Genomic DNA, 288,358 nt, shown 5'->3' on the forward strand with positions numbered 1-288,358 from the left:
AAAACAGAGAAGACAAAAGCAGGGCTTCCTACAAACTGATCTTGACTCAACAGTGTTTACCCAAAATGTTTACTTGAATCACAGTGATAGTAGTAACTTTCCCCCCAAATCTCCATGTTACTTCTTAATTATAAGTGAAGATAAATAAAGTTCCTGAAGCAGTTTCAGTTCCCAAATTGTCTGGAACGTACCGTGGCGTCACAAAAAAGGTTCTACGAGATGACCTCCAGTTAGGGTGGAGTCTGCTCAGAGTCTGTGGGGAGAAGCAGGAGAAGGATGGAACTCCTCCCAGAAAGTGACAGATAATACCATTGTCTATTTTATAGTTTCCTTTATTATTTTGTCAATATTTACTTTATATTTTTCTCAAAGGATTTATTGTACAGAACTTTAAAAGTCAAATGATAGTACAAGATTCGCTTTGTCTTCTTATCAGCTCATTTTCCACTTCCCAGGTATGATCATTTTCAACGCTTTCAGCTATTGCTTCTAGTAATTACCTAAATATTTCTAATTGTGTGTTTATTAATACTTCATCCTATTTTATGTGTTAGGTGTTGCCTACTGACTATAGACAGTGAGGATTTTGCTTTCTTATACCCCTCTTCATTCTCAGACCTTTGTTCTTCCTGAAAAACAGGAAGCTGTAAAATAGCTTTATGGTTCAGTCCATCATCAGAGTCCTCATTATTTTGTCCTTGTGAATATTCACTGCTAGTGTACTTCTGGTACAAACTTTTATTTTTGCTGTAAGTATATTCCCCCCCCCCCCTTCTCTCTCTCTCTCTCTTTCTCTCTCTCTCTCTGTTTGCTTTTGCTCATCTTTCTTCAAGTTTCTGGTTAAGATTTCCTACATTCTCTAAAGGTTCCGTAAAATAATCTCCAATCCATTTCTACACACTTTCCTTCCTGCTTAGTTACGGTCCTGCTGTCATTCAAAGAGATCTTGAGCATTACAGCTCCTGCTTCTTGGGTTTCGTGACTTGATCTTTTGGATTTCTTTGTCTTGATGGAGCACAACCTATAGCAATCTCCTAAAAAAAAAACAGGGTGCATAGAAGCAACATGTTTGGAGAATTTGGATGTCTGAAAATGTGCCTCTTCTAGTCTAATGTTTGATTGATATTGATTTCGATTTGAAAAAGTTGTGCTCTCTACAGGAGAGAACTCAAATGGTAAGAATCCATGGTCCCTGACAAAACTGTCCAATCTAGTTTGCATTTAGGAAGATAGTGGCCTGAGGGTAAATTCACAAGCTACTGGCAGCAGCTTCTCTGTATATCACCAGGACAAAGTGAATTCATTTTTATTACTTAGAGATAATTGGCATTACTTGAAAAGATGGTGGTATGTTTTTATCTCACTGGGTAGTAGTGTTGCATATCCACTGGCAGGTAATTTTCCATCTATTATTAGAAGGAAATGGGTCACACCAGGCCATGGTATTGTGGGTGGCCCAAATAGAGTATGTACTCATACTTTTAGAAAAGAAATGCACGGATAGAAATATGTGCTCTAATACCAAGACCCTTAACCTGGTTTCTTCTGTAGATCATCTATGTTGTCCTTGAATTCCCTGAACTTGGGTGCAAATTTTATTCTGTGTTACTTACATAGTCTAGGCTTTGGTGACCTAATAATAAGGTGGCAATAATATTAATAACCCTTCATATAGTAGTTGTGATTTTTAATATTTAAAGAGATCCATGATCCACCAAAAAGTTGAGCATAGTTGAACTCTGAACTCTAATCCCCTCTTTTCTCCATTTAATAGATGGAGAAACAGATTCCATAAAGGTTAGATGTCATGTTGGTATAATAAGTGCTTCCCCCACAGCTGGGTCCAGAACATTGGTTTTCTGACTCCTCAATGAGGAGTCTTCCCACATCAGCTTTAGCCAAGGTTGTATTTGAGCCTTATCTATCAATTTTTCTCACCTATTTTCCAAGGGAGTGTTGAGGTGAAGGTTCTTTTTCTGAGATCCATGGCTCACAGTTAAATGTGTCTGAAAGAGGCCTCTGAAACCAGAAATTGTCAAGGGAGCAGCATTTATTTTCGTCATTACTCATTCTTCTAGCTGGGCCATGAGAAACATGGGAATATGGATAAATCAATGTAGATACAAAATCTTGACAGTATTACTTGGCTCAAGTGTATGCTGGAGTCTCAAGACAATTACAACCATGTTGGAAGAGTAAACATTCTGCTAAGGCACTTTTGACCAAGAAGACAGGGTCTTTGTTTAATTGACCTCTTTTGGAAAATAAATTCATGCAACTATATGAGAGTAAGCTAATTAGTTGATATCCTGTAATTACAAAATATTAAATTTCGATTACCAATTACATGTAATTTCTTACATGTATATATTGTTTCATTGTTTATAAAACGCTTTCACATGTTATTTTATTTAAAAACAACCTGGCAAAAAAATAAAAATAAAAAAATAAAAAAAATAAAAAACAACCTGGCATGGTACATAATCCTTCCCCACATTTATAAGTGAGAAACTAAGGACAGGGATTTGAAGAGATTTGCCTGCAGTTATGTAGCCAATAAGGATTAGACCTGGAAAAAGAACCCTTGCCTTCTGATTCCAAATCCAGTTTTTTCCATCATACCATGTGGTCTCCTAAATACCATTAGTCACGCTACCTTTCATGCTCTGATGATGATACATTTCAGAGGTAAGGGTGAGATGGGCATGCTGTCCTTGAGGGTTTGCAGCAGTCCCCTGCGTGAAGGAAACATGCTTTGTTAGCCTGCCAGATATGAACAGGCTGAGGGCATGTGGCTTCAAGGACTTGCCAGATACAGGATCCTAGGGAATTTGGACCAGTGCAATCATGAACCAAGGGATCAACTTTACTCCTTCTATTTCAGGTAGGTGTTAATAGTAGATAAGGGTACAAAATTCTATACAAAGAACATGAGGCAAGGGCTCCAACATAGATTTATTAAGTTACTATACTCCTCGAAGGACCCAGTATAATGTAATTCATGTCCAATTTTTATGTCAACTATACTGATCAATAACAATTTTCTTTAAAATGATGGTGAGTCAAGATTTTCATCCCTTGGTTTTACCTGTGAGGTAAATCACATAAAAAGGTAGCTTATATAAATAATAGCTTCTCATTAACCTTATCTTTTTTAAATTTAAATTTTATGAAAAGAAAAGGAAAAAACCTTTAATTTTTTACTTTGTGAATAAGTCTGCAATATGCCAGGACATGAGCTGATATTACTAATGAAGTGAACATTTCTGACTAGCTTGAGATGGGGAGGAAAGTATTAAAGCTTTCTCCTGCTCTTGATTTAATGCAGGTAGGATCTCAGATGGCCATGTTCATGATTGGTGGTATTTTTAAAGAAAGAGTATGAATTGATGCCGTTGTGGTGGGAAGACTAAAGCAAATTCTGACTGTCAAGGACTGAAGAACTCAGGACTGCTTTGAATGCATGACAGACCTTGGCTTCATGAGACCCCAAACAGGACCTCATTTTCTCATCAATAGAGAAATGTCTCTTTAGCAAGCAGCTTATACTCTTCCATGGAAAATAAAAATGATCCTTCTTGGATCATATTCTGCTGGAGTCCTGAAAAGCCTATTACATTTCCTTTTCACAACTGTAATTGTTTTGAACATCATATATACCTAAGTTGTTTGAAGATATTGTTTCAAAGAGATGCCTCAGGAACCTCTTAAGAAGGACACTGTCAGCCCAGCACTCTTGTCTTTAAATCCTTGGCAATCTCATTTCTCCCTGCCCAAATTTTTCTCACTACATTCTCATAATTTTCTAAAACATTGACCTCTCAAACTTTCCCCTTTCGTGTCCACCCTTCAACACAGTTTTACTCACCATTGCTTGCATTTTCCTACGTGTCTTTAGTAATTTGAAGGAGGCCTCTTGGGGAGTACCTCCAGTTCCATCTGGTTCTTAGCTTTATCCTACCTCTGCTCATCATCCAACCTGTCTGGCCTCTTGGGCAGAGCCCAGACATAATGGGAGGTCACTGAGGCCATATTTGTATGAGCCATAAAAAAATCATGAAACCCTAATTATGAAACCTTTTAATTGTTTAAACTAGACAATTTCATTTGACCACTACTTCATCTGTATTGGTGTCTTCTAGCTGTGTCTATCTATAAAGTCCAGGTACGTTTCTTCAGCATTCCACTTGCTGGCAAGGTGGAAGGAGAACAGACAGTGTGTGTAAACAGCGAGCAACTGGTGGAAAATGTTGTTGGATATGCTCTCCATCTCCTTTGCTATCTTCCCCTAGCTCTGACTATGGTTCTGAATTCTTTGAAGACTAAAGAGAAATTCCTGCATTTGACAACGGAGCTAATAACTCTATTAGGGGAAAAATACTGCTGAAATCTGTCAATGAGTATTGCTAACATATGTTGCATTTATAGACAGGGAGAAAACTGACCCTCGCAAGTCCTTGGAAAGGTGTGTGAGCTGGCTGACAGGTGTGACATCTCAGTATATCAAGTTAAAGTGACACTGAACAGTTGGTTGTGTCCAGTGAGACTTGATTGGCCACATATGACAATTCCGCTCTCTAAGCTGTTCCTCTAGTGTCCATGATTAATATCAAATGCCAGGTGAGGATCACTTCCAACAAGAAGGTTGAAGCTATACTCAGTTAACACACCACAGGATTTTAGTTTTGAGTCAAGCCATCCAGGTACTTCCTGGGGGATGATCCCCAGGATGAGTTAGATATAAGGAGATCTGCAAGGGCTGCAAGTAGTTCATGTTAGAAGCAGATACTCATCACTTGTATGAGGAAAGAGAGAACAGGCATTTTTTTTTTTTAGCAAAATGTGTTGGATAGACAAAGTTTGAATTCAGATTGTAAGATAAACTTAGGTACAAGCTGAGTAACACACAATCATGGAACAAATGGTTTCAATCACAACAAAGTTGGATTACATATTTTCAGAGTGGGTAAAGAAGAGGTTCTTTGAGGTTTAGTTGTTGATGTATACATTCTGAAGTATAATTGACTATCAACATGTGTGTGTTTATACATTTTCTTGTTTTCAATGCTTATAGTTGACAGTGTCCTATTTGTATAAGAAAAAGGGTATATATTTATTTTGCTACAAATATTTTTATAGGAGATGCCTAAAATCAGAAATGTTAATTTAACATTGTGTGTATAGAAAACATAGGTGGTTTTTTATCTTCTGTCTCCAGAAATGGCTTGTTTTTGAGCCTTAAAGTATGAGTGTGTTCCTGCTTCAGACGATCACACTTTTGGGGGTATTGGTAAGCACTAGTAACAAAATTATGTTTATCATTCAATTTTAAATTCCTTAGGTAAGGGTTTTAAAAGAAACCCAGAAAGTTCAAATTAAACATTAATAGTCTTTGTTATCCCCTACATCCAATTTATCACTGCTGTCTCTATGCCTCTGTCTTCAGAAATTTATTCATCAATAATTCGACAAGGATTTGAAATTGATTAGAGCAAGGGTGTGAATAAAAAATAATAAAATATAAATTCAAAGTCAATATTAAATAAATCCCTATTATAAATAAGAGGACAGTGGGTTCTAGGGAATGGTTTAACATGCATAACAGAACTCAGAATTAGGGTCCGAGTGTGCTTGGATCTGCACTCCTAGTGCTTTGGTCCGACAAGAGCTCTGTGTACTATCAAATACCAATTACATGGGATCTTTTCTGGTTGTAGGACAAGTCGATACATTTTGTATGCCCAGAGGTGACAGCGAGAGTTAGATTAGTTTTGAAACTAAGTTAGCATGACACCAAAATTAGCAATTAAAAAGTAAAAAAAAGGGCAGCTGGGTGGCTCAGCGGTTTAGCGCTGCCTTCAGCCCAGGGCGTGACCCTGGAGACTGGGGATTGAGTCCTACGTCAGGCTCCCTGTGTGGAGCCTGCTTCTCTCTCTCTCTCTCTATCTCTATCTATCTATCTCTCATGAATAAATAAATAAAATCTTTTTTAAAAAGTAAAAAAAAAATCAGTCTATTTTCTTTTATTTTTTTCAATAATTTTCAACAAGTTAGTTGCCTGATGAATTCCCTTAATGGAGTGTTTTTGTTTTTATGTAGATCCATCCTGTAATGTTTGCACACACCAAGGAAAAGTACAGTCCACGGGCTATGCATTTCTTTTTGGAGGGCCATTCACCTTTTAGTACATTGGCACAATTGTTTGCAATCTCTTGTCATTTGGGGAAGTCATCTATTAGAACCATCTGCTGAAGAAAATCCCAGTCCCTAATGTTACATCCCTGCTGGATGTGTCCATGTTCCTCCCCACATTCTCACTACTAACTTCCTAACATTGCTTCTCTGTGCCTGTGCATGACGACTAGACTGGTATGTGGGATTTGTCTTATTCAAGACCTATCGCAGCATGGTAGAGCTAAAAGTGTAATTCACTGTCTCTCAAACTTTGATGTAGAGATGAATCATCTGAGGGTCTTATTAAAATGTGGATTCCAGGGATTCCTGGATGGCTCAGTTAAGTGTTTGCCTTCAGCTCAGGTCATGATCCCAGGGTCCTGGGATTGAGCCTTGCATTGGGCTCCCTCCTCAGTGGGGTGTCTGCTTCTCCCTCTGCCCCTCCCCCTGCTTGTGCTCCCTCACTGTCTCTCTGTCAAATAAATAAATAGAATCTTTTTTAAAAATGTAGATTCTAATTTAATACATATGGGATGGGCTGTTCTAACGAGGTCCTTGGTGATGCTACCAGTCAGCTGACCACATTTTTCATAGCCAGGGTACAACTGATTCTAGAGGCAGTATAATATAGAGCAAAGTTTTTCAACTTCCACTCTGTTGACAGTTTGGGCTGAATAATTCTTTGTTGTGAAGGAATGTTTTATGCATGATAGGATGTTTAGCAATATCCCTGGCTTATACTGACTTCTGCTGTAGTGTTCCCTCCCTCTAGTTGTGACAGTAAAAATTATCTTCAGACATTGCCAAACATCCCCTGGGGATAAAATCACCCCAAGTTGAGAACAACTGGTATAGGGGTTATTACGAAAGTTCTGAATTAGAATGCTTGGATTCAAATTCTGGCTCACAGACTCACTGTACTAGTAGCCATAGGCAGTTTCCTTAATTTTTTCTGAGCCTTAGTTTTCTCTTCCATAAAATGGGGATAATAATAGTATCTACATTAGATATTCATAGCATCAAGAAGACAACATAGGAGGCTTCTGAATTCTCTTCCTGCCACTGATGCATTAAATATACAGCTACACATGAAGCAATTTCCTCTGAGAGAAATCCAGAAGCTAGCTGAGTCACTCCTACACATCAGGCGACTGGGGAAATATCCAGTTGAAGCAAGTAGGAAAGGCTTAGAAATATAACTAATAAAGAAATATAGAAACATTGCAGGACACAAAATCAATATACAAAAGTCAGTTGCATTTCTATACACTAATAAAGAACTATTAGAGAAATTAAGAAAATAGTCCCATTTTCCATGGCATCAAAAGGGATAAAATACTTAGGAATAAATTTAACCAAGAAGGTGAAAAATATACACATGGAAGACTATAAAACTCTGTTGAAATAAATTGAAGAAGCCAAAAATAAATGGAAAGATACTCTGTGTTCATGAAGTGGAAGAATTAATATTGTTAAAATGTTCATACTACCCACAACCACCTATAGATTCAGTGCAGTACTCATCAAAACTCAAAATGACATTTTCACAGAAATGGGAAAAACAATCTAAAATTCATAGAGAACCACCAAAAATGCCAAATTGCCAAAATAATTAGAAAGAAGAACAAAGTTGAAGGCATCATGCTTCCTGATTTCAAACCACATTTCAAAGCTATAGTAATCAAAACAGTATGGTATTGTCATAAAACCAGACACATAGATCAATGGAACAGAATAGAGAGCACAGAAATAAACCCCTGCATATATGGTTAATTGATTTATGACAAGAGTCAAGACTATATAACGAGGAAAGGATAATCTTCATTAATGGTGTTCAAAAATTGGTTATTCACATGCAAAAGAATGAAACTGTATCCCTGTCTTTCTTAAAGTTATCTTTACACCCAATGTGGGACTTGAACTCACAACCTGGAGATCAAGAGTTGAATGCTCTATTGACCCAACCAACTAGGCACCCAAAACTGTACTCCTACCTTACACCATACACAAAAATCAAATTAAAATATATGAAAGACTTAAACAGAAGTTCTGAAAAGGTAAATTTTCTAGAAGAAAACATAGAAGGTAAGCTGCTTGATTTTGGTCTTTACAATAATTTATTGGGTTTGACACCATAAGAAAGGTAATAAAAGAAAAAATAAGGATCCCTGAGTGGCTCAGCGGGTTGGCACCTGCCTTTGGCCCAGGGCGTGATCCTGGAGTTCCGGGATCGAGTCCCGCGTCAGGCTCCCTGCATGGAGCCTGCTTCTCCCTCTGCCTGTGTCTCTGCCCCCCCCTCTCTCTGTTTATCATGAATAAATAAATAAAATCTTAAAAAAAATAAATAAGTGAAACTACATCAAATTAAAAAGCTTCTGCACAGGGGTGCCTGGGTGGCTCAGTCAGTTAAGTGCCTGACTCTTGATCTCAGCTCAAGTCTTGATCTCATGGTCATGTGTTTGAGCCCCACTCTGGGTTCTACACTGGATGTGGAGCATAGTTAAGAAAAAATAAAAATAAAAACTTCTGCACAGCAAAGAAAATCATTAACAAAATGAAAAGGATTGGGAGAAAATATTTGCAAACGACATACATGATAATGGGTTAAAATTCAAAATATATAAAATTATATACAATTTGATAGCAGAATCTCTCATAAATAACCCAATTAAAAATGGGCAAAGGACATGAATAAACATTTTTCTATGGAAGACATACCAATAGCCAAGAGGTAGACAGAAAGATGCTTAACATTACTAATCATCAGGTAAATGCAAGTCAAAACCACAAGATGCCACCTCAGATCTGTTAGGATGTCTATTACCAAAAATCTAAGGCATAACAAATGCTGGTGAGGATATGGAGAAAAGGGAACCCTTATACCTTATATGCTGTTGGTGGGAACATAAACTGGTACACTATTATGGAAAACAATATAGAGTAGCCTCAAGAAGTTAAAAATAGAACTACGTATGATCTAGTAATCCTACTTCAGAGTAGGAATCCAAAGGAAATAAAATCAATGTTTTGACAGATATATGCACTCCCATGTTCACTGCACTTTTATTTATAATAATTGAGTTATGGAAACGACCTCAGTGTCAATTGATGGATGAATAGATAAACAAAACGGGGTATATGTATACAATGGAATATTATTCAGCCTTAGGAAATCTTATTATTTGCAAAAACGTGGATGAAACCAGAGGATAATATGCTAAGTGAAAAAGCCAGACAGAGAAAGACAAATACTGCATGGTATCACTGGATTTTTTTGGAATCCAAAAAATTTAAAATTTGAAAACTTTTACTAATAGAAAGAACGGAAGGATGATTACCAGAGATTGGAGAGGTTGGGGAAAAGGAGAGAGGCTGCTGAAGAGGTTGGTGAAGAGGTATAAACTTTCAATTGTAAGATGAGTAAGATCTGAGGATCTAGTGTATTACTTGATGACGATAGTTGATGATACTGTATTGTATAGTTGAAATTTGCTAAGAAATAGAAACTAAGTGTTCTCACATAAAAAAAGGAAAGAAGAAAAAAAGTAAATATGGAAAGTGATGGATGTGGTGATGAACTCAGTGGAGGGAATCCTTCCACTATGCACACATGTAATAGATTATCATGTTGTACACTACTTTAAATATATTACATTTCTGTCAATTACTCATCAATAAAGTTGAAAAAAAGAAGAAAAGGTATTTCACAGAATTTCTGGGAGGATTAAAATTAAATATCCATGAAATGCTTAGAACTATGTGCATGAAAATATCACCATCAAAGAAATAACTAAATGTTAGCAAATATTACTGAGGGAAAGAAAGAAGGAAGGAAGGGAGGAAGGGAGGAGGGAAGGAAGGAAAAATGAACTCTGCCTTATAGCTAGTTTTTCCAACGATGGAAGTGAGAAAAGGCTCAGAATGGATTCTGATGTTAAGCTAGTCATTGCTGGTCACCTAGCTCTCCTCTCCTATTTATGCCTATGTGGGGCTAGTTGGTACTTCTTCAGGAATAGGCTGGCAGAGGGAAGCAACCAGCCACTGTCCATCTCTACTTGCCAGACTTTGCCTTATGATGAGCAGAGGCTTTTACTCTTTTCATTGAAGGTGTGAACTTAGATTATAGTTTCTTGGTCAGTCCAATGAGGAGTTAAAGCCCGATGATATTTAAGCTATAAACATCTCTAATTGATTTATTTATTACCACTATATCTTTAAAATGTTACTCATATGCTTATCATACCCAGAAGCCTTTGAACCTTCAAAGGCTTAAATTGTTGCTTATTTTGCATCACTCACATTGACAATAGCCTAGTATACAGCAGGTGCTCCATATGTCTGAATTATTTTTTAAGATTTTATTTATTTATTCATGAGAGACACACAGAGAGAGGCAGAGACACAGGCAGAGGGAGAAGCAGGCTCCCCGTGGGGAGCCCAATGTGGGACCCAGTTCCAGGACCCCGGCACGACCCGAGCCAAAGGCAGATCCTCAACCACTGAGCCACCCAGGTGCCTCTCTATATGTCTGAATTACCATGAATCATTTGTGGCTCTTTCTAACTCTACAGACACTGCCATACTTCCTAATTTCTGAAGGCTTTGCCCTCTCTCTCTCTGTACTGAAATACTTATGGAGCTATTTGGCGCTCAGAGGAAATCTGGCTTTAGCACAGCTGAAGCCACCTTCTCTCTTCAGTCAATGGTTTGTTGAAAGCTCATTTTAAAAAATGCACCAGAGAGGCATTTTGGAATAGGAAAGAGTCATCCGGCTTTGTGAAATGTCCAGGTGGAATAAGTATTAGATGCTTTTGTTATTTCTGCCACTTTGGTTAATGAAGCCGTTGCCTTTACAATATAATTAGAGCAAGAACAATTCTCTCACCAAATATAAAGCAATACACATAGAATCTCGTTACTAGAGTGTTCCTCTGAAGAGTCACAGGAAACCATTCAAACACAGGGCTTGACATACGAGGGTAAATACAGCCAATTGAGAAAATGGTAAGTAATTTCAAGAGAGAAATTCCAGTTCTTACTGAAGATGTTCAGCATCCCTTTTGTATCAAACCACCTTTTATTTTTTTAAGAGCCAGGGGAAGTTACTGCATAAACATGTTTTTGTTTTCTCTGGGTGAGACATTATCATACAGCCGTGGTAACATTTATGCTTCTAAACGCAGAGTCAGAATTTGAGGAGGGAAAAAGTGCAACTCTAGTGATCTCCTTGAGACAGAAGACAAAATTAGTCTTTTAAATTCAGTGTTCTGACTCCTCAGAGGGCCAGATAAGTCAATGAAAGGTGTAGAGCTCCCAAGAGAAATAATTCAGCTCTTCTTCATGGTCTATTAGGCTAGAAACTTTTCTATTAGACAAGACTCTTCTGTCTACCTCATAGAAATTGGTATTATCCATAAAGTGTCAACTCCATGACACTGGTTTGCTTCACATTTTCATCGCCTGACTTTTCCCTCCATCTATACAGCACATCCTCCCAAATGCTTGTTTTCTAGAACAAGTATTTTTTTCCCTCCAGGACTTGATGCATCTTTCTTAGCCAACGACATCTACATACGGTCAAGAAAATGGGCTCTATAGAATTGAAACATCTTGTGCTTTATCTGAGACACATTGATTTCCTCCACTCAGACTGAATGGCTTGAGATTTGTATTGATCATTTATAATCATTGTAGTTGAAGTATAATGACTTTTAAAAAGCCATACAATGACTTATTTTGGTATTTGGCAGAGATGTACACTAAATCTTTAGGCATTTTTTAATTACTAAAGCAGAATCGAACACATAGGGTAGATCATGTTTGACTTTGTAAAATGTGTGAGATTTTAGGTCTGCAGAGTTTTGACATAGGATTTTATGTTGTTTATTTATTTATTCATGAGACAGAGAGAGAGTGTCAGAGACATAGGCAGAGGGAGAAGCAGGCTCCTTGCAGAGAGCTCAATATGGGACTCCATTCCCAGACCCGGGATCACACCCTGACCTGATGGTAGATGCTCAACTGCTGAGCCACCCAGGCATCCCAGGATTTCATATTGTTTATAAGGAAGAAGTAGATATCCTAATGTCCTTTCTCTGCCAAAACTTTCTTCTCTTCATTCAAAGATGCCAGATATTTTCGGGAAGTAGTGAGCTTAGTTAAAAGAGTTTGAGATTAGGGACACCAGAGTGGCTAGGCGGTTGGGCGCCTGTCTTCGGCCCAGCGTATGATCCTGGAGACCTGGGATCGAGTCCCATATCCGGCTCCCTACATGGAGCCTGCTTCTCTCTCTGCCTATGTTTCTGCCTCTCTCTCTCTCTGTGTCTCTCATGAATAAATAAATAAAATATTTTTTAAAAAAGAGTTTGAGATTAACTTCTGAGGAAATGAGATTTACATCTCCATCCTGTCATTTACTAGCTGTGTGGCCTTTGGCCACCTCTTAATGCTCCTAAATCTTATAAAATGCAGTCAGTAACACCTGTTTTATAAAATGAATGTCAGGGAAAAAACAGTATTTGTATTACTTGGTTTTTATGTATAATAGGGGCTAAATAAATGTAACTTTATTTACCACATTGCTTTGTAAAATTTTAATATTTGGTTTGGGGAACCAAATATATAGATGCTATTTTCATTGACTAAATGAAAAGCATATAGTAATTTCTAACAGTCTCTATAGGTAAAAAATTACTAGAGCCATTTAAATTATTCTGAAAGCAGTGTTACTAGTAATATTTACCCTAGTCACTAAAGAAAGGGTATTTAACTCACACGTTATGATTTTCCATTCTAGATCTGTAGATCAACATGGCTATCTCTTCCAAGGCCAGAGTGGCCCGTTATGTATGGTAAAATAATTTGTGTATATTTTGTAAAAGAAATACCTTAAGTTGTTAGTTTGGGGAAGGGGAGATAAGACAGCAAAGATGTGCTTGGGGGTCTCTTAGAAATGAACAGAGTGAAGAGTTCCTAGGTGGCTCAGTCGGTTGAGTGTCCAACTCTTAATTTTGGCTCAGATCATGATCTCAGGGTATTGAGATTGAGCTCATGTGGGGCTCTGTGCTCTTAAACCTGGGTTAGTTGTGTGAGTGTTATTTTTCCCCTGAGGAATTGCTTAAGATTCTCTCTCTCCCTCCACCCCTCCCCCATCCCATACACTCTCTCTAAAATAAATAAATAAATCTTAAAAAAAAAAAAAAAGAAAAAGAAAGCAGGCATCTGGGTGGCTCAGTGGTTGAGCATCTGCCTTTGGCTCAGGTCCTGATCCTGGGGTCTTGGGATCGAGTCCCACACTGGGCTCCCTGTGGAGGGTCTGCTTCTCTCTCTGCCTATGTCTCTGTTTCTCTCTCTGTGGTGTCTCTCCTAAATAAATAAATAAATAAATAAATAAATAAATAAACAAATAAATAAATAAAATCTTCAAAACATTAAAAAGGGAAAAAAAGAAATGAACAGAGTGTGGATAATTTGGGACCTTAAAGTACAGAATGACTAAATCCTTTAAAGGTTGATGTGTAGGATGTGGAGGGACATTTATCAAGGCAAGAACCGGTGTGAGGTTCATTGCACAAAGCAATAAAATGGTAGGGGTGGAAGTGGTAAAAACATGCTGTGTGGGGTTTTTTTTAGCCTTCAGTTGGTCAGACTGTGGGAGGGTAAACAGATTGAAGACCCAGTTTGCTTATCAACAGAATAGCTGGGAGAAGATTACACGAAAAGGAGAAAACACACTTTGGGTCATTCTGCTATATTTGAAGTAAAAACTTTACAGGCACAATGCTGACAAAGAACAAACTTTAATTAAGCCAGGGCTGTTTGTGTGAATTGTGTGTGTGTGTGTGTGTGTGTGTGTGTGTGTGTGTGTGTGTTATTTTTCCCCTGAGGAATTCTTTAGAGACACGACAGTCCATCTAAGTTATTTTTTATTGGATTTTGTGTAATTTCCCCCACTTGCTTTAGCAATGCGTTACTGATGCAGTCCTGTTGGTTTCTAAAAGCCCTCTCTGGCTTATATCATGACCTCATTGGCATTTACTTCAGACAGGAAGAAAATTCTTCTTTTATAGACAAAGTATCTGCAAGTCTAGGGTGCTCAGTATTGAACACAATGGCTATTTTGAATTTTCTGGTACGAAAGTATCGAGTGTGCCCAATAATTTTGTTGAAACTGTGTGGTACAACTAAGGCCTCCTATTTGGCTATATTCAGTTACAAATACTGTAACAAAAAGCAAACAGAAAGCAAGACAAGATGGGGGTCACAGTGAAAGGTTCCTGTGTTGGAGAAGCCCCCCCCTTCTGAACCAGAGCTGTACTGAGGTATTGGGAGTTGCTTCAGAAACAGGGGACGTGAAGGAAGGACAAACACCGTGTTAAAGAGACTGACGGCAAGCTGACCTGGGCTGGAAGGATTCCAGAGATAGAGCGTTAATTCCTTCAAAGGCTCTTGTGCTTCCAGCACATGCGCAAGGACAAATTGTGCTTTTTGAAAGACCTGGGAGGAATGGTCAGAATCACTTAGTGAATCCCAGGTCTGGTTATGAATATGCCACCAACAAACTCACCATATGACCTGAGGCTAGTAATTCATCTCTAAAAGGAGGGAGTTCAGTTAAAATGATCACTGAAGACCTTCTCAGGCATTCTGGTTGTTGTTAACATTAATCCTGTTCTGTGAATGACACAGAACTGCTGTGATTTGAGAGAAAGATTAGGGACTTTGGTAGAAAATAGTCAAAAGCAGACTTTGCATATATGATCCTCAGATATTCAGATTTTAGAACGGGAAGGAAAACACCAGACAGAGGCCTTCTGCTTTGCTCTGAAGTCCTGCTGCATTAGAAACTTTTTGACAGCATGTCTGTAGCCTGGGTTTCCATCTTCCCCACTCCACTATTTTGCTTTTGAAAATTCATTTTAAGAAAGGCCAGAATTTGCACTTATAATGCATGGGAAATATGTAATAGGTGACTATTTCTTCTCAGAAGTCGGGATCATGGAGACTATAGAAATTACTTTTGGAGGCTGCAGGCCTATTATCTTGACTCAAGAGCTTCATAATTCTGATGCTGGACACATATAAAGACCTCTATAGAGAAAGTTGCACTGAGCTACTGAACTGTGGATTCTTTGTAATGAGTTTGCTGTTTGTAGAAAAACAAATGCTAGTTTAAAAGAACTTACTCAACTTTGGACAGTTGGTATTTACTGAGAGGACCTTACTGTTGGGGGAAATATAATCTTTGGAGCAATTAGCTCACATTTTTGCTGAAGGTAATATAATGTACTTTTCTATCTTGATTTACAGAGCAATGTGGAGTAATTTTCCACCAAGCAAAGAATTTTCCTTTTGCCTATTTAATTTCTCACCTTTGTTTTCCAAAATAATTTTAATATTTAGAACATTTTTTTCACATGACTTTTCTTATCTGCATGGAGTTATTAAATTTCAATTAAAAATTAATTAAGAAGTTGAATCCAAGTCCTCAGCCTGATTTATTACTGTTTCCATCTCTGGATAGCCATCTTGCCTTAGGTAATTACCTCATTGGATGAGCCTCAAGATGTTTTCTACAACTCAAGATTCACTGTCTGTTAATGAAAAGCGCAAACAGCTGGTTGTTTGCTATGCAAATTCCTAACTAGCAGAATAGTTACCTTCGATTAACTGAATATAGATAGAATTATGAGGTTGTTTCTTCAGTGTGTCCAGTTGTCATTAAGGCTCAGACTTTTAAGAGGTGAATGGCACCTCTTGGCTACACTGTGCATATGCATAAAGGGAAGATAGGAATGGACTCAGATAATCTGAATCTTTCAGAGCAGTCTCTGCACAAAGTATTTTTTCCCTCTGCTTTTAAGACCTGCCATTAGAATTTTAGTGAGGAAAAAAAAAAAAGAGAATTTTAGTGAGAACTTAAGGGTCTACTTTCATTCTTGGTATTAGTCATTGAAGAACTCAAATGATCCTTTGCAGAAATGACAAGGGTCATTTTTCAAGGTAAATTTTAATAAAAACTCAATCTGGATTTAAAATACTTAATCCAGTGAAGTAAATAATTTGTTAAAATTTAGTTTTTCAATGGACCATTCATTCATTCAACAAATTATGAAGTATCTACTCTGAGTACAATTAGCCCTTAGAGCAACAGGAATTCCCATATAATTCTTACAGCTGGGTTCATTGGTCATTATTCTGGATGGCTTATCATGGGTGCTTTACCAGATTGCACAACAACTTCAGTTTTTCATTCATTGTTTCCAGTTGGAAGTTTAAAAAATATGATGCCATATTAGCCTTCAAGTGGTCATAGGCCTTGCTTAATTTGGAAATGCATAAGCCAGGATTCTATTTGAAGATACTTAAGCCCAGAAAATTTTTAGAAGGATTGAAAATGATTCCTAAGTTAAGACATGGAGACACTGACATCTAATCATGTTTTGATCTTAAGCAGATCAGAAGAATCAGGTGATAGGAGATCATTCAAAAGTATCCAAAAGAAGCCTGGTCTCACTCCAAAGGTGGCAGGCACTCCACTTATGTTGGGCATGAAAGCCTGGGCTTACTAGAACACTCTACAGCCAAAGCCAAAATAGGCAAGGGGAAATGCAGATCACACTTAACAGGGGTTATACAGTTGTACAGATGGGGTGCTACAAATAAGAACTAGAATAATAACCTCAGAAGTAGGAATATCTGCACAATGTAGAGTAAGTAAGGGCAAGTGATTCAGGATTAAAATTAAGCAAAAACATTTTTGCTTAATATTCATTTTCCCTGAGTATTGACAGCCTCCAAAAGTGAAAGCCTGAAAGTTTAAAAACATGTTATAGGACAGGGCAAGGTTCACTTGCAACCCAATGTATCCGTTTCTTGTGGCTGCTAGAACAAATCACTATAAATCTGGCGGCTTAAAACAGCAGATTGAGTCTCTCACATCTCTAAATGCCAGACTTTGAAATCAGCTTCACTAGGCTGAGATCAAGGTGTCATTTGGGCCATGCTCCCTTTAGAGGCTCAGGGTCGCTTCTGGTGGTTGCTGTCTTTCTTTGGCTTGAGGCTCTATCACTAATCTCTGCTCTGTGGTCACACTGCTGTCTCCTGTGTGTGTGTGCAGTCTCCCTCTACCTCTCTGTTACAAGGATACATATGGTTACACTTAGAGTTGATCCCAATAATCCAGGATAATCTCCCTTTCTCAAAACCCTAATTTAATCACCTCTTCAAGGACATCACCTCCTTAAAACTACATAAGACAATATGCTCAGGTACTAGGTATTTGAGGATTAGCCATGGATATCTTTCAAGGGGCTTCTTTTTAGCCTAGCACACCCTATAGTTCTCAAATGATGAGAAAAGCAAGATTTGATTGTCTCAGTGGTAGGAAAGAGTTTCATACAACTTGGCGCATTGAAGATATTTCCCTTTACAGGCTTTCATCTCCTCTGTCTTTCCCGGAAGAAACCCAGAAGCTGGGATCCCTGGGTGGCGCAGCGGTTTGGCGCCTGCCTTTGGCCCAGGGTGCGATCCTGGAGACCCGGGATCGAATCCCACATCGGGCTCCCGGTGCATGGAGCCTGCTTCTCCCTCTGCCTGTGTCTCTGCCTCTCTCTCTCTGTGTGTGTGTGACTATCATAAATAAATAAAAATTAAAAAAAAAAACCCAGAAGCTGCACAAACAATCATAGCTATCTGTCACAATACCTTATCATACTTTCCTTACCGAAAACATGTTGAATGCAATCCTAGAGCCGTGCTGAAGGATCTAGGCCCATCAGTGTCCTGTGAAGGAGGAAAAGGGTAGGAAGGGTAAAAGGGAGAGAAGGACAGAGGGAGAAGAAAGAAAGAGAGGACAGGGAGGAGTAAGACCCACTAGAGGGAAGAGAAAATGTATGAGGCACATTACACTTCTGTCTTTAAACCAGAAGTTTTAGCCATTTAAAGAAAAGGATTATATTTATTTTTAAGAGAGAGGGAGTGCAAGCAGGGGGAGGGGTAGAGGAAGAGGGAGAAAGAGAACCTGAAGCAGAATCTCCACTGAGCATGGACCCTGACATAGGGCTGGATCTTACACCTTGAGACATGTCCTGAGCTGAAATCAAAAGTAGGACACTTAACCAACTGAGCCACTGAGGCACCACAGCTTTAGCCATTTTGATGGGATTGGTCATATGTTTACAATCAAGCAGTAACTGAATATTATAACACATTACATGAACACTAAATAAGCATTATTCATATGGAATTATGCATCTGAGTAATTCCATATGAATAACGGGCACAGCCTGAGTAGAAGAATCAAATGTTACCTCTTCTCTGGAACTATTTTTGAGTTCTCTGTATAGTATTTGTCATTCCATTTTGTTTGCTTCCAGAGTATAGCACACATTCACTTCTAGCACTGCTCCGGACTGTGCACTGCATACTTTTCTCTCCAGTAGACTGAGCTTTGTGAGAAGAGGAACCCTGTCCAGATAACTTATATTTAATGAGAACTTGGTTTGTGCAAACCACTTTATGTATCTAATCCTCTAAAGAATCCAGGATAAAGATTTTGTTCTCATTTTAAAGATGATAAAGCCAAAGCAAAAAGTTATGTATCGTCAAGATCACATAGTGAGAGAGAGGTAGCACTCGGATTTGGAAGTAATGGCCTGATTCCCAAAACTTCACTGTTTCATAATCTAATACATTATGCTACCCTATAGCTCATGTAGAAAGAAAGTTCCATTCTTTGAATTGTTTAGTGGTCAAATTCTTTCAAAGTCCAACAAATAAACTATATGTGTGAAATGCAACCTGATTTTACTACAATTTTTGTTTGTTTTGTATTTAGGATTTATTTTAAAGGAAGGTGATTGCCTTACTCTTTAGATTACACTTTTTCTCAACTCAGGAAAAGTGTGAAATGCCTCTAATTAGGGAATCAAACAATGTAAGCTGTAAGCTGTTGTGATAAGCTCAGACTTCAAACCAGTTCCATTGAAGATAGAGTGAAGGGAGGGAAGGTAAAATAAAGGTCTTATTTTGAGTTTGTTTTCCTAATGGATGTAATTTATTTTACAGAACTCACAAGTGCTCTCATAGGGCCAGGATATGAATGCCATCATGTCATGGAGAGAAAAAAGGGGACAAAGTGGATTTAGTGGAAGGACTGAGCATTGCTATATTCAAGAAACATTTATTGGATGCCAATCTGTTTAGAGTTCTTCACGGAGAAACTCAAAATGTTTTTTTTTTTAATAAATTTTATTTATTTATTCATTCATGAGAGACAGAGAGAGGGTGGGGGCAGAGGGAGAAACAGGCTCCATGCAGGGAGCCTGACATGGGACTTGATCCCAGGTCTCCAGGATCATGCTCTAGGCTGAAGGCAGCGCTAAACCGCTCAGCCACCGGGGCTGCCCAGAAACTCAAAATGTTAAGTTGCTGAATAGTATCTCTGCTTACCTTGAACCATCAGGAAATCTGGGAATGTCACTCCATAGTTTTAACTTTGGTGATATTTTGGATAACTTCTCTCTTTTTCTTAAAGAAGTTAATAGTGACTCAAGGGGAAGGATATACCTAGGAATGTAAATAATACGAGAACCTGGGGATGCATATATCTTTTCAACTTAGTGTTTTTATTTTCTTAACATAAATACCCAGAAGTTGAATGGCTGGATCATATGGTGGTTTTATTTTCAACCTTTTGAGGAATTTCCACAGTGTTTTCCATAGTGATTGCACTGATTTACATTCCTGCCAGCACTGAACAAAGTTTTTCTTTTCTACACATCCTTATTAACACTTGTTATTTCTTGTGATTCTGTTAACAGCCATTCTCACAGATGTCAGGTAATATCTCATTGTGAAAATGCCTGCATTCTTTTTTTAAAAAAGGATGTATTTATTTATTTATTTATTTTAGAGAGACAGAGCGTGCTCTTATGTGTACAAGTGGGGAGAGAGGCAGAGGGAGACAATCTTCAAGCGGACTTCACACTGATTGCTGAGTCTGATGTGGGACTCGATCTCCTTACCCATGAGAACACAACCTGAGCTCAAACCAAGAGTCAATGCTCAACTGACTGAGCCACCCAGATGTCCCTAAGACTTCTACATTCTTGATGTCACATCATTCTCTTGTTTTCACCCTTTCTCATGACATTCTTTCCAGCCAAGCTTCTTTGGAGAACAGCCTGCAATCACTTTACCTGTATCCTCCTTTTCCCTTGCACTCTGGTGTTCACCCCACTGACTTATAAGGCTTTGGCCATAGTGTCCCATGGCTAAACCCAATGGATACTTCTATCCTTTTCTCATATGCTCCTATTGCTAAGGTAATTTTTAAAAATGCTCTAATTATATAGTTTCCTTGATGCAATTTTTCTTTGGTCTTCCCTTACTTCAAGTTTCTCCTGTAGATGGTGATGCCAAGGGTTCTCTTTTAGTTCATGGTGAGTACTCTCCCAAAGTGACCCATTCATGTTTCCCATTTTAACTCTTAGCTATATGAATCCTTCCCAGATCTATATATTTATCTGTGAAATTTCTTCCAAAGCACAGATTTATGCCAATTCCTCTCTGGATATGTACATTTGGACTTTTCTTGAGCATTTCTAAACCAGCAATTCTAGCAGGATCACTCACATGGTTTTATAACCTGGTCTTCAACCTGTGTTCCTTATCATGCCAAACAGCAACACAGTCTACTGACTCATCCAGACTAGAAACCTGGAGTCACTCTAGATCCTTCCCTTCACCATCCTTTATGTTTCACTACCTAAATGTATCTTACATCCATTCCATTCTCCATATTTCTGTATGTATTGTTCAAATTCATTTCTCTTGTGTCTGACTTTGCCCTTATCAAGCCTATCATTCATGCTGTTGCCAGGGTAATTTATCTGACAAAATTTTTCACTCCTTCATTTGCTTCATTTATTTGTATAATGTTTTTAGTAATCCCAATTTAACACACTGATGCTGGAGTGTTCTCTTAGAACCAAGCCATATAGATACCCTGCGTCACAAGCGCGGTTATGCCACGTACTTGCTAGCGCCCTCTAATGTATTTCGATGGCAGTTAAGATGAAAATTTAAATCATTTATGCCCTACATGCACCTGGAGGTACCCTTAGCTTGTTTCTCAACCTCATTTGAACCACCTGCCATCTTGTTCTCTGCATAGACCTTCTAGTTTGTGGAACCTTCTATGCTGCCTCCTGCCTCAGGGCCCTTGTATGTGATACTCCCTCATTGCTACTACTTGTCCTCCTCCTTACTCTGGTACACATATACATTTAAATGAAAATAAAATGATATTTTATTATTGATGTTATTTTAGGATCTCAAATAACTGTGTCCCTTTCCTTCAGAGTACTTAATTCAGTTTGTAATTAGATAATCATAAATATGATAATCTGATTAATGGCTATCTTCCTCATTTCCCTGTTAGGCAAAAAAAATGACAATTTTGCTTGTCATAGCAACCCTGCATCACTTCTGTGCATATAGTAGGCACTTAATAAATGTTAGTTAAATTAATGTTCTTTTTAGTATTTCTGATGTTTTAGGTGGCCTTCTTTTTTTTTTTTCTCTCACAGAATCATCTTCAACAGACCATCATTTATCTTGAAGAAATGGCAAATGGGGTTTTCTGATTGTAAAGAAATCTTGATCTCTTTTAAAACATGCAACATGCACACTCTGCAAGGAGGAAAGTACATGTGGGGAAGGCAGATGTTTTCACTGAAGTTTTAATTTCATTTGGGATTTTTCTCACAGGAGGAATGTGTTTCCTCTACCATACTTGGTTCTGAGGCATTAACTACCAACATCCCCCTTTATATTCTGTGCCAAGAGGAAAACATTCCCTTCCTTTATTTACTCTTAGCTCTGTTGACATTTTTCCCTTAAAAAGCATTTTCTCAGTAATATGGAAGGACTGAGGTGAATATTAAAGCTCCCAAAGAACAGCCGGGTTGCTGAGCATAGGCTCACTCCATGTGGGGATGGCAGATTTGTTTCCCCTCTCACCACATCTCTGATCCATTGGTAGTGGCTGCCTGGAGACACATGTGAGAGGGAATCTGAGGGCATGGCCAGTCTTGGTAAGAAAATGCACTATGGCTAATTCATCCAATATATGCTTATGAAGCATGTGTTATATAATTAGCAGGCTGGCAAGGGATGTGGAAGGAAAGAGAGGCAGCAGCCTGGCTAGTCCTTCTCTATACACGAAGGGCTGATACATTTTTGTAGGCATCTTACTTATTTTATTTCTCCCCTTGCTCAAAGCGCATCCTTCACTAACATGACCTTTGGGTACCGTTTTGACTTCCTAATTTTAGAAGCAGGTCTAATAGAGAGTTTCATTTGGTCACTGGTCAGGAATCGAAAGTTCTTTCCTCACGAAAATCCCCAAATTTTTATGATTTAAGCCTCCCACACACTTTCTTCCTTTTTTTCTTCTTCTCGCCCTTCCCCCCTCTTGCTTTCTCTCTCTCTCTTTTAAAGATTTTATTTATTTATTCAAGAGTGAGAATGCACAAGTAGGAAGGAGGGGTAGAGGGAGAGGGAGAGGCAGACTGAACAAGAAGCCAGATGTGAGGCTTGATCCTAGACCTGGGACCATGACCTGAACTGAAGGCAGATGTTTAACCAAGTGAACCAGTTAAGTGCCCATCTTTCTCTCTCTCTCTTTCTTCCTTTGTTCCTCTCTTCCTTCTTTTTTCTTTTCTTTTCTTTCTTTCTTTCTTTCTTTCTTTCTTTCTTTCTTTCTTTCTTTCTTTCTTCTCCTTCCTTCTTTTTTGAAAGATATATTTTGCTCCCATATACTTTGTACTGAGAGGTCCATGACATCTCTTGAGCTCCAGTGAATAGTATGGCTCTTAGTTCTTGAGCTATGATGCAAAACTGCTAGCTCTTTGTCCAACATCCCTTTTTCTTTCTTTCTTAATGGCCACTTACTAGTCACTGGGTAGGGATCTTTGCACATTGGACATTTTCCCCCTTCTTGCAGGAAACTGGATGTGAAGGCTAGAATTTCAGGGATCATTTTGTGACTTGGAGGCTAGAATCATGAAGAAAACAATAAGTAATGAATGTGGCAGATGTACCGCCTGGAGAGCGGGCAAAATGGAGAGACATGTGACTTTCAACTGTGATCAACTGTGGCCGGGTCATTGAGGGCTTCCTTCATCCAAGTGAGTTCAGATACTATTCTATATGTACCAAGGAGACCAAAGAATAGTGCCATAGTTACCTTTATAATTCAATAGAATAACTGACTGCAGTATGAGGAATAGCACAGAATAACACATGAAGACTTGGGTAAGGGTGAATGAATTAGGATGCCACCATATTGTTTGAATTCAAATTTAATTGAAATGAAATCTCTTGCAAATTTTGAATGCCTATCCTCATTTAATTCTGAAAAGCTATACGCCCATGAAGTATCTGCATTATGGTTGAAGATTTCAAATAGGGTCAAATTTCTATTTTCCACCCTAGTGAGAAGAAATAGAGAAGTGTATAATACAAAATGGTGGATAACTTCAACTAGTTAATTCTACTTTTGAATTTAGGAACTTCTAATATCGTGAAAATATATTTGCAAACAACAAATGGTGCTATGGAGAAATGCTGGGAGAGCTTCAGGAAGCATCCCACTGTTCCATGCTGATCTTGCCTTTCTGTCCATGGCATTCCTCCATCATATCCCATTCCAGGCATTGTCTGCTAACTTTTCAAAAAGATATACAAAAACAGCTTTTTTCTCAAACTTTCTGGATGAAAGTAGTCCATTAAAAAATTGCAATCCTGGGTGCCTGGGTGGCTTGTTCGGTTAAGTGTCTGCCTTTGACTCATGATCTCAGGATCCTGGGATCAAGCCCCACATCAGGCTCCCTGCTCTGTGGGATTCTGTTTTTCCCTCTTCCTCTGACCCTCCCCATTGCTCATACTCTCTCTTAAATAAATAAATAAAGCCTTTTAAAAAATGTAATCCCCCAATTTTTCTCTGCAGAATATGAAATGAAGAAGAGAAACAGGAGCTGTCAAACAAGTCAGTGTATCCATCCATGTCTTCCTCTATGTGGATTTATAATTCTTTATCTGTAGCTCCAAATCCAAAAAACTCTGAAAAACTAAAGTGTTTTCGTGGTTGATTTGGCAGCAATACCTGACTAAATCTGAACCTATGTAGCCAAAACCTGACCCAAGCTGATGAAAGGTCATTTTAAAATCTGCATTTTTTTAAAAAAAGATTTTATTTATTTATTCATGAGAGACAGAGAGAGAGAGAGAGAGAGAGAGAGAGAGAGAGGCAGGCAGAGACAGAGGGAGAAGCAGGCTCCATGCAGGGAACCCGGTGTGGGACTGAACCCAGGTCTCCAGGATCACACCCTGAGCCAAAGGCAGGCACTTAACCGCTAAGCCACCCAGGCACCCCCAAAATCTGCATTTCATTTAGTGTGAAGAATCGCTCTCTTTGCTGAAGAAGTATTAATATCCTTGACACTGCTTTAGGTTTACATAAGATGCCAAATATGCACTTGATTGCTTTTTAAAATGTTTCCCTTAAAAAATTTATTTTGAGACTTGTAGATTCATATGCAGTTGTAAGAAATAATAGATGTAGTATACCTTTCCCCTAATTTCACCCCATGGTAACATCTGGCAATATATCTTTAGTACAGTAATACAACCAAGAAATTGACGTTGATACAATCCATTGACCTTATTTGGGTTTGGCCAGTTTTACATACGCTTACGCTTTGGCATGTGTATCTGTGTGTATTTAGTTTCTTGCAATCGTGTTACATGAAGGTTTTTGTGACCATCACCACAGTTGGATGCAAAAGAGTTCATCTCAGGGATCTTCCAGTGCTACCCTGTTAAAGCCAACAACAGTCCCCCTCTGCCCAACCGCTGGCAACCACTAATCTGTTCTCCATAACTTTGTTATTTCAACAGCGCTAGATAAATGGAATTATTAAGGAACCTGCGATTAGCTTTATTCACTCAGGATGATGCCTTTGGAAATTAACGCAAGTTGTTGCATGCCTTTTAATATCTGAAAATTCTGAACTCTAAAACACATCTAGCCCAGATATTTTGGGTAAGAGGTTGTGGAGCTGCCCTGAAGGTCTGCCGCCACAGACAGATCCTGGCCTGCTCTTGGAACCAGTGCTGGCAGGACGTTGGTGGCTGTGTTCTCATCTGTGGTGGGATCTGGAAACAGTTTGAAACATACGTTTCTAGTATTTGGTTTGAATGCCACTCCTGCTGCCCATATGACATTTGCACCATGTTGCAGCTCTCTTTAGACCATGTTCACAGCCAGCTGCCTTGCTTGTCTTTGCCTGGGTTTCTCATTCTCACTGCATTTCCCTCCTGGCTCTAAATTCTAGCCTTAATTAGCAATCTGCTTTCCTTTTGTTTCTATCAGCCCCTTTCCCTGGGACACAGGGCACCTGGCTTCCTATATCACTTACACTGACTCCAATCAGCTACAAGATCTATGACTCAGGGCTCGGATTTCAGCATTTGCCTGCCCCAGGCTGGGGTTGTGTTCTCTCTGCCCCTCAGACCCCTGACAGTTGGACACAGGGTCTTTCAGGGAGAGCTTCCAAGTTTGGATTCTTATCATTAGAGGGGGTTCCGATGTTGATAAAATTAAACCATAAGTATAGTGACCGCTTATATTCTAAAGCAAAATTTGCCACATTGAGGCTAACATACACTTGAAAAGATACTCTGGTAAATTTCATATTGGATATTCTCTCTAAATGTAATAAGATAATATTCTATTCTTGACGTGTGACTTAAGCTTATCTCTGAAAAGTGTGTGTGTGTGTGTGTTCTGCTAAAGTTGCTAATTGTGTGTGTGTTCCTCTAAAGTTGCTATTTAAGGGAAAGGATACAAGGCAGGATGACCCAAAGAGGGTCATTTATCAGTCCATCCTTGAGTCTCCATTCTCTTTCCAGCCTGCTGCAATGAAAGACATCAACATGGTTGATGTTATAATGTTATTGTTCCAGTCAACCTTGATTAAACAATGCCTTCCTTTTGCAGAAAGCTAAACTGAAGTAGGAGTTGTTGAATCACCAGGATTTTGTGTCTAGCCCTACAGCTATTAAAAAACACATATCCAGGTGAGAAGCAAAAACTGGATGTCTAATATAATTCATAGAATTTGTTCAGGTGAAATGATTATCTGGAAAATTTCCAGATGTTTCAGTTTTACTTTTCCATCTGGTATTTGCCATTGGGCAGAACAGTGCAACACTGTCCTGTGATACTTTTGACTACCAGTGACTTGCCAAAATTTTGCTTTGAGAATGTCAATAGGATCCATTGATTGCCTGAAAAAATCTATTAGAAATGAAGAAGGAAGAGAAGAAGAAAAGATAATGTCTAATCCTGACTCACTTTCTCATCTAAAATGTTGTTAGTCTTCTTTCCAAAGAGAACAAATGACACAAATTTGGCAACTAAGAAAGAAATAAGGGCGAATTAAAAACATCTAGGGTAATTTGAGCAATATTTTAAATATCTATACAGAAGAAATGGGGAAACTGAAAGTGCATGAATATGCATTTTTTAGGGTGCATGGAAGAAAGGAGAAAAACAATAATCAGTTTTCCCTTCTTTAAAATGTTGTCTTTCTTTCTTTCTTTCTTTCTTTCTTTCTTTCTTTCACTTGCAACACATGAACACATGCAAACACATGCAACACATGAACACTTGCAACACATGCAACACTTGCAAAATCACAGGTAGGAATTCATTTCATTGCTATGCTGGAAGATTTTTAGAGAAAATGGGAGGATTTTTCCAAAAAGAAAGACTTTTTGGTAAGTCTTTTTTCTTTTTGGTAAGTCTTTCTTTTTGGAAAAATCCTCCCATTTTCTCTAAAAATCTTCCAGCATAGCAATGAAATGAATTCCTACCTGTGATTTTTTTTTTCACCTGTAGTTACATAGTTACAACAGTTTTTCTTTATTTGGGTGCATCAGCGCTGAAGAAATAGCCATATGGATAGGCCTTTGCTTTTGCTTTGCATGTTGAAGCTACTTCCTGAAAAATAATTGTTATTCTACTTTGCAAATCTATTCACAGTTGAATGAGTCATACAGCACATAAAATAAAAAGTACACAAGGAAGTGGATGTGTCTGGCTGGTTACCCATGATGGAATCGGTGAGGTTAGTGTAAATGAACATGAAAATAAAAGCAAATGGGTTTCTAGTTTTTATAGACATATATATTTGTTGTCCTTATCGTTTGTTTGTCTCAAATATTTAAATCAGGACTTCAAGCAGAACTTAGAACCTTTTTTACTATTGGGTGTCCAAAACAGTGGCTGGCACAAAGTGGGTGCTGAATAAATATTTACTGACCAAATGCATGCTTGAATGAGGATCGCTGTACTTCTAATCTCTCTCAGTCTTGAAAAAATATCATAGGACAGCCCCGGAACCTTGACCAGAGCAGTACGACTTGCTGAGTCCGTAACAAAACGATTTATTTTGAAAACTGGCAATGCTTTGCTTGTGCAATTTTAGTTGCACATAGTATAATAGCTACAGAAATAAAGTTTTTTTTTTTTTCTATCCGGCTTAATTATCTAATTAGGATTCAGTAAGCTATGCAGAGGCAGCCCTATGGGGCTCATTAAGCCAGCAGGATTAGGAGTGTTGCAAGTGAAGAAAACACATTTTTGAGTCAAGCCTCTTGTTGCTGAAAAGTCATCTGGTTACTACAACACACGGCTTGCGGAGCGGGAGCAGGCTCGGGGAACAGGCTCGGGGCCAGATGGCAGGCAGGTGCCCCGCGAGCAGGAGGCGGCGCGCAGGGGCGGCGGGGCGGGGACAGCGGGGACAGCGCCCGGGCCTTGACGCGCAGGGTCACACAAGCTCAATCTTGGGAGCGGGCTGACCCCAGCTTCACCGAAGGAACAGTCTGAATCTCAGCGCTCTTCGGATTGAAATCTTAGCTCGGGTGGAACACGAACCGTGCACTGCGGCCGCTGCCGCACTGTTGGCTGCTGATGCTGGGGAGTGCAGCCTGTCCGTCTCCAGGGCCCTGGGATCCAGATCTTTCTACCAGCCTGAGACTCTCACGGAGCTGTTAAAAGAAAAAAAAAAGAAAAAAAAAAGAAAAAAAATCAAACACACAAAGCCACAGGCCTTTCACTTCTAGTGTTGCTGCACAGGGAATCATGCTTAACTGGAAAACAGATCGCGCACAGCCTGTCTTACAAACTGAGACGTTTGTTCCTTGGTCCTGGATTCTAAACTCAGGATCGCCAAGCCCTGAATTTCCTAACCGGGGAAATGGAAGAGGTGTTTCTGCACCTGGTCATAACATGTTGCAATTGCTGTCTCACAAAAGGCCAGTTCTGTGATGTTGACTAACACTTCCAATCTGCAAAACCACTGCATTGCCAACAAATCTAGTACCAAATGGCTGGATTAAAAAAAGGAATCTAGGCGAGGCTGGTCATTTTGATGTTTCTGCCGGTGGGTAGCAAGCTACTCGAGGGCTCTTTTCAGCAGCTGAGAGGCTTTTGTGTAGTCAGGCTGCTCCTCAAATGAAATGCATTTCCATGTGCATTTACTGAGGTTTGCAGCCCTCCACCCTCCTGCCTGCTCCTTGATTTTGGCTCTACTACCCGTTCCTTTTATTGGTTTTTGGCAAGTTGCTGAGGGCATATGTTTTGGACTTTTCTTGCCTAATTTGTGAGATTCTGCTGACATCCAGGAAAGTGCCGCAAAAACCTGTTGCTCATATCCAAGCTGTGTGTTTCATGGCAAATCCACCGGCGCTGAGCTCAAGTTTCTTGACGACAAGGCTTATTTATGGAGAAACAGACGTAGGCAGTATTTTGTGGGACCTTGCTGTTCTTTTTCTGGGAGTAACGTTTGGCATATCTACACAAAAGGGCAAATCGTTTTTAAGCATCTATTTAATGGGTGTCATGGAGGAAGTAATGCTGCTTCTGCCACCATGGCTGGTGACAGTATCATTTTTCAGCAGGTTACGTCCACCCAGCAGTTTGCACTGATGCATCACCACAAAGCTGCAAACAAAATGTTATTGTACCCATTTTGAAGATGGAGAAACTGAGGTCAAGCAAATTTGCTAGAGCCTTAGTAAGCAGTGAATCCAGGATTTTAGCCCTTTGGACTTTCTGTGTCTAAAGTTTAGATTTTTTCCCCCAGAAGAAATCTGGGGCACAAATGCTGCTCCTTGACTTTTTAATACAGAACACGTTGTTCTGTCATTTCTGTTCTATTTTATAACAGTTAGTAAGTGTATATCACTTGTAGTCATTGGTGCAGTGAGTAATGACCAAGACATGGTTCCTATTCCTGTAGGACATAGACTGGAGCAGTGCTTGTTGCCTTGGGGTGATTTTGCCCCTCCAGGGAACATTTCCCAAGATCTGGAGCCATTTTGAATTGGCAGAGTGGGTGAGTATGTGTGGTGTCTAGAGGACTGAGGCCAGGGATGTTGTTAAACATCCTGCAATACACAGACAAAACCCTGCAACAAAGAATTGCCTGGCCTAATGTGTCCATAGTGGTGAAGTTGAGGTACTGTGGCCTAGAAGAAGTGAGACATGGAAACTTGGTGGGATTTAAGCCATAGTTTTAAAGATGGTGGGAAAGATTGTTTAAAATAGTTGATGATGCTCTCTATTGGGACCCTCCATGTGAGAGAATTATACATCCTACCTCATTAATACCAGGCATGGCCATTCTATAGATTTCTTTCCTCTCTGTCACAATACTCAAGTTCCAGGCAGGGACTCCTTCACCTGGAACCTCAAATGAAGACAACATGGAGCAGATATGAAGCCCACTCCAAAGAATCAGTGTCATAAGCCACAAGGAAACTTCTGTTGAAAGCAAACAAAGGGGCACCTGGGTAGCTCAGTGGCTGAGCATCTGCCTTCAGCTCAGGGCCTGATCCCAGGGTCCTGGAATCGAGTCCCACATCAGGTTCCCTGCAGAGAGCCTACTTCTCCCTCTGCTATGTCTCTGCCTCTCTCATGAATAAATAAATAAATCTTAAAAAAAAAAACGTGAGATTTTGAGTTGTTTTTTTTCCTGCAGCATAACTTAGCCCATGCTCGCTAATATAGTTGTGGTTATAACGTCAACAAGTGAGGTTGAGATGGGAATGGAAGGAAAGACTGGAGCCAGTATATGCCAGATGGCAAAGGGTGGATTTTAACTTTATTTATGTGTGGGAATTTTAGTGGGGGTGAGAAAGAAAATCAATTCTGAGAGAGCAGAGGGAAAGATGATTCAGAAAGGAATAGACACAGGAGGCCAGAAATTAGGTAGGCCATGATGACAGTAGTCCCAAGCAGAGAAGCAAGAGCCTGAACATAGGGAGGGTCCATACAGGTGAAAAGTTGGGTGCTTATGCAAGAGTGATTCATAAAGATAAAACAGTTATCGGCCATGGATATTTATTTGGTATGAGCAAGAAGAAGCTGATGCAAAAGTGACATCAAGATTTTGAGAGTGATTATCTTGGAAAATGGTGTCACACAAGAATGTATTTTGGAATAGATGTGATGATTTTCTTTGGGAGTTTATTGAGCTTGGGGTAAAGATGGGCTGTCCAGTAGGAGGTGTTCAGAGGCAATTGGCTATGAGGGTCTGCATAGTAGGAATCCTGGTGTGATTTGCGTATTTGGGCATCATCTGTGGAAGGGACAATTTGGGCAATATTAGCTAGGGGTAGTCACTGGAACTGAAGGAGACAGGGAAAAGAAAGTTGGAGTTTGGGTAAAGAATGAACCTGATGGGAAGAATTTCCGGCATTTAAGCAGACAATGCTGCCATGTGGCTGGTGAAGAGCTATGTTTGGATCTTGCAGAGGTATTAAAAGTGTAAGAAGGCAAATTAGTGCCTACTTCCTGGTGCCTAAATGTATTTGCTATTATTCTAAAGCAGTTAAGCTTTGGTTAAAAAAAAGAAAAAAAAAGTAGTACATGATTACAAAGTCAGGAATTTGTAAACACTCAAAATGAAAGTTGAAGTTTGAAGTTTTCCTTAGTGTAAAAATGAAAACCAGAATGACAGTAGCACTTACTAGAAACAATTCTGAATTTATACTTGAAAGTTTATAGTTCCAAACTTTATTTATTCTGTCCTGTGCTATGCCTGTCAGAAATGAATTTACTACGTTTTTTAATTTATTGGTTATATTTTTAAGTAAAAATGTTCTTGATGAGGTCATAATCAGATGATCTTGCTTCTTTGTTTCTGCACCTCAGAGAAACCTAAGTAGCAGACATTCACTTAGCTAAAGGTTTGAACCTCTTGTCTCTTCCCTTCTCCACCTCCTCCCAGGTTTGCAGATAAGACATCCGTTGGTTGTGAAGTTTTGCCAAGGCAGCTCGATGGATAAAACAGGCGGGTGATATGTCATGTTCCCTGAGCATATAGGTCAAAACACCACCTATCTCTCTTTCTCTGGCTTCACGCTTCAGTATGTTAGGATCCTGGGACACCACGGCAGAGAAATGCTCACCTAATCATCCGCAATCAGCCTGCTGTAGCTTCAGGAATTACAGACAGGGCGCCTGAGAGAAGTCACAGAGATGCATGTGGTCGTCATAGGGAGAGACAACATTAAACAGCCTGGTGTTAAATACCACTCCTCTCCGTGAAAATAGAACCTGCCCCTCTTCTGAGAGCAACACTAACCGGAGTGATCTCATCCGGAATAATAATTTCCTTTCACTTCTCAGCTGACCCAGTCTGACAGTTTGTATTTACTGTGACTAAAGGGCTGGGGGCCTTTCTCAGATTTGGAGAGTTTGCGGCATAGTCCTCTTTCAGGATATTTAGTGAATTATTAAATAAGGCCAGTCCTTTGGAGATCTTGCATTTGACACCAGGGAAGGCCATTCACTCTTTTATTTTCTGTGCCTAAGCAATCTTATCATCATCATCAACAAAACATCTCCTCCGATTTTACAGTAAATTGGAATCATGGAGCTGAGTTATGGGGCCTCACGTCTCCAGGCTCTGAATTCACAAGATTTTACCTCCCTTCCTTTATCGGGGGCCCGGCATCCTCACGTGCCCTCCGCAGCAACCTGCATTTCTCTTCATGCTTCCAATCGGTCCTTTCCATCTCTTTGAAAGTGTTGTACACTTTGTCATTATGCGTGGCAGCCCACTGGCATTAGTGGCTGACTAACCACCAATTTGATCAGCTGATCACTGGAATGTATTACAGGGTAGTGGCCATCTCAATGGGCTTTTTTCCCCAGGTTGTACATTTACCTCTTACTGCCGGCCTTCCAGGGACAGAAAGCATTAACTCAGATAACTGTCATTAACAGAATAATGTTCAAAAAGGGGGAGGAGGTGTTTCTGAGAAGCCTTTGGACCTCCTTTTAATTATACCACTTTACTGATCAGCAACTTTTCCTCTCCACTCTGTGTGTGCAGAATAATAACTGAATGCCATGTTGATGTGGGTTGAGCAGAGATAAAGCCATGGCCCATTTTTAGTATTATTGCATTTTAATGAATGATTAGAGGTAGTCAGATGATTTAGCTTTAAGCAGTTTTCTGGGTTCAAATTCTTTTTATTATAATTCATAGCACAGAAACCTTCTGAAGAAGCTGTAATTTGCAACATGCAATTAAGAAAGACAAGAAGCATCCAGGTAGGCCCCATTAAGGAGGGTGGAATCTCCAACCTTGTGGCTTTCTCAGTGATTGTCACTGCTTCTCTACACTGGCAGTATAGTAGGGACGATATGGCGAGAAGCTCTGTGAGTGGTGCTGGGTGATGTATTATTATGCTCAAGATGAAAGTAGGGAGAATAAAGGTGAGGAGGTGAGGAAGAGAAAAATGAGCGGGCTATGGCTCAGACAACAGAGGGATGGGCTCCTCCTGAAACCATTCAAGAACTGATCTTGGGTTGGGGAATAGCTGAAGCCAGAGACTGGGAAACGGTGTATGGTGAGGGCATCCAACAAGTGCCAAGAGGAGGGGCTGGTTGCAGGAGCCCTGGGTAACTCTCTGTATATCTGACTGCTTCACTATGAGAGGAGATCTGCTCTTTGCCTGCGCTTTGAGATTGGGTGAGGTTCCCCATGAGCATGCATCTCTGCCATATTTGGAACCTAAGGTATCTTTGGTTCTTATGCACTACAAAAGAGGCTCAAATCTCCACACTTTTGGAGGCCGGAAGGGATGGGGGAAGTGTATACTTCTATTACCTACAGGTGAAGAAATAGGATTAAATAGATTAACCCACTCACCCAAAATCTCCCAGAAAGAGAGAAGAATGAGTATGTGGGCCATGTACTTTTTAACTTCACAGCTTTCTACATTCACTCTGTTGTGTTAAAAAATGGCACAAAATACCAATGCTGCAAGTACTAAAATACAGCTAGTGGTTCTTCTTATGTATTTTCTCTTTTCTCAGCTGTACCTATGTTCTGGGTCCCTCTTGTGGTGGCTGGGATGGACCAGGCAAGGATGTTGCACCAAAGGACCTGCATGGAGGTATCAGGCGCTCAGCCTAGCTGGATAAGTGAGGCTTTTTCCAATAATGGTGACCACATTCAAGTTGGGAGAATTCATATCATGGTCTAGGAGTAAAACAGAGCAGTCTGAAGAAAGTAGAAATAATCAAAAGAGAACTTTCCCAAATGAGCACTACCCCATCTAACTGCAAACAGCATCTGCACTCTCATAATCTACTTTTCCTGGCTGCTTCCATAGATAAATTCTTGTGCCCTTAATCACAACCAAGCTCTCCACTTTTCCACTAGATCTCATCAACTATCTATCAAAGGACATTACGCCAGCATTTCTTTCTTCTACCTCTGATCAAGTTTTTACTTTCACTCGTTTCTAGCAGCAATCACACATTCCGTTATTGCCCTCGTTTTAGAAAAATCTTCCCTTGACTCTACTTTCTCTGATCGTCCCCTTGCAGCAAATACTGAAAATGCCCTTTCTTCCAATTCTATTTTTAACCCACTCCAATTTGATCTTGTCCCTGACCACACTACTGAAACTGCTCTTGCCAAGGTGACTCTTGACCTCCATGGTGCTGAAAGCAATGGTCAATTTTTAGTTTCCATCTTAACCCACCAGCAGCAGGTGATAGAGCTGGTCACATTTTTCCCTCTGAAAATGACTTTTTAAAAAAGATTTTACTTGCTTATTCATGAAGACACACAGAGAAAGGCAGAGACATAGGCAGCGGGAGAAGCAAGCTCTCTGCTGGGAGCCCAATGTAGGACTTGATCCCAGTACCCTGAGATCACGCCCTGAGCTGAAGGCAGATGTTCAACCGCTGAGCCACCCAGATGCCCCCTTCACTTGACTTCTAAGGTACCATACTCTCCTAGGGGTTTTTCTTACAGGCTGGACTCCTTTTTTGTTTTGCTTCTTCTTTCTTTTGTCCTTGAACTCCTACAGAGAGCACCAGCATTCAACCTTGATTCTCTTCTCTTCTCTGTCTCCACTGACTCCCTTGCTGTTGTAATTACAGTCTCATAGCTTACAGGGCCACCTACATTTTAAAGATTTCCACATTCATATCGGTAATACAGGTCATGTTGTTCCTCTGCTCAAACCCTCCAGTGAACTCCCACCTTACGTAAAGTAAAACCTGAAATCCTTATCTGGCACTGTTACCTCTCAGAGCTCATGTCCTGCTGTCCTCTCTTCTCTGATATTCCTTAGGTCTTTGGCACCGGAACACTTTTGTGCTATACAGCCATATGGCTAACTCCTTCATGATTTATTCAGATATTACCTTCTCAATGAGGCCTGCCATGACAGTGCCTCTTAAAATCACAGCAAACCCCTTTTCCTCAGCACCTTGGAATCCCTTTACACTCTTCTATTTATTCCTGTCTGCCCCCCATAATGTTTATCAACTTCCAACATACCATATAATTTACTCATTTTATGGGATCTACTGTTTATTATCTGTCACTTTCTGGAATGTTAGCCCCACCAAGGCATAGATTCTTGTTTGTTTTGTTCACTGATGCTTCCAATGTTTAGAAAAAAATGCCCAGTATGTAGTAGATGATCGATGTATGAAAAGAATGAATGTATAAATATTTCCTTTACCAGGTGGAAGGTTATCACGAGGTCAGAAGCTGGAACAATCAGAAAATGGAGGATCACAAGGGGAACAAATGGTCCAGGATGAGGACCACAGACAAGCCTAGGATGGCGGAGCTTTATTTTATGTTGTTGAGGTGGGTTTGATAAATGTCACTTACCATGAAGCACTGAAAACCTAGTTTGTTCCTAACTCTGCAGATGGTGTGGCTTCCAGAATCTCTACTACCTTGATTTTCTCCTTTGCATACATTTTAGTTTGTCAGAACCGTTTTAAAAAACATGGTGCTCACAATGAAACACATTATTCTAGAGGCAGTCAGACCAGCATCCCATTAATGTCATGGGTCATCATCTCTCTCTGCCTGAACCTATATGTTCAGCAATGTAGCCGAAGAGATTGTTAAATTCCCAGGGTTAAATGACACATGACTCAGATTGAGCCTGCTGTCAGCCAAGCCACAAGTGAGTTTTATTTATTTTTTTCACAGGAACCACACACACAAAATCTGCTCAGTTTTATTCTTTTAACTTATGTATATGAGTCTTATTTTTTTTTCTATGAAATTTATCTTTTCAGTTTAGATCCATTATTCTCTGATCTGTCATGATCTCAATCCAGAATTGTAGTGTATCCTCACAAAAAAAGATGGTATTGTCAAGGTATTGATAAAATGTTCTGGACAGGGTCCCTGGCAAATCTATGCCAAACTATTAAAAACCTTTATTTTCATAATAACAGTTATCTGTTTAATACTCAAGATATATAGGTTTAAGCTGGCTATTTTTTAATCTGGCCAACAAAATTGTTACTGAATACTTTTTCAGATGCTTTATTGAAATCCAAATGTGGATTCTGCTTATTTTCCTGTCTAGCATTTTGACCAAAAGAGAAAACAAGGACAGTTTGGCAAGGTTTTATTAGATAAGCTTGTATTGGCTCTTTAGGAGCCCATTATATCACCTCACAAACCATCTTTATTAATTCTATCTTGAGGTTAGGCTTACTCTTTGCAATTTGAAGATTTGATCTTCTCCATCATAGTGACATCTTATCTCTGCTTATTTTGTGACTTATGTTGGTTAGGAACCATTCCTTACAAACGATTCCTTCTGGATGGGTGGTCCTTGTCATTTAAAAAATATGAAAAATTGTAATATATTGTTTAATATATAAACACATATATGAAATCTTATCATACAGATTTGAGTACTGTCTTTCTTTTCCTGTTTTGCTTGGCTCTCTTCTCTCCTTATTCCTCCTCCTCTACTCACATGGTTGATTTTCTCTTAACACCTACTGAACATATCACATTTTCCTATATATTTAGCACATTCAGATAATCATAGGTGACCTTTAGGAACTCTCAGCCTATTTCAAAGGGAATCAGTTTGGATATCCTTCCCTGAGAGATGATACTACCCACAAAATTGTCCTTACACTTGGAGACCCCACCCAACCTAAAAGTAACAGAATAATTCATTTGTCCTTTGATTCAGTAAGATTTGCTGAGCTTTTCTCATGTACCAGGCAGTGTGCTAGGTTGGGCAGGAGATCCCAGCTTTTCCAAGGTGTTGTGTTTAACCCATCTCTCAATCTTTTCTTTTGCCTCGGAGGGACAAAAAAAAAAGCTCTCCCGATTAGAAGGCTTCTTTAATGGAATGAATATTTACACCCTCCCAAAATTCATATGTTGAAACCCTACCCACCAATGTGGCTGAATTTGGAGGAAGGCCCTATAAGAATGTAAAATTAAATGAGGTCATGAAGGCAGAGCACTGATCTGATAGGATTAGTATCCTTTTAAGAATACTAATACTAATACTAAGGATGTTTCCTCAGAAGAAGATAGAGCCTGTTGGCTGAAAGCCTCAGAGTGCCACATAATTTACCATAATTTTTTTTTTTATCTGTGGAGATGGGAGGGGGCCAGTGAATGAGAGGATATTCTGCAGTATAGAGGAAAAATATCTTGATTTAATCACTTTAAAAATGATAGGCACTCATTATCTGAATATTGTGACTTGTGTGGCCCACTTTCTCTCAAGATTCAACCATGCAGAGTCCAGCTATAATATTCAACAATATTAAATATTACATTGAGTATTATGAGCTGAATTGTGTCCCCTCTCCCAAACCTTCTAGTACCTCAGAATGTGACTGTATTTGGAGACAGGACTTTTAAAGAGATGGTTAAGTTAAAACTGGGTCATTAGTGTGGGTCCTAATCCAACCTGATTGATGTCCTAAGAAGAAGAGGATTTTAGGATGCAAGAAGAGACATCAGACATGTGCCCACAGAGGGGAGGCCAAGTGAGGACATGGTGAGAAGGAGACCTCCTGCAAGTCAAAGAGAGAAGATTCAAGAGAAGGTCTGCTGTCAGTACCTTGACTGTGGGTGTCCTGTCTCCGTAACTGTGAGAAATACACATCTGTTGTTTAAGCCACTCAGTCTGCGCTATTGTATTAGGGCAACCCTAGCAAACTCATACAGACTGCATATATACTTTGTGTTTGTTTTGCTTTTCAATTTTCCCTTCTCATGTTCTGTAGTCTCTTTGCTTTGTAGAAAAATTCCTCTGGTCTGCTCTCAGGTACCCTAGCAGAGTATCATTTTTATGAATATTTAGTACTGCCAGATTCATGCGAAGAACATGATTCTCTGCTACCCTGAAAGCTGGTCATCATGGAGTTAACCAGCCATTTTTAAAAACAGGTAGAGTACAACATTCTGTCAATTAAAAAACTATTCTTCCAAAACAATGAATAACCTTGCCTAGGACAAACTCTGAAAGCACTTTTCAGTTATTATGAAGTTTAATGTTTTATTTGCTTGAATTGTCCTTCCAAGTTCTGCCCGTGACATTCTCCATCTCCTTTTTATAAGGACAAAATAGAAGTGTACTCATCCAAATGGCTGGAGGTGGGTAGAAACAGACCTTAGAACGAGCCTTAACTCTTAAACCCGTGCTCAGTCTTCAAGGCCAAGGTGACTCAGTGTAGCCTGCAGAGAGATGAAGCTAGGGTCTGGGCTCTGGCCATGCAGTCTTTAAAATAAATAAATATATAAAAGGATAGAGACGGGAAATAGCTGGAGTGACTCAGAACTTTTTCCCTGGAGCCCAAATCTCCTTGAGGTTCCTTAGCTAAGTTTCCACACTTAGTGTATTTTATAGAGCCAGCTTCTAATCTGTTCCTTGCTTTACCATGGAAGCCTTTGCCCCACAGCTGGGGCTCATTTGGTTTGGATTTTTATCTATAAATTGCTGTCTGTAAGAATCTTTAGGAGCTAATTGGTGAAGGTGGTGTAAAAAAGGGAACCTCAGAAAGAAACCAGAAAGACTGAATTTTCATCCTTTCTTCCCCCAAGAATTTATATTACCCTTTGCCAAGGAACAACTAGCTTTGAAGCTGGAGTGATCTCTTTTATTTAAAAGCTAAAAACCACCTGAGATGAAACACCATCAAACAAAAGTATGTTTCTAAGTCCTGTAGCTGAGGAGTATGAAGTGGTTAGTGTTTGTGATTCAAAGTCCCATTTGGACACACTTCAAAGAGGGACTGCCGGCAGAACTGCTAAAAGCTCCGCCAGCACCAGGACGTACAGATTTCCAGTCACTGGGGCCTGAACTCAGTTCCTGCATCTGAGAAGGATCATAATTGCTGTCCTTTTAATCTTCTGTGCAGCCCGTCAAATGGAGGCCACTTCACAGCAGGACACATAGGTTCACAATAAGAGCAAAGTTTATAATGATTTGATTTCCCTTAAAAAAAAAAAAAACACTGCAATGAAACTGGGGCTTTAAATGCAGGTATTTAATTGGAATAAAGGACATCAAGAGTAGCTCAGATGATGGAAAAGCAATTCTGGTATCTAAGAACTGGTAATGGATCAGGTACAGGAGTTGTGAATGTCAGTTTACAAACTAAGATGTACATACACATAATTTTCCATATTTCTATCACAACCAATTTTGATCTTTAGATCCCATTCCATCGAGGTGGAGTAACTTGATCTCAGTCTCTTCAGTGTCCTCAAGTCCTGATGATGGCTCAAGGTCATCTGTACAAATCTCTCAAATAGGAAGTTTTGGGGTAACCATTAACCTGTTGGGACTTGGCCATCTGCCTAAATGACTCGTCATCTTGATGCTTCGGTACCTACCTCACCCCACTGGGTCCAGCAGCTCTGTTTATGACTTCCACTGTAGAGTCTGGGACCTAAGAATCATTAGGCCATTTGACACAGGACATTTGAGGCTCACCATGAGTCTGGACCAGCTAGCTGTTCAGCCAGAGTCTTGCCACTTCCTTGAGGCTCTATAAGGTGAGCGGAGCATCGATTCTTCTGCTTCTGGAGTTTTCATACATCTTTTAGTTTGGCCACATTTCAGGGACAGAGTAAGTATCCTCTCCAGATTTACCAATATTTATAACTTCATTGTTTTGCCACCAACTGTCTTTCTCTACCCCAGCCAGGGGGACATTTTCTACATTTGAAGTAGAGGTAAGGCATTGTGAGGGACTCTACTGTCCTCAATATCCCTGGATTGGGCAATCCAACATTCCTCACTTCTCTTGCTCCTAAACATTTCTCTCTGTCAACAGTCTTTTCTGTATCTAAAGTCTTGGTTTTTGGAAACAATATCTAGGAAGATGTTTCTTGTTCTTTGCTCTTTTGTTATGATATATCCTTCTTCTAGGGCAAAAAGTGCAGGGTTTGTAGGAAATGGAGTGAGGGTGAGGGAAGGAAAACGTAGAGAAGGGACAATGAGGAGATTTTTAGGGAAAATAATATTGCCTTACATTTAAAAAATGTTATTGTACCTTACTAACTTCCTGTTGATATATCAGAGCTCATAGGTGACTACCCTTGGATAACGCATGGCAACCATATCTCGTCTGCCACTTGTAATTTGGAGACTTTCCTGGTCTATTCCGTTGTTCATGCCTCTGAACATACTCACATACTTAAACTCTATTGATTTTAAGAAATTCTTGGGCTGGACAACCAAAACCCCTCATGCTCTACAATGTCTTTCCTCACACATGCATTCCCATTCTCGAAGTCCTTCCTAACCAGTCCCCGAGGGCTAGAGTGGGCTCCCCCTGATATTCGCTATTCTTGTGCCCTATCATTCCCCTTTCATGCACACACATGTCATAACAGTGATTATTTAATCATGCTTTTATTTGCTAAATATTCATCTTGCCCACACAAAGATAGGAACCATTCTTTCTTGTTCACTGCAGTTCCCATAGCACTTACAAGTATGTAAGAAATATTTATTAGCTAATGAACTAATGAATAGTAAATCAGCTAGATGTTGAGGAGAGGGGACTCAAAGTTGAGTTCCTCCTATTCCAGGCACGTTCACATAAACCTTATCAGTATCTCTACCTCAGTCCTCTGAAAAAAAAAAAAATCCCTCCAAACAACAACAACAACAACAACAACAACAACAACAACAAAAAACCCCAAACTTCATTATTCCTATTTTGTAGTAAGATTTCTAAGGGTCTAAGAATTGAGGAAGGTATTTTCTAAGATTATTCAGTTAATAACTAAAGAAGGGCAAATGTTTTGTTGATTCCCTACTTAGCATGTGTTATACTTAGCATCTGACTTGTCTTTGAAAATACCTTCATAACTTCTATGAATAAATGATAACTTACCAAGTGATAGTTGCTTTTTTGTTCTTTGGATAGAATGAGTCTTTAGTCAGGTAAGTGCTCTGTAGAAAGGATTTTAGGCAGATCATGATGACAGAGTTGGTTGGAAATCCTTCCTGAAGTTATTTACATAGAGATGTACCTGTGTCTTATCCACTGCCTTCCTTTCTTTTAAATATTAGACCTGTTTCACTTCCAATACCACATTTATTCCATTTTTTAGGATCTTGTTTTCATAATTTGGAATTAGAGATAGAGCCTTTACACTGTGCAAAACATTAAAATGAGGGAGAATAAAAACAAAACAGAAGGAACACATTTCTATTATAGCGGCTTATACTGTCAAATGTAAGAAACATGTGGCAATATAAATAACTAGTACAAGAAAGATATGACGGATTTGGGGCTTAAAAATGCATCAGGGCAAGGAATGATTGGCTGAGGGAAATGAACAGAGGTTGGGCACTAGAAGGATTCTTGGGGATGAGGGGATTTGGGCAGGGCCTTGAATGAAGCATAGAATTTCTGCAGACAGATAGAAGGTGATTGCAGGGATAGTGGACCTTCCAAGAAAACTGAGTGGTTTATTCTGGCTCTAGACCTCCAATTTAGAGAACTTCCGAGAAGTACAGGCAGCCCTAGTGTCAGCTTACAAATTGGAATATAACACATGGGGTTTGAGTTTCTCTGAGGTTTGAGTGTGTCAAGGCCAGCTTAGGTGTTCCTTGAACAGAGCCAAACTCTAGATTAGTCTCAGAGCTCTCCTGATCTCCTGGAAATGCTCCTGACCACAAGACTGGTCTCTGTGTCCTAACAGATGAGATCAGGAAGCCCTCCCCAGTGTGCCTCCCACCCACTCCAGATGGAGTTAATTTCCCTGCCCCAGCAACCTCTGCAACCCTTGCTCTCCTCCCTCCCTGTGCCACATTGCTTGCTTTGTTTTCAGAGTTGTCTTGCCTCCATGCTTGAATTCCTTGAGAGCAAGGCTCTGTCTTATGCTCAGTGGCCCCAGATGTCTTCAGCATATAATTCTTTTCTAGCACGTAGCTGAGGAGGAACTCAATTAATTGAGTGGAAATGAAGAGACATGGCTCCCAACCTTAACTCTGTGCCAGTCTTTACAGAAGCAGTGTGTTTTTATATAGGTTGTTATGAATCTCATCTATCTTTGTGAATTAGATATTATTTTTTTTAAAATATTTTATTTATTTATTCAAAAGGGAGAGAGAGCACAGAAGGAGAGGAAGAAGCAGACTCCTCACTGAGCAGAGAGCCCGATACAGGGCTCCATCCCAGGACCCAGGACCTGAGTCAAAGGCAAACACTTAACCAATGGAACCACCCAGGCACTCTTGAATTAGATATTCTTTAAAGAAATTATTTGAGTCTAGCTGACACACAATGTAACATTAGTTTCAGTGATTCATAGTGGTTCAACTCCTCTATACATTATGTTATGCTCACCACAGGTGTAGCTACCATCTGTCAACATATAGCACTATTATAATATCATTGACTGTATTCCTTTGCTGTGCCTTTTTAGACTTTTATATTACTATTTGACAGTTGAAAGAATGGAGACTGATTAAATGACCAAATTACATTGTTAAAAAGTGCATCTTCTGGACTTGAATTATGTTTTTTTCTTTTCTTCTTTTTTTTGATAGCAAATACCATGCTTTGCCTTGAAGAGTTAGTTTCACATCTATGTTTAAGAAGAGGAGAAAATTCTGAAGAAAAGTTTGATGAGATTCATGAATCTAATTACATCTATGTCACCCACCATTTGCTGTGAATTCAGAAATGCCCCCTTTAAGAATTTTATTAGCATAATCCTCATAAGATTCTTTTTAAATTTCACACATTTTCTGATAGCGATTACTGATAATAAAGCTTACATGGTGTGGGTCAGTTATTTTTCCAATAAAAATGATAAACACTTGATTAATGCTTTCCTAAGTGCTTTATATATTTTATTTTATTTATTTTATTTTTAAATTTTTTTTAAAAAGATTTTATTTATTTATTCATGAGAAACACAGAGAGAGAGAGAGAGAGGCAGAAACACAGGCAGAGGGAGAAGCAGACTCCATGCAGGGAGCCCGGCGGGACTCGGTCCCGGGACTCCAGGATCACGTCTTGGGTAGAAGACTGGCGCTAAACCACTGAGTCACCCAGGCATCCCCTATATTTTATTTTAAATAGTTCTCATAGCAACCTAATAAGATAGGTACTACTCTTCGTCTTCATTTTGTAGACAAGAAGCTGAGGCAAATATAGATTAAGCAACTTTACAAAGACAACACAGTAAGTGGTAGAGCTAGTATCCCAGTCCAGTAGCCACCAACATCATCAAATATTTGTTGAGGATCTGCTCTATACCTTGTACTACCATGCGCTGGGAGTTAGAGTGATGCACGAAGTAGATGAGTTTCTATCTTCATGGAGCTTTCATTCTAGTAAGTGTATGACAGGCAGTAGACCAATAAATAAATGTGATCAATCAGACAATGAAGCAAATAGCTAGGGTAATGTGATAAAGTCTGATAAAGGAGGAGTGTGTCTACTGTAGATAACATGGCAGGGAAGGAGGTGATGATTGAAGCAGGACTTGAAGAATGAGAAGGTGTTGTCTCTCCAAAGTTCTATGGGAAGGGAATGCTCTTGCATGTTCCTTCTGACTGGAGTTGGGGAAAGAGTTGTGCAAAGGAAAGAGAGAGGGACAAGGCCAAGCTGTATACGTCATGGTTAGAGTGAATTTATTCAAAGCACAGTGGGAAGAGTTTTCTGCAGGAGAGTGGAATGATATAATCTATGTTTTATATACATCACTCCGGGTTTTTTAAATTGTCTTATTTGTTTTATTTCTAAATACCTCTCCACGGAAGAAAACCTTCGGGATCAGAAAATGTGTGGTATCTTTTATTTGTATCCCACACAATACAGAACACAAACCAATCATATAATAGATGCTCAGTATATAATTAGAGCATAATAAAATACCTACTTCGTAGGCTTATTATAAAGATGAAATGAGTTAATGCATGCATAATGCTTGGAATAGTGCCTGACATGTGGTAAGAGAGGAGTATGTGTTTACTACTACTACTACTACTACTACTACTACTACTACTACTATTGTAACTTTCTTTGATTAAACCTCTTGCACATATTCCTATGAGTTGAAAAGACATTGGAATTTGACTGGCTAACCTAATTCGAAGTTACTTTACAGTAGATATAAGTTCCAGCCTTGGCCATATCACTCTGTTTTGATCAGGGTAATTTGCAGTTGGTGTAGATATGGGAATAAGAAGAGCAGTGGGGAGGCCATAGCACGGTATTGGCCAGAGGTGATGGCTCCTGGGACAAGCATGGTGGCTGTACAGATGGAGATGAGGGAGTAGGGTGGGAAATATTTTGGAGGTTGAGCCTATAACTCTTATTGGTGGTTTGGGATGTGAAAAACAGGAAAAGAAGAAAAGTAGGATGACTCATATTGTTTACTTCTGTTACTGTTTGAATCTTTGTGTCATTTTACAGAGTTGGAGAAGGACTAAGGGAGGAACTATTCTTGAGAAGTGAAATGGAATTCAAGAATTTTTGTTCAAAATGTGATTTTGAGTTTCTTATAGATATCCATCTGGATTATTCAGGAAGCAATTATATATGGACTCTGGAGCTCAGGTGTTGTCCAGGTTAAACAGAAGCTTCTTTTCTGCCAGATTTGATAACACCACAATTGAACTTTTGTGGTTTCAACATTTCTGCTCTAGAGGACAATTCACTTTTTTAAACTTATGCCTTGACACTGAAAGTTTCAATTCTTATCAAAACAAGTAGGCTATAATTCACACCACCCTCAGAGTAATGTTAATTAGAAAAAATACAGAGAAACAGGCCATGCTCAGTTGAGAGATAAAAATTGCAGATTGTGTGCATGTGCTTAAGCAAACTTACACCATTCCTAGGAAAGCAGGTCACAACAAGGATTGTCTAGCAGAAGTCAACAAAGCTTCTTAACAATGAGCCTGCTGAAGATATTGCTGTTAAAACCTGAACTTTGAACAAATACAGAGATGATGCCTAGTAATACAAATATAAAAATGCACCTCATTCCGTAGCAGAGTGGTACAGAACAGGATTACAGGATGTTGTACAGGTTAGCAGGATATGACAATACAAAGTGAAGCCGAATTCACACAAATTAGAACAGAAACCATTCTATCAGCCCTATCCAACAAAAGATTTGGGGGATCCCTGGATGGCTTAGCAGTTTGGCACCTGCCTTCGGCCCAGGGCATGGTCCTGGAGTCCCGGGATCGAGTCCCACATCGGGCTCCATGCATGGAGCCTGCTTCTCCCTCTGCCTGTGTCTCTGCCAATCTCTCTCTCTCTCTCTCTCTCTCTGCGTGTGTGTGTGTGTGTTTGTCATGAATAAATAAATAAATAAAATCTTTAAAAAAAAGATTTTCACCAACTTGTGGTGATGAAGAACTAGAAATTTCTATCAGAATTCCTGCTGTACATCCCTTGTAAGTTTTTGAGTGCCTAAGTTAACTGTATAACAAAATAAGAATATATCTAATTCTAGCTTTGGTTCAATCTTTTAAACTAATCCACTTTTATTTTCTTCCTAGGTTCCAGATAAAAAAGACCCCCAGATTTTATTAGTGCCTTGCTAGCTATCACAGTTAAGATTATGGTATCTGCAGGGTGAGCAGAACCAGTTAGCAGAACTTCCCACATGATGTTGTCTTAGCCAGGTTAACTCCTTTATGTATCTCTACAAGTTTCAAGTAATACCTTAAAATATGAACATAGATGAGATGGCCATATTTTCTATCTGAAAGCTAGAAGAGAACAGCCTAAGCAAATGGGACCTAGCCCAGGTGGATTTTGCACTGGTGAGAGGGGATGTGCAAAGGTATGGAGCAATGAGTACTTCTGAAGATAAATGGCCGGCTGGTCCGTCTTAGCTTCTGAGGGAGGAGATCTTCATCTCTATTACTGGACTCAAATCAATCTATTCTCTGTAATTACAGAACCCAGCTATTCTCCCTTTAGACCTTGCCCAAGCCACTAAATTGCTCAGGAAGTCAAGCAGAATTATTCATCCTTGTCAGTTAATGTTTATAGCTCATTCCCTGTATGGTTGCCATTTTACTGACTAGGCAACTTGCTGTTCACCGGGATGTTGAGGATTAATGGAGCAAGACAGAGGATTTGGCAAATTTGGCTCCCCATGGATATTCTGTATTTTCTAGGAAATTGAAAACTGCTGGGACAATGACAAGCCAGAAGCTCATCTTCTATCGAGTTCTATTTGGTTTCTATTATTTTATACCACTAATCATACCCTGTATTTGTGGAGTGTTTATTTGCCTACCTATATGTCCATGAACCAAATATGATAAAATGTATCACAAAACCCTTTTGACTAAGAAAAAAACTGGAACTCATGTTAGGCCTTATCACACATGCATTCATGAAAGCCTATGGGCATATTATAAGGGGCATGTTTGGATATTAACAAGAAATGCACCCTTAAATCATATAAAGAGATGTCAAGGAATGATATCTTCTTCTGCTATTTCTCCAGATGAGCACTTGTCTGAGACTGCATACTATTCATGTTATACACTGTGTGTATATCTTCTTCCTTTTTAGCTTTGAATTGCTAAGAGAGATATGGAAACATATTCATATTTATAGCTTCGATTAAATCCCTGTCCATACCCAAAGCCCCAAAATGGTTAGTCCAGTAGAACTGCAGAAAATATATTTAAATTGTCTTACTTACTTTCTTTTTTTTTTAAATTGTCTTACTTTAAAGTTTTGATTACATGTGACTATGAAAGTCCAAGATGGTCAGTAGACATAACCCCTATTATGAGAATGCTATTAAAGATAGGGCTTTGGAATTTTAAAGATTTATCTATTTATTTCAGAGAGAGAGAGAGAGAGGGAGAGAGAGAGAATGAAAGCAGGTGAAGGGCACAGGGAGAAGAAATGAAGCAGGCTTCCTGCTGAGCATGGAGCCCAGTGTAGACCCTGAGATCATGATTTGAGCCAGAATCAAGAGCCGGACACTTAAATGACTGTACCACTCGGGTGCCCCTAGAATTCTATATATTTACAGATAAATTTAGGGATAGTCAATATTTAAGGAATTCAACACTCTGGAAACTGTTACATCAATTTTGAGTCTGTAGGACTTGAGTTGTTCCTCCTGCTTCTGTGGATATTTATTATATTCTTCTCATTTTTTAAAATCTCTTTGGACTTGTGCATCTATATATAATTGCATGGCATATATAATTGCATGACAAGAAAAAAAATTTTTTTAAAATTCTCAAACTGTTTTTCTGACTTAGTTTTTCTAGGAATTAGAAGCCATTAATAGTTAATTTATTTTATATATAGAAATACATACACCATATATTCTATCTACCTGTCTGTCTGTCTCTATAAGATAGTCAGGAGGAGGTTTGAAAAGACTGCCATTTTGGTCCCTGCTCCATTATAGACTTTAGTAGAAGAAGAGTAACCCGTATTGTTGGCCCTGCTGGAATAATCTTTCAAAATGTTTTTACCTGGGGTACCTGGGTGGCTCAGTTTGTTAAGCATCTGACTCTAGATTTTGGCTCAAGTCATGAGCTCAGGGTCCTGGGATCCAGCCCCTTCTTGGGCTCCCCACTCAGCAGAGAGTCTGCTTGAGATTCTTTTTCTCCCTCTTTCTCTCCCTGTCTTCCCTCTGCTCCTACCCCAGTGTGTGTTTGCTCTTCTCTCTCTCTCTCAAAATAAATAAATAAATAAATCTTTAAAAAAATTTTCCTTGTAAAAGAAGGCCATGTGACATTATAATTAAGTGCATGAATTTTGGAGTTAGGCTACCTGGGTTTGAGTCACAATTCTACTTCTCAGTTGTGTGAGTAAGGGTAAGTTGTTTTAACTCCCTGTTTCCTTGACTGTAAAATGAAGTTAATAATAGTACTAACTTGCTAGAGGTGCTATATAAAGAATGAAGTATATATAAACTGAAGTTTATATATAAACTTCATATATAAAATGAAGTAACATGTAAAGTGCTTAGAATGGTATCTGGTACTAGTTCTAAGTACCAGTTTATAAGTACTAATTGTTATTTTATTCTAGAACTCTTTTCACTTTCCTCCTCCTACCCCTCTCTCCACCCTCCATGTACTCTTTGATATGTTCTGGAGCATGTTACATGGCTGAGGTGAGCATGAGTAAACACAGGCATATATACCTCAAAGAAAACTCTATACACACTTCTGTAGAGTAGGTGTTAATGGCATGAGAAAGTTCTTACACTAAGGGTTTTGTGAAAGTGTTAATGGCCTTGTTCATAACCGAGAGTAGAATATATGGAGGAAAGAATAGAAATGCAGTTACAAAAAAAAAAATGCAGTTACTGCATTAAATAAATTTTCAGATAATAAAGGATGGTTTTACCATAGGCAACTTTGGTGTATTATTAAAGTATGAACAGAGCTGTATAGCCATTCGAGACTGAGAAGTATGCTGATGTTAAAGAAGTGCAAATATATGCAATTAATGGGTGAACCATGGAGGAGAAGTGTTTGCTGACTCAGCCCAATATCCCGGTTCATCTGATTGATATTATTTACAGCTCTTTTGGAAAAAAAAAAAAAAAGGCCTCCTGCATGCATTGAGATGGTTTTAATGATCCCATTGCTTGCCATCAGTCTGCATAATAAGACCGACTTTCATAGGCATTTTCCCTGAGTTCTGAGACTCTGCAGGTTTTTTTTCCTTAACCTCTTTACATTTCTAAAACCTATGTGTTTAATAGAGAAAGGCTCCAAATTGTGCCCACAGTGCTTGATTGGACACATAGTTTTTCCACTTTGGGTTTTAAATAGATTTGCAGATTTAGGAATCTGCAGAGGTAAAGCTGCTCTATGCCTTCTTGCATGGACTACCTACCGCCCCCTTTCCTTCTCCTTTAGCCAGATAACTCAGCACCTACAAAACTCTCCAGGTATGTTTCCATGCTTATTCATAGATGCAAATTCCAAATCGTATGTTTACCATTATTTTTAATATTGTTAATTACAAAAACGATAGTGTGAATCCTTCATTCATAGAAATTGTAGTAGGCAAGACAAGGCTAAGAAGAAAAGAGATTTATAGATCTGTCTATGTATGTATGTATGTATGTATATGTATATATTATATACATACATTATATATTATATACATATATACATTACATAATAGCTATATTATAAATATATATATATCATAAATATATATATATATATAGAGAGAGAGAGAGAGAGAGAACCATGAAAATTATGGCATGACTAACGATCCTGACATGGAGTTGTCTGGGAAAGTATAGGTTAATGCCAAATACCTAAATAAATACCAAATACTTCATATAAATAATCATACATCCTTTCTGCATAATATCATATATCTAGATGCATGAAAATATCTGCATAATGGACTGAGGTTTCTAGATTTTATCTGACACTGATGTCATTTAGAGGTAGACCTGACTTTAAAGAGTGATATTCATTCTTGAAGGTTTCTAGTACTCTCTTCTGTGTGTGGGACCTGAGGAGCTACTGGAGAATTAGAGACTTAACTGCATTATGCACTAGGTGGTCTCTGCTTATCTACTTACCTTGGAAAGATATCACCTTGAAGAATGGATCTTAGTGATCTACTAAGTTAATTTATCACAAATTATAAACACCACTTTCAGAAAATAATTTGATAACAATTTGAATAACTTGGAAATGTATAAAAACATCTGGAGAAAATTTGCTCTGTTTCTAAAAGAAACCAAGAAAAATTCTGTGTTGTGTTACCTGGAGTCACCACTAATCATGACCACATGAATGTTTCTTAACGGATCTGATCCTTGGTACCTTCTCAAGTAATGGGGCTATAACTATATCAATTTTGGAGTTGTTATGAGGATAAGTAAGAAAATCTGTGCTAAAATGCTAAGCGTAATAAGTGTTCAATAATTGGTAGCTGTGGGTTGGTATCAAATACTTGGACTTACTGATAGAGCTGTGAGATGCTATAGTACGACTGCACTCAATCACATAGTAACTGTGGCATGAGAGTTTGATGCTTTTCTCTTTTATTACTTCTGAGTAAAGTAAGTTTTATTTTTAATAACTGGGACTTGAGGGTGCTCCATTCTGCAGAGTCTTCAGTTGAGAATGCTTGACTAAAGGGCTTCCCTCCTTGAGAGAGCTCAAGTTAATAGTTGATAGCTTTTCTGTTAGTCTCTGCTGCCCAAAGGAATTTTCCTCTGCTCCTAAAAGAGGTAAAAGAGACAGATGCAATGTTTTATCAGTTTGGGGAATGATTATTGAGGGTAATGCTTACTACTGCATGATTTGATTGCCAGAGACTTTGAGGAATCTAAACTTCTAAGTAGTTTCCACCTATTAGATTTTTTTCTATTTAAGTAATTATGGGGGGGGGGTAAATATCATATATAGTTCGATTACTTGTGTCTGTATTAACTCAGGACCATGTACTGCTATATTTCAGGGACCACAAACATTCAGAACATCGGGGGCTATATTGCTAGGAAACAGACATGAATGAAATGTGTCAGGATGATTTGAACTATGGACTCCTGGACATTGATCCCAAGAACCCCAAGATGAGGGCTGGAACTTGAATTTTGAGTTTTCTTTCCTGTTAGGAGATGGTGCAGAAAAAGAAGCCTACTGCCACTCTGGAGACACCCTGTCATCAGGGAGTACCAGAAAAATAGGGTCTTAGTAAGGATCCAGTCTCAGGACAGAAACTACACTAATTTTTTTAACGGAGAGAATTTAATGTGAGCAATTGTTAACTTGGTATTAATGAACTGAAAGTGCCAAAAACGAGCATTGTTTTGTCCCAGAGGTAGTCCCTTATCGGCGGGGCTACCTTCATGTGTGTGTGACCCCTGTCTTTGTACAAGGTCTCAAATTTAGAAGGCCCCATGAGTGATTTAAGGCTCTGCTTGAAATCCATCTTGAAATTCTTAGAAATTTCTGAGCGAGTGATCCACATCTTCATTTTTCACGGGATCCTGCAAATTATGCAGTTGGACCACCTGGAGGAAGCAGTTACCGTTTTTAGGAGTAGGGAAATGAAGGGAAGAGTTCGACATTATTAAACAGAAAATCCTAGAGAAGGGGGCCTCTGAGGTGCAGGTGGTACCTGGTACTGGTATCTCTGGGTTCAGAGAAGGGAGTCTCTGAGACGGGGACTCTGAGAATGGGTGTTGGTCAGCTGGTATTGGGAGTCTTGGAAGTGGCATGACAGGACTGGTTCTAGAATCCCTGAGGTGGCCCCACGAGGCTATTCCCTGAGTTTTTGAACCTCAGACTTCTGCTACTGGAAGGGATTGCCATTGCTGGGCTGAAAAGGTATTGCTCAAGAATACTAATAAAGCTACAGCCCAAGAAGGGCAGGAGACAAAGGAGATTCCAGAAGCAGACCAGAGGAGCCAATGCCCTCTCCCTCTTCCAGCCTTCCCATCTTCCCTTCATCCCCTCCTGGCAGAGTGTAACAGGCACCTAGCTGGCAAAACATCCTCTTGGACTGCAGAGTCTTAGACTCAGAGTCACAAACAAAGACAGAAAGGTGAGTGTGAGGGGAGAGCTTAGTAACTTTCACCAGCAGGAAAACACTAGGAGGCATGTACAAAGTGTCTCCAATCGCTGTCCTCCCAGCTGCTTTTGCAGAGCCCTGCTCTGTTAGGGCAGAGCTTCTGATGGCTCAATGAACCTTTGGAAGACCCAGCCAACAAGACCTTTTCAATAGACCTTACTGTGTTTGTAGCTCCACTTTGCCCTGAAAACTTTATGATAAATCCTCCAGTTTATAGTTCCAGTTCAGGCTAGGTAAGTCCTCAGATAGATGCACATGTGTCAGAAAAAGGTGAGTAATACTTCATCGTGCAGGATAGTGACTTTCCCTTTGAGTGCTTCCTGGAAGAAACACCTGAAGGAGGAGTCAGACGTTAGGTTCCTCCCTTCATCTTTTTGCAGGTTCACAGTTGTGTTTGCTCCCATGCCTGGATGAAATCTGATAAACATGAGGTTTGCATCTAGTACCGTCTTGCTGTGGTGGTGGTGGTGATGGTTCTTTTCACTGTACTCAGTTAAAGGAAGGATTATTATTTCACTTGAAGTGGAATCTTTTGCATTCAAGGATTCAAAGTTCCTCCAAGCGAGTGTGTGTGTGTGTTTGTCTCTTTCCTCCATCTCACTGTGCTCCTCTGTGGCTCGCACGCAGCCTGCTCTGGCAGATGGAGTCCTAAGGAGCAGTTCAGCTCTAATCTGTTGAGAGAGTTCATGAAAATCAGGTTCTCTGATGCTACTTTATAAGAGTAGCCTCCTCACCACATGTTCCTTTTCCTACACTTTCTTTCCCCCCAGTACACAAGTCATGGCTTGATAGTATATTCAGCGAGGTGTAGAACCATCATTATAATTTTAGAATGTTGTCATCACCTCAAAAAGCAGCCCCTTCCTTTTGGATATCACCCTCCAATCTTTTCACCAGCCTTCACCCAGGCCTCAGTAACCACTAATCGAACTTCTGTCTATGTATCATCTTATTCTGGATATTTCATGTAAGTCTATAATTTTATGTTTTATTTGAACAAGTCCTTTGATGAAGATTGGGTACCACTTCTCCCAATATAACTCCAGTAACTCATGCCTAACAGAAGACAATGTGTTGATGTCAATATACATCTACCGAATGTTACAAACTCACTCACGAGTTCAATCATAACAACCAGATTCTAATGCTTACTGGGGAGAGGGAAGGCCTGGGACAGAATCATTTTCTTAGGGTTCTTTGCAGAGGAAGAACAAGTGCAGTAATAGTTCATATATTTGTCATCCATCATCCATCCCAATCAAAGAGGAGCATAAGGTACCTTGTAACAGAATCTCAGACCTTGACCTTGAGTAGTTCAGCCAGGCCCAGCTGACATGCTCAGCTTGAGCTGTCACTTAGGGGACATGCAGACAGGTGGACAGGTTAACTTGATACACTTGATTTCAACATCACTGTTGGATCAAGGGCAGACATAGCAAGGATGCTGAATTCAGAAGAGTTATTGCTTACAAAATGCCAAAAGTGGGTTCTACACAAAAATATCTAAGGGAAATCAGTCTATGAAGGGCATTTTCTTCAAGAAGTGCACAATTTACCACAAGGCATGCAAGAATAAAGCTATCCTTCCTGCTGCTTTGCTTGTCTATCGTTTTCACGTACCAGCAAGGATCTCCAAATTACATAGGCATGTAGAGGCTTTGGTGCACTTCTGCAGAAGGGGAGCAAAGAGACCCAGCTGCACCAGCTTCCTAAACTACTGCATTATTTTACCCTGATGGTTTTAATTAGAGAAAAATAACTGCATTGAGACCATCTGCATATTCATAATGTGGAACATATGGCTGGTTTTCAGAATTTTGAAAAAAGAAAACGCACTAATAACCATGCTTCTTTCCATTCATTTCTCACATTCCAGGTTATTTCTTTGAGAAATAATATATTTGAAAAATCTGTTTACTCTTTACATGAGCCAAATGTTCTCATTCCTTTAGGACTTGTGTGTTGTGTCTGCTACTATTGTGCATTTCAGCAACAAATGCTAAAAAGAATATGGTTGTTTATGATTGAGAATGCCCCATAAGTGAGTTCATAACACTTGGTAGATATGTATTTACATCCCACACACTGTTTTTTTTGTTAAGCATAAGTTGCAGGAGTTATATTTATGGGAAAGTCTTGTTACAATTTCCTGAGAGCATGATAAGGACTCAAACCAAGACTAGTATGTGATGTGTGTGCACATGGACATGTGTGTGTGTGTGTGTGTGTGTGTGTGTGCCTGTGAGCATGAGGGTGTGTATCGAAGACGGGACTAACAGTATGTACCTAGTTTTGACCAAGTGAAACAAAATCAACAATTGTGAAAATGAAAATTATTAAGTATATAGAAAGCATTTTGGACTTAATGTCATTCTGGTAAGACAGTAAATAAGATGGATTGACTTTTGAATTTTAAATTCTTAATGGAAGAAAAGCTATCTTTATTTATATTGGAAGAAAATAGAAAAACCAATAGATCTCTGTTTTTTTTTTGTCTGGCTTTTGGGTAGTCCCTGGATCAATAAATCCAATTCCCCTAAGATAACACACAAGAAAACAACCAAGGAACTAGAATTGGTATAGCTACCTCAATAACAAAGCAGAAAAAGGTATAAAGAGAGGAGAAGAAAAGATTAGGAAAGAAATGAAATTTGGCTCCTCTGAGACCAAGCTACCATGTTTGTAGAGCAAAGGTAAAATAAAAGAAGGGAAATAAAATTCAGATGACAGACATATATGTTGCAGAGAATTGGAGGAAACCCACTTGCTCCCTAGGAGATTGTCCCTGAAGCACTCGCCCTGTGGGCATGGGGGATCTAAGTTACTTTCAGAGCCCCACGGTGCTTTAAGGCCTCCAAGGGCTCCAGTATACAATTTCTTTCTTCTGTGTTGCCACATTCTTTCAGAGTTTAGCAAGGGGTCTTAGGCGCTTGGCTAAAACAACGTACAGCTTTTTGCCCAGTTTATAGATGAAAAAAATGGAGATATTTGGAGCAGGTATAATTTATTAAAAAGAAAAGCCTTCAAGGCAGGGATTGAGATAGCCAAACTGCTTATATTGAAATTATGCCAGAGTCTCTGTTTTGCAAAAGGAAACAGCCTGACGCTTCCATTTATTTAGTGAGGGCATTGGAGTGATCTAGTATTTCACAAAATCTACTGGGATGACTCTTAGATTGGGAATGAGCTTGCTTTTATGGGCATAGCGACAGACTCCTTTTCAGGGAATTGACTTAATCTGAATTAATTCTGTCCTTTTCTTCCCCTTCCAGTTAGAACATCATACCTATGATTTCACCAATATCCTGTTTTGAAACAGACTTTACTAACTCAGTTCAAATGTCATAGCTCTTTGAATGGTAGAAAGAATGTCTTCTTTGTTTCCCAGATCATCTCATTTCTAGTGATGATGATACAAAGTTAATAGTTTTCTTCATATGGTTTTGAAATTCGTTTTCTATTTACTGCCTGCTGACCCTGTGCATACCTTTATCTTGGCTATAAGCAGTGTCATATAAGTAATTCTTTATGCTCTGGGAACCATATTGTTTTATCCCTCCTACTCAGGACTTTTTTTTTTCCTGAGTTTTACTGCATTATGGAACTCACTTATAGCTGATAAAATTGTCCTCATTCTCTTTCAGGGAACAGAGGATACTTAGATGTAGCAATGCCATGTTTTAGCAAACTATGGACTATTTATTTGATCACTGTGAATCTCTTTCTCTCTCTGCTTCGGCTTCATGCCAATCCAGAGCTGACAACGGAATGAAAGATCTTCATCAATAACTCTTCTCCTTTTCTTAGTGACCCATGATAAAGAATATCAATATGAAGTGACCTAAACTTTTAAAATAAATTTTACTTTTTCTTTTATTGTGGTAAAATATAGGTAACATAAAACTTACTATCTTAACCATTTTTAAGTGAACAGTTCAGCAGCATGAATACGTCCACATTGTGTGCAACCATCACCATCATCCATCTCTAGAACTTTTCATTATCCCAAGCTGAAACTTTAAACCTGTTAAATCACAACTCCCCATCTCTCCTGCCCAGTCCCTGGTCACAACTATTGTACTTTCTGTCCCTATGACTTTGACTAACGTAGGTGCTTCATATAAATGGAATTATACAATATTTGTCCTTCTATGTAAATTTTCCCTTTTTGAATGGATATTGCAGCATTAAGGAGATGACTTAGACCCCTAAAACTGATCCTTCCTTTGCCAGTTAGCAGAATATGATGGGAGATCCACGAGGGCTTCCCCTTTCGCCCCAGTGAGGATATGTTTCAGTTAAATTCATCAAAGACAAATTCATTTCACATACTACCAGACTATTAGAGTATATCACACTCAAATGAGAATACTTTTAAGTTCTTTGAGCCAAGGATATAAAAATGTTGAAATAATAAATTAACTGAAAGTATTCCCTCTTGAGTGTATGTGTGTGTGCATGTGTGCATGTTTGTGTGTGTGTGTGTGTGTGTGTGTATGTGTGTACTCTTGTAAAGGAAAGGATTTTGTTGGGCAGCCCTGGTGGCTCAGCGGTTTAACGCTGCCTTCAGCCCAGGGTGTGATCCTGGAGCGCTGGGATCCAGTCCCACGTTGGGCTCCCTACATGAAGCCTGCTTCTCCCTCTGCCTGCGTCTCTGCCCCTCTCTCTCTCTCTTTGTGTGTGTGTGTCTCATGAATAAATAAATAAAACTCTTAAAAAAAATAAAAGATTTTGCTTGGTAACATTAATAACTAATCTCCATAAGCCATGTTGAAGTTTACAAAGGACTTTTTCACAGACCCCTTCCTATGAAACAGCAGTCTTGAAAAGGTTAATGTTCATTCCCACATTTAGATGCTACAGTTCAGGCTCATTGAGATTTACTCTCTTGTGTTCACAAGGCAAGTAAGTGATGGTGCTGAGGCCCTAAGTGCAATCCCATTGTGTTGGCCCCACATCCCCCCATCTTACTAATTACCCCCCAGTGCCACAGGAAGCCATGTCAGCGTGTGGAGTCCCAGTCTGGTGACTTATCAGCACAGGCAGCACTCTCCTTCTTTTAGTTTGACCTTCTAAGAGAACTTTCTCTATGTCCAACACTCTGCTACTCACTCTAAGGATCCGGCACTTGACCTATACATTGTGTAGTTCCAGGAGGGTCAGATACTTCCCATGTCTGGCAAAAAGCTTCCCCTGGGCTGCCACACTGAGGGATCAGGACCTCTTTTCTCTCACCAAAACTGGGTCACATTACAGATAGTGAGGAGAGATAGTGTGGAACTAGTTCAGAGCGGCAGCAGACCAAGTTCTATTGCTGGCAACAAAACTGGAAAATGGCTTATGTTAAAGTCCAACATGGAATTGCAAACAATTAAAAGAATAATAAAAAAATGCTGCCAGTGGTATTTTTAAAAACTTTCAAAATTTAAGGAACACAGTGTAGAGCATAATCATTGCTTCGTGATCTCTTGACTCTGCGTGTCTGGTCTGTGGAGGAAACACGGCAAAGGAGAGGAAATATGAAGCCGAAACCTCGCCTCTGTGCTTTCTTAACTCTTGGAGCCTCACATCCTCAGGAGAATTGTCAGAGTGGTTTTTAAGTTTAAAAAAAAAATGTAGCTTGGCAGAGCTGTGGAGTGTTTTATTTCTTAAACTCTTGCCGGCAGCAACCATTGACAGAATCATCTTCTGCTGGTTCTGCAAAGCTGCCAAAGCAGGGAAATGTGTTCTGTTGCATGGATTCATCTCTCACTCCTTCTCATTTGCTCCTATTTTCCATGGCACTTTGATCCTTTCTCATTTTCCACTCCAAATTGGTCCTTGTGTATCCCATGCCAATTGGCATGCTTCTATTAAAGTATTTTGCTAATAATATCCTAGCCATTCTGACCTCCCCTCCACTGTCTCTCCCATCCTATCTGGGTGTACTTAGGTGGTTGCTCTAAATCTCACTGTTGACTCTTGCTAGTATGAGACTGTTTAGCCTTACCTTCTTTATATTATCTATAGATTTACCAAACATTTTTGTTCCAAAGAGTTCAAAATTTTTCAAAAGTTTGTCTTTTTTTATTAGGTAACATTTTGTTTTAACAATTTGATAAAAAAAGATAATCATTTAGAATTTAGGCTAATTTGGGGCAACCCGGGTGGCTCAGTGGTTTAGTGCCGCCTTCAGCCCAGGGCGTGATCCTGGGGACCAGGGATTGAGTCCCACGTCGGGCTCCCTGCATGGAGCCTGCTTCTCTGTCTGCCTGTGTCTCTGCCTCTCTCTCTCTCTCTCTCTCTCTCTGCCTCTCATGAATAAATAAATAAATGAAATCTTTAAAAAAAAAAGGAATTTAGGCTAATTTGTTAATGTTACCTATTGTGTTGAGGCTAGTTGAAATACAGTTTTTAGTTTGAAAAAGTAAATCTTATCAAGAGATACTCTAATAGAATGGCTCAAAAGACTCTCCTTCTAGCCAGCTACACTCTACTGCATGAGTTACTAGGCCTTTCCAGGCTTCTACTCTGCATCAGAAATAAGGAGTGGAAGATTCCATTTGCCTTCTGGCATTAAAACACAACAATTCTATGAATTTATAAAATAAAGAGCAAGCTTGGCATGTTGCCTGAGGACTCCTAGGACTCACATTTCAGATGCTTCTGGCTGTGTGTTTCTAGAAATCAATTTCCTCATTAGTTCTCTTTCAACTTATTTTGAAGTTTGGCCTCTAGATTTTTTCTGTCTCCTTTCACCCTGCAGCCAAGTTCGGCATGTTTATTTCTAGAAGTCAGCAGCTTCTATAGGTGCTTTAAAACAAAGCTATCTTAGCCACAGAGAGCTGTACGTGGCATATCAGTAAGACGGTTTCATAGAAGAATAACTTTTAAGGCAGTGAACTTCTGCCCTTTGTTTTCGTTTTTAGCCCACTGAACCATTGTCAGGCATAAATCTGATTTCCTTACTTTGTTTGAATTAGGTGACTTGGTTAACATGAATATTTTATCATTATACATTAACTTTATCTGGAACATGATTTTTTAAAGAGTTCTGTTTAAGTAAGAATGTTTTTATTAAGCCCTAGGCCTCATTTTTCTATGGAAATGTGCTTTCGGTGTTATAATAGGTCTATTGGAAAACAGGATTAAAATAAAAGCACTTCATTTTGAAAGCAAATTTTCAAAAATACTATGTCTAAGGCCTTGTTAAAGTAAAGTTTTTAGGCTTTTAATATTTGGTAAGGTAGGTTATAGGCTTGAGAGAACACTCATATTCCACAGAGGCAGCACACCTCAGTATTTCATAAAGGAAGATGTCTAGGCCTTAATTAGGTAGCTTTGGACTTTAATCTCATGCCGCCCCTTAGCTGAGTGATACTGGATAAGTCATTTTACCTCTTTGAGGCTTGGCTTTCGACCTGAAAGGTCAGGTCAATGCTAATCACTTCCCATAATTAGAGCTAAACACCATCTAGCTCACAGGAAGTACTGAACGAATGGTATTGCAGTGATTTTCTATTATTAGATGAGAGAGATTCCAGTTCTTCTAGCCTCAGGGTACCATGTATTATTTTTCTTTTGGACTTGTAAGAATTCATTAGGCAAAGTTGTGCAATTTAGCAATCACTTTAATCAATTTGTCTTTGAATAGTATTTACCAATGATTTCCTTCATATCTAAAACCAGCCTTTTATCATATCCTCAGCCTTAAAAATGAACTGTCAGCAAAGTGAATCAGTGATTTATTAGATTTGTTTTATTTTATTATAGCTGAGCAATGCTTCTCTGCTTCTGGTATATAGTTGAAATCTCCTTTATGTATGTATATATTATGTATGTATGTATGTATATATGTATGTATTTATTCAGGAGAGACACAGAAGGAGAGAGAGAGGCAGAGACAGAGGCAGACGGAGAAGCAGGCTCCATGCAGGGAGCCCGACGTGGGACTTGATCCCGGGTCTCCAGGATCAGGTCCTGGGCTGAAGGTGGCGCTAAACCACTGAGCCACCTGAGCTACCCGAAATCTCCATTATTTAAGTCCACTTGCTTCTCTACTGGTTTTCTGATTTGAATCATGAACCTTTCTCTATTTCTCCCTTCTTCCCTCCTTTGTGTTTTTCTTTTTTTTAAATAATAAATTTATTTTTTATTGGTGTTCAATTTGCCAACATACAGAATAACACTCAGTGCTCATCCCGTCAAGTGCCCCCCTCAGTGCCCATCACCCATTCACCCCTTTGTGTTTTTCTTTCTTCCTTTCATTCAACATGTATTTCCTGAGGGTCTGTTCTGGCCTGACATTGTTCTAGGTCCTAGGGATAGAGCAATAAGCAAACCAGGAGGTTCTTCTCCAAGTGTGATGCTCTGAGAAGACCACTCTGAGAGGGTAACATTCAGGCTGAGCAGCCTTTGTAATATGACATTTGTTTTATTATTCTGTTACCTTTACTCAGAGGCTTTGGAAATGCTCCTACTTCTTGAGCCTTGTCTCAATCAATCTTTGAGGTTATATTTTCTGGACATACACAGCTTCTTGGCTTTGTCTTAACCTCATCATGAATTCCATTTGATTGTTTACCAAAAATACTTGAGAAGTCATATATGCCAAGGGTAGCTCTACCCACTTTTTCCTATAAACCCTTCCACTTGAACTTTTCAACATGGACTCTGCTTCTCACTCTAAGGATCCGGCACTTGACCTATACATTGTGTAGTTCCAGGAGGGTCAGATACTTCCCATGTCTGGCAAAAAGCTTCCCCTGGGCTGCCACACTGAGGGATCAGGACCTCTTTTCTCTCACCAAAACTGGGTCACATTACAGATAGTGAGGAGAGATAGTGTGGAACTAGTTCAGAGCGGCAGCAGACCAAGTTCTATTGCTGGCAACAAAACTGGAAAATGGCTTATGTTAAAGTCCAACATGAAATTGCAAACAATTAAAAGAATAATAAAATAATGCTGCCAGTGGTATTTTTAAAAACTTTCAAAAATTAAGAAGCCATTGGCGGATGGATGTGGTGGTTAATTTTATGTGTCAACATGACTGTACCATAAAGTGTCCATATATCTAGTTGAACATTAATTCTGTGTGTGTCTATAAGAATGTTTCTGAATGAGATTAGCATTTGAATCTAGAGACTGAGAAAGCAGATTACTCTTCCTAATACGGGTATCATCCAAGCCATTGAGGACCTGGGTAAAGTAAAAAGGTAGAGGAAGAATGAATTTTCTCTCTGCCTAACTGCTTGAGCAGGCATATTTGCCTTCTCCTGTCCTCAGACTGGAACTTATATCATTCTCAGGGCTTTGGACTTGTCCTGAAATTATACCACTGGCTTTTCTGGACCTTCAGCTTGCAGGCAGATCAGAGGACTTCTCAGCCTCCATAAATGTGACTCAATTTTCTCTCTCTTTCTTTCTCTCTCTCTCTTTCAAATGTGCAAATTACATCTCTATATCTATCTATCTATCTATCTATCTATCTATCTATCTATCATCTATCTATCTATCTTACCAGCTCCCTTTCTGCCACAGAGATGGTAATATGACCCAGATTTGAACAATTCTGGTACCTTACATACTATGCCTTCACCACCTGATAAAATCCTATGAAATAGATATTACTATAATGTACAGATGTGGAAAAAAGGTCAAGGACATTATGTAAGCTTCTCAAGGTCATCAGCTAATAAGAGATCAGGCCCAAGTGCAATGCCCATGTTCTCCCCACTGTTCTATGTTACCATCTGTATCATAATGCTGCTTTGGAGAACACAACTTACTTTAAATCCTATGACTAAGACAATTAGCAGTGCTTCTTTTCTAGCTCCTTGGTACCTTGTACACACTTAGCCAGAGGTCCCATTAACAGAAAGATGAAGTTAAACCAAATACTCATGAAAAAATGAACACGAACAAACTTCAAACAGTATAACTTTATTAACATAAAAGGGGGATTATAAAGCATGGCAATGGCCATATTTTAGTTTTGTTTGCTTAACATCTCTTCCTTTAGGAAATTATCCTACTCCCCTTGTGGTTCTGGAATCAACTCATTTGGCATCCAAGTGCCAGCACCCCTAGCTCCCTTCCTGACATAGTGATGAAAATGTGACTTGGGTTTGGACAATTCTTTATCCTCGACTAAATGATGCCTCTGAAGAGTAAAGTCATGACTCAAGGAAGGCCAAAGAAAATCTTTTTCAGGCCTGATATATAGATGTCAGGAAAGGAAACTTCATTTTTGTTGAAGGACGTATATTTCTACTGACAGTGATCATATTTCTGAAACATAAAGTCTGCAATATAGTATATACATATATACACATGTACATAGAATATATATACACACACATATATAATCTTTTCCTGTCTCTCTCTTTCTCTGGCTACAGACCCAAACAAATTCTGATTAATAAGGGCATTTCAAGAGGCCATAACAAAGAAGGGGAATTGAGAAGTTCTATCCTGAGCTAATGAGAAAAAAATGAGGGCCAAAGAGTCTAAATACATGCCTAGATTCATGGATCCATGGTTAAATTTTAAATCAGCACTCATGATTCTTATTTGTTGTTATTTCTATCAAACTACATTGCCTCAATCTTTCAGAGGTCCACCAAGTTTGCCTGAATTGATAGGAGAGGTAGCAAGCATTTACCATATTCAGGGAGCCATGCTAAATGTTGTAAGCAAAAGACAATCACTGGTCTCATGGAGTTTAAGACAAACCATAAAATTTGTTCTGGTGCCTGTTATGTTCCAGGAATTACCAGGGCCCAAGATAGAATCTAACAACGTGGTTTAATGCATAAATTTTAAGTCAATGATTTTGTTTGTTTATTCATTCTTGATGAGGATGGGATGTTATTACAGGAGGCCAGGCATCACTGAGAGCCTACCATGTATCAGGTGTTATGCTGGAAAGTAAAATGTAGTGCTGATGATACTGAATTTGATTCCTGCTTTCATGTAGATTACATTTTTGCCTAAAGGCAGAGATTATGTTTCTAAACACATAGTTATTTACATAAATGAATAAATAGCAAAAGTACTTACATTGTATTTGCATATGTTGGAACAATCCTGTGAGCTAGTCCATGTTCCAACACTTAAGACGCATCCCTTTACCAAGTGGTTATAAGGCTTGGCAACATCATCTGATTCTCAGTCAGCAAGAATCCAACAAAACCTGCATGATTGCTGTTCTTTGTTGTTATGCTGATATCCGCATTAGCAGTGGCAGTTCTGCATTCTTATCCTTTAGTATCCAAAGTATTTTGGAAACCACTGCTCAGATGACCACTCAGTTGTCCATGGTGACCCTAACTTGTATCTAAGTCAATCCTTTTCTCTTCCGTGCCAGCTGTTAGGCTATAGAAAAGGAGGCACAAAAATTTATGGACTTCACACCTACATAGCATATTTCTACTGAGGAATTCAAGGTACTCTGGATTTTTTATTACTTTTAACTTAAAATAATCCTGAACTTTAAGATGGAAGAGGTAGTTTTCTTGCCTACTAAATGGAGAAGCCTGAGCACAGGATACCTTATCTCATGCTATAGCTCTATTCCTGAAAAATGGCACCAAACCAAGCAAGCAGGTGACAGTGATGATATAGCTTACGAAGTAAAGAAATCCTGGAGTGGAAATACTGTTAAAACATACCATTTCTCCATTTATTTTTTAATTAGAAATTCAGCTTTATGTACATTTGGCCTAAGGAAATATGGCCTGCCTAAACTACATTCTTTGGACTAGAATTGTTAGTAGAAGCTTAGGTCTGAGGTTCCTTATTGAGATGTCAATGGCAAATGACCTTTCATTTATCTATAAAAAAACTAAAGCTTCTCAGTCTGGCCAAGAAGATTTTCCAAAACCGGGGCATCATCTATATTTACAATCTTATTTTTTGAGTATTGACTTTTTTATATAAATAAATGTATAAAATACGTATACCATTAGTTCTGCAGGTCTCCATTCAGCAGGTTGGCAAGTAGTATTGAAAAGCTGTGGGCTCAGCGCTACTCTTAATCTCTCCATCAATAAGTACCAAGTTTGGCAGGTGTATAAGAAACATTATTCTTCTGGAATAGGAATTATTCTGTTCTTCTGAGCCTTAAGTGCCTGGTGTGGGTCCCTCGGTGCCCGGATGTTCACAGACATCTGTTTCTTCATGCCCCTTGAGAATTTGCCCTGCATTTTCTTGTTGCACTGGAGCCAATTACAACCCATCCTTTATCAGCCAATGTCTTCTCCCTGGTCTTTGGATCTTGCTCCTTCTATTTGTGATTTGCCCTGATAATCTTTCTCAATTTTGTGCCTCAAAATTCATCCTAGCAACATATAGCTTCTTGTTTATACATTTTTCTTGTCTTTAGAACTTTGCTCACATTGCACTTTTGCCTGGAATGTCTTAGCCAATCAAACTTCCGCATCTTGGAAGATCCAAGTCAGATGTCAATTCGTCCAGGATCACTTCCTCAGTCCATAGACTTGGTAAATTTTCTTTTATTCTTCCACAGTAAACCAAATTGCAATTTACTGTTTTTCATTATGTAAATCAGTTTTACTTAATAATTTTCAGCATGGGAAACTCTTATAAAAAGGATCCAAGCACAGGACACAGGGCTACATCAAACAGCATTCTTTAGAACTTCCACCCTTCTTTGTGACACCCCCAAGCTCCCTGGTGAACTCTGTTTCCAAGTACTCCTGCAAAGCACAGCACAAGCTCAGTTCATGTTCTCAACCCACTGGCTTCAGTTCACATGACCACACTTGCAGCGCAGTAACAGAAAAGAACACACACCATACAGCATTCATAGTGGTTGACAAAGGGGTAAGGGGAATGCAAGCATCCTTTTACTTAACACATTCAATTAATGGGGCTTATCTAAAAACAAAACTCAGGTACAGTCTTCCAACAGATGTGGATGTCCTTCAAATACAAAAAACGGTTGTACATTATTTGCTGTCTTTTCTGTCTGCATGCTCTCTCACCAAAGCCACAGGATTGAGAGACACATCTTGCCAAGTTGAAAAATATCCATTATGCACCACCAAGTCTCTGCACGGGCTTTTTCCTGTTCTTGCTCATACTTGTCTTTCATGCCTTGTCACCACCATCAATCCCACATAAAATTTCAAAAGTTCAAACAGCCTACTGGTTCCATATCACAGGCCTGTGTTCATAGGATTGGTACAACTCCATGAAATAAAGAGTGGCAGATAAAAACGGGACACCCGCTGTCAAAAATGTAGCTTCTGTAGCATGCTGACGAATCCTTGAATGAGAAAGCATGTAGACAGAAATATTCCTATGGCAGACTATTCACAGCTCTACTTTCAATGAAGTGCTTCTTCCATAAACATTTGAAATGAGATGAACTGCAGAGATTAAATGAAGGCTTCATATTTCATTTTTGCATATGAAGGGAAGCAAGTGTTAAAAAACAAAGTCAAAATAAAAGAACTAAACACTATGATGCCATGATCTCCAAAAAAAGGAGATTTGTCCTAAGGAAAAAATGCATCTGGTGGGGTTCAAATTAAGTCAAGGAGAAAAGATAGGGTGCCTGGGCGGCTCAGTTGGTTAAGCATCTGACTCTTGATTTTGGCTCAGGTCATGGCTCAGGTCTTGAGCTCAGTATCACGAGACTGAGCTCCCCATCAGCTCTGTGCTCAGGTGGGAGTCCGCTTGAGATTCCCGCTTTCCCTCTCCCTCTGCCCCTCCCCCTGCTTGCACACATGCTTGCACACGCATTCTCTCTCTCTCTCTCTCTCTCAAATAAATAAAGAAAGAAAGAAACAAACACAATCTTTAAAAAAAAAAAAAGACCAAGAGAAAAGAATGTAGTTTTAACCAATGTTTTCCATATTACAGGAGAAACCTTTTGATATCAGTTGTAGTGTGTTGGTTTTTACCTATCAGGCAAACAGCAGTTCACTTTTAAACACTCAATATTTCTACCCTCTATGTAACAAGACTTATAGAATTCCTTTAGTTTTTCCTTTTTCTAAGGAGAAAGGTCAAAAATACTCCTGAATGTATGCTACACCGAACAAACCGATTTTGAAAATTCTTTGTACATATGCATTTTACAATATACTTACCACGTGTTTAGAACAATTTGAATTCCCAGCAGTCTATACCAACTCCACTGCCTGCATTCCCCAGCCAGAAGATTTAGGATACACACTTGAGCCAAAGCCTCTATGAAAACCACTGCCTGATCTTGCATTTGATGCGGATCCCCAACCCATTGCTGCACCTGAGTTAGAATGGCTGTAGGAACTATTTCCAGAACCAAAGGCCCGATTTGGCTCTCTCTGCATGTTGCCTTGGATTTGGTTATTACCGCATGGCCCTGGCTGGCTCTGCTGACTGGCTAACATGCCCATGAAGCCCCAGCTGTTGTGCAGTGCTGCATGGGCTGCAGCCGGATTTACGCTAAAAGCCCCGAAGTTCACCCCTCCCTGACATTACTACTTTGATTGTTTCCCAAGCCAGCTCCACCCCTTCTACTATGAAATCCACCTTGATTCCCAAAGCCTCCTGGATTACCACCAAATCTTCCACTTCTGTCTGTTATTATCGTGCTTAGGCTCAGCATTTGATATATGAATGCCGATTCCTTTAAGGGTCAGGTCCTCTCCACCAAGACACTGGGCAACTCGATCATCTGCAAATGTAACAAAGGCAGAGGACCTGAATGGTTTGGGAATAAAGACATCGACCACCTCCCTGTCCTGGCAATTGCCTGTTTTTTTTTTTTTGTTGTTGTTTTGTTTTTTTTAGGTTAACACTTTTACATTTATTTCAACTTTAATAGAAATAGATTTATGGAAATATAAATAATTCTAATCCTTATCTTAATGTAAAGCAAATAGGATACAATTTTTGAAGTGTTATTTTAAACCCATTACCATAAGATTTTTGCTCATTAATTACATTTCATACCAAAGGGGGACGGGTGCTGAAAGGAGGGAGGTAGTAATAAGAGGGAAGGATTACAAAGGAGGGAACACCAAAAAAGTCTGGCAGTGACAGTTATTGTTCACTACCTTGATTGCAGTGATGGTTTCACAGAAGTCAAAACTTACCAAATTATATGCTTTAAATGTGGTTTATATCAATTTAAACTTTAATAAAGTGCATTGTAAAAAATAACCTGCTGCAGAGAAGCTGAGTATGAAGCAGTGCAAAGTACTATTTTTTTAAGACATCCAGGCCTATTTCTGAGTTCAACAAATCTACACTAGATGTGCAATTTAACTAGTTTCTGTACTTTATAAGCTCCCTTTCAACCCATATGGCCCAACTCTTTACCAGCTACTCATTAGAGAGCAATTTTGCTAAGCTTTAATGGTTCTATTGAAATACATTTGTATGGGTCCCCCCACTCAGTAACCAAACTTGTTGATGCTATCATTTAATAAGTAACTCATTGGCAGTCATGTCCTCGGTACTACGACACGCAACAAACATCCTCCTGCTTCTTAAGGGCTCATTTGGACTTTGCTTAGAATTAGGAAGTTTACAGTGACACCATTGTCCATCTATCATATGTTGCTGTGATGTTACTTTCACCTGAGTTTATATTCCATAAAATGAACAGAGCCAAACTGCCTTGAACAACTAGTTTTAGTATATTTCTTGATCTGATCCACAAGGACATCTCCAAAGGTATTAAAATATTCTTTGCTGGTCTCTGTGGTCTGCATTCATTTATTTCTAGATAACTTTCCCATCTTCATAGACCCATTGTTGAATGCCCAGCAGGCCCTGAAGTCAGAGACACGCAAATAGTAAGATAAACCTCCAAATGCTAGAGATGTACCCACTTTTATATTGTGTCTTCCTGGAATGCTCTCCACTGACTTCTCTATTTAATTAAACCTTACAAATTCAAATTTTATTTCAGGTTCTGTTTTCTTTGTGAAGTTTTTTTAACCACCTACTCTTATAGTAATCCCTTTTCCTTTGCATTCTTCTTAGTTTATAGACTCCCAAACTGGCTCTTCTCTTTCTTTTGTGTTGTCAGTTTTTTTCTACATACCTATGCTGTCTTCTCAGTAGGATTGTCAGCTTCCCCAGAGTGGGTGTTTTAACTTGGAAATGCCTAGGACAGCCTGGGTGGCTCAGTGGTTTAGCACTGCCTTCGGCGCAGGGCACAATCCTGGAGACCTGGGATTGAGTCCCACGTTGGGCTCCCTACATGGAGCCGGCTTATCCCTCTGCCTGTGTACCTGCCTCTCTCTCTCTCAATCTCTCTCTCTCTCTCTGTCTCTCATGAATAAATAAATAAAATCTTTAAAAAAAACCCTTGGGAATACCTAAATTCAGAAAATGTGGGGACCTCAGTGACATGGACCACAAGAGGGCAGAGGGTGGGAATGGCAGAATGAGGTCAGAGATGGAGGGGAAGAAGTTGATCTGTCTGTAGAGGGCTCTCAGGGGCTTTGGGGGGGCTGGCCAGTGCTCTAGGTCCAAGCCACATGGGGAGATCAGAGGTGGTTCATGCCAATGCTGGGATCAAAGAGTCCAATCTGCTGTGTGGAGTGGGATGATGTGAGGGGACTCTGGGCAGTAGGATTGTATTGTGGCCCTGGTTAAAAAGCTCTCCTAAAAAGGAAGCCAACCAGGCTGTAGGAACAGGGAAGACTCTGGTAAAATCTGGATAGAGTGCCAAGAAAGGGCCCCTGAACAGTAGGAAATGGATTTGGGCTAGCAGGTTGAGGCAGGTGAGGTAAGGGGAGGAGGAGGAGGAGAAAGAGAGAGAAAAGGAGGAGAGGAGATAGGAAAGGGAAATGAGGAGAAGGTAGAGAGGCTAGCAGCGAGAGAGAAGAGAAGGGAGAAATAGTCAAAGAGAAGAGAAGAAAAAGAGAAAAGGAGGCAAATGGAAGTAAAAGAGAGGAAAGAAGGAAGAAGATAAAAAAGATTAGAAGGGGAAATGCAAAGGGGGGGGAAGAAGGGGAAAAGCAAAGAGGGGAGAAGGAAATGGGAGGGCTTATCCTTGCACAACAACTGCCTAAACAAAGTCCCACCCAACAGTCATGCTAGGAGAGTGGGTCAAATTGCACTATATCTCTTTAGAATCACTATCAACATTTACCTCCCACATAGAGACTTTGACATCTGCCATTTTTGGAGACTGTGAATAAAAACATTTTAAGAAAATTTGACTGCATTTAATTTACATTCTATATGCATTCTACATTATGTGTACATTACATTAAGTGTCCATTTCATATATTATTAAACATGTATTTTTCATTGGACAAAAATGTGGTGTGCTCGCTATACAAATGCAGTTTTGAAACTGATTTTCTAACTCACCCACTATATCAGCCACTTCTAGCTTAACCATGTTGTGACTAATAAGCCAAAACTCCTGTGTGCAGTCCTAGGTTTGCCTCAGTTCCAGCCATAGCCAGCTTATAGGTCGGAGGCTGTGGATGCATTCCTGGGGCTCTTTAGAACTGGCTTATCTCTGATCAGTGTCCAGATGGTTGAGAAAAAGGTGACCATGATGCAGTATAACATTCAAGTAAGGACAGCCTCAAAAGTCAATAATTCCCAGCACCCTGATATGTTAGATATGAAATAGATCAACACAAATAAAATAATACTTGTGTGTACCGTGAGGCTGCCAGGATGGTGAGACAAGCACGATACTATCTACTGTTACTTTTGTTTGTATTATTATTGGTTTAGTGCTTATATTTTAACACGTAGTATCTTGTGTGATCCTCACATATGTTCACAAGGCTGACAGAGCAGGTGTTATAACCTTGCTGGACTACCGAGGAAGCGGAGTTTGGCTAAGGTGATATGAACATACACAGGGAGCCCCAGAAGTCTTCAGTTGCCTAGTTGAGTGCTGTTTGTACTCTCATGAATGGCTTGGCCAAAGAAAAAATGATTATTTCTATATCTTTTCTGAATGGCCACAAAATAATATGTGGTATATCCTATCAACCCCCCAGTAAATGATTGTGCAGCTGTACACTGTTTGATATGCGTTAACAATTTTAGTTTCAGTCATGGTTTATTTCTGTGCTGTTTCTCCATTATCTTGCAAAATCAGGAAAATAATACTCAAAATTTTAAGGCTAAGGGGCCACTGGGAACAGGGTTCAAAATAAAACTGGCTTCAAAACCCCTCTAAGTTTTATGAGTGTGTGTAAAACCAACATTTGATGGTGGCTGTGTGTGGTTTTGAAGTTCTTTCTTGTTGAAGTGAAAAGACAAAGTGGTAAATCCAGCAGGAGAATCAGGACTGCCAATTTCTGGCTTGCTCTGTGCCTCTTAACAGGTTGTTAAATATCCATACCTTGTTATCTCCTAAATGCAAACTGGGGCAAACACCAAGGCAGGAGCGACATGGAGCATTATGAAAACCAGCTATCATTTATATAACATATATTGAAACAATTTGTGCAGGAACAACTTTCCCACATACATGTCAGAATGTTGGATGGATTAATGAGTTCACAGTTCAGATCCCCTCAGGGGGATACCATCAAAGGCACTGATCTGGGGTGTTGTACACAAATTTATATTCACTGGCTGCTTTCGGGTCTTGTGATTTTACTAGGGGGCATTCTATGAGCATAGCTACTGTCTCTGATGGGCACTTATTAATTCTCCTGTGGCCTCCAAGGGATTGTTAAAGAAAATCTTGAGAAATTACTTTGGATTCAACTCAGACAAAAGGTTTTCTTAGAAAAGGCAAGCACTGGGTGTGACTTGATGAGGCCTTTACTGAGGTGTCTCTTGAATATTTTAAATGTGTGAAACCTGAGGGAATTAAGAAATTTAAGTCTAAAGGGACTGTATTTCTTTCCTATCCACATATTTCTTCATCAACTTGGCCATGATGCTAAACACCCTTAAATAAAGATTTTATACAAATCCATTGAGAAACAGAGTAGTCTCTTGACCTTCTACAATTTTAAAGATCCTCAGACTAATTATTTTAGGGTAAAATTTGCTCAGAGACTGATTCATATTTCAAATTTATGGTGCTCTTCTCTATTGATTTTCACTCCCTAGGTGATCTCATCTAGTATCATGGCTTTAAATACCATCTATGGTCCGACACTCTCATGTTTATTTCTCTGGCTTAGACCTTTCCTCTTAGGTCCAGATTATATATCCTCTTGCCTGCTGCGCACCTCCACTTTTTGTTTAAAACCTTCTCAAGCCTAACGTGTCCACAGTAGAATTCTTGTTTCCCCCCCACCCTACCTGTTATTTCCCAAGGCTTCTCCAGCTCCAAATGGCAACTTCATTCTTAAATTACTCAGTCCAAACACTTGGGGGTTATTCTTTATTCCTTCCTATCTCACAGCCCATATTCAGCTTCTCAGCAATTCCTATCAGATCAACTTTTCAAAATGTATCTGGAATCTGATCACTTCATGCTACTCTCCATTGCTGGCTGGTCTGAATCCCTGTCATCTTTCATCTGAGTTATAACAATATTCTAACTGGTCTCCATGTCTGTTAACATTGTAGAGTTTCTTGTGTGATCCTTTTAAAAAGTAAATCAGATTATGTCACCCTTTTGCTCAAACCTTCTGGAATCTTCCCAACATTTGGACAGTTAAAAAAAAAAAAAAAGCCTTTCAAATGACCTACAAATTCTGCAGTACCTACAGCCTCTCATCTCTCTGTTCTCACTTCTTAGCAGTCTTTCTCATATTCTGTTCCAGGTACTAGCCTACTTGCTCTTCCTTCATAATGCCAGTCATGCTTTAGTCTTGGATTCTCCATATGTTTTGTTTCTCTTCCCTGGAATGCTCATTCACTAGATCCTCTTGAGGTGGCTTTCATACTTGTCTGTCAACATTCAGCTTCTGAGCATTGGCTTCCTCCCTTCATTGCCATCTTTGGATTATGGATGATAAAACACTTGGAATAATGCACTGTTACTTGTGGTTCCCCCTATATCTCATCTTAGCAAATTGTCCTTTTGTGATGAGTCTCCTTCAATTTTCCTAATCTGAATATGGCATCCTGCTATGACCCTGAGTGACACAATAATTAGTATTATATTTAGCATTCACTGGTACTGTAAGTGGCTCTAGGGAATAGGCCTACAAAATGGGATTCTGACAATGAGTTTCTCCTGAATTCAAAGAGCACAGGGATAGTCATCTTGCCAGGAGAAGGTGGGATACTGGCACTTCATGGAATGAAGAGGCATTATTACTACCCAGATTATCACTGACAGTATAAAAGACATGCAGATGGGAGCATGGCAGCGAGAGATCACTGTGGCAGCAATAGGGATTAAAAAGATTGAGTGAACTGGCTTCTTGTCTCCCTCCATTGCTTACTTAGGGGGAAAATTAGAGATATGAACTTATATAACACATGTGGAGAACCAGATGGCCTTTATGGAAGATTTGAAGGAATTCCTCATCTCCTACTGTTGCAGGATATATTTGGCTAAGGCATAAGCCCAAAATGTAGTTGTCAGGGGTGAGGGATTGCAGACTTAAATATTCAGGTCTGTCATGTTTCTCTTCTAAGGCAACTGGTAGAAAAGGATTTGTACCCTGAAGCAGGGGGTTGGGACATTTGAGCAGACACTAGGCTGAGAACTTTGACTCTCAAAAATCTCCCAAAATTTTCTTGCCTAGGGAGGTAGTTTCTGCCTCATTCCCTTCCTCTAAGTAATCCTCTTCTGCATAAAAGTTTCGCAGTGATTGGACCTAAAGTGGTTGTCTCATAACCTGACATTAATTTTGCTCACGACCCAACCTCACACTTGTCATTCTTTCTAGACCTAAAATGAGAGTTATTCTACAACATAGCACAGTTTGAGAAGCTCAAGACCTGCATTTGTGAAGAAAGTGCGTATAGAAAGGATCAAAGAATTGACTGATCTCTATCCGTAGATGACTGCAGAAGCTGTGTGGGAATGCATTCTAAAGGTTCCAGAGCAGAAAAGATCAAGTAGAAATTTCTGAAACTGCCTCCAACCCTACCTGCTCTTCTTCCCATAACACCAAAAGCAATATTCAATTCCTAGAGATATTATAGTGTCACTATCAACATTTTGAGGAACAAAATGGTTATGGTTGCCACATATCACTTAACATTAGCCTATTTGGCTGATACAATAGCCAGATGTATTATGGAGAGTAACAGCAGACTATAGCAGACTTGATCATGCAGTGATTATATTTTCAGCTGTGCTATCATTCTATCTTAATCAGCGAGGAAAATCAGGAACAATTTGCATTTACATGGCAGAGACTGCAGCCTACTTTCACTATTTTGTTCATAGGCTATGTCAACTCTTTTATTCTATGTTGTAATCTAGATGGACCTTCATCATCTTGTTATTACACTGAACATCTATCTCATTTGTCTACTACACAATGATTACATTGGTAACTGGGTCTGGTACGTGGGAAGTATTAAGCACTCAAGATATCTTAATAAGGCATGTACATTCTAAAGGTTAGGAATAAAAACTACAGTATTTTAGGGTCTTCAGTAGGACTGAGCATAATGTCATCTCTTTTCTGAAATGAGGAACAAGCTGCTACACTTTACACAATGCTCACCACTTCATAAATGGAACCCATCGGGCAGCCCGGGTGGCTCAGCGGTTTAGCGTTGCCTTCAACCCAAGACGTGATCCTGGGCACCCGGGATCACGTCCTGTGTCAGGCTTCCTGCATGGAGCCTGTTTCTCCCTCTGCCTGTGTCTCTGCTTCTCTCTCTCTCTCTCTCTCTCTCTCTGTGTGTGTGTGTGTGTGTGTCTTTTGTGAATAAATAAATAAAATATTTAAAAAAATGGGATCCATCTAAAGCTGTTCAGGATTTTGCTGGCAATGCATGTATTTGGGGGTAATCCTCTCATTCCATTTATTGGCAATTCAGAAGGTTACAATTTTTGAGTGGGACCGGTAGTAATAATGGACTCTGTAGTAGTTCTAGGTTGCAATGCAATTTGCTCTGCTATCTGAGCCTAATAATATGGGACACTATAAATAAAGGAAGCATTTGTGGCAGACAAGATGCTCTTTGAGCCTCTGGCAAATTCAGTAGGAAAATCACAACACAGGGATCTGGAAAGAGGCCATGTCCTTCTTTACTGACAACTATTTTCCATTTGAAAAACAGCTCCTGGCTTGCTAGCAGGTTTTGATAGATAGCACTTGATCATGGGAAATAAAATGACTATGCAATCTGAACTTCCCACTATATGTATAGGTATATTTGACCTACAGAATTTAAAGTTGAACATAAATGATAAAATTGAAATAGTATGTACATATCTGGTCTTGAGCATATTCATCAGCTTTAGGGGCTGGTGGCTGAATTCATATCGTATCTGCTTCTATTGCTTTGTCATCTTTTCCTCATCCACAACTGTGACTGCATGGAGAGTTCAAAATGCCTACTTAATTGTGGAGGCAAACCATGGGCCTGATTTATAGGTAGATCTCCATGCTCTGCTGGCGCCAGATGAAGAAGGACAGAAACCACACAACAATCACACTCAGGGGTGACCTTGAAAGACAGGTGGCCGTATGATGGAGTCATTATCATCCCATGATAATACAACAGCTGATGGGATTTCATATGTGTCCCAAGATGAGAACATGAATTTTTCAACTGGATGAAGGAAAAGAATGAATGGTGAGGGACAAAGCATGTAGGTTTCATTGAATATCTTTCATTTGAAATTACAGGTCAACTTTCACCCTTCTAAATTTTTATCTCTGCCCTGGGAGGATGGTTTGTGTGTACTACATCCCAGGTTTCTCTGACTTTCAGTTGAGTATGGCAAGTAGGGTATCCTAGGCAGAAGATCAGAACTAGGGCAAGAGTTTATTTCCATGGCTCTTTTCTTGTGAATTCACCTTAAGCCACCTGTGTCCCTTGACTAAACATCACTGTTTATTTCAAGGTAACTTTTTTTCTGTATGACTCTCCCATTTTGTGTTCTGATAACTGGTCCTTTCTCTTGTCCTTTTAGGCCTGTGGGTAATTATAGCACTGCTCTAACCAGCTCTGAGTTACCACACTACCCTTGTGGTTCTGATCCACCCTACCTACACCTTTGGAAATAGGACCTTAATTTAAAAAAAAATCCTCTAAAATTTTCCAATTTGAGAGTGCCATCTGTTTCCTATTGGGAAATACACCAAAGGCAGCCTTCTTTCCTCTTAACTACACGCTATTCATTATTTAGAGCTCATGCATTCGCAGGTGACAAAAATATTCCAACTAACCTTGCTTACATTGAAAAAGCATAGGGATTTATTAGCTTGTACCACTAGAAAGTCCATGGGATAATTCTGTCTTCAGGCATGGTTGATTCCAAGAGCTCACATGACGTTGGCAGGGTTCTCTCCTTTTCTTGGCTCTACTTTGTACTGCTTTCCATTTTAGGCAAGTCCTTTCCACAAAGTGACAAATATGGACACTGGTGGTTCTGGCTTATGGTGGCTTTACAGATTGCAATTCTAGGAAAAAGAGCACGAGAGATATTGCAAGTGTCCTAACATACATCGTGATGTGATTCCAATGGTGAACTGTTGGGTGTACGTGAGGCTGCTTCCTTGGCTGTCATGTTGGCATTCACGTAGAATAAATTAACAAGCCCACTGCAGTTTGGCAGTGGAGTGGCTGCGAATAGAAAAGAACATTGCCTAGCTCAGAGGAGATTCCATCTCCCAATCCTCCATTAGAGCTTGTCCTCTTTGAAGAATATATTTGAAAATAGAAGAAAGTTGATAATAGGAGGTAGAGGACAAACCAAAGGGCAACTTCTCTTTTTAACTGGAATGCTTCTTTTTCTAGAATGCAGTGTTGCTTGTCTGCCTCAGAATAAAAGCTGATTTAGCAAATCCATTTGGAATGGCCTCTCAGCCTCAATTGGATTACCAAATTCAATAATATTGCGAAGAGGGATTCTCTTGGGTGAAGAGTGAAGTAAATCTATTCAAAGAACTTCATAAAAGGCAAAAAAAAAAAACACACACCCCCCAAAAACAAACAACAAAAAACAAACACCCTTTGCCAACCTTGAGTTTCTTCTTTGGCAACCATGCTGCAAATATGACATGGAACAGTTTGTGTGAGTTTTTGGGATGGCAATGAATGTAAAGGAACAAGCCTAAGCTTGTCTGGGATGGAGGGTGTATTTTACCTTCCATAATATGTAATGCTTGATACAGCTGGATTATAGCAGCAGAAGGAACAGGCAGGTAGGGTAGAATGAGCTCCTGAAGGGAACAACCTCCATTTGCATAACTAGTAGAGCTACGGAAAACCTTCAGGATATCTTATGGAAGTGCAACATGAGAGTGGCAGGCATGCAAGACGACCTTGGCTATGGCGTTAGTAGACTGATGTTAGAGCTGTCTACGAAAGAAGTGCCTGGGGTCTAGACAAGGGAATTCACAGTTTACTGGAGAAAAAGTAAGACAATGGTAAAGAAACTGCTCTGTGCTGAAAACAGAATAATATACGTTCAGAAATAGTAGACAGACTTTATTTGCCTTTTAAATTCTTGTTTGCATACATCAAGCCAGGAACCAAAGTACAGTAGAAATACACATTGCATCTTTCACAGAAGAGATAACATTTTGTGACTGGAGTTTTTGGCATGTTTTACTCAATAGAAATTTGTTAAATACTTCATTTACTATTATGTGGTTAGTAGGTACTCTGAAAATTAGTGTGATACAGTCAAACAATATGGGTTTTGTGTCCTACAAAATAGGGTTTTAAAAACCTATTCTGTCACTTCCTAGCTTTGTGCTTTTGGTCAAGTATCTGAACATCATGTATAAGATGCAGCACACAACTCCTTCCTCACAGGATTGCTGTACATATTAAATTAGATAATGTGTACAAAGTGGCTGACACAATAGTCGTCACTCAACAAATGGTTGCTGATATTACTATCAATCCCTTAATTAGAAAAGATCCATTAAAACCAAGGTGACATCATACTTATAGTTAGTTGACATGTATGTCAATATTTACTCCTACCCACCTCCCCCACTTTAAATTATCTAAGCAAATGGAGAGTGTTGAAGTTCACCATCTCAGACTTTTTAGCCTAGTTGTGAAAGAGGTTTATGGTTTTTCTGTGGTCTGGTTTAGTCCCCCATTGGGATCATAAGGTAATATATGCTTTGTACGTCAGTCTGGCTCACAGCCTGCACTGGGGAGGATGTAACTTACCTCTGCTGAGATTTAGAAATCCACATGTCTTTGGAAATTTCTGCTCTACACCATGCACTTATTCCTATACATTTCAATAGCTCCAATATGTTCACTTGTGTATTTAAATGTCAGTGTAGTTTGACTTCTGGATCTGCCCCTCATTTTATCACGAGTAAAGCTTCTGGTGCAGAACTTTTATTTTTATTTTTTTTTAAATTTTTATTTATTTATGATAGGCACACAGTGAGAGACAGAGAGAGAGAGAGAGAGAGAGAGAGAGAGAGGCAGAGACACAGGCAGAGGGAGAAGCAGGCTCCATGCACCGGGAGCCCGACGTGGGATTCGATCCCGGGTCTCCAGGATCGCGCCCTGGGCCAAAGGCAGGCGCCAAACCGCTGCGCCACCCAGGGATCCCTCTGGTGCAGAACTTTTAGTTTTTACATTAGCAGATGAGAGCGGTGCACTTAAATGCCATATGTGTTCTGTTTTAATGGAGTTAATCAGAGAATGGGGCTACATCAAGTCGGTCAGCAGGGGGCATGTGTGAGTTAAGGGTAAGTGCTTTGTGTGTGTGTGTTTTTAATTTTATGCATATTATTTCAAAATTGATTACAGTAAATTATATTTTCTTCATGGCTATTGGATGCCTTTGGCTTCCCCAGTTTAAAACTTGACTTATGGAAATAATATTTCTAAAGCCAGAATTATAATTCAATATAAGAAACTGCTTTTCTTGATCATTTTTTAACCTGAGAAAGTATAAGGTGACTGGTGTTTGCAGATGAATTCATTTTGGAAATTTGCTGTTTGCTTTTTGCTAATTCTAATTCAGAGCTAAATATCTTGTTCTCATTTTCTTCTCAGTTATCTTGCATTTATAACTTCTTTCCAATTTTCCTAGTTATGTTTCAGAGATATCTTGAGATGTACATTAAAGCAACAGCAAACAGGAACACATTTGTGCAAAGCAGAAGCATCCAATTAATGTCTCTTTTTAAAAAGTTACCTTAAAAATAAAAAGGGACTTATAAAACTAAAAAGAAATGGATCTTCATTAGTAAGCATATCTGTTTTTTTCTTAAAGATTTTATTTACTTATTCATGAGACACACACACACACACACACACAGAGACAGAAACACAGGCAGAGGGAGAAGCAGGCTCAATGCAGGGAGCCTGATGTGCCGCTCGATCCCAGGACTCCAGGATTACATCCTGGGCTGAAGGCAGGTGCTAAACCACTGAGCCACCCAGGGATCCCCGCATATCTGTTTGTTTGTTTGTTTTTTTAAAAAAAACCCTGCTAGATCATTTTGAGGTTGTAGAGAACAGAGGCATGCTCAAAGTACCAAAGGTTCATGGGGAGCATCTGTAGAAGAGTGCATGAAATAGCTAGGACATCATTAGGGAGAGCAGAGTAGCTTTGATGACCTGGTGGTTCAGCAAATTTCAGCATCTGGTGCCTGTAAATGTTCCATCACTATGGTGTCTCAGATACTCCATCTCTGTTTCAACTGCTTCTACTTCTCCTTCTATTAAGGACCAACTGACCTGTGGAATGCAAACTTCGTGAGTTTGTTTAGTCCTATAAAGGGAGACAATCACAGACAGGCTGTGAGACAGAAACTGCGAGAGAAGATATGGTTTGATGCCCTTTATGAAAACTTCTGCATCAAAACACCCGGTCAACCTCTGGCTCAGGCATCATCCTTTGGTCTGATCAGCTGTTGGCCAGAAAAACAGGGTCACATGTAAAAAGCATGAGCTCACATGCCTGAGGGGCCATCTGGTATACATTATGGTATCTTAGTACCTCTTTTCTTAGTAGAAGACATGGTCATGGCAAACATTCAAAGCAAGATAGAGTCCTTAACAATGTACATTATTAACTCAAAATACAGAATCTAGAACTTTCCAGAAACTTAAAACACATATCCTATTTCACACCCATTAAGATGTCTAATGTTAAAAAAGACACCCAAAAAATAACAAGGGATAGTGAGGATGTGGAGGAATTAAAACCCTTGTGCCCTGTTGGTAGGAATGTAAAATGGTGCAGCTGCTATGGAAAACAGAATGAGGGTTCTTTAAGAAATTAAAAATAGAATTATCGTATGATCCAGCAATTCCACCTCTGGATATATAGCCAAAAGAATTGAAAGGGGGATATTAAAGATGTTTTTACACCCCTGTTCTTAGCAGCATTATTCCTAATAGCCTAAAAGTGTAGTATCAGCACTGGCCAGCATGGTGTAGTGGTATAGGGTGCAGGCTCTTAACCAGGCTGCCTAGGCTCAACTCTTGCCTCCAGCATCTGAGAGCTGTGTGACCCAAGGCAACTTAACCTCTCCTGGCTTCAGTCTCCTGATCTGTAAAATGGACAGTAACACTATTTACCTCATAAGGTTGTTGTGAGGATTGCATGAATTAATAGAGCACTTAGAAAAATGTCTGGAACACACCAAGTGCTCACGAAATGGTAGCTGTTCTTAAAATTTAAGTATGCATAAAATGTGAAACTTTTTTTTCTAAATGAATAGATCAAAGTGACTTTGGTATGTGCATCTTTTTTTACAGTCTGAAATGAGGAATTTCTAATAGAAAGTCTTAATGTCCTAAATGTGAAAGAACAGAAAAGCTCTTTGCCTCGGGAACATAATCTGTTTGGTCTCATATAGAAGCCCATATATTATAATCTGTTAGCAGTATTTCTGGCATGTTATTATTTTAAATTTTGCCACTAAAAGAATACGTATTACCACATTGGATATTTTGCTTTCTCGGGCTCTGTCATTAGATTTTTTGCTAACTATCCTCTCTCAGTTATTCTGGGGTTGTATTTATTGTAGCGAGCTTCTGAAACATGACTGGGCATATCTAATTTTGTAAACCAGACTAGGCTAGACACAGAAGGATCATATTTGCATAATGGCCACAGTACAACTAAACTTTAAGCATTTCTTTGCATAACAATGACATTCAAATGATTATGCCGCTTAGAATATAGCAGTAAACTAACCTGGTCAGGTGTCCTAGTTTAATATAAGATATTGTGGTTCTTTTCCCCCTGAACATACCTAATGAAGCTCTTGTTTATCCAATTTTTCCATGTCACATCCATATAGGGCTTCTCACATGATTATGCAAGTGAGCTTGTTTGGGTATGAGATTCTTATTTAAAACAAAAGAATCTGATTTTCTGATTTGTTCTGACTCCTATTGAAATTATTTTCTCCATTTGTATTCTTATAGATGCAATTTAAATAATTTTTAAAAGCCTAGTAAATATGCATATATGGAGTAACAATAGCAATTTGTATAGATGTGTATCATGGTTTTCGAGTGTCATGTGACTTCAAAGTTTTCTTTTTAATTAGATATGTTGGGAATATAAAGAATTGTCCTTGGCTGCCACAACGTCATGTTTTTCAATGACATATGGAAAAATGTAAAATCATAGGTCTTTGTTATGTTCTTTTTTCCCCTTGAATAATAGTTATGAGCGTGAGATTCAGCATCGTATTGATCCAAGCCACTGCTTTGCCATTTGTTAGTTGTGTGACTTTGGGGAAACAAAGCTCTCTAGCCCTCAATTTTCTTATCTATAAAGTGGAGTGCTGATATCTATGTCTGATTACAAGGGTGATTACAAGGATTAAGTGTGAAAGCACAGAGTATGGGTTCCTTCTCCAGGTTTTATATATTTATTTTAGAGAGAGAAAGAGAGAACATGAACAAAAGGAAGCAGCAGAGGGTAAGGGAGAGGGAGAAGGAGAAGCAGGCTCCCTACTGAGCAAGGAGCCCAAAGCAGAGCTCGATCCCAGGACTCTGGGATCATGACCTGAGCCAAAGACGACACTTAACCGACTGAGCCACCCAGATGCCCTTCATGCCTACTATTTTTTAAAGATTTGTTCTTTTAAGCTGTACTGTAGTATAATCTACATGTAATAAAGTTCAGCCATTTCACGTGTATCTTTTGATGAGTTTTGATGAATGCATAGTACTGTGGAACCACCAGCCGATCAAGGTATAAAACATCCGCATCGCCTCGCCAAATTCCTCTGTGCCCTTAAAGCCAAGCTCTTCCTTAGTCCCAGCCCCTGGCAAACGAAGATAGACTGCCTGTCACTATAGTTTTATCATTTTACAGAATTGAATCAAATGACCTTTTATGTCTTCCTTTTTAAATTTAGCATGCTAAATGCTTTTCAGATCCATCCATGCTGCCACCTATATAAGTAATTCTTTTCTCTTTCTGAGTAGTAACCTATTGTTATAGGTACAGTACAGTTTGCTTTTCCATCACCATCTGACAAATTTGGTTGTTTCCAGTGTTTGCCTATTATGAATAAAACTAGTATGAATATTCATTATAAATCTTGGTATAGATGCATGGGTATTTTGGGGGGAGAGGGGAGGGTAAATACACAGGAGTGACATTTCTGGGTCATATAGTAAGTATGTATTTCATTTAATATGAAACCGTTGGACTGTTTTCCAAAGTGGTTATATCATTTTTCCTTCTAACTAGTCATACGTAAGAGTCAGTTGGTGCTCATCCTTGCCCATAATTGGTATTGTCATTCTTTGAAATTTTAGCTATGTTGAGTGTGTAATGAGTGATATGTAATTGTGGTTTTCACTTGAATTTCCCTAATAAATAATGGTACTCAGCATCACATAATGTGCTTATTTGACAAAGTCTCTGTTTACCTATTTTGCTCTTTTAAAAATTGGGTTGTATCAAGTATTCTGCATATGTTCAAAACACAAGTTCTTTATCAGATATAGATTTTGCAATTTTTTCTCCTATTCTGGTTTGTCTTTTTATCTTCTTAATGATGTTTCTTGAAAAGTAAATATGTTTATTTAATATTAGTTATCATTTGAAAATATCTCATGCTTTTTATAGATCTTCAAATAAATCTGTTTCTTCTTCAAAGTCACACAGATTTTTTTCCTATGTGTTATTTTACCAGTTTTAAAGTTTTATCCACTATGTTTACATCTATAATCTGCTTTAAGGTATATGTGTATGATGTAAGATAAAGATACAGGTTCATTTTATTGTATATAGCAATTCAGGGTCCCAGCATCATTTTTTGAAATATAATTATTCTCTACTGAATTGCTTTAGCATCTACCTTGAAAATCAATTTACTATATATGTGTCTATGTCTGCTTCTTGATTCCCTATTATGTTAAATTTGTTCATCTATATTTGTGTCATTATCACACTCTTGATTTGCTATGGGTTTATATTAAGTTTTATAATCAGGTGGTGTAATCCCCCAATTTTATTTTTCTTTATAATATTGTTTTTGCTATTTCTGGTCCCTTGAATTTCCATATAATTCCATAATCGGTTTGGTAATTTCTGCTAAGATCTGTTGCGATTTAGATAAAGACTGCAGGGAATCTACAGATGGATTTGGAGGAGAACTACCTCGTAAAAATACAAACTTCTGATTCATGAGCATAATTTATTTCTTCAATTTATTTTAGAGAAAGAGAGAAAGCATGAGATGAGCAGGAGAGGCAGAGGGAGAGAGAGAATCTTATGCAAACTCTGTGCTGAGTGTGGGGTCTGACGCCGTGCTCGATCTCACGACCTTGAGATCATAACCTGAGCTGAAACCAAGAGTTAGACACTTAACTGAGTCACTCAGCTGCCTCCATTATTAGTCTATTCAATATTTGTTAGCAACGTTTTGGAATTTTTGAGGAAAGGTCTTAACACACATTTTGTTAGCTATATCCCTAATATTTCAAATTTTTGATATTATTATAAATGATATATTTAAAGTTTTAATTTATAGTTACTCATTGCTAAGAAATAGAACTATAATAAATTTTTGTGTGTTAACTATGTATACTGTGATCTTGCTAACTCAGATATTAAACTTTGAAATATTTTAATAAATTACTTAGAATTTTCCTCTTGAACAATCACGTTATTTTCTTTCTAATCTGTCTGCCTTTTATTTCTTTCTCTTGATCTAATGCTTTTGTTAGGACATCTAATATAATGTTTAGTAGAAGTGGTGGTGTAAACATCCTTGCCTCATTCTCAGTCTTAGAGAGAGAAGCATTCAATTTTTTACCATTAGGTGTGGTATCGGCTATAGATGCTTTTTTATCAAGTTAGGAGAATTTCTTCTATTCCTAGTTTGTTTGAAGTATTTTTATTATCAATGGATATTGAATTTTCTGCATCTATTGAGATACTCATTTGAGTCTTTCTTTTTTAAGTCTGATTATATGATAAATATTTGATTTTGAATAGGTATATTAGAACAACCTTGTATTCCTGAAATAAATTATTCTTTGTCAGGATATATTATGCATGAACTTGATTTACTAAAATCTTAAGGATTTATGTATTTGTATTCATGAGAGACCAATTAATAGTTTTATTTCTCACCATATCCTTGTCCATTTTGGTTAAAGGACAATGATGGCCTCATGAAATGTTTTGTGAAGTGTTTTCTTCTCTGTTTTCTGGAGCATTTTGTGTAGAGTTGGGATTCTTTTTCTTCCTTTAATGTTGGTAGTATTCAACAGTGAAGCCATCTAAGCCCTGACTTTTCTGTGTGGGAAGATTTGTAAGTACAAAATTATTTTCTTTGATAGCCATGGAGGTATTCAAGTTGTCTATTTCTTCTTGAGAAAGACTTAGCGGTTGGTAATTTTCAAGGTTTTGTTTATTTCCCTTAAGTTGTCCAATTTGTTGGTATACCAATAAATACCAATAAGTAAATAAAAATATATTGTTATCTTTGTAATTTCTCTAGCTTCTGTAGTTATGTCTTCTCTTCAATTCTAGATATTTAAATTTCTGTCATACCTCTCTCTCTCTCTCTCTCTCTCTCTCTGTCTTTTGATAAGACTGGCTAAGCTTTTATCAGTATCATTAATCTTAAAAAGACAACAACATATGGGACTACATCAAACTACAAAGCCTTGCACAGCAGAAAAAAAAAAAAAAAACTAAACTAAATGACCAAAGAAAAAGCAGCTTATAAAACAGGAGAAAATATTTGCAAATCACATATTAGATAAGGGGTTAATATCCAAAATATATAATCAGCTTATTATTAATATAGCCATTCCAGCTTTCTCTTGATTATGGTTAACAATGTGCATCTTATTATATCTTTTTACTTTAAATGTATTTGTAAATGAATTTCTTGTCGGAAAACTACAGTTGGTTTTGTTCAGTACAATTTGACAATCTTTTAAATTGGTGTGTTTATATCACTTATATTTATATTTGGTCTAATTATTCCTCTCCTGTTGGCAGTATGCCATGTATTATATTTTGAGAGCAGCAACTATGAAAACTTTATAATTATTTCTTCTTACTCTGATTCTAGGCTAAAGAAGCAAATTTATTATTACAATTTTGCATTCTATTGGTTTTCTGCAGGACCATAACGTATTGGCAACCAATAAGATCCACTATAGTCTCACTAAAAGTTATATTTCTCATTATAAATCTAGCAACTGATATTCCTGATTACATTGCTGTCTTTGTAACAAGGGATAGCCTCAGGAAACTAATCCATTGGAGTGTGCTGCAGTTCTTCATACCTCAAGTTTGAGCCTTTGAACATGATTATCCCCCAAGGTACTACCACCCTTGGAGGTCCTGAATTCATGTTCTGCCTTCCCAGACAGCTCTGTTATTGCTGTAACTAAAACTGGACCTGGTTCTAACGAGTGCTTCTTAAACAGTGGTCTGTGGAGCATTTGCATAAAGAATCATCTGAGGAATGTTTGCAGTGTAGATGCCTGAGCACAAACTCAGGCCAGTTGAACCTGTCTCTAGCAGGTAATCCCAGGAATCTGTAGTTTAATAAGCTTCCCAGGTGATTTTCATGCACACTCAAGTTTAAAAACCATCATTCAATATTATGAACTCTGTTAAAGAAAAGCATCCTCTGTATTTATACTTATAAATTTTACACATGTGTTGCTATATTAATGCTATAGAGGGCACAAATGCAGACAAAAATAAATGTTAAAATATTGAAATTTAAAATAAATAAAAAGAAGTTCTGAAGGCTATATTCAATAATTTTATAAAAAGGAACCAACACAAAAGCTTCAAATGAATTATTGGGAGTATTTTTTCTCAACCATGATAATGTCCAGGCCATACCTCAGACCATTTAAATATGAATCTGGAATGGGACTCAGGCATAAGTCTTTTTAAAAGTTCCCCATACAATTTCAATGTGCAAAAAGGTTGAGAATGTTGCTATTAGAACAATGCTTCTTAAACTTTAACATGCATAGGAATCACCTGGAGAGCTTGTTAAAACACAGATTCTTGGGCTCTGTTTGCAGATAGGCCTAAGTGGGGCTGATTTTGTGTTTTTAACAAGCTCCCAGGTGAAGCTGATGTTATTGGTTTATTTATTAATTAAAAAAAAGATTTTATTTATTCATCAGAGAGAGAGAGAGAGAATCAGGCTCCATGCAGGGAGCCCAATGTGGGACTTGATCCTGGGTCTCCAGGATTACACCCTGTGCCAAAGGCAGGCACTTAACTGTTGAGCCACCCAGGCATCCCTAGCATTATGGGTTTAAAGACTACTCTCAGTAGCACTCTATTACAGCGATGGTGCAGGCTCTTTAAACTTTCAGACGGCTCTTCACCTGTAATAATATGGTCTAACTCAAATGAAGATTGAGATGCCTCCCATGCCTATATTAGTGAATTGTTCCTTTGAAAATATAATAGTTACTTAAAAATAGTTTCATCATAGGCTGTATTTGAGAAAGACCAACTAACACTCACTGTACACTGGGTCATCGAGATCATAACTTCTGTGGCCTAAATTAATTAATATGGCCATATGACATTGGCCATGTGATGACAAAAATAATATCAACAAGTTTGCTACCTTTTCTCCTTTACTGAAAATTTTATTTTATTTTATCTGTTTTTTAAAGATTTATTCATTTGAGAGAGCGAGCAAGAGAGCACAAGTGAGGGGGAAGGGCAGAGGCAGAGGGAGAAGCAGATTATCTGCTGAGCAGCAAACCCTATGGGGGGCTCCATCTCAGGACCCAAGACCATGATGGGAACCGAAGGCAGGTGCTTAACCAACTGAGCCCCTGAGGAGCCCCTGAAAATTCTGTTTAATATCATATATTCTCTATATAAGGTTGAGCCTGATTCCTATGACTGAAGGTCTTTCCTTTTTCTAGAATTAGGTCTTCCTGGACTTCGTTGGTACCAATTTTCCAATCTCAAAAGTAGAGACAGAGGGAATAAGAGTGAGGACATTTAGTTCCAGTCTGACTTTGCCATTATTTCTCTGTGTATGTTTGAGAAAGTCATGTCCAAGTTTCTGGGCCTCATGTTCTTCATCTGTAAAATAAGGAGTTGGACAGGTGAATGTTTTTGAGTTCCTTTTCAGTTCAAAATTGTCTTCTGTATAATTTTACAAAATACTGGACCCAGAACAAAAAGTTTGTGAGTTTGCATTGATTCAGTAATTAGGTACATAAAAAAAAAAAAAAAAAAGGAAGTTGAAATGCATAGCTCTCTGGAGCTTTACTTATCAGCTTTTAGGGGAGAGCAAGTACAATTATAACGGGTATGGTTTCATGGCAGCTTTGCTTGATCTTGCTGTGGCAAGGAAACCTCTCCATAGAATCTACTTCAACCACGAAAATCATCAGTTTCAATCTTCCTTTGGCAAAACAAAAGGACTCTGTTACGCTGGCAGAAATTGTATTCTTCTGTATAAAATTCTGTGTGCCAAATAAAGAAACTTGATAACATTACTGCCAGCTTAAAAAAGAAAGATTAGTGATTTTTTAAAAGGTTACAAATTAGAACTTCTAATCTGTTATCACCAGGCAGGACTGGCAGGTAATTGACGGTAAGCTATTGCAAGGGAGGATTTAGTATATGACTACTTTTAAGGACTAACAACCTAGTAACACACAATGCTTGGGAAAAATAGAAGCATTTTAGATGTTTTAAAGTAAAAAACATGAATTATTTGTTTTAAAGATTTTATTTTTTTATTCATGAGAGGAGAGAGAGAGAAAGAGAGAGAGAGCGAGCAAGCTAGAGAGGGAAAAGCAGGCACCTCATGGAGCAGGGAGCCTGATGTGGAACTTGATTCCAGGACCCTAGGATCATGACCCGAGCAGAAGACAGATGCTCAACCGACTGAGCCACCCAGGTGCCCAAGAAAAAAAAGTGAATTATAAAAATAATTTTAGGTTACTCAGTAATTCCACTTCTGGATAAGTTTCTTAGGGAAATATTTAGAAACATGGTAAAAGCTGTGTTCATAAAGATGCTGAGGATAAGGTTATATATTCATACAAAAAGAAAATATTGAAGCAGCCTAATGTTTTTTTTATTTTTATTTTTTTAAAATTAATTTTTATTGGTGTTCAATTTACCAACATACAGAAAAACACCCAGTGCTCATCCCGTCAAGTGTCCACCTCAGTGCCCGTCACCCCTTCCCCTCCAACACCCGCCCCCTCCCCCCTTCCACCACCCCTAGTTCGTTTCCCCGAGTTAGGAGTCTTTATGTTCTGTCTCCCTTCCTGATATTTCCCACACATTTCTTCTCCCTTCCCTTATATTCCCTTTCACTATTATTTATATTCCCCAAATGAATGAGAACATACACTGTTTGTCCTTCTCCGATTGACTTATTTCACTCAGCGTAATACCCTCCAGTTCCATCCACGTTGAAGCAAAAGGCGGGTATTTGTCATTTCTAATGGCTGAGTAATATTCCATTGTATACATAGACCACATCTTCTTTATCCATCATCTTTCGATGGACACCGAGGCTCCTTCCACAGTTTGGCTATTGTGGCCATTGCTGATAGAAACATCGGGGTGCAGGTGTCCCGACGTTTCATTGCATCTGAATCTTTGGGGTAAATCCCCAACAGTGCAATTGCTGGGTCGTAGGGCAGGTCTATTTTTAACTCTTTGAGGAGCCTCCACACAGTTTTCCAGAGTGGCTGCACCAGTTCACATTCCCACCAACAGTGTAAGAGGGTTCCCTTTTCTCCGCATCCTCTCCAACATTTGTTGTTTCCTGCCTTGTTAATTTTCCCCATTCTCACTGGTGTGAGGTGGTATCTCATTGTGGTTTTGATTTGTATTTCCCTGATGGCAAGTGATGCAGAGCATTTTCTCATGTGCATGTTGGCCATGTCCATGTCTTCCTCTGTGAGATTTCTGTTCATGTCTTTTGCCCATTTCATGATTGGATTGTTTGTTTCTTTGGTGTTGAGTTTAATAAGTTCTTTATAGATTTTGGAAACTAGCCCTTTATCTGATATGTCGTTTGCAAATATCTTCTCCCATTCTGTAGGTTGTCTTTTAGTTTTGTTGACTGTATCCTTTGCTGTGCAAAAGCTTCTTATCTTGATGAAGTCCCAATAGTTCATTTTTGAAGCAGCCTAATGTTTAATAATGGAGCAGTAAAGTAAATCGCACTCCATCTGCAAGATAGAATAATATGGAGATATAAACGGAATTAGAATGATTATACAGAAACATGGAAAGAATAGTTATAGTACGTTAATTGATGAAAGCCAAGTACAGAATATGTACTATAATAATCATGATACAAAATCATGAATATCGAAATGCAGCCATATGCCTGTATTCAAACCTGGCTCCACCTCTTACCTGGGTGAATTTGGAAAAGCTATTAACCTCTCCTATCAGTTCCTCATTTCTGAAGTGAATATACTTTTAGCAACTCTTTCATAGATTGTGAAGATTTAATGAATTAATGTCTAAAAATCACTTACATCAGAGGATATGGCATTTGGCAAACATTATAAAAGTGTTTGCTATATTTTATTGCTTGAGATAATTTATCTTATTTCATCTATAATGTCCTTTCTATTGATAGAAACACTGAAATTTTTTTAATAAAGAGAATATAAAATTTTCTTCCTCAAATCACTTATTCCCTCTGATACATATACACCAATTCCACACAATTCAGGAAAAATTACTGTAAGCTTATATATTTGATATAGAATCCCTGCTCTGCTCAGACTCTCATTTAAGATCTTATTTCTTGGAAAGTTTCTTACATTCACTTAGCTACACCAATTGATTTATAGTTCTTCACACAAATATGAAGCTCAGTGATTACTACTGGGCTTAAAACGAGACATTTGACTTATTTTTGCTTGAATCTCTGAAATTGTCAGATTTATTTGGGTCTTTGACATGCTAAGATCTCGGTCAGCAAATAAAGAAAGCTTATTTTTTAGAGGACGATCGTCATAGGCAATCTCATTTCAAAAACTTCTGGGAGCTTGAATCTAGCTTTACTTTTTCTAAAACTCTTTGGCACAGAATTTGTTTCCATAGTCATAAGGCAATACAGAAGAACCCAAATCAAACTCATTAAAAATCAGATAGGCAAAAAAACTTTTGGACCAACTTTTTTTTTAAAGATATTATTTATTTATTCATGAGAGACAAAGAGAGGGGTAGAGACATAGGCAGAGGGAGATGCAGGCTCCTGGCAGGGAGCTGGATGCAGGACTTGATCCCAGGACCCTGGGATCATGTCCTGAGCTGAAGGCAGACGCTCAACCACTGAGCCACCCAGGTGCCCTAGGCCAGCCAGCTTTTAAAATGAGAAAATAGTTGAAATATTTGGAAGTAGTTGAGACCCAGGTATTGATGAATATTAGTAATGACATGTAGGTAGATATTTGTAATATTTAAAGATCTTAAATTGGAAGAAAATTCCTAGCTCCACTGCTTCTTTGTCCTAATGTAGCTCCTCAGAGGCAACAACTTTTATTTTTCAGTTCTTACTATGGTTACTTCCATGTATTTAAATAATGTGCTGAGACTCCAAAATCTTGATTTTTTTCTACTCTGACAGTTTTACCTGGCAAGTTAGTGCATATGTATGTGTAATGATTGCTGTTATATTTGAAATTATTTCTATGATGTTATTTTGTGTTCTTTTTCTCCAGTGCTTTCCTCTCTGTCCATCTTCTTCTGTCCTCTTGGATTTATTAAGATCTTAAAAATTCTGAGGGCACCTGGGTGGCTTAGAGGTTGAGCTTCTGCCTTTGGCTCAGGTTGTGATCCCAGGGTCCTAGGATCAAGTCCAGCATCAGGCTCCCCACAGGGAGCTGCTTCCCCCTCTGCCTATATCTGTGATTCTTGTGAATAAATAAATAAAATCTTTTTTAAAAAGATTTAATAATTTTTCTTATTTGCTTTAATTAGCTTAGAAGTTATGTGTTATATGTCTTCTGGTAATTTAACTTAAACTTAAATTGATTGATTTTTAAATGTTAAAACAAATTAATAGGGATCCCTGGGTGGCGCAGCGGTTTGGCGCCTGCCTTTGGCCCAGGGCGCGATCCTGGAGATCCGGGATCGAATCCCACATCAGGCTCCCGGTGCATGGAGCCTGCTTCTCCCTCTGCCTGTGTCTCTGCCTCTCTCTCTCACTGTGTTCCTATCATAAATAAATAAAAATTAAAAAAAAAAAAACAAATTAATAATTTCCATATAAGCCCAAGTTTGTCATGATACAGTATTCTTTTCATATATTGCTGTTTCTGAGTTGCTAAAACTTTAGAACATTTTCCATCTGTGTTTATGAGTAAGATTGACCTCTAACTTCCTTCCCTTTTACTGACATTGTGGGGATTTGCAACCCCCAAAATTATAATTTTTATAATCAATTGAATCAGTGGAGAATTAGAAACACTTTTTCAACTCTTTGGAGGAACTTGTGTACAATTAGAATTATCTTTCCTTAAATGTTTAGTAGAGCTCAGCAGTGGAATAATCTGGACCTGGAGTTTTCGTGGTAGAAAGTTTTACATTACTGCCCTGATTCATTTAACATTAAAATGTCTTAAAAATTATTTCATACATATTAAAAATTATTTAATACATATTAAAATCATTTCATACATATTAAAAATTTTTGTCTGTAGAATCTATAATGATGTCATGCTTTTTCATGACTGGCTACATTTCTCTCTTTATCAGCCTATTAATTTTAATAGTCTTTTCAGTTACTTTTGACATTGTGACCCTCTCTATTGTGTGTTTGTTTTCCATTTTGTTAATATCTTCTCTTTCTTTGAAATCACTTTATTTTCATTTCTTGTGAGGGATTCCTGGTTCCTTTATTTAAAGCTATACATTTCTCTCTACCCAGTGGTTTTGTTGCATCTTGTGAATTTTGATAGAAAGTATTCTCAGGTTTTACAAAGATGTGGATCAGAGTGGGCCAAGAGGTAGGCTGTGGTAAATGCTGGATGTATTGCCTGATCATCGTTCCAGAGGGAATCACTGATCCCCTCAGTTGCTGAGAGTCCTCCTGCCAGAAGGCCTGCAGCTCCAGGCCTCGTTCATATGCTGCCTTGACTGATGAGTGTGCCTCACTCATGGTTATGCTTCCTTCTTTGGGCACTCTGTTCCCCAGTTTGGGACAATACTTATGGGTCAGCTTCAAAATTTCCCCTGCAGTCAGTTCAGGTTTCTCTTGAGATTTCATAGCTATATTTCTGTCCAAATGTTTTCTTCTTTTTATTCACACAGATATGGATCTTAAGAGTACCCTCAAAATCCCTTGGTGGGATAATCTCTGCATCATTCTTCTCAGGGAGTTTAACCTATGAGAGAAGGCTTTCTAGAAGAAATGATATTCAAGCTGAGAATTAAAATAGGTGTGTATAAGCATATATGCCAAACTATGAAAAGAGTCCAGATGCCCATCAACAGATGAATGGATAAAGAAGAGGTGGTAGATATATATAATGGAATACTATTCAGCCATTGAAAAGAATGAAACCTTGCCTTTTGCAACAATGTGCATGGAACTAGAGGGTATTAAGCTAAGGGAAATAAGTCAATCAGGGAAAGACAATTATCATACGATCTCATTCATATGTGGAACTGAAGAAACAAAAGAAGATCAGAGGTGAAGAGAGGAAAAAATAAGACACGATGAAATCAGAGAGGGAAACAAAACAGACTCTTAATCATAGGAAACAAACTAAGGGTCACTGGAAGGGAGGGAATGGGGGGGATGGGGTAATTGGGTGATGAGTATTAAGGAGGGCATGTGATGTAGTGAGCACTGGGTATTATATAAGTCTGATGAGTCACTGGCCTCTACCTCTGAAATCAACAGTACATTATATGTTAATTTATTGAATTTAAATTTAGAAAAGAATACTTGCAGTAAGTATCAACAGCTCATATGATTGGGGAGTAGACGGTGTGTGCATGCATACATATGTTCAAGTGAGTGATGGTGGGGAAGCACGACAGTATGAGAGAAAGAGCTAGAAAAACACTCTTACCGAAATCACAAAGGAGCCTACAATCTACCTTGAGAAGTTAGGGGTCTTAGAACCCACTAGTAGTACTTCAGATGTAGGTTCTAGGCACAGTTCGTTGATTAGCAGGGCTAGGTGGGAACTTTTTGCCAGATAGAATTCCAGAATTCTGAAAGGAGCCAAATTTCATTCAATTTCATTCAAAGAGTAAAGATATTAACATTCCTTTTTTAAAAAAGATTTTATTTATTCATGAGAGACACAGAGAGAGAGAGAGAGAGGCAGAGATATAGGCAGAGGGAGAAGCAGGCTTCCTGAGGGGAGCCTGATGTGAGACTCGATCCCAGAACCCAGGGGATCACGACCTGAGCTTGAAGGCAGACGCTCAACCACTGAGACACCCAGGGGTCCCAGATATTAACATTTCTTGAAGTAGGATAGCACTTAGCCAACAACAAATGTTTGCAGATAGAAATGGTCTGTAAGTGATCCCAGAGTTTTTAAGTGCCCTGTTCCTCATTAGAAGTCCATTTCAGTGTTGACTTACCCAGCAGGAGTTTGGAAAATGTTTTCACTCCGTTGGGACCATGTAGCCTTCTATTCTTATGGCTTGCAGGCAAATGGCACCCACAGGGAAAATTCTACTGCACATTGGCGGTTCTCAGATATGCAACCAGATCACTGCTGTGCTTTATTAAAGGCATAAATCTGAACTTGTGCTGAATACGTACAAAGGAAATTTGATTTGTACATCTTTATAACATCAAAGAGTTACTCTAGTTTCCAAAGGCAGCCTATTTACTGTCTCATTAAAGGATCAGCACCACAGTAATATTTTCTAATGGTTGATGTCACTGACAGGTCTGAAGTCCCTATGTTTCACATGCGGTGGCAAATGCGACATAATCATAAATAACATCCAAGCTAATACCTACTCCTTCAATTTGTCAGCAATTTATCAGGCATAGAAAAAGTGCTAATTTTAATCAGAAAGGGAGACAGAACATGAAGACTCCTAACTCTGGGAAATGAACTAGGGGTGGTGGAAGGGGAGGAGGGCGGGGGGTGGGGGTGAATGGGTGACAGACGCTGAGGGGGGCACTTGACGGGATGAGCACTGGGTGTTATTCTGTATGTTGGCAAATTGAACACCAATAAAAAAATAAATTTATTATTAAAAAAAAAGAAATCTCACAGAGGAAGACATGGACATGGCCAACAAGCACATGAGAAGATGCTCCGCATCTCTGGTCATCAGGGAAATACAAATCAAAACCACAATGAGATACCACCTCACACCAGTGAGAATGGGGAAAATTAACAAATCAGGAAACCACAAATGTTGGAGAGGATGCGGAGAAAGGGGACCCTCCTGCACTGTTGGTGGGAATGTGAACTGGTGCAGCCACTCTGGAAAACTGTGTGGAGGTTCCTCAAAGAGTTAAAAATAGACCTGCCCTACGACCCAGCAATTGCACTGTTGGGGATTTACCCCAAAGATACAGATGCAATGAAACACCGGGACACCTGCACCCCAATGTTTATAGCAGCAATGTCCACAATAGCCAAACTGTGGAAGGAGCCTCGGTGTCCATCGAAAGATGAATGGATAAAGAAGATGTGGTCTATGTATAGAATGGAATATTCCTCAGCCATTAGAAACAACAAATACCCAGCATTTGCTTCGATGTGGATGGAACTGGAGGGTATTATGCTGAGTGAAATAAGTCAATCGGAGAAGGACAAACATTATATGGTCTCATTCATTTGGGGAATATAAAAAATAGTAAAAGGGAATAAAGGGGAAAGGAGAAAAAATGACTGGGAAATGTCAGAAAGGGAGACAGAACATGAAAGACTCCTACCTCTGGGAAACGAGCTAGGGGTTGTGGGAGGGGAGCTGAGTGGGGGGTGGGGGTGACTGGGTGTCGGGCGCTTAGTGGACACTTGATGGTATGATCACTGGGTGTTGTTTTATATGTTGGCAAATTGAACACCAATAAAAAATAAATTTACGATAAAAAATTTTAAAAGTGCTAATTTAATTATTGTAAAAATTCAGTGAAAGATTAAGCTTTTTGGTTAGAAAAAAACTTTAGGTATTTAAAGAATCTAAGGAGAAGGAGATAACAGAAGGAGAATGAAGGGGGAGGAAGGGAGGAAAGTCAAAGGATAGCTACCTTTATTTGACTGGAGAGAAAAATAATGATGTTTTCATAAAGATTTGGGTAAACATTTCCAAGATCTGCCACCAGCAAAAAAGTCAACAGAGTCACTTTGATAATGGATTCAGCCAAAAGTGCAAATCCTGTTGCATAAATACAGTACTTCAAAAGCAGTATTGCAACTCTGAGTGACAGGTTGTTAACCCTACCAGTTCAGTGTATCCAGGAGAAAATGATGTTTGTGTGTGGAGTTTCACAAAAAGAATTGGTAGGCACAGTGATATTTTGTAGTCTAGCTTAACGTGAGGGAAGTGATTTCTCACTGATGTCATAATCCAATGAGGATTAGTCATATGTTCCCATCCACCTGCAGTGAAGGCTGGGATATGTAATCTGTGATTGTGAAGCCACTTTCAATGTCATCTCTATACTCTGGTAATGTGGGGGGGTGGGCAGTTAACTCTTCCACATGAGCCATCACTGCACTCAGGAAATAGCGATGGATCCCCTTTTGATTTACTTTTCTGATAATTTCTTTTATTTATTTATTTTTTTTAGATTTTATTTATTTATTTGACAGAGAAAGAGAGCACAAGCAAGGGGAATGTCAGGCAGAGGGAGGAGAAGCAGGCTCCTCACAGAGCAGGGAGCCTGATGTGGGGCTCGACCCTATAACCCTGGGATCATGACCTGGGCCCAAGGCAGATGTTTAACTGACTAAGCCACCCAGGTGCCCCACTTTTCTGATAATTTCTGTTCTGAAATGCAAACATCTAATCTATATTCAATCCTTTGCATTTAGAAAAAAATTATATTCAGTTCAATTGAATAAAAATCGTTGTACTAAGTATTAACAGGAATCTGATGTTGTTGAGTTTCAATGTTAGATTCTGTGAATAAGATATTGTTAGGGTTCTCAGGGAACTCATAGGGGATATATTCTAATATAATTCAATTTCCACACAATGTAGTAAGTGCCAGAAGTTTATTCTTCATATATATATATATTTTTTTTCTTCATATATATTTTTAAAGATTTTATTTATTTATTAAAAAAAGATTTTATTTATTTATTCATGAGAGATACAGAAAGAGGCAGAGACATAGGCAGAGGGAGAAGCAGGCTCCCCACAGGGACCCCAGTGCAGGACTCCATCTCGGGACCTTGGGATCATGCCCTGAGCTGAAGGCAGACTCTCAACCACTGATCCACCCAGGCGTCCTGAGATTTTACTTATTGATTTATTTTAGAAAGAAAGAGAACACAGGGGAAGGAGCAAAGGGGTAGAGAGAAGGAGGGGGAAAGAATTTCAAACAGACTCCTCACACAGCATAGAGCCAACGTGGGGCCTGATGTGGAGCAATGTGGGGCAACGTCACGCTCAACCCTACAATCCTACAACCCTGAGATCATGACCTGAGCAGAAACCAAGTCTGTGGTTTAAATGACTGAGCCACCCAGGTGCCCCTATTCTTCCTATATTTTAATGAGGCATCATCATTAGAGGATCATCAGAAGTTCAGATACATTGTACTGACATTGGAATTAAGTTTATTTATGTCACATGTCAATAAATGAGATAAACTTATTAGGATTTTACTGTATCTCTAAAATGTAACCATGTAGAAAACTTTACATTGCATTGAAAATGTCTAATTTTGAAGAAAGCTCTTCTCAATTTTGTATTTCCAAAGTGGAGGAATAGCAAGCAAGCAGATGCAGACTAGCTAATTTTTATTTCATATGTAACACATGCAGTCAGTTTTCTATTGAGAAAAAATAATCAATATTTTATTCTCATGAGCTTTAGTTCAAGAAGTTTTCCAACTAAGGAGTTTAACATGGCACCGCAGGATCATGACCACAGCGCCTACGATAAACACTTGGTCTCTCCTGCATCATTACTTGCTATGTTCTTCGGTGGCCTCCACAGTCAGAATCACTGCTTCTCATTCCACTCCTGTCTTTTTCGATAAAGAATCAAATGCATTTTTGGATCATCAAATGGAATTAGGTATTGTGATGGCAAGAAATTAAACCCTAAAGGCCTGGGGTCTGGTGTGACCTGAAATATACATTTAACCATTCAGTGCCTTAGTTCCTTTATGTGTGAAATGAGTAATGAAGCTTCAATACTCTGTGTATTTTGTTGAGTGAGTCTATTATTCTAGCACATTTATGCATTATTATGTTGTCTATGCAGGGAATTCCGATTTTAAAAAATCAAGTCTGGTGGATATAGGCTCTAGCTGTTTTGTTAGTTAGATATAACTTACCTACCTGTTCAGTTTGGAAATCAGTTGTTTACGTTACCTTCTCTTTATGTCTTTAGCTTCTTCTAAGCTCTATCTTTCTTATCTCCATAAATACAAATTATCGATTACCTGAAGCTAACTTCATAAGCTACAAGCTTAAATACTGCACAACTCTTATGTTGGGCAATACTTTAAGGAGGAAGATAACGTATTGAAAATAAATAAGCTTGGTTTTGGGAATGCTTCCAATTTTGAATCCTTGGCAGGGGTGGACTTCCACTGGAAAATAAAATTAGCCAAAGCTCTGGCTCAAAAATCTTTTGAAAGATAAAGCTATGGGGATTACTCTAATGTATCCAAGGTGTCCGTGTGCTTTGAGTACAGCTAATAACAAGCTCCCTGGAAAATATGATGAAGATACTGGCAGATTATCAAAGTTCAGCAAAAATTGACTGCGTGCACATCTAAGACTACCATTTCCAAAATAGATTGGTGGATTTTAGGTTTATTGTTTCATTTGGAATGTTCAGTTTGGGAGTGTGGGAGGCATTTTCATAATCACAGGGAAAGGGACAATAAGCTTTGCCTCCTACATACAGTGTGTATCCTCATGCTGTTTTATCTTAGCATCTGAAATTCAAAGTATCTTCCTCCAAAGCAAAAGGCCACCCAGGAGCTGGAATGAAAGGAGCATACGGAGGAATCTGTGGTGAAACTTGGCCACGGTCCCCGAAAGCCCCCCTTCCTGTATTTTTTAAAGAGGGTTGGGTAATATTTAAGTGCTCATAATGTCATCAATGCTCTACCCACCAGACTCAGTGTTTAGGAGTTCTAGAGCAGCACAGTATTCTCAGAGTGATTGGACTCTGGGAGTGACTGATGATATGACGTGCCTGTTCCAAGTTTGGGGAAAGTAATGAAAAGTTTTCAGATCACGAGAATTTCCCTAGTAATCCAGCCACATCTCAGGTTCATAGAAAAGGGTTTAAGTTTCATAACTGAATAAACTCCCTTTCTTTTCAGGAATTATATAACTTCCAGCAGTCATTTTCAACTAAGGAGATGAAATGAAGGTTGAATCAGAGTCACCCGTGACACTGTCAACACACTCTCTCCTCTCAACAGGCCCCATTTTCTCCTAAAGATTCTAGCACATTCTTGTCTCGGGGGCAGCATGGATAGACTCTGCCACTGTGATCAATAGTTACTTATAAGAGTGGGTTGTATCCCCCAAATACTGGGATGGGGAAAAGGTAGAGAAAGAACTCTGTTGTCTTGGAGCAACATTTCTCAACAGTGTCCTAGGTCTTCGAGTATTTGTGAAGTTAGCAACAGAGACCTGCAGGTAATGTTCATTATTTTTTAAAACAACCCTATGGAAACTTTATATCTACTGACAATAAAGCTGCTCTAGCTGCTGGCTGAAACCATGTCTCTTGTCTTCAAGCTAAAATTATATCAACTGATGGTGATGAGGTGACTAGTGTAAAGTATGTGGAAGCTCTGCTGAACACTTACATGTTCCTTGATGAATAGAAATGGAAAACATGAATTTCTATTTTAATTAAGTCTAGTCATTTGATGGACTATTTTCAAATCATGGGATACATAGAAGAAAAATAATTAAAAGGCATGTGGCACTAAAATGTTTGGAAACCACTGACCTTAAATGAAGCAGGTTTCAGCACAGAGGAAATGTCTATTGATTTTTCTTTAATCAATAACTTTATTATTGATATCAACATCTATAAATTTCTCTCTATATATACATATATATGTGTGTGTGTGCACAGATCTATAATAAAGACTGAAGAAAGAACAAATGTCTTAAGGATAGAGTTCTTTATATATTGACAGCTGTAATCATTTATTAATTTTAATTATGATCCTTTAAAATTATTCATGTTTGATTAATCTTCAGTAAATTTGAATTCCACACCCTTGCTCTTCCTGGAATGGGTGCCGTGGGTGGTGAGATCGTGGGAGGCTCAACTTCAGAATGCATTTTTACAAAATTACTATCATCAGTAAGTTCTGGGTCTTACATAAGTTATGAATGATTGACCTTAAAAATATATGTGCAAAGATGATGTTTATTAATATAGTTCTTGCTGCTTTTTTGTATAATGGTTGATAAATGAAAGTTTGGACATTCAGGTGTCTGTCTTTCTGTAATACTAGTGAGAATTTCTACCAGCAAGCTGTCATTAAGAAAGTCATTACTAAGGAGAGAAAATCATAATGGGAGACCCTGAAAGCTACCGGCTTTTAACTTTTGGGGAGCAGCAGAAAGTTATTTGTCCTTTTTCTACGTCCTTTCTAATACTAATTAGAATTGCACAAGAGTGGCAGAGCTTTGTTAAATGGCAGTGAGGAGGGACGCCTAGGTGGTTCAGCAGTTGAGCGTCTGCCTTCTTCTCAGGTCATGATCCCAGGGTTCGAGGATCAATTTCTGCATCAGGCCCCCTGCAAGGAGCCTGCTTCTCCTTCAGCCTATGTCTCTGTTTCTCTCTGTGTGTCTCTCATGAATAGATAAATAAAATCTTAAAAAAAAAAAATGGCAGTGAGGAATAAGGGCACGTGAACGGTGACATCAGTTCCATATGAACAAATTTCTGGATCTGTTGGTTTTATCTTTAAAGTATCAGTAAGAAAACAATGGGGGGCACCTGGGTGGCTCAGTTGGTTATGCATCTGCCTTCTGCTCAGGTCATAATCCCAATCCCAGGGTCCTGAAATAGATCCCCACTTCTGGCTCCCTGCTCAGCATGGAGTCTGCTTCTCCTTCTTCTATTCATACTCACTCTCTCTCTCTCAAATAAATAAATAAAATCTTAAAAACAACAACAACAACAACAAACAAAACAATGGAAGAAGAAGGCTGACCTGTTGATTTTCCTTCATGGAAGAAAGATGTCGTTTAATTCTGAAACTAAAGTGCCATTCTAGAAGAATTCCGCTTTTTAAGGCAATAGCCAAACAGGTTTTCGAGATTCCAGGTCATCCTTCCAAGTTGCTTGAGCAGAGAGAAAACACACGAGAGGAGAGGTACCAACCCCAATTCATTTACGTGTTTATTTAACAATGTTTCGGTACTCTTGGAGTGATCTTGGGCCTTATTATTTATTTATCAGTTAGTGGTCATAGTGACTCCTCAGTCAGATTTTAACACAAGGAGGTTGGACAGAGAAAGAAAGGATGCAAACCTCTGCACTGTGTGAAATAATGTGTGAATTCACCTTTCTGAGCTCTCTTCTTTCATCCTGCCTGTTTGCATTGTAAGGCGGGAATAAGAGCTGGAGACTCAGGGCAGGCAGCCAGTCTTTCCCACCTGTGGTGTGGAGTATCTGTGGATATGTGGAGTATGTGTGGAGTATCTGCTCTGCATCCGTGCCAGCTCCTCCTCTGCAGGAACTTGGGAACCAACCCACCCTGGACGCTTTCTGCTGCGGGCCGTCTAGTCAGAGGGCTCGGAACAAAGTCAGGAGGGGAGTTTTTCCAGGTTTATGTGGGTTCTGAGAGCTTAAGCAACAATCGCAGGGAAAAGCCTGAGGTCACTGTTCCCCGGTCAGCGATTCCAAAGTTACCCTCACCCCACTTTTCGCTTCTCAGTGAATTTTGCTCAGCGTGGCTCTGTGCACGCACCTCAGCATCTCAACAGTCCCGAGCAGGTGGGCTGTAAGTCAACTTTGCGGGCGTGGATGGAGTGGGGTGAGGGCCACGCCAAGCTCCGCTGGGATCGGCCGTGGGAAGCCTCAGTGCCCGAGGTCTCCCTGCTGCCTCCTGAAGCCCTCCCTGCCTCTGGTGCTGAGGGAAAGCCCACTGCCCCCGGGCCAGGCCGGGACTCCTCCCGCCGACTTTGGCCGCAGGCTCTGCAGGCCTGGCTGGGTGCAGCCTGAGACTCTGCCTCCCCGCCCTCCTTCCTTTCCCTCTCCTTCTGCTGGAGTCGCACCTGCAGGCCACCCCGAAGCCTTCCCCTGCTTCCTCCCGCGTACCCAGCTCTGCCCGCACAGGGTTGTCTTGTTCTCCAGCACATCTCTTGCGGTGCAACACTCTCTTGGCAAACGCTCCTCAGAGGACCTGAGCAAACACAGCAGGGAAGTCGGCTTTGTCCCATGTCCTAAGGCTCCAAGTCTGAATGTAAACAAGGTGTTTGGATACACATTGATTTTCTGCCTTGGGATTCCAAAATATGCTTGGCCATTCTCCCTCTCCCTTAACTCTTCTACCGCTTCCCAGCCCTGGAGCAGGGATCAGCCAACTTTGTTGTAAAGGGCAATATAGTAAATGTTTTATGCTTACAAGTGATAAGGTCTCCGGAGCAGCTACTCAACTCTGTTACTGTAGTGTGAGAGTCACCGTAGGCCACACATAGAGGAATGGACGTGTCTATGTGCCTGTGTTTATTTAAAAAACAGGTGGCAGAGCATATTTGGCCTGTGGGCCATAGTTTGCGGACCCCTGGTCTTTCAAGTACACATCAGAGATTTCCTTTGGCTGACTTACTGAGTCATTTATTTAGACCTCTGGAAATTGAGAAGATCTTTTAAGCTAGGAAAAACAGGAGGATCTGTGTTCTGTACTGGCATCTGCTCCTTTGGAAATGCCTTGCTCTGCAGTCAGCTTTGAAGGCTCTCTTCCCTGGGGGTCTTGTGAGGGCCCTGTGATACCTGTTCCCCAGCTCTCTTTCATTTTGCATGCAAATTGCTAAGCACTCCACTTCCTATTCTAGCAAATGAAGCTTTATTTTGTTGTTGTTGTTGGTAGAAATCTTAAAAACTGAAATATAATAAGAGGATGACTGCATCTTATAAAAGCTTCTAGCAACTACAATAGGAGTCACCATGGCAACTCACATTTTTTTTGGATTAAAGCATTTTGGAGTGGGAGCTGATGAGAAAGAAAAAAAAAAGTGTATGCAGCCAATTGAGGATTTGACTTTAGCTAGAAAAATACCCCAAAGTTTTCCCAGAGGCATAGGAATTGGAGAAAAGGAAGGAGAGCTGATAAAACATCCCAGGGCTGAGAACAAACTCAGGTAGAAAGTCAGTCAATCATAAAGCCAAGTATTCTACAGTTATAGGTGAGACGGGAAGATTTTTACCTCCCTGATATGCTTAATTGGTGGTGAACATGGATATTTTGTGATTAATGTTTAAATGCTTACTGTTGTTTGATTTATGGCTCTGCTTGGGTAGTCTACTTGGATTGTACCATTCTCAAAGATAAAATTTAGACAGCAGCACTGGGCCCATTTGGATTGTATTTGGCACTAGTTTCAAACCCCAAGACAGACTGGAAGATAATGGTCTCTGTTCTTGGATGTGGGGTGGTGGCAATGTAAACCTTGGCTCTACCTCCTGAAAGAGATCTTCAACTCGGAATGGATTTCCAAGCCATCTCTCTGTCTTTTGGCATTTCACCCTGATCCTTTGTCCTTCCTTTCTTCTTCGTTTTTGCTGAGGACTCAGGCAGAGCCAAGGCTGCAAAATAAGCAATAGGTGATAAAGCTTCATTCACACAGAGCCTCTTAAGAGGATGACAGTGTGCAATACTTTTTTTTTAGATTTTTATTTATTTATTCATAAGAGACACACAGTGAGAGACATAGGCAGAGAGAGAAGCAGGCTCCCTGCAAGGAGCCAGATGCAGGACTCGATCCCAGGATCCCAGGATCACACCCTCAGCCGAAGGCAGATGCTCAACCACTGAGCCACCCAGGCATCCCAGTGTGCAATACTTTTAACAGCGCGTCTAGAGAGGTGAAGGTTAATCTTCAAACTAGTGTTAACATAGCATATAACCAATATAAATCACTAGAAATAACAACAATTGTTACAAAGTGATGGACTGAGAATGACTGCAATGACTACTACAATAATGATGAAACGTGTATCATCTCATGTGATTTTCACACCATCACCTGTAGTCGCTATTTTACAGATTAGAAAATTTAGTCTCAGGGTTTAATTCTGATGAAATGATCCAACCAAAGGGATAACGCTGACAATTCACAGAATGGAAATTGCTGGCTAGTCTGGCTTCCGATGGCTGAGACAAGTGACTAGGCTCAGGATTCTGGAGCCAGATGATCAGGGTTTGAATTTCCATTCTCATGTCTTGCATGATAAATTACTCAGTTTCCTGTGTCTGCCGCACAGGGTTACTGGGAGGATTAAGTGAGCACTGTTTGCAGAACATTCAGAACCATGTTGGGTATATGTACCACATCAGTGTTTGTAAAATAGATAAATATACCATGTTGCTTTCAGGAAGCTGAATACATTAGCTGACCTGATCTTTCCAAGCTTCATTTTCTATTTAACTTCAAAATAGAGAATAGTAATAGTACCTATGTTATAGCTGCTTACGAGACTGATTGGACTTAATGTAAAGACCTTAATACAAGGCCTGGAACTTATGAAGGGATCTATTCTCGTAGCTTTTGAAGTAGCCTTGGTTCCCTCCAAAACAGAACAAACAATATATATATGTCTGTATGTGTATATATATGTATCTACATATGTGTATATTATGTACACATATTTACTATTAGGAGTTGCCTTATACAACTATAAAGACTGAGAAGTCCAGTATCTGCAGTCAGCAAGCTGGAGAACCCAGAGAGTTAATAGTGTAGATTATAATCTGTGTCTGGGTCTAAAGGCAGAAGATTTATGTCCCAGCTCAAAGGCAGTCAAGCAGAAAACACTCCTTACTCAGCCTCTTTTTCTATTCAGGCTTCAATGAGCACCACTCATAATGGGCAGAGTGATCTGCTTTGCTCTGTTTATCAATTCAGATGTGAATTTCATCCAGAAACACTCATGCAGACACACTCAAAACTAATGTTTATATTCCTCCAAAATTCATATGTTAAATTTCTAAACCCTAAGATGATGATTTAGGGGGTGGGGACTTTTGGGAAGTGATTAGGTCATGAGGGTGAAATCCTTGTAGATGGGATTAGTGTCCTTATAAAAGAGACTGCAGAGAAAGAGCTCCCTTGTCCTTCCACCATATGAGTTTATAGCAATAAGATGGCCATATAGGAAGCAGGTCTTCAACAGACACTGAATCTGCCGATGCCTTGATCTTGGATTTCCAGCCTCCAGAACTGTGAGAAATAAATATCTGTTGTTTATAAGTCATTCACTTTATGGTACTTTTGTTATAGCAGCCCAAATAGACTATGACAGTGTTTAACCAAATACGTAGGTACTCCATGGCCCAGTCAAGCTGTTGGGCAAAATCAACCATCCACATTATTATGGTTGTTTTTACTTCTGTTGTATTGTCTTCATATGTGGAGGCAAAATCTATGCAAGTACATCAATCACACTAACATTGAATTATATACAAGTGTAAATGGTTAGCATGGAGGATAATGTGTATAATATTTAAAATTTCTTAGATCACCCATATTATTCAAAGATTAATCCGCTTGGCTGAAAAAAAATTCCAACTATATTTTAAGGACATTGGTTTTTCTAGAGAAGCATCTTGTTCAGGCATTAGACTACTAAAGAGTAGTAGATTGACTGAAAAGACAGTGGCCTCAAAATAGACCGATGTATAAACATACTAGGACCTCCTTAAGTGTTGGAATTTTAATGCATCAATTGGGCAGCAGGCTTTTCAAACTGCTAAATTAAGACAGAGTTCGTGCAACACAAAGCACCTTTGCATGTGAGGGGAACTTGTGAAACATCACAGGTGGCTTGCTAAAAAACACCCAGAGGAAATTCCTACAGCCTACTTGAGTAAGGGCTGTGCACAGCTCCCTCAACCTGCCACTAGGACTATCAACACACAGCCTTGGTAACCTGGGAAGACAAGGGGCTTGTGCCACCATGCACCCTGGCCTCTCCTCTAGCTTTCTTTCTGTCTCCTCCCCTTTTCTCTCCCTCACTTATGCTGGACTTTCTGAGTTTTATCAGTTAGCCATGCTTATCCTTAGGTTCAGGCCTGTGCGAAAGCCATTCCTTTCAGGGGGGGGCCATTCTTTCCTCACTCTTGGTTAACTGCTTTTCATCTTCTCTTAGCTAAGATAACATTTCTCCAAAGACGGTGTCTATGATGGCCCAGATACGATTAGAACCTGCTGAGAGGGATCCCTGGGTGGCGCAGCGGTTTGGCGCCTGCCTTTGGCCCAGGGCGCGATCCTGGAGATCCGGGATCGAATCCCACGTCGGGCTCCCGGTGCATGGAGCCTGCTTCTCCCTCTGCCTATGTCTCTGCCTCTCTCTCTCACTGTGTTCCTATCATAAATAAATAAAAAAAATTAAAAAAAAAAAGAACCTGCTGAGATATGGCCCAAGAGTATATATGTTCCCCCTCTTAAGCACCATCTTTCATTTAATTATTTTTCTTACTATATTTTTTAATAACTACATGTACTAAGGGCAGGATCCATTTTCACTCTATGTTCTCAGTTCTTACTGCAGTGCCTGACATATAGTAGGACCTCATTAAATAGTGTATCTAATCGAATTTAAGATGTATCGATTGTCAGACACATCAGTATTTCGTATACCTCTAGAGAATAAAAAACTTCCAATTAACTATGACATAATGCTTTTTTAATAATTGATCATTTTTATTCTATATTTATGAGAAGATGTTATTTAGTCTAATTTAGACATAGGTTTTTATCACGTTACTCTTGTACACATATGAAGAGCGTGAAATAAATTGGTTAGTACATTTCATAAATGCCTTCATTATAGAATCTGAGTCTTCTCAATTATTTATTGTATTTTTTAGTGTGGGAAAGTATACATGATGTAAAATTTAGTATCTTAACTATTTTAAAGTGGACAGTTCAGTGACATAAAGCATATTCACATTATTGTGAGATTTATTTATTTTTTTAACAGTTTATTTATATACACATGCCCTGGCAATGACAGCTCCACCATAACTGCAGCTGGCCAAAGTGATTTGAGGATGTATCCCATTTTCAGAGATGTTAAAAGTGAAACAAACAAACAAACAACAAGCATAGTATTTGCAAAATAAATACTGTTAACTGTATAAATACATGTAAGAAGGTCTAAATATATTTATGTAAATAGGCAGGTAAATAACAATAACATCTTGTGCTCAACACGTGTGTGAAAAATGAGAAGTCCTCATCTGATTGCCTATAAACAGGCTTCTTTGAGAGCTTTAGAAGTCAAGGCAGGAGTGTGGCATGATGCACTCTCCTTTTTCTCTTGTTTCCCGCCCCTCTAGGGCAGGGCAAGAAGAGAGATGGGGCTTTCACTTTTGTGGAAGAAACTTGGGTATCTCTTTCTTTTGAGATTTCATACTTTTTTTCTTCAGCATCTTACCCTTTCATTGTGATATCTGACGGAATTTATATACAATGACTTAGGGTCTTGATTCTGGTAAGGCTTTAGGACACTATAAATATTATCCAGTCAAATCTTTATTTTATAAAAGAAAAAAATTGATATCCATAGAAGTAAGAAGCAACTTTTTCATAGTGACGGGTAGACAAATATAAAGAGCACATGGAGCAGATACTCCAGTGTAAGGTCATAGGCTAAGCAGCTGGAAACCTAAACTCATGCTATGTTCATCTATAATACATCGGGCTGATTGTGTCCTCTCAAAATCCGTACCTTGAAGCCCTAATCCCTAGTACCTCAGAATGTAACTGTATTTGGATATGGGGTCTTTAAAGAGGTAATTATGATTAAATGAGGCTGCTAAGCAGACCTAGTCCAATCTAACTTATGTCTTTATAACAAAAAATTGGGATGTACAGAAAGAGATATATAGGATGTGGCAAGAAGACAATTGCAAGCCAAGGAGCAGGGACTCAATGGAAGCCAACCCTGCCAGCATCTTGATCTTGGGCTCCCAGCCTTCAGAACTATGAAAGAAATTTCTATTGTGTAAGACTCCCTATTTGTGGTATCTTGTTATGGCAGCCCTAGGAAACTAATACATCTTAATGAGGATTGAGAAGAGGGGATTCAGAAAGATAATTACAAAGGAGGAGTCCACTAGAATGTCCTCAGTAACTTACAGCAAGATTGGGTTATTAGTATAGTCCGAGACACAGGAGAAACTAAATCCTCCCTCAAACCACAATCCTCTTCATCCTGAGGCACTCAAGGAAGATATGAGCCAAAAGCAAGTCTACAACACATGGTGGTGAAACATGGTTTGGTGTGGAATGCCGTTAGAGAACTCTGGTCTGTTAGGCTAGGCAGTAGGATGAGACATTTTTTTCTTGAAGTGAAGTTGCACCTGTTTTAGCCTCTTATTGCAAGAGGACAGTATACACAAGAGAAGAAAATTATATCCTTGGCAGTTTCAGGTTTTTATTTCCTCTTGAGTATGTCTGAGCTACTTATATTTCTCTATAAAGTCATACATTTCATCAAGATTTTAAAATTTATTAGTGCCTAATTGTATGGAGTTTTCTTTTCTAATTAAAATAATACATCTTCTGTATTCTTAATAAAACTTTTCTTCATATTTTGCTTGTCCTTTCCATCTTTTTTTCTTTCCTACTCTTTACTGCCTCAAAAGAAAATTTAAATCCTTCTAGTGTATTTGGTTCCCTTGGAATCCTCAGAATACTTGCTTTTAGATGCTGCCATGGCCTTTTAACCTGTGCTGTCATGTGGGTTTCTCTGTGATATAGAGATTATGTTCTTTTCCAGCTTGTCCCTGATTCTTATGGTAGATCAGCTTTATGATCTTCTGAGTCTTCATCATTATACTCTGTCTCTTATCCTGCATTTGATACCTTTAACTTGCTTGTTGCCTCTTCCTTGAAGGGAGTAGATCTACACCTGGTGTTTATAAACAAATACAGTATATGGGTTGCCTTTGATCTCACTCTCCAGCCACTTGATTATTTGCTTTGTTGATTCCATCTTATGTGCATGATGAGAGAAGGGCAAATTGTTGCACATAGTCCATTTCTGTGCACATTTCCATTTCTGGAGTTTGATACCCTTTTTACCCAGTGCAAACTGAAGTTCAACATGTGATATCCCTTCTTGAACTCCCCCATCCTAGCTTTCTTTTGTAATGAATTGAATCAGTGCAGTAGATGAAAAAGGATAGTACTCAGAATATACTACTTCTCTGGCTCTTTTCATGCCTGTGCTTAAGACCTGTTCGGACTACCTGGCCAGTTATTTTTTGAGTGTTGTATTCTCTACATGGATATAGAAAGAGGGGTTGATGTCCTGGGGGAAGGAGAAGCTTGACAATATCATCTTGTCTGACTCAGAAAAATAGAATTCACAGAGTGGCAGGATTCACACTTGATGTTTTGGTTGGTTCATATCCTTCTTCTGAGTGGGACAGTGAAGAAATAAAAAGATATTTTTCTTTCCATTAAATAACTTTTGCAGAAAAACAGATCTGCTTTCTTTTCAGAAGAGAAGCAAAATACATGTGAGGTGATAGTTGTAATTTCCAGTCCCATTTCATCATTTTAATTCTAGTTTTAGGCAATTGTAAAAATTTTCATCCTTTTCAGTGACTTCTAAATGGCAGTCGGGTTTGTCATTTTGCTTCTGATACATTCACAGTGTCTGGGATACCTTAAGTGCTCAAAAAATAATTTATTTCATAAAATGGATGAATGTCACATTGTTACATTACTGGATTATTAGGACAATTAGCTAGAAGAAATTTTTAAGCAAAGCTTCACTATTAAGGTTAGTTTCATTAAATTCTAGTGCCATTTTTTTTTCCTACTTACTAATGTGGGTATATAACAGAAGCTAAATAAATAAATAAATAAATAAATAAATAAATACAATCTTCAAAAAAATAACAGAGGCTAATAACTTGATTTGGAATTTGATATGTAAGAAATTGTATTGAGATCAATATTTTTTTTCACAAAAATGTAGAGTGCCTATTTAGGTTGGCACTATGCCAAGGTAGAATTATTTTCAGCTAGGGATTTGGGGATGACTATATAAATATGAACAGCACAAGTTCAATATGCAAATATATTTTTATATTAATAGTAATTACAACATATGTGAAATATAAAAGAGTAACGTAAAATGTGCAATGAGATACAGATGGAGTGACATTTGAGTTATGCTATGGGTCTTTAGAGTAAATCATGAAGGCTAAGAGTTCTGAAGGATGAAGATCTAAGAGGAAGAGCATTTCTGGGTAATGTAGTAATATCCAGAGTCTAGAACAGTCAGGGAATTATATATAGTTAAATGTGATTGAAAAAAGAGGGCAAAGGATAACTGGAAGGGTTTTGAAAATACAGTTATTTATGGATCACTGAGGATAATTTTCCCTAGAATGCATGGATGGTACTAGATTCAGAAGGGTGTAGACCACAAGTTGAGTGATAATGACTAAGTAAGATATGTGAGTACAGAGCTGTGAGAACTGCATGTGGATTTGAGTTATATAATTGGGCAAAGCTTCCTTCAAGGAAATAGATTTAAAATAGTATTGGATAGGTTAGAAGAGAAAATATCTAGAGAACTATTGTGCACTTATAGAAAGAGATGTATGTATGTATGTATGTATGTATGTATGTGGTCATAAGCACGCTTGACCTAGAGTTTGAGCCATGTTGCTGCTTCACTCAGCCAGGATTTGTTTGGCATCTCTTGGAGTCATGGCTTTAAACACTGGATGAAATCCAAGAGAGGAAAAGTACAGAAATTAAAGTATAAACTAAGAATGCTTGGAGAGTATAACAAAATGAACTATCAGGAAAATTGCTGGGGAAGCATTACCACAGATTTTCAAGGACTCTGAGCAGATGTCAGAAGAGTGGTGTATTCAGGGGATGTATAAACTTAAATAGTAAATATAAATTGAAAACTCTTAGTAAGGGATATAGAAGAAGAGTAAGTCCAGGCAAGCAGGATATGAGTATTATGGTATTAAAATCATAAAGAATGGGCATTCACTCTTATTCAAAATGCAGGCTTCATCTCTAGAAACTTATATAAACCACATCATTGTATTTTATTCCTTTCCCATTTTATTCAAAATCAAATTCTACCCCTACCAATGTTGGCTTCATTTATTGCATCCCCTGCATGTGCCCTTTGGCATGATCTAGGCTTTCTAAAACTTTATTTTTTCATACTCTTATTTAGCAGTGGCATCCACTGCCATGATATCTCAACGTTTTAAATGATGATCTCTCTCTCTCTCTCTCTCTCTCTCTCTCACACACACACACACACACACAGGTAATTTTAAAATAACTTTTATATTTAAATTGGGAAATATAGTATTTTCAAGTATGCTCTTGAAATTTTATTTGTATAGGTGTTCAAATATCCTGTGGGTGGAGATATAAAAAATTGCACTGTTTTGCATATCTTTTAGTTATGCAAATAACTTGCCAGCCCAAAAGGACTACTCATGGTGCTGAGATAGTTCTCTCAAGGCTGATAGAGATTCATCATTAACCTAGTTAGTAGTTATTTGCCACTGTACACAGTGAGAGGGACCAAGGATATGATAATCTTCAGAATTTTTTCCTAATGTAATTCATGTCTGGAATTCTTTCAAGAAACACATGCACTGCATTATGACAACCACTAGGAGCCACTGCAGAATGGTCCCTTAGTTCTGTTGGAGCAGAGATGGGGGTTGGTTATCAGAGCTGCTTTTTTATCTAAGAAGTATTTAAGTTTTCTTTAAACATTTAAACAAAGAGACAGAAATATCAAGGGAAATCTTCTTGTTACCAGGCGTTAAATTAATGGGTTAATGTACTGACTTGATTCTGAGTTTCATGATAACTGGCAAAATGGAAGATAGGTTGGCTTCATATTGTTCTATAAGGGAAATAATATCAGCTCATCAGCAGAAACAAACTTCATTGACACAAATTCAGAAAGGCATCCATTGTGTCAATCTTTATATAAAGGCTGTGGGGCAACATATCTGGCAATGCTTTCAATTAGAATTTCACAGAGAACACATCTGTATCGTTCAAAGTAGAGTTTTGTGTATCTATTATCTACAAACTTTGAGGAGATAACAACAAGAATCACTCAAAGAAGGCATTTCTGCAGGACAAATGAGATGGATTCAGGAATATTACTTCCTAATGGTAGTAATGCAGGAATTAACTTTCTTAATGCAGGCTTTAGAATCTAAGGGAAATGCCTAGATAAAATGCCCATTATGTTATTTCTCCAACATATCAGGTGCTTAAAATGATCCATTCACAAATGCTCAGAACTGGCTTTGGCATTTATCTGAGGAGAGCCTGGAGTAGAGTTACTGTCAAATAAATATCATTTATTGGTTGGAATGGAAGTCTCATGCTTGACTCAGGAATTGAGGATTCTAGTGATGCTCACCTCCATCTGCCTCTGTGACACCTCTCTCTCTTGGCTTGTCACCATGGCTGTTCAATCTTGATTTTCCTTCTGCCCATCCTTTAAATGTTGGCACTTTCCACTGTTTTATTCTCACTGTGTGAACTCTCCCTGGGATAGTGTATTCACTCTCTTCAATCATCACACATGTGCTGATGATGTCTCAGTTTATATTTCCAGGGAGATATCTCTCCTGAGAGTCAAGCTTCTAATTCCTACTGCATCTCCATGTGGATAGATATACATATGTATAAATAGATATTGCCAACTCCGCCTCTTCAAAATTAAACTTACTAGATTCACTCTCACGTCTATGTTTCTTCAACTGATACCACTATTCAATTAGTCATAGAAGGGAGCCACCCATCTGGGAATCATCTAGGTAGCATCTCCTTTGCTTATTTTCATATCTTACATTATAGAATGCTGTCAATTTTCCCATCTTCTTCTTTGCAGTAATTGCCTTTGTCCAGATACTAAAAAAATTTAAATGGGCTATTTTAATAACAATCATCTTCTCCATATATATATATATATATATATATATATATATATACACACAACATTAGGCTGAAGCCCCTTAAGCATGGATCTTTATCTCATTTTTGCTTCTTGGCACTATTTCTAGTTGCTAATTATTTATTGAGTGGATGTGTAATGGGACAAAAAGTAACTGATTTATGAATGTCCCTATTTTGGGGCACCTGAGTGACTCAGTTGGTTGAGCATCTGACTAAATCTTTAAAAAAATGAATGCCTCTATTTTTCCCATTTAAAAAAAATAGGTTAGAGGCCTTGCCATTTCATTTATTCCCCTTTGTTCTACTTCTTTGGAGGTTTTTGCCTTTGCTAGGATGGTTCTTTTGTTCTTTAGGATTTTGTAATAGGGAATTAAGATAAGAAGGAGATATGGAAGGGAAGTCTTCAGGCATGCAGAAAAATTACTCAGAAAAGCTTTAGAGGAGATTTGAGAAAGTAAGTGTATTTTATGAATACAATGGATGGGACAGAGAAGAGAGTTTTCAGAATATGTTGCTGTGGTCAAGAAATCTCCCTCAAGTGTTGAGAAATACAAGTGGAAGAAGATCGGAAACATACAATTCAAAATGATTTTTGGTTGCCTAATTGTACATGTACCATGACAAAAGAGTCACAGATTCAAGGCAGATACAAACAATTAAATACATTACACATAAATGAGTGAGTGAGTGAGTGAGTGAGTGAGTGAGTGAATGAATGGGTAAGATACTGATCAGCATTGTCAACTAGATGGAGGGTATTTTATATCTACATAAGAATTATTGCAGGCTGTCCCAGGTACTGGGTCATAACCAGAGAATTTTGTGGCACTTGATTTAGAAGGGGTGGTTTTGATTTTCAAGTTTTCAAGATCAGATGATAATTATTTCATAATAGTAAAGGTGCTTTGATAGAAACGTATCCTGACGAGCCTATTAAAATAAATTTATATGTGAATGTATGCCAAAGTATTGAATAAATTGATCTCTTTGATGAGATTGCTTAATATTTTCCAATTATATTGTATTTACAAATATAATTATTTCAATTTTAATGTAGTTGGTGTGCTTTGTGAGTATGTGTATATTTTGTGATGGATAATGTTCAGCTAATATGTGTAGCTATCTTTACTGTACTTCCTATTTACAAGAGTAGAACTTATTAATTTAGCAAAGAACGGTTGCTCTAGCAGATGCCATCCAGTCACCTGGTAACTATTTAAATATATGCTGTAGATTGGGGATTTTAAAACCTAAGCTTGATTTTCACATCATTACCAATTTTTTTCGTTTCATAAGCTTATTTCCCCTTTGTGAGCAGTTTTATCAGAAAATAGCCTCAAGACAGCATTAATAGTGTATGATCAAGAGAGCAATGACAAAGAGAGAGAGAGAGAGAGAGAGAGAGAGAGAGAGAGCAATGACCCCATCAGTCACAGATGGTTCCTCTCTACAAATCTGCAGCATGATGAGGGCTTGGTAAAATAGTCCTACCACATCCTTAACTATATTCTTAATAATAATCTCACTGCGGATACCAAGCACAAATACCTGCTGAATTTATGTGTAGGATATTAAATTTAAAAACCTGGTGGTAGGGCAGCCCGGATGGCTCAGTGGTTTAGCGCCACCTTCAGCCCAGGGCCAGATCCTAGAGACCCAGGATGGAGTCCCAGTCAGGATCCCTGCATGGAACCTGCTTCTCTCTCTTGTTGTGTCTCTGCCTCTCTCTCTTTGTGTCTCTCATGAATAAATAAAATTTAAAAAAAAAATAAAAACCTGGTGGTAATATTTTGCAAGAAGAAAACTACAGTGGGAATGTCTAGCAGGGCAACTGATGTATAATTTAAGATAGTTTTTCTTTATAAAGATGGTACAGGCAACACTTTATTTTGAAGAATTAATTGGATAGTTTGACAAACATTTGGTTTCATCACTAAGGACTGGCTCTGAACTATTGATTTTAAAGTATTGCTCTATTTCTTATTCCCCTTTTCAGTTTTGGGTATTGGAGTTACTAAATCCCAAGATTGGGATCCCTACACCATTTGGACCTAGTCTGTAGCCATTAAACACATTGGTTATCGAGCATTTGAAATGTGGTGAATCTGAACTGAGATACGTTGTTTAATTGTAAAATGTACACCAAATTTCAAAGACTTCATTTGAAAAAAAAAGAATGTATTTCTTTTGTAGTTTAAAAAAAATATATATATAACATGTATGTTAAAATAATTAATTTTGTCTGTTTCCTTCTAGTTCTTGATGTGAATACCAGGAAAAATTTAAATACTTATGTGGCTTACATATTTCTGTTGAATAGCATTGCTTAAACTTAAGAAAAATTGTCATAGGATTGTGCATCTAGTGATGTAATTTGCTTAGGTGTCAGTGAATGTGTAAGCTTTAATAATTCATTTAGCTCAAAACATTCTGATTATGTGTCACCAAATATGTACCTATTAAATTCCTTTAAAATTTTTTTCTCATGAAGCTAATATGTTGAAAAAAATAATTTGCTCTTAAGTTTTTGGTGACTGAGTGACTTCTTGTTAACATAATGACATTTTTTTTTGTTAATTCCAGGAAAGTTGGTAGGCCATCTAATTTTTCAGGTATAAGGAAAGCAAAAAAATGCCAGCTTCCCTGATGGAAATGGCTTTGAACTAATGTCTGAAGACCTGGGTTAAAGCCAAAGGCTTCTTGGCCACTTACAGACTGCATTCTCCAGTAATAAATTATCTTGCTGGGAGCCAACAGTGTGTTTTTCATATCTACAAGAAGGAGAAAATTAACAATAACTTCCCAACTTATCTACAAGGTTGTTGTGGCAAATGGAATGGTAATTTCAGTAAATTTTTTTGTAAACCATTATTACATATATAAGGTATGGTTTTGTTACCTTTTACTATAGAGGCAGTAAAATTATACGTATATTTGTTTTGTTATGTTTTTTGAAGGAGAAAAATATATATGTAGTATTTATTTGGTAAAGCTCTCACAGAGCCTAACCTAAGATTTATACTTACTCTCTACCCCAGATTCTAGCTAGAGATAATGACCTTAAATATTTCTGTTTTCAGTTCTTCTGGGGCTCATTATTATAATTGTAAATAACAAACTTACATCTTTTTCTGTAGATAGTGGCTTATTGACCCCTTGCTATGAGTAAAAGGGAATTTAACTCACTAACACTACCTCCCAAGTTAAATAATCTGTATCATTCTTTAATGCTTTTATTGCTTCTCTTTTTAACCTTAAATAATATAATTAAACCCATTATTTTCTCCATTAACTTCAACAGTGTCTCTGGGTTTCTCCTTGTGTAAAATACAGGCATTAGTTTCCCTACTGCATCTCTCACCTCTCCTCTTTCTCTCATCCTGTAACTTCTTTTAACCTTGCCATGATTTTGTATCTTCTAAGCTTGAGTTCAATCTTAAATTCTAGGGCAGCCCGGGTGGCTCAGCGGTTTAGTGCTGCTTTCAGCCCAGGGTGTGATCCTGGAGACTCGGGATTGAGTCCCACGTCGGACTCTCTGCATAGAGCCTGCTACTCCCTCTCCCTCTGCTGTGTCTCTGCTTCTCTGTGTGTGTGTGTCTCTCATGAATAAATAAATAAAATATTTGAAAAAAGAAGAAAAAATAAATCTTATCTACTGAATAATTCCGAAATTGAAAACCTATGATCATATCTTAAGTTATTATGATCAGATAAAGTGTATTCGTAGCAGAATGCAGGAGCTTGCTTTCCCTCAAAGGGTCTTTGGGCATTCTTTCTCCTTGTTGACTTAAAAGTCATGCTAGGAGAGAGAAAGAAGCATGGGCTTCTAGTACTGCAAGAGGCACTTTATGTATCATGTGCTCAAAACAGTACAAGATGCACTTAAGCCATTAGAGCTTGCACTTTTATGGGAATTTTTGCCTACATGAAACTTTGCAATGTCTTCTAGAGAATAGTGGACACCTGCCTCCTTATGTCTGTAATAGGAAAGTACAGATTGTAATTGGTTATTATGGTTGTCCATCACCTTGGAATAAAAGAAGCAGGCAGATCTGTCCTTCTAAGGACAGATCCGGTTATCTATAGAGCTTGACCCTGGATTTTTTTTTAAAGATTTTATTTATTATTCACGAGAGACACAGAGAAAGAGAGAGGCAGAGACATAGGCAGAGGGAGAAGGAGGCTCCATGCAGGGAGCCTGACATGGGACTTGATCCCAGGTCTCCATGATCACGCCCTGGGCCAAAGGTGGCGCTAAACAGCTGAGCTACCCGGGCTGCCCTTGACCCTGGATTAATCAATTTTTTAAAAATCCAACTTTTTTAAGATAGAGGAAGAGTAGAGGGAGTTATCAAAAAAATCCAGGCCTTTGAAACAATTAAAGAGAGAGACACAGGTGAGTGGAGTTGAGAATCCAATGTGGATGATAGCTGGTTATTCATTAATATTAGGTTGGGTAGCAAAGGGAATTTTCTGGAAATATTTATGTATGTATGTATGTTTTAAAAGATTTTATTTATTTATTCATGGGGGTGGGTGCAGAGACACAGGCAGAGGGAGAAGCAGGCTCCATGCAGGGAGCCTGATGTGGGACTCGATCCCAGGATTCCAGGATCACACCCTGGGCTGAAGGCAGGCACTAAACTGCTGAGCCATCCAGGGATCCCCATCTGGAAATATTTAGACTAATGTTTGTATGTTATGGATGTGAGGCTTTGATTGCTTCAGTAAAATACCTTATTCATTAATCGGGCTCAGCAAGGAAGGAAATCTTTCTTGATCTTTGGCCAACACTACCTCCTAAAATGGACTAAGACATTAAGAGTAGGAAATATAATTCTGTCATTAAGTTGTTTCACTTGAAGTTTGCTATTATGAACATCAAAACCACATATATTCTTTTGGGAATATTCTTAATTGTGTGTTTTCCCTTCCTGCATTAAAAAAAAAGTGAAAAAGCAAAATTAAAAAAAATTATGGTTTGCTTCTTCCCTTAACCATTTCTTGCCCATAAAATACTCATTAGCTGAAATACATACACAGTTTCCTCAATACCTATAGAAGAAGAGGCAAAACTTTTCTAGGATACAGCTTCTATTTATGCTCCAACCTTGTATACCTATTTACTTGTCTGTATTTGTTCTTTGCTACATTTACATTTAATGTTTTGCTGTTGATGTTTTGAAGTTATGTTGTTCATGCTCAGTTTATATGCATTGTAGTAAATTATTTGCATGCATTATTTTACTAAATTCTCTCAAAACCTTAATATTGCCATTTTAGAATCAAGAGGCTAACTGGCAGAAGCTCATGTCTAACTCAGAGTTCAGCATTCATTCCACTCCAGTGCACCATACCCATCATCCACCACTTGGAGAACAAGCAATATCATATAACACTAAATGCTATGCTCATGTCCTCACTTCATCCCACCTGCTGCTATTAGCACTAAGTCAAGAAAAGCCCTTCCCTTTAAGCTATCTGTATTCTCTTGTACCAGACAGCAAATTCTTACAGGGAATTATCACTTATGATGTTTTTTTTGTAACTCGTGTGCCTAAAATAATACTTTGGACTAGTAGGTGGTAATAAAACTTTATTGATTATAATAATGATAATAACTATTAGCACTTGGTATTAATAGCTGATTTCAATTTCTATTCCCTTCCCACACACATTTCTTAAAGCTTCAACCTTTGCAATCTTCCCACACTTCTCTAACCAGTTTGACTTCAGATCCATACTTCACACTCTGAACCTCCTCAGAGTGGGAAGTGCAGCTATCAGAACTGTTCTTCTTTTTAAATGAAAATTCATGCCAATTCTAGGGAGCGGGCCAGATCCCAAAGACAGGATGTAGCTGAGGCTGAACATATTTTCTAGGATGCAAGAGTTTCATCTGATACTCTACTGAACCATAATTCTTAGGTAATAGAGGCATTGATTAAAAACTGCCTCCTGTACCACACACATGACAAACAGTGGTACTGCACTCAGCAAATAAGTGGGCTTTAGTGTAAAGCCAGAGAAAACCTCATCTGTGCCATTTCATCTATCAAATCATCTAAGCTCTTTGAGATAACTAAATGGCATTACAATGGGAGCAGCAGTGTCCTGGCTGACAGTTTTTATTTTAAATGCTTTCATTTGCTTTAGTTTTAGTTCTAAGCAAAATGCACAGTGCTTGCACTTATAATTTAGATGCAGCATTATTATGCTGTACTGCAACACTGGCGGAAGATAGCCCTTACTCTGCTAATATGCTGCCAGCACACCAAAGAAAGCTCCTACCTTTTAGCACATGTGAGCTCTCTCTCTCTCTCTCTCTCTCTCTCTCTCTCTCTCTCTCTCACACACACACACACACACACACACACACACACACAGAGGCTTGGTTTATATTTGTAAGCAAGGAAGTGCATGGATATCATGAACATCTGATCTTAGAGGAGGTTAATGAAGACCTGACTCTAATTTGAGTGAACACATAAGCTTTTGTACCCTAAGACATTGCAGACACTATCTTAAGTGTACTTAAATTGACGTGGTCCAGGACTACATTTGGCCAACAAAATATACATGTTCCAGAAATCAAACAAATCTGTATCTTCAAAAAGTTTTCTCAAATAACTCATCCTTATCGCCTTTTTCCTCATTATCAAAAAAATCCCTAAAACCGGTGGTAGTTAAAATAATCGTTACCATGGCATGGGGGATTGGCTTGTAAGAACAAGTGACCTCACTTTTGCCAGAAACTATCCTTTCAGGTGCTAGATCCTGGAGAACACTGGTCCCAGGGGAGGGACCAGGAGGGCTGCTGTGGGGACACTGGGGAGGGAGTAGGCTTAGGATAGCAGCTATTTATCAATGATACTGAAGCATTTCAATATTTTAACAGCTTATCAGATAGATGTTAACGTGGTTAAAATCTCATTTATGCTAATAGGTAATACTAGATTCGTGACACTTTGAAATAGAGAAGGTTCTAATCTAGTGGTAGACTAGAAGGGTTTAGAAATTCTCCCAGGTGTTGGAAAGGGATCTCAGTTTTGCCAACTAATTTGGAATATAAATGCAAGTAGTTTAAACCCTGGTTGTTATTAGAAAAATCAAGAAGGAAAAAAGTTAATTTATCTTGTGTCCTCATCCTAATTTCATTTAATTGTCTCAATAATCCTGTAAGACTGTATTAGTTTACTAGGACTATCATAATAAAGTACTACAGATTGAGTAGCTTAGCTTAAATGAGAGAAATTTATTTTCTCACAATTCTAGAAGGAAGAAATCCAAAATTAAGGTGTCAATCGGGGCTGATTTCATTCTGAGACTTCCTTTCCTGGCTTGTAAATGGCTGTCTTCTCCCTGTGTCTTCACATGGTTTTCCCTATATGTGTGTGTGTGTGTGTGTGTGTGTGTGTCCCCTAATTTCCTCTTCTTATAAGGACACTAGTCATATTGGATTAGGGTTCATCTTTATCACATCATCATTTTATCACTTTAAAGACCCTATCTCAAACACAATCACATCCTGAGGTTATTGGAGGTAATGCCTTCAATATATAAATTTTGGGGAAGCACAATTTGGTCCATATCAGAAATTTAGTAATATAAACGCTCCTTTTAGAAAATAATTATAAAGCCAGTGCATTACTTACCTCAATTCAGCTTGTCAGGGACGGTAACTGGGACCTGGTATCTGCTCCTGTCACCTGCATCTGCTAACCTGTAGCTGCCATGCACAAATGCATCTCTATGTAGGCCAGACTGGTGTCCAGATCAACAATGCCTGCTGGGAGTTCCATTCCTTGGAACATTGCATCCAGCTCCGTGGCCACATGCCAGGTGACAAGACCATTGGGGGAGGAGATGACTCCTTCAACACCTACTTCAGTGAGATGGGTCCTGGCAAGCACGTGCCCAGGGCAGAGTTTGCAGACCTGGAATCTGCAGTCAAGGATGAAGTTTGCACTGGTACCTACTGCCACCTATTCCCACCCTGAGCAGCTCATCACAGGAGAGGAAAATGCTGCCAATAACTGTGTCCAAGAGCACTACACCATTGACAAGGAGATCATTGATCTTGGACTAAATTCAAAAACTGGCCAACCAGTCCACAGGTGTTCAGGGTATCTTGGTTTTCCACAGCTTTGGAGGGGGAACTGGTTCTGGATTCACCTCCCTGCTGATGGAGTTATCTAACGATTATGGCAAGAAGTCCAAACTGGAGTTCTCCATTTACCTCCCCACCCCCAGGTTCTACAGCTGTAGCTGAACCCTGCGGCTCCTCCTCACCAGCCACATAACCCTGGAGCACTCTGATTGTGCCTTCATGGTAAACAAGACACCATCTATGACATTTGTTATAGAAACCTTGATATTGAGTGCCCAAACGACACTAATCTGCTGCATTAGCCACATTGTGTCTTCCATCACTGCTTTCCTTAGATTTGCTGTATCCCTGAATGTCAGTTTGACAGAATTCCAGCCCCACCTGATATCCTATCCCCACATCCATCACCCTCTGGCCAAATACGCCCTTGTCACCTCCGCTGAGAAAGCTCACCGTGAACAATTCGCTGTAGCAGACATCACCAGTGTGTGCTTTAGCCAGATAATCAGATGATGAAACGTGGCCATAATTAATAAATGGCTTGCTGCCTGTTGTACCATGGCGATGTGGTTCCCAAAGATGTTAATGCTGCCGTTGCCACCATCAATACCAAGCATCCCGTTTGTGGACTGCTACCCCTCTGACTTCAAAGTTGACATTAATTACCAGCCTTCCACTGTGGTACCTGGGGGAGACCTGGCCAAACTACAATGAGCTGTGTGCATGTTGAGCAGTACCACAGCCATTGCTGAGTCCTGGGTTCACCTGAACCACAAGTTTGACCTGATCTATGTATGTCAAGTAAACTGTGATCACTAGTATGTAGGTGAGAGCACAGAAGAAGGAGAGTTTTCTTTTTTTCTTTCCTTTTTTTTTTTTTTAGATAAGGGAGGGGCAGAGAGAGAGAGAGGAAGAGAGAGGAAGCTTAAGCAGGCTCCCTGCTGAGTTTGGAGCCTGACTCTGGGCTCCATTCCATGACTCTAAGATCATGACTGAGATCATAACCTGAGCTGAAATCAAGAATTTGATTCAAGAGTTTGATGCTTAACTGACTGAGCGACCCAGGTGCCCCGGAATGAGAATTTTCTGAGGCCTGTGAAAACATAGCTGCCCTTCAGAAGGATTAGGAGGAGGTTGGTGTGGATTCAATTGAGGGTGAGGTGCATGTTATGCACACAACATTGGCTGACAGGCATTAAAGCTTTCTGGTGTACTTATAGTACTCTATAAGTACTTTCCATGTGTACTTATAGAATTTTTCCATTACGCTTCAAAGTAAAGGGTTTTTTGTTTGTTTGTTTTTTCAAAGTAAAGGTTTAAGAAAGAAAAAAGTATTAAAAAGTTTATAAAATATTTTTAAAAGTGAGTTTTAGTAAGGCATATTTTGTGTCTAAAATTATACCCATTTTAAGTGTACAGCTTGAGTTTGGGCAAATACGTGTACCATCTAACCCCCATCACAATCAAATTACAGAAATTTCTATCATCTCAAAAAATTGCCTGTGCCTATTTCCCGGCATTCCCCCTTCACCCCTGGCTCAAGGCAACCACTGGTCTCATTTCTTTTCTAGTGTTTCATATAAGTAGAATCGTAAAGTATGTATACCACCATCCCTGGCTTCTTTTTTTTTTACCACAAGATGCATAATGTTTTTGAGATTCAACTATTTTTTTTTTTTTTTGGTGTATCAGCAGTTTGTTCTATTTGATTGCTGTGCGGTAATCCATTGTATGACTATACCACAATTTGTTTATTGTTTATAGCTTTTGGCTATTATGTAAAGAACTAAAATGAACCTTTGGTTATAGGTCTTGCCAGGACATGTGTTTTCATTTCTTTTGGGTAAATACATGAAAGTGTAATACTGTGTCATAGGAGAAGTATGCATTTAAGTTTTGAAACTTTTTTTTTCAAGAAGAATCTGCTAAATTGTTTTCCAAATCGTTGTATAATTCTACATTCCCACTAGCAGAGTATGAGAGTTCTAGTTCCTCCATATTCCCTCCAACACTTAGTATTTTTGTCCTTTATCATTTTAGTCTTTTCTGTGGATATGTAGTTGCATCTCATTGTAGTTTTAAATTAGCATTTTCTTGATGACTAAATGATATTGAGTTTTCATTTGCTTATTGGAAAAGCATGTATCTTCTTTTGTGAATTGTCTTTTCAAATATTTTTCCTGTTTTTAGTGGATCGACTTCTTATTTTTAAGTTTTCTGAGTTCCTGACATGTTCTAGGTATAAGCCATTTGTCAGACATATGTAATTTTAAAATTTTCTTTTATTCTTTAGCTCGCATTTTAGGTTTATTAGTGCTCATTTCAAGAGCAAAATTTTTACTTTTCATGTAGTTCAACTTATCAGTTTACTTTTAGTTTTGCCCTTTGGTGTCCTATTAAGGGGGTCTTTACTGATTTTATAGAAAGCAAATGTGATGGATCTGCATTTAATGTTTAAGTTTATGACACAGTTCAAGTTAGTTTCTGTGTAGTATGATGTAAGTGTTGGCCTTAGTTTTTTATGCACATGAGTAAACTACTGTTCCAGAACCATTCCTTTCTCCTTTCTGAATTAATATGGCACCCTGGCCAAAAATCATTTGACTATATATGCGTGTGTGTATAGGGGGACATCATCATATATTTACTTATTTCTGAATATCTTATTTTGTTCCGTTGATTAAATTCTATTCTTAGGTCAGTACCACACTCTTTTGATTACTGGAGCTTTATAGGAAGTCTTCCAATCCAGGAGTGTGAGTAGTCCAAATTTATTCTTAAAAAACAAACAAACAAAGAAAAAGATTTAGCAATTCTAAGTTCATTTTATTTTTATATAAGCCGTAGAATTATCAATTTCTAGAAAAAATGAAAACTGGATTTAGAATAGAATTTTGATAAGTCTATCACTTTAGAAATGATGTCTTAATATTGAGTAGTTGAATCTATGATCTGATGTTCTTTAATTTCAGAAGTTTAATAGTTTTAAAAGTATAAAGAGTGCACTATTTGGTAAAATTTATTCCTAAGAATTTTATATTTATTGTAAATAGTTTATCTTTTAAATTTTCTTTTTTTTGTTACTAAATAAAAGAAATCAGTTGATTTTATTTATTGATCTTACATTCTGTAATCATAACAATTTTACTTATTAATTCTAGAGCTGTTTTGGGAGTCTCATAGGATTTATGCAGATTTTATCTTCTTTCTTTCCAGTCTACATATGTTTTTATTTCTTGCACTATTATTGCATTGGCTAAGACATAGCCCACCCTCCCCAATCTGGTCCAGAACAGTGTTGAATAAAAGTGATAAAAGAGAATATGTTTACTTTGATTTTAACTTTAGAGAAATATTTATTTTCATCATTTATATGAGCTAACTGTAGATTTTCATAAATGTGCTTTATCAGACTGAGGAGGTTCCCTTTTAATCCTAATTTGATGAAATATTTTATCATAAATAAATATTGAATTGTATCAAGTACTTTTTTTGCATCTCTTGGGGTAAACATAGGAATTTTTCCTCTTCATTCTACTAATATGTTGAATTACAATGACTGATTTTCAAATGTCAGATAACCTTGGATAAATCTTGAATAAATCTTGAAATTGAATAAATCTCACTTAATATTTTTTATGTTGGTGAATTTTAGTTGCTAAAACTTAGTTAATAGTTTTTGGTGTTTTGGTATTTATGTTCATGAGGACTATTGACCCATAGACAACCCTCCCAGAGTGTTTTTTCTCCTTATTGTAAGGGTTTTTATTTTCCTTATTGTAATGTCCTTGGCTGGTTTTGTTATCAGGATAATAATACAAGTCTGTTGTAATTATTTGTGAAGTATCCATCATTTTTATCATTTATGTGTTCCTTTTTATTAACTAACTTTTCTCATTGTTTTAGGTCACAGCTTACTTCTTGGGGGCATCTATATCATTTTAGATTGGATGATGAATATTTTGAACTTTATGTTGTTGATATGTTATTTTTGCTGTATATTGTTTTTATAAAAGATGGTCACACTTTGTCCTGGGAGGCCTTTAAATGTGTTGTTTTTTCATTTCTTCAGGGCTTGCTTTTAGGCTATGTGAAGGTTTATCCAGAGTCACCTTTATTCTAGGGGTATTTTAGCGTGACTACTGAAGGGTGACTCTTGTGGGGTCACTAGTCAAGATGATCACTAAGGATTTTCCAATATAGCTGGTCAGATCTTGAATATCGTTCTGCCCTGTATGGTGTATAGGAATTTTCAGCATACAGCTCTTTTTTGCCTGGTTTCATCCTAAGTGTATGCATAGCTTAATATCTCATTACCAACAGACAGTAAATCACCTATATGCAGGTATTTGAAGGTCTTTATGTAGCTCCTTCCTGTCTGGTAGTCTGTTCCATGAATTCCTGCTACAGTAGTCCCTTTGCTCCAATTTATGTCTCCTCAACTCAGTGTGTCTCTCAGGTTCTACTTAGGGGTCCTCCTTTATGTAATTGGTCTGAAATGTGTCAAAGTCAGGCCTTCACAGGGCTCACAATTTTATTTCTGTTTTCTCATGGATCATAGTCCAGTTCTGCCTTTTATCTATTGTCTGAAACAGTAGTTTAGTTTTTTAATTGTTTATAGGGGGATGATAAATCTGGTCCCTATTTTTAATTCTGGACAGGAGATTAATGCTTTCACCCCTTTTTATAGATAAACTTAGATTAGAAAGACTAAGTAGCATAGTGATGAGGAACAGGGATTTGGGATTTAGGTTGGAATCCAAATTTTTTGCCATTAACTAGTTGTACAACCTGGGTAAGTTATGTAAATTTCTGTCTTGGCTTCCATATCTTTAAAAGGGATATGTTTATGTTTATGCCTACAATGATAATAACAATAAGAAAAATAATATTAGAGATTATTTCTTACTATTATTGTTATGATTAACTGAGATGATGAATGTGAAGTGTTTAACCTAATGCCTAGCACCTAGTGAATCTTGGATATGGTGTTAGCCAACTAATATTGTTGTCCATGATCACCTCAGTAGAATTCTGACTTTAGAGAAAAAAAAAAAAAGAATTCTGACTTTAAGGTCAGGAATGTAACATTGATGAACATGATAGATGTTTTTCCATTATTTATCAAAACTGCTTTCTTTTAAAAAGTATCTACAACAGGAAAACATATTCACGTCTACCCATAGGACAAACCCCCCTGAAGCAAGAGTAGAGTATACTCATTTGATTAAACATGAGAAATCTAATTTGTGTTGGTGGGAAATTTTTAAGGAAAGATCTGAGGATAATCCATCATGAATTCTTAGTTCAGGATAACTATTATTCAGTTAACTACAATGATGGTATCTTTAATATAGGTAATAATTAACAGTTTCATAGTTTTGAGACTAGTATCATTCAGAACATGTCTTTTAAAGGACATGTCCAGTTTTCTTTTTGGAACCCCATAAAACCTTGAATAATCACAAGTAGGACTTAACAGAGAAAAATCAGGGAAAGCTAGCATGTTCATTGCTGAAGTTTTGTCAATGTCCTAAGTTGATCCTTATGATGGCAGGTAGACAAGAAATAAGACACAGATTTGTCAGATGTGTAATGGAATATTTCAGTTCAGCAAGGGGAATTTAGAAGTCTTTCTCTGCTGGCAGATCACAGCCACGGTGTCGGCCAACAACATCTGCTTATTCTCAGATGACAACAGTGCCAGTTAATTAGCCCTTGTTTGTGTTTTGACTATTGATAGACTTAAATTATGTTCATATTGTCATACAGAATAAATACATAAAAAGGTTTAGCTTTGATCTAAATACAGCCTTTCTATTGCTGCAGTGACATTTGAACTGTATATCAGAATAAAAAGATTATAAGTCAGGCATAAAAGTAGATCATCTAAATAAGATAATTAAAAAACATCTGATTAATGATAATTTTGGCTTGAAAACAAAATACCTTACTTCAACAGAAGTTTAAGTTGATTTATAAAAAGGCAGACATTATCTAGGAGATATATTTGGTGCTACAAAATGCCACTAATATCTCTGCAAAGTCCTCGATCCTCTTTTCACTTTGTTTTAAAGATTTAATGCTATATTAGTTAGTATAAAGAATATTCTTTATGGAAAATTCTTGAACTAGAAAGAATTTCATTGTTTTATGGCCATTAGAAAGCTTTCCCTCTTCTAATCATTGTAAACTCTCTCCCAACAATACTTATGAAAAGTTGAGTAAATGGTTTTTCTAGAAGCCAGAATAACATATTACTTGTGGCAATTTAAATTGCAGAAAAGTTTGTCTTTTTGCAATACATTCTGTATAATAAAGTTTCTGTTGAGAAGCTTAGTGTAGCATTCTAGAGATGTTGGAATATTTTCCTTCCATAGACAAATGCTCTGTGTTTGGCTTGCTCCAGCCATTGCTGTTCCCATTTAAAGGCTTCTAGGTTACAGCTGATCATAGGCAAAGCACCCCCCAAGGGAAGTGTATGTACTGGAGATCCTTGCCTTTTTCCTCTACTCTCTTGCTTGTTTTTTTTTCTGCCCCTTAATCCCCCGTCTCGCTTCTCAAAGAAACACAAAGAGACACCAGTCAGTAACATAGATATGCTTGCTTGGTGTACTTGTTTGGAAATAATCCAGACATCAAGAAGCTAAAACCAAGATGATTATTTATAAAATTCTTAAAGCTGGAGGTTTTGAAATAATACACTGTAAGAAAAAAGAAATTTTAAAAGGCAAGTTTAAATACACTATTCTATCTCCACTATACTGCCTTCACATCACTAAGAGAATTTAGTATTGAAAGCAGCCTAGGTAATCATAAAAGTTGAAGAGCTGCCTGCCACTGGCAGCTTATTAGTTCCAAGGCTTTCCATAGAACTTCAACCAACATGACATTTTGATCCCTTGTGTCTAAGAAGTGGTCAAGGTTAATCAGTCAGCTTTCAACAGAAGAATTTGCTCCTGATGGAGTGGCAGTTATAATCGTATGATATTTTTAGGAAAGTGATACACTGAAAAATAATATCATAATTATGTATTTATGAAGTGTTGGTTTCTACAAACTGGAGATTTGACAATGATTGCTAGAACACATCATTACATTTCTAGAAAAAATTAAAAATGCACAGACACTGTCAACCAAATGGATTACAAAAAATATCAATCCTGTTATCATCTTAATGAATGCAGTACAGAGCATCATAAATGCCATTATGTCCTTGTCATATAGTATGAATTACAAATAGAAAAACCAGAGAAATGGGAAACTAACTTCCCTTTAATGGAGTCTGACTCCTGAACCCTTTGTTCATTTCTCACTTATTGTAGATGTCTTTCATTAGTGAGTTCTTATATTCAAATGATCAGATTCTAGATATTCATAATTATATGAAGACAATACCATTGCCATTTTCAGTCACATTACAATATCTTTAGTGAGTTGAATATTGTAATTATTTATTAAAAGTAACACATGAAAATATGAATAAAATATCTTTATGTACAAAGGGGCATGGCATGATTTCTACCTAATATTTAATAAGACACTTGCAAATTATCCCTGCATTAACATAGTACAAAACAATAAATACAAACATCAGGTAATATAAGGACACTGAGAAAACAGAGAAGTCTCCATGGATGGGAACTGTCGACTTTGGAAACTTTAAACTCAAAGGAAGTTCATGTCATCATGAACCCACCTGCCTGGGCTGTCAGGTTAACTGCTCACAAATGTCCTTCCTAAAACTCGATCTCCTAAGATTTTTCCTATAAAATGTAGTAATGTGCTTTTTCACATCTCAAATGACAGGAGAGGTCCAGGCTTCCTTTGGATTCTATGAAATTATTGCATGTCATTGGACATCACTATTGGGACAGGCGACTGGCACAGCCTGGAAAGCAGATCTGGAAGTCAGGATTGAGTCCACAAAGCTTTCTCCCTTCCTATTCCTGGAGCACAGAAGCTGAAGATTAAGCCTGTGGGGGGGAAAAAAGTTTCAGATTCCAAGAAAGTGAAGAAGTATATACATAGTGCCATAGTATATACATGGTTTAGTACTATCCATGGTTCCAGGCATCCAGTGGGGGTCTTGAAACATATCCCCTATGGATAAAGGGGACTAGGGTGCTGCCTGCCATACCTGACTCCTCGCACCATACAATTCCAATCTTTGCTATAACCCCCGTGGTCCATCCACCCAGGCACTCATGCTGGAAATGTGGGCATATCTATACTCCTAATCTTCCTCATTCCCCACTGCCCACATTCAATCAATCATCACCTCTGAAGAGGTTTACCTTCTAGACATTTCTGTATTCCATTCTGCCTCTTTATCACCATCCCTACTGTACCTGCAGAACTGGTGAAGTCTTTGTGCTTATCCTGGAGAATACTGCCATAGTGTTTTACCTTCTCTGCTTCGAGTCTTACTCCTCTTGAAATAATCTTTATTAAACACTCAGTGATGTGTCCTAAGCACAGATCTCATCATATTCCACTTTTGATGAAATTCCTTAACTCTATTCTATCATTAATGGAACACAGTTCAAAGTCTGTTGCTTGGGGTGACAATGTGAGTAACAAAGACATATATTGGCAACTTTTACACTTTGCTGCTGTGTGCTTATCAGGGTTAAGCATGAACAGGTATCTCTCTACTTCTCCTTCACAAGAAGGAGAGAAGAAAATCCAGGGCTTTGCTTTGTTTTATTACTTTAGGATTTTCTTCATTTGCAGCACAGAAACAACATTCTCTGTTGCCCCCAAAGGAGCAAGAGATGGAGGGTTCTGTGCCTCAGTAGGAAAGGGGAAGCAGTTTCTTATCCTGTAAGTCTCAACTCAAATGCCAGAAATTTCTATGCAATTCGCCATTAAATTTCAAAGTACCATGTCTAACTTTACATACCACTGTCCTATTATTTCCCATATCAAAGTAAAATTATCTTCCTTATGTGTATTTCTCTTTACTTCTATAAGCTTCTTGAGAACAGCAACATGTCATGTCCCTCTTTTGACTTGGCCTTGTGCTTGGCAAAAAGCAGGATCTCTGTCACTTTTTGTTCAACTGACCCATACTCTTCCATAGGTGAGTTCCCAGGTGAAGTCAAGAGTTTGTAGCACAAACCATCTAGGGAAACACCTGGATTTATGTGAATAGGATAATGCTTATGATTAATACTATATTGATTATATTTTCAAGGATCAGCAAGCAAACCGAAGTTTTCATTTCATACTCCACACTGATAATCTTTTTTAAGACATGGACTCTGCTTCATTAACAATTTTTTTCATTAGTTGGAAGTTTCAATTTGAAGGTACCAATATCAGTATTTGCTTCCTTTCTGATGTTATAATCTCTCTAAATTTAGTGTATTGTCTACAATAATGACAATGCATGACCTTATGGTCACTGAATGTCTCACCATCCTAAAATTTTATAAATTTGCAATTCTTATAAAGAATAAATGATCATTTTTATAATAAAGTATCATAATAGATTCTTTAACAACACTGACACCACTTTAGCAAAGAAGCAAAATGGTCTTAAAAGAAAAGATCTCCCAGTCCTAAGTTTAATAGTTGTGCATTATTAAGAATTTTGTTTAGGGCCATTACTAGGATAAGAAAATAGAGCTCTTTCATGATGTTTTCTTTTCAGCTCCTGCTAATCTGTTTTAAAATGTAAGAAGAATAATTGAAAAACATGCTAAGTTTTTCTGGAAGTTCACAAAGATGCATTTAGATTATCATGGTATCATTGAGAAACGACAGAAGTAGAGTGGATTGTATCTGGGAGAAAAGCGAAAATTGGTACTATTCCATGCTTCTAAGGGTCTGTGGGATGAGATTTTCATAGAAGCCACTGGTCTGTCCAGTGGCTACTTCTTATCTGAAACTCCCTTTGCTTCTTAAACTGTCAGGCACTTGGAACGATGGAGGGAGAGCCAATTGGTGAGAGAGGAGGCAGGTTATAGTAGCTCCCTCTCTTCCTATAGCACAGAATTGGTTCTAGAACAATCAAATGCTTTCTGTTCAGTTCTAAAATTGTCCTCCTCCCTCATTTAACATATATCTTGGACATGTTTGCAGTAATTAAAAAATTGTCTTGAGAATTATTTTTGCTTAGTTATATAATGTCACTGATTGGATGAAGCCTAATTTACTTGAAATTTCCATACCATTACACATTTAAACTGTTACTAAATGTTTGCCACTATTCTGTGTACATTAACTTTTAATATAATTTAAAATTACATCCTTATGAAAATTTCCTAAAGGGAAGTTAAAAGGTGACAAATGTGAATTTTCTAATCCTTTAGTGAAAATACTATCAACCTGTTCTTCAGAAAGATTAATCTAAATTTATACTTTCAAATGCAGCATATAGATATTATTTGCTTCACCAATATGACTTTTAAAAATTAGGAAAAAAAGGTTTAAGTAAATTGAAGGTTATAATTTTCTTGGTCTTAATTTACTTTATTATTATTACTATTATTATTATTCTGGTAGCTCGTCTGTAATTTTATATTACCATTTCTATTTCCTCCTTTACGAGTTGCCTGTTCCTGGCCTTTGCTCATTTTTGTATTTCCTAATCTGTATAAATGCCTTTGGTATATTTAAGATATTAGTTAAATGATCTCATATTTATAGCAAACATTTTCTTAATTTGGTTTTTGTTTCATAATTTTATTTATGATAATATTTTTTTATGTTTGGACATTTTAAGTCATGATGTGAGAGAATTCTTATCGTTCCATTGAATTTCCTCACATTGTTTTATGTTTCAAAAAAATTAATCAGTTACTTAATAAAACATACATAATTTTTCATTTACTCTCTTCCTCTGGGTATTTAGTTATTTTCTTTTTAAGATTTTATTTATTTATTCATGAGAGACACATACAGAGAGGCAGAGACACAGGCAGAGGGAGAGGCTCTATGCAGGGAGCCCGATACAGGACTCAATCCCCAGACTCCAGGATCACGCTCTGGGCCAAAGGCAGATGCTCAACCACTGTATCACCCAGACATCCCAAGGGTGTTTAGTTCTTTATCCCTTTCCCCATATAGACACTACTAGCTGATGTCCCCACCTCCACACTCATTATTGGCCGATGATGCATCAGCCAATTGGCATCAATGAAGAAAGAATGCCTGCTCCACATTTATGCATAGAAAGTCTGGCCTTAGCAGAAGTTCTTTGTGACAGAGAATCAATTCCTTTAGCTATATTATCTGTACCACTCCTTGTCATAAAAAAATTAATCTCAGAAGAAAATAACAGCACATTTGCATTATAAATGAGCACAAATATATATAGAAATGTATATTGCTAATATATTTCTAATCTTTGATACTGGTGGCCTTCAAAACTTTACACAAATTATTTTTGTTATTAATGACTATTTTGACAGTGATACCAGCAAATAGTTGGGACCAAAGTGAATTAGACAAAGAAAGTTTAAGATAAACAATCTTTTTCTTATTCTTTTTTTTTTTATGATAGTCACACAGAGAGAGAGAGAGAGAATGGCAGAGACATAGGCAGAGGGAGAAGCAGGCTCCATGCACCAGGAGCCCGACGTGGGATTCGATCCCGGGTCTCCAGGATTGTGCCCTGGGCCAAAGGCAGGTGCCAAACCACTGCGCCACCCAGGGATCCCTCTTTTTCTTATTCTTAAAAAGTTGTGATCCCCAAATGGAGCAGTGCTACTGCAGTGAAAGGATAATATTTTTTGAAACTCTTATCAGTCTTCCTCTTGTTGATATAAAAGTCTTGAAGATTTTAGAATCTGTTTGAATTGATGAATCAGCTTCAATCATGGTCACATAGTTTTTAATTTTTCTCTGATCATTATCTTATTTCTTATATGTGATTTCTTGTTACCATGAGGCAAATCTTTGCAGAGGGCAGGCAAAGATCATAGATTATAAGTATTTTGGAATTCTTGTCTGCTCTGCCAAATCACATTAAATATAATGCTCTGCACAAAATAAAGGATCAATATATGAAGCAGCAAGCATTAAACTATTCTGGAATTTGATTTTTAGATGAGAATGTTTAACATTGTTAACTTTCCACATTAGTGTTTGCTGCTGCATACAGATCCAGACTTCTCAACGTCTATTCTCAAATCTTCTAGTTCTGATAACCATATTCCTATTTATTCTGAATCTCTGAGATGATACATGATTTATCACTGATCATCTATAAAGTCATTAGTCACTGGCTACTACATTCAAAGTACAATGATTACCAAGAGAAATATACTGAAAAAAAGTAAGATGAATAATAGAATTGATGTGTCAAACTTGTTCCTTCCCTGTACTTTCTGATCTTTATAGAACATTGTTACATAATTCCAAAATTACAAAGAAGAGCAAGAAAAGGTACTTATTTCAGCAAATTAAAAGACATGAAATTAAAGGGTAAGAATATTTTTTAAGGTATGAAAAATGGGAAGGAATGGGGAACTGGACAATAGTTTGTTGAGCTTGTTTGGGTCACTACTATTCCTTACCTATGTATAGTTTTTCTTTGTAGCTGAAAAGAAGACTTGTCTTCCTCCAAATTGGATGATTAGTCCCTAAGAGTTGATCATTTTGATGGTTTAGAAAACATCTTTTAACTAGTCACGAGGTTGCCAAGAAACCAGAGCTGGTATGCAAGGAAGCTTTTCATATCCTAGGTAGGTTTGGACCACCTGTCTCAACAAACTTCTTAATTTTCTCAGCTTCTCAAACTTTGCATCTCAAAGTGTCCATTGTAAAATGATGGGTAGACTCTCATATTCCTCTCATTCTAATCCGTCTTTGATGAACAGAAAGGGATAGGATTGTGATACTGGTGCTCATATCTGGATGGCACTCTCCTGTTTTGATCTCCTTCTACTGGCCAGAGAAGCATGGCAGGCACTCAACAAGCCCTCTCTGAGTGTCATAACAACATTGTCTTATGGGCTGGGTAATAGGACTAGGGAGTGGACACAACAATAATATTCTTCCCTCTGGACACTACCCAGAGTGCCTACCATTGTGGTCAGGTCAAATCTGGGCATATACATATTTATCAGATTTTGCTTTTTTTACTCGTAGCTACCAAAGGGTAAATTCTTCTGCAGGTTCTAAAAAGCATCAAACACTAATTGTGATGGCACTTAATCAATGTTTCCCGTGAAAACGAAATTAAAATCAGAAGAAAACCTCCTTACCCAACTCTTGGAAAGCAAAAGACAGTTCCATGCTAAACTGAGAACGTTAATTTCAGCACACCAGAATCTGGCCTGAGCTGCTTTACTGAAATAAGAAAATGTACCTGGACTGCACTGACTCCTGGTCAAAGCAGAGAACATGCAGAATAACAGGGTTGCTTGTAACCATAGTTTGGGAAGGTTTCAATTATTTATTGATTCACAATTGCTGTAATGAGATTGTTGGTTTGCATCTGTTCTCACAGAGACACTCTGGCAGGCTCTGTGCCTCGGCTAGTTATACAGCAGCAATACGCCCTTGTGACCAGCTGGGTATAACAAACCCCAGCTGAGACTACCTTTCTGGATCATCTTGTTTGAGGTGCTTTGTGTACACACCCATGTTTCCTGCATCCACAGGGAAAGAAAGTATATCCTTGTACAGACTTTACAGAGTGAGGACAAATGGACCTCCTACCTGCCTTCTCTGAACCCCTTCCCCTGAGCCAGGCTTTGGCTGTGATGCACATCCTTCCTTTAGTGCAGCTGCTGCAATGAACTGAAAATGTGTAAGCACTGTCATTCTGAGCCCTCCGTTAGCAGTAGAACCCTGTCTCACCACTACCCTTAGTGTGCATATACTGACCGAAGCAAAGGCAAACTGCATTGATATGAAAACATTACCAACAGGTAGAGTGAATTGTGTCATCTCTGAGGTAGGCAAGGCAACTGGAAGAATCTTCTACAGCCCCCAATATAAGCATTTCTCTGGCAAATCTTAGAGTTTGTTTTTAGACAAATAGACAATGATGGTTTTACTGACACAAACCATTAACTTTTCAGCTTGCTAAAGTCTTGAAATAATCTAAGCTGCAGCATTCTCAAAAAAGCAGATATTAATGAGCATTTCAGTGAATGAAATTTAAAAAAAAACTTACATATTTATGGCCCAGGTGTGGGGAGGATTCATCAAGTTGTCAGTTCTTGCTTTTTCCTTGTGCAGAGTGCTCACCTACCAACAAAAGATATGTTTTGATCTATAAGCTCATACAGCGACTAAGGATGAAAATGATGTTTCCTAGCTTGTGTTTTTATTTTTGCAGGAAAGCCCAATTGCCCTGCAAGAATGTCCTTAGAGCCAGAATTTGCCACTTGGTATTGCTTGAAAATTGTTCACCAAGATTTATGAGTTTTTTTTCCACCATCATCTGTCTTCACCCTAAAGGAGCAATGCCAACTAACTCCCTGGGACTGGGGGGGTGTGAGATACCAAGAGAGGTGCCCCAGGGAAGGAGGTAGAGATTTTTGCTTTTTCCTTGAGCCTAAGCAAAACTATGTTATATGTTTAAAGCACCATTTTATCAGGAAGTCATTTCTAAGGTCCTCTGTTTAAATAACTTAGTGAGAGCTTTGTGAAAACAAATTTAGAGGCCAACATGAACTCCTTGGTGATATACAGAGCAGCCCAGGGGATGTTACTCAAAATAACCTGATATTCCAGCAGCCAATATAAAGATAAATGTTGACCTAGACTGATGGGGAAGCTGAAGATTCCAAGTGTTTTTATTTATTCATAAAAGACACAAAGAGGGAGGCAGAGACATAGACAGAGGGAGAAGCAGACTTCTTGCAGGGAGCCCGATATGGGACTTGATCCCAAGACCCTGGGGTCACGCCCTGAGCCAAAGGCAGAGCCAAAGGCTCAACCACTGAGCTGCCCAGGCATCCCTAAGATCCCAGGTTTTAAATGCCTCTAAATTCATGATCAACACACTTCACACCACCTGCATCTTTCAGGTAGATTCAAGTATCAACATCAGTCACATTCTAAAAGTAGAGTGGGTCAAAGTTTCTGGCTTTGAGACTAAATATCATTGCTTTGCTCCAGCTTTTGCCTGTCATTTAGAAACCTGTCTTCTGGGAACTCTGTTGATGTTACCTGTCATCAGCACTATCATGGTGATAATAAATAGTGCCAGAGACCAACAAGGAGCACCCAGGCCTCCCTTAAGAGCCTCTTAGGTGCTGTGCTCTGAGAAATGCCGGCACAGAGTGATAGCCCTTTTAGCCTCTTTCCAGCACAACTCTTCATTCACTATCACTATTTTGCAAAAAGCACAGAACTTCCTAGAATCCATGGCTATGAAGTACAGGAATGAAAAGTGAATAAAATAAACACTCATTCAACCCCTACTGTTCATCAGAGGTATCTAAAGCAAATCATATGAAAATCATTCCAATTCTTAATATCTCCTTCCAAGTTCTGTTTTATTAGGAATAGAAAATATGAGAAAGATTCAATAACAATATGAATCCAATAAATTATAATAATAATGATGCCTGTGGTAAAATCAAATGAAACACATACCTGGGAAAAAACAACTGAAAAGAAATATACCAATGCCAATAGTGATTGTATTGTGTTGTATTTCATGAGTAATTTTGAATTCTTTCTCTAGTTATCCCTCTTCTCTATTATGAATAATGTGGTCTAGTATGAAAACAGCAGTTTGAGCCATGAAGAGATATTACAAGGCAGTGATACAGGTTGATCTGGCAAATGAAAAAATAAGTTCAGAAGGGGGAAAGACCATGTAGACCATGTACACCAAAGGACAGTCAAGGAAGCCTTGGTGGAAATGCAGGGAATAGTTAAATATTGAAAAGCTGAGAAGATAGATGCTGAATGATGACTTTCTAAATGATGACTTAAAAAAATGATTTTATTTATTCATTAGAGACACAGAGACAGGCAGAGTCAGAGGCAGAGAGAGAAGCAGGCTTCCTGTGGGAAGCCTGATGTGGGACTCATTCCCAGGGCTCTGGGATCACGCCCTGAGCCAAAGGCAGACGCTCAGCCATTGAACTACCCAAGCGCTGCTAAAAGATGACTTTCGAAATCTCTTGATCTTTTTGCTCACCATCAAACTTTTATTCATTCACTCATTTTTTTATTTGAAAAAATAAATAAGCAAAAAAGTGACTGTATATTTAGTAATTACCATAATATACTAATTAGTATTGGTATACTAATAATATACTAATAATGTGGAATCACCATAATGATGAACTGGTGAAGTGTCCCTTCACAAAAGGGACCCAAGCACCATCTCCTCCTTCAAAAGAGCTTGAGTTCAGCGAGGAAGACAGGGGCAGGAGATGAATGGAGTCTGGTGAATATGAGTTAGTAAATGGTTCACCAATTGAGCAAGAGAAGTCTGATGGATTATGAAAGGTCTTGTAGACATGCTAACATGTTTGAACTTATTCTTAGGTAATATAAACTTACCAGTTTTCTAAGGAGAGGAATATTATAATGAATTCAGATCCACTTCTTTCAAATGCTTCAAAATCAAATAGTGCTTTAAAACTAAATGCAAAGATTCTATGGTTGCTTTCTTCTGTGAAGTCATGTATTCCTTAATTAAGAGATTTTTCTTCAAGATTCTTATAGTCTTTTATATTAGAAATAAGACAATGGATATTAACTTTCTGGGATATGCTGTAAGTGGGAATCATGTTTAAAATGCATCATGTCACATGTATATTTTGCAGTCAATCATGGTGATGTTTAACTTAGCAAGATTTCTTACTAAAGCTGAGTGGGATCATCTATGTTCTCATAAAGCTCTCCTTGATCTGCCATATTTGGTGCTCATTTGTTTCTGAAAGCAGATTCCTATTGTATTCTAGCAAACTTTTTCTTTTACATTAAAGAAAACTCCTAATTTAAATAATCAAAATTTAAACATTTATGGGTTACATTTTCAGCAGAAGAACATGATTGAGAGAGAACATACTTGGAGAAAGCAAGGAATGTAGATGGATAAATACCATGGCCTAACATGAGGAGGCTTTCGATCAAGGAATTGTCTTATTAGGAGCAAATGACCAGAACAAGGGCCATGTCTCATGGAGGCTTCTGGAAACCCAGACACTTTAGCATCCACTGGCACATCCCCTGAAGATGAGTTACTGCAGAGCTCTGTTGCCTTGGAAACATAATTTATTGACCTCCAAAATGGCACAACTTATCCTGAGATACAATATCAGAACTTATAAATTAAAGTACTGACAAATCCAATGAGTTCTTATGACCCTTGAAGCTCAATGTTACCATATAGGCACATTAACACTACATTTTTGGGGCCACAAACAAATAACATAAAATGTAACAATCAGCAATTCTGAGTGGTGGGTAGTCAGATATTTGTTCTATCAAATTCTTTTCTGTAATTTTCAGATTTCTAAAAATTTTATATATGAGATAGTGGAAAATTGAGCTGAGCCTGTGCATTTATATCAAACCTACTCATTTCAGATTTTATTCTAGCTATATTTTAGGAAAAGTGTCACTGTTGTGCAAAAGATATTTAGGTAAAAATAATTATAACAATGTGACTTCTGTTGAGTATAGTGAGCATACTTTTATTTGAATAAATTTAAGAGGAAGTGAACAGAGATTTGTTGATGGTTGTTTCAGAAACTAGACTTTAGTAAAAATTTTAGTAGTACAAACAGTATTTGAAGATCATTATGTTTTTAGATTATTTCTAGAATATTGAAACTGACTCTGAATGAGCAATTTCAGTTTTACCCTATCACCAAATATTTTCCATGGTAATCAGCAAGGTTGACCATTGAGAGGTTATTTCATTAAAAGAGGTATGATTCCTAAGTTAAGGTTGGCAGAAATAAAAGAACCAGAGAATAGATTTTTTTATTTCCATGGAAATATTTCCTCCTTAGACCTGTGACTTGAAAATTTACTTATGATGAAAAGGAATCTTGGAGAATTAAGGGACTTCTTGACTATCCCCCCATCGGCTACCACAGTGACTTGTTGCCACAGTGTCTATGTGAGTGGGAGAAACCAGTTTATTATGTCAAATTGTCCCTGGGCCTTAAAAAAGAATCCAATATTAAATTTTCAATCAAGAAATAAGGTTCTCGAGAATTTTCCCACACCCAATCCTCAATTCTGATTTCAGTTGTCATTTCCCTGGTAGAATTGGGGGGTAGGGCAGGTGGTCCTGATCTTAGGCCTCTCTTCACAAGGGTAACCGGGGGCTCCTAGATGGTGGAGCCAAATGCTGGTTAGCTCACCATCCTACAGCTCAGAGAGCACTGAGGCTGCAGAGTGTTTAGTTAAAGCCCCACGGGAGTAAGAAGAGTGTGTGAAATTATTGTGATGCTTACTTGCAAGCACCAGGCAGATTCCTGAGAACTTTTCTTGGCAAATGGCATGGTCACACTCAGGATCCTTACTTAAGACTAGTTCACGTGTTGGCTGCTCTTCCCTAACCAGGTTAAATAGGCTTGGCAACTTAGTCAAGACTGGCAAGTAACCAGGGGAAACCTGTAAGTGGTTTTCAACTATCCTATGAATGAATTTTACTCCTTTGCCCATTCAGATGGTTATCTCCAAAAGAACTGTGTACACATAAAGGAAATATGTGCATCGAAGTGTAGAAGAGATAAAAGAATGAAGAAAGTCTCTCATAAGAGACAATGATTCCCACGAAGGGTCAGGGCATGTCTCTGGATTCTACGTACTGTTAGCTTCCAAGGCCTCTGCATGTTGTAGTTTGTCCTCATTAGAATTTCCCACCTGAAGCCTTTGATTCTGTGTTTGACAAAATTGTTTTTTGCTATGTATATATATATAATGGAGTTTGTTATTCCATAGCTCTTACCTGACATAGCATCTATACTCTGTGACTATTTTGTACGGGTAAGATGGGGGACTGAATATTGTAAATGTATTCATGTAACTTGATATTTAAATTGGATTCACATGGATTGTTTTGTAGAGAGAAAAATTATTTTTTACATATGTTTTGGAACAAGGAGATTTTAAATATTTGGCCTACTCAAAACAAGAAAAAAAAATAGGTACATTTTCATGCTTAAAAGCTACCTAGCATCTCATTTTTCATTACTCTTGATTCAAATATAATTCATACAAATAGCACCTATATTTTGAAAAACTTACACATTTAAAATCCAATTTAAAAACCTAAATAATTGGAAAAAAGAAACAGGATATTGGGTTTTCTCCTCATTGGGAAGCTCAATTGAAATTATATGAAATGATACAAAAATAGGATTTACACTTTACCTGATGAATCCTGGTTCCAGCTGACTATACATGGCCATTATCGAAAATGAAACAAAGCAACAGCAATGATAAAAACCACATAGTACATTTAATGTTCTTTCTGCTACTATTGCAGAGTTGAAAATGTGTCAAGGCCCCATCGTTTCTTTGGAATACATAATCATATTATTAAAAGCAACCTTTAAAAGTACAATAGTCCAATGATCTTACCAAAAATGATATTTCTAGGACTCATCTTTTGTATAAAGGAAAATTTTGTATTTTAGGGGAGTTATTAGTTGTCTATTTCCAAGGAAATTATGCTTTTTTAAAAAATATTTTATTTATTTATTTATTCATGAGAGACACACAGAGAGAGAGAGAGAGAGAGGCAGAGACACAGGCAGAGGAAGAAGCAGGCTCCATGCAGGGAGCCCGATGTGGGACTTGATCCCGGATCTCCAGGATTACGCCCTGGGCTAAAGGCTGTGCTAAACCACTGAGCCACCCAGGCTGCCCAGAAATTATGCTTTTCGATTGTGTTTCATATGAACAAAATCCAAGTTAGATTTTGAAATAACCATTTTCAGCTAATCAACAATCTAGGTGCTTACCAGACTCATGAGAAATTGTCTTAACAGTGAGAAGCTTCACACTCTCTTTATCGGACTGAGGTCTATTTGGAACAGAAAACATAAGTTAACACCACAGTATTTAGTAATTGTATGTCTACGAAAGAAAGCATGCATGATATAAGCAGAATGAAGAAGATACACAAGCATCTATTTTTACAAGTTTCTATGGTACAACCTGTCTTTTTTGCACACATACATATACTTTTATAGCACTTTCTCCTTCTAGAATCAAGCCAATAAATCTCTGTCACACTGTTAAACAATGATAGATAATTAAATACAAAAATGGGTCATGTGAAACACTTGTCACAAGGTCCATATCACACAGATCTCCAGTTCTGAATTATGGAAGGGAAGACACGGGGATGTTTCCAAGTCCTTTGGGCTCATGCGGAGTTCTGGGGGGTTTCCCTTTTCATGAAGGCCTGACTACTGCAGTACAGTATTTGAACTGTCTAGTCTAACCAAGAGTTCCCACCTATCCTTTCTCAGATTCTAAACAGCTTCAAACCCAGATTACTTTCCTTGGACATCTCAAGAGACTCTATTTCTAACAAAGAACAGTAGGTGATCTAGGGACATTATTTTTAAAGCCCACAACCGGGATCCCTGGGTGGCACAGCGGTTTAGCGCCTGCCTTTGGCCCAGGGCGCGATCCTGGAGACCCGGCATCGAATCCCACGTCGGGCTCCCGGTGCATGGAGCCTGCTTCTCCCTCTGCCTATGTCTCTGCCTCTCTCTCTCTCTCTCTCTCTCTCTCTCTCTCTCTGTGTGACTATCATAAATAATAAGTAAAAAAAATAAAATAAAGCCCACAACCTGATAAACATACAAAAACAGCTATGTAAAGGCAGGCTGCAGACTCAGGTCAAGGTAGAAGTCTTCACCACAAAACTTGTTTGTGACATTAAAACAATTTGTCTCTTTGTACAACCTTGATTGCAGCAGCTAGCTGGATTGGTAACAACTGCTTTCCTGTTTTCATAAAGTCAAAATAGAATAACTATCTACTGCTAAGACAAAGCCACTCAGAGCTGTCTCAAGGTGCAGGCATGATTACTACCTAATTGTGATAAACATAATGACAATTTCCCTGGGAAAACTGTTTTAAAACTCTATGTATATTTTCTATGAGTTTTTTCCTTATAGTTATTTATATTCATTCTTCTATCTTTGCATTTCATCTTTATTTTTATTTATTTATTTTCAAGAGAGAGAGCGTGAGCACACAGGAGCAGGGGTAAGGGCAGGTGGATGGGGGAGAGAGAATCCCAAGCAGACTCCCTGCTGAGCACAGAGCCTGCAGGGCTTTATCTCCTGACTCTGAGATCCTGACCTGAGCTGAAATCAAAAGTCGATGCTTAACTGACTGAGCCACCCAGGGGCCCCTGCATTTTATCTTTTGATTTCTCATTTTGCTACCTTAGTCAAGCTTAAAAACAATCTTCCCTTCTGGTTGTTGGAATTTCTCTGTTGATTCAGAAAGAGTTCTGACAAACAGCCAAACCCTGTTTCTTGTGCTCTTTACACAAAATATCTTTTAAAATAAACCAAAAAATGTGTAAACCGAAGATTAATGTTTTTCTTCCTATATAAATGGTAGGGTCAGAGCTTCTGGAAAAAGATGATGTGGCTACTTACTGGTCATTTCCATTTTCTGGTGTGCCTAGGGGAGGAGAGAATAGTTATTAGAGCTGTGAGAAGCTTGGCTATAAAAACAAACAACAACAAACAAACAAAAACAACCTCAAGACCCCTGCTACTTTCTGTGCAGAGATGTTTGTAAAGCTATTTTGTAACTTTTATTTTATCTCCCTGGAGCACCTTTTCATATCTGAGAAAAACTAGCCAGTTTTTCCACAAAAATGGTTACTATTATTCCTCAGGTATGGGTGATACATTCACGGGAGAGTCCTAAGTAGGCCAATTCCACTGAATTTAGTTCTGGACTAATTTTAATCTTATAGTTTCATATTGCTATGTGAAACTACTATCCATTATCGCACATCCCACAGACACCAGAAAATGTCTCAGTTTATTTCAGTATCTCTGAAAAAAATGTTCCTCCAAGTATTGAATTACCTTTTTATACTAGAGAATTGAATTTTGGGCTCTTCTTTATACATTGCTCTTTCTGGAGACACAAATCACTGTATTTGTGGTGAATGACAATGGAGATGTCGCTTCTAATTGCATCTGGAGCCCACTGATTCGGCCGCTCAAAAGTGTCCTGCTAAATGTCATGGCGAGGCTACTAGATGTGACCAATATTTTGTTCGCTTTACTGGGCTGCTCCACCAGAGTGTGATAGAAGACATTTTGAGTGTAGAGTGAGAATTCAGAATGATGCATTCTGCACAAAGCCTCGGCCTTTAGGGAGGAGATGTTTCTGGTCAAATCTTGCATTATTTGTGGCATATTAGGCAAACTAAGGTAATTGCTTAGGGTCCCCCTTGTTTTGTTCCTGATTTTGCTGTGGTTTTATTCCTTAGCTCCTCAAGTTTTGTCCTTTGGATTGCCTTTCACCTCTAATGTAGCCCTTGTCATTGGGATATGCCCTTTAAATACGATTCTCCTGGTGGTGATCATCATTGTTTTATAAAGAGTTTGATTTCCACTAATATTTGAGCTACTTCTATTTCTGTCACCTCGGCTAAAATACACCATCATGGCTCTTAATCCCTAGGATTTAACTCATGGTGCCATATGCTCTTCACCAACTCGATCTCACTTTGTCTTTCCAACATCAGTAGGATTTTTAACAGCATTTTTTTATTCCTCTTTTAAGTGTTATGTATGATATCACTCGTGATGCTCATAATCTTGTTTCAAAATGAGTTGATATTTTTTTGCATGCCTGTTTTAATATTTTTTCCTTCAAATATTCTAATATGGGTTCATTAGCAGATAGATGCATACCAACAGACGACCTTCTGTATAAATGCTCTTCTTACTTGGGCTAAAGCTTAGACTATTGTCAACATTATTTGGATAAGCTTAATTTCATACCGAAATCTCTGATTCATGTGGTCTTCCACAAAGCAGAAAGGGTTTACAAATTTCTGAACTTGATAAAGTCTCCCCCACATACTTGAAGAGAGATTAGCTGTGGGTGTCTAATGGTGCTAATTCAATAAAAATGATGTAAAATTCTGTCTGGAAAGCAAAGTTAACAATAACCAAATAGATTTGGCTAATTGTACAATTGTTGAACTTTTTTTTTGAACTTTGTTCTAAAGTATTATATGTCTCCAAAATGACTCTCTATAGCTATAGGAATTTTATACATTTTTCCCTAAATGATCCAATTCATCCATCGTCTTCTTTAATAGAAAAGGTCAACTTTTCAAATAACTTATTTGAAAATCTTCTTTTGCAAAAGCAGTCTTTCAGTACAGGGTATTTTCACAAATGGATTTAGCACATTAATTTTTTACCTATCCTACATACTCAACATCCACAGGGTTCAACTTGGATGGTCAATTTCCCATAAAAAATAGGATTGGTGGTTTAGAAACTTAGAGTAATTAAACTGATTTATAAAATTGCTATTTCCGCTCTGGAAATTGACTAAGGAAACAAATTTCAGACATTATTCACTAACTCCCAAAGGGAAAGGCATTTATTTGTTTTCTTCTTATTTTCCAATAAGAGCAAAAGTGAATACTACTTATTTTTTGTGTACCTGTGCCTTGTACTGTCACGCTTATGCCCTGAACTCTCTGTGCAGTCCATGGTCAGGGATTGGCCGCAGGAACAGCATCCATTAATGTTCTGGGGGCACATTGTTCATGGGGTAAAGAATAGTCTGGCTTGCATATCTTATAAAAATAATAAGTTTCGGAGTGCCTAGGTGGCAAAGTCTGTTAAGCATTCAGCTCAGGTAGTGCCTTAGGGTTGTGAGATCGAGCCCCGTCATAGACTCCACACTCAGCACAGCATCTGTTGAGATTCTCTTTCCCTCTCCCTCTGCCTCTCCCGCTCATATTCTCTCTCTCAAATAAATAAATGTCTTTAAAAAAGATAAAAACAATCCATTTTTACTTCTTCGAAGTATATGAGACTTGTGTGATATTCTTGTTAGTGAAATATTTAGAATTGAAATGAGGAGAGGAAACCTATCTTATTGAAAATTTAAAAATTTAATTTGACAAGCATCTAGTAAAGTTCTGTATATATTATGAACAAAGCAATGTGAACAATATGTGGTTTGTGACTTAGAGGGCTTGCTTGATGTTACAGACTGTTTTTGTCCTTCTAAAATTCATCTGTTATATCTTAATGCCCAATGGGACAATATTAGGAGGTGGAACATCTGGAGAGTCATTAAGTCATAAGGGTGGAGTCCTCATGAATGGGATTAGTGCCCTTATAAAAGGGACCCCAGAGAACCCTCTTATTGCCTTTGCCATACAAAGACACTGTGAGAAGGTGGCTGTATATAAAGGAGAAAGAGTGCCCTCATCACATATCAGATCTGAGGATGCCTTGATTGGACTTCTCAGCCTCCAGAATTGTGAGAATTTTTTGTTGTTGAACCCACCTACCCACCATACTTTTATTATAGCAGCCCCGAAAGAACTAAGACCCATCATGCCAGGGAAGCAGGCATATAGAGAAGTAACTGTATGACACTGTGATGAATAATATAAAATTCTGTGCAATTAGAAGTAAGAAAACAGTCTATTCTTCTTAAAGAGATGGTGTGTTATAGAAAGATACTCTCAGTTGCTGTTTGAGCTAGATCTTCCATGGCTAAATTGGAGTTTGGGTATGTTATAAAAGTTAAGAGGTGAGCGAGGTGTTCTAGGCAAGGGAATAGTATGGATGAAGGCATGGGTACATGACACTACGTTTACACAACCAGGGCTTGGGTCTGGAATGGAAAGATGGGTTGGTGTTGAAGACAACAGAGGGAAGTGCTGAGCCATGCGACCTGAAGGAGGTTCGAGAGAGCTCAAGTGTCTGGGATGAAAAAAAGACTGAAGGAAGACTGTAGGAAAACTAAATAAAGTAGGGATTTAATTAATTACAATGTATCAATATTGGCTTATTACTTGTGACAAATATAGCATACCATTGTAAGATATTAATAATAAGAGAAACAGGGTATCTGGTGTATTGGGAACTCTCTAACTATCCCTGTAACTTTTCTGTAAATCTATTTTAGAATAAAAATTTTATTTAAAAAAGGATAAAAATATAATGCCATTATGAAAAGCATCAATATTTTAAGAGGAGGAAGAAGATGAAACAGCAAGAAGAAAACAGAGAAAAACAAAGAGTGAGGATGTAAAAGAGAATAGTGCTATTGCATTAGGTAATTTTAGTTTCAGGAGTAGAATTTAGAGATTCATCACTTACACACACCAGTCAGTGTTCATCACAAGGGCCCTCTTTAATCCCCATCACCCATTTCACCCACCTCCCCTCCAGCATCTCCGTTTCTTCTCTATAGTTAAAGAGTAGCAGTGCTCTTATGAAGAAAAGAAGGAAGGTTTTAAATTCTATTGGAGAGATGAAGGAGGATAATAGAGAATTGTCCAGCTAAAAGCCCACTAAAAATTGCAATCATGGTCAATCCTGAGGAGCTGAATCAATTAGCAGAACACACAATCATGGAAGATACCTTCATTGGGAGGAAGCTGGGCCTCTCACGAGGGAATAAATCACAGAACACTCTTCTTGAGACTGTGGGCTCCTCTACTAAATTCTTAGCAACACTGACCTTTATTCTCTGCCACATGGAAGTGGAAAAAATCTTCACTACAGATAAGGTATGTCATTTGATGCCTTCTTTACCACCATAATCCCCTGACCACTCACAAAACTGGGGTTATTTCATTAAAAAGAATCTGTCCATATTTGATATTATCTGCCACTAGCAGGTAATCCTCACTCCTTACACTCATCAGCATTCAATGGATTTCTCTGCCCCTTCCCCTCTATTTCTGTGATCATGCAATAGTGCATTTTATTTCTTTCTTTAACCCTCCCGTCCCCTTAAGAGTTTAAATTCAAGTTTAGACTGAACATATATTCGCATTTCAGAAAACAAAATGAAAGGAAACCCTGTTACCTACCTGGGTCTGCCTTCCAGCACATTCGATACAAACCCACAAGAACAAATGCTGAAAGTGTCACTACAATCAAAGCAATCACCACTGGCAAAATGACACCTACAAAGTATTGAGGACATTGTCAATTTGAGTGCCTATTGAATTTAACAGTAAATAGTTTACTGAACAAAAGTATGTATGCATCCTTCTTTCTTTACAGCTCACTCAGTTAAACTACTGTATTTTTGGCAAGCGTTTATCAGATTCAAAATTTTACCCCGGTTGTCATTTCTGATGTATCCACTTGATGTCAGTCTTGCAACCTTTTGAAATAAAGTTCCAAACCTAAGGATGCTGGTTTCCTCACCTTCTTAGAGACTACAGAAGTGAGGAGATAGAAGACTGGAGAAGCAGAAGATGTCCTCTAGACCATAGTCAGACCCACTTCACATATTATATACTGTACTACTTTATAAAAAAGTATATATATATATATATATATATATATATATATGGCATATATATATGTTTTTGCTAAAATGGAGTGTTTCTTTGAAGGCCATTTTCAACATAGTAAAGTTCTGTGAAGGTGAACAATTCATTTTTATGGAGCTCTCTGCCTGTGCAATTTTGCCTTATCTTTCCATAGCGACAGTTAAATTGGGGTGAGTTTTTATTCAGAGGAGAGTTTTACTGTTTTGGTTTGGTTCTTAACATCTGTCTTCTTTTGTACAGTCTTTGCTCAGGTTAAAAAGACAGTGATGAAAAGACAAAGCTGTCATAGTCATACAACTAGAGATGTAGAGGCCACAGTTATTATTTAGCTGAGTATTCTCATCTGCTTGCATATGTACTCCTCGTATTTATCCAATTTTCTGTAGGATGGTTTATACTTCCAAAGTTATAGTTAAACATTTGTTTCATATTAGACCTTGAGCGAGATCATTAGTGCCTCCCAAATTAAAGATGCCATGAATCAGCAAGTTAATAAATGGCATGCTGACTTACTGAATCGAATGGCTTTACTTAAGCCTAGGTGATATTTTATCATCAGTTTCATAAGCATTCATCTTATTCTTAATTTCTAGGGAAATGAGTGGATTTTTTTCTAGTCAGTCCTAACATACACATATATATTACATCATATATGTACATATATATATGTATATGTGTACATATGTATGTGTATATATATGTGTATACATATATATGTTTTTGCTAAAATGGAGTATTTCTTTAAAGGCCATTTTTAACATATGGTAAAGTTCTGTGAAGGTGAACAATTCATTTCTTTTGTTTTATTTTTTTAAAGTATTTTATTTATTTATTCATGAGAGACACAGAGAGAGAGAAAGAGAGAGGCAGAGGGAGAAGCAGGTTCCATGCAGGGAGCCCACTGTGGGACTCTATCCCGGGTCTCCAGGATCAGGCCCTGGGCCAAAGGCAGGCGCTAAACTGCTGAGCCACCGGGGCTGCCTGAACAATTCATTTCTTTGAATCCCTCTGCCTGTGCACTTTGGCTTATCTAAGACTAGTCTCATCAATTCACCTTGACCCTTGGTAGTAATTGCTTAGCACTAAGGTAAGAAAAAAATTCCAAATCTGTGCTCATTAAAATCAGTCTCAATAGTAGGAAATCCTCAAAACAGGCGGCAGTTAGGTAATATTATAATGAAACTGCAGATTCAGTAAAGTTGATAAAAGGCTGTCTATAATCGAATCCTCTCCTTTATCAGCCACATTCAAACATTTTACATATTTGGTGTCACAAATGAAGATATGTCTGTTACTCACTGGAATAAGAGGGGCTGGCTGAAGAAGAGCTTGCATTTTTTGCATCCTCAGTACCTATTGTTTTAAGAAAGAAAAAAAAGTCACCTTTGGTTAATGTATGACAATTCTCAAAATCTTATTCCTTCCCTCCCCCCCATTTAAGTAAGCCTCTGTAATCTCTAGGTATGATGTGTCAAGTAGAAAAAAATCTCTCTCATTCTGAAGTCTGTTTTGTAAATTAAGATTGGCAAGGAATTAATGTACAATTTGATGAGTTTGGGCAAATGCATATACCTTTGAAACTATCACCACAATCAAGGTAATAGACATATCTGTCATTTTCAAAGTTTCCTTGTGTCCCTGCTTTACCACAGATGTGCAATTTTGTTTTGTATTTCAGTTACATCTTGATAAAGCTGTTAAAAAAGATTTGTAGGATTTTCTTGGTGAGAAGGGATCAAGTAAAGAAAATTCCCACTCATGCATACAGAAATCATACCTTGAAACTGGGAGATGTTTCCTGGAATTGTTACTGAGATTGAGGGTAATGTACTGGTATGAGAAGGCGATGCATCTGGTTGTAGAGTGCTAACTGTAGGAAAATCACAAATCCAGTCAGATGAGGGTATTGATTCTTCTTACTGAATTTCTTTGCAGAAATTACATTTTAACAGCTTGCACTTCTGAGAACCTGTGAAAACTGTTTATTGTTGAATAATAGGATGCATACAATCATACACTAAATCATAAGTTCATCTATATTTCCTGTAAAGATGATTAAATTTAGAATCACAAAACCTGGGTATCAGTATCATATCTTTAAGAACTGGCTAGAAAGCTTGAGTAAGTTTCTTATCCTTCACTGTAGCCTATATCATCTGCTGCATGAAATTCTTATGGGATGCAAATCTATTCAAAAGCAGTACTTTCATTTCAGATATTACAATTTTGGGGAATAGAGAAATTTTTTCCAACACACATACTTAAAACAGGCATAAATGCACATTTTCTTCCACAGAAAATGTTAATTTTAAGTTAATCATCATTATTAATTTGTTTGCTTAAGTTAACATCTGCCATCTTCAGTCAGAAGGACTGAAACAAAAATTTAAATAAAAATATATTATTCAAAATCCACTCTCAATAAGTTGCAAGGAAATACCAATATTTAAATGTCTTAGGAGCTTATAGTATTTATTCTTGTGAACTTGGGATAAAGCACAGTTTGTATTTAGAATGATTTCGAAAAAGAATTATTTTTCAAACAATGTTGTTTAAAGTCATTTCCTTTGATCACACCTGTTTGCCTTGTCTCACTGCTAAAGTTTAAGTTCCTGCAGTGTGAAGGCCGTAACTCCCATCATACTCCACATGGAGCTCTAACTGCTGTGGGTATACAGTGAAATGGAGCTGGCTGCTTGGCTGAACCAAGAGGCATCGCTTATAATTATGGCCCCCTTAGGAGTATTGAGGACGTGTATAATTGCATCAAAGAAATTGATATTGCCTATGACTGCCTTGGATCTTTCCCTCTTAGCCACCCACAGCCCAGCACGCACTGCATGCTCATGCATTTTTGACATCTGTGGGGGAAGAATAATGTTTAGAGTCTGTACCGTTCTTGCCATGCAAGAAATCTGTGGGAGGAAGCTAGATATATGCCCATAAGAACAAAGGAAAATGTCAGGCTAGTGCACTAAACAGCAGAAAAAGAAATATTAAATGAAAGTGTGGGAACTAGCTGAAACCTTGGGTACTTTTAGCTGCTTTTTCTTGTGTCAAGTGTTTTAGTGAGAACGTTGCTCTTTTGATTGTGTTGGTAGAGAACAAGATGGCTGATTAAATTACCAGTGACATTAATCCACCTGGGATACCCCGAGGGTTAATTTTCAAGACTCCATATCCTATCTTATTACCTTCTCATAGACAAGCTAAGTGGCTACAACTCTGAATATAACTTATGTGGTTTAGATAAAACTCCAAACTTTCCTACTTAAAACATGTTGATTGTACAGTGCCAGCTGTTAGTGCTAATGATCCATAGGGTTGGCAATGGAGTTAATGGTTCTTGAAAGAATTTATTCACTCCTTGGACAAACATTTTAAAATTTTTGTTTTAACTGCAACCTTCAATTAATAAATAATTTCTGGGGGCACTGCTCACCCCAGTCGGTTGAGCATCCAACTCTTGATTTCTCCTCAGGTCATGACCTCATGGGTCATGGGATCCAGCCCCATGACTCATGAGTTGGGCTCAGTGCTCAGCAGTGCTTCAGATTCTCTTTCCCTCTCCCTCTACTCCTTCTCCCACTCATGCTCTCTCTCCCTCTCTCTCTCAGATAAGTCTTTAAACAATCATTTCTGAATCTAGTATATTTACACACACACACACACACACACACTTTACCTCTATCACATGTAATCCCTTCTAGTATTTTGTTTTCTTTTATTTAATTTTTCCAGTAGTGGTCATGAATTTCTTTTGGAAATTAACTCACAGTTTGAGAAATCATCTCTACTATCATGCTCATATTGATTAAATTATTATTCTTGGCTTAATTCATAAGTTACAACCATAAAGGAATTCTTTTTGTGACTAAGACAGAAGGATCCATGATGTGTTCAGAGCTCATGATCTCTATGGATTTTGTTGAGACTCTATTATGCAACATTACTACTGAAACAGCATCGGCAGAGGAGATACAGGAGAAGTATAGTGGAGTAGTTAAAAGCATGATTCTGAAGTCAGAGTTCATGGCTTCAAGTCTGAATATAGAACTTGTTTCCTGTAGAATGCCAGGCAAGTCACTTAACCTCTTTCTGCTTGAGCTCCCACATATACAAATGGTGATTTTAATAGTTCTATATCATAGTGTTGTAAAGTTAAATGAGTATGCTTAAATTTAAATGGTTTAGAAAAGTACTTGATACTAATATATTTGTATTATTTTATAATAATATTTTATTATTATATGATTTTACATTATTTTAAAATATATTGTGATTAGGCCTCTAAAGAGTTGTACTTTTCAACCAAAGTCAAAGTGTCCCATTTTCTCAAAAGTTCTTTTTTTTTTTTTTTTTTAAATTTTTATTTATTTATGATAGTCACACACACACAGAGAGAGAGAGAGAGAGAGAGAGAGAGAGGCAGAGACACAGGCAGAGGGAGAAGCAGGCTCCATGCACCAGGAGCCCGACGTGGGATTTGATCCCAGGTCTCCAGGATCACGCCCTGGGCCAAAGGCAGGCGCTAAACCGCTGCGCCACCCAGGGATCCCCTTTTTTTTTTTTTTTCAAAAGTTCTTAATATATGCAACAGACTATTCAGACACCTTCATGTTTTTGGACACTTATTTTCTCTAACCAGAAACTGGAATAATTGGTGTATATAGCACTCTTAGATGACATAGATTTACTGTGGGACCCTGGCTTTTGTTGATTATAATGATTATTTAATTGCAGATATGTTGTGTCATAATTTAAACCCAGTTTACAAGCTTCAGCCCAAAACTTGGAGCAGAATGTTTGAGGTAAAGACCCTTTGAACCAAATTCTTTGTGATAATGTGTATCCAAATTTACCCCACTGCATCTGACAGTTGCTATAAACCAATTACTTGATAAATCATTGGGCTATAGAAAGACAGAAGACCTATTGATGTCCAGGGCCACTTTAGTGGCCATAAGAATGAGCCTCAGAAAACTCCAACTATGGGCAGTGTAATGATCAAGCTTCCCCACTTGCTTTCTGAAATTCATCACTGTGTTCTTGCTGATGCCATGCCTCCCCCAGGATGCTCTCAGCCAATGACTGAGCTTAGCAAAGATATGAAAGCAGTCCTGTTCCTGGGAGCCAGAAACTCCTCCGAAGAGAAACTCAGGCTGGAGGAGTCTCTGTTGCTCTCTTAGAGGAGAGTATATAAGATACATAGATATTAATGGGAGGAAAGTGTGAATGGCAGTAGAGGATAAGACATTCTATATGAGAAAGACATTCTATTTTTATTTCTTGTATGTTGTCTACATTCTTTTCTAATATGTGGATACTTAAAGAACTACCCAAGGGGCTAAACTCAATTGAATTGAATGATCATTTCCCATTTTTTATCAATAATTGGGACTCTTGCTTAATTGCAATTTGATGGATTCATGTCTCATTTTTAAAAATAACTTTCTAGCCTTTGACACAATAAATCATTCACTGCTTCTTAACAGCTTTTCTTCATGTGGCTTCCAGTAGGAACACAGTTTATGGTTTACTCTCTGGTCTCTGGCTGGTTCCTCCTTCTTTCTCTGAGTTGCAGACCCTCCTGGAGGGTCCTGAGGCTTAATACTTGGTCCTTAACTCCAACTACAGTAATTTCTGTGATGATCTCATTCTGTTTCTAGGCTTAAATCAATCCAATGATCCCTGAACTCGTATTTCCAGCCCAGACCTCATTCTTAAACTCCAGATTCATAAAGCCACATGCTTACACAGCAAATAACAAACACCTTAAATTCAACATGTCCAAACTTGAACTTCTGCTTTATCTGCAGCCTTCCCATCTGGCAATCAGTCCTTCCAACCCTTCAAGCCAAAGACCTCATGGCTATTTTTGCCCCCATCTTTTCCATCCTATCCCACATGCAGGATCACTAGGAATATCTATTGGTATCACCTCTGAAATATTAACAGAATTTGGGGACTTCATGCGACCTACCCTGTGACTACCCTGGTCTAAGCTAACATCATCTCTATCCTGGAAAATTTCCAAAGTATCTTTGCTTCATCTGACAGTCTTCTCCTTAGGTCTCAGATTTATATTCATGAAATATGAGTCATATCATGTCACTACTTTCTCAAGATGCCCAACATTCCCCATTCCACTTATAAAAAAGCCAAAGTCCTTGTGATAACCCTCCAAACCCTAGGCAATCTGCCTGGCAAATTTCCTGCCCCACTTCCTCAGCGCAGGCAATGCAACACACAGGGCCTCTCCTCATGTTCTAACTCTGCCTGGGTGCTCTTCCTCCACATGTTGGTTTGCTCACTTCCTTGTATTTATTAAAATCTTTTTTAGGAAAGCTTACCCTGACCACGTTTTTCAGTCCTGCAAACTGGTCCCCACCTTTCTTCACCTCTCTGGCACTTGTGATCCCTCTTTCCTACACCGCTGTGAATTCTATCTTTCTCATCTAAGACCTTTGAGGGAAAGGATAATATTTTGCTCATTGATGTTTCCCAAATGTTAGGACAGTGTCCAGAAGTAGAGTCCATAAGTCTTTGCTTTATAGATAAACAAACTTTTTGGCAGAAGTCACTAATGTTAAAGATGACATGAATTAATGAGCATACCTTCTGTGTCATCATATTTGGATGGGAATGTTTAAGATCATTGTACTATTAATATTTTCATTCGTTCTACTATAAGAAAAAAATAGATACCTACACCAGTCCAACAGGAGACATTGAAAGAAATAGAGGAAAAGAGGTAGTTATTGCATTTAAGGAACATACATTCTAGTTGGAGGTGGGGAGCATAGCCCAAAGCAGACAGATGTGAAACAAGAAATAAAGAATAAGGCAAAACAATATGTCAGGTATTAAAATAAGAGAGACTCTGTTATTGCTTATTGAATTTTACTTATGAGCTAACTCTTAACAAAAAGGATCTGTGGGCTTAAGCAATGATTTATACCACAAGTTGAATACAATAGAAATAAGAAATCAGAACCAATGCAAATTGATGAAACAAACAGGCTCCTTCTAAGAGTTAATGCCAAACATTAATACAGTTTCTGATATTCTTGTAAGAATTGATTCTGAGCATCTTGACACTCAGGGAAAGAAAGGCAGTCTACTCTAGGCTTTATTATGAGAGAAAAATGGCTTATTCTATAAGTAATTGGCATGTAAGGGTTCAGACAACAAATGCTAGAAGTATAGTTGGTGCCATTCTGTGTTTTGGTCGGGGTTGGGGGGATATGCTGATATGATCCCTGATGTCTCTTCTAGCTTTAAGACTCTGGATTCTTGTCAAGGTTCCTTTCGATCAAGATTTTGTCATAGCTAGAATGTATTTTCACCTATGACTGCATGCCCTGTCTACTTAATGGGCAAAATATCGAAAGGAAAGTTCTGTTCTCTGTTCTCATCAGAACTTACCTTTCTGACCTTCCTGTACTTTTTTAAAAAAGATCTTATTTATTTATTTGAGAGAGAGTGTGCATGTGCACAAGATGGGGTAGGGACAAGGAGAGAGAGAGAAGCAGACTCCCTGCTGAGCCCCAACGTGAGGCTCCATCCCAGGACCCCAAGATCATGACATGAGCTGAAGCCAAACATTTAACCAGCTAAACCACTCAGGGGCCCTGACTTTGGTGTACTCTTAAAACAATGCAAAAAAAAAAAAAAAAAGAGTTTTATCTCAAATTTCTTCCCGTTGCTTTGAGTTATCAATGTGACTAACCTTGGGTAACAGAATCTTCTAACCCAGTGATAACTGTGAATGGAGATTTATTTACTTTATGTAACTTTGCAGAATTACATATTGAAGAAAGATGTATTTTTTGTGATTTGAATATGAATAGTTATTAATTTCCAGAAAGCTGGAAATTATACAATATATATATTGTATACAATATACAAAGAATGAATGAGGCACTGTGTTAATCATCTTATTCTGAAACATTTTTAATATTGTGTTTTAAACATGAGAGATATTGTGACTTGGAGACACAAGGTAATACATCTGACAGTAAATAGAACTAAGACGTAAACCAAGTAGGACTCAGAAGTGTTTCTCTTCCCTTTTCAATATATCATGAAATCAATAAATTTTAAGTGAGTTAAGTTCATCTTACTTGTTGATGGTACCAATATCAATGAAATCAATGAAATATTTTCTCAGCATTCTAAAGGTTTAGAATGTTCTTACCCTTCTCCTAACACAGATACATTATCTTACTTTAAATTCACAATCTGGATAATATGAACTGAACACACTGGAAAGTTTTATAGTATGTAACTGTGTCAGCTCTGAGAATATGAGGGTAAGCATTTCAAAATATGGACATGAAAACAAATAGGATTTTCATTTTCAAACCCTTTTGGAATTCTATGTGTCGGGCACTATTCTAAGTGTTTTACAAATATTAACTCATTCAATTATTGCATTGTAAATATTTGCATTTTACAAAGTGGAAACTGAGGCCCAGGGAGATTAAATAATTTGCCCAAGGTCACACAGCAAGTTAGGTAGCAGAATCAGGATTTGAATGCAGGCTCTAGAGTCTGTGCTGTCAAACACGACTTTACGCTGCCTGCTGCTGCATGTCAGCAGGAATGAGTTACAACTTCATGCCTCTTATCCTTGTCACATAAAACATAGCCTCTTTCAATTTAGACCCAATCTAGACAAACTTCTTTCCATCAAGGCAAACCATAAACACCTTCCTTCAAGAGGCCAAACCAGACCATGCAGATACAAGGAGACAGAGAGAATTATTCCTAATATATCAAATAAAGCACACTGTAGAGTTTATAAGGTACATACCATTAGTATTAACATTGAAGTTTATTGGTTCTTAAAGTGGATGCTGGGTAGCTAATCAGTTGAGACTGTAAGTTCTTATGACCTTCCATGTAGACTACAGAGGCACAAGCCTCTCCTGGAGACTCAGCCGATTTCTTGAACTAGAGGAGAAATCACTTAGCTATACCCAGATGTATACAATTTCCTAAGTGAAAGTTTATGGCAGACCCTACCACATCAATATTGACATCTTCCATTAGTGACTCCTTTTATTCTCAACTAATCTTTTAAACATTACAAAATTTCCAAGTTAAAAAGAAACAATAAACCTCTAGATATTGCTTTGCTACAGGTGTATTTCTAGCTTGAATGGATTCCAACTGAACCATTGTGTCAAGATTCTGTCATTCAAAGTTAGAATACTCAGTAAGTAACCTTCTGTATAAAAAGACTGATGCTTCACATCATATGAATTCCTAGAGGTCAGCAACCAACTCTCAGCCATTACATAGAATGTTGAGCACAATGAAAATGCCAGGATAGAGCATTCTCCTTTCCAAAGGTCAGTGGTCAGGTTTGGTAAGACCTGTAATGTCTGTTCTGGCTTCAAATTTTCCATCAAAATTAATGTCTATAATGCAATTGAGGTTGTGAAACACAGTTAAAGTAAAGAAGATGGTTACAATGAAATCGTTCACAAGTTGTGCTGATCACTTGTGATTGGAATGTTGTTGCAATGATTAATTTTATATGTCAACTTGACTTGGCCATAGGATTCCCAGATATTTGACCAAGTATTAGTCTGGATGTGTCTGTGAGTGTATTTTTTGGATGATATTAACATGTGAATCAGTAGACTGAATAAAGTAAAGCAGATTGCCCTACGATGGGAATGGCTCTCATCCAATCAGTTGAAGACCTGAATGGAATAAACAGGCTGACTCTCCTACAGTAAGAAGTAAGGAGTAAAGAATAAACTCTTCCTGACTGATTGCCTTGAACTGGGACATTGATCTTTCCTTGCATTTGGACTCAAATTGAAATATTGGCTCTTTCTGGGTCCCCAGCCTTCTGGCTTTCAGTCTGGAACTTACACCATTGGCTTTTTTGGTTCTCAGGCCTTGGACTGGAACTACACAATACACTCTCCTGGGTCTCCAGGCTTCCAGCCTGCTGGCTGCAGATCTTGGGACTTCTCAGCTTTCAAAATACATGAGCCAATTCCTTATAATAAATCTTTATGCATAGATATATATATATATATAGTTTCTCTGGAGAACTCTGAGTAATATAGTTGTATTTTCCAGAAGATTGAGGGCAAATGGTTTATTTCTTTCCCAATACACTGAGGCACATTGGTCCATTTTTCTTCAAATCTAAGGTCTTGTATCAAAGAAATCAAGAGTCTCATTTTCAAGGACACATTATTAGCTCTGCTTGTCTGTGGAAAAATGATAAGGCTGAAGAAAAGTGAATTCCATCATTGCTTAAAATTGTTGTGAAGGCCATATGATTCCTGTGTATATCTCTAGGGAATAAATAGCCTTGCATCACTTTTTCTTTGCATTTCCTCATTAGCTCTGAACTCAGAGCTAGAAAAGTGAGTAGGCTAGAAGCTAGAGAGTCATTTCTTTTGTGAGTCTTTTCCTCCTCTTCCTTAAACTGCTTTCCTAAATCTGATACATAACACAAGCACTGCTAAAGGCGGGGGGGGGGAATCTCTGCTCTCCTCCAATCTTAACCTAAGGTTAAGAAGTTTGAAGTTTGTCTATGACACATTGTAGACCTATATGGCTACTAGGGTTATTACAGTTTTGTGTGTGGTTTTTATTATTTATTTATTAATTTATTTACTTATTTATTTTTGGTTTTTACCATGCTAACTAGTCTTCCTTGGTAACCCTTAATGGCCGGCTCCATGTATCACTCATAACTCTTAGGTAGTGTCACATGTAATGGAACAAAAGGACTATTTATTAAATGCTTGGGCTAGTGGTGGTTGGTTGAATATATGGTTATGTGTATTTAGACTAAGTTTAGATTAAATTTGTGGTCTTACTATATATGCTACAGTGGATGGTTGAAGTTTGTCTTTCCTACATACTTCAGACATTGGGCATAAATTCTTCATGCCTTGCATTGTTAAATACAACTATCCACTCATACTACCTATCCTCAATTGAATGGAATATATGGACATATCTTCAGACCTTGATCAGTCATTTCCCTATTTCTATGATTAGCTTTCTTTTTTATATACTGTTAGACATCATATCGATGTACAATTTCTTATAATTGATGCTTTATTTATAGTTGCTTTTACTTATTTTGAATTCCCCCCAAATTTTTATGTAAAACAATCATCAATTTCTATACCCTTAATAATATTTTTTGGAGTTAGTGGTAAAAACATAATTTTTCCAAGAAAATGAAAGAGGGATACATAATATGAAAGAAATTGCCAAATGTGAGAACTATATATGATGTAATCAAAGGCTAAATGCATATTAGCTCATATTTATGAAAAGGAAGCAGTGCTAATAATACTTCTGTGGGCTAGGATTTTACCTCAACTTCTACTTTAAAAAGAAATGCTAATTATTTCTTTCTTTCTATAATATGCCTATTCTTGGTCCTATGTGTGTCTTTCACAGATTTGATATTTGACCATCTTTGATAATAAACAAATTACTGGATAAATGATTACAGTTGTCAACAGATGTATAATGGCTATTTTGTCATTATGCTTTTTTTTTTGAGTGAGTCTGGATTTAGTGTTTACCCAGAACATGTATCACAGAAGTTAAAGACTGACTTTTCTCATAGTTTATAAAATCAGTTTCACTTCTTTTTAATCCACTGTTCAAATCAATGATGTGTTTATTATCTGTCTTAGAGGAATTAATTTCTATAACTAAAAACTTAAATAATGTAAATGGACTTTTTATTATAGTTAAAATTCAACTATAGCTAGAGCTGGCATTTTGTAATTTATCTCTTAAAGGATGCTTCAATCCCTCCTTAAAGGAGCTGTTGATTTTGGCAGCTTCTCAATTTTCTTCCATCTGTGACTTCCCCTGGATAACCAGTCCATGAAGCATAAAGTAAGGACTTCTCCAGAACAGTGCAAACCATCATTCAATGCAAAGCTGCCTTGTTTGCTTGGATGCACTGTTTTTGTTTTGTTTTTCCCAGTGTTTTTTCTAGTGTATTTCTAGACTATGTAAATGAAAAGAATAAAAAAATATAGTGATGAGGTGAAATAAAGAGAATTGACATAAAAATAACTTCTTTATTCATGAGATATATTGCATAGAAGATTACTAATTAAAAGTCAACAGCATAATCATTTCAATTTTGAGTTTCTCGAACACATGATGCAGAAGGTAGACTATGATGATTAGTCTATGAAAGTGAAAGTTGGTCATAATTTTCATGGATTTATTTTTCTGACTTTTTTAAGTTACAAGATTTTCTAAGTTTATTTCATATATTTCTCATTTTTATGTATACCAGAACTGACCAAGATTGAGAACCTAAGAGATTTGTCATTTATAAAAGTACGAGGTAGGATGTAGAAAGATAAAAGTCTCCCAAGTAGTTACAATTTCAAAACAACAGAAAAAACTCAATGGTATCATTTTCCCCAGCCCAATGATCTTTTTCAATTTCTATTGTGCCATCACCCTCAATTTATTCAGTTTAAAACCTAGGATAACAAAACATGAGCACTTTTTGGCGTGATAATATTTTAGGCTATTAACTGTAGATTATAACATTGACTTTCAGGCTGTCAGGATCAGGCTATGAGGGGAAGCACAGAGAAGAGAGTCACAGACATACTATACTTCTGTGAGAGGACAGATCAGTCCCCAAAACAGACCAGGAACAGCAGGTTTGGGGCAAAAGACATGTCCACAGGCTTCATGCATTTACCAGGGCTGGTTCCACTCAATCTTGCCACAGAGCATTCTGGCACATCCACTGTTATGGTCTGCATTTTTTTTTAAATTCAGATTCTCCTAAATATTTTAGTTGCCATGTCATATTTTCCTTTGTACTATTTCTCCCTGCCCTCACACTGACTGATCTCCTTTATCTCAGTTTGGGGATTTTATTCATGAATATTCTCAGAGAGAAAAAAATTAACTTACCTGGTGTTTCTTTTGACTTGATCAAACTCTGATTCTCAGCTTTAGAGGAAAGAAAGGAAAAGAAAATCACTAAAGGTAGATATTGGATATCAGATCTACTATGACAAGTGTTATGGGTAGTAAATGGATATAGATCCTACTTCATTTCTAAATCAGTTTTCTTCAAATCATAAAAACACACAGGCTTCATGATTAGAAAAACTTAAGAACATGATTAGAAAAACTTAAGAGCAAACTCAGCCTATTTTTTCTTAAAGGGCCAAACAATAAAGTTTTAGGCTTGGTGGGTTATAAGTCTCTTGGAGCAACTATTCAACTTTGCTATTGCAGTGTGAATATAGCACATGTAATACCTAAAGAGTAGGTATGGCTGTATTCCAAAGAAGTTCTAGTTAGAAAAATAGGTGGGGTGCTGGACTGGGCCTGTAGACCATAGTTTGCTGAATCCTGTTTTAGAGCATCTGGTCCAACTTCACATCCTTAATAAACCAGGATGATGCAGACAACTACAGTTCCTTTGGAAGGGGCTTCTTGAGTGGCACTGCCATGTGTCATTGTGCCACTAAGGTATGACACCTCTCCTCACCTAAGAAAGTTTCAGGAAAGTTCAGACAGATACCTCTCAAACCTAGGGAATTCCTTTAAAGTAAATATGATTCAGATGAGCTTTCTACAGTAAAATTACTTGAGAAAATTATAATGAAAGACCACTTCAACAACTGAGTATATGCACCATGAATAAAATCTGTCGTGTGAAAAATATAGAAAATGATTTTAAAACAAAGAGAAGCCCACTAATGATAGTTTAAAATATCCATTTGCCAGTGAAACTGGGTGGTTTAGTTCAGGTTAAGCCTCTGGCTCTTGATTTCGGCTCAGGTCGTGATCTCAGGGTAGTGAGATGGAGCCCCAGGTTGGGCTCTGTGCTGGATGTGGAGTCCACTTAAGATTCTCTCTCTCTCTGCCCCTCTACCCCTGTGCATGCTCATTTTCTCTCTCTGTCTCTCTCTCTCTCTCAAAAAAAAAAAAAATCCATTTGCCTTCTTTGTGTGTTCACTTGACTGTCTATCAGCATCTTTAATTTAAAGATGCTTAAAACAGAACTCCTGACTGATATCCTTGAATCTGCCTCTTCTTGTGCTTTCTTGGTTCAGGGCATGGTACAATTGTCCCCCGGCTGCACAAACCAAAAAGTAGTGGCCTTTCTTGATTCTCCGTTTTTTCACCCCTATGGGCTCTAGGTTCAAAATATATTCCAAGTATACTCACTACTTAATTGGCTGCTGTTCATGTAATATTCATCTCTCTCCCTCCAATACCACCTAGAAAAATCTATTTAAATTTAAACTTCACTGATCTAATATGGTTCCCTATTCCTTTCACTGTAAGTCTTTATAGGCTATGGCCCCTTGCCTTGCTCCCCATTTTGTTTCTAATCATTTCACTCTGGTAGATAACATCATGGGGTCATTCCTGCTTTGGGCTTCTCTGCTTGCTCTTCCCTATGCCTTGGTCCTCCCAGCCTATACTCTGGTTTCCTTCTCTCTTTCATGACTCTGCTCAGATGTCTCTTCAACAACCTCACCTACAGTGGTTTCCTTCTTTCTCTTCAAACCAGTCTACCACTTGGCTTCATTTGCTCAACAGTACTTTTATTACTATAGCAACATTTATTTATTTATTATTATTATTTTTAGTGTGTTTGTTGTCAGTGGGATGTAGTTCTGTGAGGACAGAGATTACTTGTTTTATTCAGAGCCACAATTCCAGTACCTACCACCAGGTCTCTAGTAAAAACATGGAATGAATGAGGATAGAAAATAAGAATAATAATAAATAAGACAAATTCTACTTTCCTGAATTCAATTTTCAAGGAAAAAGAAAGATTTTATTTAAAACTGCTAGTTGGATAATGATAGCTACCATTTTTAAAGGAAACTCTTTTGATCTGTTCTATATATTATTTGCTGATGTCTGCAAGGAAGACATCATTCCATTCCCTCTCCACAGATCTACAAATATTAGCTGAGAAAAGTGAAACTACTTTCTCAAGATGGAGACAATGACTATAAATCAAGTCTGTCCATTCTAATGTCCATCCTCTTCTCCTAAAAAAGACAGCTTTTCAATCCAATAAACTGCTCTGCAAGGAAAGCCTATGTAATTAATTTCTATTTTGATAACTAGTTAAAATACTTTTGAACATGAATAATGCTGGATATGGAAGATGCACTTAAAATATTTATCAGCTGCTAGAGAATTAGGATACAAAGAAAATCAAAACCCTTTGTTCCTCTTGCTATTAATATCAGGTCATAACCTTTCTTGCTGATAGACTTCATTAAGAGTGAAAAAATTTTAAACTTGTATCAGACAAAACCTTCTGACTATTCTTTGAGGTTTTTTTTTTTTATCAACCTTTAGAAATGCATAATAATTTTAGAGGGACATGTTATTTAAAGAAAAATAACTATGCCTTAAGGTTTAGCTGAATCTTAAAAAAATAATAATATATACCAATTCAAAACCCTTATATTGAGTGTACTCAGAAATCCAGACTTTCATATGTTAATGCATATATTGTTATTCTGAGGACAAAATTCTGCTCAAATCTTAATTTTTTTTTCAAATCTTAAATATTTAATCAAAACTGGTATATATATATATTTATATATATATATTTATATATATATATATACTTTTTTTGGTCTGAAATCAGAAATATTATTTTGAAGACAAAGTGTTTTCATTTGGCATTTCAAATTTTAACTCAGTTCATCCATATAAAAGCTTAATAAAGATGAATGCTATGGAACATGGGTTAAGTGTGAATTAATGAAATGTGAAGATATTTGAGATTATTCCTGAGTTTTACTTATAACTTTCATAAAGCACATGTTTTGAGGAAAGTCTAAGCTCTGATCTATAGTAAAGTGAATAAAATCAGACAGCAAATGAGTGTAGTGCATTCTGTTAAGCTATTCTCAAACTTAGATATTTAGTAAAGACCGAAACCTTAGGGTGGTTGGCAACTTAAAATCTGTGCATTGTGTTTGATTCTGGAAGTCTTACGAAATGCAAACGAACTTCTAAATTTCTAAAGTTTCATCCACATTAATCTAAAGCTAAACTTTACTCAATTAGTATTTATTTATTCTTAAGATCTTATTTATGTATTCATGAGAGACAGAGAGAGAGAGACAGAAACATAGGCAGAGGGAGAATCGGGTACCTTGTAGGGAGCCTGATGCAGAACTGATCCCAGGACCCTGGGATCACGACCTGAGCTGAAGGCAGACACTCAACCACTGAGCCACCTAGGAATTCCTACTCAATTAGCTTTTAAAACAGAAAGCTTAAACAGCAATACAACAAATAACTTTGCTAAATATCAACTTACAAGGATATTGCATTCCTATCTATATATGCATATATAACTGTATATGGTTATGTGTAGAACATATTATTAACAGGAAAAGAGAAAGAATATATACAGCCATTCCTATATATATATTCCATATACAATTCTTTATTGATTTGCCTAAAAATAATTTACTATGACCAATTCAAGTTTTTCTTATCATTCACTTATATATATGGCATAGCCAAGTCTATTATAAAACAGTTGACCCCTGAACAACACAGATTTGAAATGTGTGGACCCTCTTATACACAAATTTTTTCGATACAGTATAGTATTTTAGATGTATTTTCTCTTTCTTATGCTTTCCTTAATAACATTTTATTTTCTCTAGATTTCTTCATTATGAGGTTATAGTACATGACACACAAAACATGTTAATCGATGGTTTATGTTGCTTGTAAGGTCAACAGAAGGCTCTTAGTAATTAACTTTTGGGGAGGTCAAAAGTTCTACATGGACTTTCTACTGCTCAGGGAGTCAGCACCTTTCTACTGCTCATGGGAGTCAACACCTCTCATGTAGGTCAAGGGTCAATTTGTATTTCTGGTTTGGCTAAACCATGACTTATGTGCGACTAAGACTGTGTTATCCTGAGAATTCCTTTTGTATCTGCCCAAGAGAAATGATACAAACAACTTAAATATCATTTAAGAAATGTTCTGGCTAAGTTCCCAAATAAGTGACATGGTGCAACTCACAAAAGAAATAATGAAGCTGAGTGACCTGATAAATTACTGTTTTCCAAAGGATGAAATGCATAGCATTGCATGAGAGGTTCCATATGGCAGTACTGGAAAGTGACATTAAATAAAATTGAAACATTCAATGAGAAAGTTATTTGCTACTTAGCCTTCTTCCAGTTTATTTGATTATTTCAATGGGGAGCCTTCAAAATTACAATTTAATGCAAATGTGTCATTAATATCTATTGTGCTTATCTTGATTTATTTTTTTTTTAAACAAGAACAAACACGTCTCAAACTAAAAGCCTTTGGCAAGCAACAAAATCAAGCTATAATTTAATTATATTTTGTTTATATTGGTGACTTTACTGCTCCTGCTGACAGCTAGTGAAACAGTTTTTTCATTTATGATAGTTTTCTTTTCAAGTAAATTTAAGAAGAAAAAGTGCATCAATTTAAAGAAAGCACAAAATAAATAATAGTGCCAATGATTCACATATCTCATGACACTCGTTAAGTTGTGGGAAACATTGAGGTAAAGTCTTGTAGAGGCCCTTGATGGATTTGTAGAATCAGAAGAAACAGTTGAAGGAAAGAAGAGGGGAAGAAGGAATAGAATCATGAAAACAAGGAGGGCAGGATGAGAAAAACCACAGTCAAGAATAAATCTGGCCTGGTGGGCGACAGTGAGAGAATCACCTTTCTTAGAATCACAGGCTTATGTTCGGGGATCCAGCCAGTCAGCCAATTTGTGTTATAATTATTGAACACTTACTTGTCAAGCAGATGATACACCCAATTAAAAGCAAGTTGTTTTCTACTACCTTTAGATACTTTATGTAAAATAGTTGTAATGAGAACAAGTGTGGTAGAAAAACAGTGCTTTAATTTCATCCTTTCAATTTAACCCTAGCCAAGTCATTTAGTCTTTCTGAACCTGTTTCCTTGTTTGTGAAACTGATATCATAAATATTAACTTTGCCTGCTTGTATAAGAATTGTTATAAGGGACACCTGGGTGGCTCAGTGGTTGAGTATCTGCCTTCAGCTCAGGGTGTGATCCGGGATCGAGTCCTGCATCAGGTTCCCCACAGGGAGCCTGCTTCTTCCTCTGCCTATATCTCTGCCTTTCTCTCTGTGTCCGTCTCATGAATAAATAAATAAAATCTTAAAAAAGATTGTTATTAATAAAATGATAGCTAACATTTGTTGTGTTTACTTCCCAGACACTGCTTTAAGCTCTGTATATTTTATCTCTTTTACTCTTCACAAGAATCCCATAAGTTTGTAATCTTATGGCTATTTTACAGATGAGGAGACTGAGGCACAGAAAAGTTTAATAGCTTGCCAAAGGCCACAGTACAAATAAATGATTGTGCTACTATCTGAACCAAGCCATCTCATTTCAGAATCACGCTTCAGAATCAATAAGCTAACTTCCTCTTGACATGATTGAGATGCCTATTTTTTTTAAGATTTTATTTATTTATTCATGAGAGACAGAGAGAAGACAGAGACATAGGCAGAGGGAGAAGCAGGGTCCTTGTAGGGAGCTTGTTGTGGGACTCGATCCCAGAATTCCAGGATCCCATCCTGAGCCAAAGGCAGACGCTCAACGACTGAGCCACCCAGGCATTCTGAGGTGCCTAATTTATATTCTATGAAGGGCTTATGCCTTAAAAAGCAAGGCATAGGCATTGGCCATTGGCCATTCTCATGTTCAGTCCCTAGTATATGTAAAATGTCTGTTTGGTTATTGCACAATTATCTATGCTTTTTGTGTAAAAATAAATTCCATATTGATCTAGTATAAATTATACAAGAAGGATAACTATTTGATAAACTAGTTACTAAAGATAAATGTTATTAACTCTTACTTAATAACTTATTGATGACTTATAGATGTTATTCATTTCTACTTGACAAAAGCCAGATTTTCCCTTCAGATTTTAAGTCAGTAATATTGTATATGCTGAGGTAGCAAAAAATCTTTTTTGGCAAAACTCTTAGAGGTATTTCTACCAACTCCTTGCTCAGTAATGTATTGGCATATTGCCCATCTCAATTTGCCTTCTACCTCTCATCTTATTCCACATTCTTTCCTCAGCCAAGTGAGAATTCACAAGAGAGAGAAAGCAATAGTTCACCCTTCCTGGCCAATCTCTTACAGTGTGCACTGTGCCTGCTTTGACATTTGGTTACAGATACCTGAATCACTAAATTGTCAGCAAGAAAAGCACTATTTTGCTTTCTCCTCTCCATTTTTCTCTTCCTTCCTCAGAAACCAACAAGATGTGCCAGTGATGGGAATGAAAAAAAGAAGTGAGAGACGATGCCACACATTTTCAAGCCCTTAGCAGAAATGGGACTCAGGAAGAGGGGAAGTTTTGTACTTGTACAACAGTTTTACATGCGATCCCTCTATAGTTTAGCTGTGTTGGAGAGCAGAGACTCCTGTGATTGACATTTCCTTAGAATCACCTCTCAGTGCTCAAAGAGGTAATCTTGCACATAGACAAGGACAAATGCATGGATGACAGAATCTGGGTGTGGCAAAGGTAGTTCAAGATCTGGTCTGGAGCAGGTTAAATGGTGAGCCCCTGTCCCTAAAAACATGTGCACCAGGAACCTGTGAATATGACCTTATTGAAACGGGTCCTTGCAATTTAACTAAACTAAAGATTTTGATAACTCCAGACACCCGTATAAGAAGAGAACCCATGGAGAGAAGAGGAGAGACACAGGGAAAGTCCATGTGAAGATAGAGATTAAAGGGGATGCATCAACAAGCCAAGGAATATGAGGGATTGTTGGCCATCCCCAGAAGCTAAGAGGCATGCCAGGCACACAGATGTCCTCCAAAAGATTTGCAGTGAATAAACAAATTTATTAATGAATTCAATGGGCCCTCATGTATTTAACTGTAAAGTCAGAGCACTAAATTAGTGACAATTTCTATCTTTAAAATTCTAAGATTCTAGGAACATGTCTTCTCTAAAGCAGAATGAAATAGTTAAATAGGAGAAATACACAGAAATTTAAGAGGACAGGAAATGAGGCATGCCTCAGTGGTCAGTCTGTTAAGCAGCTGGCTCTTGGTTTTGGCTCAGGTCATGATCTCAGGGTCCTGCAATTGATCCCGAGTGGGGCTCCACACTCAGCTCGTAGTCTACTTGACATTCTCTCATTCCTTCTCCTTCTAATCCTCCCACTCACTCTCTCTCTCTCTCTATCTCAAATAAATAAATAAATATTTAAAGAAAAAGAGAAAAACACGAACAGGAGGAGGGGCAGAGGGAGAAGCAGGCTCCCTGCTGAGCAAGGAGCCCAACCTGGTGCTCAGTACTTGATCCAAGACCCAGAGATCATGACCTGAGCCAAGAGGCAGATGCTTAAACAACTGAGCTCCCAAGCACCCTTACATCCTTCCTTTCTAGGGAGTAAAGCAATAAACCTCATTAACTCTTCTCTACATTATTTGTTTAATTTTTAAAAATTATTTATTTATTCATGAGAAACACAGAGAAGCAGAGACATTGGCAGTGAGAGAATGAGATTCCCCATGATTCCATCCCAGAATCTCAGGATTAGGACCTGAGCTGAAGGCAGACACTCAACCACTAAGCCACCCAGGTGTCCCACTCTTCTCTACTTTAAGTCAAATCTGCACTTGAGACGGCATACTCACACTGCTTGTATTTGATAGTTACTATCAAAGGGCCCGTTGCCATGTATTTAAGGGGGAGATGAAGCTTCCACTCTTCAACATTCCCCTACCAGTAGATTGCCTTGTTCTCCTTCCATCTCTCTGCCTTGGCTTTTCTAATTATGAACGTTTATGTGTGTGATGGGTAGAGATGGAAAGGGAACATTACTCTGCTAACCAGGAATCTGGGCTTGCTCCTGGTTTCATTAGACACAAATAGAAATCTGTGCAAACTCATTATATCAAGTGGATTCCATACTAAGTAGGATTTACCTTGAGGAACCAGAGAGCTGTGGGGAAGAATGGCTACCCCCCAAAATGGGTTTAAAACCAAATATCTAAAGGACTAGTATAGAACTGGTTAATCAAATGGCAAGTGCAAAGGGTTCCTATAAACGCCCTTATTTCAATATCTTGCTTTCCAGGGTGACTTAGTTTTCAAGAAATGGCTTTGTGGGTATATTTAAAAAGAATTACTTAGAAGAAAGTACATGCACTTCAATGCTGCATGTAGAAGCTAAATAAATATAATAGAGTCATCTAGCAGAGATGCAGTAGGCATTTTACTCCCTAAATCAAAGTAAAACTGAGAGTCTTAACTGACTCATGGGGCTGACCACACACTTCTGTATAAGTGCTAATTTAATAAACCATGGTCCCTGAATGACATTCCTAATCGGTCACTTAATGAGTGGGTATTAGGGTAGAATACAAATTATTTGAGTTTAACCTTCAACTGCTATACATTTTGAAGATGGAAATTTACTTTTATTCTTGTTTATATTTGGGACAATCATAGTATGAAATGGATAGGATTTTGGTCTGCTAAAGGTGCCTTTCAGATATATTTGGCCTCAAAACTAACTTTAACTTACCAGGAGCCAAAACACTGCCACAAGGAAATGTCTTACATATGAAGAAGAAAAGACCCTGCTCTTTAAATTCTTCTCTGTGGTGATGCTCCCATTAAATAAAATCAATAGTTTCAGTTATGGTATGAAATTAGGTTCTTTCTATGTAAACTTCTTTATGTTCTGCTAAAGAGAATCACAATAAAATAGGAAAATGGATGTTCCATAGTGTCTCTAGACAAGAGTGGGACTGGCACGTCTGCAGTTCCCACCTGCCATCTCCTTCTACCTTAGAGATCTCCCAAAAAGAGCCTTGGAGACTGTAAGTCATCTATAGCTGTTTCTTATAAGGACTATGAACATATGTTTATAATGGATGGTATGTGATAAGCTATTATGGCAGATGACTGACTAGGTTTTCAAGCCAGGATATTTTTTTTTTTAATTTTTATTTATTTATGATAGGCACACAGTGAGAGAGAGAGAGAGAGAGGCAGAGACACAGGCAGAGGGAGAAGCAGGCTCCATGCACCGGGAGCCCGACGTGGGATTCGATCCCGGGTCTCCAGGATCGCGCCCTGGGCCAAAGGCAGGCGCCAAACCGCTGCGCCACCCAGGGATCCCCCAAGCCAGGATATTTTAATTTAAAGTACAGATTACTTCATATCACGGAGGCCAGGAATTGGGAAGTGCTTGTATTGATGATAGATGTGGTTAGAAAGTTGTCTGAGCTCAGAGTTCTTGGTCCTACTGCTCTGTCTTTCACCAATAACTTCATCTTGCTCAGGGGGTCTCCTCATCTTTCCATTCTTCCCAGCAATTTTACTTCCTCATAACATCTGCTTGCTCATGCCATAGGTATGCCCAGGAATCACCATGGCTGTCTCAGACTCACTCTACTGGAAACTTGAGCTTTGGGTTTCACAGCTAATCACCCTTTTCTTTAGGTTTTCTCATTCAGATTGCACAGAAAGGAAATTTGTTTGGCCTAGCTTAACATGTTCTTTCCTTTTGTTTTTAATTTTTTTTTTTTTAATTTATAATAGTCACAGAAAGAGAGAGAGAGGCAGAGACACAGGCGGAGGGAGAAGCAGGCTCCATACACCGGGAGCCCGATGTGGGATTCGATCCCGGGTCTCCAGGATCGCGCCCTGGGCCAAAGGCAGGCGCCAAACCGCTGCGCCACCCAGGGATCCCTCCTTTTGTTTTTAAACCAAGCTTTGTAAAGAAACTCACAACAAAATGCACTCATTTTAAGTATACAAGTCAATAATTTTCAGTAAATTTATGGAGTTGTGCAACCATCACTACAAGCCAGTTTTGGAACATTTTCAACACAAAAAAATCCTGTGGGACCTTCTGCAGTCAATCTCCAGTTCCATCTCCAGCTGTAGACAACAAATTATGTGGTTTCTGTCCCTATAAGAATGTCCATCCTGGACATTTCATATAAACGGAATCATACAATATGTGATTGTCAGACTTCTTTCACTGAGCATAATTGTTTGGGGTTCATAGGTTATAATCTGTATCAGTAATTTGTTCCTTTAAATTGCTGAATGGTAGTCCATTGTATGGGTATCCTATGTTTTAGAATATTTCGAATCCATTTCAAATAGAAAATCCAATGGATTATCCATCTCACCAGTTAATGGGCATTTGGATTGTTTCCAGTGTGACTATTACGAATAGTGTTACTATGAATATTATTTCAAAACCACCTGTCTTAATTACTATAGCTTTAGAGTAAGTTTTGAATTTGGCTTGTGTAAATCCTCCAACTTTGTTCTCCCTTGACAAAACTGTTTTGGCTATTCTAGGTCTTTTTCATTTCCATAAATTATTTTGGATCAGCTTACCAATTTCTAATGATTTGCTATGATTCTGTGATTCTGATAGGGATTGAATTTAATATATTAATCAATTATTTATCAACTTGGGGAGAACTGCCATCTTAAAATATTGAGTCTTTCAATCCATGAATATGTAGCATCTCTCCATTTATTTAGATATTTAATGCTCACAAAAATATTTTGTAGTTCAGTATGCAAATCTTGTACTTCCACTGTTAATATATTCCTAAATATTTTATTCTTTCTAAAGGTTTTATAAAAGTCACTATTTCCCTAATTTTACTTTTGGATTGTCATTGTTAACACAAAAATATGATTTATTTTTATTTATTTTATAGCTTGTGATAGGAAATACTCTCTTCTAGTTTTTTATTGTGGATTTTTTCCACATAATGCTGTAGTCTGCTAAGAAAAACTTCTGTTTCTTCCTTTCCAATTTGCAGTAATGGATCTATCTATTCATCTACCTACCTATGTACCTATCATCATCTTATTGTACTACATAGAACCTTTGGTTGTAATTTTGAATAGAAGTGGTGAGAATGGCCATCTTTGCTGTGTTCAAGATCTTAAGAGTGAAGCATGAAATATTTAACTATTAAGTATGGTGTTTGGCATACATTTTTCATAAATGTCCTTTTCAGTTTGAGCAAGTCCCATTTTATTTCTAGTTTATTGAAATCTCTAAATAAAAATGAGGGTTAAATTTTGTCAAATGTTCTTTCTGCATCTACTGATTCTACTAATAGAGTGCATTGCTGTCCTGGATTTTCTTGTATTAGAGCAGTCATACATTCCTGGAAAACTTCACTTATTTATGTTTTCTATCCCTTTTTATATGTTACCAGAGTTAGTTTGGTAAGGATAGTTGCCTGATTAATCATAAAGGGTATTGGTCTGTAGTTTTCTTTACTTGCTTTTTCTTTTCTTTCTTTTCTAGCTTTGGTGCCAGGATAATGCTGGCCTCAAATAATGACTTGTGTAATATTCCTTCCTCCTCTTCCTGAAAGGGTTTGAGAAGAATTGGTATCATTTCTTTTGAAAATATGTAGAATTCAGAATTGAAGCCATTTTCCTTGAAATTTTCTTTATGGGACCATATAAGACTTTCAATGCAATATCTTTAATTGTTTTTTTATTTGTTCAGACTACCTATCTTCATGAGTCAGTTTTAACAATTTGTTTCTTTCTAAGAATTTTCCCCACTTCATAAAGTTTTCTAATTTGTTGTCAAGCTCATTTTTTTGTGTCAGGTAATATCATAGATTACTGTTGGCCTTGAATCACTTTTTCTTGGCATCCACCCATTTGTGGCTATGGAGGGATAAAATTCCATGGTACAAAACCAAGTTGCCAGATGGTTGTCCCATTTGGTAGAGATTAGAGAAGACAGGTGTGGCACCGTTCTTTGGTAGTCATGGGCTGGAAAACATTCTGAGTTTAATGCAATCCACCACACAAGTTTAACATTTCAGCATAAATTTTTATACTTACTCTTGTGTTGGGGACTTTGTAATGTTAAGATAGCACTTAAAAGCGGAATCTTTGTCACTGTTGCATTTGTGCCAGTGAAATCAGTCTTCATGACATCACTGGTTGTGGTTCCTAATTATGTAAAAACAATAAGCAGCCATCAGGGGTGTAATTAATAAAAAGAAGTCTTATTAGTATTAATATTAACATCCAGTTACAACTTGAATATTAGTTACTGAAAATCTTCTGATCAAGTTTTAGAAAGCCGACATTCTAGCATTTACCTTTTGGTGTCTGGTTAATCACATTAAGAAAACAGAGGCATAGTAGACTCTTCTACATTTCTGCTATAGTTTATCTCATTTGACCAGAACAGTAATCTTATTAAATAAATAATAATTGTGATCATAATTTTATGTATAAGACTCAGAAAAGTTAATTTCCTTATTGTCACATAACTTGTAGTAAGAGAGAAGCAGGATCTGGATCCAGCCTTTCTGATGCAAAAGTTAACTACTCAGCTACCCTAGAAAGGGGATGTGGTAAGGAAGTGGTAGTACTTGAAGATGGTACCAAGGTTCCCATGCTGTCTGGGAAAGAATCTTCAGGTAGATAGAATAGATAGCAGGAGAGGGATAATAGGAATTCCATAGGATAAACTTTTAATTACATTTAGTTCATTTTTTTGGAGGGGGAAGGAAAATTAACAACAAAGAAAAGAACTTGAAGTAACTAATTGAGAGAGAAATCTTTGAGAAAATGAAGAAATATCTTATTGGCATAGATATTGATGTTCACGATAGCATGGAAGTACAAAAGATCACCCAAAAGGCAGAAACTCAACACTTGAGGATGAAGGGACATGTGGGGATAGAGATTTGGCTTCTTATAGTAACTCCAAAAACATATTCTTGGAAAACCCTGGAACAGGATTTCCTCTTTAGAAATTTTTGGTGAAGAATTCTTCTGCTGAGTTAAAATAGAAAACCATGAAAAAGCAATCCTGGTGGCCTAAAGAAACTCCTAGCATAAGGCAGACTCAACAGTCTTGGACATGGAAAAGAGGATATATAGTTAAGAAAGATGTGGGAAGCTGGAAGATTAGAAAAATACAGAGAGCAGAATAGTGGAATAGCTGTGGATACAATGTCAAAGAGTTTGAGAATTATCTATTATTGATGTGGATTATACTTCATAGAAGAGGGTAGAATGAGAATGAGACCCCACACTCAACTCGGGACAAGTCGTTAATTATACAGTGTCCTGTAGGCAATGGAAGGAATCTTGCATGCTTTAAAGGTAACCAAAGTATTTTTAAATATACCTACTGGACCTAAAAAAATAAATAGAAGGAAAGATGTGGAGACAAATTCTGCAACAGCCATAAATTTTGAAATTTTACTAGTACACTGAAATGTTTCAAATCCTAGACTCAAGAGACAAGAAAGTGGGTGACCTACATTTATTAAGAGATGAAAATCATAGTCTCGTATTAACATCTTGTTTGAAAAATTTTCCCAATTGCACTCTTGGTTTGTACTTCGTAGATTCTGGACATCTGCCAGGAAGTGATTGACATCTCAGAAAGAAATGAAACCAATCTTAAATCTGTTGTTTAAATTTATATTGTTTGCTCTCCTTCAGTTTTTCTGTCTGACCATTTTCCCCCAGATAACACTATGTATCTGCTTTGGTCTACAGGTGCAAATTGTACTGTAAGCCTAAGTAATATATGTATTGGAATATGACAAACATTATTTTGCTTGAGAAATATTAATTTAAATTGTGACATCAAATAATATTGACTCCACTTTTAGGATTTGTGAAATTCATGCCCTTTTAAATCTTAGAACTTTGGTATAGGTAGAGTGAATGAAAGATAAAATATAGGAATTTTAAAACCATATTTGACTTGGAATAAGAAAAGCTTCACACAAGATGCTTGAAAAGTCACATCAATACCAGGGTATAAGAGCAAAGAAAATACCTTCCCTGAAGCCATACCCTGAAGTGAAAACCATTGGCTAGAACAGAGTAGAATGAATGTGAGGGATAGGGGCGGTTTTATAATTGCCTTGAAATTATTGATGTGAAATTCAATTTGTATATTTCAAAATGATTAAATTTTTTAAATAAAGTTTTGGGAGGAGGCAATAAATATATTATCTATATTAGGAATTTAAGATATGTTTGTAACAAATTGGCAATTGACTTGAAAAAGAGGGTTTGTGGAGTTAAAATTCTGCAAGGCATGGGATTAAGCAGCTTTATTCCTTTGGAACTATATAGTTTGAATTACAGTATTGTTTTATCTAATGCACATAGCAAAAGCTGCTTGTGTGGTCCCTTTGCCTTCAGAAATAGAATATGGGATAAGTGACTTTTTGACAAAGTTACCATTTACTAAAACATATGCTAAGAATACTAATACTGTGGTATGTTAATTTGGTTTTATGTTTAAGAAAAGACATTTTGTAGTCAAATTAACTGGAACTACACAGATTGTAAAAAGGCCAAATGGATGTCTTTGTGATAGGATTACTAAAATTAAAAGAAATGTTATTATGCATTGTGACACCCCAAGAGGATAGTCTTTTCTAAAGCAATTGCCCAAGGACCTTCATTTCCAGGGATCATTTTATGGACTACTTACTGCTCCATAGAAATTCCGTATCCATGGTAACATAGGTAGTCTAGGATATACTTAATTAAAGTAATGTCCTGATTCATTTAAGTGACTTCTGGGGGTAATATTAAAGAGTCACTCATGGAAAGATTGGGAGGAGCCTAAATACTTACACCAGTGGTCCTATGGAGATGCATCAAAGCAGCTGCAAAGGCCAGAAATACGCCTCTTAAGATTTTTTTTCAGATTTTCTGATCTTAGCATTCAAATGCTAAGCCCAAGAAAAAAAATATATAAAGGGGTGTAGGCCAAACACCTGAACAAGGAGAGCTCAGGACTGCAGCTCCTCCAGTACTTCACTCAGATAATGGAACCAGGCTACAATGGAGTTCCAAAGAATCTGAAGAAAAAATTGTGATGGTGGAGGTCAGTGTGGGTAAAGTAGGACTAGAGCTCTCAGTGAGAGACAAGAAGAGGAAGGAGTTTTATTTCTGTGTGAATTCTGTATTTCCTTTTCCTTATTATTTAGATGGGTTAAGGTATGTATGAAGAGCCCCTTGAAATTGTGAATTTACCAATATCCTCCCTCTTGCTAGACCACCTAGAACCTAGGTATAAACCCAGGGAAAGTGAGAAAGAGTATTTAGGTGTCTTCAAGATCTATCCATTTTCTAACTCAGTTTATAAAGCAAGATCATATGGGAATTTGGGACTGATACCAGGCCAGATACAAAGTGTTACCTATATTGACAGTGGCTCTTTGCTTATATACCCAAGAAATCAAGTGGTTTACAGTAGTTTGGTGACCTCAGAAGGATCTAGTAATTTATGATTCTTTTTAAGCCTTTGTTCTTCCTTAGAGACTTCATTAATAAGTAAATATTGACTTTCCACTTCTAAAAAAATCTAGTTTAATAGTGTTTCTTGGAGCCAAACCAAATATTAATAGGGTTGTCTCCTTCATTCTCAGATCTACTCACCCTATTTATCTACATGTTCTTACACATCAGTGAATAATTGACAACAGTGCTTATGGGGACATTTGAGCTGCCCCTTTGAAAACTGTGGTTCGTAACAATTATAAATAGGTTACTCTCATGTCAGATGGTGGGTAGTTGTTTTGTTTGTTTTCTGGTTGTAGAATGCACATTACTTCTTAAAGTTTATTGTGAATGGCATTTAAATAACATAAAAATACCTTATTTCAGTAATTTTAAACCGTACTACTGAAGCCCTAAGGGCTCAGTGTAGAAGCCTCACAGACCACCGTTAGCAGTAAGAGAGAGAAGCAGTAGAAGTTGACCCTGCCTACATATACATACCACCACCACATTGCTTCAAACAAGTAGTTCAAATGCAATTTGTTTGATATATTGGCATTTTGACTTCCTTATAAAATTTTATATGGAAATGTATCTGTCAATTAAAACATTTAGATAATAATTGTTTTACTTAACAATGAGGATCCTAAAATGGTAACCTTGCCTATCTACTCTAAAAGTAAGATGAAGAATGTCAGAGTAGGTGGAAATCAGAAGATCTACTGTTATTGTGAAATTCAGGTGTTAATAATGAACGGACACTATACACAGGAACATGGCCTTTCATCTAGATATATTTAATCTTTTTAGTTTTTAAATTTTTTGTTTATTTTTTTTAATTTTTATTTATTTGAGAGAGGGAGAGTGAGCGTGCACATGCTCAAGAGAGAAAGACAGAGAGAGAGAGGGGAGAGAGAGAGAGAGAGAAAGGGAGCACCAGCAGAAGGAAAGGGAGAAGCAGGCTCCCCGCTGAGCAGGGTGTCTGATGAAGGGTTCCATCCCAGAATCCTGGAATCATGACTTGAGCCCAAGGCAAACACTTAACCAAATGAGCCACCCAGGGGCCCCCATATTTATTCTTTTTAAAACACAATTCTGACAAACTTCTCAGAGAAATTAATAAAATAAAAAGTTGGTTCTTTAAGAAGATTGACAAAACTGACAAACTCTTAGACTGACAAAGAAAAAAGAGAGAGGACTCAAATTGCTATATCATGAATGAAAGTGAACATCTTTCTAACATCCTTACAGAAATAAGAAGGGTTATAAGGCAATACAATGAATGACCTAAGATTTTACTTAGATTAGATTATATAATCTAAGTGAAATGGGAAAATGCCCAGGAAATCACCAGTCACGACCAAAATTGAGTCAAGAAGAAATAGAAAAATCTGAATATACCTGTAATGAACAAAGAGATTGGCTTAGTAACAACAACAACAACAAAAATTCACAAAGGAAAACCCAAGACCAGATGGCTTCACTAGTAAAATCTACCACATATTTAAAGAATAATTACCATGAATTCTTCACAAACTCTTCCAAAAATTGGCAGAGGAAGGAACACATCCTAATTCATCCCAGGAGGCTAGTATTACCGGATACCAAAATGAGGCAACAATATCACAAACCTGTATCCCTTGTGAATATAGACACAAAAATTCTTAACAAAATAATATAGTTCAAATCCAGTAACATATAAAGAGCATCATACACCATAACAAAGTGTGATTTATCTCAGAAAATCAAGGTTGGTTCAGCATATAGAAATCCATATTAATAAATTAAGGGATAAAAATCACACAACAATCTTTATGCTGAGAAAAAGCATATGGCAAAATCTAATACCTTTGAATGATAAAGCACTCAACAAGCTAGTAATAGAAGAGGACTTCCTCAACCTGATAAAAGGCATATATGAAAACATCATGCTTAACACAATAGCAGCATACTTAATGGTGAGAGACTGAAAGCATTGCCCTATAATTAAGAACAAAACAAGGCTGTTTCCTCTTAACCTTTCTTTTTTTAAAGATTTTACTTCTTTATTCATGAGAGACACAGAGAGAGGCAGAGACATAGGCAGAGGGAGACACAGGCTCTATGCAGGGAGCCTGATGTGAGATTCAATCCCAGGACTCCAGAAACATGCCCTGACCTGAAGGCAGACGCTCAACCAGTGAGACACCTAGGCATCCTCCTCTTAACATTTCTATTCAATGTTGTACTGGAGGTTCTAGCCAGAGCAAATTGGTAAAAAATTTTTTAAAAAGCATCTAAAAATTTAAAAATAAAAAACATCTAGATTGAAAAGGTAAAACTATTTTTACTTTGCAGATATTTGCAGATAATTCTTGTATACAGAAAATCCAAAGGAACACACATGCACAGATTAGAACAAATAAATAGATTCAACAAGGTGGCAAGATACAACAGCAATAAATGAAAATAAATTCCATTTCTATAGTACTAATGAACAATCTGAAAACAAAATTAAGAAAATTATTCCATTTACAATAGCATAGAAATGAATGAAATGTTAGGAATAAATTGGACAGAATAAATGCAAGTCTTCTACATTGAAAACTACAAATGTTAAAAAAAAGAAGTTAAAGAAGACCTAAAATAACAGAAAGTTGTCCTGAATTCATGGATTGGAAGACTTAAGATCATTAAGATGGCAATACTTCCCAACTTGATCTGCAAGTACAACCACAATCCCAACTGCCATTTTGAGAAATTGACAAGTTGATCCTAAATTTCATATGAAAACTCAAGTGAACCAAAATGGTGAAAACAATCTTGAAAGAGAAGAAATAATATTTAATACTTAATACAAATGATAATCCAGAGTGTATGATTTTGGCATAAAAAATAGATATAGAGATAAATGGAATAGATTTGAATCTAGGAAAAAAAAAAGCCTCATACGTTTATGACCAGCTGATTTTCATGAAGGGTTCCAAGACAATTCAAATAGGGAAAGAATAGTTCTTTCAACAAAAGGTGTTAGGACAACTGGTTAATTATATACAAAAAATGAAACTGGACATCTAAGTCACACCATATACTAAAATTAAAGACTTAAATAGAAAATCTAAAACCATAAAATTCTTAGAAAAGATAATTGGCATAAATCTTTGTGACGTTGAGTTGAGCAATGGTCTCTTAGATTTGATCCCACTGACTGAAGGAAACCTGAATACATCACCCTGAAATATGTCTCTTTGACATGAAAATGATTTTGAATGGATGCCAAGTAAGATGTAGCCAATGCAGCAAAAGTTTTTCTGCTTAAGGGCAGGATATAAATTCTCCTTTTACTGGAGACAGACTCTTATCAGCCCAGAGAAGGCACTAGAGGAATCTGCAAACAAATCTTACTCCATTAGTTTCATTCCAGACTTTTATCTTCCATTAGTTAGCCACCTTTGGAAGCCTAAACTACTTTCTTTTGTCTAGTCATTTCTCTACAAATTTACTGTTTATTTTGTTCAAGATGCTTTATATAAGCCAAAATTTTAAACCATTGCTTCGAGTTACTCTTTGTTTCAATTTCTCATGTTTTGTGCACTGTCAATGTTAATAAACTTTTTTATCTTGTTAAGTGTCCCAGCTGAAAACCTAAAATGGGTCAAGTTTTACCTTCTCTACATGACAGAAAAAATATAGATAACTTTTCCTTCTTCAAAACTAGAGATTACAGTGCTTCAAAAGATACTATCAAGAAAATGGAAAGACAACCTACAGAGTGGGAGAAAATATTTCCAAATTATCCATCCAATAAGGCTCTAGTCTCCAAAGTATATTTAAAAAATGCTTACAACTCAACAATAAGACAACCCAATTTTTTAAAAAAAATGGGCTAGAATTAAATAAACAGTTTTCTAAAGAAGATATACAAATGGTCAACAAGTACATGAAAAATATTTGACATCATTAGTCATTAGGGAAATGTAAATCAAAACCACAGTGAGATACCTCTTCATACCCACTTGAATGGCTATGATGAAAAAGATAGACAGCAACAAGTATGGATTAGAAAATGGACAATTAGTGTCCGCCTACAGTTCTGGTGGGACTTTAATATAGTGCAGTTGCTTGGGAAATCAGTTAATCAAAAAGTTAAACATAGGGTTACCATGTGACCCAACAATTCCATTTTAAAATACATACCACAAGATAAATGAAAAGATGTAGCCACAGAAAAACTTATATAACAATGTTGATAGCAGCATTATTTATAACAGCCAAAAGTAGAAACCACTGAAATGTCCATCAACTAATAAATAGAAGTGGTATATCCATACCATGAAAAACTTTTCACTCATAAAGAAGAATGAACTACAGATAAATGCTATAGCATGGATGAACCTGAGAACATTCTGATGTAAAGAAGGCACAAAAGATCATGTACAATATGATTACACTTATGTGATTTTTTTTATGTGAAATTTCTAAAATAGGAAAGGGACAGAAGGTAGGTTAGTGGTCCCTGGCAGTGGGGGAAGGAAGAAATGGGAAGTGATTGGTAATAGATACAGGACTTCTTTTTGGGGTGATGAAAATGTTCCAGAATTAGGTAGTGGTGATGGTTGTACAATCTTGTGAATATACTGAAAATCACTGAACTGTACATTTCAAAAGAGTGACTATGATGGTACATGAATGATATATATGAAAGAAAAAATGATTACAAATGATCATTACTCACCTTCACTTTTAACTGTTGTCAGTAATGAAGGATGTGTTGGCCCCAAAGATGCATTTAAGGATTTCTTACTGATTATTCCTAGTTTGATAAGATAGATGAAATTATTATTAATCACAATTTCTTCTCACCTATCAAGGAATACATAAAAGTTAGTCAAACCTGAAGCTGAACTAGCATCCTTCTACAGAGGTACTGCATCAGCTTTTGCCTATCTTAATTTTTTTTTCATTTTGTGTCTCCTTTGTCTGAAGTAAGGAATGTAAGTACTGAATGCTTGGGTGACCCAATGACAACCCTCCCACCCATTCATACACACACATATGCACACACATTTTTTCTATGATAGGCCCTAAAAGCAAATTTTCACTGCAGATTGTTACTTGGGTATCTTTAAACATGCAAATATATATATATATATATATATATATATATATATATATAGTAAAAACAAATGATTTAAAATGATCTATGATATACATTTCATTTTGTTGATTTAATTATGACACTGGACTCCCAAATTAAGAAAATTATAAAGGAGCTTGCAAACTGTTTAATTAATTAATTTGGTCATGTATGAAACATTCACTGAGTTCCTGCTCTGTGCAAGACCCTTTTCTAGACTCTTGTGGGCAGTATCCAGCTCTTAGTCATCTTTTTAATCTAAGTGTATCAAGGATAGTTCTTGGCATATGGTAGGTATGTAGTAAATGTTGTTTCAGATAAGGTGGCATTCATACAAGACATGGGATCCAAGAAAAGGACAAAGGTTTGCTTTACATAGTGAATATGACTTACCTGTTTTTGATAGCCACAATAGTCAACATCCTCTTTTTAAAACAATTTAGGATATCCTCTTATGATTAGGCATAGGTCCTATTTTTATTGTGATATATATATGTGTATTTATATACACACACACATATATATATATGTCTAATACTGGTTCATAAAGGTATGCATGCTGTATTTGGAGGATAAACAATTTGGCTCTGCACAGTTTAACACTTTAAAATCCATCCGGGATAGAGTTTTCAAGGGTAAGCTGTCTGGAGCTATATATCAGAAAATACTAAGGAATCACAAAGAATATAAGACATTTGGAGGATCTCTGAGGACAAATGCCTCCAAGCAGGTGGTGGAGATTTTATCTTCTGTTCCTCTGTCCCCACTGTTTATTAGAGAACATAGGTTATTATAGAAATAGAAAGAGACTTTAATATAACAGGTAGATTCTGGGAATTATAATGTGGAGAGTGCTGAAGCACTTAAGACTTTCTAAGTCTTCTGCATCCAAGATGTGGTTATATTTTAAAAGAAGAAACCAACAAGGGAAGTGTTATTCCTAGAAGCTAGGTAGGTTTGAGATTTTGTATTGCCTGCTCATAGGGATGCCATCGGTTTTTTTTTTTCCTTCTTTTTTTTTTTTTTTTTCCTGAGAGAGAGAGAGAGCACACTCAAGCTGTGGAAAAGGCAGACGGAGATGCGAGAGAGAATCCCAAGCAGACTCCTTGCTCAGTGCAGAGCCCAATGTAGGTTTGATTTCATGACCCTGAGATCATTACTTGAATCCAAATCAAGAGTTAGATGCTTAACTGACTGAACCACTCAGGTGCCCCCAGAATGCCATCTTAAAGTGAAGATGTCCCTTCCAGCCAGATGTAGTGAATTTGTTTTCACTTCAGCACTTCTATTGGCATTCTTGGTACCAATAGCAGGTTGAATTGAATTTTTACAATCACCTTGTTTCATATGCTTCACTGGGATATGTCTCATATATCTCTTGAAAACTCAAGAGTAAGGATGATTATAGGAAATAATTGGGACACATGTAACAATAATCATGAATATAAATAGAAGAAGTATCAAGTTACCCAGTTCTTGAGTTTCTGAAGCCCTTGACCCTTTTCTTTTATACTTATCCTGACATCATGTTTGATAGAGGGAAATTATGTAACAAATTTGATCTTTGGTCCCAGAATTCAGTCCAAATCTATTCAATTTCAATTTCAGCCTTGGTCTTTGGAAAGCTGAATTGCTAAATGGCTATCCATTTCTGGTCTTCCTGAGCTTGTGTGTGAACAGTGATCTTGTGATCATGCTCATGATCATTGTATCTAACCAATGTAAATATTTCTATAGCAGAAACAGAACACAATTGATATTAGATTTATTATTAATATATGAATAGTCACCTTCAAATATGGATAAGCATTCTATATACATGGCTCATAATAAAATTCTAATGTGCTAGATATGTTGAAATTCTGAAGTATAAATGCATCCTTATTATTGCAAAAGTAAAATGTTGCACTAACGAGGGTTGTGATTTCTGTTAATTTTTTGTGCAAAACACTGGTTAAGTACTTATTAAGCCTAGTTAATAAAAGAGATAGATTGAATTTAGCATCAATAATAAAAGAATAACATATATAGTTAAGGATATTATATAATTTTGAGTCAACATATGTTTATAAAAATCACTAAAATATAATTATACTCTGTGAAATTTTTAGTAAACTACCATTCATAACATCTTCCAAAATAACCTTTTAGGACTGTTTAATTCCATTTAGGACATCAGAGTTTTGCGAAGATGTCTAATTTGCAAACACATTTTATATCTTGTGAGTCTAAACTAAAAGCAAAATGCCAACTTTATCATTTCAAAATTCCATGAAAAAAGAAGAACCAAAAAATCTTCTACAAAGATATTTCAGGTAAGTCATTTCCAATTCAAACTCCACAAGGAATATAAAGACAACAAAGAAAGGAAGAAATACATGGAGAAAAATGTGGTACGTAAACTTATTTTCCCACCAATATAAGAAAGCTTATAAGACTGCCTTTTAAAAGTCATTTCTTTACAGTTTCATCTTAATTTCTAGAGAAGAAGTGATCTGTAAACATCACCATAGCTGGCACCCTATGTAGAAGAGATGGCCAAAAATACCTGGCTTCTCTACTGACCTTAGTTGAAACAACATCTATTTAGTATCAGAAATGTGAAATATTTTTGCTAACAAATTAAGACAGCTAATTAAAAAATGTTTGACTATTAAATGCTTGAGAAAACCAATCTGACTATTAAATGCTTGAAAAATCAAGCTGAATAATTATATTTTAAGAATGAAATTTCAGGTTTATTTTTGTATCTTAGAAGTTCATTTTATGATGTCTGCCAGATGTTGATGTTAATTCTGGCCACTTGGCCTTTGAACAAAACAGGCAGTGCAATTGATACATATCTAGAAAGGAATAGAGTTCCATCTCTCTAGCTGGGTAAACCTCTGAAAGCAAACCTTACTCGAAGCAAAGCTCCATCAGTCATCTCTAATACTGTGGCTACGTCGCTGCAAGAAGAGTTTCCATCTCAGTGGCACATTTTCCACTTTTCTGATGATGGAATTTCTGTCATTGTCAAGAGAAAGAAAATTTATGTGCTTTAGATGGACATAAACACTATTAAATCAAGTATCTTTAGACCTTTAAACAAGAAAACTTGATTGGAAAGCTTTAAAATAAAAATAAGTTTCTCCATGTTTTTTTTTTTTTTTTGGTAAATATTTTATTGTGTCTAAAATGACTATGGTATCCAGGGCACCTGGGTAGTTCAGTCAGTTAAGCCTCCAATCTTGATTTTGGCTCAAGTCATGATCTCAGGGTCATGAGATTGAGCCCTGCATAGAGCTCAGTAGGGAGTCTGCTTGAGTTTCTTTCTCTCCCTCTCCTTCTGCCTCTCCCACTACCCACTTCTCAAATAAATAAATGAATCTTAAAAAAAAAAAAAAAAAACAATACTTGGCAACTAAAAAAATGGAGAAAGAAGAAAAAAGGAAAAGGAAGATAGGAAGGGAAGCAGAGAGGGATTAAGGAAGGGAGAGAGGGGGAAAAAAGAAAAATGAAGCAAATATGATAAAATCTTGATAATTATTGATTCTCAGAGATGGGGATACAGGATTAATTATAGTACTCTTTATCATGGGTACATCTGAACATTTTATAATAAAAAGTAATAAAAATAAAAGCTTCATTGGCCTATTACAATTTGTACAATTGAATGTGAATAATTTAAAAATTCATCTGGGAGAACTTTTGAAGAACAGACTGGAGTTTAGTTTTTGTTAACCGAATAATATAAAGCAGTGAAAGTGCCAAAAAAAAAAAAGAAATTTAAAGGAAAATATTTATGTGTGTGGGTGTGGGCGTGAATGTGTCCATCTGATTTCAAGTGTTTTCCCAAGCAACTTGTTTCAGATAAGGGGCTTCAGTGACCCACTACAGCAGCCACCAGTGGTAAAGTTGTTAGGATAGTCTCCTCAGTTTATATGAGCAGGTATAGAGTTTCTCTTCCAAGCTGGGAAGGAGGGATTCATTCATTCCCAGTGTTACAAATGAGAGTTCTGCCTGAATTCCTTCACTGAACCCTCCACCTGTCCCTTTCTTGGTCACTTAACTCAGTGGTAAGGATCTGTGTTATTTGGATATTGTTATGCCTCACAGGTCACTGTGGTCGGGCTAGCAATCATCTCACTGAGAAAGCCTAGGTTCCAAGGATTAATGTAAAAATTGCAAAACTTCAACTCTTTGAGTCAGCACTCAATGTCAGCACCCATCTTCTCTTTATTGGTACTTTTGGGGTGATGTTATTGATTACAAAAATAACATACTTTTACCAAATTAGTGCAGTTTTATGCCAAAAAAAAAAAAGCTGCCAACCTACAGAGAGAGTGGCAGAGAGAAAGAGAGAGAGAGGGAGAGAGAAGCAGCAAATACTTATACTTTGTAAAAGTCTGAGAATGCCTCTGCTAAAACCCTGAAAACGTAGGGTTGAAATAATTTTTAAAAATAAAATAAAGGGCAGTCTCCCCTTGGCTGTCCTGCCTGCTGTTCCTTTGCAATATATTTAATAAACTTCTATTTCTTTAAAAAATAAATTTTAAAAATTAAAACTACAATATGCAGGAGTTGGCTGGATTCACCATGGGTCCTGTTTTTTTTGACTGTGTCATTTGGAGTTTCCCTTGGTTGACAATATAGGTCATACGACATTCTGGGAACAAAATCCCCTGTGCTGCCCTCTTCATACAATGCTTTATCCTGGTTTGGTAGAGAAATTCTAGAACTGGTTTGGTTTCATCTTAGAATTGCACATTTCAGAAATAATTGACTATATTCATCAGACACTTTCTTTGAAGATCATCACCCCATTTAAGTCCAGTGAACTAGCTCATTGGTTCTCTACGTGTTCTTGAACTTGGTCTTAGAATGAAAATTAATGAGGAGTAAGTGGAGAGGCAAAGAAGACAGCAGAAGGAATTTCAGTTATCTCCTCATTAGGGAATATGATTTTTTATGTCCTCTTATGACCTTAGTATTCTAAGCAGAGTTTCTGCCCATAAGGGATAAACAAGTAATTCTATTTTTCTCTCTCCATTGATTATAGAACCTGAATGATATGCCTCATTTTATGTGTGCTGCCAGATGGACAATGCAATATGCATTGGATTGATAACCTCTTGGGGTTTTAATTAAATGACCCCAGTGGCTCATTTTACTTTTCATGGATGCTTAGAATACCTAGAACCATAAAACATGGTATAGTTGTCACTTAGTCCAGGAACAATAATGATGATATTGCTACTAAACTGTACAAATTAAATCTATTCTTGGCCCAATATAACTAACAAGATCAGTCAGTTATTAAATACCGTTTCACCTTGTTAACTGTGCTGCTTAAGTGGACAACTGGAATATTTAGAAACATATTCTTATGACTCAGGAAATGGTAATTTTTTTTATTCTCTAAAAATAAACTTTGTGTATGTAACATTCACAATAGGATTATTCTCAAACAGGAAATGATCCAAAGGGATATCATCAAAGAAGCCCACTGTGATCTCAGGGTTCTGTATTCAACCCAAAATAACACATAAGTTTCAAAATAGTGAAATAGCACAGGCCTTCATACTACCAATAGATATAAGATCTCAAATTATTTCTCAGTGATTAAATTATATAGATGCTACTATATCATCTGTTAAAGTTAGAGTAAATTTCACTAAGAGTTAATCCTACCTTTAGAAGACGTTCCACCTGTCAATTCTGTAACAGGATTTGACTTTGTAGTTGGTGTTGTTTGTGCTGTAAATGTTTGTGCCGTAGAAAATGTTGTTGTTGATAATACAGGAGTGGCTGTACTGTTAACATCTGCAAAAAGGAAATTGTGTTAAAGTAGTTGCATTAAAGTTTACATTTATTTTGCCAAATAATGGACTAATACATTTAAGCAAAGTAAACAGTAAGTAGGGCATGGATTTGAAATTAATTCTCTAATTGTAAAGAATTCAGTTTTCAGTTCAGTATTCATTCACTAACTCCATGTGCTTCTCACCAATGGCATGAATTTCCAACATAGCTGGCAGGAGTAGTCTGTAGTTCTGAAACACAATGATATCTGACAAAACTAGTGAGGAATAAATGTATAAATTTGAAATGTAACCATATTTTTAAGCCAACTTAACTAACATTGTCAGATGAAATAGTTAAATGGATGTTCTCTGGGCAATGGATGTTTTACTAAATATTTTCATAGCACATTGAACTTATTAAGTAGTAAAATGTCAGTATTAATTCATCTTTTCCTGATATAAAACATTTCCCTCCACTTTCTCTCTATATATCTATTTCAAATGAAGATTAAATTTTATTTTTTTAAGAAAGATAATAAATTTTAAAGAAATTCAACATTTTAACATGCCTAATTTTTTGGCAGTGGAGCCACCATAAATCTGCATTTTCAAGTGATTTAGTTCTCTAAATTGTAACACTCAAAGGCACAGAAATGAAGTTGATACATTACATATATGTTCATTTTTAATAATTCTTTTTTGTCAATAGAAAGTCAATATTTAATAATTTTTAAAACTCCCATTAAAATACTATCATTGTTTTCAAAGTGAAGTGTCCCCAGTGATTTATGGAAATATTTATTTTACATAATATTACTGAATTTATTCACATTTATAGAATCCATTTAATCCTGCATTTGTTGATTTTGTCTCTATACACTTACTGTTGTGATGAAGGTCAGAAAATAACAAACAAATGTGTACAAAGGACTTGGATAAAGTATTCACGTCCATGAAAGGCATTGTTTCCATGTTGTTACTTCTGTATAGAATATATACTATAGCACCTTAGTTAAGAGGATGGACATTGAGTGACAAAGACTTATGTTTTGAACCCAGTCAAACTGAATATGTTGTTAGTATTAAATTAATTCTCTAATTGTAATGAATTCAGTTTTCAGCTCAGTATTCATTCACTAACTCCTTGTGCTTCTCACCAATGGCATTAGTATGACTTTTCAAACTTAAATTTTATCCAAAATTTTCCTCTTTGGATCTGGGAAAGCTAATAATCTTGCACATCAGTGAAAAGCAGTATTTCAGATGTCATGAGTTAGAGTGTACTTCTTGTTTCATTTTATAGACTTGAGGTGCTTGGAAGTGTTGGCACTTAGCACTGGCTTTGTTTATTGACAGTACACAGAAATTGCTTGATGTATTCAGCATATATAGATCTGTTCAGCACATTCAGGAATGACAGAAGTGCCTTTTCACAGGCTTTAAAGAAATCAAGTCAAAAGCTCTTTTCACCTCTGGATATACTTCACATGCTTGCTCTCACTCACCTCCTCCAGCAGGGAGAAGAAACACAGCAAGCATGCATGAGGTTATCTTTTCTGTTTTAGTCATTTTGTTCTCGCTATCTTTCATTTCATCCTAGAGTTTATGATGTAACACTGATTTCTAAGTTTAAACTGAAGTTGAAGAAAGTTATGCAAAGAAGCACATACTGCTTTGACTGGAAAATTCACCTATAAATAACATAAATGATCCCTATCCGTGGACTTGCTAAATAATAACAACCTCAATTTCTGAGTACAGTCAACATCTCTAGAGACTTTGTATTACTTTCCTCCCTCCCATCCTCCCTTCCTTCTTTCTTTTTTCTCTTCCAGAAACACTTACTGGGTAATTAGTGTGAAAAGCATGATTAGATCTAATAATAATAAAAAAAAACTGTATTGTAGGACATGATATCACCTGTGAGGAATTCTCAGTCTGGTAAGGAACATAATGCCTATACACAATAAATAATAAAGGTATTCTGTACAGGGTGTGTAGACCAGTATTTTTCAAACTGCAAGTTATGATACAAGCAAAGAGTAATTAAGATCTATTTAGTATCTTGAAGTCAGAGCTTTTGCCAAATGAAAAAGGAAAGAAGCATTGGAGGGATGTTACAAATAATGAGGATTAAGTATTGTTTCATGAAGTTTGTGTGCATGTGTATGTGTCTTTGAATAAAACATGTCAGTGCAAAATATGTCTCCTGTTGCGATTCCAGTTAAAAATTTGAAAACGACTGGACAAGGAATTGGACAAGAGTTTATAAGATAAACGATGCCCACCATGCTGGCAAGAACAGGATTCCTTTATGAGAGAGGTGACAGAGGAGCTAGAGTTTGAAGAATAAGTAGCATGTCCACACAGCTAGAGGCAGTGGCATGGACAAAGGTCTGGAGGGATAGTGAAAGGTAATTGAGAGAATAGCAAACAGTTGTCTTTTGGTGGGATTGCTCTATGCTATGAAAGGATATGGTGGGCCTTGTCTGGTACCGTACTGGAGGCTAGATCATAAAGGACTTTGAACACCAAAGCAGGGACTCGGGACTTTATTAACAAGTCAGTGTGGAGCCATGGAAAGTGACTACTTAGAAATTCTACTGTAGAAAAAACAATGGGGGAAAGGGTGAGGCAGAGAATGAGAGGACACCAGCTGAACTGGATGGCAAGTTCACATTTTTCTGTTTACCAATGGCTCTGACTTCTTGAAGTCATCATATGAGATCAGTGACTTCATATACATAAGATGACTTGAGGCAAACTACAAGTAGACACGTTTATTAGCTGCTGGTGTGGTAAGATTGAGGCTAGGATGTACTGCAAGGCAGTACAAAGTTCCTCATTGGACTTCAATACAGTTGGCCACTTATTTCCCTGAGCAAAATCTTAACCCAGTAGTGCTCATTGACATCTCCATTATTAGTTCTTCAGATTGTCCAACAACGAGAATGCCCTCCTTCAGCAAGGGCTGACAAACAGTATTGAGTAGTTAACTCAATTAACATGGGTGCCAGGTTCCACATAAGCACTTTGTGTGGATTACCTCCTTTAATCCTTAAGAGATGCTTAGATGTCCATATTCATATGATCACTGTTGTACGGATGAGGACACTGAGGCTCAAAAGAGATAATCCACTTGCCCAAATTATACAGTGGGAAGTAACACAGATGGAATTTTAACCCAGGTCCCTTTGAATCCAGAGAAGATACTCTTAAACACACAGATCTTGCTATAGGAAGTTGGTTCCATACAAAGCTACATACTCTTGCTCAGCCTACTCTCTGCCTTTCACAAGGTATGATATTAAAGGGGTATAAGTGACTAGATGCACAGATGTTTTGCCCCCATGTACCTAGAATGAGGAAACAGACAAAATATCTCACTGTTTTCTTCTTAAAATTAATACCATTTTGTTATATACATTGCATACATATACATATAAAATGCGTCCATATATAAATATCCATAAAATGTTTAGACTTAAAGCTTTGAAAGAAATTTCCAATCTACTATAGCTATTTATGTTTGAAAAATAAAAATAGAGATTTACTCAGTTGGAAAATTCTGCAAATAGAAACATTCTCTTATGATACACGGGAAAGAGTTATTCTAACTCCTACTATTGAAGGTTTTATTGATCGTGATGCAAGTAACCACCAGCTATGCTTTAACAACATTTTCTATAAATTACTTTTAGGTCTGATTTGATCTCATAATAAACTATTGATGAAAATGGCTTACTCTGAAGTATTTTCTTTTTACAAGACATAATGAGGTAGCATTTCACTTTTCTTTATCTCCAAAGTAATTAACAAAGAGACCTGTGCTTCACATCTTTGCTTATGCCCAACCAGATTAGTACTGCTCTTAGGATGTTGTAAGAGAAACAGATGGCATTTTGTCCTGATTCTACCCTATACCCATACACTAGCTGAGAGAGCAAGAGAGATATTATGACAATTAGTCTCCTATACTTCAAAAGGATGAAGCAGGATTGGGATTCTTTTTAATAGCTATATTTTAATTACAGAAGACATGAGAACTTGGAAAATTCAGCTTATGGCTGAAAACCAACTATCATATTTTCTCCTCTTCTCAAGTGATTAGGTCATCTACTCCAATATTCTTTGGCATGCCTTCTAATTACGTTTTGAAGTAACTCACAAGTGGTCTCTAAAAGTTAGAATTTCATCTTTCCTCATAACAAGAAACTATCTGTCCATCTTATTTTCTCCTACCAGGTCTGCATCTAAAGTCCACTGGAAAACTACTACTAGACAGGACAGATCTTGGCTTCTCTAAACAGCACAAATACTGAATGACAATAACTTAGAATTCTAGGCCTCAAAAGAACTTTTAAATATCCTATTTTAAGAGAATCCCTATATTTTATAGCTTAGAAAGTGTATGAGTTTAAGGTAGTTTCAAAAGATCATAACACCAATTACTAAAAAAAGGTGCTTTAAGTCCCAAAAGAGAACTCTATATTATATAATATAGAATAATCTTTTTTTTTTCTCTGATTCTATTAGGCATGTGGAGTACACTCCTGACAGAGACAATGCTGAAGTTTCTCTTTGAACTATGGGAATAAATATTTACTTTGTGAGTTTTAACCATAAACAAAATTTCAGAAGAAAGTTTTAAGCTCTCTAAGGAAACAAAAGGGTGATTTCTTTAGAAATATATGGGGTATACACAAAATGCTAATTAGTAAATGGTCTTATAACCCTCAAAGTACCATTCTTAGTAATAATTTCATAACTGAGATCAATTAATCTGCGGGATTAAAGGTAAAGTAGATAATTTTATATTTCAATACCTTAGAATGTATTATTCCCACTAATTCATGTTGTTTTCATACAATGCCACCTCCTATACATTCCCACTTCCTCAAGCTTTTAAAACTTTATATAGCTTTTATATTGAAATAAAGTAACTGTTAGTTGTTCAGTTATCACTTGTGGATGCTTACCCCCTATGCATCTCAGTTTATAATGAACATAGACCACTTCTTAAATTTGCATGTGATAGTAATGTATGAATTGGGATATTATAAGTGGCGAGAGGGACGGTTTTCACAGTAATTTGTCAGTAATTGCTAGTATTACAATCTTGTTCAAATGACACCTTATTCTAAAAAATCTTTCTTAAAAAATATTTATCTAATCATGAGAGACACACAAAGAGAGGCAGAGACATAGGCAAACGGAGAAGCAGGCTTCCTGAGGAGAGCCAGATGAGGGACTCAATCCCAGGACCCCTGGACCATGACCTGAGCCTAAGGCAGAAGCTCAACCACTGAGTCATCCAGGTGCCCCAAGTGACACCCTATTATCTTCTTTGTTAATAAATAATCATTAGTGAAGTTTAAATTGAAAATTTCAATTTTCCCCACTCATCAAAAATATATATATTGAAATATATTTAAAAAATATAAATATATAATATACTACAAATTGATATAAAAGTAAAATACATTTATATTTAATATAATGAAATAAACAAACACATAAATAAATAGAGTAATACTTGCTATATTCCCATCGAAACAGTATCTTCTGAAAGACAAGATACCAACTCCTTTTGATTAGCAGTATCTTATCAACAGTCTTATGCTAATGGTGATCTTTCTCTTTTAAGATAGCTAAATTTTATTTGGTTTATTGCCAACCCAATTAAATATGGTTAATTTTTTAATCAAATTCAAATAATTATTATGTGATGATGTGTCTTTGATGATTTCTATTATTTGCACTGACCCCCAAATTTCATAATATCCTATTTTGAATCTATAAGTAGCTCACTAACCAATGAACTATTTACTTCAATAAACAATTAGTAAGCATCTATTTCTTTCTTTTTTTTTTTTTTAAGTTGAGAGAGAGGAGCACAAACAGGGGGAACGGCTGAGCCAAAGGCAAACACTTAACCAGCTGAGCCACCCAGGTACCCCAAGCATCTATTTCATCAGGATCTAAGCAAAAATAGAAAAACATATTTTTCCCAGAGGACCTAAGAGTTTATTTTGATACTCAAACTATGCCTCTGTGAAACAATTATAAGATTATGCTAAGAGGCCACATAAAAATGGTGCTTATTAATACTATGCGCAACTAGTTTTATACAATGTTAAGTGAAATCAAGGTAAGGTGATGTTTCTCTATGTGTCAGAAATAATCAGAATCGCTTTCTTGGAAGAAGAGATTCCAAGAGGAATCTGGTAATTGATTACATCAAGGGGGGAAAAATGTTTCATGGGAGAAAAGGAAGAAAAGATATTCACATAGAAGAAGAAAGTCAATAGTGCCAAGTAAAACAGGGGCCATATAACATGAGGCATGAAAGGGGGCATTGATGATATTAGACACTTCTAAGCAGAATTTCGAGGAGAGGAAAATCTCATTTTAATTGAAAACATCAGAACTAGTGGCAACTCTTGAAAAAAGGATTTTAAATTTGAAGTACATTTTCAATTAAGACTAACAGAATACTGTAGCAGGCACACAAGCTTTGAAAATGCTTACATTTCCTAGGTGGAATGAATTTGGGAGAAAAAGAAGAAGAAAAGCTCATCTCTCACAGTGAGGAAAAATTCAGATAAGTGGGAGAAAGCTGTGCCCGAAAGAGGAATCTCCTCAGGTTGCCAGCCATCTGTGAAGCGGGGAGGGAGCGCCAAGCCTGGCAGGCTCCGAGTGTGGACAGGTGTCTCAGCCACCTGGCCACTCTGGAGAGAACAGGAAGGCAGCATCACATTGGCGAGTTTCTTAAATAGAAGACAACAATATCTGCAAAATGGACCTGAGAATTCAAGGTATTTTGGCTAAGGAATGGATGGTAGTGTACAAGGCAAATTTCCTCCACTCTCCCAGATGTAGGTTTGAAACGATAGGGCAGTGCAATTATTTCCCTTCACAAAAGTAACTGTGATTTAAACAAACAAACAAAAAAAATGTGTTCCATAAGAATGAGATATTTGGGACTATGCACTTTAGTACAAGCAGACTTTTTCATAATGTACTGGGTTTGGGAGTTTCAACTTCTTGAGGCATAAAAAGACAAAGGTTGGATTTTAATATTTATAGGGGTGGGAGTAAGAAGGAAAAGGAATAACCTGGCCATACTCTTGGGCTTTTAGGCAGTTGTCCCATGATCCCTCCCACTGGGCTGTACTCTCAGGCCAGAGAGAATTGTGGTTTGGCAGCTCAAACAAACATCTTCCAAAGAAACAAGATGTTTAGGCTTCAAACGTTCTTGTAGACACCAGTAGACTTTACAGGCAAGTCTCTTGGGCCCATCTCCTGACTTCAGGAGGGGGTTGGATTTAGAGGGTCCTCAGTCCCGGGAGGAACAGAACTGCCCTGTCCTTTCTCTGGGCTCCATGGAGGGGTAGCGATTATCGAGGAGCATGCAATCCTATTCTCTCTCTAATGGCACCTCCAGCTTTTCTCTGAACTTCGAATGTAGCCACTTAAGATCTTGGGTCTTAACTCTAGGCTCTCCTGAGAGGTTTCTTTGGAGGATAAGATCTCCTAGACACTGTCTTCTCATAGATCATGTTTGTTTGGAACTGTAACTTAGACCCTTAAAGTGATGTGGCAGGAGATGGAAGCAAAACCCAGACCTGACAATTCTGACTTCAGCTAACTGTAAAACGGTGTGAGTCACTCTACCTCTCTTGATCTCGGTTTCCCCTCTATAAAAAGTGTCCTCTGTTGAACAACTTCACTTCAGCAATGAAGTTGAATTACCTCTAAGATTAAGTTACAATGTAAATCTATCTTATGGCAAATAATAAAGTATAAGTTGTACTCTTATATACCAAGTAGAAACTTAGGCTTTAGTCGTTATATACAGTGGCTTTATGGAGTTCTAACTTGTTACCTGGGATAAATCTGAGCCCAAAAGGGACTTCCATATTTCACAAGGTAACAATGGCTACATTCATTTGCAGTCTGATAATGTTACCTGGACTGAATATATTCCCCTTTAGGGCATCGGTCTACCCAAACTGGAGGGAAATGTGAAAGACTAACTTGGAAGTAGGCATTGAGAATACTTTATTTTGGAATTTTCTTTTCAAATAGAAGAGTAAGTGTAAGAAGAAATATTTTGTATAGGTTGGATTAATTCCTACATGAATGAATAGAGCCCATAGCAAATAAGGTAGTCAACTCCGTCTCACTGGTGTGTGTGTAGGTGTACACTCATGTCTACTTCCAATTAGTGACAAATGTGTTTCGAAAAATACTCTACAGTATTGCATTTGAAACCAGAAAATGGCATTTGGCTAAATTTGAGATATCTTATTAATCATTTCATCTACTTTTATTTTTGTCTTCTCTAAATGGAAAGAGAAACTCTCTAGCTGAGACTGTGCTTTTTAGTTATAAAGGAGTAGAGTAAAATAATAAAAGAGCTATTTCTCTTTTCTGAAAAATCAAAGACAGTCTTTTCTTACCCCGAAGAGAGTTGCTAAAAGGGACAAACAAAAGAAAACAAAACAAACCTGTAAATGATAGATATCCCAAGAATACAAACTCATATAACAATAATTACTTTCAATTATATAAGTTGATTTTTTTTTAAATTTTAATTTATGATAGTTACACAGAGAGAGAGACAGAGACAGAGACATAGACAGAAACAGGCTCCATGCACCAGGAGCTCGAGGTGGGATTCGATCCCGGGTCTCCAGAATCACGCTCTGGGCCAAAGGCAGGCGCTAAACTGCTGCGCCACCCAGGGATCCCATTTCAGTTGATTTTTAACAACAATTTTGTGAAACAATTGAACAGACAAAATTGTTATCTGCACTTTATAGATAAAGAAACTGAGGTCCTATCAACTGATTGTGACTTGTCAAGATGCAGAGTTAAGAGGTATTAGAGCATTGTTTACTTTTTTCTAAATGTTTACTATTTTTTTTAAGGTTTTATTTATTTGAGAGAGAGAGTGTGTGAAATCACAAGCAGGGGGATCGGTGGAGGGAGAAGGAGGAGCAGACTCTCCACTGAGCAGGCACTGTCACAGGACTTGATCCCAGGATCATGACCTGAGCCAAAGGTAGATGCTTGACTGATTAAGTTACCCAGGTACCCCTAGAACCTCACTTAAACTTAGATGTTTTAATCCCTCTTTCACATTCTTTTTCTCAACATTGGCTTGAGTTTTAGAACTATAAGATCACATTTGCAGTGGCGGTATTGCTATGCTGCTACTTTAGTACTTTAATGACTTTAGAGTAAAATATTTTTCACTTATCTTATTGCTAATTATTATAAAAATAAATGTAAAACTAATTAAGGTATGTAAAATATTACAAGAAAAAAAAAAAACCAGTGATCATCAGTAGTACTTCTGTTTTTGGCTGACCAAACCACCTTATCCATCAGAGATTATTAAATAAATCAAATCAAAACAAAATCTCTTAGTTCAAAGTTTTGTTTTATCTTATCTAAGACTACTAGAACATTCATGTAAAACAGTTTTACTAAAAAAATTAAAAAGGAAGAAATTCAACTTTTATTGTAATATCAAATGATTCAGAAAATTTGTGAATGGCTTTTGAAGGTATGGCCTTTTTTACTGTCATTTTCACTTTATTTGTTACTTGTCCTGGATTTAGGGCAATGTTGTAGAAAAAAATGTTTCTTTTCTTGCTTAGTAATAAAGCCACAGTGTTATGGTAAATATATTATTGTTCGGTCTCACTTAGTAAAAATCACTCATTACCTTGGTCACATCAAAAAACTATTTTGCTCTCTTAATTTTATTTATGTCAAATTATTTTTTAAGATATATATCCAGTATCCCCTGTGAATGTAAGAAAAGACACCAAATAAAGGAAAATAATATCTTAGCAGGGTTATAAAGCAAGGGACAACGTAGGGTTGGTAGTAATAACAGCGGGGTTCTGGGGTGTGTTGTACAATATGAGCCCCAGCATTGCCCAGCTTTGTGACTTTCTGCAAATTGGTTAACCTCTTTAGCCTCAATTTTCAATATGTGCATGGAAGCCTACCCTATACAGTTTCCGTAGAGATCAAACAATTGTTACACATCAAAGGGTGAGAGGTGCAGTTAATACTCGGGATACGCCTGAATTTATCCCAATTGAAAACTCAATGAAAGGAAGTACCTTTTAGAGTTCTACCATTATGTGAGATAAATTATGTTTCTGACTTAATACTGCCCCTGAATAGTTGACTAACTGCTTACAGGGCCATGTTCCACACAGTCAGCAGGTTTGAGCTAGGAAAGTTTGGAAAACCTTAGGCTCCTCCCTAAACCATAACCTAATTTTCCCTATTATGTCCTAACTTTCACAACCATTTTGCCAGATTTTATAAATTATTTTTCATTATTCTCATTTTCTACTCTCATTATACAATTTCTTTCAAGAACCTGACTATAGTAGCAGAACAGGAAGATTATAGGATAGAAAAAAAGAGAACTGGGCAGTTGGTTTCATGTAGTAGAATAAAGAGGTTTTTCATGTTGTAGTCAATAGGCACATGATTGTTGCTATGCTCTGAGCATGGCACTGTTGGAATCTGCAGAGTTTCTACCAAGGGTCACTACGTCTGTGTTCACAGTTGAGCGCTAGATGATGTATGCGGGTATTGAATCACTAAATTGTACACCTGAAACTTACATAACACTCCCTGTAAACTACACTGGAATTAAGATAAAATAAAAATTTTAAAAAATATCTATTCACACTAAATATTTTCTATGTATTGAAAAAAATGATCACACATATATGCTACCATTTTAATATATATATATTCTCTATTGTTATTAATAAAATGCAAATTTTAAATAATTGCTTAATATTTAGTGGCATTCTATTTCTTTAGTGGGTGCAAATATCATCCTAGTGGGAAGAGAGTGTGCAATTTTTCCATGTAAATGAGATATTTCTCTTCAGAAAGTTTGAGGACCACTTCCCTGTGGATCAGAGTATATCAATAACAGTACAATTTTGTTAATTTGGCTGAAGGTGTCACATAGCATCACAAAACAGCCAAAATTTGAAATCCTGTCTTATCCATTGCAATACAAAGTTAGGGATACACTTCAAACCCTATGACTCATACTTTTTAATTAGAAACAAGCAAGCAAGCAACGACAGAGAAGGGGACTTAGAGCCCTTTTTGTTCCAGCATATGTCAATTCCGAGTGCTAGAAAAAAAGCATATCTTTTCTTCCTCTGAATTTGTTTCCCCACAGTTTCTCCACATGGAAGATGGAAAAACTGCTCTGAACCACATGCCCAGTAGGAACTCATCATGTATTTATACAAGAACTGAAAAGTAGTCAAAGTGTCCACTTTCCGATTTCAGAGTCTAGGTTTTATATGGTATGTTTTCCAAATTAAAAAGATTTTGAACATTCCATTAGGACATCATCAAAGGAGTCACTTGTAGTGGGTTAATTAAATCTAACACATTTAAAAATAACTCTGCATGTTGTGGGACAGATGCAGCCTTTGGAAAAAGAAGGAGCCTACACTAAACATTGCAACAGATTTTTGTATTTAATAGTAGGCAACAGACACATTTCCAGAATATGCTCTCAAAGCCTGTTGGGAAGTGTCTGCTCTGCTGACAGCAGAAGAAAAAAATCCATACATAAAGTAAAGGGGAACAAGAAGTAAATTGTATACTTTTACTTCTCAATTAACTCAAATTTACCACATTATTTAAAAGCATGATATTCTCCAATTTTAACTTAGGGAATGAACCACTCCAAGATCCTTTCCCAAATGCAAAGACAAAAACTATGATGGAAAATTTGTTCTTATCTACAATCAAATTGTAGGGTATACCTTCACAAGAGGTAATTTTGGAAATTCAAAAGGATGTTCAGGACTATAACAGATGTAAGAGAAAGGTCTGGAGAGAGCTGAATTGCTCTGCCCCCAAAAATGGACTCAATGTTTTACCCCTAAGAGTAAGACAAAGAGATGGGGAAAGAGGAGAGAGAACAGGCAAAGAAAGAAGGTGAAGTGTTCAAAGGACTTTTCAGACCGGAGATGTCTAAAACTCACTCTTAACTTTGCATCCTTCTTACATAAAACCTGGTCATTCGGTAACATCAGCAACTATGCACAAATTCTGAAATTATCCACGAAGACTTTAAGTGGATCTTTCAGGAAATGCATGAAAGAAAAGGACTTTAAAAAGTGGAGTTACAAAAAGGTCACAAGAAACCAAAAGGAGTACCAGATTTGACGGATGCAGGAAGTAGTAAAGGAAGGTGGAAGCAGGAGAACTTAATCCTCCCCCTTGTGCATAGGATTTGCAGAAACCTGGGACATTGGGCATGTACCCAGAGCAGAGAATAAGTCCAGTCTGAATGTGTTTTTTTATTAAAGGGTGGTGACATCCAGGTGACACCTGAGTTATAGAAAATGATTTCTTTATTTTATTAAATCCTGTTTACTAGACTGAGAACCAGATTTGCTAAATCACAATTATCACAATGCATTTACTGAGAAGAGGATAATCATACATTTGTTCTATAGAAAATTGTTACAGACAGAGTAGAGTGGGTTACAAATTGTTTGCTTCACAAATATGGAAGGAAAGATTATCAGAACAAATAGACCCTACAGAACAAGAGTATCAATGCAGCATATAATTACTTAAATCTGAGATATCAGCACTGGTGAGCAATAAAGTATTTTCTAAGTGTGAAGGTTACCATTAGATTGCAGTTGACAGGGCAACCTGGGTGGCTCAGTGGTTTAGTGCCTGCCTTCAGCCCAGGGCATGATCCTGGAGACCAGGGATTGAGTCTCGCATCGGGCTCCCTGCTTGGGGCCTGCTTCTCCCTCTGCCTGTGTCTCTGCCTCTCTCTGTCTCTCATGAATAAAAAAATAAAATCTTTTTTTTAAAAAAAGTTAATAAAAATCACAGTTGACATTTGCCAACTACTGTAAACTGTTTTGTTTTTTTTTTTTTTGTTTTGATGACAAATTCATGCCAGAACAATTAAATTTACTTTTCTGACAAAGTTACAGATATTAATAAGGGAAAACCAACAGATATAATCTCACATTATTATAAATATTTACTTGGTTTCTTTTACTGAATATGCCCAAGAAATATGATGCTCTGTATAAACATGGTTATTAGTTTAGAATCATTATATAAAATATGCCAGAATGATCAATTTTCAAGCAATTCTAGTAAATAGCATTAACATTTATCTGTGTATCTTCAACTGTTAGCACAGTACTTGATCAATTTTCAAGCAATTCTAGTAAATAGCATTAACATTTATCTGTGTATCTTCAGCTATTAGGCCCATATTAAATGTTAATTAAATGATAACTATAAGTTAATTTTTCCTGAATAGCCAGAATGTTCAAAATATTGCAATTATTCTATCATTTTAAATAAAATTACCACTGGGCACGAATAGAGAGTAAAAAGCTTGGGTTGAATTTATAGTGAACATATGACTCATTATTGAAACTTCACATTGAAATAAATTTTCCCCATTTAATGGTAAATCATTATTTCTTACACTTTATTACTAGTTGTAAACTCATCTCTGCTCTTATGTGACCTCTGTAGTGTAGAATAGTGGATAAATTTGGATTTGTGATATTTTTCCTGATATAGGGTCACTTCAAAATCTGGGGATAATTTGTGGGACATTTTCTGTGTTGTTGGCATTTTTTCTTACTTCCAATGAGACTTCTGTAACATTTGAAATCATTATTCTTCATATTCTCCTGGTGACAAAGGTTGAGGTAAAATGCATTTGCTAAGTTCAGAAGAGTGACTTACCAACTACCAAAGTGTCCTCAGACTGCTTGTTCATTTTAACAACCCATTAGCAAGGAAAAAAGAATTGGCAAAGGAAATACCAAAGTTGGCTAGAGTAGCCTCCTGATGTTTAACCTCTAGGAAAGTGTGTCCAAAATTTTGTCCACTCCTGTACCACTTTTGCGAATTTTTTCATATCCTTTACCCCTTTCCTTTATGTATCCTTCACTCTGTTAGTCCTTATTTTTTCTTAAAAAGTTAAATTGCTTAAAAATTCAATCCAGTTGTTAAAAAATATTATAATAGTTCCACAAAAGAAGAGTAAGATCTCTAAGTTATTAAATTAACCAGAAAAATAAAAACTATAAAAAATCATATTTCACATAGATACTATGGTGGCCTCATGCTTGATCCTGCAGGGTCTATGTTGAAAGGCCTAAAATAGTGAATGTTAGGCTATAACAAAGACATAAGAAGACCAAACATACACTGAGATAACCAAAAGTATAATAGAAATTCAAGTCCAAGTTATTTAACTCCCTGACATTCATTCCCTAAATTATCTCAAGTACCACCAATTGTACTCAATATGTGCCCTGGAAATACTGTTCCAGGCAAAAATCTTTTAAGGCCACCCAATTAGTCATAAAGTACCTTGTAATGCACCAAATTATAGTTTTTCCATATAGCAGAAAGTCAGCCCTATTTTCTATTCTTCCTTTTTCTCCTCATACCAGCATACATTATTCCCAAGTTCTTTTAAAAACAAAGTCAAGGGATCCCTAGGTGGTGCAGTGGTTTGGCGCCTGCCTTTGGCCCAGGGCGCGATCCTGGAGACCTGGGATCGAATCCCACGTCGGGCTCCCGGTGCATGGAGCCTGCTTCTCCCTCTGCCTATGTCTCAGCCTCTCTCTCTCTCACTGTGTGCCTATCATTAAAAAAAAAAAAAAAAGTCAAATAAGCTTAGAGCTCCCTGGCATTGTTTTAGGAACTGATAATATAGCAGAAAGTAAAGGCTGAATAGGTGATTAATAATCATTGAATGTCTTAAATATTAGACTTACCTAGAGACCTACAGCAATAAATTTAGACTTTAGGAAAGCTTTTGATTGTTGTCTCATATGACATCACCATCAACAAATTAGGTGAAATATAAGGCAGTAAAGACAAGAATCAATTTATGAAAATAACGTAGCACAGCATTTCAAATGAATCCAATCTTTACATTGAAAATAAAATCCAGGGACACTTGAGCAGCTCAATGGTTGAGCATCTGCCTTTGGCTCAGGTCATGATCGCAGGGTCCTGGGATGGAGTCCCACATCAGGCTCCCCACAGGGAGCCTGCTTCTCCCTCTGCCTACTTCTCTGCCTCTATCTCTGTCTCTCATGAATAAATAAATAAAATCTTTTTAAAAAAATCCAAATTAAGTTTTTAAAGGATAGTATGTTGAACACTTTTTAACATTTTGGGTAATAAGGAAATTAACAATATTAATATAATTAGATAAATTATTGTTTATTTATAAGATAAAGTTCAGTCGCAATAAATATCAAGTGAACAATAAAAGAGCAAAGTAAAGAGTATACCAATTTAGTAGAGTAGTATAAAACTAAGTACATCAAAAAAAAAAAAAAAACTAAGTACATCAGGTAAAGATATAAAGCCAAAGGAAACTCTAAGTAAAAAATAATGAATTAATATAATATTTTATCTTAAAATTATACTTGCAAATGGAACTATAGTGATAGATCTTGTTATATAACTGAGAAGGCACAATAGCTATTTTGCTTAATACTGGTCAGATTCTTATTTTAACATGAATTCAATTTTGATCTCTGCATTTTAAACAAGTAGGAGCAAAACTGCCAAAGAAGAACTAATGTGAATAAAGATGGAAATTGGATTCCAGTAGAAGAAAAAGGAGTTGGAATGATTTACTATTTAATCTGAGAAAACAATATCTGACACTGTATTTAATCCTTCTCAAATTTGCTTCTGTAATATCATTTGTGTCTCTAACTTAATTTTCCAATATGTGAATAAAAGTGAAAATAATTCCACCTTAAAATCTCTGATGTTTCACTATATGAAAAAATTACTAATTATTTTACCAATATTCAGAGATATAAATGTGCAAATATAGTTACCAGTAATTGTCATGTAAGCACATCAAGAAATGCAAATGAAGACTAAGCCAAATTCATTAGAAAAATGTATTTTCAAGGAAAATAACATTATAACTTCTATTAATTACAATGTATAACTTTTAAAGTATCTATGTTGGTAATAGAACTATAGAAAAAACTATGTTGCTTATAAAATGTATTGCTATTATAATTATTCTAGTACTACAAACAAGGTGATAAAGCAATATTCTAGTTCTATCTGCACCAGTATTCATCAGCAAATTAAACCTCTGTACTTTAAGCATGTAATAGGAAGAGGCAAGAGATATAATCTTAAACACATTCTATCTTTATGGAACAAGTAAATAATGGATCAATTAAATAAATTCAGTCAGTATGAATTAAACATGTACTGTGGATAGAGTTTGAGAGAAAATAATTTATCCTGACCTCTAGAAAAATTCCCTTGATACAAGGTGTTCTTTCTGAGCTGAATATTAAATTTCCATAAAAAACTTGAATGTATTACAAATTTGAATGATGGCACTTAATATTAGCCATACATTGCTGCACAACAAATCATCCCTAAACACATTTCTGTAGACAGTTGTTTATTATCTCTCACAATTTTTGGGGAGAAGTAACTTGAGAGCAGCTTGGAGCAATTCTGGGGTTGAATCTCTAAGAAGATAGCAGTCGTAGAGATTGCAGCTGGGGCAGCAATCAGCTCAGGGTGTGATGGGTCTGGAAGATCCATTTATGAGATGGCTCATTCACATTGCTGGCAAGTTGGTGCTGGCTGTCAGTTTTACTCCACTAGGTCTCTCCACAGGGTTGCCTGATTGTTCTCACAACGCGATGGCTGGCTTCCCCCAGAGAAAGCAATCTGAGAGACTGAGGTAGAAGCCATAATGTTTTTTACTGCCTAGGCCTTGGAAATCACACAACACCCCTTTCACTGTATTCTGTGAGTCACACAAATCAGCCTTAATTAAGTGTGAGAATGTTCCACCCAAATGCTTGAATACCAAGAAGCAAGGATCATTGGAGGCCATCTTGGAGATTGGCTTCCACAATACTTACAATTTGCTGAGTGACTTTCAAGCCCAGAGATTATTAAATATTGAAAAATGAATGTCTGTATTTTAGAAAAAAAAAACTAAGTTTTATTTATAACCTGAATCTACACACACAACCTTCCCATTGTTTCCAACAGATAAGCTGGTTCCTTTGCCATCTCTTAAATATGGCATTTTTTTTTCTACTCTGAGGTTTTGCTCATGTTTTTCCTCATTTTTAGAAAATTTAATAAAAATCTTAGAGAACATGGATAATTTTTTTAAAGTTCAGCTGAAGTTGTGCCATCTGCATGAAGCCTTATTAGTTCTGTCTACAATGACTATCCTATCCTTAGAATTTCTATATATGCTATTCTTAAACCACACAATTAAAACTTAATGAGTACTTTTAATTCACTTAACAGACAATAACTGAATCCCTACTATGTACTAGGGCTATACCGAGTAATGGCATAAAATTAATGATTTATTTCCTTTATCAATCCAAAGAGTGTAATATTATCTTACTTATGATACTAATATTTAACGTGTTCTGTAAGCGTACTTTCAAGTTGGTGAATGTAAGCCTTTTTTAAATGTCTCTAAGTACACATTTTGTGTGCAGAACATGTTTTATAGAAGTTAATTCAGTTTTGGAAGTATATATTCAACCATTTAACCATTTTTTAACTCATAGAATGAAAAATCTATTTCTCCATTAAGCATTTGTGTTCAATTTACAAAAGATATAATTCTATTTATTAATAAGAAAATTTAGCAATCACCTTAGAGACTGTTTAACATTTAATCCATTTATATATTTGGTTAAACTCACTTAAATATGTAAAACCCTATTAATAAATTGAAAATAGTTAACATATACCAGTTTGTCTGCATTTTAGGATTTTGTAGAGATCATGTATATAAAAGTACTTTGTAAACTCTTAATTAATGTGTAAATATGGTATTACTGTTATTAAATCATAAAGTCACATGTGCTTCCATAATGAAATAATTCAATAGGAAACAAACACTTGGCTTTGCTCCTAAGTATTTTATTTTATTTTTTATTTGAGAGAGAGAGAGTTAGCCAGAGAGAGCACAATCCAGGGGAGGGCCAAAGGGAGAGAAACTCAAGCAGACTCCCTGTTGAGTGGGAAGTCCAACATGAGGCTCCATCCCAGGACCCTAAGATCATGACCTGAGCTGAGGACAGACACTTAACTGACTGAGCCACCCAGGCACCCCTACTCTTAAGTACTTTTAATAAATATTTTATCCATACTTAGAATGACTACAAATGTTTGTAAATAATACTTCTCTTATCCTGAATTAGATGGAGATTGGACAAAGTTGAATTTAAATGAAATTAAAGTCTTCAGGAGAATTAAACATTGTTCCAGCTCATGACAGTCTGTCTTGAACACCAAGAAGCATAGCAAGCAAGCTTTGATGTGAACATCATAAAACAGATTCCAGCCTCAAAGAGCACCTGTCGAAGACCAGAGATCTTGAGGTGCATTGCTAGGCATGGGTCTCAGGCCAGCATTTAGTCTTGTAGAACAAGCCTTACATGTCAATTCATGCATATCAAATTAAAAAGAATGAATGCCTCTGAGCGCTAAAGTACTCAGTATTCTAAGTAGTGACATCCAACAGAAAGCTAGCTCAAAACAAGGAGCCAAACCTGAGCAGAGGCAAGTCTTACATGGAAAGCTTCTGATCTCAAAAAGTACAGTAGAATGAAAACCTAAAATTTGAGAGATAAACAGAATGAGATTGAGAGGAAATTGACAACATTTAAATGAAAGCTTAAAGGTATACAGTGTTAAGAAAAAGCTACAATATCTTCCTATTATGAGATTTGTACTAAAGATGCAGCAGGGGGAGTTGTGGTGAGGGCTGTGTGTGTGTGTGTGTGTGTGTGTGTGTGTATGGAAACTCTACATATTGTATGAATAACAACAATAGAGATTTGCTAAAAAGAGATCACTTTTGTTATCAAATGCTTCAGAGGGCTACTGACATTTCTCTCCATAGTTTTTATTTTCTTGGTGTTTCTTAAGGTTTTCTGATTAAATATATTAAGCTTCTATTATATATTAATTACTCTTAAAACCTTAAGGAGTCTTATTATCTACCCAATAAGACAGCTTATTTTCTTTTTAATAGATCCCAGCTTCAATTTTAAGTTTCTTAAATTCAGGTTCTGTATTTTATTCATACCTCCCAACTCTTGTTATAATTATAAAAGGGTAATATAGATGGAAAAGTGCAAAAATATACATATCATGATAGATATTAGCCAGAACGTGGTGTAATTATGACCAGATTAAGGCATAGAATATTCTTAGCAGTGCAGAAACTTCTAGAGAATATTCTATGAATTACATGCTTCTCCTACTGCTCTAAAGGGTAGATACTAATCTTATTTATAGTAATAGTTTCTAGCCATTCTTTAAAAAAAAAAAAAGATTTTATTTATTCATGAGAGAGAAAGAGGCAGAGACACAAGCAGGCTCCATGCAGGGAGCCCGACGTGGGACTCGATCCCGAGTCTGCAGGATCATACCCTGGGCTGAAGACGGCACTAAACCACTAAGCCACCTGGGCTGGCCTCTAGCCTTTCTTTATAGCTTTACTGTTCATGTGTACATCTGAATATGATAGAATTTGAATTTGAATGTTCTTAACTTTATGTAAATTGCAATATATTGTAGTATTTTTGTTTTGTTCAACGTCATATTTTGAGATTTTTTTATTTAATTGATTATAGCTACAGTATGTTCATTGTTGTTGCTGCATATGGTTAATTAAATAAACCATTATCTACTTACTAATTTTGTAATTCATAGACATTTGAACTGTCACTAATTTTTGTCTATTCTAAAAAATATGCTATGAGCATACATGTATTTCTATTTTTTTCAAACATGAAGCACCTATTTAAGACTACCAATTATTTTTGTTTTTGTTTTGGGATTGAGTTCGTTGTTTTCATTTTCCTTACTGATTTGTAGTTTTTCTGCATACTCTATATGCCCTTTTTTTGGTCATTTATACCCATGTCAAATAACTTGTCCCATTTTGGTGCTATCTTTTCACTTTTGCTGTTATTTCTTTTTTTTTTTAAGATTTTATTTATTTATTCATGATAGTCACACAGAGAGAGACAGAGAGGCAGAGACACAGGCAGAGGGAGAAGCAGGCTTCATGCAGGGAGCCCGACGTGGGATTCGATCCTGGGTCTCCAGGATCGCGCCCGGGCCAAAGGCAGGCGCCAAACCGCTGCGCCACCCAGGGATCCCTTGCTGTTATTTCTTTTGATAAACATAATAATTAATTTTAGTGCAACAGAATATATGTCCTTCATTTATAGTATTTCTTGTGTATTTTCCTAAAATAAGGTTATATAGATATTCACCGATGTGTACCATCTTTGTTTTATATCAAATATCCATATATCTATAGGTCTGTTTAGGAGCTCTTAAGTCTATCCACTGATCTATGTGGCATCAATGCTACCATTCTTGATATTTCTACCATACACCAATTTGACAGTTTTAATTACTATATCTTTATTATGGGACTTGAAAATTGATAGAACAAGTTCTCCTTCTTTATTTTTCTTCTTTAAGACTTACTTTCAAGATTTTCTTGACTTTATGCATTTCCACAAAAAATTATAATCAGCTTCTTATATTCTACAATAAAATTTATTAGGATCTTAATCAGAATTATATTGAATCCTAGGTCTATTTGGACAAAATTAACATCATTTAAGTGCTGTGTTGCCCAATTCAATGGACATGGTATACTTTTCTAACTTTTAAGTATTTCTTTAATCTTTAATTTCATTCAATCAATTTTATTCTTCTTCTCTTACAAATCATGCCTATATTAAGGGAAAAGGAATATTGGATATCCTATATTAGAATTATTTACATGCACTTGGTGTTCTTTTTTGATGTTTTTCTAAATTGTATTTTGACACATTTTCTTTTTCAAATAGCTATTGCATAGACAGAAATACAATTAATTTATGTAAATTCTATATCAAGAAACCTTAGGTCTTTAATTCTAATAATTTTTCAGTAAATTCTTATAGATTTTCTATTTTTACAATCATAACATAATATGTCCAAATACTAAGTTTTTATTTCTTTATCCAATCATTGTAATATTTATTTTTCTTATTTTACAGTACTAGCTAGCATATTTGGTACAATGTTTTATAAAAGTAACATTACTGGGTGCCTCTGGGTGGCTCAGTTGGTTAAGCACCTGACTCGATTTCAACTCAGGTCATGATATCAGGGTTGTGAGATGGAACCCCTGAGTAGGCTCCACACACAGCAGAAAGTCTGCTGGAGATTCTCTGCCTCTCCCTCTGCCCCTCCTGCTGCTCAATCTCTCTTTCTATCTCTCTCTCTCTCACACACACACATACATTTATATTGTATAAACATATAGTTTTGAGAGGCTATATTTTTTAGAAATTTATTGATTTTATATAAGTTTCAAAAATTGACAAAGCTTCTCATCACATCCACTTAAACTTTTAGCAGCATCTATAGTCATGTCTTCCTTTTCATTTTTGTTTGTTTCTTCTTTTCTTTTTCCTGATTAATATTGGCAGAAGTTTAGCAATCTTATTATTATATACAGGAATTCTTTGCATTTTGTTTCTTTTGTAATTCGTTAATTTTCACTATTACTTTTCTTATTTTCTTCCACCTACTTCATTTGGGTTTATTTTGTCTTTTTATTTCTTCCTTTCTAGTGTGTACTTTTAAGACAATAGAGTTCCCTCTAATCACTGAGTTAGCTCCATCATACCCATTTTGGTATAAAATATTTTATTTCTCTTCATATTCAACATATTTTCTAATTTTCATCATTATTTCTTCTCGATGATCCATAGCTTATTTATAAGGAAATGTCTTAATTTCTAAACATATGGAGACTTTTATTGTTCTAATTATAATATTGGTTTATAGCATAATTACTTTAAACTTTGAGAATACACACATTGAAGTCTTTAATTGTTTCAAAGGAAAGATTGGCACAAAATATCTGCATATGTGAACATTAAAGTTTTATTCAGTTACTAATGTATGTGATATCACAAAGTTGTGAGACAAATAATCATATACAATTTTTCATATAAAATATCTAAAACCTGTTCTGTGGACACTTGAATCTCTTTTCTCACTCTGGAACATGAAAAGAATAAAAGTGTGGAGATAAGTACATACATACCATTTTACAGGAGACTGTCTTTGCAAAATACTCCTTTTGAATCCCATTCCCAATTTTTTCACCCCTAAGGGGCAAAGCTTGTGTGGTCTGTTATGCAAATCTATTTTAGAACTGTTTTGAGTCCTGTTCCACAGTGTTATGAAGAGAGTTGGGCTCTTTAGTATCTAAAAAACTGGGTTAACAGAGGATTACCAGTGCTTTGGAAGGAGCAACCAGTGGATTCCTCTAGGAGGAGGATCCATTCTTAGGAACCAAAGAGCTGCAAAGGAGAAGAGGCCCAAAAGCACACCTTTGATGAACCCATAAAAATGCACCATTCTGCAGGTTCTGGGCACAACTTATGGTGTTAGGTCAAGTAATACCTTTCATTTAACTTTCTCACACCTTCTTCACTCTATTCCTAACACAGAGTGGTCAGAAAGAGACTGGAGAGGGGAAAGGGAAGAAAAAAAAAAAAAACAGAGAAATTATAAAGAACCCACAGGATAGAATAGAATTCCATCCCACACTGACATGAGCTGTAGGAGAGAACTTTATCATTTTGGATTGTACATTCCAATTTTGAATTGATAATGCTGCAAACTTAGTTGTCCATTGGACTGTTCCCTTAAGAATGAGCAAAAAAGCTGTGGGCCTTCAATATTTTCTTAAAGGCAGGAAGTTTTTTTTCACCAAATAAATTGTAAAGAGATGGTAGGAAACAAAAATACAGTAGAATTTTAATCACATTGTATGATTTGTAGTTTCTAAGTTTTTTAACTCATTTTCTAAGTTTTATGCTTTCCTACAACTATGAAAAAAGTAGTAATCCATGCAAAGTTAGTTATTTATAGCTATATTTCAATAGAAGCATTCTTATTTATGAAAAATGAAAAAATTTGTGACTGGAATATTGCTCTAAAATTCTGAGATTGAGCTAGCAAGCCTAATCAATTGTAGGAAATTTCTCCAGAACCCTGTCCTTTCAAAATCCATCACATCAACACAAACATGGTAATATATTTGAACATTGCACATTTAATGTTTATATGAAATCCTACAAACTCTATGAAATAAGTGAAGGAATTAACCCCAGTACTCACAGAGGTTGGACAAAGAGGTGAATGAGAGATTCAGGAAGGGTATAAGCACACATATGTTCGTAGAAGAGAGAACATTCCACAATTTAGAGTGGTATGTATTACTGAGGTTTAACTGAATGCTGCCATGAGGGAATATGAGGCCTGGAGTTACCAGAAAACCTGAAAATAAGATTGTTAATTTCCTTCTTTGTTAACTGTTTTGTGAAATTTTCTTATTTTCAAATATTTTCCCGTAGTTGTAAAAAACTGTGAGGCCAAACAACACCCACCTGTAGATTATGTCAGAGGATGCTTGTTTGTGAACTCCGGAAGAGAGTTTGTTGATTTCTTCCTGTAACTTATTTATTAAGTAATGGCAGGTGATAAGCCAGTTGACAAATTTCAACTCGTCATTCTCTAATACTAGAACATTTCCTGCATATCTAGCACAGATTCATAGCATCACAGTTTCTTAATTTCTTTTCATGCTTACAAGATATTTACTAACATTGATCATTTAATTCTCCACACCTTCTCAAGCTCCTCTGGCCCCAACACTTCAACCAGAAATATTTGTGTTGGGATTGTTAGACACATTCTGACACCACTTAAAACTTTGATGGGAATGTTGTAGCTATTTCTCTATTATGTGAGGTAGTTAATCTTGAGCAGCAATGGAACAGAGGCCCACGGTCTTTCAGGGTTAATGAAAACAGGAAGCAGATTAATAGTAGAATGGAAAGGAATCAGTAGGATTTTATAATGAGTATGGAATTTCCTTACAATGGGATGGTCAAAAAGGCTAGAGTTTAAACCTATGCATCTATGGAGATTTCAGTGCTCTAACTAATATTTGTCTTGGCCAAATCTAGTTTCTATTATACTAAACTAGTACAAAAAAGAAAAAAAAATCACAGTGAATTGATACCAAAATTCTCTCTGAAAGCACTAGATCCTAGCACTTTTCTTTAAAGGTAAACACCTCTGGTCATCTTGTGGATATGGGGCAATAAGAAGAGTTCTGATGACAAGTCAGGAAATTGGAATCTAGTTCAGGATTTCTCAGAATGTATGTTCATATACCAGTATATAAAAATTATCTGTAGTAATTGCTGGGAGTGTAGTTGATTGGATTTTACTGGAAGAAGTCTTGGGACCACGGGGGTGGGGGGTGAGTCCTAGGAAAATCTATTTTTAACAGTCACCTTAAGTGGTTCTAATAAGTAATAAATGTTAAGACCCATTGATCTCAACTACAGTGTGTGTGTCCTTGGGCTCTTCTCTGACAATGAGCCAGTAACACCTGCACAATCCCCTAGGCAATGGCAAAGATTAAATGGTATAATTGATCAATGAAGTACTTTGAAAATGTACAGTATTTTGCAAATAGAACAGATGGAGGAATGAAAGACTAGCAAGAGATTTAATGATAAGAAGAAAGAACCTGAGACACCTGCATGGCTTAGTTCGTTAAAGCCTCTGACTCTTGGTTTCAGCTCAGGTCATGATCTCAGGGTCATGGAATAGAGCCCAGCATTGGGCTGCTCCTACAGCACGGAGTCCACTTGAGATTCTCTCCCTCTCCTTCTGCCCCTCCCCCCGCTTGCTCTCAAATAAATAAATAAATAAATAAATATTTTTTAAAAAAGAAGTAGAAAAATTCTACTGAATACCAGGTCTTTAAGAGTAGCTGGAAGGACTGTGGGGAGTGCTCCTCCCAATTTGTTAGAGCTTTTGTTATATATCCTTCTTCCTGACCTTTTTCATTCCTGATATTTCCCCATTCCAACACTCTCCAAGAGGCTTTATTTCTTTCTCCCAGCCTCTGGCACCTTCTCAGGCTCTTTTAATCTCACCTTTACTCTCAATCTTTTTCTGAATGTCAATCAGTTTCTCTCTCTCACTTTCTCTCTCTCTCTTTCTCTCTCTCTCTCTCTCTCTCTCTCTCTCTGTGTGTGTGTATGTGTTTTAAAAGAATTCCTCCCGCCATCACATGTCTCCAAAATATATACAAAAATTCCACATAGGAAATGGAAAAAGATGTCTTCTGTTGATGTGTATTCTGAGAAATGTCTCTCATGGCAGAGAAGTGACCCTTTACAGTGAATCAGATACTTTCCTAAAGTCCTATCTGAAAATTCCCAAAGGAAACAAACATTAGGGAATAGAATTGAGCATCTTGATCCAACATGAATAAATCTACAAAGAACAAGATGAAAGTGAAGCAAGATAACTTGAAGCAAAATATACAGAAATTGCTTGTTACAGAGAGACCAGACAGCTGTAGATCTGGAAAAAAGCTTTAATATCATTTAGTCAAACTGCACTCCTATTATTGACAGGGAAATTAAAGACTTGATAAGTTAAAACATTTGCTTGGCTCAGTCACACAGCCCCTGGTAGCTAAGATCAAGGGCTCTTGGCTTAGACAACAATATATTCCACCATTGTGCAGGGTTTGCTTGTGACACTAGTCAGAGGTCAGTGAAAAAAAAAATGTTATATTGCCAAATATATGTGGATAGCTAAAGTAGACTTTAAATGGTGTCTATGTTGTAGGTGCTGTGTGTTTTTATTTGGCAAAGTAAACCTGTTAATTCCCTGTCAGCTGTCCAAAGGGCATTTTATTATTTACTGATCAATGAAAATTTTAAAACCTGGATACAATTGAATTATCTAATGCCTTTGCTTCTGGACAGTATTACAATAAAGTTAATTACTCAAGATAGTAAATGAAGACCTCAGAGTTAGAGCAGTAAAATCTGTAATCAATGCATCTTTACAATTGCATTTCCATAACTTTACATTTTAGTAGGGATGAGGAATAGTGTGATCTAAGTGTTTCAGAATTACCCAGTGAATGATACATAGAATTACAGGATACCATACTCTTCTTGTGAGGGAGAGACAGGAGTGACTCAATAGTTGCATTCTGATGATCACACCATTCCTATGTGATTTGAACAGTCAATATAAACCAAATGTGAGTGTTTTTTGCTAATCATACAACAATAAGATGGCAAGTCAATTTCATAAACCAAAGCAAATCAGTTCTGCCAACCAAGAGAGTATCCCAAAATGACACTCAAAACTTCTCCACAGTACAGGCCAAGGATAAAAATAAATATTGTCCTCAAGTTACTGAAAACAAATTCAGGAATGCCTTGTACATTTTCAAGTCTGCTGATTTTTGAAGAAATACAGTTCTCCAAATTAAAGCAAGAGTTAGTTAGTAAGCATCGCCTATGTGTCCAAAGATAGGTCCTAGGGAAAAAAGATCAATTAGACATTGTCTTTGCTCCCAACAGATTTGCATTCAGTTAAGTTGTAAATGGACTCTTAACAGCAGGTTTTTAAATGGTTGGTAGCAGTGTCGTTTTTCTTTCTTCTACTTTGCAAATCTATAGAGTTGTAAACTTTAATTAATATAAAACTTGTGCTCAACAAAGACTGTCAGCAATAGAAAGAAGAAAAGAAAAATAATAAGCTTATGGATTCACATAATTTCATTATCTTAATTCCAACAATGCAATTACTATTAATAAATCTTTAGTTAATTCTGTGCATTTAAAATGGTGGCTCTCATTTTTTAAAATTGGATTTGCAGGGAGAGATAATTGAAGGATGTCTCATTGTTGGAGAGAGAAGTTGTCACAATGACCATGAGCTGACGAATGCAGGAGTGGCCTCTGTGCCCCAGGGACAGAGTCCAAGAACTCAGCGTTTATGTCCTCACACTTGCTGAAAGCCCTAAGAAGGTGATTTCACAGTTCATACCACAGAAAATAATTTCTTTTCCCATTTCAGTTAAAAATAAGCTCAATGTGTGATTCAAATGGTTTTCTGTGTTTTGTGTGTGTGGCTTTTATGACTCAAGCGTTATTCTAACACATGGCTATTTGAATGTGTAGCAGCCATAGAAAAACATATAAAGGTATTACAGCTAAAAAAGCAGTGGTGGAATGGCAACCCATCGAATAAGGAAAAATTCTCAAATTTGTGAAATGCCCTCCTATTAATCCCTTGATTCTGTGACTTAAATGTTAGCTTGCATTCTAATAACTAGTATTTAAATAGTAATTTATGACTTACAGAGACCTTAAAATAGGTTTTTTTGTATTCTCATGTAACTCTAATACCGTATCAACAAATATCTTTTTTTCTCATATTTAGACAAAGAGAGTCTAGGAAGCATTTAATATTTTTATCGATTTCAGCATACTAAGAAGATGGACACAAACCTGGTTCTCACATTAAAATCAAGGTTCCTTTCACTAACATATCCCACCTCTCAGATTGAGCAGTGCTCAATGCTTTAAGACAGGTAATAACATGTGAGGATGTTGACAGTTCTCGAGAGTACAAAGTTAGAATCCAAATTAAAAACGAACATAATTTTATTTATTAATTTGAGTGACTGGTGAATTAAATAACCTACAAATCTGAAAGACACTCTAGACAATAGAGTCTGCGTCTATCAAGTTGTGCCTGTATATATTCTGATCAAAAATATAACTTTGCAATCACCTTTCTAGTATCTCATATGGATTCTTCCATGAAAAACTTACTTGTGCTGGTTTTTCATTTTGTAAGATTTAACATTATAATTATTTAAATGTTTGCTGATTTTTGCATCAGAATCAATTTGGAAATAAAGCCATTTATCTAAGGAATGGGATATAATAAACTATAGGACTCTGAGTTCTAAACCTCAGCTAATCTTCTAGAGTTATCATATGTAGGCACTATGGTGGGTACTTTGTGTACATCCCTTCATGTGATCCCCCTAATCCTCCCATGATGTAGGCACTGCACTCATTCCATTTTACAGCTGGGAATGCTGAAGGTTAAGTAACTTGCCCAAGTTCCCATAAAGAGTAAGTGGCAAAGCTGGAATTTGAACAGTCTGGCTCCAAAAGAATTATAAATGTGACACTAAGTGATTAATGCATTAATAGTTATTTCCTCTGCTTCTTTTCTTCTCCTCCAAGTCCCATATTAGCTGCATTAACATTTATATTGTAGCCAAGAACATCTTTTTTTTTTCAACTAACTTAACAAAGGGTAGGTAGGCAAATGCCTACAACTCTTTTCATTGCATCCTCCACTAATTAATTGAATCCAGCATCTTAAGAGAACCATTATCACTAAACAGAAACTCATTCATGGCACTTAGTTTGTGGTTTAAAGGAAGTAGAAGATGTTATGAGAAGCAGCAGTGACTTCTGAATTACTCAATTGACAAGTCTCCTTCCTCCTTCCTATTAGAAAAATTCAACTACTGCAATTTCACCACACTGGGAGACAGCAAGCTATAAGGAAGATTTTTGAAGAACAACATCCTCTGGTTTGATTTTAGCCACATCGCTCCAATATAACTTTATAGCCCCATTTCCTAATCAGTAAAAATGAGAATCATGAAGTGGGCCTTAAATGTTGTGATGGAAATAAGCTGTGTAAAGGGCCAGGCACCATGAATGGTAGACGCCGGTAAATGTCAGGATGATACTTACCTGGGTTAACTTGAACCAGTTCTGATTGAGTCTAGGTTTTGACACAACTAATTTGGATTCAAGCCACAATATGAATAGACAGATTTAAAAAGCAGCTCGTAGGGATCCCTGGGTGGCACAGCGGTTTAGCACCTGCCTTTGGCCCAGGGTGTGATCCTGGAGACCTGGGATCGAATCCCACGTTGGGCTCCCGGTGCATGGAGCCTGCTTCTCCCTCTGCCTGTGTCTCTACCTCTCTCTCCCTCTGTGTGTGTGTGACTATCATAAATAAATAAAAATTAAAAAAAAAGCAGTTCATATTTCAGATGAGCAGTACACCAAGAATAAAGTCAATGACTTCAATATTTTTGGCTACTCACCACACAATATAATTCATGACTGACTCTATGCAAACAGGCAAATGTTATCTTTTTTCTCATATTTAGACAAAGAATTGGAGATAAAGAATGTTATCTTAGAACTAGACCTGCTCAGAATATTGTTTACCATAGTCATCAAAAGATTGACAAAGCTTTTTGTTTGTTTTTTAAGTGAAGAGGAAGAAAGATGGTGAATAGTAATTGAAGTATTGGAGAAACTATAACAAGTCTATATCTCCATATACACTACCATGCAAACCAAAATGTTCCCGTCAACAAAAATATTAAGTCCCGGATATCCCCAGAAAGCAGAGCCTGAGACAAAGGCTTGTGTGAGGACAGTCAGTAAAGGAAAGTGAAGTCAGGGGAAGGAATAGAGGACTACAGCAGTGAAATGGAGCAGGAATAGAAGAGGAGAGCATTCATTCACTGGCTCCATTCCCCCTTTCAGCAAGAACTATCTCACAGAGGGCTACTGTTCCTGAACATCCAGGGCAGACATACAGTAGTGCCAGTGGGGGTTTTGCAGGTGACGCATGCCTTGGTATTAGCATAACAGCAGACAGGAAAGCAAAAGGTAAATATTCACATGAGGTAAGGTGCTGTCAGGCTACACTACACTGTGTAGCAGGTTGCCATAGCAATGGCTGGAGTAAACACAGCCAGAGAGCACACAGGGAAAGACACACTGGTGTCTAATACTCACACAATGGCTGCTTCTATTTAAAGACTAGTTATGATTATCTCTGCTGATATTTCTACAAGGCACAAAACTTCCATTTAAGTTTAGAAAACTATTTTTCTTTTCTTTTCATTTTTTAAAAAAGATTTTTTTCTTATACTTGTCCCAAATTTGGGAACCACGTGTACTGGCCTTTCTGGATGTGATTGGCATCGCTAATGTTTTTCCCATTGACGCTGATGTTGTGTCTGCAACAGTACAAAAAGGATCTTGTTTGCTAACTAAAAGAGTTTCTTTTAACACCCAACAGGCATTATTATCCTACCCTGATAGAGCTTTAATGACCCACAGGAATTCAGCAACAGGAAAGGAGGCACTTAGCAACAGGAATTGAATGTCTCTTAGAGTACATTCCTGCTTTGACATTCAGTGTTTAGAAATGTGCATCTCAAATTGTTTTCAAAGATGAAGAGGAAGTTGGAAAGTGATGACTAAAAAAATGGCATGGAAGTTGCTTGAATCAGATAATTATTCACAAGTTAAAGTATTCACCTGGAGCTTGAAATGTACCTTCATCAATGAAAAGGAAAGGACTGGCAATGATCCAGTAAAATAAAAGCGTTCTGAAATCCTCACATGTGCATCATTTTTTCCCCTCAATTATCTGAATAATTACAATTAGCAAGATAAAATCAGCAGAGAACTTAACTGGTGACAACTGTTATGAATCTCTTGAAAACAGGAATTCTAGAATGATCTTTTCTACTTTTAAGTAGAGACTCTTAAAAAATGAGTCCTGGAAAAAAAAAAAAAAACATTAAACAAATGGTTTTGGGACTAAATACTTTCCCATTGGATTTGTTTGCATATAGGTTCATTCTTCCTATAATCACTCATTTTAGGTAAAATTTTTCTGATAGTGGCGAAACTAAACAGAAGTAATAAGTGAAATGACCTGCTCTAAAGCAATGCTATCTAAAATAACACGTGAATTAATGATATGTGGTATTTACTTAACTTTCTTAAACTTTCCTTTTTGGGAACTTTGCTTTTTAGGAAAGCCATTTTATAATTTTAAGCAATTGAGAATAAGGTTGAGAATAAGGTTTCTCTTTGAATATTTCTAACTAAAGAAAGGTATTACACAAGGGATCCCTGGGTGGCTCAGAGGTTTAGCGCCTGGCTTCCGCCCAGGGCATGATCCTGGAGTGCAAGGATCAAGTCCCACATCAGGCTTCTTGCATGGAGCCTGCTTCTCTCTCTCTCTCTCTTTCTCTCTCTCTCTGTCTCTCATGAATAAATAAATAAAATCTTAAAAAAACGAAGGTATTACATAAAGTATTTTATACCCCAAATGAAAAAGTAGAGCCAACTCTCTTTAGGTATCCTTCCCCCCAAGGATTATAGACAGAGCATTTTCTCCAGATTTGTTGTAAATTACTGTCACCTGGTACTAGGTTATCCATCTCTCCCTATCACTTTCTCTCCTGGCTAGACTTTGGGAATTGGCTTACCTTTGATAAGAAGCACATTTCCCCTTATATTTGGTGCCCATTTCCATAGCCAGGGATCAAAGTAATCCACTTGTGTCCGTGTTATATGCTATGAGTCAGACATCATGTCCATAATCTTTTCATAAGGACAAGGCAGTAAACTGGTGAGTGTCATTGGAAGAAATTAAAAATGAAAAAAAAATAAAAGAAGGCAATTGTAGTATGCATTTATGTGTTCATTCAGCTATGTCCTTATTTTTTTTTAATTTTTATTTATTATTTATGTATTATAGTCACAGAGAGAGAGAGAGAGGCAGAGACACAGGCAGAGGAAGAAGCAGGCTCCATGCACGGGAGCCCAATGTGGGATTCGATCCCGGGTCTCCAGGATCGCGCCCTGGGCCAAAGGCAGGGGCTAAACCGCTGCGCCACCCAGGGATCCCCAGCTATGTCCTTATTATATGCTTAGAACTGCTACTGGACAAACAAACTACATATGGTAATATATCTATATATGGCCTCTACTTTCAAGGTACTTAAGAGTCTGGCAGAGGAAATAAGATACGCCTACCAATCATTAGGATAGAATTTTTTTAAAAAGTGCCATAAGAGAGTTAGAAATATGAGCATCTAGGTGAGAATTAAATTGTTTTTCTATGTTATTAATCTTACAATAAGCAGAACTAAGAACTTCTGGGGTTTTCAAGAGTAGAGAATACTCAACCCCTCAGGGGCATTCCAACTACCCAGGGATATTAATCAGGGGCATTCCAACTACCCAGGGATATTAATTTATCCTGAACATCTCTATTTAAATATCTTATTAGGATTTTGAACTCACCATGTCCAAAATCAAATATATCATTTTTCTCCTTAAACTGCCTCCATCTATCCTTCCCTTCTCCTGCTCCCAAACCATTTCCCTGCTCCTAATATTCAGATAATTCTCTCTGTACATCTCAGTGACTTTCTCCCTCATTGCCAGTCAAGAAAATGTCAAATCTCAAACTTTCTACTTCCTTTAAGCTCTTCCCCAGATCATTCTTTTCATTGTATTGACAGACTTTCATACTTGAAGTGACATTTGTGCTATTTTCTTTAACTTTTGTCTCTCCTGATTGCAATAGTCTAACTTATATCCTGCTGACAGTTTAATCTTCCCAATTGATAGCCCAATCATATAACTCCCACAGTCAAACACATTCAGAGACTCTAAATTAATTCACTATTCATTTGTAACTATGGACTCTTAACTACTTCACATCTCTCACTCTGGTAGTCGACATATCTTGAGGCTCTATTTCCAACCTTATTTTCCACAACTTACCTGTGTCCAATCTGTGACCTCCTTACATGTGTACACTAGAATATACTGATGTTTTCATGTTCTCAAGAAATTTCATCGATCTGGAACCTCCTGTCTTTCAAATGTCAAAGTTTATCATAATTTCCACTTTGATACGAAGCCCTTTCTGATGCCCCACACCCCAAACTAAGCTCTGTACCATTATTTACCTTTTAAGACCTACAATATAATCATACTTATAATTACCTGACTGTGCTTCTCTCCCCCATTTCAAGGGCCATGGTGGAGTCTTACTGATCTCTACAAATCTATAGCATTTAGCATACTATCTGTTTTACAGTCTATTCAATCCATTTTTCCCTCATGAAACCGAATGTTCAATCACTGACAAATGAATTTCTCCAAGCAATTCAATTCTCCAGATACCAATAAAATGATGTTTGTTCCTGTCTGCAAATGCCTAAAACATTTTAGTCTTTCCTAAATTAAGGTAATATTCAAAAAGTAAATGGCACTTGAAGAGTACATTGTTTCCTGGGCCTCCTTTCTCTTGGAATCCCTCTTCATTTAACTTCTCTCAGTCCTGACACTCAAAGGCTCATCAATTTAAGCTTAAAAGCAAAAGGGGTTTAAAAGCCACAGGAAGGGGCTGTTCAGGTTTAAATACAATTTTAAAAACCTTGGGAAAGAATGGCAGTTCTTTTTCAGGAACCTCCCATACGTATTTCAACAGAACAGCTTTCCAAATTGGAGGTTGTAAAATATTATACCGTCAACCAAGTAATAGAAAGTCACTGGCTGCTATGTAGAAAGATTCACTTGATTTTCACAATGAGCACAAAGGACTACATTGTATTTATTTAAATCTGAGACTGACAAAAAATGTCAGAAGGAAAAAGAAAAGTAGTCAATTTCTCTAAAAGATCATTATTTAGGAATAAATTACTATGCAAAGAAGCATGGATCTTCTTGACAACTTGTGAATTTAAGGCATATCAAATGCCTCCTTCCTCATTCCTAATAATCAACTCTACTGATGAAATATGGTAAGCATTCTAAGTTTGGGGAATGTACAAAGCTTTGAAATCAATGTGTTTCCGGTACAGAGGGTTAGGGAAAGAACTTAATAAATTAGCTTAGGAAATGCTTCATTTCCTGCACCATAGCTGGGAAGGGAAACATAAGACAGGCAGAGCCAGGTGCAACAAAATCATACACCTGGATGGAAAATCTCTTCCAGTTCCTTCTAGGCACCACTCAGATGGTCAATTTATGCTCTTGAGCTAGAGTTTCCTTTTCTAAGACAAATGAAGTAGTTTTACAGACTCTTTCCTTAAGTTAACAAATAGAGCTGTTGGCAGAGGTTGAAGGAGATAGTTATTATGTAGTCATTATCTCTGCTCAAATGAAAAATTATCTTACTTGGGCTAATAGTTCATTAGAAAGAAGATACCATTAGCAGGTTGGGCTCATTACCAGTGAGGTAAAAAAGTTGGTATTTTCCTCATTTGATCATAATAGGAAAACCTGCCAGGTCAGCTCTGCGTCGTCCTCCGCTTTGCCGTCTTTCCTTACAGCGAGGTTTTGCAGGCTGATTCTATTGATCCTATTTCATTTTGCTTTCAGAAAGACTCGTAATCCATTCAATGTTTAACAATGTCAGGAAAATAGTGTACTCGATGGTGCTTACAGACCTGGAGTGGTGAGCAGCCTAACCCAGACTTTCTTTCTTTCTTTTTTTTTTTTTTTAAAGATTGTATTTATTTATTCATGAGAGAGAGAGAGGCAGAGACACAGACAGAGAGATGCAGACTCCATGCAGGGAGCCCGATGTGGGACTCGATCCCTGGACTCCAGGATCAGGTCCCAGGATGAAGGCGGTGCTAAACCGCTGAGCCACCCGGGCTGTCCCCAGACTTTCAAATTTATATTGATCTGACATCTGTTTATGGAAGTGTTTTCCATGGCATCAAGATTTCCCCTGCATACCAAAGAGTTACTTATAAGCTTACACACTGATTTCTGTGGCCCCTCATAAATACTCTTTATTTTTTTAAAAATCAGATGCTTGGTAACTCTTTTAAGTTAGATTTCTGGCCTTGATACCTGATGCAACTTAACTCCAGATAAACAATCATATATGTTTTGAAGTGTTTGGGATTTTGCCCTAAATTTATTTATGTATTTTGGGAAATTAATGATAAATATCTCTGAAGAGGTGTGCATAATTTTTCCTACATTATCATTGTAAATTAGAATTTTTGTAGGGAGCAAACTTTTGAAAAGAGAACAAGCAAAATAAAATTAGAACTGATTGTTTTCCAGGGCTTTCAGAATCAATATTTCCCAACTGTGTCCTTTTATGATAGTTTATACTTTGGTTTTCGCACTTATTAAATCTGTCTTATATTAGTATTACATATTTATTTCTCCCAACAGTATGTTTACACTGTTGGTAAGGACAATGTCTTTATCATTTATATATTCTTTGCACTGATGAGTACATAGTAGGATCCTAATAAATATTTGTTAAATTTAATTGCTTATGGGGAATCCCTCAGAAAGGGCAAACAGTCAGATGTAATAATCTCCTGCAACTGGTCATTAATATCGTCAGGGCTTATAGTGGTTCTTATATATCTGAGTTTCTGAAACTACAGTCAGTGGGTAGGATTTTTATGTCTATAAATTTCTGAAATGTGTGTATATGTGTAGACATGTGCTTATTTCTGGAGTAAATGTTATTAACTTTAATCAAATGACTCTCCTCTTTACCCATCCTACACCGTCAACAGTAATATTCACTTCCCCAGGCAGCTTGATCCAACCTCTCAATTTATCAGAGCCAAGAGATAGTTGGGAAAAATATAGGCCAGCATCTGCAATGCAGTATTTCTGATTACAGCCTTTCACCCATACTTGACATTCTTGTTATTTCTAGACTTAAAAGCCTGAGAGGAGAACATTTTTGAGAAAGAAGAGTACATTTTTAAGTATCATTTCATCCCCAGATTTTTACTCTCAAAAAAATGCTATCACGTATTCTGAGTACCTTTATGGTGCCCTCAAATATCCCGCAGGTCCACATTACCAGCAAACATTTTCCTTTCAGTAAAAACAAACATCCCTTTTGTTGAGCCTTTTCCACGCACTCCCCCAATCAACACTCACACATTTGATTCAGCCAATGAATTGCTGAATCTAAGTTTCAGGGGAAGCTCCTGAAGGTAAACTGAGGCTAAGAGTCCCCTACTAGTGATTTCTGATCCACACCATCAGAGGAATAAGAGAAAATGATACCTGCGTCTTTTTTACCGCTACAAAGACTGGACAGAAGAAGACAAAGGATGGTCACTTGAAGGGATTTCATGGTGCCCGTGGATCGTCTCAGTGGCTTTTCTCTCCAGAGTCAGGCAGAGACAACTCCCTTCCAGCCTGGCAAGGCCTTATTAGCAAATGGAAAAGGTGTGCTGAATGTGAACAGCCACTACCCATTCCCACTTATTTCGGGGGCTCTGATAAAGAACGGGAGGAAATACACACACTCCCTTTGGGAGTTCAGCAGAGAGGAGATTTATTGTTTCAGCCTCTTACAGGAACTTTTTTTTCTCTTCCTTTGGCAGCCACTTGTGTTTTTGTTACTACATTATTTTGTTCTTCTTCAACAAAAAGGTCAGGGTGATTCTAAACAGAAACAGATCTTTCTTGAAAATGGTTCATACAACTTTCTAACTTTTGTTTTGAAAGTGTGTTTCGGACTGGTTATAAAAGGGGCCTTATTAACCAGAGACTCACTTTGGATAAAGAGGCTTTAATTGCCTGAGGGTTAAAGTTTAGAGCAAAATCCACAAGAAATCAACTTTTCTTCTTTCTTTCCAACCTAAAAGCCAGATTAGCAAAGACCATCTTCTGGAGACTAGTGCAAAAACCATATTACATGGGTTCTGCTCTTCTCTTGAGTTAAAAAAAAAAAAAAAAAAAAGAGGACTTCTTAGGGATGTCCCGGGAGGTTTTTCAGGATATTTCTAATAGACTTAAGCAAGGATATGATCACTTACTGCTCATTCCTGGCTTTTATTGGTGGAATTTGATGAAGAATAAAGAAAAATATACAAGTATCCTCTGCTTTTGGAAACTAGTGTTCAGTGTTTGTGTTATAGTGAGCTGTTACAAGGCAGCATGAACCCTGAGGGGCCAGAGTGGCCCTGCAGAGCTCTTAGCCTGGAACAACACTCAGCACTTCAGCATCAGGCCACCGCAGCTTTGAACTGTATCTTGGGAACTTCTGAGCTTTATTTCCATTTATCGTGTGCATCCATTAGCAAGATATGTCCTAAGATAGGAGAAAAAACTAAGAAAGATTATTTTTTTTAGGGCGGATTGGGAATGTTCAAAAATTTCTCCATATAAATTAATAACTGCTTCTTCAATTTATGCCATTTCCACTTGGGAAAGTTTTCATAGGAATTCTCTACTTTAAGATAGCAAGGGAAGCCTCTAACAAACCCCTCACCTCACCCTCAGGATACTCTTCTCTAAGAAATATGATTGAAATAGCACTGGAGTAGAATGGTCTCCCAAATCCGTGAGGTTGAGAGAGACAGATTCTTCAGACCAGAATGCCAACCAGGAAAGACCTTGGGTATATTCGAGGTCTCTTTGATGTTAGTAGCAATTGATTAAGAAATGGCAAGAGCACAGCCACAATTCTCTTGTGTGCCAAGTAACTTAACACTTTTCCTTAGCCACAGTCTACACGTCTAATATCAGCCAATGATCCTTTTATATAACTTTAGAGCATGAAGCCTCATGGACAAACGAGTGTCAGTGGATCAATATAGATCCATCTGCTTCCCCATGAAAAACTATTCCAAAAGTATACTTTTACCTGGTGATAGTGAAGACAGAGATTTCACTGCTGCACTGTGCTGAGAACTCATTACAAAAGTGGTTAGAGCAAATCAACTGATCAAAATATCCTAAACACTAGCTTGTTTCTTCTTAAATTATACCAAGTCTCAGAAGAGACTCCAAGTTTATATTTTGTTCATAAACAAGACTGAATTTTACCCTCTCTTCTAATTAATTTTCTAAAACAGACCGCTCTTGGACTTGATACTTTATTTGGCATATCCCGAATAGTATAAAGATAGTAATGTATGTGAATAGTTGTCACATGCACTTCCCAGAAATAAATTGAGGTGTGGCCATGAATTCACAGTTGAACACTCGCATTGCCTCACTTCCTGCTCCTTGCTCTGCTCTAACTGTGGTGTTTTCAGCACACGGTGTCACCACTGATGTTGACTATGCTTGTTACTAAGCTGGTTCCAAGAGCGTTTTGATTTCTCAGCCCTAACTGCTATGCATTTCCATAAAAAGGACTAGATACTTATTTTGAGAATGCTTGATAATAAAATATTATGTCTATTTAAAAGATAGGACCTGTAGATGAAAAAACTCAAACTCAAACATAAACTAAGAAAATTCATTCTTAACAGTATGGAGGTTCCTTCCTCAAAAAGTTAAAAATAGAACTACTCAGCAATTACCCTGTTAGGGATTTACCCAAAAGATACAAAAATACTAATTTGAAGGAATACATGTGACCTAATGTTTATAGCAGCATTATCAACAATAGCCAAAGTATGGAAAGAGCCCAAATGTCCATCAACTGAGGAATGGATAAAGAAAAGGTGGTATACATATACAATGGACTATTACTCAGCCATATAAAAGAATGAACTCTTGGCATTTGCAATGACATGGATGGACCTACAGAAAATAATGCTAACTGAAATAAAATAAGTCAGTCAAAGAAAGACAAATACCGTTTCACTCATATGTGGAATGTAAGAAACAACAAATTATCATAGAGGGACAAAAGAGAAGAAAACCCAAGAAAAGACTTAATTATAGAGAACAAATTGATGGTTACCAGAGGAGCAATGGGTGGGAAAATGAGTTAAATTAGTGATCGGGTTAAAGAAGGGCACTTGTTTTGATAAACACTGTGTGCTAAGTAAGTGTTGAATCGCTAAGTTGTACACCTGAAACTTATATTGCACTATATGTTAACTAACTGGAATTTAAATGAAAACTTGAAAAAGATAAGAAAAAAAAAGAAAAAAAGTTTTTAAGAGAGAGTCTTAGAGAGAGCATGATTGAGCCAGGGGAGGGGCAGAGGGAGAGAGAGAGAGAATCTTTTTTTTTTTTTTTAAGATTTTATTTATTTATTCATGAGAGACAGAGAGAGAGAGAGAGAGAGAGAGAGAGAGAGGCAGACACAGGCAGAGGGAGAAGCAGGCTCCATGCAGGAAGCCTGATGTGGGACTCAATCCCCGGACTCCAGGATCACACCCTGGGCTGAAAGCAGGCACTAAACCACTGAGCCACCCAGGGATCCCAGAGAGAGAAAATCTTAAGCAAACTCTACACAGAGCATGGAACTAACTTGGGGCTTGATCTCACAATCCTGAGATCATGACCGGAGTTGAAATCAAGAGTAGGACACTCAACTGACTGAGCCACCCAGGTACCCTAAGAAAATCATTCTTAAATGCTTAGGGGAAAAAAAGGAAAATAAGAGTAATATTATTATGGGTCATAATAATGACCATTATGATGGGTCAGTTTTGTTGAGAAGTTATTTTATTTTATTTTTTTAATAATACATTTATTTTTTATTGGTGTTCAATTTGCCAACATACAGAATAACACCCAGTGCTCATCCCATCAAGTGCCCCGCTCAGTGCCCGTCACCCATTCACCCCACCCCTCACCCTCCTCCCCTTCTACCACCCCTAGTTTGTTTCCCAGAGTTAGGAGTCTTCATGTTCTGTCTCCCTTTCTGATATTTCCTACCCATTTCTTCTCCCTTCCCTTCTATTCTCTTTCACTATTATTTATATTCCCCAAATGAATGGGACCATATAATGTTTGTCCTTCTCCGATTGACTTATTTCACTCAGCATAATACCCTCCAGTTCCATCCACCTTGAAGCAAATGGTGGGTATTTGTCATTTCTAATGGCTGAGCAATATTCCATTGTATGCATAGACCACATCTTCTTTATCCATTCATCTTTCGATGGACACCGAGGCTCCTTCCACAGTTTGGCTATTGTGGACATTGCTGCTATAAACATTGGGGTGCAGGTGTCCCGGCGTTTCATTGCATCTGTATCTTTGGGTTAAATCCCCAACAGTGCAATTGCTGGGTCATAGGGCAGGTCTATTTTTAACTCTTTGAGGAACCTCCACACAGTTTTCCAGAGTGGCTGCACCAGTTCACATTCCCACCAACAGTGTAAGAGGGTTCCCTTTTCTCCACATCCTCTCCAACATTTGTGGTTTCCTGCCTTGTTAATTTTCCCCATTCTCACTGGTGTGAGGTGGTATCTCATTGTGGTTTTATTTGTATTTCCCTGATGGCAAGTGATGCAGAGCATTTTCTCATGTGTGTGTTGGGCATGTCTAGGTCTTCCTCTGTGAGATTTCTCTTTATGTCTTTGCCCATTTCATGATTGGATTGTTTGTTTCTTTGCTGTTGAGTTTAATAAGTTCTTTATAGATCTTGGAAACTAGCCCTTTATCTGATACATCATTTGCAAATATCTTCTCCCATTCTGTAGGTTGTCTTTGAGTTTTGTTGACTGTATCCTTTGCTGTGCAAAAGCTTCTAATCTTGATGAAGTCCCAATAGTTCATTTTTGCTTTTGTTTCTTTTGCCTTCATGGATGTATCTTGCAAGAAGTTACTGTGGCCGAGTTCAAAAAGGGTGTTGCCTGTGTTCTCCTCTAGGATTTTGATGGAGTCTTGTCTCACATTTAGATCTTTCATCCATTTTGAGTTTATCTTTGTGTAAACAAAGATATTGGTCACATATTCTTTCAGTTCCTGCCTGTCTTGAAGGGGTCTAGTTTCATTCTTCTGCATGTGGATGTCCAATTTTCCCAGCACCATTTATTGAAGAGACTGTCTTTCTTCCAATGGATAGTCTTTCCTCCTTTATCAAATATTAGTTGACCATAAAGTTGAGGGTCCACTTCTGGATTCTCTGTTCTGTTCCATTGATCTATGTGTCTGTTTTTGTGCCAGTACCACACTGTCTTGATGACCACAGCTTTGTAGTACAACCTGAAATCTGGCATTGTGATGTCCCCAGCTATGGTTTTCTATTTTAAAATTCCCCTGGCTCTTCAGGGTCTTTTCTGATTCCACACAAATCTTAAAATAATTTGTTCTAACTCTCTGAAGAAAGTGCATGGTATTTTGATAGGGATTGCATTAAACGTGTAAATTGCCTTGGGTAACATTGACATTTTCACAATATTAATTCTGCCAATATTAATTCTGGATGAATATATCCATCTCTTTGTGTCTTCCTCAATTTCTTTCAGAAGTGTTCTATAGTTTTTAGGGTATAGATCCTTTACCTCTTTGGTTAGGTTTATTCCTAGGTATCTTATGCTTTTGGGTGCAATTGTAAGTGGGATTGACTCCTTAATTTCTCTTTCTTCAGTCTCATTGTTAGTGTATAGAAATGCCACTGACTTCTGGGCATTGATTTTGTATCCTGCCACACTGCCGAATTGCTGTATGAGTTCTAGCAATCTTGGGGTGGAGGCTTTTGGGTTTTCTATGTAGAGTATTATGTCATCGGCGAAGAGGGAGAGTTTGACTTCTTCTTTGCCAATTCAAATGCCTTTTATGTCTTTTTGTTGTCTGATTGCTGAGGCTAGGACTTCCAATACTATGTTGAATAGCAGTGGTGAGAGTGGACATCCCTGTCTGGTTCCTGATCTTAGGGGAAAGGCTCCCAGTGCTTCCCCATTGAGAATGATATTTGCTGTGGGCTTTTCGTAGATGGCTTTTAAGATGTTGAGGAATGTTCCCTCTATCCCTACACTCTGAAGAGTTTTGATCAGGAATGGATGCTGTATTTTGTCAAATGCTTTCTCTGCATCTATTGAGAGGATCATATGGTTCTTGGTTTTTCTCTTGCTGATATGATTAATCACATTGATTATCTTACGAGTGTTGAACCAGCCTTGTGTCCCAAAAATAAATCCTACTTGGTCATGATGAATAATTTTCTTAATGTACTGTTGGATCCTATTGGCTAGTATCTTGTTGAGAATTTTTGCATCAGTGTTCATCAGGGATATTGGTCTGTAATTCTCCTTTTTGGTGGGGTCTTTGTCTGGTTTTGGAATTAAGGTGATGCTGGCCTCATAGAACGAATTTGGAAGTTCTCCATCTCTTTCTATCTTTCCAAACAGCTTTAGTAGAATAGGTATGGTTTCTTCTTTAAGCGTTTGATAGAATTCCCCTGGGAAGCCATCTGGCCCTGGACTTTTGTGTCTTGGAAGGTTTTTGATGACTGCTTCAATTTCCTCCCTGGTTATTGGCCTTTTCAGGTTTTCTATTTCTTCCTGTTCCAGTTTTGGTAGTTTGTGGCTTTCCAGGAATGCGTCCATTTCTTCTAGATTGCCTAATTTATTGGTGTATAGCTGTTCATATGTTTTTAAAATTGTTTGTATTTCCTTGGTGTTGGTAGTGATCTCTCCTTTCTCATTCATGATTTTATTAGTTCGAGTCTTGTCTCTCTTCTTTTTAATAAGGTTGGCTAATGGTTTATCTATCTTATTAATTCTTTCAAAGAACCAACTCCTGGTTTTGTTGATCTGTTCCATAGTTCTTCTGGTCTCAATTTCGTTGAGTTCTGCTCGAATCTTTATTAACTCTCTTCTTCTGCTGGGTGTAGGATCTCTTTGCTGTTTTTTCTCTAGCTCCTTTAGGTGTAAGGTTAGCTTTTGTATTTGAGTTCTTTCCGGTTTTTGGATGGATGCTTGTATTGTGATGTATTTCTCCCTCAGGACTGCTTTTGCTGTATCCCAAAGATTTTCAACGGTTGTATCTTCATTCTCATTAGTTTCCATGAATCTTTTTAATTCTTCCTTAATTTCCTGGTTGACCCTTTCATCTTTTAGCAAGATGGTCCTTAAACTCCACGTGTTTGAAGTCCTTCCAAACTTCTTGTTGTGATTTAGTTCTAATTTCAAGGCATTATGGTCTGAGAATACGCAAGGGTTGATCCCAATCTTTTGGTATCGGTTAAGACCTGATTTGTGACCCAGTATGTGGTCTATTCTGGAGAAAGTTCCATGTGCACTTGAAAAGAATGTGTATTCAGTTGCATTTGGATGTAAAGTTCTGTAGATATCTGTGAAATCCATCTGGTCCAGTGTATCATTTAAAGCTCTCATTTCTTTGGAGATGTGTTTAGAATACCTATTGAGTGTAGAAGCACTAGATTGAAGTCACCAAGTATAAGTGTATTATTATCTAAGTACGTCTTAATTTTGTTTATTAATTGATATATTTGGCAGCTCCCACATTCAGGGCATATATATTGATGATTGTTAAGTCCTCTTGTTGGATAGATCCTTTAAGTATGATATAGTGTCCCTCTTCATCTCTCACTACAGTCTTCGTGGTAAATTTTAGTTTATCTGATATAAGGATGGCTACCCCTGCTTTCTTTTGAGGACCATTTGAATGGTAAACGGTTCTCCAACCTTTTATTTTCAGGCTGTAGGTGTCCTTACCTCTAAAATGAGTCTCTTGTAGACAGCAAATAGATGGGTCATGCTTTTTTATCCAGTCTGACACCCTGAGCCTTCTGATGGGGTCATTAAGCCCGTTCATGTTCAGAGTTACTATTGAAAGATCTGAGTCTAGTGTTATCATGATATCTATTCAGTCGCTGTTTTTGTGTATTGTTCCATTGGTCTTCTTCTTAAAGGGGAATTTTGAGAGTCCCCCTTAAAATTTCTTGCAGAGCTGGTTTGGAGGTCACATATTCTCAGTTCCTGTCTGTCTTGGAAGCTCTTTATCTCTCCCTCCATTCTGAATGAGAGCCTTGCTGGATAAAGTATTCTTGGATGCATGTTTTTCTCATTTAGGACCCTGAATATATCCTGCCAGCCCTTTCTGGCCTGCCAGGTGTCTGTGGAGAGGTCTGCTGTTACCCTAATACTCCTCCCCATAAAAGTCAGGGACTTTTTGTCTCTTGCTGCTTTAAGGATCTTCTCCTTATCTTTGGAATTTGCAAGCTTAACTATTAAATGTCGAGGTGCTGAATGGTTTTTATTGATTTTAGGGGGGGGGGAATCTCTCTATTTCCTGGATCTGAATGCCTGTTTCCCTTCCCAGATTAGGAAAGTTTTCAGCCATGATTTGTTAATATACATATTCTGGTCTTCTGGCCCTTTCGGCGCCCTCGGGAACCCCAATTAAACATAGGTTTTTCTTCCTCAGGCTGTCATTTATTTCCCTTAATCTGTCCTCATGGTCTTTTAATTGTTTGTCTATTTTTTCCTCAGTTTCCCTCTTTGCCATCAACTTGTCTTCTATGTCACTCACTCGTTCTTCAACCTTGTTAGCCCTTGTCGTTAGGACTTCTAGTTTGGATTGCATCTCATTCAATTGATTTTTAATTTCTGCCTGATTAGATCTAAATTCTGCAGTCATGAAGTCTCTTGAGTCCTTTATGCTTTTTTCTAGAGCCACCAGTAGCTGTATAATAGTGCTTCTGAATTGGCTTTCTGACATTGAATTGTAATCCAGATTTTGTAACTCTGTGGGAGAGAGGACTGTTTCTGATTCTTTCTTTGGAGGTGAGGTTTTCCTTCTAGTCATTTTCTCAGTGTAGAATGGCCAAAAACAAGTTGTATTGGGAAAAGGAGAAAAAGAGAGAAGAGAAAGAAGGAAAGAAAAGAAAAAAAGAAAAAAGAAGAAGAAAATAGAAAAAAAAAGAAAGGAAAAAAAGGAGGTGGGGGAAGCAAACAGAAATCAAAAAGCAAAAAAAAAAAAAAAAAAAAAAACAAGGGGGAGTATCCTCTGATTCTGCATACTGTATGTCCCTTGACTTTCCCTGGAACTTTCCAGTGCTGCTTGGTCAGTAATTTGTTTTTCCCCTGTCCGTCTCACTGGTCTTCTGGGGGAGGGGCCTGCTGTGCTGATTTTCAGGTGTTAGCACTTGGGGGAGCTGCTCTGCCCCCTGCCTGGTGCAGGGCCCAGTGGGGGTTGTTCACCCCGTGAGGCCCCTGGAGGAACAACCGCAGTGGCGGGGCCAGCTCTGCAGCCCTGGAGTCAGCTCCCGCAGTAACTCCGGGGCTCTCCATCTGCAGGGCCTGGAGGCTCTGGAGCGGGGCCGCTGATCTGCTCAGCTCGGGGCAGGAGCGTCCTTGCTGTCCTGGGCCCTCCCGGCCTCTGCCTGTCCGGGGGGGAGGCCGGATCCTGGGCTGTGTCCCGGCGCCCTGTGCTCCGGGGCCTGCACTGTTGGATTCGCGCTCCCGCCCCCCGCAGCCCCCTCCGCGGAGCCGCCGCCCGAGCCCCTCCGAGCTGCTCCGGGTCCCGCCGAGCGCTGCAGCCCTTAGGGAGCTCGGCGCACTCTCCCGGGGCGCAGGTGCCTGTTAGTGTCCCAGGGAGCCCGAGGGCATCCCCGCCCTCCTGGGTCCTGCTCTAACTCCCTGCGGGCCCCTTTCCACCCAGGAAGGTTGGTGCAGCTCCTGCTTCTCCGGGACGGGGCTCTCCTGTCCTGGGGACACTTGCCCCGGCCTCAGCCCGGCTGCTCTCGGGGCCCCTCCCCCTTGGAGGCCTTTTGTTTATTTATTTCTTTTTCCCCGTCTTCCTACCTGGATAGAAGCGCGAACTCTTCTCACTGTAGCATTCCAGCTGGTCTCTCTTTAAATCTCAGGCCGAATTCGTAGATTTTCAGGATGATTTGAAGGTTATCTAATTTGGTGGGGACAGGTGACTTGGGGACCCTACTCTTACGCCATCTCGCCCCTCTCTTCCAGAAGTTATTTTAAAGTAAAATAATTCATAAAAATGACGGTAATTGCCAAAAGAGATCAATGGCATAAAATAGTAAATAAATAAATACTTAGATATATTTGCAATATGTATATGTGTGTATATATATGTACTTAGATATATTTGCAGATATGTGTATGTGTAAGAGATTAGATACAGGGAAATTTAACACATAGTATATGTGATGAGTAGGATGTATTATTTAATAAGTGTTTTTTGACAAGCTCTTAATCATTAAAAAAGAAATAAAATTAGGTCACTATTTTGCTTCAAGTACCAAAATAAATTTTTTATTTGTCAAAACATTAAAAGTGACAAAGAAAAGCAAGATTCTGAAGAGAACATGGCCGATTTTTGCATATATCTAGGTTGGTGAAGATATTTTATACATGACACAATAAGCAGAGCACATAAAAGGAAGACTTGATCTGTTTTCTTAATAAAAATTAATATGTTTTTGGCTCAACAGACCCTAAAGTGAAAAGGCAAACAAAAAACTTGTAATTAATAATACAAAATAAAGATTTGGTATCCTTAACATGTGAAGACTTCTTGCTAATCAACGATAAGTCAATGACTCGATAATTTAAAGATGGACAAAAGAACATCACAAAAGAAGAAGGAGAAGGCCAACAAAATGGAAAAATATATTCATGTCACTAGAAATCAAAGAAATGGATATTTAAGAATTGAATTAATAATTTTGGCTTTCAAATATATTCTCTGTCAATATTCAGTTTTGATGAATGCTCAAAGAAAGTTACTGTCTTATTCTTGGGGTATGAGCTTTCCAGGATATGACTTGGCAATATACACCAAAACTCTTAAAAAAGCACCCTCTTTGAATTTGTAATTATATGTTTAAGAACTTATTTTAAAAATGAAGATGCCTATTAAAGTTCATGTTATTACAAACATTTGCCAGTAACATTAATTGTTAGGAAATAAGATGTGATATTATTCTTCCACAAAATATTATTAGAAACTTTTTCTTTTTTTTTTTTTTTAAGATTTTATTTACTTATTCATGAGAGACACACAGAGAGAAGAGACAGAGACACAGGCAGAGGGAGAAGCAGGCTCCAAGCAGGAGCCCAGTGTGGGACTCACTCCCGGGACTCCAGGATTACACCCTGGGCTGAAAGCAAGCGCTAAACTGTTAAGCCATTCAGGGATTCCTAGAAACTTTTTGTTAGACATGGAGATATATTCATGGTATTTTGTTGCACTTGAGAGAGAGAGAAAATGTCAACAGTGGCTTATCTCTTGATTGTGCATTAGGGATAGTTTATATCTTATATTTGTGTTTTTATAAGATTTTCCAGGGTAAATGTATATTTACATTTTTAAACAAATAAACAAACCTTTTATTTTACTTGATACTTTTTGTTTAATTTAATCTGATTTAGTTTTGAGGGAATATTGATATGGTTTGGATTCCAACCTACTGGAATGCTTGAAATTTTAGGAAGTGTGTGATTTAAGAGCACTTTAATGAAAGAAAGTAGTGAAGACAACTAAACCACCCTAACCTGAGAGATGAAAAGATGTTTTTGCTTTTATTTGTATACAATTCATCTTCTGTATTCCTTGTCTAATCCAAAGGATAAGTTCTTGTAAGGTTATGCAAGAACCATCTTAGAATTCTTTAGAAGCACATATCAAGGCTTGTCACTGCCACCTTTGACACTAAAAAATTGTATAATGAAGACTGCAACACTGATGAGCTTATGTTAACTCCTGTGGTGCTGAGAAAATTCAACTGGCACCATTTTCAAGCCCTCAAATTAAAATTCCTTCCCATACTTGTCTTATTTCTCTCTGCCAGCTTGTCCCTGAATGAAATCATCTAAAACGGCAGGAATGTCAAAAAGTGATCTTATGAACTACCAAAGAACATAAGTTCTGGGTTCAAATTCTGACTCTCTCCCTTAATCATGTGTGACTTGACTGAGTTACTTGGCCTCTTTATGCTTTGGTTTCACCAGGGAAAAATGGGAATAATCACTATGGCAACTATAAATGTTGTTCAGAGAATTCAGTGAGAGTTCAGAAAGTCTTCTCAAAGTGTATGTTAAGCAAGCAAACAAACTAACCTTAAACTTCTGGAATATTTAGGCTAAAAGAAAGTATCTTAATTCAGTGATATAGTTTCAGGTTGTTAGGATTTTACATAAACCATCTCATTCTAGAGTGATTAACCAATTTCTTAAGAAATATTTAGGTGATGCAAGTCCCAAAATATTGTTGAGAACAGATTAAATAGATTATTAACTCCCATTTTCAGGGATTCATTCCATGCTCCACTTTATGGTACTTTATATATCAAGTACTTTCTTCAATGGAGATAGAAACTAACAGCTTACTTTTATTACTTGCCTATCTGAAATGAGAATCAGGAATCTTCTGATGGTATTGGGATCAGAGCTGAAAATAGATATTTAGGGCCCATGATACTGGAAGTATAAAGTCTCCCTCCTACAGAGCCAAAATGGACAATGAGCACCAATAGTGGGTGCACTATTGGGCCTCACCATTTAGCCAAGCTTATGCCAGTAAAATATCTTCCTTAATTGTTATATTTATTTTATAATCAGCTTCCAATGGCCCCAAACCAGTGCTATTTCATATTGCTCAAGAAAGAAGACATGACAACTCACAACTCCGAGATCGAGATCAGAGTCAAGATCAAGAGTTGTTTGCTTGACTGACTGAGTCACCCAGGCACCCAGATTGGGATCAATCTCTTAAGGATTTTGATAGATAAATACATAAATAAAAGCACAATAGCTCAGACATGAGATATTTGCCAGGGGGATCCTTGACAAATGACAAATGAGTCTTCTTGTCAACAGTTGAAATGATTGGAACTCATTACTCTGTGAGGCAGCCCATTCTTCTGTTCAACCACTCTTCTTGTTAAAAAGTTAAATCACCTTTTCTTCATCCTTATCTGCCCTAAGAAGCTCTGGAAATCACTGTCATACATTGATTTTTTTGGTGTATGAAGCTGGGTTGAAGAGTATTTTTTCCATTAATTCTGTAGGTCATATTCAAAAGGAAATGAAATTTTTCTAAGAGCTTTTGGGAATAAAATAGAATATAATTCATTTGATTATATCTATTGAAGCATAGGTGTGATGACTTCCATAAAGTTCTGGAACATGTGAATAACCTCAGAAATAAACAGGCAAGTATAAAGTTCTTCAAAAGTTTAACTTTCCATTTAGTTCAGCTGTTTCATACACCTTGTGGCCAAGATTCTACTCAGATGTCTCATTTTTGGTGAGCCAGAAATAATAGTATCTCAGAAAAATATTCTTTTCCTATGTCAAATTCATCTATTAAAAATTATTTTTTAAAAAAAGATTTTATTTATTTATTCATGAGAGACACAGGGAGAGGCAAAGACATAGGCAGAGAGAGAAGCAGGCTCCCTAAGGGGAGCCCAATGCAGGACTCAATATCAGGACCCCGGGTTCATGCCCTGAGCTAAAGGCAGATGTTCAACCCCTGGGCCACCCAGGAGTCCCCCTATTAAAAATTATTGAATGTGTAGTATGTGCCAGGGATTTTTCACAGATATGTTCTTGCAAAAGTGTGACTTATAAGTGAGTCGTATCTAATGCCTTCACTTTTACTCTATAAATGATCCATCTAGATTTACTAATTTACCTGATTAGATTTTACTCCTTTTTGTCTCACTCATTTTAGTTCATATTCTTAGTTTTCCAAATCCTTTTTGCATTGTTCATCTCTGCGGTCAGTTAGTAATAAATACTCAACGGTATCTTTCACAGGACCGGATCTAAACCAATTTAAAAGCATGGTGAAGTGATTTATTTACTTTTCCTTTCTAAACTTCCAGACAAATGGAGGTTAAAGTTAATTCTCTAAAAACTGTGGGTTTTCTTTCCTCTCTTTTTCCAAAAAAAGAAAGCCAACTGCAGGCACAGCTTTTGAGTATTCATAGAAACCTATAAACTTAAAGTTAGAAATGAAGTGTCTGTACTTCCTCATTCCTCTTAATAAACAATACACATAACTTAACGAATTACCTTATTAATGACTTCTGGACTATACCTCAGGGATTTAACAGCCTGTTGCTTGCTCTTTATAGTTCATTCCCTGGGATCCCTGGGTGGCGCAGCGGTTTGACGCCTGCCTTTGGCCCAGGGCGCGATCCTGGAAACCCGGGATTGAATCCCACGTCGGGCTCCCAGTGCATGGAGCCTGCTTCTCCCTCTGCCTGTGTCTCTGCCTCTCTCTCTATCTCTGTGTGACTATCATGGATAAATAAAAATTAAAAAAAAAAAAAGATAGCTTATAGTTCATTCCCAAACTTCTTTAGTCATTCCCTTCCAGGATTCTGACTTTTAACCTACTATCTGCTCTCCAGAAGAGATTCTACCTAGAGGTGTTTTAGCTTGGTTTTCCCCTGGCTGCTGTATCTGATATCAACATTCTGCTAACCATTTCCCAGATGATGATGTATATCCTCCATTATGACTCATCAAAACTGGCTGAGATCTGTGGTGAAGACTTTTACTGCTTACTGAATGCCCAATTTTTTTGTATTAGGTTGGTTCATGTGGCTGGTTCTGGCCAGAGGCTATATGCAGAATAACATGTGTCACTTCCAAGACAATGCATAAAAGAGAATGTATGAATCTTCTATCCATGACAACTTTGAGACCATGTATTCCTATGGTGCAGTATATGAGTGACTGTATGGAACAGAGCTCTCCATCTCCAAACCATAGATCTGCTCTGAGTTTGTTTCAGCAACACACAGACATTTATTGCATCTAGTGATTAAGATTATTTCAACTTTATTTGGTTACCAAAGCCTTTTGTGACCAGTGAAGGATCCTATTTATTATATTCTCTTGAAAACCTTGATTTGATAGAATTTAAGACCAAATTGGTCATATGCTGTAGACATCATCAGCCTCCCACACTAGATAGTAAACTCCCCAGGGGCAAAGCATATGTCTTGGTCATCTATCCCCATAGTTTAGCAGAGTTCCTGATACAAAATAATTAAATTTTATGTCAACTATGTTGATCCTTCAGCTCTGATCTTAATGTTTTAGGAAGGTCTTGTATTGAATCCTAGTTTCTTGCATTTACCTGCTCCATTTTTCCTTCAGCGATAAAATGCAGTGGGAGTTTTATTGCTCCAGTTACAGGCTCATTATTTGTCCAGGAGATGGGTACAGAGGAAGAAGGTCTAGACAGTTTTTTAGAGATTGTATAGGTTTCCTCATCGTACTCATATGTATGGGAGGACATATCATGAAGACATTGGCTTTGAGGCAAATAGCCTTAGCTCTGTCATTTTTCTCTATGTGACTAAGGGCAAATTAATAAAGCCCTCTAATCCTTAATGGAGAGAAATGATGAAAAAGATAGTTTTCTCATGGAGCTATCAAAATAACACATGATGTCATATATATAAATTACCTGAAGCAGTTGCCACTCCTCCGATTCCAGTTCTGTTATATGGCACTAGAATGGAAATAACTTTTTTCTTTGAGTCTTAGTTTACTCATCTACAAAATGACAAAGAGAGTTCTTATTCCTGAAACTATCAGACTGAGAGCTTTGTTTCAAAAATTAAAGATGATTTGAATAAAACTATTTTAATACTCAGTTTCTATATAAAAATAAGATACTGTCTTTTCAGTTTTCTGAAAATTAAGAATATGTTTCATAAAGTAATGCAAATAGTTTTAGGATCAGGCTGTTAATAATTAAGGACATGGCCATTATTAAATGCTTTGCCAGAATACAAACAATTTTAGCAAAATGCAAATGGTCTTTGCACCAAGCTTCTCAAAATAAACCATTTCCTTTTCATCACCAAATAGAATTGTTTAAAATGTTTTCAACTTCATTAAACTAGCATTGACTTAGTATTTTCTCATCCTGTACAACTAAACACAAAAATACCTTGGATTAACAACAAAGCTGGGACACAATTCAACCCATCCTTCCAAATCTAGACTTTGGTCAGAGGAAATGACATAGTAATGGCTTTCACAAGCAGCTGAGTGCTGCATTTGAGCACATTTCCAACCATAGAATTCAAACTTCCTGTCTTAGGAGGTTTAAGATTTTGATACTCTGGACTGACCTATAGCACTGGCAATTTTGCCCACATTTATCCATGAATTTTAATATCAAAATTACTCTGTGGAGTGGTTCAAAAACATATGTTTAAGGGGCACAGTTGTTTAAGCATCTGGCTCTTGTTTTCAGCTTGGATCACGATTTCAGGTCCTGGGATGTAACCCCACATTGGGCTCCATGTACTTAGCCCAGGGTCTGCTTGAGATTCTCTCTCTCTCTCCCTCTGCCCCTCTTGTTCATGCTCTTTTACCTTCTAAGATAAATAAATACATCTTTAATAAAAAAAAATATGTTTAAGCCCAATGCATAAAATTTCTATTTAGGAAGTCTAGGGTAGGGGCAGACATACATATGAGAAAAAATACATATGCTAATGATTCTGATGATTATCCTCACTCAATAATTATTAATTGAGGTCATTATTTTTTTTAAAAAAAATGTTTTTAAATGTGTGTTTGCTACTTTTTAAAAGGAAGCATCTGGATTTCTGGGGTCTCACTCTCAGCATTCATTCCACAGTCTCACTTTAAGATTCTATATGTGTTTCTAATTGAGTCTTATCAAGCCTTCTCAATGTCAGCATAATGAAGTTTAAAAAGTCAGCAACAATATTTCAGAAGCTCACTTCTACCGAATGTTTACTGTTTTGAATTAAAATATAAATTTTATTTATATTGTCAAATTCACAGCTAACTAAATCTGACTTGATCTTTTCAACTGGCAATGACTCCAGCCTATGGGAGGACATAATTAGTTTTTATGATTTTGAACCCTTAAATCCCAAACATTCCAAACTGCCTTGAATAATAATCCTTCATGAATCCCATTCTGAAATTCATTATATTTGCATCCTGATTTATAGAACAAGAATAAAATACCTCTAAATTTTGAGGTTGTAATTATATTCCAAGTGGTTTTAGATTTTTTCCTTTCTATGTGGCCAAGGTGTTTTTGTGAACACTCAAATTTGAGACATGGTGACCAAGGTATAATTCCATTAGAATGTCATTCTGTCTCATTTGTTTAATTACATACCATGTTTTTTTTTTTTTTTTTTTTTTTTTTAATTTATGATAGTCACAGAGAGAGAGAGAGAGGCAGAGACACAGGCTGAGGAAGAAGCAGGCTCCATGCACCGGGAGCCTGATGTGGGATTCGATCCGGGGTCTCCAGGATCGCGCCCTGGGCCAAAGGCAGGCGCCAAACCGTTGCGCCACCCAGGGATCCCACATACCATGTTTTATTTCATGCTTTCCCAGGTAGAATTCTCCTCTTGGAAAAACACAAAGCATGTTGACCTATTATAAGGCGAGTGTCAGATACTTAGCAGTAATTATGTTCTATTTAAGTTAATGAATTAGCATTAGTGTTTTCTATATGACCAGTGTCTTCTGGATATGACTAGTTTAATTCAATTCTCCAGAACTGACAAATTTGAGTTTCTGGGTCTAGGAAACTGAAAACCAGATGCTAATCCATTGTGACCCAATCAAGTCATACCTCTGTGAAAGGCTTACCTTCATATCACTAGATAATGTCTCTATTTTTATTGTTGTTGCTGCTGTTGTCATACACACAAAAAATCCTAAATTTCATTATCCACTGCATTCTGTAGAATATATTGCTTCCATTTTTTTCTTTATTCTATTTTCCCCAAATAACTATTTGAAGCTTCAAGGTTAGCTCATTAAGCCTTGAATTTAATTGAATTTTAATTTAATGAAATTAAATTTAAAAGTTCACATTTTTCTTTAAAACTGCTATCTTGGGCATCCTGGGTGGCTCAGCGGTTTAGTGCTGCCTTTCGCCCAGGGCATGATCCTGGAGTCCCTGGATCAAGTCCCATGTTGGGCTCCCTGCATGGAGCCTGCCTCTCCCTCTGCCTGTATCTCTGCCTCTCTCTCTCTCTCTCTCTCTCTGTCTGTCTGTCTCTCATGAATAAATAAATAAAATCTTTTTAAAAAATAAATAATAAAACTGCTATATTGTTTTTATAAACTCTGCTGGTAGTCATTTTGTTTTAAATACCATTCCATTAAAATTCTGATTTTTAAAAATCATTTATTTCTAAAGAAAGATGGTTTTTTTTTTGTTGTTGTTGTTGTTGTTTTTTTTTGATGGTTTTTGTTTTATTTTTTGTTTTATTACTCTTATCATCTAAAACACTTTTGGTGGAAACTCACCACGTGTTGTAGAGAAGCATAAATAATAAACACAATTTTCTTATGTGTTTATTACCCATTGCTCTATGTAATGGGCAGCCATTTCTTGCATTACAATCAAGTGCTTCATCCAGAAATTTTTCTTTGCAGTCTTCTTCCACACTGCAAGAATAAGAAGATCCTAGAAATTTCATAACTTATACTGATCTTGAACTGAATAGCTCTGATTTTCCAAAACTGATTTGATTTTTAAAAATAATTTACACAATAAAATGAAAAATAAAATAATTTATGCCAAATTCCACAGCAGGCTAGGCACAAATGACCTCAGTGGCTACTTTGCTTCACGAGATGTCCAGAGTGTATTGTAATCTTGCTTTCTGTTAAGTGTAATTTTTGGAAGATATTTATAGTTGACTGAGAAGTCAAAAAAGGGGAAAGTTGTGATTTAGGAGTGATGTAAGAAAAGACGTTAAGATTTGAAGCTAATGGCCCAGAAAGAATTCTTGAGAATGTCTCTGGTGCAAAAAGGTGATTTTTAAATCACGGGGACAGGACCCGTGAGCAGAAAAAGCTGCGGGGGGATTATGAGGAGTGGCCCATTTTACACTTTCAAGTTGGGAAGGAGTTAGGGATTGCGAGAAAGTCTCAGGAATTTTTGAAGCAAGGTTCCCCGAACCTTGAGGGGGCTACCTATTGTTGGAGAAAGGTCATATATTACTGCCTAATAAAACCTTAGTTGGGAGACCCTACAGATGTATATCAGTGGGCCATTTGCTTGAGGGATGATTGCCAACATGAATCTTGGGGAGTTTAGAGATAAAGGATATATCCAAAGGAATTTTTATATGTTAACATAGACTTACAGGATCCTGGGGATTGGGGTAAGATTGCCTTTTGCCCTTAGCAATGTATTAACATCGAGACAGTTGAGTTGGTAGAGGAATGTCACTCTGCCTGTTTCAAGGCACTTGTCAATAGGCTGTAGGTAGTAAGAAAATTTAATAATTTTTCTTTTACCTTTGTTTCCCACATCAGAAGGATGTCTCATAATCACTGAAAATAGCAAGATTTATTCACACCAACTGTTTATTCCAATTCCCAATGTTAACTTTTAAAAAAAAATCTTAATTCAGTATTTTAAAATGTTTAAATGGATTACAAGACCAAAAATGTAACAGAGACAAATAAAAATGAGGAAGAAGTTTCAGATGTGGAAAGATAAGAAAGAGAATATACATTAGAATTGGCTATTGCCTTTAACTCAGTTTGGTGTTGACCCAAGTAATATCCTTTAGGAGTCCTGATTTGTCAACCTGAGCTTGGAAATTCTATAGCACAATGCTTAAGTGTAGCAGTGGACTTTAAGCATAAAAATCACCAAGAGAGCTTGCTAAAAAAATAGAGCATTCATTTTGTCTGGACTAGACAGTCAAAATCTCTAAAGACTCTAAAAATTGTATTATTTAGAGGCTCACATAGGTAACTGTTATGCACACTAAAGTTTTGGAAGCACAGCTGTATTTATGTGTGTGTGTGTGTGTGTGTGTGCATTTTTGTTTATTTGTTTTCCCCCGGGGTTTGCTAAGTGTTCCCATATCAGACATTCTATATCAGCTCCAAAATAAAGGAGTCCATCAATGCCCAGGATGCAGCCTTGACCCACACACATCCTCTCTAGCTCATTAGTAAATGTAGGAATGTTGTTGAGAAATGAAAAGGGAATGCTTCCATTTACTTAAACACTGATTTAGTGATCTTATGTTATAGAGAAAACAAAGACCCATTAACTGCAGACTTAGATATTTCACTAAGCTCAGAGTTGGAGTATAGTAAAATATGTGTTGTGGGAAATTGGTTCATAGGTAGACTTGAGGCTAAAACTAAGTAGTTTTCTTATAGAATGAAGTTATTTGCTTGATTGTTATAATGATATGAGATTCTTGGGGGGCAAGGACTATAGAGAGAGCAGAAACACTGACATTAGGAAGATATCATTGGATATATGAGAAGAATCCGTAGCCTACTGAAACTTTGTGTTTTCTATTTTTTTTAAGCATCTGTAATTATGGTGGCTATCATTTTGTGTACAGAAGACAAACTTAACCTCCAAAAAAGAAATAGTAGAGGTTGTCCCTTTTGTTGATTTTCTTCATGATGAAAATATGAAAAATAAAAACACTTGCTACATCAAACATAAATTCACTTTCCCCTGGATGTTTCAGGAGACAAAAGATTTAGAAAACAAAATATAAGGGTCCAGGTTGATGGCTTTTTAAGACACCATGCAGAGCCTCTATCTGCAGGAGGCCAGACTTCCTCTCTCTCTACAATTCTCCCCCAGTCTTTATTCTGTAAGAAAAAAAAAAAAAACATAGATTAATGGATGAGACTTCCACCAGACACAGATCTGGGGCAAAAGCTGATTTGCCATAAAGCTAATGACATTTGTGCTTCAGAGAGATTTACTTGCATATGCTAATTTCAAGGTCATCTGGGTGGGACCTAGGAATGCTTTCATGTAATTATATATTTTTGTTGTAAAATTTGCAAAAGAAAGATGTTGTAACTGAAATCAGTTTAGACTGTTGTTTCTCTGTCCATTGTCTCCCTTCCTCTCCTTCTGGTAGCATTGGAATGGATATTATGGGGGATATAGCTAAGGAGAATTTTGAGTTAAGATTCGGTGATATATATTTTTTTCATGGTTTACAGTCGTTTCTAGGTACCACGAAGTTATGGCTCTCTGTTCCAGTGCACTAGTGTCTTTAAAGGATGTCTTTTTGGTCATTGTGTTTATTGGCCTTGTGTTGTGCATGAATGGGCAAGGCCTGTTGTCTGACTATAATTTGAATGTGTTAATGGCTTTTGGTACTAAAACTTTGTGGATTGTGGAAGCAAAACAATGTTGGAAATGTAGAGTTGGATGCCAGTTTGCAGATAATTCTTCTAATCATCAGATTATATGTTCAGCATGTGATTCCCTTTGTTCTCTTCTGTAAGGAAAACACGTATAGATACCATATATTCAAGTATAAATGTAAGGCAGTTTTTTATAGGAATCACAAGATATAGAATTTATCAAGTTGCTTGCATTTATCAGATTAATATTATAAAAAGCAAGTATACATATATAGAGTCATGCGTTCATATGAAAAATTAATCAATTATAAAACCAAATATGTAGAAAATAAGTATTATAGATTTTGTTGTGTTATAATATTGTGATATTTATTGGCTTTTAAAATATGTAATTTGCTGTTCTTTTTTCTCTATTTCCAAATGAAAATCACCTTCCAACCTTATACCTTTTCCTTAAATAACCATCAGACTTTATAAGCTTCAGGCCCCACAAGCTTATGGGAGGGCTATATGGAAGACAAACAAGTCCCTCCTGGGAGAGCTAAATGGAAGATAAGAAAATGTCTAAAAGTCAACTAAAAAATGATGTGGCTCTCAAAAAACAGTCTCTAAAACTGTATGGGGTAACATGGAACTGTACCAAGTCTCTCTCAGTTTCTCATTCTCTCATTTTCTGTATCTCTCTCCATCTCTGCTTTACCACCACCACCTAATACACACACACACACACACACACACTGCACACACACATACACACATATGCATGCACACACAGGCTGTCTAGACTATTCATATATCAGAGAACAGAGCAGACATCCTCTACATTCAACATTGTAATTTGCGTAGATCACTAAGCCTCAGTGACAGAATTCTACAGTAACTTTGTTTGCCTGTCTCCACAAAAGGCCAAATAATTCTTCCCTTCTATTGAGTCTTAATGTATTTGGAAGTTTACTCTTCTCAAGTCTCTATGCCATAAATTATGTTTATCTGCCCTGTGTTTTTGAATGTAATCTTTAAACTCCTTTTGTATTTCTGTCCTTGATTATTATGCTGTAGATGCTAACTGGGAATACACTTCAAAACCACACAGAAGGGGGCAGCCCTGGTGGCTTAGTGGTTTAGTGCTGCCTTCAGCCCAGGGTGTGATCCTAGAGACCCAGGATCAAGTCCCACATCAGGCTCCCTGCATGGAGCCTGCTTCTCCTTCTTCCTGTGTCTCTGCCTCTCTTTCTCTCTCTCATGAATAAATAAATAAAATCTTTATAACACACACACACACAAAACTACACAGAAGAAAGGTTAGGTTCTCTCTGGGATAACTGCAAGGAAGATACCCCATGACTAGATGAATAGATTATAAAACTAAATCTACAAAACTAATAACTGGATTTTTTGTACATGATCTTTGAAATAAAGGAAAATCATTCAGCTGGGTGAGTTTATGCTGAAAGAAACTTAAGAAGTCTTTATTTACTCTAACATTCATACCATGTCTCAGAAGCTAAGCAGGTCAGGATCTGAACCAGACTCCTGGATGCTTTTAGTCCAGTGCTTCTCTGATCACATTCCTGTACCTTTCCCAGAACTCCAGCAAGAGATGGCAGGACAGTTATAGCAATGGATTAAGGTTCAGCATCACAAAATTAACCAGGGCTTAAAATCGAGATGAGGTTCTGACTTGTGGATAATTCCGGAATTCTCAAAAGACTGGAGTAAAAAGAAATGCAAGTTTATGAAGAATAAGTTGTCATTTGTTCAGCAAATATTTCTTAAGTACCTATTATGAGCCCATCACTGGTATAGGACTAAGTATAAAACAATAAACAGGATATAGTAGTACTTGCCCTAATGGTGTCTATGGGTGAAGGCAAATCTTCATTATTTTAGAAGTATATAATTAAATAAATAAATAAATGTATATAATCAATAATATTTTACTACTTATTGTATTTGTTTGCTCAAGCTGTCGTAACAAAATACACAGACTGGTGGCTTAAATAACATATTTATTTCTCATAGTTCCAGAGGCTGGAATTCTAAGATCAAAGTGTTAGTGACTTGGTTCCCAGCGAGGACTCTCTTCCTGGCTTGCAAGGGCCTCCTTCTCATTGTGTCCTCAAATGGTGGGACAGAAACAGTGAGTTCTATGGCATTTCTTCTTCTAAGAGTACTAATTTAATCATGAGGACCCAACTTCATTATCTCATCTAAACCTAATTACCTTCCTAAAAGCTGCATCTCTAAATACCATCACACTGAAGCTTGGAGCTTCCACATATGAATTTTGAAGAGACACAATTCAGTCTGTAACACTTATTTAACTAAAAATATAGAAACATAATTAAAAATATTTAATTATTAAAATCATCAATTGTAGTGTGATGTGAGTCACAAGAGAAATATAAATTATGCAATGGAAATATACAACAAATTAACTCAATATATTAACTAGATTTCCAGGGAAAATGGCAGAGTAGGAGGATCCTAGCCTTACCTCATCCCGTGGATATAATGAGGTGTCACCTGTATCAGTATAAATAATCCATAAAAAGACTTGAAAAGTGACAGGACAAACTCTCTACAGATAAATGTAGAGACAAAGCTGAATCCAAGAGGGCAGGAACAGTAGAGACACGGTTGGGTGGGGAGCCAAATGGACCCTCAGGACTGCCTGAGGGAGGGACAGAGGGACCTTACAAGCACAGAAAGGGGAGAAGAACAGACTCCGCACCAGACACCTGGCATGAGGAACCCATACTGGGAAGATGAATCCCTATAACATTTGGCTTTGAATACCAGCATGGCCTAACTTTGCAAGTTCTTATAATTAGTGCAGCTGAAATCCTGGAACTTTAAAAATCAGGAGGAATGGATCTGGGGAGCTGGAAGTTGAGAAGAAACTGAGTCTGTGCCTTTAGTAAGACAGCACAACAAACAGCCCTACTGAGTTACAGCATGGAAACAGTAGTTTAAAAAAATGCCTGTGGTATACAGGAAGGAGATTAATTTACTAATCTCAGAGTGTGTGCTAGAGGGGCAGGAATCTTTAGGAGACTTTTCTAGGAACAAAGAAGCTAGTGGGCACTATTTCCCTCCTGCAACACCTAGCCTAGATACATGAACACCTGTGGGAATGAGTACAGCAGGTAACTAGAACAGCTTAAATCCTCTCCACCTAGCTTGCTAATAGTATCCCTACCTCCATGTCCTTCGGTGGACTAGTCCCCTCCATCCTGGCCTCAGATGGAGTTTTCCCAGGCAACTGTAGGTCCTTTCCCAGCAGGAGTTCATCTAAGTGACACCACAAGTGTGGCAGAGTGCAAGTGGCCCTCAGTGGCCCTCATAGGGGCCAGTACTACTCCAAAGTGACTGTTGCCCTGAGGAGAGGAGAAGATAACTACATACACCAGTTTGATTGTGGCAATGCCAGTGGACTGGGAGCAGATATCTGGTCTGATTGCAGGCTTCACCTATGAAGGGAAGCTTCTCAGGGCACAACACAGGGAAAACACCCTGCAGTTTGGTGTTACCGCAGCTCTAGCAAATTAAATGCCTGGTCTGATTCAACTCAAGCCCAAGGCAGTTCCAGACTGGCCCACTAACAGCACTGGGACAAGCACCTGCCCACAACAGGCAAGAAGAGCCATTGCAGATGAAGGGTCTAAAGTCAAACACAGCTCAGTCATAACAATAAGGTGCATACAATATGCATATAAGAGACACCCATGAAGTGCCAGGTTCTGGTGAACAGGGGAACAGGAGAAGAACTGAACTGCAGGATGCTACAGGACCTCTTCTTCCTAATGTCACTACTTGCAAGAGAGATGTAGCTGACCTTCCTACACATAGAAACAGACATAGGAAGTTAGGCAAAGGGAGGAGACAGAGGAATACATTCCAAATGAAAGAACAGGACAAAATCATAACAAGAGAACACAATGAAACAGAAATTAATAATACATTTGATAAAGATTTAAATAGTCATAAAAATATGCACTGGACTGGAGAAAAGAGTGGAGGATCTCAGCAAGACCCTCAACAAAGAGACAGAAAGCATAACAAAGAGACAACTGGAGATGAAGAACTCAATAATGAAATTAAGCATAATTTAGAGGGAATAAATAGTAGACTAGAGGAAGCAGGAGAACAGATTAGTTACCTGGAAGGACAGATTACTGGAAAGCAGTAAAACTGAACAGGAGAGAGTAAAAAGAATAATAAAAAGTGAAAATACTTAGGGAACTCGGTGACACCATCAAGTGTAATAACATTCACTTTATAGGAATCCCAGAAGGAGAAGAGAGAGAATAGAGGATAGAAAATGTATTTGAAGAAATTATAGCTGAAAACTTCCTGAATCTGGAGTAGGAAACAGAAATCCAGATCCAGGAGGCACAGAGATTCCCATTAAAATCAAACTGAGGAGGTCCACAACAAGACATATAGTAATTACAATGACAAAAAGTAATGATAAAGAGAGAATTTTAAACACATCAAGAGAAAAGAAAACAGTGGCATACAAGGGAAATCCCATAAGTTTATCATCCGATTTTTCAGCAGAAATTTTGCAGACCAGAGGGAGTGAAATGACATATTTGAAGGGCTGAAGGAAAAAAAAAAAAAAAAAAAGCAACAACAACAACAAAAAGACCTACAACCAAGAATATTCTACCCAGCAAGGCTATCATTCAGAAGAAGGAGAAATAGTTTCTTAGACAAACAAAAGTTCAAGGAATTTAAGATCACTAGATCAGACCTATAAGAAATATTAAAGGGGACTCTGAGTCGAAAGGAAAGACCATAAACAGGAGTAAGAAAAGTCAGAAACACAGAAGCAGTAACACTAAGTATATCTATAAAAACCAGTTAAGAAATTCACAGAATAAAAAGATATAAACTATGGCACCATATACATGGGGGGAGGACTAAAAATTCAGTGCTTTCAGGATGAGCTCACACCTAAGTTATCATCAACTTAATATAGACTGCTATATGCATAAGATGTCATATATAAATCTAATGGTAACCACAAATCAAAAACTGGTAATAAATATTCAGAAAATAAGAAGAAAGGAATCCAAGTACATCACTAAAGAGAGCCAGTAAATCATGAGAGAAGAGAGCAAGAGAAGAAAGGAACAGAAAGAACTACAGAACACTCACAAAGCAAGTAACAAAAATGGCAATAAGTCCATATCTATTAATAATAACTTTGAATATTATGGACTAAACACACCAATCAAAAGATACATGGTGATAAAATGGATTAAAAAACAAGACTCATTTATATGCTGCCTACAAGAGATTCATTTCAAATTTATTTATTTATTTATTTATTTATTAATTATTTATTTAATTTTAAGATTTTGTTAATTTATTTGAAAGAGAGAGATAGTGAGTTATCAAGATAGAGAGCACAAGCCAGAGGGAGTGGCAGAGGGAAAGAGAGAAGCAGGCTCCCTGCTGATGAGTGTCTGATGTGGGGCTCAATTCAAGGACCTGAGATCATGACCTGAGTTGAAGGCAGACACTTAACCTACTGAGCCACCCAGGTGCCCCTTCCTCCTTTTTAAAGGTTTTATTTTCATTTCAAATTTAAAGACACATGCAGATTGACAGGAAAGAGATGGAAATGTATTTATTATGAAAATAAAAGTGAAAAGAGATCTAGGGTAGCAATACTTGTATCAAACAGAATAGACTTCAAAACAAAGGCAATAACTAGATACAAAGAAGGACCTTACATAATAATAAAGAGGACAATCCAACAAGAGTATATAACAACTGTAAATATTTATGCAGTCAACATGGGAGCACTCAAATACAAAAAGCTAATCACATATATAAAGGAAGTAATTGATAATAATACAATAATAATAGCAAACTTTAATACATGTACATTAGGCCACAGAACAGGTCTCAACAAATTCACAAAGATTGAAGTCATACCATACACCTTTTCTAACCACAATGCTATGAAACTAGAAATCAACCACAGGAAAAAATTCTGAAAAGAACACAAATACAGTAACCAAATAACTTTGAAAAGTCAAATAAGATGAGAATTATGGGATGCCTGGGTGGCTCAGTGGTTGAGTGCCTGCCTTTGGCCCAGGGCATGACCCTGGAGTCCCAGGATCGAGTCCCACATTGAGCTCCCTGCATGGAACCTCTCTGCCTATGTCCCAGCGTCTCTTTCTGTGTCTCTCATGAATAAATAAGTAAAATATTTTTTTTAAAAAGATGAGAATTGATAAACATTATTTGTCAATTTTAGTATTTATCAATTATTTATCAATGTTATTAGGACCAGGGAGGTCACTGATGGCTATACTGGGGGCCAGCTGAATATAAAGTTAGGGTTAATGTGCAAACCACATATCAGGGTTAACAAGATGTAAAGAGACTCAGTAAACAGACAACCATCTCGAAAATTTATGAAGAGTTGAAGAAGCAGGAATAAATTTGAGAAGCTATAAGGCTGTCTCGGCCATAAATACACATAGTGACTCATATTCCTTTGGCACTGCCTGCCTCTCAGATCCTTGGCCTCAGCGGAGGCCAATCAACTCTGACCAGTACGGGTTCCTCATCTGGGTTTGATCAGTCACTTGTCCTGGGAGCACTAGGCATTTTCTCACGGCTACCCTATACAGCCAGGCTGATCAGTCACACCACTGGATTTTCTGGCTTCTCTTATCACTTCTGAACTTGGATGAATTCTAACCACACTAATGGATTCCAGTACGGACTCTGGCATCCAAGAGTACCAGACTCAAGACTCAAAAGAACAGAGAAGGTAACGCCTTGAGGACCACATGTTGCCAACTGAAAATAAGAGCTACAAAGACTTAGGCAAATCAATTCCCTCACTTTTCTTTCTCTCCAGGACTACCAGGAGCACATTTTCATCTTGTCCCCTGTCTAGAGATATTGCAAATGTCATGTGGTCATATCTGCTAAACAATTTGCTATTTGTATACTTTAGAGCTTATAGAGAAGGGATAGATATTTGCATCTCATTTCATGTTACTTTATGTGTTAACTTTACTTTTTTTTCTTCTCAAATATAGCATCATGAGAACTTGAATTTTTGTATCAGGCTCTCAAGTTTATAATAAGCCCGAGCTGATAAAGGTAAAGAGTCCAGGAGAATTGTTTTGTTTTGTTTTGTTTTGTTTTTGTTTTAGATGGGGAATACCTGAGCATATTTCATACTGGAGAGTGAAGGATCTTGTCAGGAAGAAAATGTTGAAGATGAAGGAGAAAGGGAGAATCATTACTGGGGTGTGTCTTTTTTTAAAGATTTTATTTATATATTCACGAGAGACACACAGAGAAGCAGAGAGACATAGGCAGCAGGAGAAGTAGGCTCCCTTCAGGGAACCTAATGCAGGACTTGATCCCAGGACCCCGGGATCACGACATGAGCAAAAGGTAGATGCTTAACCATTGAGCCACTCAGGTGCCCTGGGGTATAGTTTTTAAGCAAAGAGGCAGAATGGGTTTAATAGCATGGATGGAGGGGGAAACTAAGTTTTGTTGAGCTCTAATTATGTATCAGGCTATCTTCTCAATGATGGGATATATTATTTTTATTGTTGTTGTTGTTACTCCTCACAACATCTGCTCAAGTAATTCTCATCATTGTCTTTTAGTTCAGATGAAGAAGCTGAGACACAGAACTCAGGAACTTCCCCAGTTGCACAGAACTTTCATGGAGGAGACAGAATTGTATTTCAAGCATCTATTTCCAGAGCTAATATTCTCACTCAGTGTATTTTACTACTTTTATTGGAAGAAGATCATTTCCCCTATTGTGATTAGGAGAAACAAAGAGAGGTTCAGCACAGATATGAAGATGTTTGTGGTAGAAAGGTGAGGGAGTTCCCATCTGATTGCTACGAATCTCCCACTGACCTGAACCACAGCTGAGAGTGAGTGGAAAAGGTATGTTGGGAATTTGATAAGGGTATGGAGAATTATAAATCATTTCATCAGCCTTGGTAACTGCAAGAACCTCCAATTCACTCATACTGCATCCACCCTCATCCCCACTCTAGTCTCAACACAACCACAGACTTATCCTGTTAAACTCAAGTCAGATCATACCACTCTGCTCAAGCTCGCCCATGACTTCCCATCTGGCTCAGAGGGTGCCCTAGGGTATCACTTAATTCTTATTAAGACATGTAAGGCACTACACCATTCAATTCTATCCTTTCTTGTCTCCTCTCTAAGATCTTCCTCTTCTCCCTCCCTTGTTTCCCTGGCTCCAGCCTTCCATGAGAACACCAGTCATAATCTCAATGCAGGACCTTTCCACCTACTGCTTCTTCTACCCAGAATTCTCTTTGTTCAGACATCCACATGGCTAGTTATCTTTCAGAATTTGCTCACAACTTGCCCCTCAGAGAATCTTTCCTGATTACACTAAGATCTTAATTGCCCTGCTATCAGTTCTTAACCCCAGCCCCTCTTTGCTATTTTCATCTTAGTACTTATAATTACCTATCACATTATATACTTAAATTTTGTCTTGTTTATTGTCTTTCTCACTAAAATGTAAAAGTCCTCAAGAGCAGAGCTTTTTGTCTATTTTTTTCACTACTGTATCCCGAACAGCTAGCATCTTGCCTGGCTCATTGATGCTTAATAGATATTTGTTGAATGACTGAATTGTTGTAGAGAGTAGGAGAATCAGGCACTTAGTAAAATGTACTAGGATATCTAGGCTATCCAGGACAGACGCTAGGAGAGGATGATGAGCATGATATGTAATTTTTATTCTATACCTGTCAACTGCCAGGGTATAGGAATAGGGAGGGGGAAGGAGAGAGCTTTTCTTTCACCAGAATTTGTCTCCAGAGATGTCTTTTCTCTCTTGTTTTCTACCTTAGACAAAATCTTAGACACTTACGTTTTGTGAATCTTTAGATAGGTGAGAATTAAAGGTGAACCAATTTTAGGGGCTTGTTGAAATTCAGATGGGAGTTATTGTTGGATATATGATAATTTTTTAAATTAAAAAATCGTTTTTTTATGTCTAAAAGGTACTGAAGTTCAAACATTAAGTTATCCATCTGGGTTTTGTTTTGTTTTGTTTTAATCTAGGAAAAACTTGTATTTGTTGGCAAGTTTGTGAATTTGTAGTTCAGATGCCCTGTCCAGTAAGTGTTTCCATTTGAATGGTCACTGACCAGGCTTGGAATTCTGATGTTAGTTAGCACATTCCCATCTAATTTTCCACTCCCAAGAAATGGAAAAGATTGAGTCATTAAGTGATAAGAAGCTTCCTAATGGTGACAAGTGTTTTAGTGCATTATGCAGAGTTAGACCTAGCCAAAATGGAGAAGACAGGAGATAAGAGATCATTGTAATGAGAATTAAAAGAGGATACCATGATCTTCACCTGATTAATAGCACTTCCTCAGAAACATTTGGTTTTTCAAATTTGCTGGGCACAGGAAGCCCCCGAGGTGTTTACTAAATGCAAACTCCTAACTCTCACTCAGGATCTAATGGGTAAGCTTCTCTACAGCTGTGCCCTAGAATCTTAATGTTTCGTGAGCACCACAACCGATTCTATTGTAAGTCTATAAACCAAACATGAACAAACATTGTTAAAGAACATAGCCAATAATAATAATAATAATAATAATGATAAACCTGACAGAATTAACTTCTAAGGTATCATATTGGTGAAAGTGAGACACACTAAAACTCTGCATTTTCCTACAGGAGGAAGTTTATGTTCACATTCAGAGTCTTTTTGCTTTTATTTTAAACAAATGTATAATACCATTGCCTGGTTATTCATTTTACATTTCTATAATTGAATCAAAACAGCAGTTAGAAGAAAGAAAGATGCCTACTAGAGCTAGGCAAGCTGAAGTCTGATAATAAGAACTAAGAGCTGAGAGTCTGTCAGGGATTTAGGAAGATGAGAACTGTTTCCCAAAGTCCATGAGAGCTCAGAAAGAATTGCAGCTAAGGACCTCCTTAGGTAGGGGGGAAGCAGATCTTAGTGGTGCCCAAGGGTATCACTGCATTACAGACTAATAATGTCCTTGAGCTGATAATGAAAGATTCAATAGTTTCAAGGAAGTGTAATGAATCTTACAAAGAGTTAGATGCACAAAAATAATATTAAATATAAGATTAGAGTAAATTTCAGTTAGTTAAAAAATTAGCAGAGGTAGAAAAGCTTATTTCCCAGATACATGAGATAAATACTTTCCTCGTAGATAGTGGGGAAATAATGCCTTTATGTTGGACCTGGGGCTGGCCTGGCATAAGAAGTGGTATCATCATTTGTACTCAACGTGCCAGAAACTGGGGGAGATTTGTACCTGAGAGAGCACAGGGCAGGGAGAGTCAGAGAGGAAAGCCACACTGGTGAGCACTAGAGCTTTGTAACTCCAAGGGCAGTCCCCAGATCAGCAGCTGCAACATCACCCGGGAGCTTGTTAGAAGTACAGACTCTCAGATCCCATTCCAGACCTCCTGAATCAGAACCTACAGTTTGACAGGATTCCTGGGCACTTTGCTGTTTGAAAAGTAGTGAAAGCTGGGATTTCAATGTCAAGGGGTATAGTTGACGATGAAAATCTAAGAGTTCAGAGTTCAGTATAAATGCAGAAACTGGGAATTCAACAGCAACTTCAAATTATATAAAACTGCCAAGAATAACTCAGGGATATCCATAGAGATCGTAAAGAGAAGACATGGAGGGGGGGCACCTGGGTGGCTCAACAGTTGAGCATCTGCCTTCAGCCCAGGGCATGACCCTGGAGTCCCGGGATCGAGTCCCATATCGGGCTCCCTGCATGGAACTTGCTTCTCCCTCTGCCTGTGTCTCTGTTTCTCTCTCTGTGTCTCTCATGAATAAATAAATAAAATCTTAAAAAAAAAAAAAAAAAGAAGATGACATGGGTGCTCAGAACCAGAAGCAGGAGAGAGATCTTGCCTACATTTATGTTAAAAATCTTACAGCTTCATCTCAAATATTCTCTAAAGTGTTTTTACTATAACATAAATATTGAAAAATGCACAAAATTTTAAAACTGTTTTAAATGAGGTAAAATTTATATGCAATAAAATCCATGATAATTTTTGACATGTGTATAACCCAGAAAATTACCCCTCTGGTCAGGATATGCAACATACTCATCACCCTAAAATAATTTTCATCCACATAGGCAACTACTAATAATACATACCCAAGCCTTATATATTTTTTATGTGCCTGGATTCTTCCTCTTGATATAATGTTTTGAGAGTAACCTTACATGGCTACACATATAAGTAGTTTCTTACTTTTTACTAGTGAATAATATTCCTCATATGAATATCCCATATTTGTTTATCCATCCTCTTACTGATGACCTTCTTTATCGTTTTTTGCTGTTTGAATAAAGCACCTATAAAAATTATGCAAGGCATTTGTGGGCAATGCTTTGTTTCTCTTGAGTAAATCTCTAGCTGTGATGTTGCTGTTAACTTTCCAAGGAACTGGCAGTTGTACAAAGTGATCATACCATATTATGTCCTCCCCAGCAATACATGAAGATCCTAATCATTTCATATCCATGCCAGAATTTGGTTATACTATCAGTATTTTTAATATTAGCCATATGAAGTGACTAAGTGGCTGTGAAATGGTCTCTCACTGGGGTTTTAATATGCACTTCCCTGTTGACAAATGATATTGAGCACTATCGTGTGTGTCCTTATTTCTCATCTATCTTCTTTTGTGAAGGATCCGTTGATGTTTGTGGCAGATATTTTTTTCCCCAAAATAAGAATAACAAAAATAGCCACAACAGGCATAACATAGATAATGCCTTCATGACATCCCTATCATCATATGATAGTGAGGTGTGTGTCACTTCATTTTAAAAGTGGGTGAAGCTTAGTGACTGTCTTGGCTGACAGAGTATGGTGGAAGTGTCGACTTCAGAGGCTACATTACGAAAGGCTGTAGACTTTACATCTCCTAGGATGTTATCTCTTGAAAGTCAGCCATCATGCAGTTTGAAAACCCAAGTCACTCTGTGGAGAGGCCCATGTGGATAGGCACTGATAAACAGCAGCAACTTGCATCATGTGAGTGCACCATCTTGGAAGTGGATCCTCTAGCCCCATTTGAACTGCCTTAGCCATTACTAAGTGGAAAAGAGACAAGCTGTCTGCCCTGAGCTTTACCCAGGTTACAGATTCATGAGCAAAATACATGAATGTTGTGCTGAGCCACTTAGCTGTGCAATGGTTTGTTATGCAGCATTAAAACAGATTTTAGTTGTTACACAACAAAAACTAAAACATTTGACATTGGCTTTGTTATTGAATAGGGAAAGAAAAGCAAAGGATATTAGTATAATCCTAAGGACCTCGAGCAAAATCTTAAGAGAATCTAGAAGGCTGTCGGTGATGGTTTCAAGTAATGTGCAGAAAAAATATTGAAACCTAAAGGAAAGGGAGCCTCTGTAATATATTGGTGAGATGTGTGGCAGTACCAGCATCTAAAGTAACATGGAAAATAGGAAATTTACCAAATTTACCAAATGAACCCTTCAGTTTATCAGGGGTCAGCAAACTTTTTCTTAGATGGTCAGATAGTAAATATTTTAGGCTTTCAGGCTACATGGTCTCTTTCACAAGTACTGAATATACCATTGTTGTGTGAAAGCAGCCATAGAAAATACACAAATAAATGTGCATGACTGTGTTACAATAAAACTTTATTTAAGAGAATAGATGCCATCTGACAGAGCACAGTCTGCTGACTCCTCATACAGCTAAAGAGATACAGCATAAGACTGCAAGACTCGCCTTAGGCATTCTTGTCGTCTACGACAACATGCAAGAAGAGAGAAAGGAGCTAAAGAATGAACTGTTAAATATAAAAGATCCAGAACTTCTGGATTTCAAAACAAAACTGTTTCTCTTTCTTAGCCTCTCCAGATGGCAAAGATCCTTATAGTAAAAAAAAATTTCAGAGCAAAGTTCAAACTCCGAGCAGTATTTTAAGATTCATTGCTAAGATCTCAGGAGGATTTAGAGATGCCTCACAGAACCTTTTAAGTTGGGGAAAACAACCACCACCACCCACAACAAAAACATATGAAGCCATGAGCTATGGAGAATCATTTTCAGGGAACAGTTACTTGGCCCTAATCAAGAAAGGCAACATAACATATACCTGGCTGGATTTCCAAATTACTATTGACCACTGACTGCTGTGCATCTCACATCTTTCTTCCCTTTGAATGTTGTCTTTGCCCCGTCCATCAATATATGTGGAATATGTGTGAGGCAGAAAAGTTGTATCTTTTGTTCACAGATGTTTATATTGAAAGCCTCTGTTAAGAGTTTGAAATAAATTTGTCTTATCTTCACTAGCATCTCATTTAGATGACAAAATCCTGGACTTGCAATTGAGCTTGATGAGGTGGTGGATGAGATATTTGAAGGTCGTTTTGAAGGTGGTGATTATGTTAGTTGTGAAAGGAATATAAGTAATTTGTGGGTAGGGTGTGGGCTGTGGTAGTTTTAAAAGGCAGTCCTCAAATTCTTTGACACTTCTTTGATTAAGTGACAGTTTCTATAGCTCTTCCATTGAATCTAGGCTCTGTGACTGTTAGACTAATTCTACTATGGCAGCCTCATAAGAAGGGGCCTTACCAAGAGATCAAGAGTCCTTATAGCCTATGCTTTTTTGTGCCCAAGATTGCGAATCCGAGAAACCACCAAGGAGCCGGCACTGATGCAAACACATGAGGGTTTATTTACAAGCTCGAGCTTGGGTCCAAGTGTACCTGACACAGCGAAGAAGGGACTTGGACCCCGAGGTGGGTTTCAGCTTAGTTTTAAGGACTGGTCTAGGGGACCTCCAGAAGGGGTGGAGGAATTTCTCAAGTTCTGTTTACAGTCTGATATGGGCTTTCAAGGGCATTGAGCTCTGTTCTTATTCTAATAGGGGCTTCCTGACACTGGCTTGGGCTCTGTTCTCACTCTAATATGGGGCTTTCTAGGACTAAGCTGTAAGCTGTTTTCTTCCTGTAACTGAAGTAAGGTAAAGTTCAGCTCTTATTCACAGGGGCTTGGGATGGCTGTACTTGTGCTAACACTGAACTTCAAGTGGAATGGCCTTAATTTTCTCGGCCTCCACAGACTTGTCACCTCGTGTAGGAATATCTTTCCCTGCTTTAGCTTCAATGTATACTCCTTTGTTCTGCTTAATTGTGCAATACAGAACCTGGCTAATCCCACTGCTGTATCTGTCCCTTATGGGTAGGAGATAGGGCCCTTCTGATGCAACACAAAAGGGGTGTGGGCAGGCTAATTGCCCTACATTGGCTGCAGGAGGGACTTTCTGGCAATGGGATACAGATTCCCATTACTGAAGCAAGTTGTCTTTTCTTCATTTGAGTGCTTGAATGTCTTGTGTTTTTCTTGGCCATTCTGATACCAAGATGCAGTGGACATAAGCATTCAGACTTCTACTCCTGACAATAAACAACAGATGCCATTTACTCAACAGTGCCAACTTTTGAGCCTAGACCTTAATAACCAACAGCTTCCACTTTCTCTTGGGATATATACTCTTGGAACCCAACCACTCTGCTATGAAAAAGCCAAGTAGACCCATGAACAGGATGTGTGCGATGTGTTATGGATAACAGTCCTGCTTAGGTACCTAGTCTCCATTCAGATACAAATTCCATACAATTAAATGAACAATACTACCTATGATTTCAACCTCCAGGCAAGGAGTTACCCTCAGTCTTCATGCCAGTTCAAATTGAAGATTTGTGAGCAAATAAATGATAGTCTTCATTTTAAATCATTAAGTTTGGTATGGTTCATTGTTCAGTGATAGACAACTGGAATAATTCTTTCTCATATTTAAATTGGATTACATTTAAGGTCTATGATCCATCTGAACTATGTGTGTGTATGAGGGGGTGAGTTAAGTGTTTAAATTTTCTCTGTGTTAGCCAGTTGTACCACCATAATTTGATAAAAAAGACTTTCCTTCTCTAATTGAATTACCCTGGCACTTTGGTTAAAAATCAATTAACTCTCACTTCTGTTCCACTGATCACTTTGTTTTTATGCTAGTATGATTAGTGTGGCCTCAAAGAAACTCTTGAATTCAGATAGTAAAGTTCTTCCAGCTTGGTTCTTATTAAAAATTATTTTGCTCATCCAAGATCCTTTGTATTTTAACCTCTTTATATTAGAATTTTAACTAGATCCATGTATTTAACTTTATGAAAAAATAATTCAATATTTTGGTTATGTAATAAAATATTTAGATAAACAAATTCCTCTCTTGGAATTTGAAATTGATAAAAAAAAATCTTGGGTTTCTTAAAAAAATAAAATAAAAAATATATCAGTTGTTGAATTTCTACAAAAGAGCCTATTGGAATGTTAATTGACATTCAGTTGCATCTTAAAATCAATGGAGAGAATTGTCATCTTAACAATAGTTTTCTAATGCATGACCACGGCTCATGGCTCCATTTTTTCAGATCTTTAATTATTCTCATGAATGCTTTATTGTTTTCAATGTGCAATGGCTTAACATCTTTTGTTAAATGTAATCCTAAGTATTTTATATTTTTTTAGTGTTACTTTCAATGGATTTAAAAATTTTCCTTTCCATTTTATTGCCTCAGCATTAAAAAAAAAAATGCAGTCAATTTTTCTATACCAACTTTGTATCCTACGACCTTGTTAAAATTATTTCTGAGTTCTATAAGCCTATTTTTTAGATTTCTTAAGATTTTCTATATAAATAATTATGACATCTGCTGATAAAGAGAGCTTCAATTCTTTCTTTTTAAGTTTATGGATATTATTTCTTTTCTTACCCTACTCCTTTGGTTAGAACCGCCAATGCAATATTGAATAGTGAGGAGGAGGTCTCACTCTTCTTTTTTTAGATCTTACATGGAAAACATTCATTATTTTACCACTAAATATAATGCGCTGAAGTATTTTTGTAGGTGCTCTATATTCAATTAAGGAAATTCACTTTGATTCCAGATTTGATAAATATGACTTAAATTTCATCCAATGTTTTTGCTGCATTTATTGAGATATATTTACCTTTTTTATTCTCTTAATATGGTGAATTACAATGACCGATTTTTTTACTGTTAAGCCAAGCTTGCATCCCTTGGAGAAGTCCTACTGACTCATAATTAATTATTTTTTTATATATTACTAAATTATTTTTGCTACTATTAAAATATTTTGGTCACTATGTTCATGAGGGATAATGGACTCTAGATTTTCTAATGTCTATCAAGTTTTGCTAATAGAGCTAAGCATGTCTCATAAAACAAGTTTGAATATGTTCCTTCCTCCTATATATTTTTAAAGAGTTTGTAGAAGATTGGTATTATCTCTTCATTAAATATTTGGTAGGAAACATCAGTGACATCAACTGAATCTGAAATTTTATTTATGGGAAGATTCTTGAAAACAAGCTTAACCTCTTTAATGTATACATAAAGCTAATTAAATTTTCTAATTTTTAAAATATGTATTGAAAAATTGTATCTTGTATCTCTTGAAAAATTGTGCATTTTTCTAGGTTGACAAATTCATTGACCTAAGTTTTTCATGATAATTCTTTATCTGCTTAATGTCTAAAGAATCTATAGAGATTACCTCACTTTCATTATTGCTGTTAGTAGTTTCTGTTTTCTTTTTCCCCCTCTTCTCAAGCAATCTTGCTAGTGTTTTTTCAATTCTATTGATCTTCTCAAAGAGCCAATTATTATCTTTGTTAATTTTCTCTATTGTTTGTCTTTTTTACATTTCACTAGTTTTTTCTCTTGTCATTCCTTTTTTTTTTTAATTTTTTTTTAAATTTTTATTTATTTATGATAGTCACAGAGAGACAGAGAGAGAGGCAGAGACATAGGCAGAGGGAGAAGCAGGCTCCATGCACCGGGAGCCTGACGTGGGATTCGATCCCAGGTCTCCAGGATCGCGCCCTGGGCCAAAGGCAAGCGCCAAACCACTGCGCCACCCAGGGATCCCCTCTCTTGACATTCCTTTTTTGTCCTTTGTTTTGGCCTGATTTGCGCCACCCAGGGATCCCCTCTCTTGTCATTCCTTTTTTGTCCTTTGTTTTGGCCTGATTTACTCTTCATTTTGTCATTGCTTAACATGGATACTTATAATACTGATTTTAAACTTTTCACATTGTTCTAAAGACACACCCTAGATATTTTGATATAGAGTATTTTATCATCAGGTTAACAACATTTTCAGAACCTTTGTGATTCTTCTCTGATGCTTGGGTTATTTAAAAGTATGTTGTTTAAATTCAAAGTACTTGGGGTGAGGTTAGATATCTTATATTGCTGAATTTTAGTAATATTGTTGCTGGATTTTAGTTTAATTTTGCTCTGTTCAGAGCATATTTTGAATGATTTCATTATTTTGAAGTGCATCGACATTTGTTTTTATGGTCCAGCATATGATTTAATTTAGTGAACATTCTATGTCCCTATGAAAATTATGTGTGTTCTGCAATTTTTGAGTGAAATATTCTATAAATGTTAGTAAGTTCAAAGGAGTTGATAATGTTATAAAGTCTTTTGTATCATTTCAGATTCTTTTTCTTGCCTATCAATCAATAAGGGTTGAGTACTAAAATCTCCGTCTATGATTGTGGATTAATTTACATTTTTCTCTTATGTCAGCTTTTCATTTTATCATTGTATAATATCTTTATGATCCTTTTTCTCTTGAATTACTTTTGTTCAATATTAATATAGCCATGTCAGCTCTTGAATACTTACTATTTGCACAATGTGTTTTTTTGCATCTTTTATTTTCAATATATCTGGATTTTAAATTTAAAATGAACCTCTTGCAGACATATTTCAGTTTTTAGGGTTAGATTTTCAACTTCAATACCCGTTAAACAAATACTTTTATAAATACTTTATCAATGAGGAAACTGAGATGGAGAAAATTTAGAAGTTTGACTTTCTCAAACAATGTTACTCTAGCTTCTAATACTGTGCTATTTGAATAAGATAACTAAAACAATTTGGAAAAAAAAAATAAAAAAAAAAATAAAAAAATAAAAAATAAAATAAAAAATAAAACAATTTGGTATATCAAAAATGATTTTGGCCTAAAACAGTAAACATAGCAAAGGTTGGAGAAAAATGCTTTATGACTTATTTTCAGCTTTCTCTATTCGGTTTCAACTGTAACTGTTATCATAGCAAAATAACTATTATACCTACCTCAACCTATCTTTTGAGCTCCAATTCATATTTATAATATCTTTTTGGATATTCTTATTTAGATGTGTCATAGGCATCACAAGTAAATAATTTTATTTTAAATCTCATTTTGTCCATAAAATCTATAAAGTTTTTTCTTATTTTGATTAAATAAATCAACAACCTCCATCCTTCAAAGTCTTCTTTGTTTCTTGTTTATTCCTTCTATCTAATTAGTCACCAATGTTTTTTCCTTCTACTTAAAATAATTTTTGCACCAATGTATGCTTTTTCAAAACATTAGATCTTGCCTTGGTAAAGTACTTTGCAAGGATGTTGTAATTGTTCTCCTACTTCAGCCATGTTCTCCTTCAAAAATCACAGTGATAACCAATTTAATCAAATCCAAAAATCTGGGATCCCTGGGTGGCGCAGCGGTTTGGTGCCTGCCTTTGGCCCCGGGCGCGATCCTGGAGGCCCGGGATCGAATCCCACGTCGGGCTCCTGGTGCATGGAGCCTCCTTCTCCCTCTGCCTATGTCTCTACCTCTCTCTCTCTCTCTCTCTCTCTCTCTCTGTGACTATCATAAATAAATTAAAAAAAAAATCCATAAATCTTTTTGCAGCTCTGACCAAAAAGAAAAGAGAGAGAGAGAGAGAGAGAGAAAGTTCACATTCTCAACCCTCCCTTGTTTGCATGATAATGGCAGAAACTAATTATTTTCACCATTCTCCAAATTTGCCACAGCATCTAGCACACTTTCATGCATTTACTCTTACTGACTAAGGTATTCTCTCTTACTTCTTTCTAGCCATGAATATCTATCTATCTATCTATCTATCTATCTATCTATCTATCTATCATCTATCTATCTATCTATCTATCTATCTATCTATCATCTCTCTATCTAATCTGTTTATTCATATATTATCTAATTACCTAGCTAGCTAGTCAGCTATGTATCTATCTAAATGTCTATTCTTTGAATCTCAATACAAATGTGATTCCCTTGTCAAGCCTTGCCTATCCCCTCAGCCCCTGGCAGAGTTAGTTGCTTCCTTCTCACTATTCTCTGTTCTCTATTTTGACATCATAGATGCTTTAATTTCTTCTTCCATCATCATTTTACCCCATTTTAATGTAACAATCTTTGGTATATGTTTGAAATATTAATTATCAGACACATTAATAACTATCACCATAATAATAATATATGCTTTAATAATAATAATAAATATTAAATAATAATAAATAAATATGTATGTATTCATATGATATCATACGTATTTATTTATTGGTAGGATGGTCAAAAGGGTTTGACCATGCACTGACTAATTTTATTGTTTGCACTGCCTTGATAAATCTACTGTTTTAATGAATTTTATCTGTACCATGCTGAAAAAAATACATGCCAGAAAAACTAATCCACAAGTTATTTCATAGTAATTTGCATTTATCTCACCTTTATATTGCAAATACCTTTTTTGAGGTTTCCAAGTATACTGCAAATTATTTGAGAGAAGAAATCACCAGTTTTGTTCATCTCTGTCTTATTTATACCTCAGCACATTGACTAGCACATAGTAGGCTTTCAACAATAGATAGACCCAGATTTTTAAAAAGCCTCTGACTATGGAAGCCAGTCTGAAAAGATTGTATGATGTAAAATTATAAAAGGATAATGAGTTTCTTTTAATAGTTTATTTTAGAGATGGGCCACTGAGTTGAATAGACATGGTGGAATAAAGGAGCTTGGGAAATAAGACAGATCTATGCAAAGAATCTCATTAAATGTTTAATCAAAATTTCATGATCTGTGTAGGGAATTGAACAGACTCCCTGCGAAGTCATAAAATTAATTTGAAAGGGAATTAAAAATAGAGAATCATAGTGCTGTGTAAGTGATTTTGTGTCTTATAAAGCTCCCTAAATGTGTTTATGAGCTGAGCATCCTGTCCTGAGCTCATGAAATAGGAAACAATGCATCAATCTTGGCATCTCTTGGTATTTGAGATGCTTAGAATTATTATCTCATACTCTTGGCCGTCTCAAAGGAAACAACATAGAAGTGTATGTTTTGGTCAAACTTTAATTTTCCAGAAGACTGAAAAATTCAATCACTATCTACCCAGATGCAAATCTTGTGTTCTTTTTCTTTGATCACAAAGAGTTCATTCTTCTGGGCCTGGGTTCACTGTGATGGACAGTGTGGGAAGGTGTGATCCCAAGAGTATTTCAGCATTTGCTCCACATTCATTCTCTCTTCTGTCAACTCTAATTCCTGGGAGAGATCATTGTGTAAGTTTCCCTAGCTTGTTTTCTTTCTTTATTAATAGTGAGTAAAAATAATGAAATGCTAAGTAAGATTATAAAAATATAGTGCCTGTGTCTCTATGTGTAAATTCTTTAAATTCTACCATTTTGGACTATAGAAAGTATACTATGGAAAATCTAATGAGTATACACTGAAAACTTAATTCTGGAAAACTGGACAAATTAATGTCAATATAAAACAAACGGTACTATATATTAAAGTAATAGTGTTTAAATGCTAAAAAGTTGTCACATTTAAAATTAGTATTCACATAACTAAAATTATTTATTACACACATATTTGATAATATAACCAAGATTTCAAAAAACTGACATGTGGTATAAATGCTAAAGAATAGTTCAGTAGCAACAAAGTCAGGCCTTTAAAAAATACTTTAAAATTTGACTATGGGAGAGACACCCAGGTGGCTCAGTGGTTTAGCATCCCTTTGGCTCAGGATGTGATCCCGGGGCCCTCGGATTAAGTCCCACATCAGGCTCTCCACAGGGAGCTTGCTTCTCCCTCTGCCTATGTCTCTGCCTCTCTTTCTGTGTCTATCATGAATAAATAAAAATAAAACAAAACAAAAACAAAAACAAAATTTGACTATGGGATTATGACCACAGGTTTTCAGCCTTTTATTTTTAGATGTGCTTTAAGCTGAATTTGAGTTAGAGAAAGATAATACACTAACAAAACAATCCAATGAAAATGTTTGGAAGAACAATGTTGAAAAGATTTCCCACTAATTCTCAGGATAAAATAATAGAGAGAAGATCCACGAGGAGTATTTGTTTCTTGAGATGACTGTGCATTGGAATATAGGTATTTATCATTGTAAAGTTGAAATTATAGAAGGAGTATAAATTGTCTCAAAGTATTAGTTGGACATGGTGGAGGGAGAACTTGGCAACACTATGAACACAGAAAAGAAATATTTATGAGACCAAACTCATTAGAATGGGTGGCTCCCTTGGCTGTGTAAGATATACTTGCTCCTTCTTCTCCCATCTTTGCTTAGACTTGAAGTTTCTATCTGATTTCCAACTCCTTCTTACAGTCTGAACTAATGCTGCCTGCTGTATTTTTCCCCACCCGATGGACTCAAGCTTGGTTTACTACAAGGAAAATTATGTAATGAACTTCTGTTTATCTCATTAACCACCACCCCCCACCCCCATGCAGGATCAGCCCTAAAATGTGGGTAGATCACACTATGTCTGTGTCACTTCAGCCTGACCCAGTATCTTCCTGCTTACATTTTTTGGGGGTAGGAATCTCACAGAGCACATAACTAAGTCTCCTCTAAGTTATCAAGTATTCATCTCTAGGGGAAATCATGAGGTTACTGTGGTAGTATGCATTTGGAAGTTATTTGAGTGAAAACAAAGGCCAGAAGACATATTAGACCAGTTGGCTGAGTTGGATAATGTAATCAAAATACAGGGATAGAGGCATGTACCTAATATATAAAAGATACAGGGAAGTATATTGAAGCCAATATATAGAAAGATGGCTTTTGGAAGCCTCATTCCATTTAAAGTAAAAACCCCAATACATTATTGACTTTTCTTACTAATAGATTCATTTTCTAGAAGGTGATGGAAGCAACTCTAGAGATTGCTACTTTGAAAATCATTGCAAGAAAAAATGAGGTGATTTTTGGTGTTTAAACATTGGCAAAAAAAATCAAAGGAAGATTATGTACAAGGTATAGTCTGATATGTGCATTGGCCTTTAGGAAAGCAGCTTCACAATATTCACAAAAAAACCCATAAGTCTATGTTCAGCAACTTAAAAGAAGGAGGTGATTCAAGACGGACAGAAATCTCTAAGAAAACAAATTCTTATAGTTCAATCATAAATAATCCCCTAGAAAAGAAAAAGAAGATGACTTCTAAAGAAATCAGTATGGCTCTATGGGGAGTTATCTAGGAATGCACAAATGATGGAAGAAGAGGCATATTTCAAAGGAAGAATATAAAGAAGCATTCTAACCAGAAAATTCATTACAAAAATATTAAAACTCAGAATAAGCTAGGGTTTGTGAAATATACTGAAGACAACAAAAAAAAATGTCTATTTTTCTGCTTTGAATGAAAAAAGACCATGAGGAAGGATTAATCATGGCTCTGATGTGATGTTAAAAGGGAGAAAGGAGAACAAGCCAACGTTTATTTTACTTCTACTTTCCATATGAAAGGCAATGATCTTCAAAGTGTCCAGGGTAAAACTTTGCCAAGAAGAAATGAGGCTCAAGGTAGACAGGGAAGGAGAAGTTAAACCTATGTTTATTGATATCTACTATATGCCATGCATTTATTCAGAAATGACTTTTTTATAAATTTACTGCACATATTCATATGAATTCTGGATATATAGCAATGAATACATTAAATAAGTGCCTGAGATCAAGAAGCTTTGATCACCAGTGAAATTCTATACACACATAAGAATTTAAATTTTATATACTTATAGGAATTTAAAAGGTATCATTACATTTATAGAAAAGGAAATCAAGGCTAAAAGAAGGCCATTAAATTGCCCTAGGTCATAAAGCATATTTAGTATGGACACTAGAATGGGAATCGAATACAGAGAAATATTTTCTACTCTTTATCAGGTGACTCTTCTTCTGTAGAGAGTCAAAGTTCATAAGAATTACACCCTAGGGTGCAAAACAAACTACAGGTTATAGTCCTAGAATATTCCCTGTCATTCTGCAAAATCTACATGATAAATGAAGACTGAGGCATAGTTAGAAAAATTTTAGATGCAGACAATTATAAACAACAGCTAATACATTTTATTTCTGAATAAAAGTGCAACTTAATTTTGATAGGTCAAATGAACAACATGAAGTTTAACAGAGAAAATACACAATTTAGGCTCTAAAAATTAAATATATATTTTTAAGATTATTTATTTATTCATGAGAAATACACAGAGCAAGGCAGAGACATAGACAGAGGGAGAAGCAGGCTCCTTGCACGGAGCCCAATGTGGGACTACATCCCATCCTGGAACTCTGGGAACACGACCTGAGCTGAAGGCGGATGCTCAACCAATGAGCCACCCAGGTGTCCCTAAAAAAATTAAATATTAACAAAGAACATAGATATGTGGCTTAACATGACTTCATATAAGAAGTGTTCCAGAAGATTTTAATTATTACAAATCCAAGTACAGAAAACAGTATAAAATGGCTTTTTAATAAAGATAATGCCATCTCTGCATTGTTTCTATTCATCAGAATGACCACACAAAGTATATTTTAAGTAAGACATTGCCATATTAGAGTGCACCCTAAAGGGATCCATATAGAGATTGGAAAGATCAACTAGTATTTCAACCCCTTCTGCATCTCCAGTGCCTAGCTGCGGGTCTAGGACAAAATTGGTGCTCAGTAGATATGTATTGAATAACAAATCATGGGCATAATGTAACAAGTGGCATATTTAAAGGAACAGTAAAGTTTCATCCAAAGGAAAGAAGGTTTTACAGGGCATTAACAGCCGCCTTTCAGTAAGAGAGGGTTTATCATGTAAAAGATAAATGAGATTATTTTCTGGTAGTTCAGGGGGAAGTTAAACACCTCCCCCTACCACCTCTGTTGTGGTAAAATAAAACCTTTGAAATGATTAGGGCTATCCACAAGTGGAAGATAGCTTTTCTAAGTGGGAGCTCCCTGTTGCTGCACGCATTAAGGAAAAATCATCAAATTTAAAGCAGATGGTGGATGAGTATCTGCTGCGAACAATTCTAATGGAAAATTTCTCTGACTTTCTGTATGAATGTTGTTGGATTTTTCTTTATTGTTTCATAAAGTTTCTTATTTTCTTAGTTCACTAGTCCTAAAAGTGTTTCAGAGTTAGCTTTAAAATGCTTCATCTAAAGAACAGTAGATTTAGTGTTTAAACCCTCTAAAGTTCAAAATGGGTTACTGTTTTAGTTGATAAGTAAAACTGAAAGAAAATTAAAGGGAAGAAAACAGTGCCTTCACTGTCAGAACAATATTTAGAGCTAAATGGATGGCCTTGGATGAAAATGGAAGTTATAAGCAATGCGATGGCATTTTAAGAGGAGTGAAGCATCATAATGAACCACAGTAACTGCTAGAGCTTCCAGAAGGCAGGATGTGGCTTTCTCTTTGCTGCATCTGCTCCCTCTGCTTCCATCTTAGTCCTCATGGTACCTTGTAATCACCAGCAATTTATCCATGTGCCTCTCTTCCCCAGGAGACCGTGAGCTCTGGGGGTAGACATGCTTTCCATCTGACCCATCATAACATCCTTAGTGGCTAACGAAGTGTTAATGTATTAAATTCAATAAATATTTGTTGACTCGAGTGTATGGGTAGATTGTGGAATCCTTACTGTATTAAAACCCAGTATCATATATTATATGGAGCATTTTTATTTTTGGAATAGTTACCAGTTTAATGGAAGGATGCTGAACCATATATACTTTAAATGGTAGTGAAGCCATTTAAAGCTCTGATCTTTTGATTTTTAAAACATATTTGTTTACTGATAATTAGATTATTCTTTATTACTGTATTATTAAATTCCTAACTTTTAGACTATTTTTTTAAGATTTTATTTACTTATTTAAAACAGAGAGAGAGAGAGAGCTCAAGCCCAAGTGGGAGGGACAGGCAGAGGGAGAGGTAAAAGCAGGCTCCTTGAGACATGGGGCTTGATTCCAGGACCCCAAGATCATGACCTGAGCTAAAGGTAGACACTTAACTGACTGAGCCACCCAGGCACCCCCAAACTTATTATTTTTCTTTCATTTCATTGCTAACATCAAAAGAAGTGTCTGAATGCCTCTTAGCATGTAGCAGTGATCACTTATGAAGCAAAAGAAAACCTCATTCACCCATTCACCAAACATTTGCTAAAACGTTGTGCTAAGATGATGAAGATAGAAAAATAAATGGAAACCTTAATTTTGGAAGCTCTTGTACATGGGAGGAACAAAGTTGTAGATAGATAATTATACCATGATAACAGCATATGAGCAAAAGCTGGAGCACTTGTGGAGCATATCTAAAATTAAATAAGGCAGATATATCAGGGTATATATGACATAAATAAATATATATATTTATTATAAATAATACATAATTGATTGAAGGGAAAAGGAACATAAGAAATTTTCATCATGTATCTCCAGACAATGGGTGTTGACTGTCCATTGCCGGGTTTGCTGGGAGTAGGAGAAGTAGAGAGTAGTATGTAATAAAATGGTGAAAAAGAGCTATAGTTATTACTGGCTTTTGCATAGTGCCTTGCTGACCATTAAGTTAACAAAACTCTGTATTATCACAATTTTACAGATGAAAATCTGAGGTTAAGAGAAGTTAAAGGATTAGTCAGATTTCTTGGCCATTAAATGATACAACTAGAATGGCAGCCCAGCATTTAATAGTCCTATTAAAGTTCATTTAATAGTCCTATTAAATGCTAGGCTTTTTTTTTTCACTCTTGCCTGGAGAAAGGGTCTTCAGAAGTGCTTAACTGACTGAAATGGATATTCCATGAGTATATCTATTTTCTATAAAATTACTTTGAGTTCAAGGATTTTATGCATAAAAAATACTACCTAAATGTGACAGATTTTACGTTACCACATTAATTCAACACAGGAGCACCATCTTCGGCCTTCCACATCCTTCTCCTTACCTACCTGCAAAATAACTCAGGAATATTATTCAAGTTGGAAGCATACAGCCTCTGTTAACATCAACAAGAAAACTTATCTTCAATGTCTTTTTCTTTCTTTTGTTAAAAATATGTACGGAGTAGATGAATAGCTTAGCTTTTTTAACACAGGGATGGTATTCTAAATTGATAGTCATGACAGATCTGTTCTTTAGTCTAAAAAATAATGGCATTTTCAAGGTAAGTTGCTGTCACATACTGATTACCTGAACAGAGATGAAAATAACAGGAACCCAGATTATAAATATTCTTGCTTTTGAGTTCAGAGGAATATTTGTAGGAGGATGGAAATTTTGACTGGAATCATAGCAAACTCCAAACCTCTTTTTCATGTACAATTTCCATTTCTGAACTTTCAAATCTCTTACCAGGAAGTTTTTGGGTTTATAAACATAAGTCAAATTGAAATTAAATTATCTGTGCTTCAATATTTAATGCCATAATTATCAGCTCTGGTATTAACATAGGCTTTAGAGTAAAACAGGAGTTTTAGCTTTCTGCTTCCACTCATTACACTGTCACTGTGAACTTGTTATTTCAAATACTATGCTTCACTTTTCTCATTTGTGAAAATGGAGACATTAAAATTTTGGACTTTTTAAAAAGATTTATTCATTTATTTGAGAGAGTGTATGCAAGTGAGCCAAGGCTGGGGCAGGGGGAGGGGCGGAGACAGAGAGAGAATCTCAAGCAGAATCCCCACTGAGCTTGGAGCCTGACATGGGGCAGATGCAGGGCTTGATCTCATGACCCTGAAATCATGACCTGAGCCAAAATCAAGAGTTGGATGCTTCGTGGACTGAGCCACCCAGGGGCCCCTAAAATTTTGGACTTCTATAAAACAGGTGAGATGATCTTCATAAAGTAATTAGCAGAGTGACAGACATGTTAAGTGCTTAATAAATACTATCTATTGTTATTGGATTCTAGGAAAAAGATTTTCTCAAAATTTGTTTCATTGTAAGTTTGTTAAAAATGTTTGATGGATCAGATAATTCTGTGGGTTAAATAATTGTGTCACTAGTGACTGAGTTATAAGATCTGAATTTGCCTTTCCTAGTTTTGTTTCCTAGATCATTTAACTTTTCTTTGCTACAAAGTTGCCAGTGCTAGAAGAAAATGATAGTATCTGCTTATATATCAGAATTTTAAATCCAGAAAAGATGACAAGTATTGTCAATTGTAATTTATTTATTTTACTGAAAAAGAAGCTAAAAAATAGAAACCATAGAAGTTTAATGGCAGTATGAATTAAAAACTAACAACAAATTCCATTCTAGTTTATGTTTTTGGTAGGTGAATGAATTGTAGACAAATTAGAAATAACACATTTGGTACCAAGTCTGACTTTTACTTTTATAGTAAACTCTCTGTCCACATTTGGAATCTTTATTTAAAATTATATTTTGGTTTACAGTTGACCTTTCCAGGCTTATATAATCAATCTGTTTAGTGGCCTATTTAGTATATTGGGCACTTGGAATGGACCATTTTGAAACACTTTTCCATTATAAAGAAAATTATTTTCAGTAATATTCATGAAATGAAAGGAATAGTAATAATTCCAAAAAAGAAGCATAGACATAAATATTTTGTCACTGAACTTAGTATACTTAATTCTGCAAGTGGAAACAACTTAATTACATGCTATAATAAAAAAACAGTAATTAACACTTTTAATTACATTATTGCATTAAAAAAAAAAAAACAGAACAATGACATATTTGTAAGTGCTCCCAAAGCGTAAACTCTGCAAGTTATAGATAATTTGAAAAAAGAATGATGAGATGAATCAATAAAGTTCTATTTCCTTAGCTATATAGTTACTGAGATCATGCTTATTTAAGCATAGGCTTAAATGTAGGAATTGTATACCACAAAGACTGGATCATCCTACTCAGTACTGTCCTGGTGTGGATTCACATTGGCTCAGTAGCTATTGTGAGCATCTATTCCCACCTCCTTGCTCAGTGCCATCACACTGGCAGTTTGAAATTAGTCATGGAAGGCATAGTATACCAAAGAAATCTGGAAATACAATAATTCAAGGTTATTTCTTCAGGGATCCATTTGTTAAATATTTGCCTGTACATCACAGATCAACTGTACTCAGACAGAGCCCAAACTATTTCAAACTGTTGAGGCAGTATTCTCAAAACAATGATCTGTAGTAAGTCCACAGAGTTGGGAGCCAAGTGCATGGTTGGTGGTTCCCTGAATTAACTTTCACATAGAAAGCAACATAACAGGAGAAACTGTTTAAAATATATATCGACAAAAGATCATTTAGAATTGTTGGCACATGTTGATAATAAAAATCAGAGCAATTGTAAATTGGTTTTATTATTCCTTCAATTTTTATTTTTAACTCTACCAAGATATAATTTACTTGTGTGTATTCAAAGTGCACAATTTGATGAACAATAACAGCTGTATGCTCTGTGAATCACCACCACTATCTGTGAACAAACATTTCTATTTTTCTTTTTTTTAATATATTATTTATTCATGAGAGACACAAAGAGAGAGAGAGGCAGAGACACAGGCAGAGGGAGAAGCAGGCTCCATGCAGGGAGCCGGATGTGGGACTCTATCCCGGGTCTCCAGGATCATGCCCCTGGGCCAAAGGCAGTGCTAAACCACTGAGCCATCGGGGCTGCCCAAAAAACATTTCTATAATCCCCAAGATTCTTTTTGCCCCCCTGCAGTGGCTATTTCCCATTGCACCCCCCACAGCCCTAGACCGCAACTGATAGGATTTTTGTCACCAAAGATTAATTTTTATTTTCTAAAAGTTTAAATAAGTGAGGTCATATACTACATACTCTTTTGTGTCTAGCATTTTCTCCACTATACCGTAGTGATTTTGAGACTCACTCAATGTGTTACATTTATCAGTACTTTATTCTTTTCCTTGCTGAGTACTTTGCCATTGAATGCAAATGGCCCATTCATTTTGATTATCCATTCATATATTGATGGATATTTAGATTGTTTCCAGTTTTGGGGGCTCTTGTGAATCTTTATGCACATCTTGAGGATGTGAGGACATAGGCTTTCATTTCTTTGGGGTAAATTATTAGGAGTGGAATGTCTGGGTTGTATGATTATGGTTTGCTCTTTTGAAAAATAGAAAAATTTTAAATGTGGTTGTACCATTTTGCATTCTACTGGCAGTGTAGGGCCCTTCCAGTTTCACTTAGAAGTAGCAGTTCACTGTCTCCTAGCAGTGAAGTAAAAGTCACACACTCTACTGGAGCTTGGTGAATCACACAACTTTCCCAAAACAATTTGTATGGTTCCTTTTTGCCCAGTTTTGTAACACATGCTTATGGTAGCTGAGATTTGAATCAGCTCCACTATATAAATCATATGCTGAGAGTTGGGAGGAAGTAGTTCTCTAAAGGGAAACTGAGGCACTAGGATGATGGACTCTGGGAGGCCAAACATCAACATAATTCTACTATAGAATTCCATCATGTACAGAGAATTCTGCTAGAAATAACAGTTTTTTAAACTTAGAAATGCATAATTACAGGAAAAATCCATTTTTAGTTGGAATAATACTGCAATGAAACACAGCACCTAATAAGCATATGTTCAGAACATTTAACAAAGAAACTGATGGGTGGGTGTTGGGAAAAACATATTAAGTCCATTGCTTTCCACTCCTTTTTTGTTTGTTTGTTTGTTTGAAATTCATAGAAATCTGTAAGGCAACTGGGCGTACTTGCTGAAGGCAGATGGTTGTGTTCTCTCACTTGGTAACATAGAAGGCTGGAGAAGGAGGTGCAGATGGCCAGGTGGGGGAGGCTTTAGAAATGTGTGTGAGGCCACTGCTAACTTTAGGGATCATAGAATTTACATAAACCTAAAACTTTTGGAATATTGGTTAACTTGACAAATGATGTTCTCAAACCTTTGAACATGACTGTTGATATTCAACCCTGGCCTTATAGAAGAGGCAAAGAAGGGAAGAGAGGAATTAATTGACATTCCCATTTTTCAGCTGCTTACTATGTTGGGTCAGTTCTCTGTGGGTACAGAATCTGATGTTTTCTTGTCCCATTTCCATTCTTTATAAGCTGTTGGTGATTTCTGAAAGTGATTTAACAGTAATTTTATTGACTTTATAGTCATACCTTATCATTACTTTCTATCCCCCCTACCTTGTTCATCTGGCTATATATACATATATTTATATAAAATTTACATATTATTTATTTATATATAATATATATTATATATTAAACACATAAATTTAAAAGTGTATATATAAATATCATATATTAATATATAGTGTACATATTATATAAAATAATACATATAGTATATATAAAATATTATATATAATATATATACTTTTAAATTTATGTGTTTTTATTGTCCTTTTCTCTCCTTCCACTCACTAAAGCAAAATCTCCATGAGGGAATGCTATTATATTTATTCTTTTCCCTGCTGCATTTTCCACCAAGAAAAATTCCTGGTATGACTACTTTAAAAAAAATTTTCATTATATATTTCTGATATGTTTTTGATGGGCAGGGGAGAGTTAAAGATGAGAAAAGAACTTTACTTGACTTATTTGGTGGTATACCTAAGCGCCAACAATAGCGCTCAGCAAACAGTAGTGCCTTAATAACTGTTAGTTGGAAGGATGCTTCAGTGGTTGAGCCTTTGGCTCAGGTTGCGAACCCTGGGGTCCTGGGATCAGGTCCTGCATCAGATTCCCTGGGGGGAGCCTGCTTCTCCCTCTGCCTATGTCTCTGCCTTTCTGTGTGCCTCTCATGAATAAATAAACAAAATCTTGTAAAAAAATAACTGCTAGTTGGATGAATTAAAGATACCCATTCTTTAATCCTTCTTTGTGAAGGAGACAATGTTAACTGTAGAGTAGGGAAAGAAAGCAAAGGTAATGGTGATTTGAAAGAAATGGTGAAGATTCTTGGGGTTTTTTTTTAAGATTTTATTTATTTATTCATGAAAGACACAGAGAAACAGAGAGGGGCAGAGATACAGGCAGAGGGAGAAGAAGGCGTCCTGCCAGGAGCCCGATGTGGGACTTGATCCCAGATCCTGGGATCACGCCCCCAGCGGAAGGCAGATGCTTAACTGCTGAGCCACACAAGCTTCCTCAAATGCTGGAGATTTGTAATAATTATTGTGGGGAATTGCAAAAGTAGCCAATCAGAGGCTGCCAAAAGGATTTCCCAGTTGAGGAAACACTGTATTTGTAGTCATCAAAGTTAGCATGACTTTATGAGTTCTTCTAACAGTGCTCAGCTATCAAGTACAAGGAAGTAGATGGTTTCATTGACCTAACATCTCCATCCTCTAAAATAATTGATCTCCTATTTAATAGAAGCCTCTGTGATATGTCATGGGATCCAGGCTGGATAGGAAGAAAAGTAAGTGCAAGGGGATGGGGAAGACTGGACCAAAAGATGAGGGTATAGGAATTAGAAGACTCAGGAGAGCCCCAAAGAAAGAATATTGGGGGAAGTGAGAGATTAAAAATATGGTGAATTTTGTCACAGAATGGGATCTCAAAATTTATTATTTAGGAAGTATTCTAGTTTGTAGGTAATAAGATTCATCCTGAGACCAATGTGAAATGTCAGCATGAAGTAGGATGGTTTTGTTTGATGTTTGTGAGGCATGGGGTATGCGTGAAGAACACCAAAGAACAGAGAACTAGGTTCTAGTTGGGTCTTTAGGAGTCATGTAGGAGATGTAGACTCTGGGTCATATTCACTATCTCAAACAAGGGTGAAAAATGTCCTGAGAAGTTTATACTTGATGGACTTACATCAGGATAATAGGAGTGGAATGAGGAGTAGGTAGATAGACAACTAAAGATTTGTAACAGGAAGAGAGTAACCAATAAATGTCTCAGAAGTGACTGAGGGACTAAGGGACTAAGTAATAGTCCCTTAAGGGACTATTAGATAATAATAGACTATATTAGTCTATTATTAGTCCCCAATATTAGTCCCCAATAAGGGACTAAGAGAATAGACTTGGGGTGGGTGGGTAGGAAGCAAGAGAGCCAGTAGTAAGCTATTGCAGCTATATAAAGAGACATTAATGATTTGGACTAGGGCAGTAGGAGGTTTTGACCAGGGCAGTAGTGGTGAGGAATTGTCATTTAGGGGTAATTTTTTGAAAATACAGTTAACAGAGGTGGCTGATGGAATTAGATGTAACACATGAAGCTCCTTGATATTTAGTCTGAAAAACTGGATGAATGTTAATACTAGGAGAAAAGGCAAGGCAAGGAGTCATTCTGAAGGAAAACAAAAGAGTTTCATTTGGGCTTTATAAGTTTAGGAAATTTATTTGACAGCTCTTCAGACATTAGTAGGAGTGTTAGGAACCTGTCAGCTGCTTTCATATGCACCCTGTCACGTTGTTATATTTTCTTATTGATTCTATGAGATGGGTACTAATGTTATTCCAACATAACAGATGAGATTTAGAGAATCAGTGAAACAATGCCTACATCATGTAGTTAGAAAGCCTCAAGGGCAAAATTTGAACCAAGACTGTCTAATTAGAAAGCGCTAATTTCCAATCACCATTTTATACAATTGAAAATCCTCTTGATCAAGTGGATTCAAGTTATATGATATCTGAAGGATGTGCAACTGGAGGAGGCTTCTTTAAGAAAAAAAAATTACCACTATAAAATTGCTTATAGAAGTAAATATTTAGAATGAGAAAAGAAATCATAATAAATTGTACCCTTTAAAAGCTGTCCAATACCATCAAGATCACAAAATCTAGAAAATTAGCATAATTCTTAAAACTTAACATGTGAACGCATTTCTATAATATTTTCCTACATTTTGTCTGCATATTCTTTGATCATCTTTCAAGACAAAGGTTTTGTAATGCCATTTGCCATAGACAAAAACTGAAAAATTAGTTACACATCTTCTGTGATTAAAAATGATCAATTTTTAATCACTGATGGTTGAAAAAAATTTCTTTCAGATTTATAACTTACCAACAGTAATACTATATAAATGTGTAGGATTGTATAGGAATTTATTTGGTAAATCTGAGACAATATTCAAGCTTGGCAATAACATATAACCTGGTGACACACTGTTAGTCTCTTTCTAGGTCTTTCAGGGACCCATGCGGGGCTGAGACCCCATGAATCCATTTCTGGTACTGGTTTCTCTCCAAGCATGAGCCGAAGGAGCGACAGGGCCAAGAGGTTTTTGCTATGTGTGGTGTAACATGAGATTTACCCTTCTGAGTAGCCAGAGAGGGGATTGGCTCTCTCCTAAGGACCTCACTGATGGAATTATCAGTTCTCCAACTGTGAGGTGAGAGCCAAGGGGTAAAAAAGAAAAACATTGGTGAAAATGATCCTTTTCACAAATCCTCAGCAATTCTGTTTTAAAAAATACTAAAACTGGCATTACTTTTCCTATTTCTCTTACTCTCCTCCCATGAGTCAATAAAAATAATCTATTAGATATTTGTCTTGCTAAAGTTTTCTTGTTTTAAAAATATCATTTTTGAAAGCTAAGTGTATGTAGAAGTGGTACATATTTTCTTTATGATTAACTAATCAATAATGGAAAGCCTTGCCATGATTATAGCCCTACTTGAGCCCACTGTCATAAAATGATGATTGAGCTTGAATGGTGCATGGTTTTCTTTCTTCACTCAATTTTCCTTTGCCTGAATTAATTACATGTTCAGGACCCTTTCTGCTAGTGTATAGCAGCTGTGAAATGAGAATAAACTGGTTCACTTTTTTGTATCCTTGGAGTGAAAGGTAGTGGAGGCCTGGAATAATCATTACAGAGGAGTGACTGTTTGTCCTGGTTGGAAAAATATAAGGAATTTAAAGAAAAAGGAATAGTGTGAGTTATGAAAAAAGTCAGGAAATTAGTATAAAAAAGTGGTTTCTGGGATGTTTGGAATCCCATTAAACCCCTTTTCACTTCCATATTCCATAAGCTTCCATAAGCTATAAGGTATCAATGGAGACACCTTGATTCAATTTTAACATGCTTAATGCAATTTCAGAATTCAACATAAATAGTATGGGCAGTTCCCAGCAGCCCAAGGCTCAGTGTCACTCTTTAATTGATATTTCAGAGTTCCCAGATTCAATCTCCCACCTGCTCAAATCAGCAGGAAGCCCAGTCTGATACGTCACAAATTCCCAAGGGTCCCTACTATCCTAGCAGCTTGCTGATGAATCAAAAATTTCAACTCATTCTAGATGCCAAGGGAGTCCTCCCCACCCCCGGGGCCATCTCCCAAAACCATTGGTGTACAGATAAGCATGCTGCTATTCCAGAGGCAGGAAATCACTGAGCTCACCGTAGTTGGACTCACAATGTCTGTCAGTGCACCTGGGGATGCTCTGTGCGCCTCGAGCTGCTTCTGACATGCTTGGCTAAAAGAGTGGGAGGAAAAGAGGATCCCTAAACTAAACTGTGGCATCAGCAAACCATAGGCCTATATTCCAGGGCGATAATAGCACTTGTGAAAATGCAATCTTAAGAATTTCAATCTTTTTTTAATAATAAATCTAAAATCATAAGTTTTAGGTACATCGTTAGGTATAAAATTGAGTACTTAAAATGAGGAAACATCATAACATGTTGCAGAATGCTTGGAGATTCAGGTCCCTGTTTTTTATGATTCATTTTAGGCAATTTGCCAGAAATACTTCATAGAAATAGTCCTTTAGGGCAGTCTGGCTTACTTTCCCCTCATTGAACATTTGAGGGGAAAACTTTGAACAACTCCTCCACAATCCCAGGGGCCTGGACAAGGATAGGTCTGGTCCCTTCATGATAAATGCACCTCTGCCTACATAAATAGCATCGCCTCTGGGTTCATTGCTGATTACCTGGGGTTCTGTCCAAACCAACTGAGCCTGACATTTGGATGCCTTGTGCATAGCTACCACTGAGGTTGTCTGCACCTGCTGGAGGCTGAGTAGTGCTCAGAGATTTGGCTCACTTAAACCATTGCCTCCTCTTCCTCACTTTCTTAGCAGAGCTGGTCCTGTCAGTGAAGCCTACAGTGCTTTCTCGAGCTTTGAATGAGAATATGACTTTTCTTTTAGTCTTTTTCTAGTAAAGGGCCCCTTTGACAAAATGAGCAGTTCCACCTCCATGGACCACTTTAATTTTATTCAATTGTATTCATATTTCCTATCCCTAGTAAAAGACATGCAACGAGAGTTCCCCCCAGCTCCAACACCCTGCTCCTCCTGCTATGCAGTTCTTCTCCTGCATGTTATTGTTTTCTGGGTAGCATTAAAGAAATATATTTTGCAAAAATAAACAAATTTGCATATATATGTGATGATGTTAAGCTCTTCCCTTCTTTTTAACATATTAGAATAATTTAATTTATTCTGTTATTATACAATTTGTTATAAATCTCTGCTGAGAATGATCTGAGTACAATGCTTATAGGAGAGCTGGAAAAGAAAGAAGTCCTTAGACATCTTTCTCTATTTGTTCCATATTGTGTGGGATAATCTGCTTTCCTTTTCTTAGCATTCACCCAGCATGACTTTTTTCTTTTGTTTTAGCATAGAATTTTGCTTTGTCATCCAAATTTGAGTTTAGTCTTATTGAATTTGTTGATATAACTATTTTTTTTCTGTTATACTATTTCAGATGTCTTCTTTTTTCACAGCTTTAAATATAATTTATAGACTCCCTGTGAGTCCAATGGTGGTATATGGGTTGGAAGTTTCTCTGTGCTAGTTATATTTCTCTTTGTGTTATTAAATATACTCAGCCATCTTTACTCTTTGATTTGTTACAAAAGACATCAGAATATTTACATTTTCAACTATGGCTAATTTTTGAATTGCTGCAGATTGTATTATTTACATTTCTATCTGATCTCATAACCTTAACATTTGTTTCAGTCTTTATTCTATGGTTAAACAGATTCAGTGATCACACAAATTTCTTTGATGTGGCTTCTCCAGTCATTTCTCGATTGGGTAAATCTTGCTCAATGTAAGATTCCTGAGGAACAGATAGGAACAATTTCCTTGGAGTCTTGCATTTGATATCCCTCTTAAATATATAGGTTGAAATAGTCTTATTTCAGGAAAGTCTTAATAAATTATTTCTTTATATACTTGTGTTGTCTTCTTTTATTTCAATTTATTTTTCTGTAATTCCTAGTATGATACCTTGGATGTCCTTGGTTTATCTTCCATGCCTGTGAAAATGTAATAGAATGCCTATATACAGGGTGCCTGGATGGCTCAGTTGGTTAAGCATCTGTCTTCAGCTTGGATCATGATCTCAGGGTCCTGGGATCAAGCTTCAGTGGGGCTCCCTGCTCAGCAGGAACCTGCTTCTCCCACTCCCTCTGCCACTCCCCCTTGTAAAAGCTCTCTCTGTCAAATAAATAAATAATTTTTTTGAAAAAAATGTGTATATATATTTTTATATAATAAATAATTATAATAATTATATATATAATTTTTTTCTTTTTCTCTGAAGAAAAGAAACTAAAAAGGCAGTTGGCCAGGAGAAGCAAATAAATCTTCCTTCAATATTCATGTCTAGATTGTGGTCAGACATCAGCATGTGATTTAACCTTCTCTAGGTCTCATTTGAATTTGCACTGGAATGTGCAAAGTGGGTGGCCCTAGCTTGTTGAAGGCAATATAGGTTTTGTTTCTGTTGGAGCTCAGAACAGTCTTGGTCCAGTGTATCAAGTAGCAATAAGATTAGAGGGAAACCTGGAGCCCCTCAAAATTATGCCATCTACTCAAAACAGAGTGATATTTACAGACTTTGAAACATGAGTTTTAAAAAGAACTTTATTTGCCATCCTGTCTCCTTATAAAACTTCAAAAACTTTTGAAAATGCTTTATGTTAAGACAATCTCTCAATGAATAGACTTCAGATTTTGTAAGAGGGTAAAGGGTAATTCCTTTTGGCATATTTCTGTCCCAGGCAATGAGAAAGAGTGGACCAGATGGTCCTTGAAGGAAAGAGTGTAGGAACTTCAAGCTTCAACATAAGTGATGTTTTGCCAAAAGGTGTAGGTATTATCCTAGAGAAATAATCATATTGTCTAATACATCCCTAATATTACCTGTTCAGATCAGGTCCAGGGCTACTGGAGGACAGCAGAATTAGCTCCACACTGGATTCCCCCATTCTTTGGTTCCTTTGAGAGTACTTCTGATTTCCTGCTGTTACTAGGAAGATCCTTGCCAGTGAAATCCTATAAGTTTCAGGCATAGGGACAGAAAAGGGGTACCAGATCCAAGACTTGCATGATAAAAAAGAAAAGGGATCTAAAGGAAGTGAGTAGAGCCTGCAAAGAATGCCAAAACATACCTCTGATTTAATTCTTCAGCTGCTCTGTGAGTTACGTATCTGCTGTTCTATAGATATCACACATATTTTCCTGTTTTCAGTGTTTCCTCTTTCCACTTTCTGTCAGAGATAGAGAATGAAATATTTTCTCTGCACATAACTGCAATCAATTCTGCCGGTAAGTACAGATCTTAAAACAAAACTATCTTGACCCTCTCATAAAAGAAGGTATTTTCAATTGCTTGCTGATAGCTTGAAAGTACACATCATTTTTCATACACATACCCCTAGTAATTTGTCATGTGTCTGGGCATTTCATTATCTGCGATATTTTACTATCTATCCATCTCTGCTCTTTCAAGTGCCTGTTTTTAACACTGAGACAATACACTTCATCCAGTCAAAAAAAGAACATTCCAATAAGTGGTGACTAAGAACATATGCTCAGATGTCAGACAACTTGGTTCAAATGGGCAATTTACTTAATTCTCTCTCAACCTTGAAAACAGGCATCATGTCAATATCCATCTCATAGAGTTGTGATGAAGATGAGATTCATAAACTTAACATTTATTGGACACCTGCTGTGATGACTGCTATGATGAAAATGTGAGTTAAGGTAATCAAGACGATAAGGTGCTTCTCTAGAAATGGCAACAGGGAAAACATCTCCTGGAAGGTTTAATATGATCAGAGATCTGAATCAAGTGAACTAAGAAAGCAAGTCTTGCAAATACGGAGGGAGATGAGGTTCCAGGCAGAGGAAGGAGCAACAAAAAAGTGCTGTGTTGGGGATATTATTGTCATGTTTGAGAAGCTGGGGGAATTGTGATATCATTAATGACATTGTGACATACTTTTCACAGTGTCTGGTGTCTAGAAAGTCCTCCATGAATCTTGGCAATTCTTCTTAGTATCTGAATCACAGGAACAGAAATATTTCCCCTCTTTTATTATCTTGTTTAATGTAAGAGGTTATAATTATGCCGACCATAGCACTAAGATTACATGCAGACTTCCTTGTTCTTTAAGCAAGCAGGTTTTCTGCTATGAAAAGATATAAGCTGACTGAGTTTCTCTTTGGGACAGAGCAAGGAGAAATGATTTCTGACTGGCCCCATCCAGAAGTATTATAGGACAAAATAGTGCCTTTCTGAACTTGGACTGTCCATAATTGATGGCCTCAAGAAGACAGGTTGGAGGTGGTGGGAAGAGCTATACTGCATATGAGTTCTAGAGAGTTCCAGGCTAAGAATAATTCACAGGCTACATGCAGATTGTACTGTGGACTGCTGCTTCTAATAATTTTGAATATTGTTTATTATGTAAGCAATAGTTATTGTAGAAAATTTATAAAATTTATTGTAGGTATTTATTGTAGAAATTTAAGAAGGTATAGAAATAAGAAAGAGAGAAGAAGACAAACTGGGGGAAGGAGGAGAAAAAAGGAGGAAGAAATTGTCTACTATGCTACTGGCCAAACATAAATGCTATTCTGATTTTATTAGTTTTTTGAATATAGAGTTAATTGAAATATTCATATCTTTAGTAACCTACTATGTTCACTCAACATCTGATATTACCATGTTTTCATGGCCATAAATACATTTAACCACATCTTTTTTAATTACTGTATGGGTATCCTTCACAAAGTTGAGCTATAATTTGCCAACTTATTGTAAACTTATGATAATATCCCTTTATAAAGTTAAGCATGTTATTTCTCTTCACATACAGCAATGTTTCCAATATCCATGGAAGGAGAGAACACATAATGGTAACAATCTCCCAGGAAATCAGTGGCATCTTCTAAACATGAGTTTGTAGACTAGTAACCAGAACAGCATCTATCTGCATTTGAAAATTTTATTAGGGACAGAGAGAGGGAAGTAAGTAGATGAGATGTTAGGACTCTTCAATTTGTCCACATGCTTGATACACAAATAAACTCTCAGACTCCTTGCAAAGTTTCAGCTATTTACTAACACACTTGGAGTGCACCTGTTCACAGAGTACGATGCACAGATGTTGCAAGGAGGGGTCCTTAAAGTATGGTCCTAAGACCAGCAGCACTGGCATCATCTCGTAACTAGTTAAAAATGCTAATTATCTGGCCCTGTTCCAGACCTAATGAATAAGAAGCTCTAAGGATATGGCCCAGCAATCTGTTTTAGCAAGATGTACTAGAGATGCTGATCAAATCAGAAAACCATTGAATGGGAGAGAACATAATAGTTGTTTCCTGTCACTTTCAGTAATTAGACCTGTGACTTCCCACCAGTTACATCCTCTCAGCTTCAGTTTTCTTATTCATAATAAATCAAAAACAGAAGAAGCAAACAAATAAATATTACATTTAGGATAGACTTGTTATAAAGATTTAATCACAATTTGTATGAAAGCAACTGGCCGTGCCTAGCATATGTTATACACCTTGATTCAAGGATTATCTAAGATTCTAATATGTGACAGGTACTGGAAGACAAAGTGAATAAGTAAATATTTTCTTGGCCCTCATTTAGTAAGGGAAAAAGTGCAGTTTTAAAAAAATCAATTAAATGTTGTATTTGCCTTGATAAAGTGTAGTTGAGGCTCAAGGAAGGGAGGGATTAATTTTGTTTGGGAAGGACAGGGAGGCATGAAAGTCTTCATAGGAGAGAAAACCATGACCCACAGAGAGTCCAGAATAAATTAATTCTGGAAAGTGTGAAGAGGCCAGGGCTTGAGGACGTGACAAAAAGAGGTCACTACATATCCATGAATGACACATGAATGAGACAGCAGAATTTCCTGCTACAGTGAGTGTCTGCCACAAGAGGAAGAGAGAGGTCGAAGAGGAAGCCACAAGTAATTAGAAGAGACAAAAATTTGGGAAAGAGGAAAAGATAAGATGAAAAATATGCCAAAGCCTAGAGGTCTTGAATGGTCTTTATTTTTTGGTTCCAAGCAATGTCCGTTTCCCTGTTTTCTCTCTTTTCTTTTCCTTTTTTTTTTTTTTTTTTTTTTTAAAGATTTATTTACTTTAGAGAGAGAGAGTGCATAAGTGGGAGGGGCAGGAGAGAATCTGAAGCAGATTCCTTGCTGAGCTCAGAGCCCAACACAGGTAGAGCTCAGGCTCAATCTCATGACCCCAAGATCATGATCTGAGCCAAAATTAAGAGTCAGATGCTCAACTGACTGAACCACCCAGGCATGCCAAAAACAACATTTTAAAGTAGTATTGATGGAGGAAAAGAAATCACAGAAAGCCTACATTACAATTTGGGACCTAAGTGGAAAGGAAAAAGGACCTAATGAATTTTTTAATTTTTGCTTTCTTTGTCTCCTTCTAGAGCCTGTTTCCTGAATGACCAACAAGCTGCCAGCTTTGAGGAGGAGGAAAGTGGAGGAAGAAGGAAGATAAGGAGGACAGGAGGAAGAAAGGAGAGAAAGAAGAACATTTGGTGGAGCTCCTTGGGGATTCACAATACTTACAGCCAGACAGCCAGTAGCAGATTTTGAGATACGCTGAAGTAAATCATTTATTGCCTTTGAATTTCTTCGGCTCCTTTGTGGCACATTATTTATGATTGAATTCTTCGTGCATAGTTATTTTTAATGACTTTTTTTTTCCCAAACTAAGCCCTTGATATCACTGTGCCAGCACAGCCCCTGTGAAAATTGACCACTTTGTTCTGTTTATGAAGGACTATAGATTTACAAATGCCAAAAATAAAACCCACAGAGTCCATAAAGTTAGATGTTCTTGGTCCTCTGCTACCTTATTCTACTTTTAAAATGTTTTCCCAACCACAGTCATAATCATGGTTTACTGCATTGCCCTAAAGATAGAGGCCTTAGAACATCCACTCCCTGTAACTCAATTAAAAGCAGTAGCTTGAGCCCTCACTTCTGCTCTCAGCTTTCCAGTCAGAACAGAAGAAATGATTATATTTTATGTAAATATTATGGGTGTGCATTCCATCTCTGTAGCTCGGGGTTTAAAATTTTCCACTTTAGAAGGTATTCACCACTTTCCCTTGCTTTTCCCAAACATGAAATAAATCCTAGAGAATAAAGGAAAGTTAGTTTAGACACCATAATGCTCAGTTGCAACATAATTAAATTGCATGCACATAGTCACACTCAGGGAGAGCTGGGACGTCAGCTGCTAATTTGCCACCAAACAAACATTGTCTCCGGTTATTTTCCAGAGTCTAGGGTGGTAACTTTAGTAATTGAAGAGGGGAATAAACAAAGTTAGCATGAAATTATAGTCTGACACAATCTTAAATTCTGCATTTTAAGATCTGGGTGAGCTCATCTGTCATGAGGCCTAAAATAAACAAGCGTTCAAGATGGAAACAATAGTGTAGTTAAAAGTCATCGACAATAGTGAGTCAAGTGCTCAAAGTACCTTCTGCTTGGGGCCATGTGAAATTCTGAGGGGTGAATCAAACTGTCTTCCTTTTAAGACATGAACATGTTTAAACAGTCCTGACAACAGATACACAAAAACACGCCTACTTTCACTCAGTTACTAAAATGTTGGAAAATCATCATGTTGATAGAACTTACAACCCATTTTCTAAGCTACAAGGTGAATACCAGAGGGTTCAGGCTTTTCAAACCTCCAGGTGATTAGGAAATGGTGGGAGGAAATGAAGTGGATTGTCTCACTGGATGAACAGCAACAGATCAAGGAACAAGGCCAAGGAAAGATACCAAGGAGTTCACGAGCTTGCCTTGCCTTCTTTCCCATCTCAATAAATGAAGATTCCTGTTGATCTAAGGCTCAGACCAAAAAGTTAAAGTTACCTCTGACACCTCTCTCCTCTCATCTCCTGTATCTAATCAAGCTGCAAATTCCACGAGCACTGACATCACCCTGGTACAAATGACACTCATTGTCTTGCCAGTTTTCTTATCACCATAGATTTTTAATTGGTTTTCTTGTTCCCACCATTGTCCCTCTAATCTATTTTCAACAGGGCAGTTAAGTGATATTGTTGAAATTTAAGCCAGACCGTATCAATGACTACCCATCTCAGAGTAAAATTCAAGTTGTTTACAGTATTCTAAAAGGCCCCTCTGGGTCAGGCCTTCTCTTCCTCCAGATGTCTTCTCCAGTCATCCTGCCCACTCCCTCTTGCTTACTTGATTCCAACGGGTGAGCTGCCTAATTGTCACTCAAGTCTGCAGGGCTCACTCCTGCCTCAGATCATTAGCACTTGCTATATTTTTCTGCCTGACGTGCTCTTCCTTAGATATCCCAAAAGTTTTCTCCTTCACCCATTATAGAACTCTGGTCAAAAATATTTAATCGGGATGCCTGGGTGGCTCAGCAGTTGAGCATCTGCCTTTGGCTTAGGCCCTGATCCCGGTATCTGGGATCAAGTCCCACAGTGGGCTGCCTGCGGGGAGTCTGCTTCTTCCTTTGCCTATGTCTCTGCCTCACTGTGTGTCTCTCATGAATAAATAAATCTTTAAAAAATATTTAATCAAGGAAGCCTTTCATGAGAAACATATTTAAAAGTGTAATTTCAAAAAATAAATAATAAAAGTGTAATTTCTTCTTCACTCTCAGTCTTCCCTGATCCTTTCCCTCTTTATTTTTCACTATAGCAGTAACTATTTCCTACAAGCTACAACTTCTGTTTATTTGTTTATCATCTGTTCTCTTCCACCAAGACTGTTGATTTGTTATTTTTTATCAGCTTCCAGATAACTATAATAATGTACAACATACAAAAGTCCTCAACAAATATTTATTAAAATGATGAAAAGAGTCCTCCAAATAATGCCAATTAAACTTTTTATAAGACCAGTCCTGCTCTACTTCACTATGGTTATTTACAAAACAGATCTGAGGAGTCCTTGGGCTCATAACTAAATACAGGGGGAAGAATTTTGAAAAAAAAAAAAAAAAAGTAACCATCCAGAGGGGTTGGATGCCCCTATTGCACTGGCTTGTGGTAAAACTAACTGTCCGTCAACCCTTTGCATCTCGCTCCCAGGCCCAATAGATGTCATTCTATAATATGAGAGAACAAATAAGAAGGAAAGAGGAAACAATTTTAAACAATTTTTGCTTTACTAAATATTAACCAATGGCATTTTCCTAAATTTATTCACGACTCAACAACACTGTCCATAATTTAAAATCATAACAATATTTCATGTTATAGAAAAAGTCATCTGGCATTAAAAAAATGTTAGTACTGGTGGTACAAATTTCATTATCACACTTTGGTTTAAAGTAGCAGGTCTATTGCCTCTAGACTAATTCTTTTTTTTTTTTTTCAGATTTTATTTATTTATTTGACAGAGAGAGAGAGAGAGAGAGAGAGAGCACAAACAGGGAGTGTGGCCCCCAGAGGGAGAGGGAGAAGCAAGCTCCCTGCAGAAGCAGGAAACCCGATGTGAGATTCAATTCCAGGACCCTGAAATCATGACTGGAGCTGAAGCAGACACCTAACCTACTGAGCCAACCAGGCACCCTAGACTAATTCTTTTCAAACCTGCTTTAACTTTATTTAGGACCTAGATGAATTAAGTCATTCTAATTTCTTAAATTCCGATTAGGATTAGAATTCTCAAAAAAAAAAAAAAAAAAAAAGACCAAAGAAGTAGCTTGGTTAAAAGAGATCAAATAAAACTTCCCTTCATGTCACTTTGAACTAAAAGTATGCAACACTGAAAACTTTGAATGATGGTTATGTGTTATCTTAAACTGATCCCATTGGATTGATACCAACACACAATGGTGTCCACAATTCATTTTTGACCGCCATGGATTATCCTTAGTCGAGGTCCCCTGGGGAGCTAGGGTGAGGGTAAGGAGTTAGAAGTGGACAAGAAAACTCCTAAATGATAAATAGCTTCCATGGACAATGACCCAAATGAATCTACTCAAAACCATCTCTTGGAGTCTGAAATGAGTCACTTCACATTCACAGGTATTTCAATAAATGTTGATGCACAGAAACTTTCCTCTTTGACAGCATCTCATGGTTCACTGGAGAAGCTGAATCACAGTAATTACAAAGCACCTAAAGCTAGTGCTCTAAAGAGGCATACAAAATTCCCCACTGTATTATTTTCAGAGAGAAAATATTACCTCACAAAAATATGTAGAGGGAAGAAAAGCATACCTTCAGAGATCCCAACCATTTTGGTAGGAACATCTTAAAAATCCAGACTGAGGGCAGCCTGGATGGCTCAGCGGTTTAGTGCCGCCTTCAACCCAGGACCTGATCCTGGAGACCTGGGATCGAGTCCCATGTTGGGATCCCTGCATGGAGCCTGCTTCTCCCTCTGCCTGTGTCTCTGCCTCTCTCTCTCTCTCTCTCTCTCTCTCTCTCTGTCTCTCATGAATAAATAAATAAAATCTTAAAAAAAAAAATCCAGACTGAATGCCTGCAGTAACAAAATTTCCCAAGATTTGGAAGAATCCACATGACATTCCATTGTTTTACTCTTCTTGAGGAATTTGATGTCATGAAGGGATAATCTCTGTCTTTTCTGTTAAAAATGAATCTGTGCCTCAAAGTCAAATAATTTTTTAGGTAGTAGCATTTCTTATATCCCTTGACCACCTTTATGCCCAACAACAAAAATATAAGAGCTTAAGACTGCTAGTTCCTTTATTTTGTTGTTTTTCTTAACAAGAATTATTTTTTGGTTTTGGCCGCAAAACATGAGCATTGGTCAAGTCACATTTTCCTCAGTTGTTCACATTGCCAAGTGCATATGATATCCCATTTTTTCAAATAAACTTACTGCTGCTTTTTATTTTATCCCCTCTGAGCTTCATTGACTTCTTTGGGTACCATGCAGTGGAGTTCAGAGGCCGGCTTAGAAAAAAAATGTCAGTTAAGAACATCCGAAGAGCTTTTTGCAAGGCTGTGTAAATATGCATAAACAAACTCTCTACCTATATTAAAAGGGTTAAGCACTCCTGAGCAGCACTTCAAGGTCAGTGGTTTGCTTTCATCCCTTTCCAGCACTTTGCATAACTGGCAGCCCTCCATCCTTTGGGGAGTACGGGGACAGCAGAGTGCACAAGACTTCACAGTCTCCGACAGAATTTCCATAATCACATCAACAGATGGAATAATAATCACCACTGAAGTTACTGCTCGATCCTTCTGATTCAAAGAAACTTCCTCCTGCTTCATTTCAAAGTCATTTCTGCTGGCAATTGAGACATAAGGTATTCTTATTTTCTGGAAATGTTACAGTGATTCCAAAATAACTGAATAGTGTAAGCCCTGCATTTGAATACAATGCTGTGGAGGGGAGCATTGAATCCCTGCAGGGAGGTTGAGCACAGTTGTGGGGGAGAGCTTTGAGAGTGCTACATGAAACACTGTCATTTTCTTGGCACCTGGAAGCGGTGATTGTGAGTCCTGTCACCAGTAACACCATCTCCCAGGCTACCTGGGCTCTAGCTCCACAGCTGTGGTTCCAGTCACAACGCACTTGAAAGTGACCTCTCCAAGTCTCTATGTAGTAGGTTCGGTGGGCTTTTGATTATTCCATTGTATATACACACACACACACATCCTATCTTCTTTATCCATTCATCTGTCAATGGACATCTGGGCTCTTTCCATATTTTGGATATTGTAGACATTGCTGCTATAAA

The 288,358-nt window shown here is 37.3% G+C and overlaps 1 protein-coding gene, 1 long non-coding RNA gene and 2 pseudogenes across 3 annotated transcripts; 2 read left to right on the top strand and 2 right to left on the bottom strand.

Moving 5' to 3' along the window:
• Positions 1-32,696: 32,696 nt before the first annotated feature.
• Positions 32,697-42,913, top strand: LOC121493023. The gene is made up of 4 exons (XR_005988365.1): positions 32,697-32,872; positions 33,641-33,720; positions 35,311-35,438; positions 42,643-42,913. It is a non-coding gene; the product is annotated as an uncharacterized LOC121493023 (long non-coding RNA).
• Positions 42,914-65,791: 22,878 nt separating this feature from the next.
• LOC121492687 lies at positions 65,792-67,369 on the bottom strand (annotated as a pseudogene).
• Positions 67,370-88,219: 20,850 nt separating this feature from the next.
• EMCN (endomucin) lies at positions 88,220-221,550 on the bottom strand. 2 transcript variants are annotated; one of them, XM_041758467.1, is made up of 12 exons: positions 221,336-221,550; positions 185,272-185,403; positions 179,197-179,274; positions 171,057-171,167; positions 159,047-159,085; positions 147,873-147,965; positions 147,395-147,448; positions 145,625-145,720; positions 141,183-141,207; positions 139,521-139,582; positions 133,745-133,818; positions 88,220-88,355 (listed from the first exon to the last, which is right to left on the bottom strand). In XM_041758467.1, the coding sequence occupies exons 1-11, from the start codon at positions 221,403-221,405 to the stop codon at positions 133,784-133,786; spliced, it is 795 nt and encodes a 264-aa protein (XP_041614401.1). In that variant the 5' UTR covers positions 221,406-221,550; the 3' UTR covers positions 88,220-88,355; positions 133,745-133,783. The 2 variants fall into 2 exon arrangements, with proteins under 2 accessions (XP_041614401.1, XP_041614400.1); XM_041758466.1 differs by lacking the exon at positions 88,220-88,355 and adding an exon at positions 126,628-127,586.
• On the top strand, positions 118,526-120,458 carry LOC121493020 (annotated as a pseudogene).
• Positions 221,551-288,358: the final 66,808 nt, after the last annotated feature.

Source organism: Vulpes lagopus, chromosome 6 (genome assembly GCF_018345385.1).
Source record: "Vulpes lagopus strain Blue_001 chromosome 6, ASM1834538v1, whole genome shotgun sequence".
Classification (NCBI taxonomy): Eukaryota; Metazoa; Chordata; class Mammalia; order Carnivora; family Canidae; genus Vulpes; species Vulpes lagopus.

Bases quoted from the DNA above. Each gene is read 5' to 3' on its own strand.
- EMCN (XM_041758467.1), bottom strand. From the start codon at position 221,405: ATGAAATCCCTTCAAGTGACCATCCTTTGTCTTCTTCTGTCCAGTCTT. The intron at 159,086-171,056 runs GTAAGTATAAAA...TTTCCTCTAAAG, and splicing joins ACAAAGTCCCCAACACAAGA to CTGAGAATCAGAGTTTGATC. The intron at 141,208-145,624 runs GTAGGTAACAGG...CTCCTCCCCTAG, and splicing joins GTGCTGGAAGGCAGACCCAG to GCACACCAGAAAATGGAAAT.